The sequence below is a fragment of the Apus apus genome, chromosome 1, assembly GCF_020740795.1.
Source record: "Apus apus isolate bApuApu2 chromosome 1, bApuApu2.pri.cur, whole genome shotgun sequence".
NCBI lineage: Eukaryota > Metazoa > Chordata > Aves > Apodiformes > Apodidae > Apus > Apus apus.
Window position 1 is genome coordinate 2,133,264 of NC_067282.1, and position 286,033 is coordinate 2,419,296.

The 286,033-nt window shown below is 46.6% G+C and overlaps 3 protein-coding genes across 4 annotated transcripts; all 3 read left to right on the top strand.

Annotated features, from left to right (window-relative positions):
* Positions 1-7,075: 7,075 nt before the first annotated feature.
* On the top strand, positions 7,076-31,904 carry MOGAT2 (monoacylglycerol O-acyltransferase 2). Its single transcript, XM_051608775.1, has 6 exons — positions 7,076-7,169; positions 16,437-16,615; positions 27,565-27,769; positions 29,198-29,372; positions 29,517-29,716; positions 31,750-31,904. The coding sequence occupies exons 1-6, from the start codon at positions 7,076-7,078 to the stop codon at positions 31,902-31,904; spliced, it is 1,008 nt and encodes a 335-aa protein (XP_051464735.1).
* A 21,166-nt stretch (positions 31,905-53,070) lies between these two features.
* DGAT2 (diacylglycerol O-acyltransferase 2) lies at positions 53,071-89,100 on the top strand. Of its 2 annotated transcripts, none has more exons than XM_051608758.1 (8): positions 53,071-53,206; positions 70,549-70,668; positions 71,826-71,933; positions 72,894-72,964; positions 80,704-80,908; positions 85,707-85,881; positions 86,464-86,666; positions 87,689-89,100. In XM_051608758.1, exons 1-8 carry the CDS (start codon positions 53,167-53,169, stop codon positions 87,841-87,843), a joined length of 1,077 nt encoding a protein of 358 aa, XP_051464718.1. In that variant the 5' UTR covers positions 53,071-53,166; the 3' UTR covers positions 87,844-89,100. The 2 variants fall into 2 exon arrangements, with proteins under 2 accessions (XP_051464718.1, XP_051464719.1); XM_051608759.1 differs by having other exon boundaries at positions 53,072-53,206; positions 70,581-70,668.
* Positions 89,101-106,307: 17,207 nt separating this feature from the next.
* On the top strand, positions 106,308-220,158 carry UVRAG (UV radiation resistance associated). The gene is made up of 15 exons (XM_051608689.1): positions 106,308-106,529; positions 127,764-127,881; positions 129,772-129,806; positions 132,625-132,786; positions 134,614-134,688; positions 141,283-141,368; positions 158,607-158,712; positions 161,216-161,342; positions 163,351-163,435; positions 163,902-163,989; positions 164,558-164,618; positions 167,016-167,181; positions 184,550-184,628; positions 205,026-205,117; positions 218,233-220,158. The coding sequence occupies exons 1-15, from the start codon at positions 106,449-106,451 to the stop codon at positions 218,936-218,938; spliced, it is 2,067 nt and encodes a 688-aa protein (XP_051464649.1). The 5' UTR covers positions 106,308-106,448; the 3' UTR covers positions 218,939-220,158.
* The last annotated feature ends 65,875 nt before the right edge of the window (positions 220,159-286,033 follow it).

The window sequence follows — 286,033 nt, forward strand, 5'->3', positions numbered from 1 at the left end:
TGCACCAGGTCATGCAGCAGAGGTGGGAGAGTTGTCCCCAAACAGCTGCTGTCAGACCCCAGCCCCATGTTTCCATGCACAGGATGATGGCAAACAGCTTTTTTTTTTTGCACTCAATGGACCATAGTAGTAGTCATAATAATAACACAATAAGAATAACAACAATAACAATAATATTATTTATATATATATATAGGAACAGCAGTGAGGAAAACTGGAATCACCCAAGGTCTGTGAGGAAAACATACAACCAAAATACTGCAACAGGTTTGAGCTTGTTGGCTGGTGGACCTCCTGAATGTGCTTATTTCTAAACACTCCCTGTCATTTCGTGTGTCTCAAAGCCAGCACAGTGATTTTTGAGGGTGTGAAAGCCATCTTGGTCTGGGATCTGGTGGATGCACATGCTCAGATGCTTCCTGAAGGAAACATTCTGGATTGCAGCAGCTTTGCTGTTCCAGGGGTTGCTGCACTAAGAGCTACCAGAGCAATTTAGGGACATGGTTTAGTGGTGGATTTGACAGTGCTGGGTTAAGAGTTGGACTTGATGATCTTAAAAGTCTTTTCCAACCAAAACTATTCTAAGGATGAATGGTTCTTAGTATGGAATCAGAATCACAGAAGGGTTTGGCTTGGAAGGGACCTTTAAAGCTCATCTAGTCCAACCCCCCTGCAGTGAGCAGGGACATCTTCAGCTAGATCAGATTGCTCAGAACCACATCCAACCTGACCATGTTTCCAGGGATGGGGCATCTACCACCTCTCTGGGCAACCTGGGCCAGCATTTTACCACCCTTGAAAGGTTTTTATATATATATATATTTATATATATATATATATATGAAGTAATTGAGAGTTAATATATTCATGTGCTGCTGGTGGGTGTAAGCCCATACAGACCCATTGCAGCAGGCCCCATTTTGGATCTAAGGGGTGTCCCTGCTCAGCACCCAGACTCATCTCTGAGAAGGAGTTTAGAAGGCAAGAAGGTCCAATCTGAGTCTCTCTGGGTTGCCCTACCCAGGTCGTGTCTCAGGGGACTGGGGATTTGCACCTCCACGACGTGGTTTTAAACCTTTCTCAGAGCTTCCTTCATCTGCAACAAGCCTGGCCTCATCTCACAGCCAAACCCACCATCATGTCCTACCCATCTCTTCTTTTGTTCTGTTCTCTTAGAGAAGACACAGGCCAAAGTGCTCAGGGAGGTTCTGCAGCATCAGGAGACTCCTCACTGCTCTGCAGATGCCAGGCAGACCTGGATGGAGTTAGAAGCTGCAGAATGGAAAATGCTTAGTGTCTCCTGCAGTGAAATCTACAGTTATATATAAATCTTGGAGCATGGACACCGTTCACTTTCAGGAATCAGCTGTGGAAATAATTTCATTGCTTACGTCAAGTCAAATCCATTAGCTCTAATCAGCTGGATTGAGTCTCTGGCTGCAAACCTCTCTCAGGAAGGATGGGAGGTAAATATATTAGAATGTCTCTGTGTTTAAATTACAGCAGCCACAGCAGAAAGGAGGAATAGGGTTTTTTTTTTCCTTCTCCAACCCCTTCTGGGAAAAGGCTGTGGCTGAGCATGAAGCCAAGTGGTGGGATGTTGGCCCTGGGGCTGGCCAAGGACGTGGGTGTCACTCAGCCTTGGGCTGTTTCAGTCTGGGGTTTGATCCTGCCCAGAAGTTTGCATGAGGCTGAGGGCACCATGGTGGGACTCAAACCAGAGCAAGCCTGATGTTGTGCATCATGCCAAATCAGTGTTGGCTATGGGTAGACCCACCAGGTAGTGGTTCCGTGCTGGGATCTGCTGGGGTGGGGGCAGGGAATAGATCATCCATGCAATGAAAACTGGGATATTTTGGAAGCTGGTTCATAGGGGACCTGGTGAATCTTCTTCTCCTGGCATCCTCCGATGAAGCCAGGATGCCTTTCAGTCAAACTTAAGCTATTGGAGACTATCTAGGGGCAGGTCTGATAGTCTCTTCTGCCTTTAGTGACAACGTGAAGAGCACGTTCACCAGCCAGATGATGTGAGCAGGTGCTGCTGCCATAGGCATCATAGAATCATAGAATGGCTTGGGTTGGAAGGGACTTTCAAGACCATCTAGTTCCAACCCCCTGCATGGGCAGGGACACCTCCCAGCAGCCCAAGCTGCTCCAAGCCCCATCCAACCTGCCCTTCAACACTGCCAGGGATGGGGCAGCCACAGCTTCTCTGGGCAACCTGGGCCAGGCTCTCCCCACCCTCACAGCCCAGAATTTCTCCCTCACATCTCATCTCCAGCTCCCACCTGCCTGCTGGAAACCCTTTCTCCTGCTCCAGTCCCTCCCTGCCCTTGTCCCAAGCCCCTCCCCAGCTTTCCTGGAGCCCCTTCAGGCCCTGGAAGGTGCTCTCAGCTCTCCCTGGAGCCTTCTCTTCTCCAGGCTCAACACCCCAACTCTCCCAGCCTGGCTCCAGAGCAGAGCTGCTCCAGCCCTCCCAGCATCTCCGGGGCCTCCTCTGGCCTCTCTCCAACAGCTCCGTGTCCTTCCTGTGCTGGGGACCCCAGAGCTGTTCCCAGCCCTGCAGGGGGGTCTCAGCAGAGCAGAGCAGAGGGGACAATCCCCTCCCTGGCCCTGCTGCTCACGCTGCTGGTGACACAGCCCAGGACACGGGTGATTTACCTCTATTTATCTCCATGCTGACTTTGTGTCCCAGCCATGGCAGGGCTGTCCCAGGCAGTCTCACAGCTTTGCAGATGCTACCTCTGCACTGATGAGACTTGCCTGAACAGCTCCTGTCCCCAACAACCATCACCAGGGACTAGAGAATATGACAACCCTGCGGGTGGCAACTTACAGGAGATTTTTAGTGGCTTCTCGCATCTTAAATCATTTTATAATGACACAAAACTGCTGGGAAAGGAGATCTGCCTGGGGTGTTCATGTTCCCCTTGTCACATTTATTTATGATTCATGTCTGGTGGGAAGGTGCTTCAAGGCCAAATGGGATGGGAGCCAAAGAAACTCCCTCTCAGGATTCAGCACAAAGCCAATAATTGAAGTGCATGGCAAGAAGAATTTGACTGATAATTCAAGTGTTCTAAAAGGCATGAAATTCTGTAATGGCAAGCTCTGGTGTCATCACAGCCAGATTGCAGAAGAAATTATTTTGCAGCAAGGTAGAAAGGGGAGTAAAATCTGAAAGATTGTATTTTGAAAGAATTTGCATTTTAAAAAGAGAGCAGCAGGCAGAAGTGGGCTCCTCTCCCACCCATGCTCCTGCCAGAGCTGGGGAAGGACAAAGACCAAGCTTGGTGCAATGGTATCACATTAGGGTTTGGTGTGGTGGGAAGATCCCTAGCAAGGAGGACCTCACAGGGGACATTCACTCACTGCTGGTGGCTTGATGGGATGGGAAGGAATGGGACTCAGACAAACCACTGGACAACTAGCAGGCAGACACCTTCAGTTTCCTTCTGATAATGTTGCCCTCCCACTGGAGGGGAAATGGTGGTGGGAAGTTCTAGGAGTAGACATGAATGGCTGAGAGGCTTTAGGGGAAGAAAAAGGGTTACCTATGATTAGAAGAGAGGAGCAGTGACCTGGAGAGAGCATCTAGTTCTTCCTCGGGGGCATCATAGGTTCTATGTCTGGTGAGTCTTCAACAGGGGACTCAACAAGGAGCCATGACCAGCTTGCCCTGGCAGGATGAAAAAAGACAGCAGTGCAGGGTCCTGTCTTCCCCTACATGCCACTGCACTGACCCCTGCACGTGTCTTCTCCTCCGTGTTAACCCTGATCCTGGAGCATGGCCAGGTCTCCACGTGCAACCTGCTCCACTTGTGTCTCATGGGCATGTCCCACCACACTGACTTTGCAAAGCTTGGTGACTTGCCAAGCCTGCAGCTGGGTGACTCAGGGCTTCCTGGGTTCCTCCTTGTTCTCAGAGATGGACATTGATCAACTGAGTCACAAGGGCCTCTGATAAAAGGATTACAGAGGCCAACCTACTCCTAGAATCATCTAATGGTTTGGGTTGGAAGGGACCTTAAAGATCATCTTAGATCCAAGCCCCATCCAACCTGCCCTTCAACACTGCCAGGGATGGGGCAGCCACAGCTTCCCTGGGCAACCTGGGCCAGGCTCTCCCCACCCTCACAGCACAGAATTTCTTCCTAAGATCCAATCTAAATCTCTCCTCTTTCAACTTAAAACCATCTCCCCTCACCCCATCCCTCCCTGCCCTTGTCCCAAGCCCCTCCCCAGCTTTCCTGGAGCCCCTTCAGGCACTGGAAGGTGCTCTCAGGTCTCCCCAGATCCTCCTCCCACCTACTGCTTAGCTAGTTTAGCACTTCAGAGTCACAGCTCTGCTCTTCACTAAAACAAGTTACAGATTTTATTTTACCTACACACAACAAGATCTCTCTCAGCTCCTCCTGACTAGAAATCTCTGACCCCTCTCTCATTTAACCAGAATATTTCCAAGCCCTCCATAACTGAGTATTTCTCTCTCCTGATTTAAGGATGGAAAAAGACAAAAAGCAAATGACTTCTCCAGAGCAGAGCAGGACATCAATATTCATTACCCAGCTAAGCCTTGCTTTGCTCCCTGGTCAGCTCTTCCACGTAGCCAACTTGTTCATAATAAATGCAGAACATGGGGCTGTCCTTGTCATAATAAACAACAAGCAAAGAGCTGGGACTCTTGGCAATACAACTGCTTGAGGAACCAACAGTACAACTGCTTGAGGAACCAACAGTACAACTGCTCCAGGGCTGAAACTTCTGGGAGCAAAAAACACTTCCCATGTGTCTAGGTGACCCTTTGCACTAGCAATAACTAAAAGATCTCCCTGGCATGACTGAGGTCCAATGAGGACAAGACTGAAGGGTGGAAAACACCTTCAAACATCATCTTTGGACCAGGGATGTCCCTGCAAGGACTTTCTCCTCCTTGGTCTGACCATGTACCTCCCTGACCACGTACCTCCCTGACCATGCTGGAGGTTTCACAGGCCAGAAAGACCAGGAGCCCTGGACCTGCAGGTCTCCCTCCCTACAGCATTTTGGAATTGCAAGTGGTTTCTCCCCAGGAAACACCTCGTCTCCAGGCAACAGAGCTGAAAGAGTTAAAAGCCTCCTTGGCTTTCTCAGAGCAGACAGGGGACATTTGCAGCAGAAGACAAAGGGTGGGGAGAGATGCAAGCAAGACCTAAGCCAGTTTCAGCTCCATGGAAGCAACTGGTGTCTGCAGGAAAGAGCCCTTGGGGTTTCACCAGAGCCTTGTTGTTCCTAGTGACTGGAAAATGGAATCTAACAGACACAAACCCCTCACAGCCCCCTTTTCCTAGGGCTGGACAAAGGGGAGGGATTGTTGTTCCGTGAACCCCTCAGACTGGCTTTTGCCAAGGGTTGTTTTTAGTTCTTAGCCTGTAATTCTTGGCCGGGGTGAGCCTGGGGGTTTGAAATGCCCCTCAGAGCAGGCAGAGACCTCTCTGAAAGTGCCCAAGCATCTGATCAGCTCCTTGTTTGGTGCAGGCTGGGAGTAGTTTTATTCTGTATCCTAGTTACAACAAGACCCTTGGTTTTCTCAGGCCTCTTGCCAGATGATTTCTTTGTTTACCTGAGGGCCTTGTCAGTCCCCTGAGGTTTGTTTCCCTGCCCCAAATTTATTATATTTCTTTATTTCCACGCAGTAAATCAGAGCTTGTTGCATGTGACCCGGCAGAGGTTCAGGCTGGTCACCTGCCTGGGAGGGAGAAATGCAAAAAGGGAGGGAGTCATTTCTGAAGGGGCTCCAGGAAAGCTGAGGAGGGACTTTTCACAAGGGCATCGAGTGATAGAATGAGGGGGAATGGTTTTAAACCGGAACAGTGAAGATTTAGATTAGACATTAGGAAGAAATAATTTCCTGTGCAGGTGGGGAGAGCCTGGCCCAGGTTGCCCAGGGAAGCTGTGGCTGCCCCATCCCTGGCAGTGTTGAAGGGCAGGTTGGATGGGGCTTGGAGCAGCCTGGGCTGCTGGGAGGGGTCCCTGCCCATGGCTGGAGGCTTGGAAATAGATGAAATGCTAAGTCCCTTCCAACCCAAACCAGTCTGTGATGCCATGATTTTGCCTCAGTGCCCTTTGCAAGGAGCATCCTGAAGAGAACCAGCAGCAGGGACAATGCCTGCCTGCAGCCCAGCTCCCTGCCAGCACCAGGCTGGAGCTGCCACCCTCATCCAGCAGCCTGTGGAGGATGAATGAGCCCCTCAGCTGGGGCTTGGCTTCTGGGAAAGAGCATTTGCACAACCATAGCAACAGCAGTGAGCCTGGCTGCTGGGCTCTCCAGGAGCAGCCTGGGCTGGTGGGAGGTGTCCCTGCCCATGCAGGGGGTTGGGACTCGATGATCTTTAAGGTCCCTTCCAACCCAAACCATTCCATGATTCTATGATTCCTTTCTCCTACACCCACATAACTGTGTGCAGAGATGCACAGGGACACTTGCCCGTCCCACCCATCCCTCTGTGCTTCCATCCACCCATCCATCCACCTGGCAGAGTCATGTGGCTTCTCTCACTCAGCAGTGAAACACTGATGGCTTGGTTGCTGACCTCCTTGGCTGAAGCTGAAACCCATCCCCGCTGGATCACTTGCATGTACAAGTGACCTGCCTGTGCCTGTCCTTTCTGCTTGTCCCTTCCTGCCCTGCACAGGGTGGTTTTGTTGGGGAGTGGGGGAAATAAACCCTGGCTAAGAGGCACGAGTGCCTCATCCTCTCTGCAAACATCCAAATGCTGCAAAATCGGAAAGGGACAGGCAGTGGAAGGCAGGATTGGGTCCTGAAGAGAGTTCACTTCCCAGGTTTGGGTGATAAAAGCCTGAAACCCTCCCTGCCTAACCACGTGGTGAGTCACATTCTCATAAAGGTGGTGACACCTCCTGGCACTGTCCCTCTCCTCCCCACAGCAGAGGGTGGCTGCAGGCAACCACCACCCCTGTAGGTTGCACTATCCCTTCTACTGTAAGTGGGCAAATACTGAAGGTGACTTTGCCCTTTGCATTTGCCACCTGCAGAGCTTCCTTCTCCTGGGGAGACCTGCACACGGAGCCCGAGATGAAGGTTGAGTTTGCTCCTCGCTCCCTGCCTCTGCAGAGAAGGCTTCAGACAGCAGCTGTGGTTCAATGGGTCTTCAGCTTCCTAGCTCTAGGTAAGAGACATCTTCTCCTTCTCTGAGAAGCCAGAGCAGCTTTTTCCCTCCTCCCCTCCACCCCAGGGAAGGCCTGGGACTGAAGGTCTGGGGCCAAAGGAAAGCAGCATTAAAGGCATCTTCTGGAAGCCTGCAGTGAATGGCAGGAGGCTCTTAAGTCTCTCTCTTTATTTCAGTGTGTGGAGAGCAGTGTGGGGGGCTCTGTCTCACTGGAGCAGTTCTTCCCCTCCCTCCCCCCTTTCTTTTGGTATTTTAGATTTGGTTTCTTCTCAGCCGTGGTCACACCAGGGAAGTGTGTGGCTGTGTGTGTGTTCTGGGGAACATCTAGGGGTCTTACCCAGCAGCAGTGGGGTTTCACAGAATCATACAATGGCTTGAGCTGGAAGGGACCTTAAAGATCATTTAGTTCCCCCTGCCATGGGCAGGGACACCTCCCAGCAGCCCAGGCTGCTCCAAGCCCCATCCAACCTGCCCTTCAACACTGCCAGGGAGTTTCAGCTTCTCCTGCTCTTTGGTTTAGTGTTTTCTTTGTCCCAGGTGCTGCCCTGCTTAGGGTCAGTCGTGAGAAATGGAATTCCCATGCCTAAGGGATGGTAAGGTGGGAAGAGCATGGGGAACTCTGCTTTGCAGCCCTGGAATCAGACACTTCACTCTGTGTCTACACACCCCAGAAAAACCCAAGCAGGTTGGGGAAGAGATACCTTATCAAAGTGGACCCAGATGAACTCAGTACTGTGTGGAGGGCATCAGGTGCTGATGGAAAGGAGAGTTTGGGAAATGAGGAGATGGGAGACCCAGAGGCAGTTTATCAGACTGGCTGGGGTGATTTACAGCTCATCAGGAACCAAGCTGGAAGGCAACATTCCAGAGCTTCCCATTGTCAAGCCACTTCTTAATCTCAGATGGGATCTGGGTAAAGCTTCTGCCTTATTGTGGCAGGAGAGTTGGGACTTGTCCCAGCACAGGGAGGCAGCAGATCTTGGTGTACTACTGGGTCCTGGCATCTCCAAAGCAAAATACCTGCAGAGAAAGCTTCAAACCTCAGTAAGCTTCTGAGATGGCTCCATCCAAACTCTGCTACAGACCTGGGGCTGAATGGCCACCTCTGCACCAGTGTTTGATGGACTGGAGCACTGGGCCATACAGGTCCAGACAGTTTGCATGCTTCTTGGCATGGATTTGACCCATGTTAAGTAATACTTCTCTAAGCTACTCACTGGCACAGTTTGGGGAATGACAGAGGACTGGGACAACTGGTGGTGGCCAGGATGGGTGAGGCTGCCCTTCAGTGGAAGAGAATTAGCAACATGGGCATGACTTGGCAATGCTGTTCACCTGCTGGGTCAGCAAATGGGCTCTGCCAGGTTGCTTTGGAGAGGTGTAACCAGTGTGGTCCCTTGTGTTGCTCTGGAGAACATCCCTCTCCAGGTGGAGGGGACATCCCAGTGTGGCAGTGGTGGCATGGCCAGCTGAGCTGCCACAAAGCCCAGTTAGGCATGGCAGAGTGAAAGGGCATTTGGTGCTATCTGGTATTTTAGTTCTGAAACTTGGGTTCTTCCAGTGCAGAAGAGATCCCAGCTATGATCAACCTTCCCCTGCTCACCAGAGACCACCTTGCAGGAGGAGACACGGGTGTTGTTAACAGGGGAAGGGAGATCTGGAAAAAGCCATGCAGCCATGGACCCAACTGGCCAAACTGGGGGGTTCTGGGGTCTTCTGTAGCTCCTTCTCTGCCCTTGCCCCCAGATTTCTCTCCATGGTACCTGGATGGGATGCAGAAGAGATGTGGCTGTGATGTTAAGAAGGGATATAACAACAAATCCCCATCCCCATGGATGCAGCTGGGGCTTTAACAATGTTTTCCAACCAAACAACTTGCACTTTAGGTTTTTCCCTTCTTGGTACTGGGAGCAAGCTGGCACTTGGCTTTTCAGCGATGGAAATCACCTCTGGAGCCAGCAGAAAGCCAGAAAACGGGCAGGAGGGAGGAAACCTCTGCAGTCAGAGGGTGACATGGAGCTACTTGAGATGCAGGCTCTGCCTCTTGCAGGGAAATGCAGCTTGTTCTGAATGAGGAGACCCAAACCCACCTCTCCTGCATGGCTGCCTTCCCAGAGATCCTGCCTTTCCCTGGGACAGTTTGACTCTGATCTTTTATATTTTTGAAATCTGAAACGAAAAGCAGTTCAGAAATCACAGAATGGAGGAATGGGTTAGGCTGGGAGGGAGCTGGAAGGCTTTAAGAAAAGCTTTAGAAAGGTGATAACCAAACCTCATGGAGCTGTTCCAGTTGATGGGATTAATGTTAGGAAATTTCTGTAAGGCTGGAACTCTGCACCCAAAACCTCCCAAGGAAACAAGTGCCAAAGTGCTTGATGCTAAGGGATACCCTGGATTTCCTCCCATGAGCTGCCAAACACCCCATGTTGCACCCAGGTAGAACCCTCAGGCACACAGATCAGACCTTCCCTGGGCAGGATTAGGCTCCTTTCTGAGCAGAGAGGCTCATGCTTCTGCTGCCAGAAAAGGGCTGGAAAAACCCATCTGCTCAACTGGTGCCAGCCATTTGCAGGGCCCTTTGGCCCAGCAGCACTGGCTGCAGCTGTTGCTATGGTTGTGCAAATGCTCTTTCCCAGAAGCCAAGCCCCAGCTGAGGGGCTCATTCATCCTCCACAAGCTGCTGGATGAGGGTGGCAGCTCCAGCCTGGTGCTGGCAGGGAGCTGGGCTGCAGGCAGGCATTGTCCCTGCTGCTGGTTCTCTTCAGGATGCTCCTTGCAAAGGGCACTGAGGCAAAATCATGGCATCACAGACTGGTTTGGGTTGGAAGGGACTTAGCATTTCATCTATTTCCAACCCCCCTGCATGGGCAGGGACACCTCCCAGCAGCCCAGGCTGCTCCAAGCCCCATCCAACCTGCCCTTCAACACTGCCAGGGATGGGGCAGCCACAGCTTCTCTGGGCAACCTGGGCCAGGCTCTCCCCACCCTCACAGCCCAGAATTTCCTCCTGATGTCCAACCTAAATCTTCCCTCTTCCAGTTTAAAGCCATTTCCCCTTGTACTATCACTACACACCCTGGTAAAAAGTCCCTCCCCAGCTTTCTTGTAGGCCCCTTCAGGTGCTCTGAGGTCTCCTCAGGGAGCAGAGAGGCCATTTCTCCAGGTGCTGACAGCTGCTGGAAGGAGTGTGCACAGTGCAAGGATGGGATGCAGGGCATGGAGTAGGAATCCCATTGCTTCTCCATTGCAGGATCCCAGTTCTGACCAGAGCCCCCTCCTAAGGCAATGGAGCCAGGCTTCTGTGGGGCTCAAAAATCAGCAGGCTGGTGCCCAAACCTGCTGCTCTGCTTCCCTGCTGCCTCCCTCATTTCAGGTCTCCATGGACTTGGGCACCCATCCAGACACACCATGCAGAAGCATTAGTGTAGAACGGAATCATAGAATCATTTTGGTTGGAAAAGATCTTTAAGATCAAGTCCAACCCTTCCCCCAGCCCTGCCAAGGCCACCCCTGCCCCATGTCCCTCAGCACCATCTCCAGGGCTTGGAAACCCCTCCAGAGATGGGGACTCCCCCCCTGCCCTGGGCAGCCTGGGCCAGGCCCTGACAACCCTTGCCAGGAAGGAATTGTTCCCCAGATCCAACCTCAGCCTCCCCTGGCACAACTTGAGGTCGTTTCCTTTTGTTCTATCACTTGTTCCTGGGGAGAAGAGACCTCCCACCCACCCAGCCTCCTTTCAGGCAGTTGTAGAAAGCAAAGCTGGGCTGAACCCACGCAAAGAGACCCAGTGTGGGGGCAGGAGATCTGTGCATGCCTGGGGATCCAGCACCTGCCATCAGCCTTTGAACCCTTCCAGTCAGCAGGGTGGCTCAAAGGGCAGGAGGTGCCAGCATGAGGCAGGTTCCTTTGGCAGCTGAGCAGAGTCCACAGCCTGGGAGAGCCTGGCCAGGCTGGGCTGTGCCAAGGGGTACAGCATCTGTGAAGACAGAAGAGAAGATAGTGATAAGACAAGGGGTCATGGTTCAAAACTGAGAGAGGGGAGACTGAGGTTAGATGTTAGGAAGAAATTCTTCACGCTCAGGGTGGTGAGGAGCTGGGATGGGTTGCCCAGGGAGGTTGTTGATGCCCCAGCCCTGGAGGTTTTTAAGGCCAGGTTGGACCAGGTTTTGTGACACCTGGTCTAGTGGTGGGTTCCCTGCTCATGGCAGGGGGGTTGGAACTCGATGATCTTTGAGGTCCCTTCCAACCTTAGTGATTCTATGATCTGTGGTGGCTGTCACTGTCAGGGACTCTAGCCTGGCACTGGGGACCTCAGCAACGTGCATCTGGCAAACTGTCCTCACACCTGCAACGTGACTCTGACTCACTCTGGGGCTGCTGTGATGCTGAAAATCTCCTTCCAGAGCCTGCTCTTTTCCCTGCTTCAAGTTGAAGGAGCTCATGCTGGGTTAGCAGCAATGTTGGGACCAGCAGCACTTTGATGGGGCCTGTTTTGACCTGACCAGAAAAGTCCTCCATGTGCTTCTAGCCTGTGGCTCACTTGAAGCCTGTGACATAGAGAAGATATCACAGTCTGGTTTGGGTTGGAAGGGATGAATCCACATCTCCTAACCTGCCTGTTCCATCCGAGGGTGGCTTGAGAGACTGCAGCCTGAGGCTGGAAATCGAGGAGCTATGGGGGCAGAAAGGTGGAAGGTGGATGTTGTGGGGATGCTGTGGCTGAGCACTGAAGGTAATTCTCTCTTTTCCCTTGAAGAAGAGTGCAAAGGCAGCGAGGCAGAGCCTTGTTATACTCACATCTCCTTGTCATTTGTGTGTCTGATGCACCTTCAGTCCCCATCCTCAATAGAGAGCTTGTTCCCACAGAAAGCTTGTCCAGGCTGGAGATTGGAACTAGATGGTCTTCAAGGTCGCTTTCAACTCAAATAATTCTTTGACATGGAGCTGCTGGAGCAGCACAGGAGGGTGATAAAAACCATCAGAGGGCTGGAGCACCTTTGTTGTGAGGACAGGGTGAGAGGGTTGGGGTTGTTCAGCCTGGAGAAGAAAAGGCTCCAGGGAGACCTTTTTGCATCCTTTTAGTCCTTCAAGGGGGCTCCTAAGAAAGGTGAGGACAGACTTTTCAGCAGTGCCTGTGGCAACAGGACAAGGGCTGATGGTTTTAAACTGAAAGAGGGAAGATTCAGACTAGATATAAGGAAGAAATTTTATTTAATGAGGATGGTGAGACACTAGTGTCCAGGTGCCCAGAGAGGTTGGCTGGGACTCTGAGCAACCTGATGGAGTTAAGGATCTCCCTGCTTATGGCAGAAAGGTTGGACTAGATGACCTTCAAAGGTCCCTTCCAACCCAAACCATCCTGTGGTTCTAAGCTGGGGAGCTTGCCTGGCTTTGCAGAACCCTGGCAGCCAATGGGGTTCAAAGATGGGTTTCTAATGAGCTGGGGACTTGCAGCTTTTCCCCAGTCTCCACCATGACTCAGATTGTCATCTCTTCCAGCGGTGTTTCTGAGACCTAACAGCCCTTTGAGCATTGCTTTATGGGCACAGAGGGTTGCACATTGGTTGGAGTTTGGCCCCAGAAGGGAGATTTCTGCTGAGGTTCCCTGGCCAAGAGCCTAATGCCATGTGGGTGATATCCTTTAAAGTGTTTTTCTGGCAGGGAGCCCAGAAAATGACAGTTGTTTGGAGGAAAGCAGATGCTGAGGGAAGCATGGCTCTCATCTGAGAAGCTCTGAAGTGGTCCCTGGTCCAGGGAGGGACAGACAAGAAACTCCTCTTTTCCCTCTTAGGATTCCTCTCAAAAGAGGAAAGCAATGATTATGGGCAGCAGCCCACAGTACAGGCAAGTAGTCCTGTTTGCCACCCAGCCCTTCCGTGTGTCCTGCAGAGAAGAAGCAGAAGGGGCAAGGAGGTGGCTTTAGGTTCTCCTTGCTGCTCTTCCTCTGGGAGATGACCCATGGAGGAAGGGAAGTGTGTGTTCCCCTCCAACATGGAATCAGGAAAGACTTAGGGTTTGCAGGAATGGAAATAGACCTTGGTTCCTGGTGCAGAGTCCTTCCCTCTACCCCTTAGGGGTGCAGGGTTTATCCTTTTCTTGGGTGGGATGTTATTTTTCAGCTTGAAGAACGAAGACATGAAGAGTCACCAGTGAGGGGACCCTTGGGCCAGGCTGAAGAGCCTGAAGTCCTGGGCAGTGGAGCTGGTGGTGGACCCAGCCTGGGGACCTGACACAGCTTTCAGGAAGCACCAACAACATCTCCATGGCAAAAATCTTGCCGCTGGTGGTCCAGAAAGTCTTGATGTCTACGCTGTGGGCCTGCACTGCCTGTGCTATGCTTTCCTTGAGGAGTTTGAGGACATGAAGCAGATGTCGGGAAGAAAGTTGAGTGGGGACATCAATCTCTCTTGGTCCAAGCAACTACAGGGGCTCCCTCTTGCACACCAAGCAGAGGTACAAAGTGCCTCTTCTCACCAAAAGGAAGCCCCTGAATAACCATGTGTCTGCTTAAGGCTGGGATGGGTCTAGATGAAGACAGTAGGATATAACTGTACATTTTTTTTCTGGAACTTTCCTACCTCTGGTTCCAACCACAGCAGCTTGCAGATAAAGGATCCATTCCAGGACAGGAAGGGGCTCCTTTCCCCCAGCAAGCAGGACACTGTAAGATTTTACAAGCACAAAAAAGCCACAAATCTTCAGATTGAGTGAAGGTCCCTGAGTGCAACTTCTGTCCTGCAAAAAAAAACAACCAGCAACCAAACAATAAAGAGTTGACTTGCAAGTGGATCAAGGGAGAAATTAATAATTATATCATTGCAAGATAAAGCCTCACTTGGATGATAAGCACATAGATGTGGACCAGAGCACCTCCTTTAATTTGCAGAAAGGACCTTGAGCTTTGCATGATGAGATAAAAGGAGAATGAGGCCTTGCACAGTCCTGCAGCAGCACCTTGCTCCTGGGTGCAGTAAAATTGCAACCTCTGTGTTGTTCCTCCAGCAGCTTTTCTGTGTCCTGTGGCCTCTGGAGCTTCATTTCATGCTGGTTGCTGCTTTCCTTGAGAGATACAAAGATTGTGGTCAACGGGACAGCATCTAGTTGGAGGTCTGTGACTAGAGCTGCAGAAGGCAAAAGGCTTGGATGAATTTTAATATTATTTTAGCTCAGTTCCCCCTTCCCAGACAACACCAAGGCTTCCAGAGGGACAGATGGAGAGGACACAGCTCTTCCTAGGCATTTTTTAGGACATCTGCTTGACCAGGTGGCAGCTTGGTGGCTATCAGTGCTTCTTAGTGCTTAGACACTACTGGGCATGGGTGGGATTTGATGTACCAAGTGATGCTTCCTTGCACACAGACTTTCCTTCTCGTATTCCTGTGCCAAAACACCAGGCATGGGGGGTGTGGGAGGTAGAGGGCAAAGCTGAGCAATGACTGGAAGCAGCTCAGAGAATGCTTTAGTGACTTGGGAAATTCAAGAGCCATTAATGTCTTAGGAAATGAAACAGAGCATTCCTATAAAATCTGTGATGGCAATGAGCTGAAAGGACTTCAAATCCTTTAGAAGCCAGAATTAGAATTGAGAATGAGCCTGAGAAGTGGAGAAAAAGGTCCAAAATCAATAAGAAATAACTCAATAAAGAGTAAAATATTATATATATACATTCTCATAGGCTGGGAGAGTTGGAGTGTTCAGCCTGGAGAAGAGAAGGCTCCAGGGAGACCTGAGAGCACCTTCCAGGGCCTGAAGGGGCTCCAGGAAAGCTGGGGAGGGGCTTGGGACAAGGGCAGGATGTGAGAGAAGAAGGGGTGATGAATTTAAACTGAAAGAGGGAAGATTTAGGTTGGACTTTAGGAAGAAATTCTGGGCTGTGAGGGTGGGGAGACCCCGGCCCAGGTTGCCCAGGGAAGCTGTGGCTGCCCCATCCCTGGCAGTGTTGAAGGGCAGGTTGGATGGGGCTTGGAGCAGCCTGGGCTGCTGGGAGGTGTCCCTGCCCATGCAGGGGGTTGGAACTAGATGGTCTTGAAGGTCCCTTCCAACCCAAACCAGTCTGGGATTCTGTGATTCTGTGATATGGGAAGATAAAAAATTGAAAATCCGAGACATTTAAAATGGGGAATCAACAGCTCAGGACAAAGCTCTTGGGGACTGTGCAGACAGGACTCAGTGCCCCACAGTTTGCAAAGTGCCAGGTGTCATCAGGAGGTATCAACAGTAGTTTTGGGGTAACATATGGGCATGATCATTGCAAGGGGAGACTGACTCCAGAGAAAAGCCAGACAGCAAAGGGATAGAGATCTGATCCATGAGGGCCTTCTGGATGCAGTGAGGTCCATCATTCTTGTGAGAAGAGGGGGACACAGTGGTCTTGGGATAAATAGGTGGCTGCTGCAAGGATGGTGCTTTGTTGCTTTCCAGGTTCGTGGAGTAAATAGGAAAGAAACCACCTCTTTACATCAAAGGTGCCTTCACACTGATAACGTAATTCAGCAACAATCCCAGTGGAGGTTTGGGAACCATCCCAGGCCCAAACAGATTGAGTCATTTCAAGAGGATCATTCCTCTCCCAAAGTCATAGAATCATAGAATCACAGAATGGTTTGGGTTGGAAAGGACCTTAAAGCTCATCCAGTCCCACCTCTGCCATGGGCAGGGACACCTCCCAGCAGCCCAGGCTGCTCCAAGCCCCATCCAACCTGCCCTTCAACACTGCCAGGGATGGGGCAGCCACAGCCTCCCTGGGCAACCTGGGCCAGGCTCTCACCACCTTCACAGGACAGAACTTTTTCCTCATGTCCAACCTGAATCTCCCCTCTTTAAGCTTCAAACCATTGCTCCTAGTTCTCTCCCTACCCACCTGTGTAAAAAGCCCTACCCCAGCTTTCTTGTAGGCCCCTTCAGCTACTGGGAAGTTGCTCTAAGGTCACCATGGAGCCTCCTCTTCTCTAGGCTGAACAACCCCAACTTCCTCAGCCTGACTTCATAGGAAAGATGCTCAACCCCTCTGATCATCTTGATGACCACCTCTGGACTCGCTCAAGGAGTTCTATGTCCTTCTTAGGTTGGGGACTCCAGATCCAGACCCAGTTCCCCAGGGGGGGGGTCTCAGCAGAGCAGAGCAGATGGGGAGAATCACCTCTCTTGACCTGCTGGCCACGCTTCTTGTGATGCAGCCCAGGACACAGCTGGCTCTCTGGGCTGCACCTGCTCACGTTAAACTCCTGGTCTATCACCTGCCAACTCACTGCCTGGTTTTTCCCTCAGCACAGTGCTGCACAGCTGCCTTCATCGCCCTCTTGTTCACCCGTTTTTGGCTGGTCAGTGCCCTCTATGCCATGTGGTGGTTCCTCGACAGGGAAAAACCCAGGAAGGGTGGGAGGCGGATCCACACCCTCCGGAACAGCATCGTCTGGAGGTACATGAGGGACTATTTCCCCGTCACGGTAAGTGCCACCCATCCCACCAGCTCTCAGCAGATTCAGCTTTGGCCTTGGTGGCTGGAGGCAGGTCTGGGGGCAGCGCTCGTGGCTTGGGGAGCTTGGAGCTCAGTGCTCCAGGATTGTCTTCCCAGCTCCCAGGGTACTGCAGGACCCAGCAAAAAAAAACATGTAGACCATCCTTTTCACAACCTGCTGCATTCACACACCCATTCAACCTCCCTGCACCCCAGCAGTTGATAAAACCTCCCCCTGCCTGTTTGCCACGGGTCCATTGGCACAGTCCTGCTCTTCAGGTCACTCAGCTTTTACCCAGCAGACACAGGGCCAAGTGTTAACCAAAATCCAAGACGTCCTGGTGCCTTGCAAGGTCATCATCCTCTTGTGCTGGGGAACAGGCTGGATGGGGCTGTTCAGCCTGGAGAAGAGAAGGCTCCAGGGAGACCTGAGAGCACCTTCCAGGGCCTGAAGGGGCTCCAGGAAAGCTGGGGAGGGGCTTGGGACAAGGGCAGGGAGGGCTGGGAGCAGGGGGAAGGGTTTCCAGCTGGCAGAGGGAGCTGGAGATGAGATGTGAGGGAGAAATTCTGGGCTGTGAGGGTGGGGAGAGCCTGGCCCAGGTTGCCCAGGGAAGCTGTGGCTGCCCCATCCCTGGCAGTGTTGAAGGGCAGGTTGGATGGGGCTTGGAGCAGCCTGGGCTGGTGGGAGGTGTCCCTGCCCATGCAGGGGGTTGGAACCAGATGATCTTGAAGGTCCCTTCCAACCCAAACCATGATTCTATGATTCTACAGGTAAAGCTGGGTGTGTGCTGAGCAGTCTCATAGAGTTGCTGTTCCCCTGGGAGGGACTTGTGTGACATTTCCAGCTGTAATTTAATGCATGTGGCAGGCCTTTGACCATAACCTTCATCTGGGATCCCCTTGGCATGGCATGGATGCGTGGACCTGCATGAAGTCCACCCTCAGAGCCATCGTAAGTCAGTGCAAGCCTGGGCAATGCAGCAGAAGAGTTCATGGGCCATGCAAGGAAGTGAATTTCTAGGGTAGAACAAGCTGTGGGAATTGGTGAGATCATTCCTTTGAAGAAATATTGAGGGAATGCAGATGGGGTGTGCACATCTGGTTAGGGATGGCCTGAGGTCAGGAGCTGGGTGCTGCAAAATGAAGTGGGCAGCCCAAACAGCCAAAGGACTCATCAGCTCAAGGGAAAAACAAAACCCCAGGCTGAGTCTCCTTCCTGCATGGAGCAGAGCCTGGGACAAGGATCAGGGAAAGCTGGAGCAAAGTGAGGACCAGAGATGATGTGCCCAAGGCCACCCATCAGGTTTTCTGCTCAACCAAAAGGCAGAGTCATCTCTATCAAATCCCAACCTTGCACTTCAACAAGACAGCTTCTTCAGCTTGTTAAAGAGAAAAAACACACATCCCCAATAAAACAAACCCCAAATTTTCAATGTCCTGCTGTGCAAACTGCACAATTGGTGTAGAAAGAGATTAATTTAGGACAGAAGTCAAAGCTGGGCAAAAAAATAAACGATAAATGTCTCTGCTGGTGTGCTCCAAGTTGGATGGTTCTGCTGTTAGAAGTGAAGATAAATCCAAATAACACCTATCAAAAGCAGTTGGACACCCTGGTTGTTTGGTCAGAAGCAGAAAACTGTGACTTAGCACTGAGTTTTCAAGGAAAAGGTGGCAGTGATGAAATGTGGGGAGAAATCTGCCAGGTTGAAGGTAAGATCCTTCAGTGGAAGACACGTGGGACTCATAGAAGAGAAGCCTGAAATATCAGTTGGGTTCCCAGCAAATTATTCTTAAGGTTGCCTTAGAAAATGCTGGAATTGCCACGAGCTCTTTGTGGGCTGTAATATTTGCATGCAATACATGTCCTGTCAATTCTTTTTGGACATAAACTGCCAACTTGGGCAGTGTCAGAACAACCTTTCTGCTAAAACTTGGCTGCCAGCTCAGCCCAGTGTCACCTCTTCTGTCCCTTTGTAAGGCCTTGCAAACCCCCTCCTGGAAGCCAAAGTCTGTCCTTCCCTTCCTGGGTGCCACTGCCACGGAGGGAGAACCTGGTTGGAGGACCAGTAAGACCAGTAGAGGGAGCATGGATACTGGTTTTGGCTGCAGCTCACTGGGTGAAGGCAGGGAGGGTTCGGTGGAGCTTTTTTCCCCACTGGTGTGAGAGAAGACAGAGGGGTCTCGGCAAAAGGACAGCAGAAAACAAAAAGTATAACAAAAAGGGTATTATAACCAAGTAATCATATGGCATCCTGGGGTGGGTTAGAAAGGGGGTGGTTGGTAGGTCAGGGAGGTTCTCCTCACTCTCTATTCTGCCTTGGTGAGGCTGCATCTGGAATATTGTGTCCAGTTCTGGGCCCCTCAGTTCAGGAAGGACAGGGAGCTGCTGGAGAGAGTCCAGGGCAGAGCCACAGAGATGATGGAGGGAGTGGAACATCTCCCTGATGAGGAAAGGCTGAGGGAGCTGGGTCTCTTGAGCTTGGAGAAGAGGAGACTGAGGGGCCACCTCACCCATGGTTACAGACACGTTCAGGGCAGTGTCAGGAGGATGGAGCCAGGCTTTGTTCAGTGATGTCCAGTGACAGGACAAGGGGCAATGGGTGCAAACTGGAGCACAGGAGGTTCCATGGGAATATCAGGAAGAACTTCTTTCCTGTGAGAGTGACAGAGCCCTGGGACAGGCTGCCCAGAGAGGCTGTGGAGTCTCCTTCTCTGGAGACATTCCAACCCTCCTGGACACGTTCCTGTGTGATGTGCTCTGGGTGACCCTGCTCTGGCAGGGGGGTTGGGCTGGGTGATCTTTCCAGGTCCCTTCCAACCCCTGAGATTCTGTGATTCTCTGATTTTGGTCTGAACCCACACAGCTGGATAATCCCACGGATCTAGCACTTTCCCAAAGCCCCAGCCAGAGAAGGACCACAAGGGGAACAGGCTTCGGGGATATGGACGGGTGGTCACCCAAGCACCCTGGGTTGTATTTGTGTGTAGATTGAGTTTGTTCAGCCCTGGAGGATTAGTCATGCTGGGAAGATTAAATATGGCTCCTAATCCACCCAGATCCCAGCAGCAAACTCAGCAGTGGCCAAGCATCAGCATTTGGAGGCAGGCAGAGCGGCCTGCTATTTTATTTTAGGAATTGGCTTTGAATGCAGCTTTTAAAGGATCCCTGGGCATGTTTGATGTCACAGAAGCAAAAGAGAGGTTGGGATGTGCATCTGTTTTCCAGGGATTTGGATAGCAGGAGTTTGCACTTGGCTGCTGAGAGCAGCTGGCAAGGTGCAGCCTCTGGGCAGCATCTGCTGCATGTGCCAGGAGCACCCTCTGCTGACACCATCCTTGCTCAAGGACCTCTTTGCCACTTGGTTTTTCCTCCCTTGGAGCTGGTGTCTGTTATTTTGGGGGTTGTGAGTTACAGGATCAGGCAGGACCTGAGTGGGTTTGGGTGATTTAAAAACAAGAACCCCACACAGACAGCCTGGAGACAGCCTGGGAGAGTTGGGGTGTTCAGCCTGGAGAAGAGAAGGCTCCAGGGAGACCTGAGAGCACCTTCCAGGGCCTGAAGGGGCTCCAGGAAAGCTGGGGAGGGGCTTGGGACAAGGGCAGGGAGTGATAGGACATGGGGGGATGATTTTAAGCTGAAAGAGGGAAGATTAAGATTAGATATTAGGAAGAAATTCTGGGCTGTGAGGGTGGGGAGACCCTGGCCCAGGTTGCCCAAAGAAGCTGTGGCTGCCCCATCCCTGGCAGTGTTGAAGGGCAGGCTGGATGGGGCTTGGAGCAGCCTGGGCTGCTGGGAGGTGTCCCTGCCCATGCAGGGGGGTTGGAACCAGAAGATCTTTAAGGTCCCTTCCAACCCAAACCATTCTGTGACATTCCTTACTAGCTCTGAGGTTGGACCTTGTTATCTGTCACAACTGGCAAAGTCCCAACCTCTGTCACTGTGCTTGGGGACTTGCTGGAGTTACTGGGGGTTTTTTTGTTACCGTAACTGAAATGAGTTATTGGAGCATTAGTTGACCCCTTGGAGCTGGGTTTTGGGATGGCTCCATCCCATAGCTCATTGATTCTCATCGTTGCATAAACCATGACGTGGGTTATTTGAGCGTGTTGTGGTTCTGGGGAAGGACAAGGAGATGCAGAGAGGGGACAGCACAAGCTATTGTGTGAACCCAGCCCTGCCAGGAATGATTTCTTTCTTTTCATAGAAGGGTGGTATGATTTGTAACTGGGGATTTAGTGTCATGGCCCGTGACATTAAACATCACTTCTGGTTTCCAGTGGTCTTGGCTGTTCACTTTGCTTCCTTCTGCTGGCTGGAGGAGCAGAGAGGGATTGTTAGGCCAAAAGCAAGACATGGCCAGATGGCCCAAAGCCACCTCTCTCTCCTTTTTAAGATTAACTTCTCTGTCCCATGTCTTGGCCCTCTCTTCTCTGCCCTTGGGTGACATTAAGTAAGAGATGCCACCACTGAGGCCAGGCCCACTGGAGGACTGTTCTGCCATCTGCACAGCCAAGCAACTTGCTAAGTCACTGGATAAGGGAGGTCCTACAAGACCCCAAAAGCAGCATCACACAGGAACAAGGGAAGACTTGGCCTTTTTGGACCTGCCATCCTTATCCAGCTTTGGGACTGAGGGTGATGAAGTCCCATCCTAACTCAATCTGAACCCACCTGGCTGGTCAGACTCCCTGGAACTGGCTGCAAACACAGCTCTAACCTGGCATTGTAGCACCTGGAGAACACCCCAGTGCCCAACACACTTGTTTCTCCAACTGTCCCTCCCAGACTCATGCCATTGCTGGGACCTGAAACCCATCTTCCTTGGCAGCTGCTGGTAGTACTCTAATATTTACTCTTCCCTTGGTCTTCCATCCAGACCCCCTTGCATGGACGACCCACTTCTCTTTGCCTTGGCACAATTTCTCCTTTTTTGGCTCACCTGGGTTTCTGGATTTCTCTGCTGGATTTCATGCCACAGAGAATCTGGCTGTATGTTTCATCCTGCAAGAGATGCTCTTTGGAGGTGCCTGGGAGGACACCAAGTGACCTGAAGATTTGCTTAGGACAAAGTTCAGAGCAGATTAATGAACGTAACATCCCTGGAAATGGAGTTTGGAGCCAGAAAAGGAGAGAAATACAGTAGTGATTAAATTTGGGACACTTTAAATGAAGAAGGCACAAGCTTGCTGACCAGCTTTCCTGACTACATCCTCCTCTGCTCTGCAGACAGCTGTGGGGGTGATTCCACGTTGCTCCCCATCTTCTGCTTCATGCCCACCCACCCCTAAGGATGTGATGTCAGTGCTGTCCCTGCCTACATGACCCCTGGCAGGCAACAATGCAGTGTCCCCCCTCCTCACTTAATGACTTCTTAATCCCTGCAAAGCCTATTGGTTAGGGGCCTGGCTTCATCTCCTCAGCATGCTGGAGCACCCAACCTTCCAGCCCTTTGGGACCCAAGGAGAACTTTCTTTCCCTCAAGCATAAGTGCACAAGGGCATCACTGTCCTCCCTCTTCCCGTGGTCTGGGGCAGGACAGTCCAGCCCATAAGAGAAAACCAGGAAACCTCAGTCACATCTCAAAGGGTGGTTTAAAGCAGCCTTGTTAAACCAGTGGTGACCTCCTGGGCTGATGCACTCACACTCAGAAGCCCTAATTCCAATTAGCTTAATTTCCCTCCAAAAATTAATTAAAACCAAACCCAACCCAAATACCAAACGAAGGCCACTTTAATTCCAGCTAAGAGCATCTACTCGGGATGTTAATACAGTTTAACTAATCCAGTTGAAAATTAATTTGGATTAATTTGCTTGAGATCCTCGCCAGTATGTGGGATTTTATCCGAGCTCCTGGACAGTCTGGGGGTGCATCTCCCTGACAGTGCATGGAGCTGCTCTCACCACGTCTCTGTGGGAGCTGGTGGAACTGGGGCAGGGCTTTACCCAGGACCCACAAGTGAGTAGGCAGAGTGAGGGGGGAGTTTCTGCTACAGAGTCATCACTCTGACCACTGAGCAACTGTAGCTCCCGAAAGGAGGTTGGAGTGAGGTGGGTGTTGATTTCTTCTTGAGGAATATGAGTTCCTCAAGTTGTGCCAGGGGAGGATTAGGTTGGCTTTTCAGGCCCTGGCATAGGTTGCTCAGGGCAGTGGTAGAGTCACCATCCCTGGAGGTACTTAAAAGACACTGAGGGACATGGTTTAGTGGTGGCCTTGGCAGTGCTGGGTTAACAGTTGGACTTGATGATCTTGCAGGTCTTTTCCAACCAAAAACGATTCTACGATTCTGTATCTCTCCGTGAATGAGGAACATAAACTAGAGCTCATCCTTCAAATCACAAATTTAAGTTTATTTGCTGGGAGGGCCAAGAGCACGCCAGATTGTGGACCTGGAAGGACTCATAACACCTTGGGCAAAGGGTGGTCACCACTGTCAGCAGCCAAGGAACAAGCATCCCCATCACACCACGGAGGAGCTCAGGGAAGCCAGCAAACCTGTGGCTTGGTTTGAAGAGCACAACCCCGGAGTTGATAATAGCTCTTTGTCTTTGGACCATGGGGCATGGACATGAATCTGGCATCCCTCAGACACCTCTGAGATGAGACACTGCTCTTGTCTTGCCAAGAGAACGTCACGTCAAGCTCTTGTGTCCCTGAGGTGTTTACGCACGAACCGGCTTGGCTGGATCCTGAAGTCCTTTGACAATTATTAAAAGTTCAACTCATCCAGAATGACCAGAGCAGAAGATGCCATCCGGTGGGTCTGGAAACAACCCAACCAAGCCAGGCAGGAGGACAGTTCCACCCCACTGCACCTCAACCCCAGCCCCGTGAAGCACATTTGGGGCTGGAACGTAGGAGACATCTGGGCTGAGCAGGGTCAGGTGTTAACTTTCCTGGCAGTCTGGGGACAGTCTGTTGTACAAAGATTGACCTCTGGCAGGAGGAAGGGAAAGGAGCCAACAAGCAGTGGGGACAATCCAGACTGGAAGATCAAGTTTCTGTGTTAAAGGGTTTTCAGGAGAAGAGTGGTTCAGAGCCCAAAGGTCTGACCTACAGCTCAAGAGACCTTGCCCAGGGCTCTTCTCTGGTGCAGATTTCCTTCCTGGTCCTGTACAGCTTCTTTGGTTTCTCTGGAAGTTCTGAACAAACAGTTCAAATGTGAGCAGACACTGTGGTAACATGGGGACCTTCTCTCCTCTCCTTTGCTTATGCCCTGGAAGGTGCCCAGATTGCAAAGCTAAAAAAGGCAAATCATTCAGTGAAGTCACTAAGATGTGGGCAGTGCTACTTCAGGGGACAGCTCAGGCAGAAACATTAACCAGGTCTACCAGCTCTTCAGTGCTTAGAGCAGGAATTAAAAAATCACAGACTGCTTGAAGGGACCTCTGGTGGTCATCTGGTCCAACCCCTGCTCTCAAGCAGGGCACCCAGACCCGATTGCCCAGGACTTTACCCAGATGGTTTTTTCATATCTCTAAAGATGGTCCCTTCACAACCTCCCCGGGGGACCTGTGCCAGTGCTTGGTCACCTGTACTGTGAAAAAGTGTTTCCTGATGTTCAGAGGGACCCTCTTGTGTTTCAGTTTGTGTCTGTTCCCTCCTGTCCTGGCACTGGGCAGCACTAAAAAGAGGCTGGCTTTGATCTCTTGGCACCTGCCCTTCCAGGGCTCATATACATTGATAGGCTCCCCCTGAGCCTTCTCTTCTCCAGGCTGGACACTCCCAGCTCTCTCAGCCTCTCTTCATAGCAGAGATGTTCCAGTCCCTTCATCATCTTTGTGACCCTTTGCTGGACTGTCTCCAGTATGTCCATGTTTCCCTTGTACTGAGGAGCCCAGAGCTGGACCTAGCATTCCAGGTGTAGCCTCACCAGTGTGGAGTAGAGAGCAATGGTGACCTCCCTCCACCTGCTGGCAGTACATCTAAGCCAGCCCTGGTTACCATTTGCCTTCTTTGCTGCAAGGTCCCATTGCTGGCTCATGTTCAACTTGGTATCCACCAGGACCCTCAGATCCTTATGTGCCAAGCTGAGTGGTCCCCAGTGTGTATTGGTGCATGGGGTTGATCCTCTCCAGGTGCAGGACTTTGTACCTCTCCCTGTTGAACTTCAGGAGGTTCCTGTCAGTGGGTTACATGGGATACATGGTCTTGGATACATAGATCGTGATCAAGCTCCAAAATGCACGTGTAGTTTAAAAGGCCCAATCCAGAATCAACCATGATTGGTAGGACTCCAGACTTCAGTGTCACCAGGGAGATGAGGAGTAGTTTATCAGTGACAGATGTGCTGTCCAGGGTCACCATGAATCATAGAATGGTTTGGGTTGGAAGGGATCTTAAAGATCATCAGGTCCCAACCCCCCTGCCATGAACAGGGACACCTCCCACCAGCCCAGGCTGCACAAGCCTCATCCAACCTGCCCTTCAACACCTCCAGGGATGGGGCAACCACAGCTTCTCTGGGCAACTTGTTCTAGTGCCTTCCTACCCTCATGGGGAAGAATTTCTTCCTGATGTCTGACCTTAATCTCCCCTCTTCCAGTTTAAAACCATCATCCCTTGTCCTCTCACTGCCCTCTCTGGTGAAAAGCCCCTCCCCAGCTTTCCTGGAGCCCCTTCAGGCACTGGAAGGTGCTCTCAGGTCTCCCTGGAGCCTTCTCTTCTCCAGGCTGAACACCCCAACTCTCCCAGCCTGGCTCCAGAGCAGAGCTGCTCCAGCCCTCCCAGCATCTCCGGGGCCTCCTCTGGACTTTCCCCAGGTGCTACGTGTCCTTCTTGTGTTGGGGGCTCCAGAACTGGACACAGTACTCCAGGTGGGGTCTCACAAGAGCCAAGTAAAGGGGGAGAATCCCCTCCCTTGACCTTCTGGCCATGCATCTTTTGATGCACAAGACACGGGTGGTTTCTGGGCTCCAGTGCACGGTGCCAGCTCTTGTTGAGTTTCTCCTCCACCATCACTCCCAAGTCCTAATTCTTCATCTTCTGCGGCCAGAATTAGCCTTAAAGAAAAACAAACCAACAAACAAGCCCAGAAAATAATATGATAATGTGGAGCAAGATGAGATGTGCACTTCAACCAATAGAATAAATCACAAGGGGACCTCAATGGAAAGTATCAAGAGAAAATATGAACAGCCAGAAATAAAGCTGGAAAGGTTGCTGGTTGTTGGGTGTCCAGGTCTTTGTAAGGGGACATAAGTTCCCTTTTCTCTTCCCTCACTTCTTATTAGAGATACATAGAATCACAGAATTATTTTGGTTAGACAGGGACCTTCAAAAGTTATCTAGTCCAACCTGCCTGTCATGGGCAGGGACATCTTCAACCAGATCAGGTTGCTCAGAGCTCTGTCCAACCTGACCTGGAATGTTTCCAGGGGTGGAGCATCTCACACCTCTCTGGGCAACCTGGGCCAGTGTCTCACAAGCCTCATTGTGAAAAAAAATCTTCCTTATGTTTAATCTGAATCTTCCTTGTTTTAGTTCAAAACCATCACCCCTTGTCCTGTCACTGCTATTCCTCATTCTTTCCACTCCTGTCCTCCTTCCACTGGGGTGAGCACCAAGGCAGGAGCTGGATGTCTCCTAGGGAGGGTTTATAAGGATGTGAGGTGTCTTAGCACAGGGGAACTCTCCTGCTGAAACAGTTTGCACAGCTCAGGGGACACCCTGCGTTGGGTTCTTCATTAGCAAGGATGTGAGCTTGGGGTGCAACCAGGCGTTGGGGCTGCTGCCACCCTCCCTTCTTGCCACCCTGTGCACACACAGCTGGAGCTGCAGCAGTTTCCAACACACTGGAGCATCTCACCTCCCTGCTTATAAATCACACAGAGATGAGAAGCTGTTTGGAAGCCAAGGATGAATGCAGGAGACCATGATGCAAGCTGAAATGACTGAAAAATGAGTACATGGTGGCAGGGGCCCTGGGCACTTAGTGACCCAGCCATCTGCTCCTCCTCCTGCTGAGGCACCTCAGCACCTGGGCAGCCCTGGGACTCTTGTTTTTCCATTCCCCTCATTAAGAGCAGGTGTTTGGAATGGGCACATGTGTACAGTCAACAATACCTCAGGACAGATGGGGAATTAGCCACCAGGTAAGAAAGGAAAGTACAACCTCGTGATTAACCTGCAGTTCTGGCTGCTTCTAGGAAAACACATGGTCCATTAGCTGCTCCCCAGTGAGGGTGGGAGCTGGGTACTCTGGGACAGAGTTGGTGTGTTCAGCCTGGAGAAGAGAAGGCTCCAGAAGACCCTGGAGAATCTTCCAGTGCCTGAAGGGGCTCCAGGAAAGCTGGGGAGGGGCTTTTACAAGGGTTTGTAGTGATACGATGAGGGGAGACAGTTGGAAACTGAAAGAGGGGAGATTTAGATGAGATATTAGGGAGAAATCCTTTGCTGTGAGGGTGGGGAGAGCCTGGCCCAGGTTGCCCAGGGAAGCTGTGGCTGCCCCATCCCTGGCAGTGTTGAAGGGCAGGTTGGATGGGGCTTGGAGCAGCCTGGGCTGCTGGGAGGTGTCCCTGCCCGTGCAGGGGGCTGGAACTGGATAATCTTTAGGGTCCTTTCCAACCCAACCCATTCTGTGACACTATGATTTTCAGTTTTTACCCTCTTTTGCTCCTCTTAGAAAATGTATTGGAAGACTTTTTTAACAAAGGAGGTTCCAAACACCATCTAGGTGAGCTCAAGGCAGCACGAGGAACTGTGCCATTGGAAATGACACTTTGGGCCAGCGGGTGGGAAGAGATGGACACAGACAATTCAATACATCCCAGTGAAAAATGATTGAGTCGTTCCCATTGAGCTTTCCCATCAGAGGGCACAATGAGTGCTGGGGAACTTGTTCCAGGAATCCCCTATCTGCTCCCAGTAGCTGATGCTTCATTCCCCAAGGTGACACCACTAACTCATGGCCCCGTTTTTGCTCCATCCCTGTGTCCAGTTGGTGAAGACAGCAGAGCTGGACCCTAGGCAGAACTACGTGGCAGGATTTCATCCCCATGGGGTCCTGGCAGCTGGAGCCTTTATCAATTTCTGCACAGAGGCATCTGGCTTTTCCAGCCTCTTCCCAGGCATTACCCCACACCTGATGATGCTCTCCCTGTGGTTCCGCATCCCGTTCTTCAGGGACTACGTGATGAGTGGAGGTAAGTGGGGCAGCAGCATGGGCAGGTGGTGGGTGAGGTGGATGATTTTTGGGAGACCAGAGAGTGAAAACAGCCCGAGGGGCTTGGAAAGTGAAGAGTCTCTTTGTCCCCATCTGTGGCCCCTCTTACCCCATTGTGGCTGCCCCATCCCTGGCAGTGTTGAAGGGCAGGTTGGATGGGGCTTGGAGCAACCTGGGCTGCTGGGAGGTGTCCCTGCCCATGCAGGGGGTTGGAACCAGATGATCTTTAATATCCCTTCCAACCCAACCCATTCTATGAGAAGAAGAAATGAGAGGAATAGATAAAAATGAAATGGAGAAAGAGGAAAGGGAGTCTAGAGAGATTTTTGGAGACTGACAGGAGGTGACCTCCCTCTTTCCCCAGTGGGAATGGCCACTTTTCCATCCTCCTGCATGTCGTGGGCAGGATTCCATAGACTAATCATAGTCATCCAGCTCCAGCTGAGATACCCCTGGGCTTTCATCACCCTGTTTTCCATCCCAACCCTGGTTCCTGCTGCTGAAAAAAATATTTACACGGAGAGTGAGGAATCATAAGAGTGAGGTATGAGAGGGTTAAAACCCAGGAGAGAGAAGGTTAATTGCTGTAATGTGGGAGTTTGGTGCATGGCTCATTTTCAGGTTGATTGAACCCATTTGACAAAGAGCTTTTAATTTCCAAATTATTTCAGCACCTGATACAAGGATATTTTTTTTATTTTATATTATTTTATTTTAAGTTATTTTATTTTAATCAAAACAATGTTGTTTTGCCATTTCTGAATTCAAGGTTTCTAACTTTTGGAAGTCAACAACAAGGGACCAAAGGCTTAATTAAATTCCACTTTAAATTAGCAGCATCCACTGAAATCTGTGTGTGTTTCGACCTAAAGCAAATGTGTTCCTGCTTCTGGAATGATCCAGGACTGGACACAGTTTCATCTGACAACAAACCAAACCAGATTATTTTTTTTCCTGGGGCTTCAGAGCAACTAGTTCTCAGTTCACTATTTTTCCTAGGTTTTTACCCCCATTTTTCACTTCTGGGACAGACAGCAAAGGGATAATTGTGTGTTCACACAGTCAATCTGTGAGGGGATCCAGCACCTCTCAGTGGAGCTGGGCTGAGGTGGCCAAAGTGAGGGAAAACTCTGAGAAGAAACTGTCTAGCACCCCTCTGGAGTTGGATAATGGGGGAAAAAACATACAGAGCAAACCAGAGTTGTGTGGGTTTTACAGCTCGTAGAATCATAGAAGGCTTTGTGTTGGAAGGGACCTTGAAGATCATCTAGTCCAGCCCCCTGCATGAGCAGGGACACCTCCCACCAGCCCAGGCTGCTCCAAGCCCCATCCAACCTGGCCTTGAACATTTCCAGGGATGGGGTTTCCACCACCTGGTGCTCATTTTTCCTCCCTCTCTGCCCTCCAGGGCTTGTCCCATCCGACAAGGAGAGCGCATCCTACGTGCTGAAGAAGCCAGAAGGTGGGAACATTCTGGCCATCATCGTTGGTGGGGCACAGGAGGCCCTGGATGCCCGGCCAGGATCCTGCACCTTGTTGCTGAAGAACAGGAAAGGATTTGTCCGCCTGGCCATCGAGCACGGGTGATGCAGGGGGTGGGCTCCACAGGCAGGGATACCCCAGACTGTGGTTAACGGGGTGTTCCTGCTGGTTTGGGAGAGGGCGGGAAGGTGGTTTGGGGTGGGCTTTGCTAATCATGCCCCTACGTTGGGTTTGGTTCCTTGCAGCACCCCTCTGGTTCCCATCTTTTCCTTTGGGGAGAACGACCTCTACGAGCAGGTGAGGAACCCCAGGGGCTCCTGCCTGAGGTGGCTCCAGCACCGGCTCCAGCAGATCATGGGTGTCTCCCTTCCCCTCTTCCATGCACGAGGCATCTTCCAGTACAGCTTTGGGCTGATACCTTACAGGAGGCCCATCTTCACCGTGGGTAAGTCCATCCTGGGCACAAAATGCTAGTCACGCTCAGCCTGGCCAGAAAAAGGGGACATCCTCCTTCCAGGGTGAAGCGTCATGACAGAGAGTGTGATGGGCTAGAAATGTCCTGGCAAAGGAGCATCCCCAACTGATGATGTGTCACGTTGGTTTGGGACTCTGGCTTGGTCTTATGGCAGAGCCCAAGTCATCTTTGCCCCAGAGCAAATGTGGCCACCCCAGCAGCCCTGGGGGTGCAGATACGCCCAAGCCCAGTGCAATCGGTGGCACCAGCCACGGCAACAGCGTTGGGTTAAAGCCTGTTCCACAAAACCAGTTATCCTGGGATGCATCAAAAGCAGCAGGACCAGCAGCTGAGGGACATGGTTCTTCCCCTCGACTGCCCCTTGCAGGGCTGGGTCCAGTTCTGGGGTCCCCAGCACAGGAAGGACACGGAGCTGTTGGAGAGAGGCCAGAGGAGGCCCCGGAGATGCTGGGAGGGCTGGAGCAGCTCTGCTCTGGAGCCAGGCTGGGAGAGTTGGGGTGTTCAGCCTGGAGAAGAGAAGGCTCCAGGGAGACCTGAGAGCACCTTCCAGGGCCTGAAGGGGCTCCAGGAAAGCTGGGGAGGGGCTTGGGACAAGGGCAGGGAGGGATGGGAGCAGGGGGAAGGGTTTCCAGCTGGCAGAGGGAGCTGGAGCTGAGATGTGAGGGAGAAATTCTGTGCTGTGAGGGTGGGGAGAGCCTGGCCCAGGTTGCCCAGGGAAGCTGTGGCTGCCCCATCCCTGGCAGTGTTGAAGGGCAGGTTGGATGGGGCTTGGAGCAGCCTGGGCTGCTGGGAGGTGTCCCTGCCCATGCAGGGGGGTTGGAACCTGATGATCTTTAAGGTCCCTCCCAACCCAAACCAGTCTGGGGTTCTACAAGAGCACCTACAGGTTTGCAGGTTGGCTCAGTGTCCCGTGCAGGCAGCCACAACAAACCACCTCTTTGCACACACACGTGTCATGCTGTTATGACCTGAGACCATGCCATGGGCCACCACATTTCACAAAGTCTTTGCCTTTCACAGAAAAAGAACTCTAAAGAAGCTTTGCCTGCTTTCAACAACTCCATGCTTGGCCCACTGGCGTGACTGATGCTCTGTCAATTAGACTAATTAAAGAGGCTGTTTGGAATGGTCAGGGTTTGCCCAACTGATTAGGTTTGACAGCCAACAATTACTTCTAATTGTTTTAAAACCTGTTTGGATTGTCTCAATGGTTTTATGAGCTGTGCAGTATCACAAGGGCTTTTCATTAGTCCGATGAGGAGCAGTATTAGGTGGTGATGAAACCTTCTGCCACTTGACAAGCAGAATTGGAATAAAAGACCAGAGCAAGAGAGGTATCTCCTGGACTTCTCTGTGCCCTGAAGGCACCTGGTCCTGCTGCTGGGCTCTGGCAGATGGAAAGGGGCTTCTTCTAGTGATGGAAATCAAATTAATTAGATTTGTTCTTGAAATAAACATTTTAGAAAGATACGTGGGTACTCAGTGTCTGTTAAAATTCAGATATTTCAGAGAAGCTTTAATCTGAGCAAGGTGGAAGCACTCCACCCACCAGTGTATTTAGATAGTCTTGGGCTCTCCGTGCCTCAGTTTCCCCAGCTGCAATGCAGATTCCCAGGGTCACGTGGGAACAGCCTGAAAAGCCCAACACAGATATTAGGATGATGTTATATTTATCCACAGCTTGTCTGAGACGTTAGGAGCAGCAGCAGGGCCTGCACTGGCATATGATACTTTTCACTTCAAAGAGCCACACAGAAGGGTTTGGCAACAACCAGCTTTGCAGGTGGGGAAATTGGGGCAAGGATAGACAAGACCCAGGAGGCCAGGATCTGAACTTCCATCTCCTCACTTCCTTGGCTCCACTGACTCCCAAACCCCAGGACGTGACTGGTCTTACCAATCCATACACAGCATTTTTGGAGAGGTGGACCCCAGCTCTGTGCTAAGATGTGTCCAGAGGGACCTGCCATGGGCTCCTCCTAATGCCTGTGCTTGTTTTCCAGTTGGGAAGCCAATTCCAGTGCAGAAGAAGCACAGCCCCTCCAAGGAAGAGGTTGATGAAGTCCATCAGAAGTACATAAATGAATTGACCAAGCTTTTTGAAGAGCACAAAGCCAAATATAACATCCCAGAAGACAGACACCTGGAATTTATATAGTGCTCCTCGAGCAAGGAGTTGAAGAAACCATGGACATCATGTTCCAAGTTTTCCCCTATCTCTGGAACTATTTCACAACCTCATCTTACTCACAGTTAACATATGGTCACAGAATCAGAGAGTTACCTTGGTTGGAAGAGAACTTCAAGACCATCTCTACTCCAACTGTACCAGATCATCAAGTCCAGTCCATACATTGTAGGGAGAAGGACTTGGTTTTCTCAGAATTATCATGGGTTTAGGGGCAGAGTTCTCATCTTGAATCCCTGTAGGACACATCAAAGCTATAAAGAAGAAGCAGAAGAAGAAATCCCATCTGTGTTCAGCACTGTTGAAACTCCCCAGCAGAAAACTCACACGTTCAGTCTGGCTTGGAGGCCACTTTTCCAAGATATTTCCAGGCAGTTTCCTTTGCATTTTTTTTCATTCAGAAATGGGATCATCAGCCATAATTTCTGCTGAATGCATGTTTGGTTTGATTGTTGTTGTTGTTATTTCAAATATAATTCGCCCAGATCAACAAATGAGCTTTGTTTTCTTGGTGATCTGCTTGTCTTGGTTGCTCCGGGCCATTTTCTCCTCACCTGAAACACAGTTTATCAGAAAGGGAGAAGTGATTGGGGACAGGAAGTGTGGCCCACAAAGCCACATTTGGCAGGTGATCAAGGCTTTAAATAGCTGCTGCTTCTTGCCAGCCAGAACTTTATTGAACTCTGCACTTAATGGGATTTCACAGTGTGGAAGTTTTAGGTGGCAGGAAGCCATCTGCTCAGATCAGCTTTACATTGCCCCTGCAGAGCCCTCATACTATCACCTTCTTCTCTCTTCATTTCTCTCTGCCTTCCCCACATCCCATTCTCCACCTGCAAGGAGCCACCCAAAGTCCTGCAGAGCACCTGCACTTCATTGCACCTTTGGGTTTTGTCACTGCAGCTGCAAGAAGTGTTTCTAAACTGACAGTGCTGGGGCCATCACTGTGTTTTGGTTTCTTTTCCCTTCCCTCCTGCCCTGATCAAGTTACTCCACTGGATTATTAAGTTGAATCTGCTGCAAATCCCCCTTATTCCCAGAAAACAAGCAGCAACAGGGAAGAGTGTGATGGAGCCCTTATCAACATTTCTAAACACTCCTGTAACCCCACCCTTAACCCAAAGACAGCAGGTCACCTGCTATGATTGATTTCCTCCTTGCTTTCTATGAATAAGCTTTTGCTTTTGTCCATAATGAAGGACAGAGGTGCCTAAGCAGGAGGAAGATTTATGGACCTGGAAAACAAAAATCATTCCTACCCACCTTTTTCTTTTGGAGCTCAGCACCACCCAAGCTTTACCCTAACTCCAGAGGTTTGTACCTGTCCTTTCCTCTGCCTTCCTTGCTATTGGTCATGCCACCAGCAAAGCCCAGGGATGTCACCATGACCTTCTGCAGACATCCCAGTGGGGAAACAATGGGGATGTCTCCAGGGACACAGTGTTGGGTGATGTGGGGATGGGGGAGGTCTCCAAGGGTGAGGACAAGGAGCTGAGTTCGTGATGAGATGGGAAAAGGAGACAATGTGCTGCTGTTTGGGTGGAAATCCAGTGGACAAGGGAGAGGGTTTGGGGAGATGCCAGGTGGGTGGTTGCATGTGGTGATATTGTAGGGATGTAGGAGATGGGGATGGAGCAGGATGCAAGGTTCAGTCCATGGCATGGGCAAGGGTGGCAAGCATTGGTACAGACAAGAGGGGCTGGGGCTGTAGGAGTGACATGACTCTACCCCAGCCTGGTGGATGAGTCACTTTAGAAGGTGTCCTCCCCTATTGTCCATGAAGGCTTCAGTCTTCCTCTCTAGGGACCTGATCTGGTGATGTCTCTGATACCAAAGACACACCTACCTGGGAGGTGGGATGGTCCGTCACCTCCCTGACTGCTGGCACCATCCTGGAAGAGAGAAAAGGCACAAAACAGGTGGTGAGGAACAAATCCCAGGAAGGAATGAAGAGGGAGATGCTGGAGCTGCCTGAGGGCTGACAGTGCAGTTGGGGGTGTGCAAGACCTGAGGGCAAAGGAAGACCACAGTGCTGGAGAAGAGGGGTCAGAGGAGTGTGTTGTCTATACATAAGTGGCTTCCTTCAAGGTCAGGTCTATCCCACAGGCTGGAATGTGTCCTTGATCCCTCAGGGACCTGTATAACCCAGGAGAGGTCAGTGCCTGGGCTTGTGTTAAGTATAACATGAAGAAGAAGAATTCACAGGTGTCCTTGCAGCCAGGGGGCTCAGCACCATGTGAGGTCTCACGTTCTCCAGAGGCTAGAGATGTCCTCAGACAAAACACCATAAGATGAGAAGCTTCTGTGCTGTTTCAGCCTCGAGCAGAGCTGTGAGGATTAAAACTCCTCCAATGTGACACAAGGCAGGAGAAACCTTAAGAAAAGAGGAGAGCCTGGACCAGCCAGCCAAAACAAAAACCATGTTTGAGTTTGGACTTTGCAGCTCAGGACTGGCTCAGCTGGAGGCACAAATGCAAGGACTGAGGGACATCCAAGTTGTCACATCAAAATAAGGAGCATTAAAAACTAGTGTTTCCTTCCAGCACCTCCAGCCCCTGCTCCTGAGGCTGGCATTGATTTAGGAGACAAGGCCAAGGAGAAGGGATAAATTCGTTGCCTCTCTTGCAGAAATGCCCATGTTCAGCCTTTTCGGGGGCACTTTTATGAGGGAAATTCCAAACTGGAAAAATCCTGTAAAAAAGTAAAGTCTAGTGATCTGGTGTTTCCCTCCTGCCTGTCTCTTCCCTGATGATCTCTCCAGTTTTTCTGTTGTGAGAGGCTCTAATCTGGATTTGCCTTATTTAACTGCTTCAGATCATGAGGCTCAGGAGAAAGCAGCTGAGGATTGATGAACACAAACCACAGACTAATTCCCCAAGAGGAGGAAAGCCAAGAAAAATGCTTTTTTAAATTTTTTTGCCCTTCTGTTTTCTCCCTTGGGACTGGGGATAACAGGTTGTTTGCTGTTGGGACAAACAACTAGAAAAATGTGTGGGTTTCTGCTCAGGGAAAGATTTCCTACCTTTAATTCCATGAAGTCTGAAAAGGTGGTGTGTTAAAGATCCCTCCCTCAAGCCACAGAGTCTTTTCCTTTTCAAGGAAGGAAATCCAAATGTAAATGCATCTGAAACCCATCATTTTGCCTTCAAAACCATTGAAAAATCAACCAAAATCACAGGTCTCCCTAGGAATTTGGACACATTTTTTTTTTTGCAGATAATCTGTTTCTTCTGTCTGATTAGAACCCAATGAGCTGCTTTTCTCCATCTCCCATCACCTGAACTCACCTCTTGACACAGCCTTTCTGGGAGGAACCAACTGATACAGGATTTTGGGAGATCACCTTGTTCAGGTTAAAAAAAAAAACCCAACTCATTTGTGGAGAAATAACCTGGAATGATCAATGTGCTGCATGAGGTGGGTGGGTTTATGTTGGATTTAAAGAAATACTGTGTGTGGTTGGCAAGGTTTAGCAACTGCATGAATGACAGATGCTCTCTGTGAACCCTTCTCAGAAAGGGAAAGGAAAGAGATTAAGGGAGAGAGACTTATGGGTTGGAAACCAAACTTCACAGCTTCAATGAAACAAGAAGGATGAAGAAGAAAATAATGAAATATGTGCAAATCATAGAATTACAGAGCAGTTTGTGTTGGAAGGAATCTTAAAGATCATCTAGTTCCAACCCCCTGCACGGGCAGGGACACCTCCCAGCAGCCCAGGCTGCTCCAAGCCCCATCCAACCTGCCCTTCAACACTGCCAGGGATGGGGCAGCCACAGCTTCCCTGGGCAGCCTGGGCCAGGCTCTCCTCACCCTCACAGCCCAGAATTTCTCCCTCACATCTCAGCTCCAGCTCCCTCTGCCAGCTGGAAACCCTTCCCCCTGCTCCCATCCCTCCCTGCCCTTGTCCCAAGCCCCTCCCCAGCTTTCCTGGAGCCCCTTCAGGCCCTGGAAGGTGCTCTCAGGTCTCCCTGGAGCCTTCTCTTCTCCAGGCTGAACAGCTCCAACTCTCCCAGCCTGTCCTCATAGGATAGCCCTCTGATATATTTGTGTTCTCCTCTGGACTCTCTCCAGAAGCTCCACGTCCTTCTTTTGTAGAGGGCTCTATAAATGGACCTCTCTGGTGCTTGGGGGTTTCATGTGCTTCAGACAGCAGAAGACCTTCAAAACACAGCATGCACTAATCGGGAGGGGAAACTTCTGTAAAATCAGGTAGTAAGGAATCAGCACTTTGGATATTGGGGTACAAAACAATGCCTGTGGGTTAGAGGGATTAATGCTTTAGCAGATCATATGAGGTCAACAAAAAGCAGCCCAAACGTTTCCGGTGAACAACTCAAGATGCACTGAAATCACGTACAGAAAGCACTGTGGAAAAGACTTGAAAACACTTGGATTTGTGAATGTTTGCAGAAAACTCATGATTTAAGCACTGAACGGGTAAATCAGGTTATGGTTGGGGGATTTAGGTTATGGTTGGACTTGATGATCTTCAAGGTCCCTTCCAACCAGGAGGATTCTATGATTCTATGAATGCACAGGAAAAAAAAATGCATGCTTAATTCTTGGGGAAGACAAGACAGTTTTCTGGGTTGCTGCACTGTTCTGATCACCTGAAATTGAAGGTGAACAGATGTAAGTAGGCAGAGCTTTTGTCTTCAGCACCATCAGCAAGCACAGAACTTGGCTGCTTCTTGCAAACAAACGATTCATGACCAAGGGTACGTGCGGACACTGGAGGAATTCACCTCCACATCATGGAGTACTTTGAACTGTGAGAACATCACTGCCCTGCCAAGAGCACGTAAACACCACTATAGGATTCTTCCAGGGAGGGGATATCCTAAGGTCAGGATTTTCAGAAGTGTTTACAAAGTGCTTAGCTTCTGCTTTCTGGAAAGGAGATCCTCTAAGCTGCCGCGCGGCGGGATCTCCCAGCAAGGCTAAGCACCCGGTTTTCCTCATCTACTTCATTTACAACCCCAAATATTGCCTTGGGATACTCAGTATCCCAATTTCCTCGCTCCCTGGAGTCACAGTGTGTCCCTCAGATGAGGGAGTGGGCTGGGTTATGGGTTTTTCCACGCCGTACTTTCTATCAGTCCCATGACATCACCAACAAGTCCCACCGCGTGCCTTGCTTCCAAGAATGCCAAGCACTTTACAAGTAAGTATGACCCATAATTCCCAGAAAGGTCGAGCAGGAGCTCCATTAACCCCTGGATTGATGTTGTCACCCTGAGATCATGGGTGCCACCTTACCCTGTGGTCCAAATCCTTGGTACATCTAGATCCCACTCATCTGTTCCAGGTCACAGGAGTTCTGTAGCGAAGCTGACACCTGAATCCCCCATCCTGTGTCCCAAGGTCTTCACCATGGTGTGGCCTTTCCCCTTGTAGCTGAGCCCCAAATGCAAGATTGGGGGCAGATATCTGACCCATTTCAACCACCGAATACATTATTTCAAATGTCTTCTGCTCGCTGCTGCTGCTGCCCAGCTGCTGTTCTAAGGTCTCATCCTGGTGGCAGCTGGACAGCCCAAGGATCATTGCCCAAGGTTTACAGGATTCAGAGGTAACCAAACTACAAAGTCCTGACAAATAAACCACAGGGGTGGGATGAACTCCTTTCCAGATGTTCTGGGTCTCTGGATCTTACCCTTTTACAAGATGGACCCCAGGAAGAGTTAGAGAGAGGTTTTCTCTTCCAAGCACTCAAGCAAGTGATGGTGTCTCCCAGCACCAGTAAAACTGGCACCACCAGATCCTCCAGTTATTAAACCCATGGCCAGTGCCAGGAACATGCTGGATGTTTGTCTGCAGATGAGCAATGACAAATAATACTCTAATGACAGCAGGAGCTGATAGAAACCTGTGGGAGGATCTTTTAAAAACAAGCAAACAAGCAAACAAACTCAGCCCTGTGAAGCCACACCTCAAATCCTGGGGTCAGTTCTGGGCCCCTCAGGACAAGAAGGACATGGAGGGGCTGGAGTGTGTCCAGAGAAGGGCAAGGGAGCTGGGGAAGGGGCTGGAGCAGAAGGAGAAGGGGCTGGAGAACTTGTGAGGAGCAGCTGAGGGAGCTGGGGGTGTCCAGCCTGGAGCAAAGGAGGCTGAGGGGAGACCTGCTGGCTCTGCAGCTGCCTGAGAGGAGGTTGGAGCCAGGGGGGTCGGGCTCTGCTCCCCAGGAACAAGCGACAGGACCAGAGGGAACGGCCTCAAGTTGTGCCAGGGGAGGCTGAGGTTGGATCTGGGGAACAATTCCTTCCTGGCAAGGGTTGTCAGGGCCTGGCCCAGGCTGCCCAGGGCAGGGGGGGAGTCCCCATCCCTGGAGGGGTTTCCAAGCCCTGGAGATGGTGCTGAGGGACATGGGGCAGGGGTGGCCTTGGCAGGGCTGGGTTGGACCTGATTATCATAAAGGTCTTTTCCAACCAGAAGGATCCTGTGAATCAGAGGAACCATCTCAGTGTCTGTACTTGCCTTTAGCATTGAAGAGCACAACACACACTTCTACTCTTTCTTCAAATTGTTGTCCTTTCAGCAAGAAGAGGCCTCTGTATAAACACTGACCACACATGGATTATTTTATATGTGAACCCAGAAAATGTCTTGGGTCTTCTCAAGTCATTATGAGACATTCTGTGGCCTTACAGGCCACACAGAATGGTTAAAGATGGGATGGAAATGTAGACTCTATCTTGAAATTGGGTTTTGTATAATTAGAGAGATGTAGAGAGAAGATTCCTTGCCAAATAAACCTGGGGAGTAAAGTATCCTTCAGGCATTTATGTAAGTTCTATCAAAAGGCAAGTTCCTGGGTGCAAGCTGGCTAGAGCAGGATCAGGAAATCCAGTTCTCCCATGGGATAGACTCTGTCCTCCAAGGATATCTTTGCTTCTCATATGGGGACAGCCATTCTGGTCAAGACCACACTGAGAACATGTCAACAAAGGCAGGGTTGGAGACAGGGAATCTGTAAGGGGCTTCATCCCAGCCTGGTGGTAGCAAGTGGGGCCTGATGTTCTTCTTGGGTCACTTTGGTGCTTCAGGGCTTGGTGTCCTCTCCTGGTTATTTTTTTTTCTGCCTCATTTTATCACTGATGTTGGTTTGCTCCTGCTCAGGTCTGGTCTGTAGGGTTCTAACCATTGAGCCAGATGATCATCCAGTGCCAAGACAGTAAGAAATCACCAAAACGAGCTCCTTCCATAAAAGCACAGTGGTGGTGTCTGCACAAAGGGCTTGTTCAGCCTGGGGAAGTCTGGGTTAACCCACCACTTGTCATCTACAGGGAAAACCAAAGGATGCTCTTGGCACTGGCCTTGAGGCAACCAGCCATGGAAGCACAAACCCTCCAAGGTCAGAGACCTTCCCAGACATGATGCATTTTTTACTAAACGCAAGTCTCAGCCAGTCCAAGACAGCAAGGACAGAGGTTAATTTATGGTAACTTGCTGAATAATGAGGGTGTCAGGTCTCACGTGCTTCAGGTTTTCCCCTCAGGTGGGAATCACAGCTGGACCAGCCTTTGCTTCAGCTATTCTCCACTTTCCCAACCCTGGAGGTGACCTTGGGAGAACAGGATGAAAATCAGAGCGACCTCAGGGCTGCTCCAAGTGAGCACGGGGATGGATTTGGCTCACAAGCACATATGAAGAAAAGAAGCAGAAAAAGACCTTTTCACCCTCATGATCTTTTCCTGATCACTTCCTGAATCTGCCTTTTGCACTTTATGTTGCAGGCCTGTTCCATGATCTGCCACGGGAGAAATGTCTTGGCTGAAGAGGGACAAGGGTTTTGGGGATGTCTAAGAACAGACCAACTTTAGGGTATAAATTGGAAAGAGGGGAAATACTCCTTGTCACTGGCCAACTTCTAACAGGTCTTTACTGTTGGGAGCACTGTCAGACTCATGGCAGCCCTGATAAATCCATGCTCTCCAACTCCAGAAGTTGAGAGAGGGGAAAAGTCTCAGATTGAAAGAGGGAAGATTTAGGTTGGACTTTAGGAAGAAATTCTTCACTGTGAGGGTGGGGAGACCCTGGCCCAGGTTGCCCAGGGAAGCTGTGGCTGCCCCATCCCTGGCAGTGTTGAAGGGCAGGTTGGATGGGGCTTGGAGCAGCCTGGGCTGCTGGGAGGTGTCCCTGCCCATGGGACTAGATGATCTTGAAGATCTCTTCCAACCCAATCCAGTCTGTGGTTCTGTGACATGACCATCAGAACCCAGATAACTGCACTCACATACAGATGTGTGTAGACACAAGCAGCTCTACTTGTATAGATGAAAATGGAGGTTTTTGTTGGATCCAATAGAACAAATTAACATGGAATAGTCTGCAGGAGACTGCCCAGGCAGGTGGTTGAGTCTCCATCCCTAGATGTGTTTAAAAGTCATCTAGATGTGGCACTTGGGGACATGGCTTAGTGCTGGACTTGGTAGAGCAGAGTTAATGGTTGGACTTGATGATCTTAAAGGTCTTTTCCAACCTCAGGGATTCTGTGATTCTCTTAAATGTGGATTGAGAAAAGACGTGATAATAGGAGACAGATACAGAGAAGGGAATAATCTTGTCTCCATCCCCAGACTGGAACTGAAAAAAACCCAACACACTGAGCCTACTTACAGCCAGGAAGATTTGGGTTAGAAATAGATTGGCTGGACTTGATGATCTTAAAGACCTTTTCCAGCCTTGGTGATTCTGTGATTTTGTGAAAGGTTGTGGCACCTTCATCATAGAGAGTCCCTAAGACCATGTTAACACCAAGTCTGCTTGGTGACATATGACATGGATGGACTTGATCCCCCCTTGAGGTACAGGCCATGGCCCTGCTGACCTCTTCAGATCCCTGTCTATGATTGCAGTGCTGGGAATGGGAATATCATCTGCACTGTCACCTCCACTGCTCTAAGAGGATTTCCCCCAGGATGTCCCTCAGCTAATAGGCTTCAGCAGACCTTTCCTGAGGCCAGCTTTTAGCATGACCTCCTAGGGAGTGATCAATACTTCCTCCTTCCTACTGGCACCAGTGTCCAATGTTTTTGACTGTTACTGGGTTTTGTTGCTTCTATTCACAGGATCACAGACTTGTCAGAGTGGGAAGGGACCTCTGGAGACCATCCAGTCCCACTCCCCTGCTGAAGCAGGATCACCCAGAGCACATCACCCAGGGCTGCATCCAGGGGTTGGAATATCTGCAGAGAAGGGGACTCCACACCCTCCCTGGGCAGCCTGTCCCAGGGCTCTGTCACCCTCACAGCCAAGAAGTTTTCCCTCATCTTTCAGGGGCACTTCCCATGTTCCAGCTTGTGCCCGTTGCCCCTCGTCCTGTCCCTGGGCACTGCTGAGCAGAGTCTGGCTCCATCCTCCTGCACCCACCCTGAGATACTGCCAGGCATTCAGAAGGTCTCCCTAGACTGATGTTCTTCCTTCTCCCTCTCTCTCCATGTCTATAAATATTCATAGAAAACCTTCCTAGACATCCCAGCTTCCCAAGATGAAATAAAGAGCCATTTAGAGGTTCTGGAGACCATAAGGATGAGTGAAGTGACCAGATCAGGTTTTCTCCTTCAGCTTTTTCAACACCTACCCTTCTACTGCATCTCCTGGCCTGATTTTGCAGCCGTGGGGTGAACAGAGAGCATCTGCAGAGGCAGCCTTGCTGGAGTCAACGTGCCTCCTCGGGTGAGTCAAGGGTTGCAGGATTGGGTCTGTCTGGTGCTTGCTGCCTACGTGCATCCCTGGAATGACTCTGCTGGGACCCACAGGAGTTGTGAAACAAGGCTGGGACCTTTCCCCTGCAGACTTGGTCAATTCTGAGTTGTTTCATATCTTTGAGGCAAACCCCCTAAATTTAACCCCGTGGAGGGACTGAGGCACTTCCAGTCCATGGATCCATCACTCGTGATCTCCACGTGGAGCCCCTGCAATTGGAGGGATATCAAGGCTGTTGCAGAAACCAGGGGCTTTTCATTGCACATGAACTGCAAACTACCCCAGCCCTGTGGGAAGGGTGGGGTTATGGCTCAGAGAGGCTGAGCAACCCAAAGCCAACCTCCTGCAGGATGTCTGCAAACCCTTTCTGCTAAGGGCAGTGGGGATGGTTTTAGCTGACTTCCCAAGGGAAGGAGATGGATTTATCTTCCAAGACTGGGTCCAGAGAAGACCACAAAAGTGATCAGAGGACTGGAGCATCTCTGCTGTGAGGAAAGGCTGGGAGAGTTGGGGTGTTCAGCCTGGAGAAGAGAAGGCTCCAGGGAGACCTGAGAGCACCTTCCAGGGGGTTATAAGAAAGATGGGGACAGATTTTATAGCAGGGCTTGTAGTGACAGGACAAGGGGTGATGATTTTTAACTAGAACAGATAGAACTGGACCTGGCCAGGAGTGAGAAGAAGGTCAAGAAAAGTTTCCAGAGGGATGTCAACAATAAGGGGCAGATGAGGGCAACTGTGGGCCCATTTCAGAAGGAAACTGGAAACCTGGCCATGCAGGACACAGAGAAGGTTGAGGTGCTCAGTGATTACTGTGCCTCAGGCTTCACTGGCAAAGGCTCTGGTCACACCATCCAAGTTGGAGAAGGCAAAGGTAAAGATTGTGAAAAGGAAGATCTCCCCACGGTAGGAGAAGAGCAGGTTTGTGACCATCTGAAGGACCTGAAGGTGCACAAGTCCATGGGACCTTATGGGATTCATCCATGGCTCCTGAAGGAACTGGCCAATGAAGTTGCAAAGCCTCTGGCCATCATATTTGAAAAGCCTTGGCAGTCTGGAGAAATTCCCACTGACTGGAAAAGGGGAAACATAACTCCCGTTTTCAAGAAGGGAAAAAAGGAAGACCCAGGGAACTATAAACCAGCCAGTCTCACCTCTGTGCCTGGCAAGATCTTGGAGCAGATCCTCCTGAAGGCACGTGGGAAACAAAGGGGTGATTGGTGACAGCCAACATGGCTTCACTAAGGGCAAGTCCTGCCTGACCAGTTTCACAGAATCCCAGCATCACAGAATCTCAGGGGTTGGAAGGGATCTGGAAAGATCACCCAGCCCAACCCCCCTGCCAGAGCAGGGTCACCCAGAGCACATCACACAGGAACGTGTCCAGGAGGGTTGGAATGTCTCCAGAGAAGGAGACTCCACAGCCTCTCTGGGCAGCCTGGCCCAGGGCTCTGTCACTCTCACAGGAAAGAAGTTCTTCCTGATATTCCCATGGAACCTCCTGTGCTCCAGTTTGCACCCACTGCCCCTTGTCCTGTCACTGGACATCACTGAACAAAGCCTGGCTCCATCCTCCTGACACTGCCCTGAACGTGTCTGTAACCACGGGTGAGGTCGCCCCTCAGTCTCCTCTTCTCCAAGCTCAAGAGACCCAGCTCCCTCAGCCTTTCCTCACCAGGGAGATGTTCCACTCCCTCCAGCCTCTCTGTGACTTTTACAAGGAGGTCACAGCAGTGGTGGACAAAGGAAGAGCAACCGAGTTCATCTCCCTGGACCTGTGCAAAACCTTCAGCATTGTCCTGCATGGCATCACTGTGTGAGGAACTGGCTGGATGGTCACACAAAGAGTGATGGTCAATGGCTCAATGTCCAGATGGCAACCAGTGACAGGTGGTGCTCCCCAAGGGTCAGTACCCAGACTGGTGCTATTTAACACCTTTGTTGGTGACATGGACAGTGGCACTGAGGGCACCCAGAAGCTGGAGGGAAGGGGTGTCATCCAGAGGGACCTTGACAAGCTTGAAAAGTGGACTCACACAAACTGCATGAAGTCCAACCACTCCAAGTGCACAGGATTTGGGGCTGGAGTTCTCCTGCCCAGCGTGGTGGAAAGCCCTTGAGAGCTCAAGCTGGCCTGAAGGTCAAGAGTGGACAGACAACCTTATCTAACAGCATTGCAGCCTTCCTCCCCAGCCCTGGAAGAGCCACGGGATGGAGGGTACAAGAGGTTTTCACTGGGGGTTCACCCAGTGTGAGGCTGGGATGGAGACAGGGAGGTGAGGAGGAGCCCTCACCCGGGTTTCACCATGAGCACACGGTCTGAGTTGGGATGGTCACCCCTCCAGGCTTCGTGCCTCAGTTTCCCCACCTGTGGCTGGAGCTTGGTGCTGCCCCAGAGCTGTCTGGCTGCAAACACAGAGGTCTGAGGAGATGACAGGGAAGCCTTTAGGAAAATGCAGCCTTTGTCATGGGGGGGGGGAGCTGAAAACCCCCACGTTTTGCAGAAGTGCAACACGAGATGAACGTGACACTTCCTAAAACATGACAATCTCCCACCTCCTGAGAAATAAAAGCTGGTTTCCCCCTTGTCTTTTACCACCTTCCCATGTCTCATTGCCCCACACCCTTCTTAACAAAGACAGCCAAAAAATTAAAGAACTAAACAAATAAACCCACTTCCTTTTTCTTTTCCTTTTTTTTTTAATTATTACTTTTTTAATTATATTTTGGTGCCAATTCCTGTTGAGCAAAGACGTCACCATTGGATTGAAAGTGGAGCTGGTTAATTGTCTGTTACTAATTCTCCAGTGCTTTTTCAGCACAGGGACCAAAGTCCTTTAGCTGTACAGTTAATTTTTAGGTGCTCTAATTTTAGGCTGTAACTGGGCAGCTCTACCCTGACTTGCTGCCAACAGACAAAATCTGGCTTTGCTCAGAGACTTGGATAAATCTTCCTGTCTTCTGCCTGGTGGGGAAAAGTGAGGGTGGGGCCTTTTTTTTAAAAAAAAAAATATAATTTATTTATATATTTTTATTTTATTTGTCTTCTGCTATGAAGACAGGCTGGGAGAGTTGGGGCGTTCAGCCTGGAGAAGAGAAGGCTCCAGGGAGACCTGAGAGCACCTTCCAGGGCCTGAAGGGGCTCCAGGAAAGCTGGGGAGGGGCTTGGGACAAGGGCAGGGAGGGCTGGGAGCAGGGGGAAGGGTTTCCAGCTGGCAGAGGGAGCTGGAGCTGAGATGTGAGGGAGAAATTCTGGGCTGTGAGGGTGGGGAGAGCCTGGCCCAGGTTGCCCAGGGAAGCTGTGGCTGCCCCATCCCTGGCAGTGTTGAAGGGCAGGTTGGATGGGGCTTGGAGCAACCTGGGCTGCTGGGAGGTGTCCCTGCCCGTGCAGGGGGTTGGAACCTGATGATCTTTGAGGTCCCTTCCAACCTTCACCATTCCAGATTCTATGATTTTGGTTTTCATGCCCTGCAGCACAAAGCTCACTGAGAAGTCTCTCTTGCAGTTTTGGCCTGAACTTTGCTTCCACTTGTGAAAAAAAGAAGTGTAGCTTGAAAAGGACAAGAAATGGCTACATTTCAAAACCTCTGTAATGTTCAATAACTTTTAACTCCCTGAGCAATTAAAAAAGAAAGGAAATGCTGTAAAAAAAAAAAAGCTGATTCCAGCTTTGGGCTCCAAAGTGGTTGTACCATTAACCACTGAGTTGCAGAGGACATGTTCTTTGCCCCAATGCTGCCAAAAATAGTGGCTGTGTCCACACTGAAGATGAGCTGGGGGGTTGCAGTGTTGATGCTCCCACCCCAGACTGCACCTCGTATGTCTGAGCCATCAAAAAGGGAGCAGTGTCCTACTGGTGGAGAGAAGAAGTGGTGGGATGCCTGTGGGGTTTGACTCTCTGCTCTTCCCTCCACCAATGGGCTGCTCTTCAGTCAAGAAGACTGGTGAGGCCTCACCTGGGGCACTCTGTGCAGTTCTGGGCTCCCCAGTTCAAGAAGGACAAGGAGTTACTGGGAAGAGCCCAGCACAGGGCACTGGGATGCTGAGGGGACTGGAGCATCTGCCTGTGAGGAAAGGCTGGGAGAGCTGGGGCTGCTCAGCTGGAGAAAAGGAGGCTGAGGGGGGATCTGATCAGGGCTTGTAAATATCTCCAGGGGGTGTCAGGAGGGGGGGGCCAGACTCTGCTCAGGGGTGCCCAGGGACAGGACAAGGGGCCATGGGCACAAACTGGAGCACAGGAGGTTTGACCTGAATGTGAGAAAATCCTTCTTGGCTGTGAGGGTGACAGAGCCCTGGGACAGGCTGCCCAGGGAGGCTGTGGAGTCTCCATCCCTGGGGATATTTCAACCCCACCTGGATGTGTTCCTGTGGGATCTGCTCTGGGGGATCCTGCTCTAGCAGGGGGGTTGGACCAGATGATCTCCAGAGGTTCCTTCCAACCCCCACCCCTCTGTGATTCTGTGATACTGTGAAATTTGCTTTTAACACAGCTGGGATGAGTGCAAGCTCTGCCACACTGCCTGGATCCTTGTTCTTTCTTTGTTGCTTTCCTGGGAATGTCCAGATGAAAAAGGCCCAGGGATATGGTGACACATGCCTAAGGTGCCCATTCCACATGCAGGATTCCCTCTGGAGGAAAGAAGGGCTTTGCAAACATCCCCTTCCTCAGCAAAAGCCTTGAAGCACAAACCTGATAAATACCTGTGAGGTAAGAGCTTGAGGTGACACCAAGGGCTGGGGAGGAGGTAAAGCACAACTTGGCTGAAAATCCAGCTGTGGGGAGGGGGTTAGGAGACAATTTTGGCCACATGGGGTGGATCCAGCTCCAGATGCAAAGGCCAAGCAGTGCAATGACCATGGTGGTGCTCAGACCAGTGCAGGTATCTCAGTGAGGGTTCTGCTGAGCTCTCCCAGGTGGGAGGTGTTGCTCCCCTGCTCATTCAGCTCTTTCTGGCTCTGGACGTGGTGATGGATGTCTTTGCATTCTGGCAGAATACAAGTTGGCATCACTGGAGCTTGCAGATGGCCTTGCCCAGAGTGACTTTCTGCATCTGTAGCACATTACCCTGTTATGCTCCAGTTAGGTGCAACAGGGGATGGGTTTTTGATGGGTTCAGAAATACCCTGGTGGACACTTGCTCTGCAGGTCTGGAATGTGACTGGCTCCTGCCCAGATGGAACAGACTTCGCTCAGAAATGCTTCTCCCTATCTAAAGGGGGTGTCAGGAGGATGGGTCCAGTCTCTTTTCTGCAGTGCCCAGTGACAGGACAAGGGGCAATGGGCACAAGCTGGGGCACAGGAGGTTCAAGTTAAACATAAGGAAAATCATCTTGACTCTGAGGGCAACAGAGCCCTGGGCCAGGCTGCCCAGAGAGGTTGTGGAGTCTCCGTTTCTGGAGACATTCCAAACCCATCTGGACATGTCCCTGTGTGATGTGCTGTAGGTGATCCTGCTCTGGCAGGGGGATGGACTGGATCATCTTCAGAGGTCCCTTCCAACCCTGACCACTCTGTGACTGTGACTCTGGGACTTCTCTGGGGATGGAGCATTGGAAAGGGCCAGTCTGGGCTCCTAAAATCGTAACACCTGACTCAGAAACATGCACAGCAAATAGAGTCCAGGCACTGCTGTGCACCCTGGGTGTCAAAACCTTCCCCCTCCCACGTTAACTAACAGGATCTGCAGGAACAGGATCTCACCAGAAGCCACAGGCAGGAAGCAGGAGGAACCAAGGGGAGCTTTGAAGCTGATTAATTCAAGATTAAGGAAAGGGTTGAAGAACCAAGTGTGAAATTCCTACAGTCACCTAAATCTGCAGTGTTTCTTCAGAGGGATGTGACAGCTCAGTTCCCCAGAGAGCTCGTGCCTCAGTTTCCCTCTCTATACTCAGGGTTTACACAGCTTTTGGGTTTATTTGAAGGGCTGCAGAGAAGCAGGTGACGTGTGGGGATGTGGGAACACATCTCTTCTTTCACCCTTAGCTCAAAATTCAGGTCTGTCACTCGGGTGATGTATGAGCCAACAACACACTTCCATAAATATCACCTGGGCCACAAACTGTTCTTGTCAAGGCAGGAAAAAGGATGGAGGGGAAGACAAACCCTTCCATGACTTTTTGCTGCTTCTGTACAAAATGCTAAAAATACCCTTGGGAAGATGATGGATGGACCTTCATCAAGGCACGTGTAGATGACTGAGGAACATCTTGCCAGCATTGCTGCTTGTGAGTGCCTTCCAAGTGGCACTTTGAGGCTCAGGTTACATTTTGGGATGATGAGAGAGGTCCTTGGACTCTTTCTTACTGCTCAATTAACTGGCAAGGAAGAGGACACAAGGTCTTGGAATAAGAGTGGAGAGACCCAGAAGTGAGCACCAGAGCTGATACACAAAGAAAGGCAGGCTTGGCCAAAGTCACACTTATGGCAGGTAGAAAAAAGACCCCTGCAGGAGTGAGAAAGGGTCTTGTGGCTCTTTTGCCTGCTTGGCAATTTGAGAAAGCAAATCATGCTGCTTGGCTGGCTTGGGTTCAAACCCCTTGTTAAATCCGGGCTCTTCTTCTCTGGTTTGTCATTGATAGCACTGATGAGAAGGTATCAATCACTCCTGGGGAGGGGATGGTTATGGCTTAGAGGAAGATGCAGGGATGAAAGCAGAAGCAATATGAAGGTCCTCCATGGTCTGGTGGGAGTTCTTCAGCAGGGCACAATCTGGTAGCACAAACTTTGTGTGCTTGCAAAGTCCTCCTGTTCAGGGCAAGGCTTCCTCTTTCCATGAGGGTGCTCCTCATGCACCACGAGTGATCTGCAGTGAGAGCAGACTTTATTTCCATAGAATCCTAGAACCATAGACTGGTTTGGATTGGGAGGGACCTCAAAGATCATCTAAATCCAACCTCCCTGCATGGGCAGGGACACCTCCCAGCAGCCCAGGCTGCTCCAAGCCCCATCCAACCTGCCCTTCAACACTGCCAGGAATGGGGCAGCCACAGCTTCCCTGGGCAACCTGGGCCAGGCTCTCCCCACCCTCACAGCCCAGAATTTCTCCCTCACATCTCAGCTCCAGCTCCCTCTGCCAGCTGGAAACCCTTCCCCCTGCTCCCAGCCCTCCCTGCCCTTGTCCCAAACCCCTCCCCAGCTTTCCTGGAGCCCCTTCAGGCCCTGGAAGGTGCTCTCAGGTCTCCCTGGAGCCTTCTCTTCTCCAGGCTCAACACCCCAACTCTCCCAGCCTGGCTCCAGAGCAGAGCTGCTCCAGCCCTCCCAGCATCTCCGGGGCCTCCTCTGGCCTCTCTCCAACAGCTCCGTGTCCTTCCTGTGCTGGGGACCCCAGAGCTGTTCCCAGCCCTGCAGGGGGGTCTCAGCAGAGCAGAGTAGATGGGGACAATCCCGTTCCTTCACCTCTTGGTCACACTGCTGGTGATGCAGCCCAGGACAAGCTGATTTCTGGGCTGCCAGCACACAGACCTGGCTCATGCTGAGCTCTTCATCCACCAACACCCCCAAGACCTTCTCCAATTCATCGTGCTGCAAGCACCAGCAGAAATACACAGGGAGTTGGACCTGACTGCAGTACCTGAGCTGTGGTCTCTGCCACAGAGAAGGTCCCATCATGTTCTTGGTGGGCAAAGGAAGATAAATTAGGGAGAAAAGGGCCTTTTCAGAAGCTGCAATTGCAGTCTGTGCAGACAGAGATGGCTGGATTGATGGACAACCCTGGCAGCTACAAACTCCGTGTGTTTAAGGTTTGTATCAACCCTGGGAAACAAAAACCTACTAAAAATAATACTGCCTGGAAAGAGGAAACTTAGCAATCCATAAGCAGAGGGTTAACCACAGGCAGGGAAATGACTCCACGTTTTTAAGTCAGGGAAGGAGAATTACAAAGACAGAGAAGCTCAGCTCGGGTGCATGTGTCCTGACATGCCCAATACAAGCAGCTTCACAAACACATCCAAACATCTGGCCCCTGGGTGAAGGCACCAAACACCAATGCTGTGAAAACAGGGCATTTTCTGCTGCTAAATAACCGTATAGAAAGGAAATTCCAGAGCTCTACACCAACGGGTGACTCCAAGTACTGCAAACCCACCCCACACCTTCCAAACAGTTCACAAGTCCCTGGATAGGAGTGGGAAGAGAAAAATAAATGTCCTCAAAAGCTCTATGGGATAGGCATTTCCCTAAAAATTCAGCAAGTGTGTGCATTGAAAATACACTTGTGACTTCTGAAGGGGGGGTGTGTTGCAGCTTTGCTGCGAGGCTCAGTTGCTGCTAAAAAACCCCCCAGAAGTAAAGGAGTCTCAAACCATTGTGAATTGTTCTTGGCTGCAGAGAACTTTAAGACTGGCTCCTGCCCACGTTACTCTGCCCACAACTCGTGTTTTTCAGGCTCAGGTGAAGTAATGTTAGATTATCTGAAAGGATGTAATTGTCCAAGAATAATTGTTCCAGACAGGCAGGTTAATAATAGACAGGGTTGTAGATCTCCTGCTCCAATGTAAGCACCCAGCAAAACAAACCACGTGCACTTCCAAAAACATCTATTGAACTATCACTCTCTGTGTGTCTTCTGGGTGGGAAAATATCTCTTGGTGGGGAACAGAGCCCAGATATTTTTAATCTATTATTTGGGACTTGGGGTTTTGGTGGTTCTTTTGATTTTCAGTGAGCTGAAGAGGAGAGGGGAAAAAAGTTGCAGGACAAGGAGTGGGAAAAGAAAGGAGAGGTGGGTGGCAGGCAGGTCCCTGCTGCTTCTCAGGTTGCATCAAGGCAGAGGTTGTCCCAGGGCTCAGCTGTGTCTTCATGGATCTGAGCCCAACTTTTCCATCTTCCCAAGAAACGTGGTGTCACAGTTTGTACCTGCAAGCCACACGTGCAAGCTGCTGCTCAGCCTGGGGCTACAGTGGTGGGGTCTTCATGCCTGCAAGTCATGGTGCTCCATCAAGCATGGAGGTTTTCATTTTATTTTATATTATTTTATTATTCTATTACATCACATTACATTTTATATTATATTACATTTTATTATGTCATAATGGATTACATTATATTACATTGCATAATATTATATATCTATTTGATTTTATTTTATAGTTTATTTTATTTTGCTCTTCTTCCTAGGCTGGGACCTCACTACAGCCTGTGGACCAAGATGATGACCAGGATGAGGCTTGTGCAGCCTGGGCTGGTGGGAGGTGTCCCTGCTCATAGCAGGGGAGGTTAGAACCTGATGATCTTTAAGGTCCCTTCCAACCTTCACCACTGTATGATTCCATGATTTCATGAGGAGAAGAACTTGTGCCCACAATGTATGAAAAGGAGGGTATAGAACAAGAAAACATGTGATGGATCTGGACAGATGATGGTCCCAGCACACTAATATTTTTCCACCTACCTCTCTCATGCTGTCACAACTTGGCAGGACAATTTTATGCAGGTTTTTATTCCAGTTATGATAAGAAAACTACCTCAGTCCTTGCTTCACTTGCAGATAACTCTATTTAGACGGGCAGGAGATCATTCCCCTTTCACTCAGCAGTGTTTTAGTGGTGATTTATTTCTCTCCTGGCCTCCCTTTTGCAGGTCTTCTCCAAGAGCTGTTGGGCAAGACCCTTTCTTCAAACAGGCTCTTGCAATTTTCCATTTTTGTAGGTATTTCAACAGGCCACTACCACCCTTGGAAAACAGGCATTTGGCCAAAAAGGGGAGCGAACCAATCCCGGTGCCAGTTTGACTCCAAAAAGGATGGGGATGGGAATGCCTCAGGGGACTGAGGGGGGGAAAAAAAAAAATCATACAAATGAATCACTCTTTCACCTCTAAATCTCTGGGTGAAGCTCACAGCTTCATTTTTTTTTTGGTGAAACACACTGATGGACACGTCTCCCCGGGCCAAAAAGTGGATGTTGCAGCAGAAGCCCCGGGAGCAACGGGGGGTGGGAAAACTTCTGGCTCAGCAAAGCACCATCCTGTTCCCACCCTAAAAACCAGGCAACAGTTGAAGGGTTTTCTGGGGGAGTTTCAGCAGGGATTGCTGCCCGTCCTCCACACACGGGGAGCTTTACGTGCTCGTTACTCTCTGGGGGGTTTTCCTTGAGGGATCTCAAAGTGTTTCTGAAGTACGGGTGGTTTTGCTTTTCTCCAGGTGATAGAAGATGAAACTGAGATCAGGGAAATGGGTGCAAACTGGAGCACAGGAGGTTCCGTGGGAATATCAGGAAGAACTTCTTTCCTGTGAGAGTGACAGAGCCCTGGGCCAGGCTGCCCAGAGAGGCTGTGGAGTCTCCTTCTCTGGAGACATTCCAACCCTCCTGGACACGTTCCTGTGTGATGTGCTCTGGGTGACCCTGCTCTGGCAGGGGGGTTGGGCTGGGTGATCTTTCCAGGTCCCTTCCAACCCCTGGGATTCTGGGATTCTGTGAAAAGGGTCAAGGCCTGATCCTCTGCCCAGGAGTGTGGTAAAATCCCCCCTTTAGACATGACCCCATTATACAGAATCTGGTTTAATGCCAAGGGAGCTGGGACAGGCCCATCTGTCCCCACCTGTAAAAACTTAGAGAAATCTTGGCAACTGCAGCTACATTAGAACCTTGATGCAAACCTAAATGACACCTCATCTCTTCTGGATCTCACAAGTAGATAATTAAACATCTCGTTAGAAGAAAGTGAGGCTTGGTCAGTGGTTTGGGCATACCTGCAGGCTATGAGGAAAATGGGACTTAGTGAAACCATTAAAGCTTCTGTTAATAACATTTCTAAAACAGTCTCTCTTTTTTTTTTTTTCCTTCCTGCTTCTGTCTTAATTTCATTACGGTTTTGGGAACCTAGATTTCCCAGATCCCACTGGGGAAGGTAAAATGGCTTAAAACTTGAAGAGGGGAGATTTAGATTAGACATTAGGAAGAAATTCTGTGCTGTGAGGGTGGGGAGACCCTGGCCCAGGTTGCCCAGAGAAGCTGTGGCTGCCCCATCCCTGGCAGTGTTGAAGGGCAGGTTGGATGGGGCTTGGAGCAGCCTGGGCTGCTGGGAGGGGTCCCTGCCCATCCAGGGGGGTTGGGACTGGATGATCTTGAAGGTCCCTTCTAACCCAAACCAGTCTGTGAGTCTATGAAAATCAGCCGGGAGCCGGGTGGGAGAGCACCTGAGCAAGCAGGGGCAGCTTGTTGGGGGGGGGGGGATTCTCCCCCACCCTGCACGGGAGGGAAGGAGAACAGGGAGGGAAGCACCTTGCAGAAGGCTGGGGGGGTGGGCTGGTGCCTTATCCTTCCCCCTCCAAACCCCAATCCCATGCAAGCCAACTTCATCCCCATCGCCAAGAACTTCCCACCCCTCCCCCGGGCTGAAGACCCAGCCGTCCTGCCTGTGCCCGCCCCTCCCCGCCTTCCTCCTCCTCCTCCTCCTCCTCCCCGGGGCTATATAGGGATGCGCAGCCGGTGCTTTTCTCCCACTCGCCGGCTTGTCCCGGGGTTGCTGAAGCCCGGGTGCCCTTCACCATCTGATGGCACTGGCCGGGACCACCTCCCCGCAATGAAGACCATCATCGCTGCCTACTCCGGGGTGCTGCGAGGTAGCGTGGGGAGAGGCGGGTCCCGGGGATGCTGGGGGGGGATGCGGAGCAGCATCCCCGGCTGGGAGCAGCACCCAAACAAACCCTCGGCTTCTTTGCTTCCCCCTCCTTCCCCCTGCCCGCACGAGTGGTTGTTTTAAGAGGGGGAAGGAGGTGGGGGAAGCGGCGGGCAATGGCGGGGAGGCTGCCTGCGGGGTTTTTTTTTTTTGACCTCGAGGGGAGGATTTTAGCTCTGCCCGCGAGGTTTGGCTCTTCTGGAGAGCTCGGAAGGTCGGGCAGGTCTCCTGAAACTGCTGCCAACCGGTTTATCGAAACGAGCTCGCACCCTGGCAAAAACACGGGCCTGTGGTCTTTGTTTAAAAATCACCCTTCTTATTTTTATTACCTTTTTCCTTCTTCTCCTGCTTGTCATGGTAGGAAGGGACGTGTCATAGTTTGATCATGGCTGGTAAAATCCACTCTTTGCAGCCCTGCTGTGTAATAATTGGATTCCCCAAAACCTCCATCAACACTTGGGGGGAGCCCCCAGACGTTGCTTTTTGTCGCCTCTTTGTCATGGGAAGTTGAAGGTTGAAGGTTGTAGGTCAGGAAGCCCAGCGATGGGTTTGTTTTTACAAGCCTGCCGTGTTGGTAAAGTTACTTCCTCGGCGAGAGGAGCAGGTTGGGTGTCAAGTGGTTGGCACCAATGGGTGGGCAGAGGTGCTGCAGGCACCCAGGGCTTCCTGCTGCAGCTCGAGAGGGAGGTGGGAGAAGGTGCTGGGGAGAGGGAGGTGGGAGAAGGTGCTGGGGAGAGGGGGGTGGGAGAAGGTGCTGGGGAGAGGGAGGTGGGAGAAGGTGCTGGGGAGAGGGAGGTGGGAGAAGGTGCTGGGGAGAGGGAGGTGGGAGAAGGTGCTGGGGAGAGGGAGGTGGGAGAAGGTGCTGGGGAGAGGGGGGTGGGAGAAGGTGCTGGGGAGAGGGAGGTGGGAGAAGGTGCTGGGGAGAGGGAGGTGGGAGAAGGTGCTGGGGAGAGGGAGGTGGGAGAAGGTGCTGGGGAGAGGGAGGTGGGAGAAGGTGCTGGGGAGGGGGGGGTGGAAGAAGGTGCTGGGGAGGGGGGGGTGGAAGAAGGTGCTGGGGGGGGGGGTGGAAGAAGGTGCTGGGGAGGGGGGGGTGGAAGAAGGTGCTGGGGAGGGGGGGGGTGGAAGAAGGTGCTGGGGAGGGGGGGGTGGAAGAAGGTGCTGGGGAGGTGGGGGTTGGAGGAAAGGTGCTGGGGAGGTGGGGGTTGGAGGAAAGGTGCTGGGGAGGTGGGGGTTGGAGGAAAGGTGCTGGGGAGGTGGGGGTTGGAGGAAAGGTGCTGGGGAGAGGGAGGTGAGAAATCCTCAAACTGCAAAAGTACCTTGTTAAAAAGCAGCTCCAAGGATCTGGCAGGAAGAAATTGAACAAGTTTGACTGTTTTGCTTGATCGAGCCTGGGGGGCTTGTCAGGAGAAGCCTCAGCCCTTGCAGATCGTGGCAGTTTTTGCAAGAAAATGGACTTGAACAACAAGTTTCCCCCCTGCCTTGTGGGGGCGGTCCTGGAGTGATGGCCCCTCTCTGTGCTGCAAAAGGCTTTTTGCCTTGCAAAAGCGAGCTGCTAATTCCTCCTGGGATGGGGAGACCTGTGAACTGGCTTGTTGATTAAGCAAATGATTAGCAGAGGCTAAGGAGGATCTGAACCTGGAGAATTAACCCCTCAGCTCTTGGCTTGGCACCCAGTCCTGCATGCAGAGCTGCTGGTGCTCATCTCCCTCCAAGATACTGGAGATGGTTCTGTTGGACCCGTTGTGAAATGACTGGTGGAAAAGACCTGCACGTGCTTCCCATGCTCAGCTCTGGGTCCTTGAAACAATTTGGCTTGTTTACACAACTACCAAGATACCGAGGGATGTTTTTGAGTTGAGGGAGGCCGTGTGAGTTCACAGCCTGGGAACTGCTCGGTTGAGAGGTAACCACAGGCCAAGCACGGTGAATAAATCATTCAGGAGACCTATAAAATATGTAGGGCTGACCTGGGACCTCAGTGGCCACCTTGCCAGCACTGGGTGTTCATGATGGATCTAGGACATGTGCATAATTCAAAATGGAGTGTGGTTTAGGGACAGTGATTGGCCTCATCTCTCCATAATCCTGCTTAGTGATGGAAAGCTGCCTTAACTCTCCTCGGGTCAGTTTTCCTCTGAGGCACCTCGTGGGGGGTGTTCCTGCAGTGAATATTTCTGCTTCCTTCCTAATTTCTTCGTGTGCTTCTGCCTGGGGAGATGGGAGATGTTGCCTGGGCAACTGCAGCATCCTCCAGCGTGGTTCTGGAGCCTGCCATGGGCAAGGAAAGGCAGGTCCAGCTTCAAAGCAAGGACCAGCAAAGGGCCTGCCAGAGGAGCTCAGGCTTTGGGGATGAGGATGTGGGAGGGACCTTGAAGATCAAAGATGGGCAGGGCACGAGGCCTCATGTGCTGCTAAATCATGTTAGATAACTTCTACACAGGATATTCAGAACAAACCCACTAGATATATATTTTTTTTTCCCCTCCTATCTCCCTGACTCTTTCCAAGTGTCTTGCCTGTGCAAAGGGCTTGTTAAAAATTACTCGTTAAATTGACTGAGTAATATTCAGGGTTTTATTGATTCATAGCAAGTAGAAAGCGAGCAAAAGCAGCGCTGGGTGACAGGGGAGTCTGCGCTCCACCACTGCCACACGCCTAAGACAAATCACTAGTCTTTTATACTCTTCTTCTTCCGTATTCTTGCACTTCTGCTTTCCTTTAGTGTTGTACTCTGCATTTTCTTCCTCCTGGAAATCCCATATATGGTATGGTTTATATATAACATTTTGCTTAATACATACTTATTGGCGGCAAAGCATACATTGTGCAATGCTTATAACAGTTTGCTTAATATATATTTAACAGCGGCAAAGCATACATTGTGCAAAGCTTGACAGTTTCGCATGGGTGTTTCTCTGTTAGTACTTCCCTTTTTCTAACCACAGTATAGGTTGCTTAGTATATATTTAACAGCGGCAAAGCATACATTGTGCAAAGCTTGGCAGTTCCGTATTAGTACTTCCCTTTTTCTAACCACAGTATAGGGGTGTTACAAAACTTTTAGTTTATTGATAGTTTAATACACATTATCTGTTTCTAACAATTCCCCCCTTTTTCTTTTTATCCTATGTTATTAAACTATCTCGTCCGCTTCTACAAATCTTTCACAAGCTTCACATCTCCTATCACATTCACAAGGTTGTTTACAATTACATTCGAGATATACATCTTTATAAGTACCACAGGTACAATATGCTTCTGGTACTTTTTGTGGCACTTGTTGATATTCAGTTCTAGAAGTCAAAATCATTAATTTCGTAATATCAAATCTTTCTTTTACAAATTGTAACACATATTTTATAATACATGGTCCAAATATTAATCCTAATAAAACTAGTATCAATGGTCCAGCCAGAGCAGACAAAAGAGTAGTTAGCCATGGTTTTGCACTAAACCAATTTTCATACCATGTTGTACCGGTCTCTAGATCTTTTTTACGTTGGTCTAGTCTTTTTCGAAGTTCTGCCATTGAATCTTGGACTACTCCAGTATAATCTATGAATGTGCAACATTCTTCTTGGAGGGCTACACACAATCCTCCTTCCTTGAGGAATAACAGATCTAAACCTCTTCTATTTTGTAAGGCCACTTCAGAAAGAGACTTGACCGAGGTTGACAATTGATTAATTGATTGTTCTATTCTAATTAGATCTTCATTTACTGCTATTTGTAATGCCTGCATTTGTTTACTCTTAATAATTGAGGCTATACCCGTTCCAGCTCCCACACCTCCTGCAATTAGCAAAGTAGCTAAGGAAATTGCAGTAATTGGCTCTCTTTTTTGTCTACTGAGGCCTTTCTCAAAATGATGCATAACATCTTCCATTGAATGGTACATTAAACGTGGAATGATTATTACCTGAACACAAAATTGAGATACATTAAACACTTGTAATGATATATACGGTGTCACCCCAATATCTGAGCACACCCATTTTGCTCCTGTAGCCGGTATTGCCCACTTGTAGGTTTCATTTCTCTTTTGCTTTATTCTTGTCTTATGAATCGTGCTATTACAAAATCCTTTATATTGCTCTGGGACAGTACCAATACATTGTCCTCTTCCTGTTACATGCTGTAATGTCATTCCCTTGGTGTCCTGCTTGTCCTCACTCCAAGGACATTCTGAGGGATTGGTTCCGTTTGATCATTTAATTTTATCTGATTGTCCTACTGCTTCATAGTAAGGTGGTCTAACATTAAAACATAACCAACATTCTTTAGTTAAATTTGGCTTGGTGTTGTTCAATGCTAAATAAGACGCTTGCATTATTTCCCACAAGGGGTCTTGAAAGTTTTTATGTGGTGTTATCACTATTTCTGACCTATTTTGTGGATCAGTGTGGTTTCTTAATTCCATAATGGTTGATGAGGGTTTCCATGTACACTGTTAAAGTATAACGTCAATATGATTAGGGTAAGTCCAAAAGAGCGGAGGCCTGGCCAATTATTTGCTACATTACCACTCCTTTCGGGGCGCTTGGTGTGATCCCATCTTAAATTCTGTTCTCCACATTTTTGTACTCCTCTGTCTCGCCCGTCGACTCGGTTGCTTCGAGCCACGGGGATTATCATCTTCTCGACAGCAGGTGTATTCTTCAGGAGAATATTCGGGGATCGTACCATTCCCTTCAAAAATATCACAAAAGAAGTGGATACTTTTCCTTTTACTTAAAAATGGCCATAAATCCCCACTACTTTTGACACCCTTTCTATAAACATATATGATTGGTTCTTATACATGGAAACAAATTCCTCTTCCACATTTAACAATTTTTTTCACAAATAATATACAATTAACGATATCACTAATGCTATTATGATTCCTAAAATACACTATACATAAAAAGGTAAGTTCTCAAACCAAGTCCAAATCATTCAGAGCTTATCACTTTAGTATCAGTTTGGTTTCTCCTGGAGGGCTGATGACCTTCCACTGAGGTGGGGACACAGGTCCTTTTATTCGGCTTGCATGAGTCCAACCACGCTCCGTTGTTCTTACAACAGTTTTTGTGGTAAGCAAAACAAGAAAAGGTCCTTCCCATTTAGGTTTCAAAGTCTCTTCTTTCCATTCCCGGATTAGGATCCAATCCCCAGGTTTTATATTATGTATTTTCAAGTCCAATGGAGGTCTTTGTACTATCAACCCTCTCTTCCATAATTCTTCCCTATGTTTTGACAATTGTGAAATATATACTTCTAAGGTTTGGTCTTGTACCAAAACATTTTCTTGTGGTTTTTCAATATTATAGGGCATACCATATACCATTTCATACACAAAAATTCCCAAATCAGATCTAGGTCTAGTTCTCAAAATTAATAATGCCATAGGTAAGCATCTTAACCAAGATAATTTTGTTTCAATCATCAATTTGGTTAACACTGTTTTAATTTCCCCATTCAGTCTCTCGACTCTCCCTGAGCTCTGTGGATGCCATGGCGTATGGTAGTCCCATCTTATTCCTAAACATTCCGATAATTCTTTTATAATTTTTGAGGTAAAATGTGGCCCGCGATCTGAGTCTATAACTTCAATCACACCATATCGAGGTATTATGTGTTCGAGCAGCACTTTTGTTACCTGGTTGGCAGTGGTTCTTCCCGTGGAAAAGGTCTTTACATAATGAGTTAAATGATCTACTATTACCAAAAGATATCTGTACCTCCCTACCTTGGGAAGTTCAATAGAGTCAATTTGTATGTTTGAAAAAGGCCTGATTGCTGGGGGTCGCCCTCCCAGTTGTCTTTGCCTACTTCTGTTTCGATTTACTTTTTGACACGTTTTACAAGCTTGTGTTATTGTCTTTGCCACGTTGTATACCCCAATGCAAAAATATAATTGTTCGAAATGATCAACTAAAGCTTGAGTTCCCCAATAAGTTTTCTGATGTATTTTTGTCATTATTTTTCTGGCCATTCCTTGGGGTAAAACTTCTCTGCCATCAGGTAACACTTGTTTTTCTATTCTGTTCTTTGGCTCCCATAAGACACAATTTCTCTTTTTCCTTTTTACTAAAGTTAAAATTTTCCTCATTTAAAGCGTCTGGGGTCTCTTTTACCATTAAAAGGGTGGTAGAATTACCAGCAACTCTTCTGGCTTCTTCATCAGCTACATTATTTCCTCTGATTCTGTAATTCGTGCCTCTTTAATGACCTTTAACATGAACTACTGCTATTTCAAGTGGACCTCGTAAAGACTTCAAAACTTTTCTTACAAGTTCTTCATGAACTAAACCTTTTTCCTTGTAAATTTATAACACCTCGTTCTTCCCAAATTTTTCCAAATGTATATACTATCCCATATGCATATTTTGAATCGGTGTATATTGTGCCTATTTTCCTTTTAATAACTCTAAAGCTTTTCAAAGAGTATATAACTCACATGCCTGGGCTGACCAGCTAGCATTTAAAGGTCCTGAATTCATAACTTTGAATTCTCCATTTTCCAATTTAACAATAGCATACCCAGAAAGCCGTTTCCCTTCTACTATTCTAGATGACCCATCTACAAACAAGATATCCCCTTTTTTTTTCTAATTCTTCTTCTTCTAAATCGTGCCTTATTTTACTTTGGCATTCTATTGTTTGTAAGCAATCATGTAGTGTTTCTGTGTTATTCTCTCCCTGATATAAAAATTCAGCCAGGTTGGTTGCCCCTACAGTCCTAAATAACAATTTAGGCGATTCAATTAAAATTCCCTCATATTTTAATAATCGACTATCTGTAAGCCATTTTTCTGCCTTTTGCTGTAATACCCCCCTAATGTTATGAGGTGCATATAAAACTATTTCTCCATTGAAAGTGATGCGGTTTGCTTCTTCCAATAATGATGCTGCTGCTACAATAATTTGTATGCATGTTGGCCATCCTCTGCTTACAGGGTCTAATAATTTCGATAAATATGCCACTGGCTTCCTTTTCCCTGCCCATTCCTGGGTCAAAACTCCAAAGGCTGTTCCTCCGTCCGTATTTACAAATAATTAAAAGGTCTTTTCACATCTGGTAAACTAAGGACTGGTGCTTGACTCAAATCCTTCTTTAAATTTTCAAAGTTCTTTCTATCCTGTAAAGTCCATTTCGACACATTGTTTTTGGTTAATTGTTCATATAAAAATTTTACTTTTGCACTATAATTCTCTATCCATTGCCTGCAATAGCCAAACAAACCTAAAACCTGCCTTATTTGTCTTTTACTTCTAGGCATTGTCAATTCCAATATTCCTTTAATTCGCTCTGGGTCTATTATTTTTTGTCCTTTAATTAAATAATGGCCTAAATATTTAACTCTTCCTTCTACAAATTGAAGTTTTTCTTCTGACACTCGTAACCCTTTTAATGCTAAAAAGTTAAGCAATTTTATGCTTTCTTCTCTAACTTTTTCCTTTTCACTTTAATCTCTAATTGTAATTCTACTATCAGATCCCGTCCAAGTAAATTAAAATCTGCTTCGGGAACCAACAAGAGTTCACCCACTCCAAATTTGTTTTCTGATTCAAATACTACATCTTTAATTTTATTTACCTTAAAAGGTTCTCCTTTTGCTCCAATAACTTGAACTTTTTCATCAGAAAGTTTGCATCCTTCCGGCAAGTTCCTAATTGTTGATCGTTCTGCCCCTGTGTCTACTAAAAAGGTGAACTCTTGTCTTAGGGGACCTATCTTTAATTTTATCAAGGGCTCTTGGTGACTCCGATCCCCTATAATATAGAGCCCCTGACTATCCTATTCTGCCTTTATCAATTCCTCATCTCGAATTCGCTCTCGGCAGTTTTTCTTAATATGTCCCTTCTTGCCACAGTAAAAACAACTTCCCTGTTCTTTTCGTTCTACATTCTCTGGCCGCCCTTTTTTATCCCTTAATCCCCCTGGACGTCCTCTCCTATCTTCTCTAACTGCCACAATCATCATCTTTACCTGTCGTTTAGTACTCTCTTCCTCTCTCCTTACATATACTTTCTGAGCTTCTCTTAATAGTTCATCCAAACCTCTATCCTGCCAATCTTCCAGTTTTTCGAGCTTTCTTCTAATATCCTCCCAAGATTTAGCCACAAAATGGGTTTTTAATACAGCCTGTCCCAAAGGGCTGTGTGGGTCTGCTCCAGAATACAGCTGCAGAGCTTTCCTCAACCTTTCTAACCATTCGGTGGGACTTTCATCTTTTTTTGTCTTTCGTTAAAGGCTTTGCTAATGTTTTGTCCACGGGGTACTGCTTCCCGAATGCCTTGGATGACTATAGTTCTTAAATCCCCCATATGGACTCTGTGCTCCGGATTTTGATTGTCCCAATTTGGGTTCTGGAGAGGCCATTTGATGTTGGCTTGTGGCCCTTGGGCATGTCGGGCATCCCATAGTCTCATTCCTGCCCGTCTAATCATGTCTCTTTCTTCAGCGGTAAACAGCTGACTTAATATAGAGCTCATCTCTGTCCATGTATATAAGCTGGGTCCCAAAAACTGATCTAACCTTTCGGCTACACCCAATGGGTCATCTAATAAATTCCCCATTTCAGTCCTCTTAAATTCCCTTAAATCTCCCGAATTTAAGGGAACAGATACATATCCTATTCCAGGTTGGGGTCCTCCCATAGGAACCTCCCTTAGGGGATACACTTGAGCCTGATCTCTTTGACTCCTGGTTTTCCTCCTAGCTGGAGGGGTTATATGATCTGCAATATTAGGCGCATCTGGCACTACTGGAGGTGGTGGTGGTACTGGTGCCGGTGCCGGAGGAACATATGGGGGTAGATTTAATAAAAGTTCCTCCTCTTTTTCTTCTCTCTCCTTCTTTTCTTTTAAAGAAAATAAGAAGGTCTGAGGCTTTTCTACCCAAATTGCTGCATATGCACTCTCCTCTGGATTAAATGGATTCTTACCATTCACCCAGGAATTCAATTGTTGTTTTACCCAATCTTCATCCGACCCATAAACAGGCCAGGTAACTCCTTTCTTTATTTTCTTCCCTCCCCATTTCTTAGTACAATATTCTATCATCTTTTCTTTAGTTTTCCCTGCTGTTCCAGGAAAATACCTCCAATTATCTAATATGAATGAAAGAGGGGTATCCTTGGGGACCTTCCCCATGGGGTTCAAAAGCTTGCTTCCTTCTGCCCCCATCTTCTGGAATATCGTCACACACACTCACTCTCACTCCCCTTGTTCCTAGCCCAGTCCCTCGCGGGAGTTGGGAAACGTAGTACTAAAGGGTCCACACTCACTTGGTTCAGTATGTCGAACCTCTCAGTCGTTATATTCCAGGAATCCCGACCCCGCCCGAACGGAACACCTTTTTATACTTACGCAATCCTGCGTCTTCGTCCGGACTTTAGTGCACCAAAGATTAAGGGATCGTTTCCGGTCTCAATTGCTCGCTTTCTAGAATTTAGGTTCGTCGAAGTGGGCAAAAGTGGTCCACTGACCCCGGGGGCCGAGAAACACTCGGGGCGCCTCCCCAGGGGATGGTAGAGCACTAATTTCCCATCCGAGTCACGGCACCAATTTGTTAAAAATTACTCGTTAAATTGACTGAGTAATATTCAGGGTTTTATTGATTCATAGCAAGTAGAAAGCGAGCAAAAGCAGCGCTGGGTGACAGGGGAGTCTGCGCTCCACCACTGCCACACGCCTAAGACAAATCACTAGTCTTTTATACTCTTCTTCTTCCGTATTCTTGCACTTCTGCTTTCCTTTAGTGTTGTACTCTGCATTTTCTTCCTCCTGGAAATCCCATATATGGTATGGTTTATATATAACATTTTGCTTAATACATACTTATTGGCGGCAAAGCATACATTGTGCAATGCTTATAACAGTTTGCTTAATATATATTTAACAGCGGCAAAGCATACATTGTGCAAAGCTTGACAGTTTCGCATGGGTGTTTCTCTGTTAGTACTTCCCTTTTTCTAACCACAGTATAGGTTGCTTAGTATATATTTAACAGCGGCAAAGCATACATTGTGCAAAGCTTGGCAGTTCCGTATTAGTACTTCCCTTTTTCTAACCACAGTATAGGGGTGTTACAAAACTTTTAGTTTATTGATAGTTTAATACACATTATCTGTTTCTAACAGGCTGACTTCTCAGGAGTCATTACTTCCCTGTAGCCTTCAGTCTTCTTGCTTGCCTGGCATCTGGCTTTGTCCCAGTGCTTGTGAATTTGGCTGAAGGTTTGATCCTATTTAAAAATAAGCAAAAAAAAAAAAAAATATATATAAAAAGAAAAGAGGGTGCAGGAATTAGTTCTCTACAACTACCTGAAAGGAGGCTGTAAGGAGGTTAGGCTCTTCTATGAAGTTACAAGAGATAGGACAAGAGGTCATGGCCTCAAGTTGTGCCAGGAGAGGTTTAGATGGGGTGTTAGGAAGAATTTCCTCACTGCAAGGGTTATCAGGCACTGGAACAGGCTGCCCAGGGCAGGGGTGGAGTCACCATCCCTGGAGGTACTTGAGAGTTGTATAGATGTAGTACTTGGGGGAATGGTTTAGTTAAGTACTTGTCAGCTTGAGGTTGATGGTTGGACTGGATGATCTTTAAGGTCTTTTCCAGTTTAGGTAATTGTGTGATGATGTGAATGGCCTCTCTATCCATCCCTGTGTCTGCAGGGGAACCTTCTTAAGACAGGAACCCACTACTGCAAACATCAGAGCAGATCCTGGAGCAATGCCTAGAGTTGAATGATGCTTTGAGACACTTGGGTTGGGTAGGAGGGGTTGTTGTCTCCTCAGCTTGAGACCTGTCCCACTTTGCCCCTAGGCTGTCCAGGTGCTCTCCTCCTTGCCTGTGGCAGAACAATGAGATGCTCCACCCTCCTGAGGAAGGAGGCTAGTGTAGCCAGAGCACTTAAGGCTGTCCTTTCTTTGGAAGCATCTCCTCTTACCTTGTTTCATTTTAGGGAAGCTCCTTCTTGCCTTTGTTTTGGCTAAAAGCTTGAGGCAATATTGAGCTTCAGCAGCATGGAAGAAACTAGTGAAACAGTTTGGGGTGACAAAGGTGATTTCACTCAGCTTTACCTTGGAGGTGGTCTCATGTTACACCTGAGGTTTGGCAGACCCCATTTCTGTTTTGAGGGGGCCTGAAAGCTCCTGGTTTGAGAGTTTGGCACCACTGCTGGCTGCTTTGTGATGTGACTTGTTGAAACATCTACCTGGGATCTAGAGGTCTGCACTGGATGCTTCAGCCCTTCTAGAGCAGCTAGAGCTAAAAATGTCTCTAACTTTGCAGAATCCCAGCTCTTTCCTAACGGGTCTGGAACAAATGCTGTTGTCACATGTCCCCTCTTCATGATGTTGTTGACCTCCAGGTGTAGACATTCTTTCCTGCAGGTAATAAGGGATTGTGAAGCAGCCTGCAAGGAGCAAACTGCTACATGGCTGTGTACAGGGCAGGGTAACTGCACCCCACGCTGGTTATTTGTCATTCTCTAACAAGTATTTCATTATCTTGGAAGAAATTCATTAGCTTGAGGGTGGGGAGAGCCTGGCCCAGGTGGCCCAGGGAAGCTGTGGCTGCCCCATCCCTGGCAGTGTTGAAGGGCAGGTTGGATGGGGCTTGGAGCAGCCTGGGCTGCTGGGAGGTGTCCCTGCCCATGCAGGGGGGTTGGAACTAGATGATCTTCAAGGTTACTTCCAACCCAAACCATTCTATGATTTTTATGATCTAGTACCACTAACAACAAAGCTGGAAGTGGAGGGAGCTTGTTCATTGCAGCTGGAGCATCTGAGCAAACCTGGAGCCAGGATAACCTGTGTTGTTCAAGGGGTTTTACAGATGTCACATTGAATGTAGCAGCTTGCTGTGCAGGCCACTGCTCTTGCATGGGAGGCTGAGTCCTCACAAGTATCCAGTACTGGTCTGCATATCTAATCTAGCTTTGTTACACCTCCAGTGTCAGCTTCTCTGCCAAATATCACAGACTGGTTTGGGTTGGAAGGGACCTTGAAGATCATCTTGTTCCAACCCCCTGCATGGGCAGGGACACCTCCCAGCAGCCCAGGCTGCTCCAAGCCCCATCCAACCTGCCCTTCAACACTGCCAGGGATGGGGCAGCCACAGCTTCCCTGGGCAACCTGGGCCAGGCTCTCCCCACCCTCACAGCACAGAATTTCTTTGTGATGTCTAATCTGAATCTCCCCTTCTCTAGTTCAATCCATATGTAGCTCAAAATGCCCATTTGCACCTAATGCTTTGGAGAGGCTCATCTATACCACACCTAATCAGGTTTTCAGCAGAAACTAGGTTGGAACTAGATGATCTTTAAGGTCCCTTCCAACCCTATTCATGATTACTCTAAATCAGCTGTGTTATGCAGCTTAAATCTTGGCCAAGAATTAACATGCTAATTGTCTAGAAAAGACAGCAGAGGAAGCTTTAACAAGCTTTCAGAGTATTTTTAACTGTCTGTAACACTTCTGCTTCCTCTCAACTCATATATGTACCTGCTGCTTAATTAAGTGCTGTTGATTGGGTTTTCTGGTGCCCAAGGGTGAAGTCCTGTTTACTTCCTCTCTGGGGATCTTTGAGTCTGCTTCTGCTTAGATAAATCCTGGTGTTTGAGCACTTGATCTGAAATGAACTGTACTAGAGGTGTTCCAGATGCTGTCCCTAGCTGAATCTGCATTGCAGGTGTGGGTCAGATCCTTGGGAAAACCCTTCAGTGACTCCAGGTTCTCTGTGGTGGCATCTCTTGTGCTTGCCTCTGATGGCTGCTGGAATGAAATGAGTGTACTAGGCTCATCACCAGCTGGGGGACAACTGGATAATGTCACTGAGCTTCCTTGGAATGCTGCAGATGGCTGTTACCACTGAGCAGCAGTGAGATCTCTTGGACAAGTCCCTCTTTTGGCCATCTTGGCAAGTAGCATCCTTGAGATCCATGCATGGCTGGCTGCAGGCAGCATCCCAGCAATCCTCCAGGGCATGAGTTGCAGTGAGTTGAGGGGCTCAGGACCACTTCTGAGACTGGGAAAACTATTTCTAAGATCTCTGCTGTGTAGACATGGGTTGCTAAGGCTGTGACCCCAAAGAGCCAGGTTGTCCAGCTCTGGAACAGCCATGGAAAACAGAACAAGTGGAAAACTCTCCAAGGGCTGCTCTGGGTGGTCAGCACATGATAAGCAGCTTCAGCACTAGGAGGTGGAGGTCTGTGTTTCTCCAGGATTCAAAAGATTTCCTTGGGAAAAGAGTGATACAAATGGATCCCAAAGGCTGGGGGATACAGTGTCCTTTGCCTCAATCATAGGTAGGTCTAATGGGCCTTTTTAAACCTGGTTATTAGGTTAAAGTATTCCCTGAAAGTTAGAAGTTGCCTTTCCCACACTTAATTCTCCTTTGAGGTGTTAATATGTGAAGGATGGTTGGTAGGAGCCCTGAAAAGGAAGGGTTTTCTTTAAAGAACTGAACCCAACTGTCAAGAGTTGGGTTTTTCTGCTCTGGTTGAGTCCACAAAACCATTCCTGTTGATTCATTAAAGCTCTTCTCCTCTGTGTCCCCAGCAACCAGCCTGGTTCTCCAGAGCAAGGAGGATCTTCTCAAAAAACCCCTCATGGCTCTCCTGAAGGAGAAAGGAAGCAAGGCTTGCATGGAGGGTTGAGTACATGAGGTGTTGAGTCTGATGTGATGAACAGCAAGGTCAGGACTGGCTGGAAATGGGTGTCTCAGCATTAACATCTGTAACTGCCCAGCCTGCAGCTGATGCACTGGGTCCATCAAGGATGTGCAGGTTGTTGGTGGCCTGTAGATCATGCCCAGGCAGATGCACTTGCCAGGTGACAGCTCTGTCCATTCTCACAGTCCTTTCCATTGACACAGGACTTATTTTATGCCCTTAACTGGGAATTAAATGTTAATATTTTTCAGCCCACTTGTCTGGTGTTGGGAATCTTGATCTCTCTGAAGGATTGTTTTGCTTTCAACAAATAACTGACCCAGGGCACCACTTGTCCAAGGGCAGGTGTTCAGCTGCCAAACCTCTGCCTTCCCTCTGTCTGCAGGAGTTGAACATTGCCACAAAAAGCTTGATGGGGCTTGGAAACCAGGTTGACATGTTGACTTACACCACCCAACACTGGTCTATTTACGGGGCTTGCAATGTCTACAATTTGTTGAAGCATCTAGAAAATGCTGAAGTTCAAATTCTCATCTGGAGGGATAACCAGTTGTTCTCTCTGGGGGGAAGAGGATAGGGATTTAGCTAATCCAAGGCTGGAGTGTTGGATTCATCCATCTAGAGATGTTTTGGAATCTTAACTACAGGTGCTGGAAGAATAAATGACATGGGGCTGGGCTTTTATTGTGGATCACAAAGAGTCTGTAAGATTTTGGGGTTATTTTGAGGGCACAGAGATATGATCAGTGACAAAAGTATTGCTAAAAGCTTCCTTTAAACCAGTATCTACCAGTCCTTGGGCCACATGAGGTCTGTCCTGCAATTTTGTAGACCAGGTTTTGGGGACAGGAAGTACCTAGAGCTGCAGTAGAAGCTGCCCCTGGGCTGTGACCCCTCAGCAAAACCCAACAGATTTCTCTTCCCCTTGGAGAGGTGACTCAGAGGCTTTAAAAAATGGGCTGGAGTTCATCACTGATCCCAAACTTTGGCAGTGACTGTCAATTGTGAAGAGCTGCAGCAGGAGACTTCTGAGCCTTCCTGCTCGGGTACCCTGCTGTTGCACAACTGTGATGGTTTAACTCATCAGCATCTTGTCTTGCCTCATCTCAAGTGAATTCAGCTCGTGTCATGTTCTCTCTCAAAGACCTGCTGGAGCTGCTGCTTTAGCACTGGATTAGTGCTGTAGGTTTCAGTTTACTGGCACTTGCAGTGACATGATCTATCCTTGAGTCTGCTTGGAGCAGTTAATGCCCAACCCATTGAAAAGAGATGGATTATGCAACACAGATGAGGTAGAGCCAAGAGCTTTGGCTGGGTGGGCTGCCTGGTGATTTAGGCTGCAGGGTCTGATGTTCATTAGCAGAAATGCTCAGGAAGGTGTGTAGCTGTCAGTCACAGGGACCAAGTTCAGGCTTGACATGAAAAGGCATTTAAGAGGAGCAGCAAAGAAGCTGCAGAACTAATAAACAGCTCTGCAGGGGCAGCTACTGTGCATTAAGCCTATTGCTTGGGATTTGCAAAGGCAGCAGCAAACACTGCAGAGATGCTTTGCATATTTAAAGGAAGCATGAATGAAACTGGCTTTGTGGAAACTATCAAAACTCATGTACTTGCCTATATCTGGAGAAGAGGCTCTTCTCCATCAGACTCTTCACAGAATCATTGAATGTCAGGGGTTGGAAGGGACTTGTGGAGATCAAGTCCAGCTCCCCTGCCAGAGCAGGACCAACACTAAGGCAGATCACTCAGAAATGCATCCAGACAGGTCTTGAAAGTCTCCAGAGAAGGAGACTCCACAACCTCTCTGGGCAGCCTGTCCCAGGGCTCTGTCACCCTCATAGTAAAGAAGTTCTTCCTCATGTTGAGGGGCTCGAGTTTGAATCCATTGCCCCTCATCCTATCACAGGGCACAAGTGAAAAGAGCTTGTCCCTGACCTTCTTGTTTTCCTCATGTATTTATATACATTAATTGGATCCCCTCTTGGTCTTCCCTCTAGATTAAAAAGCCCCAGATCTCTCAGCCTTTCCTCATCAGACAGATGTTCCAGTCCCTTCCTCATCCTTGTAGCCTCCCTTGGACTCTATTGAGTAGATCCCTGCCCCTTTTGAACTGGGGAGCCCAGAACTGGACACAACACTCCACATGAGGTCTCACTAGGGCCAAGTAGGGGGGGAAAAGAATCTTTCTTGACCTGCTGGACACACTCTTCTTAACGTACCCCAAGATACCATTTGCCTTCTTGGCCACAAGGGCACATTGCTGTCCCCTGGATAACTTGTTTTCCACCAGGACTCCAAGGTCCTTCTCCACAGAGCTGCCTTCTAGCAGGTCAGCTATTAACCTGTACTGGTGCACGTTGTTGTTCCTTCCCAGGTGCAGGACTCTGCACTTGCTTTTGTTGAACCACATGAGGTTCCTCTTTGCCCAGCTCTCCAGCCCATCCAGGTCTCACTGAATGGCTGCACAGCCTTCAGGTGGCTCAGCCAATCCTCCCAATTTCATATCTTCAGCAGACTTGCTGAGAAGACCCTCTGTCCCATCATCAAGGTCATTGATAAAGATGTGGAACAGGATTGGATCCAGAACCTTCTATCTGACTCACTGGGAGCACTTGCTGTGGTATCACCACTAGCCAGAAGGACTGAAGCCATTCAGCAGAACAGCTGCTCAGCAGCTTCACATCCCTCCTAATAACAGCCTGATCCTAAACAAAAAAGGAAATGTATGAACACACCACCTGGTTTGTTCACAGCCCAGCAGCTTGGGTGGCATGTTGGCCAGTAACGATGGTGTTTGTGAAATACAGGAATGAAGAGAAGTGAAGGAAAACCCACTTGCAAGTGCTGCTTTCTGGAGGCTGTTGAGTGTTATCAGCAAACACTGCAGCAGGGGGTTCCTCATATAGACATCAGGTCTTGCACTTCAGCTTTTTGCTTGGTTTTCTCCCCACTTGAATAGCTTAAGCTTCTAAAAGAGTGGCTTTCAACTCTTTCCTCCTTTAACTGCTTTAGAAACACTGTGGTGACTTTCCTTAGCCTTGGAGCTGTGGATCCCTGGGGATGTGGGTTGAGGTGTTGCTCAAGCAGCTCCTGAGCTGTGCTGGGGAAGGCTGGAATGCAGAGCTTGCCTTGAACACCACAAAGCAGTTGTGCAACAGACCTGGTGAAGGGTGGGTGAGCAACAGTTCAGACCACAGGCTGGTGTGTGCTTGCCTGTGGTTTGGGACAGCTGATCTTTATCTTCTGGTCAGCTCAGGGGTTTCCCTGTTATCAAGCCCCACTTCCAGGAACTGGCAACTTAAAAGTGGGAACGTGCACAGGACCACGTGTTCATGTCCTCTACAGTTTTATGATCCAGGGAAAAAAGCTCTGCTCAGGTGGGAGCTGATGTTACCCATTAATCCCCTCCAGCATTCCCCAAACAGCTGAATGTTTGCAGATGCCAAGTGTTCCCCTTCCAGGATACTTTAACTCCATGGGAAACATCAGCCTTTGACAAGCCTTGCTCTGACAGCAAACTGCACAAACATGGATTCAAACCCTGCTATTTGAAAGGAAAATATTGTTATCTTTGCTCAGTGTGCAAATACAACTTCATTTCCTTTTTTTTTTCCCCCCCTTAGGCACAGGATCAAACATTCTTTCTGCCCTGCAGGATTTGTTCTGGCTGTCTAAGTCCAAAGTAGAGAAGCAACTCCAAATCATCTCTGTGCTGCAATGGGTTCTCACTTTCCTCATCATGGGTAAGCAACATACTTGGCTGAGAGCAAAGCTTTTTGCCTTCATTCTGGAAGACTTTTGATGCAAAAAATGTTAACTTTTACATAGGCATCGATGTGCACTGCAGCAGGGTAGTCCCTGGGGCGTGGAGGTTTTTGTGGGATAGTTTGATATCTTGGCAATAAATGGCTTTATTTGGCTCTAGGAAAACATAAGGGCTATGGGAAGATCTACTGGTGTTGAGCTCGTGTCTGTGTTTGCCTCACAAGTGAGACTGAAGCAATTGGGAATCTCTCACCTGACTCACTCATGGGACAGGCCACAATTTCTTAGAAGCAACTGGTAACTGATGCAACTGATGGCAACAGGAGTGCTTTCCTCTTGGCTCAGTCTCCTTCCAAGAAGTGCCCGAGATGGGCAAGAAATGTTTGTGTTAGACCAGGAGAGCAGCAAAGACTGGATGTCTCTGGGTACTTCTGCTGTGTGGACTTAATGTTGCTCCACTCCTTAGCATTGCTGAGCATTAAACTAGAGAAATATCATAGAATCATTGACTGGTTTGGGTTGGAAGGGGCATTTCAAGCTCACCTAGTCCAACCCCCCTGCAGTGAGCAGGGACATCTCCAACTAGATCAGGTTGTGCAGAGCTGTGTCCATCCTGACTGTGAATGTTTCCAGGGATGGAAGGTGTTGATTGCAGTCAGTCCAGCAAGGGTTCCTGTTCCTTCCCAGTTGAGTTTGTGCTGAAATGGCCAGATATTTTGTGGGTGTCATCTCTGGCACCCTGGGATGGCTGGCATAGAGCTGGTGTAACGTGGAGGATTTGTGAGCTGGGAAAGAAACCCCCTTGCTGTGGGGCACAAAGAAATCTTGATGGTGATGAACTCTTGCTCTTGCAAGCAGCTGCCCTACCTGGAGATCTTCTGGAAGAAGGGACCTGGAGAAACCGTGATTGGGAAGTCTGAGGTCCTTCCAAGCAGGTAGCCTTGCATGAAGCTGCCTCAGTCCTACATCAGGGGGTTTTAGCTAAATCCGATTTCATTGAGGATTAATGACATCAGATTGAGACTAAGACTTCAGTGTGGAAGGGTCAAAAGGCAAGGGGCTCTTAATGCAAGTGTAAATGCAGACCAAAACCTGATGCAACCTTGTTTTTCTTCTCTTTCTTGGACCTGTCCAGGTGTTGCTTGCACTTTAATCCTCATGTACATACTCTGCACAGATTGCTGGGCCATTGCTGCTCTATATTTAGCCTGGCTGGTTTTTGACTGGAATACACCAAAGAAAGGTAAATATTGCAGAACAGATCCTTGCTCTTTAAGTGTCCCTGACCTCCTATGTGGACAAAGCAGCACTTCCTTATCATGGGTGACTACCCTTCTTGGTGGCACTTGGCTGAATCACTCACCAAAAGCAATATTCAGTGAAGCACACAAATCCCAGCCCTTGGCATGAGCAGATTTTATTGATGCTGGTAATGCAAGATAAAAATTCACTCGTATTGTGCCATTGCTGGCTTTTAGCAACATATTTATGAGGCTCAAGTTACTCCAGTAGGCCAGAAATGCCTACATAAAGATCCAAGCTCTTGCTGGCCTCTCCAGCCCCTGCAAGGTTCAGTTGATGGTGTGACTACGAAGGTGTGGTTCCCCTGTGGTGTCAGGGTTGCTGCAAATGGAGCAGAAAGCTTTTTATTTTGGAAAACAGGCTGGAGAAACCAGCTCTGAGGCCCCATTGCAGCAATGGCAACAAGCTTTGATGGCAGCTCCTTCCACTGCCAGATTAGGACAATTCCCCCTTCCTTCAAGAGCACTGAAATCCTCCAGGATCTTGGCTTTCCTTCCCCAAATGATGAATCTGAGTTATCACTGAGTTGTTTCTAGTTCAAATTGTCCATTGTCCAATTACAACAGACTAGCAGGTCAGGTCCTGCCCTGAATTTGGGCCTTAATTAGCTCAAAGTGCCCTGAAGTTCTGAGCAAGGATGGTTTCACGTGACTTCAGTGAAAGATCACAGGATGGTTTGGGTTGGAAGGGACCTAAAAGATCATCGGGTTCCAACCCCCCTGCATGGGCAGGGACACCTCCCAGCAGCCCAGGCTGCTCCAAGCCCCATCCAACCTGCCCTTGAGGAATGAAATTGTTGACCTCTTCAGTGAGACAGCAAACTCTGGAGTCCTCTAGGCTTCCTGGTGGGCACCCATGTGTAAAGGACACTAAAACCATTATTTTTTTTTTTCCTCTTCAGGTGGAAGAAGATCTCAATGGGTGAGAAACTGGGCTATATGGAGGTACTTCAGGGATTATTTTCCAATTAGAGTAAGTAACAGTCTATACCTTGGGACTTAACTGTTTTAATGACTTGATTACAACTGCCTTGTAGCAACCCCTGTGGAGATGATGTTGGACCTAGACTGGTCCATCCATCAAACTGAAGTGTAAGCAGGACATGACTGACTTACTACTGCCATGGCTGTAAAACCTGAAATGCATGACCAGTGGTGGTATCATGATTTGTAGAAGCAGCTGCTTCTGGTGCTTTGGTCTCCAGACTTGGAGGCAATCAGGCCTGTAACACCAAGGCTCCTGTCAAATCTCTCCAGCTTCTTTTCTGTGCAGTCCTGCCTTCTGCTGAGCCCCACCTGTGTTCCTCTCTTGTGAATCTAGCTCACTTCTGGGTTGATGTCTAGTAACATCCATAGGCAGTAGAGAAATGGGTAGGAACGTCTGGGAACCCTGTGCCCTACCACTTCCTGAGGGGCTGGGAAATCAGCTCTGAAGTCAAACTGCTTTGGGAAAGTGGGTTTCCAGCACCAGGGATAACTCTTAATTCTCTGTGACTTGCTCAGTTTCTGCTGGCAAGCTCCCTGCTAGTTCAGACGTGTTGCAGGCAGAGGACAGGGCTGCCAGTCTGCTCTGGGGGCTGCAGAATTGGCTGAAGGACTTGGAAGGGAGCAGAGGCCAAATTCAGCTCAGAGGGAACTCGATCCTCTTTGGAAGGACACCTGGCTGAAAGGACTATTATGCAAGGCTCTTGGCCAGTTTTCCTCAGCCTGAGCAGCAGGGAGGGACCTTGTGGCTTCTGATGAGCTGCCCTGCCCTGAGATAGCCCAGCCTCAGAAGGCAGGATGGGATCCAATTCCAGTAGGAAGCCAAAGAGACATAGGCTGGATTCCTCTCTTGCAAAGTCACTCAGACTCTCAGGGTGTCTGGACCTGCTGCTGGTGGGCACCCTTTCCACCTGCTGCTGCTCCTGGGTAATTCTTGCCAAGGGGAGATGCACATGGAAAAACACCCTGCCACTGCACAGGCTGCAGGCTGGCTGGGCAGCCCAGCTCTGAGAGCTAATGGAGACCAGAGCATGCCCCAGTGCTGGAGATGGGGCTCAGATGTGTTGTCTTCTAGTACAGAGTCCTCAGTCCTTCCACAAACCTGCCTTCTTAAAGCAGCAAGGCTGGTGAAGGGACTGGAGGGAAAGTCTGATGAGGAGAGGCTGAGGGAGCTGGGCTTGTTTAGCCTGGAGAAGAGGAGACTCAGGGGGGACCTTCTCACTCTCTACAACCACCTGAAGGGAGGTTGGAGTCAGGTGGGGTCGGGCTCTTCTCCCAGGCAACCAGTGACAGGACGAGAGGGCCTGGCCTGAAGCTGCTCCAGGGGAGGTTTAGGTGGGATATTAAGAAGAAATTCTTTGCTATGAGGATGGTGAGACCCTGGCCCAGGTTGCCCAGGGAAGCTGTGGCTGCCCCATCCCTGGCAGTGTTGAAGGGCAGGTTGGATGGGGCTTGGAGCAACCTGGGCTGCTGGGAGGTGTCCCTGCCCATGCAGGGGGTCAGAACTAGATGAGCTTTAAGGTCCCTTCCAACCCAAACCAGTCTGACTCTGTGATAACTATCTTGGATAATCTGCCTTTTTTCAGTCAGGAGGGAGACTGGGCCAGAGATGGCCACATGCTTGAATCTTCTGTCTGCAAAGTTCACCCTGGCTGGATCCTGAACTGTCTTGTGTGATGGCTGAGCAGAGCTTGATTTGTCTCCCTGGCTCATGGTTTGTTGGGGTGGTCATCTGCTACACCTTCTCTACCAGATGTCCACTGGGCACTGCAAGGGTAGCTCACAGCAGGGACAATCTCACCAGTGACACCAGTAAAGCTCAGCTCAGGTTTTGCCAGCTGCAGGTAGAGCTGTGCTAGCTGTGTGCCTGGCACCACAGGCAGTAGGATATTAACTCAGATTTTATTCCTATCCTAGGCAATAAATAGGAAGCAGTTTTGTAGATATTGCCCAAAACCCTAAGGCCAGCACCTCAGTAGGATTTGGGAGCCAGCTCCCAGTGGGTGACAGTTGTAGCATTAAAGAGTTTTGGAAGGGAGCCCTTTGGATGTGGTGTTGGTGGATGTGGTTTAGGGGACAAGTTTGTAGAGTAGGGATGATGGTTGGACTCGGTGATCCCAAGGGGCTTTTCCAACCTGAATAGTTCTATGAGTCTGTGATTCTATGAATATACTGTCAGTGGCTGCAGATCTGAAGGCCAAGGTTGCCTTGTACTGAGCTGGTGTGAGCTCACTCTTGAGATGCAGGTTGTATCTGGCCAGACTGAAATACCACCAGTATTGACATCTGGCAAAGATCCACCTTAGAACTTCTGGCTAGGTATGTTGCATCCCTCCATAGCTCTTCCTGCTGGCTTCAGGCTTGCTTTGTCAGAATAGCTGCATGAGAAGCAGGCTCTGCTCTGATGTTTATGATGGTTAGGCTTGGTCTCTACAGGAGTCAGCAGTGCCTCACATCCTGAAATACCAGTAGGACTCTTGTACCTGTACCTGGAGCCTGAATCAGCAGTAGGACTGTTGTACCTGGAGGTCTCATGGTCACAGAATGGTAGGGCTTGGAAGGGATGTCTGGAGATCATCTAGTCCAACACCCCTGCCAGAGCAGGTTCACCTAGAGCAGGTGCTCTAGGTGGCTTTTGAAGGTCTCCAGAGAAGGAGACTCCAGAACCTCTCCTGGCAGCCTGTCCCAGGGCTCTGTCACCTTCAACATAAAGAAGCTTTTCCTCATGTTCCAATGGAGCTTCCTGTGCTCCAGTTTGTGCCTGTTACCCCTTATTCTGTCACTGGACACCACTGAAAAGAGTCTGACCCCCCCCTCCTGACACCCACCCAGTAGATATTTATAAGCATTGATGAAATCTCCTCTGTCTTCTCTTCTTTGGGCAAAACAGACCCAGGCCACGTTTTTTTAATACCAGGTGGGTTTGGGAGCCATCCTGGATCTGGCTCAAATCCTCAGCATGAATAGAGGTTGTCCACATTCACTGGGGCTCCATGCAGCTGCTTTGACAGTAACAAGCTATTTTAGGTCTCTAGGAGCTTAAGTTTGTCTGCTGCTTAGTGGCTGGCCTTGCAAATAGTGCTTTAAGCTAAGCAGGGCATGAAGCAGCTGAGGAAACTTCCAGTGAGCTAAATCCTGGTGCTGAACTGCCAGGTAGAGCCCAAGCCCTTGTGGGTGTGAAGATGATGCTGGGTGCATGGCTGGACTCAACCCAGGCAGATCCTGCTGATCTGAGGATGTCACAAGGGGAGTGCCATAAACTGAAGGTCTTGTTTAGGTAAAAAAGCTGTCACCTGAGCACGTGAGGGTGGCTCCTGCTTATCTCCAGAAGCAAGTGTGCTTCAGGTAGCAATGACCACAGACCTTTGCCTCACCTTAATCAAGCAGTGAGCATTTCAGATGTGTGCTGGGAGAGCTTCTCAGTCTCCTGCTGAGGTGGGACAGTCAGCATTGTGCCAGAGCAGGGGACTCTTACAAGACAGGGACAACTTTTTCCAGTGTTTGCCTTGCACTCTGTGGCTTCCTGCCAAAGCTCCTCCTTTGTTCTTGTAGCTGATGGGCAGAATGTAAATGGAGGATTTTGCTTCCTTTGTGGGATGTAGTGTCATCCTGAGAGCCTGGAGTGGCCTTCAGGTCCTGGCCTGCATTGCTGGGAAAGGGACACAATTTATTCCATCATGCTGCTGAGTGGGCTGCAGCTAATTGTAATTGTTGTGGTTTACAAGCTTCTGTGCTCACTCCTGCTGCTTGGATCCTGCAGGATGAGCTCTTAACTTTCTCCTTCCCACGTGCTTCCGTGGTCTCTGTGCTGCTCAGCTTCCAGGCAGGCTGAGCACCCGCCTAGACCCCTTGTTTCCATCCTGCTCTCTGGCTCCTGGTGCTGAGCAGCAGGGTCTCTCTTCCTCCACACTTCAGTACCCATCCTGTCCCCACCAACCAAAGTGGCAACGCTGTTCTCCGGGTGTATTTGGCACTTAAATATTAACACTCGTTTTTACTGTATTTGCACTATTTTATTGCTTCAGGAGGCAGGCCTAGATCTCTTGAAAGAAACTGTTCTTACTGGAGCAGGTGGATGGACCTTTGCTCCCACTGAAACAGGTTTGGTCTCAGACAGCAGCTGGGAACAGGCATGTTAGGGCAGGGGGGTGAAGGTCCAGCTTAGTCCTGTCTGGGATCCAGCAAGGACATGCTCCCTCTGTCTCACCATGGAAGTGCTGAGGCTTCACCTTGTTGATAAGATGGTTTAGCAGTCAGGGTGGATGGTTGGACTTGATGATCTTGAAGGTCTTTTCCAACTTTGGTGACTATGATTCTATGATTCAAGGAGCTGAGGGTCATGTGGGAATGGAGAAGAGCTTGAAGGCAAAACAAAAAAAAAAACCCATTGGTGGTGCAGAACAGAGTTGCCAAAGTGTTGTCAAATGTCAGCTACAGCAATTCCTTAGGGCAAACTTGGGCAGCTCAGGGTTTGCTTGTCAAAGGGAAAGGTGCAAGAAAACTGCTGGGATCATAGTTGTTTTGGTAGGAAAAGACTCTTGAGATCATCCAGTCCAGCCATTGACCCAGCCCTGCCAAGGCCATTGCTAAACCATGTCCCTCAGCACCATCTCCAGGGATGGGGACTCCCCCCCTGCCCTGGGCAGCCTGGGCCAGGCCCTGACAACCCTTGCCAGGAAGGAATTGTTCCCCAGATCCAACCTCAGCCTCCCCTGGCACAACTTGAGGCTGTTCCCTCTGGTCCTGTCACTTCTTACCTGGGAGATCTACCCCACCCTCACTCCAGCCTCCTCTCAGGCAGGTGCAGTGAGTGATCAGCCTCCTCAGGAAAGGCTGAATCTTGCTTGAGAATAGGAAGCAGTGATTACAGCACTTCCAAAATTCCTGCTTCTACACAAACTCCAGGGAGTGTGACAGCCCTGGCTTTGATGCTGGCAGCTCAGACCCTGCATTAGCAGCTTTAAGATCTGCACAATTTGCAGATCAGTGTACAAACTTGTCTGATACCTGGCAGGCCTTGGTTGCCCTGGCTTGACTTGGGTGGAGGAAAAGCTTAGCTTCTGTGAACACATCTGGTGTAGGAGAACCAGTGGAGAACAGTGACAGCCTGTGTGGGACAAAGGGATGGGGAAGAGCACATATATGAATGTCAGGCTGACTCTCAGACCTGTCAATCCCTGTTGTGAGGGGGGTGAGACACAGGCTGCTCAGAGAGGTGGTAGATGCCTCATCCCTGCAAATATTCCATGTTGGATGGGGCTCTGAGCAGCCTGATCTAGTTGAAGATGTCCCTGCTCATGGCAGAGGGGTTGGTCTAGATGAGCTTTAAAGGTCTCTTCCAACACAAACCCTTCAGTGATTCTGATACTTGTGCAAGTGGTGAGGGTGAGCCTGGTGAGTGTTACCAAGCAGGAGAAGTATAACCCTCTGCCTCCATAACAGGAGGTCTTGGGAAGCAATCGGGGAGATAAGGCTGCACTTGGCAGAGGCTTGTGCAAGGTATCCAAGCAGTTGGCTCCACTAGGAGCTGGGTGTCCTTGCACGTGGTGAGGGGCTGGAGCAGGGTGCCTGGCAGCAGGAGGACAGCATGTCTCCTGCATGAGAGCAGATACCTGGTTTTGCAAGCTCAGCTCACAAATGTCTCATGTTCTAGAGTGACAAGGACAAACCCTCTGTTTCAGCCAGCTTCCTTTGAAACTAGCTGTGCTTGGTGCAGGTGAAGGATGAGGCTTGGAGCCTGGAAATTACCACCATGCTCTGACAAGAGCTCTAAGGAGAAGTGTCTGCCACTTGGCTGACCAAGTCACATGCCTGTAGCTACTAAGCCAGGAGTCTCTTACAACTGAGCAAGAGCTGAGAGATGGAGGAGCTTCATACCATCTAACTGCTTTTTTCCTTCCAGTGTTTCCTGGAGAGTGGCTCCCAGTCTAGTTTAGGAACCCTGTTTCACTTAACTGGGTTAAGCAACTACTAATTAGGCAAGAAGGGAAAGGCAAGACAGGATGACTTGGTGTGACACGCGTGGGGTTCTACAGAGCTGCTGCAACCACAAGCATCTGCACACACTTCCTGGAGCCCTCTCTGACCTCAAAGCTGGAGGGATGTGTAGAGGGGGTTTTATCAACTTGCTTAAGCCACTGCAGTGTCATGGCTGTATGACAGCTGCTGTCTGAAACAGCACAAGGGCTGTAGCCTCATCGAGGACCAGTGGTGGGAACGTGGGGAGGAGGGGAATCAAATTTCTGGGCACTTGGCTTCAGCCAAGTGTTGCAATGGCACGTCAGCTCCCTGTAGCATGATTCAACAGAAAAGACTTGCTTGCTGCCAAAGCACTTCTTGCCTGAGGCAGCAGGGTAGGTCATGCTGATGTGGTGTCTTGAAAGCTGGGATTTTTCCTGTAGGAGCTGACACAGAGTGACCTTTCCACCTACAGACTGAGGGGGGCAGTTGTTTAACACCTCGTGCTGAAAGTGCAACTGGGACTTGGAGGTCCTGCCCCAGCTTGAGAGCTGCTGGGGTGCTGGAGTCGAGTAAAAACTGGCACCATTGCAGCCTGAAAAGAACTGAATTTGATCCCTACTTCTGCAGGGTGATGCAGCAATCCTGGGCTGTGCTCCTTCTGACTTGCTTGCACACTGCTACTTGTAGCATCAAGTTACAGAATCATAGAAAGGTTTGGGTTGGAAGGGACCTTTAGATCATCTGTTTCCAACCCCCCTGCATGGGCAGGGACACCTCCCAGCAGCCCAGGCTGCTCCAAGCCCCATCCAACCTGCCCTTCAACACTGCCAGGGATGGGGCAGCCACAGCTTCTCTGGGCAACCTGGGCCAGGCTCTCCCCACCCTCACAGGAAATTATTTCTCTTTAATATCCAATCTATAAACAAATCCTCTGGCAATAATGGTACCAGGGCATGGGCTAAGACAGCTTTGGAGAGTCCATGCTGTGCAAACAGATGAGTAAGTGGTTTGGAATATTGCACAACCCCAAACGAACATGATCACTGCTCCTGGAGCACGTCCTGCAGAAATCAGAGCACGGCTGTGGATGGTTTGAGGTGTCTTTTTGGCATGTAGGCCAGAGCAAAACTTCCTGAAAGGAAGGATAGTTTCCAGGGGTAAGCCATCCTTCTGCAGATTTTCCCTCTTGGAGGGTGGCCAAGAGGCATCCTAGAATCATAGGGGTTGGAAGGGACCTTGAAAGATCATCTAGTCCTAAGTGGTTGGGTGTTTTTTTTTTTCATGTATTAAGCAAACCTAGTTCTGTTATGGGACACTGGTTTTTATTCTTTTCTCTCCCCATACTGGGATGTGAGCCACTCATGTGGTGAGAGGGCCTGGGAGGAGGTGTAGCTGTGCCTCACAGGGCCATGAAAAACTGGGTTGGTTTGGGCAAGAGGTTTGTAAGAAAACCTTGGGGAGGAGTGGAGAAACAAAGGGCACAAGCTACTGCAACCCAACCCCTATTCCTGCTTGGCTGGCAGTGTCTTGTGGCAAAGACCAGCCTGTTTATTCTGCTCCTTCTGCTTGAAGAACTAAAATCTTGGCTGCTCCTACCACAGCCTCTGAAATCCAGGATAGCCCATATCCTCAGGCCTTAGGCTGCTCTCCCTAGTGGGAAGAGAGACAAAAGCTGGGGACTTTGAATTTTTTTCTTCTTTCTTTTTTTTTTTGTCTTGTTACCTGAAAATACCTGTTTTAATGTGAGCTCACTCTTTTCTTTCCTAGCTGGTTAAAACCCACAATCTGCTGACCACCAGGAATTACATTTTTGGGTACCATCCACATGGAATCATGGGCTTGGGTGCCTTTTGCAACTTCAGCACAGAAGCTACAGGTGTCAGCCAGAAATTCCCTGGGATTCGACCATACCTTGCTACCCTGGCTGGGAACTTCAGGATGCCCATTTTGAGGGACTACTTAATGTCTGGTGGTAAGTTCAAGAGCACTTTGTTCCTCTTACTCATGCCCTTGCATCTCAGCTCTCTTCCCCTCTTTCCAGTGAAAAAGCTGGGGCAGAAGCTCATGGAACCACTTTTCTCCTGTAGCATCACACAAAGGTTGGTTTCATGTAGCTATCAAGGAGAAGCTGTGAATCAATGTGACTAACTTGGGCTGCAGGGGCTGCTGCTCCTCTGCATTCCTCCTTAACTCCAGGATACTCTTGCCCAAAGGCAAAGCAAAGATCAGTAGTTGTGGATGTGGGAGATGGAGTAGAAGCAAGTTAGAATCATAGAACAATTTTGGTTGGAAAAGACCTTTAAGATCATCAAGTCCAACCATTAACCCAGCACTGCCAAGGCCACCACTGAACCATATCCCTAAAAATTGTCCTAGTTGTCATTAGGAGGTGCTGGTAGATGAAGAAGTCACTCTAACTGAAAGTATAAAGTATTCATTAGCTTTTGAACTGTGAATACCATGTCTCATGGAATCACCAAGGCTGGAAAAGACCTTTAGGATCATCAAGTCCAACCCATGACCCAACACCACCACATCTCCAGACCATGGCACTAAGTGCCACATCCAGCCTTTCCTTGAACACCTCCAGGGATGGGGACTCCACCACTTCCCTGGGCAGTCCATCCCAATGTCTGATCACCCTTTCCATGAGGAAGTGCTTCCTGATATCCCACCTAAACCTCCCCTGGAGCAGCTTCAGGCCAGGCCCTCTCGTCCTGTCACTGGTTGCCTGGGAGAAGAGCCCGACCCCACCTGACTCCAACCTCCCTTCAGGTGGTTGTAGAGAGTGAGAAGGTCCCCCCTGAGTCTCCTCTTCTCCAGGCTAAACAAGCCCAGCTCCCTCAGCCTCTCCTCATCAGACTTTCCCTCCAGTCCCTCCACCAGCCTCGTTGCTTTAAGAAGGCAGGTTTGTGGAAGGACTGAGGACTCTGTACTAGAAGACAACACACCTGAGCCCCATCTCCAGCACTGGGGCATGCTCTGGTCTCCATTAGCTCTCAGAGCTGGGCTGACCAGCCAGCCTGCAGCCTGTGCAGTGGCAGGGTGTTTTTCCATGTACATCTCCCCTTGGCAAGAATTACCCAGGAGCAGCAGCAAGTGGAAAGGGTGCCCACCAGCAGCAGGTCCAGACACCCTGAGAGTCTGAGTGACTTTGCAAGAGAGGAATCCAGCCTATGTCTCTTTGGCTTCCTACTGGAATTGGATCCCATCCTGCCTTTGGAGGCTGGGCTATCTCAGGGCAGGGCAGCTCATCAGAAGCCACAAGGTCCCTCCCTGCTGCTCAGGCTGAGGAAAACTGGCCAAGAGCCTTGCATAATAGTCCTTTCAGCCAGGTGTCCTTCCAAAGAGGATCGAGTTCCCTCCGAGCTGAATTTGGCCTCTGTTCCCTTTCCTATAGTTCCCTGTCTTTTAGGGACAGGGAACAGGGACAGGGATCTATCAGGTCTCTATCAGGGATCTATCTGTCTATAAGACAGGGATCTATCAGGTCTCACCCTGCTCCTGGGCAGGTGGTGTTAGATGCCCTCTTCATCCAACCACACTTTGAGGTGCCTGCCAGGAGTAAAGAGTCTGGGGCATTGCATGGTTTCAGCTATTCAGAAGAGCCCCTTTCATGAAAGGATGGGTCACAGGGAACACAGCAATATCAATGACATGAATAGGTCTGTTCTAATGGATTCCAGTATTTCAGTGCTGTAGGTTATGACTGTGGAGAGGAGGGAGTGTTGACAGCCTCAAGAAACAGTGTTCTTGCATGGCCTGAGCTTTCTTTCCAGAGGGAGGGTGCCCACCAGGTAGAGATAAGAAGGTAATGTTTAAAGACAATTAACTGAACAACCCAGAGCCCTGTTTGTTGTTCCTGGAACAGCAATAAATGACTTTAAAACAGGTATCTTAAGATAGTGTTGTGGCTGAATCTTGAGTTGTGGCTGGAGAGAGGACAGGAGTAGCTGCACTTGGCTCTGACTTGATAGATCTGACTCTTTCCAAGATCATTGATCTAATTTGGTGAGGGAGAGGAAAACTACCTGGATCTGGAGCTGTAAACTTAGTTCATGTGTTGCTTAAGTTTCCACATAGCATCAGCCTTTCCATATTAAAAAAAAAAACAACCCACATTCAATCTGCAAGATGACTGGTAGACAAGTCCTGTGGCCAGCCAGGGCTGCTTCCCTCCTTTTTGAAAGGAAGGTGGGAGCAGACTTTAGCAGCATGACTGCTGAGCTGCTTGGCTTGGCTGTCCCTGAGCATTGCAGTTAAATCAGCAGGAAATTCTGCTTACTCTATATTTAGGATTTAAGCAATACCAGGGGTGTGATCTCTTGGACAAAGTTAACTTTCTGAGAGCCATCATTTATCTTCACTTTTCCCATACTGGAACTCAAGGGTGTCACTGCCAAGGCTTGAACATCACTTGGGAAGTGCTGATAGTTTCTTCAATGCTTTGTTTTGTGGATGAACCACTTGAAGTGAAACCCTGGCAAAATATTCAATAAAAAAACCCCAACACAACCAACATACAAACTGTGCTGGTTTACAACCAACTGCTGCACCTCAGTGTTTTGTAGACTTCTGGACATTGGAGCTACAGCAGGAATCTTCTACAGCATGAAGAGATGGCCAGAAAATCTAATATCCTTGTCTGCCCATCTTGCTGCAGTTCCTGCAGGAAGGATTTCAGTGCTGTGAGCAGATGAAACCTCCTCCTCCTGCTAATGAGTGTGAAATGGCTGCACATAAGTCTGTGCTGCCCCCTTAGCCAGGGCTGTGTGGTCAGAGGGAGCCTGGGTGTAGAGAATGGGAGAAGCATGAAGGTTTCTGTCTGTCCTACAGAGCAGAAGGCACAGCCTGAGCCTTGCAAAAGGAACGTGGTCAGGGAGAAACAAAGCTGTGCTGAAAGAAATGGGGCTTTTGTCTTCAAATCCATCTGATCTACCTCAAGTGCTCCCCTGTGAGCTGGAGCTGGGATGAGTTGGTGACCTTGATGCCCAGGGTTTCAAGACAGGCATGTAGGCTTGCAGACTTGCCCTGTCTAATCTCACGGGACCCATTCATCATTTAGTTCTTGGTTCAAGTGATGAATTCCATCAGATGTGCAGAATCCACTTCTAAAATTAAATAGAGTCACACTGCCCTTCCTAGTGGAATGAGCTTAAGTGCTCAACACAGCTCACAATTGTGTGCTTGGGAATGTGAATGATGGCATCTCAGCTCTCCCTGGCTGATCCTGGCCAAAAATGACACATGAGCAAGCTCTGACAATAACTGGAGGGTAAAAGCATAAGCTTCAGGGCTAGAGAATCAAACGAGTTGGCATTTGTAGAGCAATAGAATAGTAGAAATTAAAGGTTTCCTCTTTCATTGGGCTGAATGATAAGATGCCTGGAGTGGGGCCTGATGCTTTAGGGGAGGATTTGTAAAGCTGAAGTGCTGTGGTGGGTAATGCAGTCCTGCTTCAGACTTACATCAGGGCTTACTTCAGAACTCTGTCCCATGCACTTCCTTCCCAGGAGAGCAAAGGATTGTGCTCTCACTGTGCAAGAGCTTGAGACGTTCAGAGAAAAAATGTTTTTAAACTAATTAATGCTAGATCTGCCTGCAAAAGGCTTGTCAGTCTATGGATTCTGTGTCACTAAAGCAGCCTTCCCAAGGAAGACCTATTCCAGTTCTTGGTTTTGCTGAGGAACTGGTCAAATTCAGACTTGTGCATCAAAATAACACAATTGCTTTCCCTCCCCCCTCCCAGGAATAAACCAGCTCCTACTGCAAAGTTTATTTGGAGGGACGACATCTTCAACGATTGCCTTTGGCATCACTAAGTGCAGAAGAAAGTCCTTGCTGAAGCCTTTTGTGTTTAGGGCAACTTTTTGAGAGCTGGTGTTGGTGGAGTTTGTTTATAGACTCATAGAACTATTCAGGTTGGAAAAGCCTCTTGGGATCACCCAGTCCAACCATCATCCCTACTCTACAAAGTTCTCCCCTAAACCACATCCACCAACACCACATCCAAACCACCCTTCAACACATCCAGGGATGGTGACTCCACCACCTCCCTGGGCAGCCTGTTCCAGGGTCTGACCACTCTTGCTGGGAAAAATCCTTCCTCATGTCCAGTCTGAACCTGCCCTGGTGCAGCTTGAAGCCCTTCCCTCTTGTTCTGTCACTGATTACCTCTGATTAACTAGGTCTCTCAGGCTGAGAGAGTTGGGTTTGCTCATCATGGAGAAGAGAGAGCTCTGGGGAGACCTCATAGTGGCCTTCCAGTGCCTGGAGGGGCTCCAGGAAAGCTGGGGAGGGGCTTGGGACAAGGGCAGGGAGTGAGAGGACAAGGGGGAATGGACTAAAACTGGAAGAGGGGAGATTTAGGTTAGATATTACAAGGAAATTCTTTAGTGTGAGGGTGGTGAGACCCTGGCCCAGGTTGCCCAGAGAAGCTGTGGCTGCCCCATCCCTGGCAGTGTTGAAGGGCAGGTTGGATGGGGCTTGGAGCAGCCTGGGCTGCTGGGAGGTGTCCCTGCCCATGCAGGGGGTTAGAGCTGGATGTTCTTGAAGGTTTCTTCCAACCCAAACCATTCTGTGATTCTGATCAGGTGTTTAGTGGGGGAACAGGTTGCCTGATAATATATCCACCCCCCTGTGACCAGAGGGATGTTGGACAACTCAACTTGCTATCAATGTATGACCTTTTGGCTACAAGTACGGCTGATGTCTCCAGGATCATCTTACTCCTGCAGCTTGACCCTTATGTCTGTCTCTTGGATATGCAGGTATATGTCCTGTGAACCGTGACAGCATAGACTACATCTTGTCCAAGAATGGCAGTGGCAATGCCATCATCATCGTGGTTGGAGGGGCAGCAGAGTCCCTGAACTGCACCCCAGGAAAGAACTCGGTGACGCTGAAGAACCGGAAAGGATTTGTGAAGCTGGCTCTGAGACACGGGTAAGGGACAAGCTCCATGTCAGAGCAGACTGGGAGCACAGGAAAGGTGGTCTCCTCCCCCAAAGCAGCTGATGTCTTGGGGTGGATTCTGGTTTCTTCATTCTTGCACAGCAAGCCTGTCTGGATGTGTGCCCACAGCATCAGACACATGAGTCTGTCCTCTGCCTTCTGCTCCTGGGCAGGGGACAGGGGTAGGAAGGTGCTTAGGAGAACAGCAGGTTTCCAGGACAAGGAGAGGCAGGTGTTAGTCTCCTGGGGTATGGGCCACCACCTGTGCAGCCCTTGAGTTCTCTAGGGATGTGTCTGAAAGGGGGTGTCCATCAGAAATCGGAGATGAGAATCTATGGAAGCACATACAATGCCTGGGTAGTGTTTTGCGGGCCCATTGCTGGTGCAGTTCTCCTCCTGTGCACCTTACATGTCTACCCCCTGTAGCATGTCGTGTCTGGCTGACTTATATCACTCCCTTGTGCTGCAGACGAGGCTCTGCCAATGGAATCTGCCCACGTGCAGCCTGAAAGAGCACACAGGAGAGACTGCAGACCAGGGGTGCAAGGTCTTAACATCTTCCCATCTCTCTAGCGCGGACTTGGTTCCTGTCTACTCCTTTGGGGAGAACGAGGTGTACAAGCAAGTGATCTTCGAGGAGGGCTCCTGGGGAAGATGGGTTCAGAAGAAGTTTCAGAAGCACATTGGCTTTGCTCCGTGCATCTTTCATGGCCGTGGCCTCTTCTCCTCTAACACCTGGGGGTTGTTACCTTACTCCAAGCCCATCACTACTGTTGGTAAGGTCTTGGTATACACACGTTAGCACAGACTGGTTTGGGTTGGAAGAGACCTTCAAGATCATCCAGTTCCAACCCCCCCTACATGGGCAGGGACACCTCCCAGCAGCCCAGGCTGCTCCAAGCCCCATCCAACCTGCCCTTCAACACTGCCAGGGATGGGGCAGCCACAGCTTCCCTGGGCAACCTGGGCCAGGCTCTCCCCACCCTCACAGCCCAGAATTAATTTCTTCCAAATATCTAACCTAACTTTCCCCTTTCAGCTTGAAACTGTTCTCTCTTGTCCCATCCCTCCCTGCCCTTGTCCAAAGTCCCTCCCCAGCTTTCCTGTGGCCCCTTCAGGCACTGGAAGGTGCTCTAGGGCCTCACTGGAGCCTTCTCTTCTCCAGGCTGAGCACCCCAACTCTCTCAGCTATGTGCTTCTCTAGGTAGTAGCCTGCTTGAGAGTCTTCCATACCCCTACTCTAGGTTGGTCTTGGAATTTCGACTATGAAACTGTTTTCCCTTCTGTGTAAATCCTTTCAGCTCAGCTGAGAATGAGCTAAAGTAGTTTCCAGAGGCCACAAGCCTCCCATCACGCTCTACTGCCAGCTGGTTTTGCAAGTGAGCTCTTCTGGGGGTAAAAATGCTCTAGTTGCTGCCTTTTCTGGTCTTGGATGGCTCAAGTCAGAAGCAGCCTGATCCTGGTCTTGGTTCCTGTTAATTGAGGAGGGATTAATCACTCTGCTTTAAACAGAAGCAAGTGGGACTTCCCAGCCACCTTGTACAGCAGAGCCTCTGCACTGCTGGCTAAGATGGATCTGGGTATTGCTGTAGATGTGGTGAGGGTCCTGGTGGTGGGACAGTTATGCTTCAAAGCCTAGCAAAACTGGGAGGAATCAGGCCAAACCACTGCTAAAATGGAAGCTGTGCTAGGCCAGGGTGCACATGCTGGGCTGCCATAGCTGTGGCCATCGAAGACAAACCTCCAGGCTGTACAGGAACATTAAACCTAACATGTTTTTTTTTTCCCTCTTGGTCAGTTGGGGAGCCCATCACCATTCCCAAAATTGAGAATCCATCCCAGCAGGAAGTGGACTTCTACCATACCATGTATGTGGACTCCCTGATCAAACTCTTTGACAAGTATAAGAGCAAATTTGGGCTGCCAGAAACAGAGGTCTTGGAAGTCAACTGAAGGGACTGGCTCAGCAGCACCTCCTCTCAGAATCAACAGATCTTCTCCAGGAGTCCAAGCTGTCATCACGTACTTGAAAGCGTCTGTGGGTGTATGTGTCTTTCAAAGGAAGTGTTTAAAGTATTGCTAGACCACTTTTAAGAACAGTAATAATAAAAACAGGCTTTCCTTTGGATAAATCCCTTTACAAATGTGTTTCTATCAAAAAAAAAAACCAAACAACCAAAAAGCACAACTCCCCATTGCTGTGAGGATCTGGATGGGGGGAATGATTGCCTTTGTAATGGATTAGAAGCATTCCTGCAGCTGCTGTACCCACTAGCAGAAGCAATTTTGGGAGAGTAGGATCCATCTGGTTTACAATCCAAAAAAGCAGCAGGTTGGTGGGAGCAGGATGGCAGCATCTACAGGCTTGTTGCACAAGACCCACGTTGAAAGATGCTTAGATAGCACAAGGGCACTTCTGCTTTGGAAAAGCCCCTTCTGAAGGCACAGGCTACCCAACCTCCTGGTGTGGCACCTACTGTGGATGGTGCAGGAAACCAAAGGATGGGAGTCTGGTGGACCTCGACCCATATGATGTGGTGGACACTCTGGTGGCTGTAATTTCACCACTTGTATTTTGAGTGTCAGTTAAGAAGCAGGGCTGTCCCACGTGCTGCTTGCACAGAGGCCTGTAGCTGGGTATATGGGACTTCTTCATAGCCACAAAACTCCAAGGATAAGTTCTAGGAGTCGTGGGATGGTGCAATCATGTGGCCCTGGAGCTGCAGAGTAGCCTGTAGGGGTAAAATGCAATGGGACTACTCACATTTTGGATCCCAGAAGCATTTGGGGAAAGCTAGGAGTAACTTCTGCCCAAAGATGGCTTTTAAATATTCCGTCCAGTGAATGTAAAGGAGTAGCCTTCCCATGCATAGGATCTAAAGTGAGTGACTTTTAAAATAAAGTGTTCATCAAATGTTTACGTGGATGTTAACACTGCTTGTAGTGAGAGTCCTTCAGAGTACAAGATGTTTATGTATAAACCTGAAACCTTGCACTACTTGCATGTCTGACCTGCCTTTTCAACGGTTCAGTTGAGTGTATTTTGAGCTCCAAAATGTGCCTTTCTTCCATGCAAGAGGATGGTACTTCACATTCCTGGAATCTTGCCTCTAAATACAAATGTTCATCTGTCATATTTGATAGATTATTGTACTGCAGAGTATCAATTTTTTTGGTACACATTTCTAGAAATAAACTTGGGCAAAACCAGTGGGGCTGCTTTGGTCTCTGTGGTGTTGCTGTGGTACGTGGCTGGGTTCGTGTGACAGTGATGGTTGGTGTGATTGCAGCTGTGCCTTGGCTTTTCTGGAGGAGAAAACTGGTCTGTCTGTCCAAAAGCAGATCCACTCTAATCTGCATTGTCCCTGCATGGGACAGCCAGGATAGGCCAAGCAAATCTTTGTGGTTTGAGTGGGGTTTTTGTGCCTGTCAATATATAAGGAGCCAAGCCTGCCTGCATCTGAGGACTTTCTTTACTGACCAGGTGTAGAAAGTTCATGCCTTATGGCTCAGCAAATTACTTTGGGTTTCGTTGCTGCCTAGTTGTCCTGATCCAGATTGGGCAACCCAGGAAGATTCAGCCTGGACCCACTTTTTTTTTTTTTTAAACTTCTCAAAGAGGAGCCCAGGTGTGGCTGGATCCAACTTTAGTCTCAGACCTGGCCTTCTCAGGGCAGGTGATTAAAGTGTTAAGGACTGAGGAAATGCTTAATCATTGCACAGCCCTTGATGGGATTAAGGTGAAGAGGGGTTGGAACCAGATGATCTTCCAAGTCCCTTCCAACCCAAACCATTCCATGATCTATATTTGAACGTTAGTTTTAATTAGAGCCATAGAAGGAATACTTTGATTATTCTGTGTGCCCAGGCTGCATAATCATCAAGGTTGATATTTTGAGGACAAAAGTCACAATACGTACACATGTTCAACCTGCACGACCTGGGGAAAATCGTGGTAGGTCTTGTGTTGTTTTAACGATTTTAGGAAGGAAGGGAGAGGGAGAATAGGAGAAGAAAAATTAGACAGATGTCAGAAAATCACCAGTCCTGGGTCTGGCCAACAGGGGAGGGCTGGTGTCAGTGAAGCTCCCAAAGCCCACCTCCACAGCCTCTCCTTTTGTAGGCCTGTTTTGTTTAAAAAAACCGTTTTTCAACAATAAGTAGGTGTGGTTGAGACACCAGGGTTGAGCAACTGAAGTGGACATTCACCCCTCCCTCTGCTCCTCCACCCTTACCTCTGTGGTTGTCTCCACATGCAGCCCTGGGGCATTATGCAGGCATTTCTCTCCCCTGTTCTTTCCACGGGTCTCAAGCAGCCCTTTGGGTTGCAAATGAGGTTTTTATTCAAGGGCTCACCAGGGTGTTTGGACACCACCTCCCACGATGGGCCCCGAGGGCTGGTCCCTCACACCAGCACCCAGAGCTGGATTGCATCCCTGGAAATCCTTCCAGCTCCTATCAGAGCCCTCAGCCTCCTGTCACTGGAGGTGCAAAGTGCTCCAGAAATAGCACGAGCTGCTGGAAAGTTCATGTGGGCCTTTTAGTAACAAATGAAGGTTAAACTTGTTCTCTGTGGGGCTGGCTAAGGAGCTGTGGAAGAGGCCCATCAGTGCTGGCTGACCTTCAGAGGCTGACACTGCTCTTTTTCAAGGTGAAAGTTAAACTTATTCTTTGCCCTTCTCAGGCTTGGGTGGGCAGTAAACTTGGGAAGCCTCCTGTTCTAAAAGATAAACCTGGTGGTGCTGCTAATCTCCCATTCTCACCCCTAAGTAAAATCGATTTGGCCCTTTGTTTTCTGCCAGCAAGCAGGGATTTGGCTGGAAATGCACAGCAAGGAAAGCCATGGATGATGTCCTGCCCCAAGCACTCAGCACAGACTGGAGGAGGTCAGCTCTTGCAGAGCTTTTTCCCAAGCAATGTGTTAATTATCGAATGTTATATCAAAGCACAGCTGCTGCTCATAAATCCCCCTAAAGCAGAGGAGAGAAGGAGCTATTTAAAATAAGAATCCATCCCTGCAAAGGGCTGCACTAATGAATGTCCTTGAATTGTCCACACTGCAGGCTCAGACCAGCTCTGCCCAAAACTCTTGGCTGTGCTGGAAGTCTGCTTAAATGAGATCTGACATGAGATTGCCACTCAATATTCTTCCTTTCTACCTACTTAGCACCAGGCTACTGAAACAAAAATTCGGAGCTTCCAAACCCCCTTGCTTTCTAACACTCCTCACCAAAGTGGGAGACTAGGTGTGGCTGGGTAAGGATTCTGAGATCAAGACCCAATAACAACAAACAAGCTGTTGTTGAGCAGGGATTCTTTATTGCAGCACTGGGGAATTCTCCACCATGAGTGCTCCAACGAGTCAGTGCAACACCCCTACTAATATACACCAAAAACATACATATTCAGTTCCATGTCAATGAGTTCCCAGAATTCTTCTACATAGTCATTTTATTTCCTGGAATTGGCTATCTTTGTAATGATGCCTGCTGGAGGGTCTCCTGTGGGGGTCTTTGTTGATTCTAGTCCTTTGTCCTGTCTCTGTCCTGGTCCTGTCTCCAGTCTCCAGCTGGCAGGTTGCCCAGGTGGGTCAGAATCCACATCAGTGTGTCTGTAGGTGCCCCAGAGTCTTAGAAGACTTGATGTTATCACAACCTACAGGATGCTTGGCAGAGTTGACTGATAGTTTCACAAAGCACCTTGTTTTAAAAGCAACCCTTAGTATAGCAAATTCATTATTTTAGTAAACTTTTATTAGGCTATAATTCTATTGAATTCCCCAAAGAATACCCCATGATGTATCACTATAAAAGGGCAATTTCCCTTTGATCTCATCTTGTCTCTGAGGTACCAGCCCTGGATGCTGTAATCTCATAATTTCCAACCACCCTTCTGAGCTGAGCTCATGAACAAATGTCTCCTTCCAAGCTGCTTTTCTGCAGTTAGTTTTTCCCTTCTCGTGCCAGTTTTAGGAGTGCAGGGTTAAGGACCTTAACCAAAATTAATCTCTGGCTTGTGGTGTGTTTGATGATTTTAACGGATTTAGCAAAAGATTCCCTGGGGGTGCTGTAGGCACCTTCCCCTATGCTCACATCTTCCTACTTATGTCCTTGCCTATGGAACATAGAGGCTTCCCCTTTTCTGCTGATTCTCCCCCTTCACTTGGCTCTTGTGAGACCCCACCTGGTGTCCTACGCCCAGTTCTGGAGCCCTCAACACAAGAAGGACATGGAGCTCCTGGAGAGAGTCCAGAGGAGGCCATGAAGGGCTGGAGCAGCTCTGCTGTGGAGCCAGGCTGGGAGAGTTGGGGTGTTCAGCCTGGAGAAGAGAAGGCTCCAGGGAGACCTGAGAGCACCTTCCAGGGCCTGAAGGGGCTCCAGGAAAGCTGGGGAGGGGCTTGGGACAAGGGCAGGGAGGGATGGGAGCAGGGGGAAGGGTTTCCAGCTGGCAGAGGGAGCTGGAGCTGAGATGTGAGGGAGAAATTCTGGGCTGTGAGGGTGGGGAGAGCCTGGCCCAGGTTGCCCAGGGAAGCTGTGGCTGCCCCATCCCTGGCAGTGTTGAAGGGCAGGTTGGATGGGGCTTGGAGCAGCCTGGGCTGCTGGGAGGTGTCCCTGCCCATGCAGGGGGTTGGAACTCAATGATCTTTGAGGTCTCTTCCAACCCAAACCATTCTATGATTCTACGATGACTCTTGGGAAGGGGCTGCCTTTGATGTATGCAGCATCCAGAACAAGAGATCATATTATAAAATAACCTCCATGTTCACAGAAATTGAAGTTATTGCCTCTTTGTCAGTGGAAGCCACTCTACACGTTGCTGGGAAAGTGTCAGGACAGTACCACTATACTCTCACATTCTTGTTGCTAAGGTGTCTTCCCCTGGCCATAAGCAGAGGTTGGCTCCGGCCCATGATAGACCAGCCCTGATAAAACTGTTCTTAGAGTATTTGTTTGAGAAACAGGCACCTTTGCTTTCCTGTGGACTATCTTGCCTTTAGCTCAGCAACCTCCCCTCCCTCTGCTGTTGTTTTGCTTGACATTTAGTGCATGCATACTTCATAAGTGCCCTAAGGCCTCCCTGCCCTCCTGATTTTCCTCATTATACCCACAAGTCCTGATCACCCTGTTCCCTCCTCTGCTTAGGGCTCTATCAGCCCTTTCTGGCTTCAGTCTTCTTGTATTTGCCCCTTCCTGATGGATACATCTCTCCTCCTTTCTGGCTGGAAGTGGCATCACAAACTTAGACATGACAAAGGGAAATAAAGGAGCTGGGGACCTCTCAGCCTGGTTTAGTACCTGGCTGTGCCATCCTACAGGCTGGAAGAGGGGACTTCCCACTGCCACCTCTTCCTCATGCATTTATACTTTCTGTCCTATTTTGTCCCCTTTGCCTTAAGTCAGAGCTCTCCCATTTGCAGAGCATACAGAGCTTTATTTTATTCAGTCTGGAAGCAGAACAAGGGCTGCTGAAAGGCTTGGAGGAAAGAAAAAGAGAGGACATGCTGCCCTCATGAGGCGCCTCTCAGTAATTCCATGATAATTGGAAAAAAAAAAACAGGCATTTTGGGGAAATGCCAGGTGTAAGTGCTGGGAAACCACTAATCCGGAGTGGAATGGCCTTGTCTGAGGAGGAGGCACAGAGCAAAAGTGGATGCATTACCCGCTGGAGAGAGATTTTTTCAAGAAGCATCACATGGAATAACAAGTGAGGTTCTGCAGAGCAAACCCTTCTTCGTGGTGCAAAATGATCCTTGGGGAAATGGTGCTATTTGGCAACAGTTCAGTTGAATGAGGTTTTTCCCCTCTAAAGGAAAATCCTGACCATCACAGAAATGGGCAATTTTCTGCCTACTTCTGCCAGGGGTTTAAGGGACCACCTTTTTGCAGCTGAAATTATTTTGCTTGGCTTGGCTTCCTAGGCTGGGACTTCACTGCAGCCTATGGACCAAGATGATGACCAGGATGAGGCTTGTGCAGCCTGGTCTGGTGGGAGGTGTCCTTGCTCATAGCAGGCAGGTTGGAACCTGGTGATCTTTAAGGTCTTTTCCAACCTTCACCATGCTATGCTTCTACAATTCTCCCTCCTTGTCACATCAGATGGCCTGGATGTGCCTTCCAGAAAATTCTTTCTAAATGGATGTAAAGGTTTCATCAATGAAGAGTCAGTCAAATTGTTATGACCTACACAGAATCACAGGATTGTGCTGGTTGGAAAAGACCTTTAATACCATCAAGTCAAATCATCAACCCAACTCTACGTTTCCCTACAATGATACCAAAGAGGAAGAAACTCTTGATGGCTTGATATAATGGCACTACATATCATCCTGGGTGTGTTTTTAGCCAATGAGAGTACAACACTTGGGTGCAAATGCTGTCCTTGGGAGACTTCACAGCCAGTGGGCTCCCAGCCAAAGTGTATATTGATTTTTTTTTCATGCTTAGCTTTCATACTCATGAACAGGCTGCATCCTGGAGAGGCTTTCCACTCAGAGGGCCTTGAAGAGCTCTATAAATATCCCACAGAAGGGTTTACTTTGCTCACTTCTGGGGTGGAAAGTACAACCTTTTCACATCAGATGAAGTGAGGAAATCAACATGCCACTTCTGCAAGGTGGAAATGCAAGTGCAGAAAAGGGATGGGCTTTAATTCAAGCAGAGACATTTCCTTCAGGGACTTCTGGCAATGTGGCAGGGATTATTTCATGGCCATATCTATAGAGGGCCTCAGGATTTTTGCCTCTTGCTTGGCAGGCAGTCCTTACAGCAAGTAGCAGACCTGGTCCTCACTGAGTGGTGAATCACCAGCACTTGGTCCTGATCTATCACAGAATCACAGAACCACAGAATCCCAGAATCCCAGAATCTTAGGGGTTGGAAGGGACCTGGGAAGATCACCCAGCCCAACCCCCCTGCCAGAGCAGGGGCACCCAGAGCACATCACACAGGAACGTGTCCAGGAGGGTTGGAATGTCTCCAGAGAAGGAGACTCCACAGCCTCTCTGGGCAGCCTGGCCCAGGGCTCTGTCACCCTCACAGGAAAGAAGTTCTTCCTGATATTCCCATGGAACTTCCTGTGCTCCAGTTTGCACCCATTGCCCCTTGTCCTGTCACTGGTCCACTGAAATCATAAAGCAACTTCTGGTTGACTGACATGGCCTTTCAATGTAGTGAGACTAAGTGACTGGTGATGATCACTTTGAAGTAGGTGGGTGTGATGGACCCCATGTGCTAAAAGGTCACTGAGCTGCTTCAGTGTGGAGGGTCCTGGGCAGTGTTTTGTGAGCAAGCAGAAAACTACAACTGCTTTCATTTCCCTGACATAAAAGATGCTTTTGTGGCTGATCTGAGGTTGCAGAATTACTTTCAGAGCAAAGAAGTTGCTGGTTGTCAGTTCCTTCTCCAGAGCAATCACTTGTCTTCCTTTGAAGTTAGATTAAAGATCAATGATCCCAAGGGAAAATGGCACTTGAGTTATTTTTGTGCCAGGCACTGAAGCTATCAGAGTCCAACACTTAGCTCCATGTATGATCCTTTTTCTAATTTCCTTTCCAAGTCATAGAACTTCAACAAAACAACAACAACAAAACACAGAAGATGTAGACATGCTGTCACCTGTCCAAGAAGCAACAGCAGACAAGGCACGTGTGCTAGGACAGGGAGGTGACCCATTTTCACCAGCACCTTGGGGCAGTTCCCAGAATGACCAGCACTTGGGGTACATCAGCTCAGACCTCTAACAACTGTACCTGCTGTAATGCCAAAGCACTGAGGCCTTCTCTTACAACCAGCTGAAAACTCTGGGAAAGAAGAAAGAAGAAGTCTTGGAAAATATTCTTCCTCATCCAAAGCTGATTAATGATCTTCTTTTCAACATTTTCCCCCCCCTGCTCTGCCCTTGTTATGGATAAATAAATCAGTTCAGCTGCCTCTGCTCATTCAGGCAACATGTTCAGCAATCACAAGTACTTGTACAGCACCTTCCACTCTGGGGCACATTTAATGACTTGGGGTTTTGGTTTTGTAGCTGATCCAAAAGAACATTTCCCCAGCTATTTCAACAGCCATTCAGAGAGCAAAAAAGCATCTCACCAAGCCTTATGAAGCAGGATGCATTTATTCTGTGAGTCTGTTTTTAGCAGGGCCCACTGGGATAGAGCAAGGGGTGATGGCTTTAAACTAAAAGAGGGAAGAGGTAGACTAGATGTAAGGAAAACATTTTTTACAGTGAGGGTGGTGAGACCCTGGCCCAGGTTGTCTGGGGAGGTGGGAGATGCCCCATCCCTGGAAACATTCCAGGTCAGGCAGGATGGGGTGCTGAGCAATGTGATCTGGTTGAAGATGTCCCTGCTCACTGCAGGGGGGTTGGTCTAGATGAGCCTTAAAGGTCCCTTCCAACCCAACCCCTTCAGTGATTCTGTGCAAGCTTTCCCTCCCATGAAGCTCATACATAGTCCCCCCAAAACCCAAGACTCCTGTGTTTAAGGCAGATGTGCCCCTAACTAAGCACACTGTGGGCTCATGGCTTTAATCCCAAAGACCATTTCCAGGAGGCCTTTGAAAACATTCACATCCCAAACTATCTTGGCCTGATCTTGCCTCGCTTGTGAAACCTGGGAAGATCCCAGCATGGCTTCACATGGCAGGATTTTTCTTTTGCCACACTCAGAAAACAATGCACCAAGAAGTGGCTCATGTCCTTTCCAATGTGAGAAGCTTTTGTGAGGTTCTTTGAACATTTATTGAACTTGCTGAACTTTTTCCTAGTAAAAGCTTTCCTTGATGGCCACAGTGATGAGATAATAACATCCATCTGAAGGCAGTTTTTACAACCCCCTGCCTCTTGACCCCCCTCCAGCTTTTTTGGACAATAAGCTTTTGTTTGGATTTTTCAACAAGCTAACTCAAACAACTCCTAAACTAATAATTGGCAACCCTCTAGCTGGAGTAAACATGCTGAAATGTCTTTTCCAAATTAAAAAAAAATCAGGTTCATTTATCAGGTTACATTATAACTGGTGAGTGAGATCCCTGTGGCAAAGCTGAGGGCAATACCCCCAAGTTTGTGTGGATCATAGATCCCTGCATCCATCATTCCCTTTAAATAAGGCAGATTTTAAAGGCAGCAGAAAAAAAATTAAAAATCAGATTTGCTATTAAAGGAAAAAATTCTAGGATAGTTCAGATGGTTGAAATGGGTGGATTCCATCACAGGTTGGGGAAAAAAAAGTGTGTCAGGGCTCATTCAGGTACAACCAGTGCAGCAGCATTCCATGCTGAACTGAGTTCCATCATCTTGGCCAGTTGGTGAACCTCACAGAATCACAGAGTGGTAGGGGTTGGAAGGGAACTCTGGAGATCATCAAGTCCAACCCCCCTGCCAGAGCAGGGTCACCACAGAATCTAGGGCAGGTCATTCAGAAAGGCATCCAGATGAGTCTTGAAAGTCTCCAGAGAAGGAGACTCTACAACCTCTCTGGGCAGCCTGTCCCAGGGCTCTCTCACCCTCACAGGCAAGAAGTTTCTCCTCATGTCAAGGTGGAACTTCCTGTGCTCGAGTTTGCATCCATAGGTCTCTCAGCCTTTCCTCATCAGGCAGATGTTCCAGCCTCTTAATCATCCTCATAATCACTGGATTGTCTCAAGTAAGTCCCTGTCCCTCTTGAACTGGGGAGCCCAGAAGTGGACACAACACTCCAGATGGGGTTGCACTAGAGCAGAGTAGAGGACACACTCAGGTCAGCTATTAACCTGTACTGGTGCATGGTGGTGTTACTTCCCAGGTGCAGGACTCTGCATTTGCTCTTGTTGAACCTCATCAGGTTCCTCTCTGCCCAGCTCTCCAGCCCGTCCAGGTCTCACTGAATGGCTGCACAGCCTTCAGGTGGCTCAGCCAATCCTCCCAATTTCATATCTTCAGCAAACCTGCTGAGGATAGACTCTGTCCCCTCATTCAGGTCGTCGATGAAGCTGTTGAACAGGACTGGACCCAGCACTGATCCCTGGGGAACTCCACTAGCTACAGGTCTCCAGCTGGACTGATGATGGGACTGGACTGGCAGCATGGCTTGATGAGGGTTCTGGTGCTTTTGCAAACCCTCACCATAAGCTTGATCAGAAAATGCACCAAAGATGCTTAAATATTATCTATTGACTTGGGTAGATTTGAGATCAGCTTATTAGTACCTGGAGCACTGGGTGCAGTTCTGGGCTCCCCAGTTCAAGAAGGACAAGGAGCTACTGGGAAGAGCCCAGCACAGGGCACTGGGATGCTGAGGGGACTGGAGCATCTGGCTGTGAGGAAAGGCTGGGAGAGCTGGGGCTGCTCAGCTGGAGAAAAGGAGGCTGAGGGGGGATCTGATCAGGGCTTGTAAATATCTCCAGGGGGTGTCAGGAGGGGGGGGCCAGACTCTGCTCAGGGGTGCCCAGGGATAGGACAAGGGGCCATGGGCACAAACTGGAGCACAGGAGGTTTGACCTGAATGTGAGAAAATCCTTCTTGCCTGTGAGGGTGACAGAGCCCTGGGACAGGCTGCCCAGGGAGGCTGTGGAGTCTCCATCCCTGGAGACATCCCAGCCCCACCTGGATGTGTTCCTGTGGGATCTGCTCTAGGGGATCCTGCTCTGGCAGGGGGTTGGACTGGATGGTCTCCAGAGGTCCCTTCCAACCCCAACCATTCTGTTATTCTGTGATCTTGGCTGGATGACTTCAGTCTACCAACACATTACTCAAGCTACTCAGAAAAAAAACAGCAAAACAAACAACACCCTTTCCCCCAACCCACAATGTTTTACTATAGTGAAGGCTTCAAAGAAATAACACACACATGGTTTTAGAGCAATATGGTCTAAATCAATGTTTTCCCAGAAATTAGCTTTGTTTTACGGGCTGTTGCTCCATGTTTTGCAATTGTGCTGGGAAGGCTCTGGCAAGGGAAGAGCCCAAGTGCCAAATGCTGAAATCCACATAGCAAAAAACCACTCAGTGCCCAAAGAAATCACCCAAATTACCAATTGCTTCTTGTACAGTGTAGTCAGAATGAGAATAAATCTGCTCTGTAAAGGCTGATGTGGGCATCACCTTCTTTTGCTCACAGACTTATACTGCTTTTAATTCAAAACCAAGGGACTTTATAGCAAAAAGATCAGACCTTTATTCTGTTTTTCACTGTGAGCCTCTCACACACTGCATAGGGAAGTCTAGAAAGCCTTAGGTAGCTGCAAGTGCCTTAGAGCAGTTTGAAACAAGCTCTGGGGATAGAGCAAACACATTTGCCTTCATCTAGAAATGCAGACACTTAAAAATACCTTGGGCTTAAAAGAGTCCAGGGATTAGCAGCCACAAAACCAGTTTCTTATGTTAGTCTCTGTTGCTTGGGCTTGATCTCTCCAAAGGCAAAGCTAAAAAAGCTCTTTTAACCCCACATCTGTGGCTGTAAATTACAGTATTTAATAGGCATCCAGTAGCAAAAACTAAAGCTTTTTTCTCTCTTTAAAGAGCTCACAAAGTTGAAGTATTTTGCTCTGCACTTGGAATCCATTCATCCATCACTGAAGCTCTTTAGAGTGATTCTGCAATGATCTCATACCTCAGTAAGAACCATATTTGACCCGATCTATGGCAGAAAAGAGGAATTACCCTTAGCCACAAGGTCATTGCTTCCTTCCCCAAAGCTTTTAGGATGCCAAAACGTGCAATAAAGCCTATTAAATCATCTCTGGAATGACCTGCAGGCAGTATCTCCCCACCACGTGTCATTGGAAAGGGCACTTTGAAAGCCCATGTGGCTCAAATTTGGTGTCACCAAGCAAAAAAAAAAAAGAGAGAGTGGTGGTGTTAGAAATGAAATGTAGTGTTGTTTTCACATCCTAGTGGTAGAAGCACATTGTTGGGTTTTTTTTAATATATATACCCTAGTGTTAGGAGTATAATAGTTTGTTTAAGAGAGAAGTGAGATACCTGCAATTCCAATGACACCTGGAGTGATTTATGGTCCAAGCAACCAAGGGACTGAACTGGGCTCCATCTGGGGGATCTGAACATGGAGCAGGATTTATGGCCAAGACCAGACCCAACCCCACTTCTATCTTGCTCCTCGGGGCAGGATGACACCAACAGGTATAGATCATGTTGGTAATTGGGAAGAAAACCAAGGGGGCAAGAAAGGTCAGAATTAGACCTTAAAAGGTAAAAAGTAACTTGCTAGCATGGAATGTGTGAAGAGGGGAGGGAAACTTATAGGATCATTAGAAGTGTGGGATGGGCTGTAAACCCTGGACTACCCAGCCAGGGGGGAAACAGGGGAGGGAACTTTGGGAATAGGGAATATAAACCATCCTTCACCTGACTATGGGTGTGCCTGCTTGTTTGGGTCACCCATTCTTGCAAGAGTGTCAACAAACTGTGCTTTGCTGAGGGAGCCGTTTGGGCCTGTTCTTCAAAGAGCATTTCTGCCCGCTCCTGAGTGCCCCTTCACCCGGCTTCCTCCAGGGGGGTTTCCAAAAAAACCTGCTTTATTCTGCAAGACTGCTTCCCCCATCCTGTTCAAACTGCGTTTTGAGTTTCTCTTACAAAGAGCTGTGATGATTTTCTGGCTTTGTGTTACTGTCTGAGGGGGCACAGGCTGATCTTACGGTAATTAACACGAGGACCTAGAGAAGTTGTCGTTCAGGTCCCTGACGGATGCAGGGGGCAGAACAGAGAGGGTCTGGAATCCCTCCCTTTTTGTGCCATTCCCTACAAAAGCCAGGAGGGTGGGAATGGGTGGGAATGGGTGGGAATCCCTCCCCCTCATGCTTCCTTCTTCCTGCCCTCCTGCGCTTCCTGGGACACTCTGGGAAGATGCTCCTGCTCTTTGTCTTCAGCTTCCCACCTGCTCTGCATCTCCCATTGGGTGCTGGGAAGAACCCTGGACCCTTTTTCCCAAATTGGTTCTTCCACGAGGGACTTTTCAGACACTTAGATCAGCGACCACTACACCCAGGTTTATATATATTTGTATATTTTTCATTGTTATCCCACCATCCCTTCCTTGTTCCAGTAAACCTGTAGTAGTTTTAACTTACAACCTTGAAGTCTGTTTTCCTTATTCCCCTTTTACCCTTCCCTGGGAGGGTGGGATGGGGAGTAAGAGAGCAGTTCTCTTCTCTGGGTTTTGTTTTGCTCTGACCACTGAACAAAGACACTTTGCCTTCCACAAGAAAAAAAAAAAAACAAAACACCCAGAAGAAGCTGCTTCTGGCTTTCTAGAAGATCAAAGTGAGGAGCTACAGGTATGAGTTTAAATCACATGCTCAGTAATCAGATTATGGTTTTAAAAACCCTAGGACTCAACTGAAGAAAAATGAAGATCACAGGATGGTTTGGGTGGCTGAAGGAGCCACAATAAAATAAAGGGTAAGAAATATCAAATCCAAATCCATTAATACTTACTCATATTTCTATTAGCTAGCTCTAAAAAATTAAGAAAAGCTTTGACTTTTAAGCTTTGGAACTTTTAAGACTTCAGGATCCTTTTAAACATAAAAAGGCTGCAGTCATTGCACTATTGCATTGCCTCCTGGTCTCCTTGTTTTGCCCCAGGAGCTTCTAGTTGCATTTTCTCCTTCCCATCACATAGTGGGGAGACAGGGTGCAGCCCCCTGGTTCTTTGGTGTCAGCTGGGCCTAAACCAGGACATCTCCAGGACAAACTCCTCTCATCCCCAACCAAAGGTCTTGGCAGTCTGAGGAGGTCCTGGCCAATGTTATCCCAACCTACAAGAAGGGGGTGAGGGGAGACCTGAGACGCCAGGGACCTGTCAGTCTGACCTCAGCACCTGGAGAAACGATGGAGCCCATCACACTGGGTGCTACTGAGAGGCAGTTAATGAGCAATGGAGCCACCAGGCACAGTCACCAAGGATTCTTAAAGGGAAGGTCCTGTTTAACTAAACTGATCGTCACGGACTGGTTTGGGTGTGAAGGGACCTCTAAGTGTTCTGCTCTGAGGGGTCTTCTTGGAGCCTTCTCCTCTCCAGGCTGAACACCCCAACTCTCCCAGCCTGGCTCCAGAGCAGAGCTGCTCCAGCCCTCCCAGCATCTCCGGGGCCTCCTCTGGCCTCTCTCCAACAGCTCCGTGTCCTTCCTGTGCTGGGGACCCCAGAGCTGTTCCCAGCCCTGCAGGGGGGTCTCACTAGAGTGGAACAATCCCCTCCCTCAACCTGCTGGACACGCTGCTGGTGATGCAGCCCAGGACATGGTTGGTTTCTGGGCTGCCAGCACACATGGCCAGCTCGTGTCCAGCTTTTGGTCCCCCAGTATCCCAAGTTCTTCCCTGCATGGCTGCTCTCCATCCCTTCATCTCCCAGCCTGCATGGATGCCGGGGATTCCTGCAGCTGCAGTCATTTAATCTTTTGTGATAACCAGCCACAGGAACATCCACTGGGATGTAATAAAGGTCATGCTGTGATCTTCAAAATGATGCAGACAGATAACATTGGCCTTTTGATGTGGTTAAAAATTGCAAATGACAATTTCCTGGGGCATCAGTAAATGACATAGGGCTGCACATCGTGCCACGTACACAGCTGAGACTGGCACTGCTGCTCCAGGATTGCTTCTCCCAGAAACTGTTCCTCAACGAGGAATAAAAGAAGCCACACTCCTCCCCAGCTGCATTTTGCAAATATTTTGGTTAAAATAAACCACCAGTTCTTACAAATTAACTCATTCTTTTAAGCCCCAAAGAGATGACAATGTGTTTCGAATTATTAAGTGGTTTATTAAGTGACTCTCATCATGTTGAATGGTCACTGTGGTGAGCTGTGAAAAGATGGACTTAACCTCTCAAAGCTGTTGAAAATCAAATAAAAACCCTCAAATCTCACCCCTAGAAACTCCTCATTTTATATAATGCTCTTGCAAACATTTCCTTGTCCCCAAAAGATGACAAAAATCAAAGATAAGTCTGAAATATGGAATATGGCACCAGGACGTTAGCGAGCACGAGGTGGGAATCTGCAGGGACTTCTTTGGATCTAGATCAGTTGCATTGCAATAAAATCATTAATAACATGGGATTTGGCTTCATATTTGAATTTTCCTCTGGGGGAAATTTTGCTTTTTAGTCCCTGGAATTACGGGTTACATCTGTCAGTGTACATTAAGCAGCAAATTAAATGCAATCTCCATATTTAGGGCATGCGAGGAGCTGTGTTCAGTCAGTCACTTGACTCTTTTAAACATCAGTGTTTTAAGAAAGTTTTGGGGTAGTCATCTACTCCCCTGGAAATGAGGAAAAACAGGAAGATTCTGCTGGGATAGCATCATATGGACTTGAAATTCACCACATCAGCATAAGTTGGTCACAGAATATTCATGTATCCATCATACAAGGATTGATGTGATTTAAAAATCTTTGATATTTTGGGCAAAAAAGCAGAGACCTCTTCGTGCCCATAAACTGTGGGGTTTTTTTTAGTGATTTATCTTAGCAAGAACTGTTCATACAACGGGAATCCTCTCTGATTCTAGATATAATTCTGAGCTAGATGGAGTTTTCCTCAATTAAGAAATATAAGGAGTTTCAAATTCATAAGGCGTTCCCAAATCTCTTCATTTGATGTTCATTTTTGTAATTCCAAAGTGCCATTTTTCACACCTTGGGCAAAAAAAAAGCCCAAACCCCCACAAACAACTTCCCCAAAATTTCATCTTAAAAAAGCAAGTTTCGATCCTCTGAGGTGAAGATGCAAAGTTTCAAAGGAAGGACCACGTGCCTTGTAATGAACCAGAAACCAGGAGGTGAATCCAACTGACACAACAAGTAAAAAATTACTATGTTTGAACTTCCTGATCTCCCCAATGTGTCTCAAGAGTCTGGATGGTTGGAAGTGGAGCACTTTGCTACTGAAAATACTGAAATGGTGCTGTTTTTTTCATCAGAAGAGAACAAAAATAAATAAATGGAGATGCAATGGTTCTCAGAAGATCTTCCAAAAAAAAGGGTTCACTGTGTTGGAATAATTCCTGAGCAGAGGCAGCAACATCCAGAACTCAAGCACAACTCCAGGCTCACGGTGCCTGAAACTCAAGCTCAAGGCATCATATTTATTGGGGATCCCACGTGTGGAATCACACAACTTGGTGCAAAAGGTCCACGCAGTGTGTCAGTCTGGGGTGAGTTGTGGAATTGCTGAGGGGAAGAGTCTGAGAGCTCCGTTTTCCACTCCTGGGAGGTACTTTGGGAAGAAGGGCAGACCCTAGCGAGCGGCTGCAGGGAGGGGGTGAGGATGGAAGAGGATGGAAGAGGATGGAAGTGGATGGAAGTGGATGGACTAGGAAGACATCTGCGAGGAGGGTGATCAAACTCAAGGAAACTTGACCTTCTGCTCCACTTTTCCCTGTTTCTCTTTGTTTTTAAGGAGCTGACCACTGAATACCAAGACCAGAACGCAAGGCCGGAGCAACGCGCGTCAAGGCAGCGTGAAGGTGAACGAGGGCTCGATGGGCTTGTGGTGGGGAAGGTCACCTGGCTGTGGGAGCTGCCCAGGGCTGAGGACAGGAGGAGAGGAGGGCAAGAGGAAAGGAAGACAGGACTTTCCAGCACTGCACGCCACGATCAGAGCTGCCCGTCGTGGTGGGAACAGGCATTTCCAGTGCCGTTGGCGCACGCTGGGGACAGGCGTTCCCGGCGCCGCTGCCGGGGCGGTGGAACAGGCATTGCCAGCAGTGCAGGGACAGGTGTTTTGGCACAGTCTGTCCCCGTCAGTGCCATGGGGACGAGTGTCTCCAGCACAGATGCCTACACCGAGCAGGTGCTGCAGGGCTCTGTGGGGACGGGTGGCCCCGATGGGGCGCGGGGACAGGAGTGGCGGTCCCGGTGCTGCGTGGTACGTGGGGCTGGTGTCACGTCCGGCGGGGATGGTCCTTCTGGGCCAGGATGGGCATTGCCTGGTGGGGTGGGATGGAGGTGGGTGCTGGGGGAATGGCTGTGTTGGGTCTTGGGGTGTGTCGGTGTCAGGGTTGGCATGGTGTGGGGTGGGCGGGTGGGATGGGTTGGCACGGTGTGGGGTGGTGGGATGTGGGGTGGGCGGGTGGGATGGGTTGGCATGGTGTGGGGTGGGCTGGTGGGATGGGTTGGCATGGTGTGGGCTGGTGGGATGTGGGGTGGGCTGGTGGGATGGGTTGGCATGGTGTGGGGTGGGCTGGTGGGATGGGTTGGCATGGTGTGGGCTGGTGGGATGTGGGGTGGGCTGGTGGGATGGGTTGGCATGGTGTGGGGTGCGCTGGTGAGATGTGGGGTGGGATGTGGGGTGGCTTGGTGGGGTGCTGAGTTGGTTGGCACCATGTGGGAAAGGTTGGCCTGTTGTGGGGGAAGGCTGGTCTTTTACGGGGCTGGCTGATGTGATGTGGGGGAGGTTGGTCTGTTGTGGGGCATGTGGGATGTGATGTGGGGCAGGTTGGTCTGTTGCGGGGCAGGTCGATGTGATGTGGGGCAGGTTGGCCTATAGGCAGGGCAGGCTGGTGAGATGCGGGGCAGGTGGGTGTGATGTGGGGCAGGCTGGTGAGATGCGGGGCAGGTGGGTGTGATGTGGGGCAGGCTGGTGAGATGCAGGGCAGGTGGGTGAGATGTTGGGCAGGCGGGTGAGATGTTGGGCAGGTGGGTGAGATGCGGGGCAGGCGGGTGAGATGCAGGGCAGGCTGGTGAGATGTGGGGCAGGCGGGTGAGATGCGGGGCAGGTGGGTGAGATGTGGGGCAGGCGGGTGAGATGTGGGGCAGGCGGGTGAGATGTGGGGCAGGTGGGTGAGATGCGGGGCAGGCGGGTGAGATGCAGGGCAGGCTGGTGAGATGCGGGGCAGGCGGGTGAGATGCAGGGCAGGCTGGTGAGATGTGGGGCAGGCGGGTGAGATGCAGGGCAGGTGGGAGAGATGCGGGGCAGGCAGGTGAGATGCGGGGCAGGCGGGTGAGATGCGGGGCAGGCGGGAGAGATGCGGGGCAGGCTGTAGCACCAGGACCCCCGCGCAGGCCCCGCATCCCCCGGGTCCCGTTCCCGCCGCTCCCCGTTGCCACGGCAACAGCGCCCGGGCCGCTCCCCGTTGCCATGGCAACAGCGCCCCCCTCCCCCGCAACCTCCCCTCCAAATATTTTCGTCCCGCCACGTGATACAAACAGCCCCCTCCCCACACACACACACACACACACACGTGACGGGGGAGCTGTCAATCACACCCGCTCTCCTCCAATCACCTGCCGCTCCTTCACCCGCCGTCCCGCCTTCCGGAAGCCGTTGCTCCAATCGCGCCCCGGCTGCCGTGCCAACGGCTTGACAGAGGCGGCGGAGGGGCGCGCGGATTGACGTTGCTGCCAGCCAATAGCGTCTCAAGAACGTGGGGCAGGGGCCAATCAGGGCACGGGACGCTGGTTGCGCCCGCCCCCTCCCCCCAGCACTGCGGTAACATGGCTCCGTAGCGAGCGGCCCGGGCCGGTGCTGCCGCCGCCATTAACCCCCGGCTGCCCGGCGGGGGAGCGGCCCGCGGGGCTCAGGCGTTGTCCGCCCGCTGCGTCTGCCGTCAGGATGAGCTCGGCCGCCGGCCCCGCCGCTTTACCCCCGGGCTCCGCCACCCGGGCCTTGCATGTGGAGCTGCCCTCGCAGCAGGTACGGCGGGTCCCCCGGGGTGACCCTCTGCTGGGAGGGGTGTCCTGAAGCGTAGAGGGGGTGCTCGCTGAGGTGCGAGGTGCCGGGAATGCTCTCTTGAGGTGAAGGGTGTTGCTCCCTGAGGCGTGGGGGTGCTGCCTGAGGTGAAGGGGGTCGGCCTCCCTGAGGTGGGGGGTCTTCCCTGAGATCTGGGGTGCCCTGGGATGAAGTTTGGGTTATCTCCGAGATCTGGGGTGCCCCGGGATGAAGTTGGGGGTCTTCCCTGAGATCTGGGGTGCCCTGGGATGAAGTTTGGGTTATCGCCGAGATCTGGGGTGCCCTGGGATGAAGTTGGGGGTTATCTCTGAGATCTGGGGTGCCCTGAGATGAAGTTGGGGGTTATCTCTGAGATCTGGGGTGCCCTGGGATGAAGTTGGGGGTTATCTCCGAGATCTGGGGTGTCCTGGGATGAAGTTTGGGTTATCTCCGAGATCTGGGGTGCCCTGGGATGAAGTTGGGGGTTATCTCTGAGATCTGGGGTGCCCTGGGATGAAGTTGGGGGTTATCTCCGAGATCTGGGGTGCCCTGGGATGAAGTTTGGGTTATCTCCGAGATCTGGGGTGCCCTGGGATGAAGTTGGGGGTTATCTCTGAGATCTGGGGTGCCCTGGGATGAAGTTGGGGGTTATCTCCGAGATCTGGGATGCCCTGGGATGAAGTTTGGCTTATCTCCGAGATCTGGGGTGCCCCGGGATGAAGTTGGGGGTTATCTCTGAGATCTGGGGTGCCGTGGGATGAAGTTGGGGGTTATCTCTGAGATCTGGGGTGCCCTGGGATGAAGGGGGAGGTGTTTCCTGAGATACGAGGTGCCCTGGGGTGAAGGAGGGGGGGGAATCTTCCCTCAGGTGTGAGGTGCCCTTAGGTGAAGAGGGGGTGTTGTCTGATGTGAGGGGTGCCCTGAGATGTGGGGGTGGATGCTTCCTAGGTGGGGTGGCCTGAGGTGAAGGGGGAATTCTTGCTTGGGTGTGGGTGCCCTGAGGCAGAGAGGTGGGGGGTGCTGCCTGAGGTGTCAGGAGGGGTTCCCCGAGGTGTGGGAATGCTTGAGGCAGAGTCTGAGCGGCTGGAAGGAGGGTCCCTGAAGCAAAGGGGTTTGAGCACCCTTCTCTTGGGCTAGTGGGATGATGAGGGTGAGGTCCCCTTGGGCTGGGGGCAGGGGTCTGTTCCCCTCTCCTGCCAATACTGAAGAGTCAAGGAACAGCGTTTCCCTCTCCCTGAGAATTCCGTGGCTGTAGAAGCGTTGGGTGCAAATTGAAGCCGGGAGTTGTGGCACAAATAACACCTGGATCAGTTCACTTCAGGCTTGGGTACCTGATGGGGTGGGAGCAGCTGGGGTGCCCTCTCCTCTCTGGCCTTGTTTTTTAATGGGGTGGGGGGTGAGCATGGATAAAACATCCAGTGTACTCTGAAAAGTGGTGAGCTGTTCCCTCCCCATCACATCCTTCCTTCAGCTAACTGTTTTTCCTGTTTGCTGATAGTTGGCTTTTGGTTCACTGGGCAACTGTCCCATGTTTTAACTTTGGAGAGAGTCAGGAGCAAGGTTAAGTGAGGGAGTCTGAGCTCTGCAGGAGGGTTTAGCAATCAATCCATATCAAACTAAGTCTGTGCCCTTTCCCCCCGTTTCGTGCAGTGACTTTTATTGTATTGGAGCTTAAGCATGAAGTGGTGGAGGGGGAAATAATGACTTAGCAGAGCCTTGTCTTGAGGTGTACTGTAGGATGTGGGGCTGCACTTGAAGTTTTGGTTCGTTGCCTCAGTGCAGTCAATGTTACTTAGTAGACACAGGATCTGAGCTACCCGAGGTGTGTGTTACCAGGTGCGAAAATGAAATGTTACCTGAGAAAATCAATAGATATCAACTTGCAATGAAGATCTATCTGCTCCTTAGATAAACATGATTTACCAAACATTTACTGTCACAGTTTGACCAGGACATTTACTTAGGGGCAAAGGGAGGGAATGCCACCAGAGCTGTGCAGGTATTAGCCCTAATTTGAGAGCAAGTACTTATTCTAAAATGTGGGCCTGTTTTATATTAAGGAACATAAACCTGAGCACTGCTTTGGATGAACTTTACAGGCAGCAGCAGATTGTTCAGGACATCAAGTGTGGCCTTCTCCCTCCTCAATTTTTGGTTTTATTCCTTCCCAAGCTTGTGCAAGAACCAAGTAAATACTGCAGGGAGAAGCCTTAGTTATTAGTCATTGGATTTCATTTGTGAAAGTGAGACCAAAACAGTCTTTTTTTTTTTTTTTTTCTAGGAGTAGAAACTTTTGTAGGAGTTTATAGGAACAGAAACTGAATCATCAATTATATGCTGTTCCAGTCGAGTAAATATTTAGTTTAAGTCACACAGGATGCTTGTATGAGTGCTGATGAATTGTTAATTGTAGGAAGAGCAGGGCTGTGATAAAATCTGTGGTATTGTTTTGCTGTGTGCTCTGCAAATATAAGGACCAGGTGCTGAGGTGTCTGTACCCTGTGTCAGTGCTTGCCATCAGAACAAGAAGCTCCCAAAGGACAGTCAGATGCACTGATAACAAATCTCTCACTCTGTTCTCTAAGCCTAAAGTCTGTTACTGAATTGCAAGGCACCTTACCTTGAAGGGGCTAATCACCCTGGAGATATTTTACTGCAGAGTCATGAAAAAGCACTCCAGTCTGTTGTACTGCTTCTATAATCCAAAAATCTGGCTGATCAGAGTGTGGGGTGCTACCTAAGGCAAGGTAATTGTTTGCTCCTTGCCAGCACAGAAAGCATCTTGGTGATTTGTTTTAGGAGGCACTTTCCTCTAGAACACCCAGTGCTTTTAGTTTTGCAGCATTTGCTCAGTGTGTGTTTTGTCTATAAGGATGAGAGTGAGATGGTCTGAGTCATGGCTGTAAATCTTTCTACAGACCAAATTCTCAAATGTGAACCTAAGGTGAGTGCTTTTGATGACTGAATGAGGACTGAAGTGTTGAAGTTTTAATCTGGGTCCAGTCTAGACTTAATTGTGCCAATGAAATTCACATTGATTAGAAAACAAAGCTGCTACTAACAGGAGTGATGAGAAGTCATGTCCAAAACCTTTTGCCAGTGTGACCATACTTGGGTCAGAGGATTCTTTAATTTGTTCAGTAGCACCTGGCCTAAGAATGACTTTCACTGTTGTATTCCATATTTTATGTGGAAGAAATAGAGAAAAAAATAAATGCTTCTGCTTAAGCATAAAATTCCAATGAGCATCCTTAAGTGGTTTTGCCAGGATGTCGTTTTCTTTTGCTGGGAGGGTGAATCTAACAGACCTAAAAATACATTGTGAAATAATTTCCCTTTGAAAGCAGAGATTCTTTAGCTTTATCTTCCTAGCTGCAAAATGCAAGAAAACATGGAGTGTTGCTATAACTTACTGATCACTGAATGCTCAAAAGAAACTTCTCAGGCCTGTAGCTACAAGCAGATCAAAGCTTATAGGGGGTGGGAAAGCCGAACCTTTCAGACTATTTTATTATAGATGGAAGGAGTTGGACAAAAAAATGCAGCCTTAACGTAGAGAGCCAGTCATGCTGCAGTCAAATGATCTCTTGAATGTTACTGTGCTAATTGCTGACCAAAAGAGATGTCATGTGTGGTTGTCTAGAGACAGAAAAACATCTTTGTGGATTCCAGCATTGGTGCCTCCAGCACTTCAGACTGTTGCTTCATGCTGAAATGGAGAAGCTTTTGCTATCAATTCCAACATTAGAGAGACTGGAGCTTTTGATGAACAGTGAGATAGTGTTTGAAGACCTGCAGGCTTGAACATGAACTGCATGTGCTGTTGTGCAAACAGCTGTGCTGATGCAGTTTGTTGTGAGTGATTAGGAAGTTGTAAGGAAGAAAAGAACTTGTACTTTAAAAAAAAATAAAGGTTTTCCAGTCAGTTCATGGTTCAGGCATTGTCAGGTCCATGTCCATAGGCTGAAGAATCTCTCTTGTCCAGATGGCTAACCAGGGCATGAATAAACTGTAGATGTCACTGGTTTTCATAGAATCATAGAATGGTTTGGGTTGGAAGGGACCTCAAAGATGATCTAGTTCCAACCCCCTTGCATGGGCAGGGACACCTCCCAGCAGCCCAGGCTGCTCCAAGCCCCATCCAACCTGCCCTTCAACATTGCCAGGGATGGGGCAGCCACAGCTTCCCTGGGCAACCTGGGCCAGGCTCTCCCCACCCTCACAGCCCAGAATTTCTTCCTGATGTTCAACCTAAATCTCCCCTCTTTTAGTTTTAATCCATCCCCCCCTTGTCCTCTCACTACAAGCCCTTGTAGAACGTCAGCCTCACATCTGTGCATGGGAAGATCATGGAACAGGTCCTCCTAGAAGACATGCTAAGGCACATAGAGGACAGGGAGGTGATTCAGGACAGCCAGCACGGCTTTACCAGAGGCAAATCCTGCCTGACCAACCTAGTGGCTTTCTGCAATGGAGTGACTGCATCAGTGGACAAGGGAAGACCTATGGATGTCAATCTGTCTGAAATTCTGCAAGGCCCCCCACAGCATCCTTCTCTCTAAATTGGAGAGCTATGGGTTTGATGGGTGGACTGTTCAGTGGATAAGGAACTGACTGGATGGTCACATCCAGAGGGTAGTGGTCAATGACTCTAAGTCCAGATGGAAAATGGTGACAAGTAATGTCCCTCAGGGGTCCATACTGGGACCAGTGTTGTTTAATATCTTCATGAATGATATTGACAGTGGCCTTGAGAGTACCCTCAGCAAATCTGGAGATGACACCAAGCTGGGTGGTGCAGCACCAGAGTGACAGGATCCATCCAGAGGGACCTGGACAAGCTGTGGGCCTGGATGAACTTTATAGGGTTCAACAAGGCCAAATGCAGGGTCCTGCACCTGGTCTGGGGCAACCAGAGATATTAATAAAAGCTGGGGGAAGACATACTGGAGAGCTGCCCTGTGGAAAAGGACCTGGAGGTACTAGTGGATTAAAAGTTGGACATGAGCCACCAATGTGCAATTGCAGCCCAAAAGGCCAAGCACATCCTGGGCTGCATCGAAATAAGTGTGGTCAGCAGATGGAGAGAGATGATTCTGTCCCTCTGCTCTGCCCTGGTGAGACCTCACCTGGAGTACTGTGTGCAGCTCTGGAGCCTCCAATACAAGGAGGATGTGGAGCTGTTGAAGCTCCAGGGGGGCATTATAGAGACCTTCCATTACCTGAAAGGGGCCTATGAGAAGGCTGGGGAGGAGCTGTTCAAAGGGGCATGTAAGGACAGGACAAGAGGCAATGGTTTCAAGCTAGGGAAAGGTAGATTGAGGTTGCATATTAGGAAAGAGTTCTTTACTATGAGGGTAGAGGATCACTGGAACAGGTTGCCTAGAGAGGTGATGGGGGCCCCATCCCTGGAGACATTCAAGGTCAGGCTTGATGGGGCTCTGGGCAACCTGGTCTAGTGTGAGATGTCCCTGCTTATTGTAGGAAGGTTGGACGAGATGACCTTTGGACGTCCCTTCCAATGCAAGACATTCTATGCTTCTCTGGAAAGTCCCTCCCCAGCTTTCCTGGAGGCCCTTCAGATACTGGAAGGCTGCTGTGAGGTCTCCCTGGAGCCTTCTCTTCTCCAGGCTCAACTCTGTCAGCCTGTCTCTGGAACAGAGCTGCTCCAGGCCTTGGATGATCTTCATGGCCTCCTATGGACTTAGTCCAGGAGAGTGGAGCAGAGGAGGATCCCTCAGAAATAATGGCTAGAACCATTTTAGAAAATTACCAAAATGTAATGTGATAAAGATAACAGGGGAAAAAAGCCAACAAAACCCAACGTGGATTCCAGTGTAGTAGGTGAGTACTAAGTCATACGTGTGGCAGGTTAGCACTTCTGTGACTTGGCTGGTTGGGTAGTATTTCAACAGCTCATTCCCAAGTGGCTTGGCTGTGCTCCAGCGCAGGAAAAACACTCATCAGAGGATTCCATCTTGGCCACCAGTACTTGCCAGTAAGCTAAAAAATTTGGTCTGCTCATGTTGCTAATGGCCTGCTTGATGATCAGCTGTTAGAAGCTTTCTTCTGAAGATCATCTGTGGCTTGCTTCCAAATTACAGAGGGAAGGGAATACGTGATGTTTAGACTGTAAATAAGGCAGTTCCATAATGGGGCCACAAATCACCTCCATTTCTGTCTGCTTTACTCCCCAAGAAAGTGTTCAGCTCTTGCATCCGTTTCTTGATACCTTGATGTAAGCCATTTTCAGCTCATTGGAGATAGCCTGGGTAATGGGGGTGGGGGAAAGCTAGATGTTGTAGGTACACTAGGAGTTGTCCATGGGGTTAGGTCTATTCCACCTTGAAGTTTTAGTTCCAGATCAGTGTCTGTCAATCACTTTTTGGTGTGGCCCATGTAGTGAAGGCCAAGGTGGTTTTCCTGAATGAGCTGATCAAAGGCTTTGGGTGGATTGCTTGGGAGTGTCTGTGTGTGAGGGAGTTGGAGATCCTCTGGTGGACACAGAGGTGGTGGTAAGAAGAGAAGGGGTTAATCCCTGCTACTGTGTACAGCCATGGGTAGTGTTAGACCAAAGTCCAGGTCCAGGTGACCCAGTATCTTCTACATCTTTCAATTCACAGCCATCTCTTGTCAGATGGTGAATGTTTCTGTGGAAACATGCAGCATGAGCTTACGGCCACAGATGGCAGAAACAGGTGTTTAGGGCAAAACAAAACAGAGCAAAGGGCTAGTGAGGCTTCCCAAGGACACTCTGTAGCCTTCATTCACTTTGAGGTTGGGATTTGTAAGGAACCAATTGGAGTTTGAGGGATTTTTAGGAGTCCAAGAGCAACACTGAGCAAACATGGCTCCTGCAGCTGCCACACTAGCTGAGCTCTGGGAGCAGGGCAGCTGGCACAGTGTGGGACAGAGGTTTGAGATGATAAGGCCAAGGGGATCTGGAGTGGCTCCATGATGAGCCCTGTGAGGTCTCCTTACACTCTGAACTTCAGCACACTGCAGGGCATCACATTTCTTTACACTCAGCACTGACACAGACTGGTCAGATGAGATGCCTGTTGGTTTCATGAAACACACGTTGGCATTTCCAGTAGCCAAGTACAACTGTTGTGTGGCCAGGTGATGTTTTCTCCCATCCCACCACTGCCCAAACAATGGGCCATCCCCATCCTAGAGCTGTTTGGCAGGGAAAGGTCCTTGGTTTGGAATATTGGAGAGGAAAATCTTATTCAGGAATTGCTGAAGTCCTGTCAGCCAAAGTAAGTTCTGGGGCTGACCCTTGAGTGGCAGGAATAAAATCGACTTTGCACACGAAACCAGGCTGTGATATTTACCTTCTGTAAACTGGTTGTCTGTGACACAGGGATTGAATTCCAAGGCTGTGAAAGCCCTTCTCAGGTTTATACTTTAATTCCATGGTCCTTCCTCTGACAAAATTTGAAGTTGTTCATGAGATCTGAGTATCTCATTGATGACTCATCTTATATCTCATCTTATATGCCTGGCAGTATCTCAGGGTGGGTGCAGGAGGATGGAGCCAGACTCTGCTCAGCAGTGCCCAGGGACAGGACGAGGGGCAACGGGCACAGGCTGGAACATGGGAAGTGCCCCTGAAAGATGAGGGAAAAGTTCTTGCCTGTGAGGGTGACAGAGCCCTGGGACAGGCTGCCCAGGGAGGGTGTGGAGTCCCCTTCTCTGCAGATATTCCAGCCCCTGGATGCAACCCTGGGTGATGTGCTCTGGGTGATCCTACTTCAGCAGGGGAGTGTGACTAGATGATCTCCAGAGGTCCCTTCCTACTCTGACCATTCTGTGATTCTGTGACCATAGAACTGAAACTTCTTTTAATTCTGTAAAATTTCTTGTCCAAGAAATTATTCCATTGAGCTACATTTGAAGAAATTATATATACTCAACATTTAATGGTCTTGGAGCTTTTGGGATATTAGTAATTGCATGATCTTAACATACACACTTCAGGAATTTGCTACACTGGTTGAACCCAGGATGCAAAGGAATGGGAGTCATGAGTGAAGGCAACTTTATAGCAAAGTTATTTTTCTTTTCTTTTGAAAGTGCTTCTGGAAAGAACTTTCAAGGAAAAAAAGAAAAAATACTTCTGGATTGCAGATACTTCTGAATTCCAATAATAAAACCATGTTTTCAGCAGTTGGAAGTGGCAATCCAGTGTGATCCAGTACCTTGGGTGTGTGTTAGGATAGCAGAGGTGATCAGGTGCGTAGAGGTGAAGCAAGGGGAGAAGAATGTGGGTGAATGAAAACAAGGTTAAAATTTCATATGTACTTTCTTTGAAGATGTGTGCACCAACTTGGGTAACCTGGCAGAAATGGGTGGTAGAAAGTGTGCTGGCAAATGGGTTTGAGAGGTCTTGTATGTGGGAGAAGTGAAGAAAGCAGGCTCAGGGCTGCATGGGAACTATGTGTTCAGCTAAAACTGTGAAAAGAGCATCTTTTTAATTATTATTTTTGAAATTGGAGTGTATAGCAATCTTGATAATCTCAATATAGCAATCTTCCACTGAGCAATATGAAAAAAAAGACTGGCTCTTAAATATTTTACTTCCTCTTTCCTATTAAATATGCTGGGGGAAATCAGAATGGTGTATGGAAAGTGTTGTATTTAAATGTTGCTTTCACTTCTCTTAGACGTGCACTGTCTTCAAAGGCTGAGTGAGGAGGGAAGTGCTGCTCTAGTCAAACACCACAATGTGAGTGTTGACCTGGTGATCTTACACAGCTGTGTCCCTGTCCAGCTGCATCAATGTCTAGTGTTTTTAGAGGTAAATTGGAGGGAAATACTTTTGAAAAGTTACTGTAAATCTGGAATTGTAGCCCAGAAGGTTGGGTGTCAGTGTGGGGCTGGAATTTTGCTCTCTACAATGTACATTTTTTTTTTTTTTTTTTTTCCCCTAAGGAATGTAAGTGTGTTTTGCAGACTGAGTGGTCTGTCCTTAAGTTAGAGAATGTTCTGTCAGAAAGGTGTAGTAAATCAGTTTTGATGCATTATTCAGGAGATATGTGGAGGCTCAGGGAATATTCTTAATTCCGTGAAGGGAAAGTCTTGGTAGCTGGTAACTACAGACTCAGTCCTTATTTACGAATAGAGAAACTGGTCTGCCCTTGGTTTGTCATCCATTAACATGATCAACATTAATAAGCTTCAGGTTATTAATCAGCATATCCTGTTTGCTTGTGGAATGTGGTGCATACTTAAAACCAAGTGGTTCTTTAAGGTCTATTCACAGAATCACAGAATGGTTTGGGTTGGAAGGGACCTAGAAGATCATCTAGTTCCAAGCCCACTGCAAGGGCAGGGACACCTCCCACTAGACCAGGTTGTACAAAGCCCTGTCTAACCTTTCATATGACTCTTTTTAATTTTTGGGTCCTGAACATCATCTTGTTTTCCATTGCTTAATTGGTATTCCCGGGTCATTCCCACAGCTAATACGGACTAATGCTCTCTTGCCCAAGGTGATGTTAAGAGGCTTAAGGGAGTTCTCTAAACTGCTGCCGTGCATCCCTGGAGACATTCAAGGTCAGGCTTGATGGGGCTCTGAGCAATCTGTTCTAGTGTGAGATGTCCAACCTCCCTACAATAAGCAGAGACTAGATGACTTTAGAGGTCCCTTCGAACCCAAGACATTCTATGATTGTTAATGAGGATGGACTTGCACCCTGATGTTCTTCTCTTTTCTACCCCATAGTTCCCATGTTATGTCAAAGAAGCAGTTACAGTTTTGGTCTTTCTTTTTGTGAGTGAGCAAGGACTTGTTTAGACAAACTCAGAGGAAAGCACCAGTAACAAAAGATGGTATTTCTAGCTGCTGCTTCTCTAAGGTTTACTTCAAGATGAAAAGTCAGTATATCTAGTTCCTTGTTTGTATCTTACATGAACACCTAGCAAGGAGGGTTTGGTTTGGCCAATGGTCAGTGCTGGTAAGATTTTCTTAACCCCAGTTGAGAGTAATTTTTTAGGGTGTGCTGACAGTTTTAATTCTTGAGAGTCCTGGTGTTTGCCAGCCTGCTAGGTCTGTCACTCTTAATGTTGTAGAGACCATCACTAAAAACAGCTGTTGAAACAATACACAGAAGGAACTTCAGTTGCCCAAGTCCCTCAAAGATCTTATGATTTGGCTTTTGAATCCTTCCTGCTAACATTACATTGAAGTAAGTTGTGTTTGAGTCTTGTTTTGTCACACCTAACCAGCTATCCTGTTGGTATCCTAAGACTTGAATACCCATGTTTTCTGTACCTGCTCCTAGTTTATTTTAAATAACAGGCTCTTTCAGTCTTTCTGCAGAGATAAGCACAAATTTTGGGTGTGGATGCGGAATATTAGGAGTGTGAACACTTGTTGGCCTCTATTGAATATCAGTTTTGGTCTTGTTTGTCTTGTTGGGTTTGAGCTCTCAAAAACCAGTGTAGATTTTCTACATGGGATTGTGATGCTATCTTAATTATTTTCTGATACTACTGTTGCTGTTTGAATTAGTGTTGTAGGAGCTTAGAAGCTGTGTTTTGTGAGAGACAGCATTGACTTCACAGGTTACATTCTTTAACTGAGCTAATGAAGGGCTCTTTTGCATTCAAGCAGCTAGGGAATAATTATGCTTCTACATGAGCTATGTAAAATATAAAGATGTTCTTTATTCTTCCTCTTCCACTTTCTCCCTAACTGAATTGGGCAGGAATCAATGCCTTTTGGGACACATCTTCAGTTTACTGACTGTCGCTGTGGAAACTCTGCAGAACAGAAGTAGGAGTAGTTATGGTGGATTATGAATGATTAGAAACCTGTAATGAGCATTAATGAGTTCAAGTGAGAACTTCATAGGTATCTTCTGTCTCATTTGAACCTTTCAAAAGCCTTTCAGATGCCTGTAAGTGTAGAGGAAAAGAAGCACCTTAATTTAGGGAAGTGGGACCTAAAATCCACAATTGCACATCTGTAAAAACTTTGAGCCCATGTTGGTTAAAGTAATTTTGACTTTTCTAGTGATTGTTTAGTCTGGGTAAATCACACTGCACAGATTCATTGTGTCCCATTCCTTGCAACAAATTTTTAGAAATGTGAGGGGCAAAAAGTGTTGTATGATTGTGTGTTGCCTCTTCCCAAGAAAAGATGTGCTTATATTCCAACTGGTCACCTTTGAACTGATATTAGCCTCTGGTACTATTCCCAACAGGAGTAACTTTTTAAGGACAGTTGCCAAGTCTCAGAAAGGGCAAGGAGTTACTGAACTGCTGCTGAAACTTATCACTTGACATGATGAAACTGAGATACGAAGGAGGTGCAATATATGGAGATCCACAAACGACTCATTGAACCAGTGAGGGTTGTGTAGCTTTGAGGGCCTTGCTGTCTTCAAGTCTGTGCTGAAATGACATTGCAGAGGAATTAAAAAAATTCCTTATGATGTGGCCTGCAAAATAGCACATCAAATGCTTCTGAAGTCGATCTGCAATCACAATGTGATTCTCTTTACTCTGAGATGTCAAAAGTTGAATTACAGAACTTCCAAATGAACCTTCCTAGCAAGCATGTAACTTGGAGTGTGAGCGTGTTCTTGTCCTTCCTATGGTTTTCAGTAACAACACATCTGAATAGTGTCTAAACTTCTCACTCTGTGTTCCTTTGCTGTTAAAGGCTTTCTGCACTGCAGCAGACCTGCCCCAAACCTTCTGTGAGCTTCTTTTTCCTTTGTAGTAGAGGATATCAAGTTGGAAAACAAGGCAGCTTGAAAACTTACATGAAATTGAAATAAGTATGTATTCTTGTCTCCTGTTTGACTTCCAAGAACTCAGATCACATGATTTTAACAGGGCTTGTTGCAATAGGAGAAGGAATAATGGGTTGAAACTGAAAGAGGGGAGATTGAGACTAGATATGAGGAAGAAATGTGAGGAGGGTGAAATATTGACTGAGGTTGCTTGGAGAGATGGGAGAAGCTGTGGCTGCCCCATCCCTGGCAGTGTTGAAGGGCAGGTGGGATGGGGCTTGGAGCAGCCTGGGCTACTGAGAGGTGTCCCTGCCCATGCAGGGGGGTTGGAACTAGATGATTTTTAAGGCCCCTTCCAACCCAAACCAGTCTGTGCTCGTTACTTAATATTCAAACTGGTACAGATGAAAACAAGTAGTTAGTGAAAATCTGAGGAAGTAGGAAGTTGTAACAATGAGGTATATAGGAGCACTGTGTAATAAATAATGTTCATGTTTGCTAAATATGGTAAATACTTAGATTTTTTTTTTTTTTTTTAGAGCTAGAGCTGTTATGCTTCTTAAGAAAAGGAAGAGGAAAAAACCTCAGGCAACCTGCCTGTTGTGAACAGCAAAGCACACAGAGCCCCATGTTTTTCATGACTTAATTATGACAAGTATTCAGAGACCCGAAGAGCTGACCTTGCAAGCTAAGTTTGGAGAAGTTAGAAACAACTAGATTTGCTGTAGTAACGTTTGTGTTGCTTACTAATCTTTGCACCCTGTTTTAATGCTAAAATAGTTGGAAGGATTTTGCTGAAATTCTTCCAGAGCTACGTGGGGTCATAAAGCAAGCAAGCTAGGAAACTCATGAGAAAGCCAGGTAAGATCAGGATATGTACCAAGTTGTACAGAGGTCAGAGCTGATCCTGACCTGAAAAGAAGCTATGGAATATTCTTCAAAACAATGAGGAGGAAGGCAGCAGTCCAAAAATCAGAGATAGTGGCCAAAGATGAAGACTACGTCTTGTTCATGTTAAAAACTGTCTGATAGGTAGGATGCTCTATTAAAGGCTAAGTAAGGAGAATTGATGCTGAAATTGTATCCAGTGTTAAGAGCTTTGCATTTTACATGGATTATATGGGATACCACCAGGAATGTGGTCGTGTGGGGGGAGAAAAAGCCTTTTTCTAACCCAGCCACAGATTAGTAAAAATTTCTTCCCAGCCGATTTAATATAAACTTCATTCTGAAAAATGTATTCAAACTTACAAAGCTCTTTTAAAATTAGGCTGTTTCAACAGAATTTTTGAAATTTGCTTGTGGTCATGGATTTTATTAACATCTGAAGGAGTTTTCAGCCTAACCCTCCTTTCACAGTGGGGGCTAATTGGATGGCTGGTACTAGAAAAAACTAGACTGCCTTGATTGAGTTTAGATGCTCCTTTGACACCTTTGCAAATTGATCTAACATGTCAAAGAGGTAGTAGTGTTTCTTCAGGGAGCAGGAATTCTTGAGTGGCTTTGCTGAGCAAGTGCTAAAGAGGGCAGACCAGTACAACTGGGAGGAGACAGATGTGGGACAGAAAGAAGACAGACTTCCCTCTTTTCCAAGCATTGAGCCATTAGATCATCTCATCTGCTGCTAACATGTTAGGCTCCATGTGAATCAGGATTAGCTGCTGCCCATATTCATGACCTGAGCAAGTAAATGTGGTAGATCAGTGGTGAAGAGAGAAAAATTATGTTTGACTCTGTTCTCATCCAGCTTGGATATACTTACATTATTACTTTTTTTCCCAAGATCATCAGATTCTTGTAAGAGAGTAATAAAGTGGTTAAGATGGAAGAGGAGTCAGAACTCTCTGTGCTTGTTTTTGTTATCCATTATGTGACCCTGAACAAATAATTATGACATTCCACGAATGCTTGAGGCTGTTGTAGGTAGTTGCTGTTCTCCTTGTGGTTCCATGGATAGTCCAGACCTTGTTAACAACCCTGCACTTCTCTGTCTTGTTTTGACTTCATCCCTTTCCTTCTTCCCCTTCCCTGCAGTGATTGTTTTATTAATGGTACCAGATTGTTACACTTAACCCAATAAAAACCCAAGTGTATAACTTTGCTACCTCATTTTCTCAGACCAGAGGGAAGCAGAGCATGGTCTCTGGATTAGTTGAAGCCATCAAGTAGCTGCAGTGTTAAGAAAAAGAACAGTACAGCTGCCTCATACTCCTGCCTTGCTCTGCCCTGCCTTTGTGGTGGGCACATCAGTGTAGCTGTGGTGAATCTGATGGGAGGAACTCCCAGCAGTGCTACAGGCTTGGGGAGGAGTGGCTGGAGAGCTGCCCAGCAGAGAGGGACCTGGGGGTGCTGGCTGACAGCCAGATGAACATGAGCCAGTGTGTGCCCAGGTGGCCAAGAAGGCCAACACCATCCTGGCTTGTGTCAAGAATAATGTGACCTGCAGGACTAGGGAGGTGATCCTGCCCCTCAACTTGGCCTTGGTGAGGCTGCACCTTGAGCCCTGGATGCAGTTCTGGGCACAGCAGGATAGGAAGGACATGGAGGTGCTGGAGAGGGTGCAGAGAAGGGCAACGAGGCTGATGAGGGGTCTGGAGAACAGGTCTGAGGAGGAGAGGCTGAGGGAGCTGGGGCTGTTCAGCCTGGAGAAGAGGAGGCTGAGGAGAGACCTCATTGCTCTCTACAGGTCCCTGAGAGGAGGTTGCAGTGAGATGGGTTTTGGCCTCTTCTCCTTAGTGACCAGCAACAGGACAATAGGAAATGGGGTCAAGTTGCACCAGGGGAGGTTCAGGTTGGATATTAGGAAAAATGTCTTCACAGCAAGAGTGGTGAGGCCTTGGAACAGGCTGCCCAGGGAGGTGGTGGAGGCACCATCGCTGGAGGTGTTCAAAAAATGGGTGGATGTGGTGTTTTGGGAGATGGTTTAGTGGTTAGGGGTTGTAGGGTGGACAGTTGGACTTGATGATCTTTAAGGTCTTTTCCAAACTTGATTCTATGATTTTAGTTGATACTTAAAATTAACTACCTTCTGCCACTTGTAGCTGGGATAAGTTCTCTGACCCTCACCATGAGGCTGCACAGCTGAAACACTGTGTGGGATGGGATCAAGTGCCTAGATGCAGAAGGCAGAGGTGGTATTTTAGACAGAGGAAGTTAAAAATTATGATATCTTAGTGTTGAGGGAACTAAAGCATGAAGGGACTGGGCAGTTTCAAGCCTTTTAAACCTCAGAAGACTTGGAAGACTGAAGAGTTGTGGGATCATCTGATGAAAAAGTACAGGATTGACAGGGATGTTGATCAAAATACTTTAGCAGCCTGACTGGTTTATGGCCTGCAGTAAATCTGGAGAGGTTCCCAGAAAGCCATTGAATGGGAAAACTAGATGCATTAAACAGCTGATAATAGTTCTTCAGAATGATGAAAATGGAGTGCTGTTCATTAATAAGAAAAAAGATCCCAGACTTTGGAGAGAAGCTGGTGAGTCCCGAGCATGGATGGTCTCACTTCACTCCATAGCAGCTCTGTCAAGATGCTGCTGATGAATTCAGTTGGGTTTTGTGGCTCTGCAGGCAGGAGAGGTGAAGCCTTGTGGTTGGCTCTGCTCTTCTAATCTCACCTAATGCTTTCCTGAGCAGCCTTTCTGCATATCTTTGGGATCTCTGTATATGTATAACCTGTTAAGTCTTTACCTCCAGCAGCATTGTAAAAAGACAAGCTGCTACTCAGGGTTTCTTCTTAGGGAAAATTAGTGGATCTCTTCTCATTTGTACTAGTTTATTTTCAAGGTAGAAGGAAGCACTGATTTATTTCATGTAGGTCAGCAGAGAGTTGCTGTGTAGCAGTTGTTTTTACTCAATTACAGCTTAGACTGGGAATTAAATCAAATGATAACAAGGCCTACCATGTAATTTCACTGCTCGATTGACTTTCTTGCACTCAAAGGACTAGAACAATTGTAATCAAAATAACTTGTGTGTCACAACCCCCCTAAAATGAGCTGTTAAACCTGTTCTACTCCTCTGCCAAGCAATGATCCAAATATACCATCATTCAGGCTGTGTGTTCTGAATTCAGAGCTGTTGGGAAAATTAAATACCCTCTTAAATAGTATCAGTCCTTCTTGTCAGAGCTTACCTAAATCAGTGCTCTGCTGGAATACAGCTTTTTTTTTGCAGTAGGGTATCTCACTAAGATGCCTGCTGTAGTGTCTGAAATCTTCAGGACTGTGTGGCTGACAGGCTGTCAACTGTTGGAGGAGATAGCAGTGAGAATTATCTGTACTCATCTGCATATTTTGCTTATCTTTTTTAAGGAAACTAGATCCTGCACTATCAGCTTGCAAACACAGATGGCTTGTTTTAAGTTATGTGACTCACGAGGCTGCCAAAGCAATTATGTTTTATAGCACTTGTATTTTGATTTTTAAACAGGGTTTTTTGGAGTGGCCGTTCTGGTTGCGTGGCATCTCATCTGTGGGGAATCCCTCCTTGTGATGAAGATTTCTTGGTTCTTGTTATAGAGATCAAATAGCTGGAACTCGCCTCTAATGAGAAGTGACTAATCTTTCCCACTTCATCAGAAAGAAAAAGGAAATGAAAGAACCAGAGATTATTTACAGCTTCTGTATTTAGTGTAAAGCTTAATGGGTCACTTCTCCATCAAAAGTTGCTTTTGCAGTTTGAAATACACTGATACCACATGGGGAACCAGTTTTTCCTTTGCCTGTGCAAGTACCAGGCTGTATCAAGCTCCTCACATATTTTAAGCTGGTGGTTTCATTTCATAAAATCCTGGACTGGTTTGGGTTGGAAAGTACCTTAAAGATCATCGAGTTCCAACCCCCCTGCATGGGCAGGGACACCTCCCAGCAGCCCAGGCTGCTCCAAGCCCCATCCAACCTGCCCTTCAACACTGCCAGGGATGGGGCAGCCACAGCTTCCCTGGGCAACGTGTGCCAGGGTCTCATCACCCTCACAGGAAATAATTTCTTTCTCATTTCTGACCTAAATCTCCCCTTCTCCAGTTTTAATCCATTCCCCCTTGTCTTCTCACTCCCTGCCCTTGTCCTAAGCCCCTCCCCAGCTTTCCTGGAGCCCCTTCAGGCACTGGAAGGTTCTCTAAGGTCTCCCCAGAGCCTTTTATTCTCAAGGCTGAACACCCCAACTCTCTCAGCCTGTTTCCAACCATGTATCATCTTTGTGGCATCCTCTGTACTTATTCCAGGAGTTCCATGTTTTTATGCTGGGGCCTCCAGAGCTGGACACACTACTCCATGTGGAGTCTCACTAGAGCAGAGGGGGAGAATGACTTCCTGGGCCCTGCTGGCCATGCTTCTTTTGATGCAGCCCAGGACACAGTCTTGTCTGTCTTTGGCTATTTGTTGCTGCCCTGTTCCCCTCTTTCATCAGCACAGCCACATTGTGAACCATATTGAGGAACTGATCTGCTGAAACTAACCCAGCAAAAGAGAGGTGGTTAGTTTTCATCCAGATCAGTTCCCCAGTGTGAATCTCTGAGCAGCTGCACAAGAGGTTATTTGTGGTGGTACAGATGAGGAGGGTGATGCAGCAGGGGTTGGCAGCAGGGCAGTTTGGCTGATGCTGGTGGTAGCTGAACTGCAAGACAATAGATTTTGTGTTTCCAGTCTTCTAACATCTCAGGGAAAAGTGATATGAATCACATAGGAGGTAACACTTAATAGAGATTTGAAAATTCCCTCAAAATTTGTCACAGAACAGCAGCCAACCCTTGATGAAGAATTTTAGAGCCAGTTTAAATTGTATTTTTGATAGGTTTTCATAGCTGATGGCCTCCTGGTTAAAGCTAATTACTTTGGTCAGGAGAGGTTAATTAACTCTGCTGCCTCTGTAGAGTTCTGACAAAATCTAAATAATGCAACATAATATGAGTGATAATGTAGTTGGGAAACAAGAGGGTTTATTTGCAGGATCCAAGTCCCTCTGTCATCATGACCTCATCCTAAAGAATGTGAACAAGAAAATTCTCCATGTAATTGGAACCTTGTTCCCTATCAGTGAGGCTAAATGGACAGGTAATGGGACAGGAGGGAGTAAGAGAATGGTGACTAAGTTTGTGATTTAAATGGACATTCTTTAGCTGTTGCATGTTGGGTCCTGAATTGTGTTGTGATCTTACAGTTCCAGTTTAATGTTCCTCTTCAACTGGTTTGGGAGAAGTGAAACTTTAGACTTTGGGATACATTCCAGACTTGGAAGGGTGCAAAGAAGTCACAAACCATGGAGATAAGAACTCTGCTCATGTCCAGAGAAGCAGCTGTAGGTTATGACACTCTACAGCTTTTTTTAAACCTCATTGCATATAGTGAAAGATGAGAAACTTGTTTGGTTTTGCGTGAGGGCTACTTCATTGTAACGCTCACACCAGTTGCACAATTAGTTTGTAATCCTAGAAGGACCTGGAGAAAGTTGCCCTCTTTGTTAGATGCCATGTGGTCTGTTCTTGGTTTATAGGGTATTTAAAAAATATAATAAAAAAATGAAGGGATGAATGAGCATGGTAGGTGATTGCTTTGAATGCTACTGAAGTTAATTAAAGGGGAGATAAGTCACATAAAACCCTGAAACAATTCTGTTCTTTATTAGGGGTTGGAAGGGACCACCGAAGATCATTGAGTCCAACCCCCCTGCCAGAGCAGGACCAAAAAACTAACAAAACAAAACAACAGCAACAAACCACAAACAAAACAAACCAAGAAAATGTAGGGCAGATCACTCAGTCATCCAGACAGGTCTTGAAAGTCTCCAGAGAAGGAGACTCCAGAACCTCTCTGGGCAGCCTGTCCCAGGGCTCTGTCACCCTCACAGGAAAGCAGCTCTTCTTCATGTTGAGGTGGAACTTCCTGTGCTTGAGTTTGAATCCATTGCCCCTTGTCCTGTCACAGGGCACAGGTGACAAGAGCTTGTCCCTGCCTTCTTGTTGCTCTCATGTATTTATAGACATTAATTAGATTCCCCCCTCAGCCTTCTCCTCTCCAGACTAACCAGCCCCAGGTCTCTCAGCCTTTCCTCATCAGACAGATGTTCCAGTCCCTTCATCATCCTCGTAGCCTCTGTTTGACTCTCTCAAGTAGATCCCTGTCCCTCTTGAACTGGGGGAGCCCAGAATTCTTACTGGGGTGGCAGTGTATGTTCAAAGAGACTTCTTAAGGAGCGTTGAAGCTGCTTATAAAAATGAGTCAAATAGAGCACCCAGCCTTGAGGTTAGATTTGAAACAATATGCAAGGTCCAGATAGTGTTTTTCTTTGTGTTGTCATTTTATATACCAATTTCTAATGAAAGAAGGCCATGTAGTTCTGCAGTTGAGCATCTTACAAGTTGTTTGTTTTATTTTTTTTTTAATTTTGTATCACATGTATCTGCTAGAGATATCTGGGCATCCCATCTCAGCTCTGTTTTTAGTTGAACTCATAAACAGACTTTGCAGGATCCACTGGTGGTTTTGAGTCTGTCACATGAACAAAAATCTAATATTCCTCTTATATATTTCCAGGAAGGAAAACTAATATATCACTTAAGTGATATGAAGTGATACAAAGTGTCATATTGTGATTCCAAACCAGATAAATGGTCTTTCAACTCCTGTTTAAAAGCTTTTTGGACAAGCTGCAAATAGAAAAGTTGTCTTTTGGTTTCAAAAGCATTTTAAATCTTCTTTGGGTCAAAGTGTTTCTTTTAAGGAGGATCCAGACTTAAAAATTAACAAGCTTCTGGGAAAAATAAGTATGCTGTACAATGAAATCTGTGGTAAAAGGAGGCAGTAAAGCAGCTGTTTGAGGCTTGTAGGTGGTTTGTGGTGATCCAACCAAAAAGGATAGGGAGCCATTTGTCAGCATCTCCATGGTGGATGAGTGAGACATTGGTAGGTTGGGAAATTGGTTGGGAGAATGTGATACTGGAGGATTTGGTGAGAACTTAATATGTTTGAAGTGGCAGTTTGTTGAGTTCTAAATTCATGGTAGTCTGTTTTAGGTGTGCATGGGGTTTTCAGGGTTAAAATAGGAACCAGGCAGAGCAATGATTTCAGGATGATTGGCCAGTTCTACAAAATTGGTTTGTTAACTAGTTAAATTTAACAAGAAGGTAGTAATATTAAATATTTGTCTATTAAAGCTATTTGGCACTTGGGGGTAAGGGGGGGAGGGAGAGTTTGATTCAATCTGATAATTTGCATTTGAGATACAATATTGTAGCAAACTAGTACAGTGTTGGAGTTGGATGAAATAACTTCAACTGAAGATTTTAGTGACATATTCCAGTGTATTCAATTCAAGAGAAAAGGATTTCCACAGCTGGAGAACTGGGTCCAGTTCTGGGCTCCCCAGGTCAAGAGAGACAGGGAACTGCTGGAGAGAGTCCAGGGGAGGGCAACGAAGATGACTGGGAAGTTGGAGCATCTCCCTGATGAGGAAAGGCTGGGAGAGCTGGGACTGCTCAGCCTGGAGAAGAGAAGGCTGAGGGGAGACCTTCTGAATGCCTGGCAGTATCTCAGGGTGGGTGCAGGAGGATGGAGCCAGACTCTGCTCAGCAGTGCCCAGGGACAGGACGAGGGGCAACGGGCACAAGCTGGAACATGGGAAGTGCCCCTGAAAGATGAGGGAAAACTTCTTGCCTGTGAGGGTGACAGAGCCCTGGGACAGGCTGCCCAGGGAGGGTGTGGAGTCCCCTTCTCTGCAGATATTCCAGCCCCTGGATGCAGCCCTGGGTGATGTGCTCTGGGTGATCCTGCTTCAGCAGGGGAGTGGGACTAGATGATCTCTAGAGGTTCCTGACAATTCTGTGATGTGGTTATCCAAGCAGCAAGTAGCTGACAGACATCACAGATTTGACTATGCCCTTAATTTTCCCTGAAAATCTGCGTATATCTTTCTGATGCATTTTATTTAAGGATGTTACCTTGGTCTCTGGGATTACTGTGAATTCAGGAAGCTTTTTGCAGCCTGTTACTGGTGGCTGTGTATTAGGGGTGGTTTGTGTTGGAGCTCTTGGTCCACTAGGACTTGTTGAAAGTAGCTTTGGCTGGCAAGTGTTTCCAATATGATGCTGCAGAACACCCAGGTGACACTGCTGCTGTTTGGTGCTAAGAATGTCACATATTTGCTTGAAACTGCTCAGATAGTTGGGATGATTTAGGAATGTGGAATAAAAATTGTGCATAGTACACCAATAAGAATGGCTCATTTTGTATAGTTGGCTTCATCTGAGCTCGTAGGTGCTGGTTGTTGCTTGTCCAGCCAGTTCCTTCTGTTCCTGTTGAATGCTTATTGTTCACACCAGCTTTCTGCCAAAGAAAACTGAGCGTTTGGTGGGGTGTTTCTGACAGCGGGGCTTTGGAAGACACTGAAATGCTTTAAAACAAAAAAGAAATGTTGAATTTCAGCCTGAGAAAGTTTTTTAACTATTTAGTTTTGCTTTTTTTGTCTCATTTTTAGCGTCGGCTTCGGCATCTTCGGAACATTGCTGCAAGGAACATCATCAATAAGAATGGTTATCGCCTCTTGGACACGTACTTTACTCTTCATTTGTGTGATAACACCAAGATATACAAAGGTAAAACCAGGCTTTTTCAGTTTTTTTCCTAGTCTTCAAATTCTTAGGTTACGAATTCTCTCTCCTTCCTTTGCCTTGACAACCTGCTGCCATTGTTTGCATCACGTGCTAACAGTGGAAAAGAGCTTTTTAATTTCTTGAGCTTCATAAAAGCTTTAAGTCTTAGCAGGCAAGGAAGCAAAACAGATGACAGATTGGGTAGAGCCTCTTAAATCAACCTATTTTTGTTGTTGCTCTCCTCTCCCCCCTACTGATAATTTAAGAATTTTGGGAACTTCCAGGAACACAGACAAGTGAAAGGTTTTGGAGCCTTAGTTGTGTTGTGTGGGGAAGAGTGTGTACCAGGTATTTTACAGAGCATCAACCAGTGCATCCTGTCATCAAAGTTTTCAAAAAATAGGGTTGTCAGCCACTGACACAAAGCATCCAGGCATCTGTTCTGCTTTTGAGGACTCTTGGAGTGTTAGATCTCATTTCTCTTTAAGGCTTTGCTCTCCACTACAATTCTTCATTGGGGAGAGTTGTTATTAAAATATATTATTTTGTGCTTCTTTTGATATAAGCAACAATTGGACCTTTCCAAACAAATTTTGTTGGTTTTTCTTTCTAATTTTTATTTTCAGCTACTGTAGCTGAACCTTCCTTTTTTTTTTTTTTTCAAGGGTTGTTATTGTAGGATAAGAATACATAACTTGAGCATGCTGCCTGAACTCTTGTGGTGGTTGGTTGAACCTGTAACTGGTCATTGTTGCTTCAGTGTTTATTATACAAAACTACTCTGCACTTTATCCAAGCTTTATCCTTGGACTCCAGTGGACTGAGGTTTCCTGTACAAAATCTAGATTCTAGCCTCCAGAGCTGTGTGTCTACTTGAGAGAGTCCAGGGGAGGCTACAAGGATGATGAAGGGACTGGAACACCTGGCTTAAGAGGAAAGGCTGAGAGACCTGGGGCTTTTCAGTCTAGAGAGAAGACTGAGAGGGGATCTAATATTTATAAATATGTGAGGGCTGGGCACCAAGAAGGCAGGGACAAGCTCTTTTCACTTGGGCTCTGTGATAGGCTGTGGGGCTCGATTCAAACTTGAGCACAAGAAGTTCCACCTCAACATGAGGAAGAACTTCTTTACTGTGAGGGATACAGAGCCCTGGGACAGGCTGCCCAGAGAGGTTGTGGAGTCTCCTTCTCTGGAGACTTCCAAAACCTGTCTGGATGCCTTTTCTGAGTGATCTGCCCTAGTTTTGGTCCTGCTCTGGCAGGGGGGTTGGACTTGATGATCTTCAGAGGTCCCTTCCAACCCCTGACATTCTGTGATTCTGTCTACCTAAAGACTTTAAGCTCTTATTTTGGCTGGGATAGCCGAGGTCCATATGTCAGCAGTTGCTTATTTCCATTTAAATACAGGGTTCTTGGCACCTTGATGAGGTAATTTGGCTGTTCACTTTCTAAGCATCTGGAACAGGTCACCCTTGCTCTTCAGGAAAGCAGTACAATTAGTTTACCCGTGCTGCACTCCTCCAGGAAAGATGTTGTATGACAAACTAGGCACTTTGCAAATGTCATCCAAATACTCTAAAGTACTAGGGCATGTCCTTTCCCCAAAAAACAAAGCCTCAGTAAATCTTGAGGATTATCTTGGGTAGAAAGATGAAATGTTAAATTTAAAACATGGCTTCTAATAATTAAGTGTGGATGAGTGCTTTTTAATCAAAAGCATGACAGCATTTTAAAAGTCTTTCTCATGAATCTGTTACTGATAAACTAGACTCACCAGTATTTGTCTTCCATGAGTGTTACTTATTTTAGCTTTTTCTATTTCAAATGCTAAGATTTGTATCAGTGTTTAAGTAATTTAAAGGTGTTCTTTTTATTCTTTTTTTTTTTTTTTTAGAGTTCTATAAGAGTGAGGTGATCAAGAATTCTCTGGTAAGTTATTTTAATATGGAAAAAATGTCTATTGAAAATGGTATTATTGCTGCAATACATTGATTTCCCTGCTGAATACACCAGACCTATTGAAAGTGTTATTTCTACTCTTTAGCTCTGTTTGGATCATCATGTTCTCCTCCTTTTCAGGTTCTTTTCACAAGGGTTGGAATAGCAAGTTATTGAATAGTAGAAATGCAAGTCCATTTTCCACTATCTGAAGGGAGCCTACAGGAGAGCTGGGGAGGGGCTTTGGACAAGGGCTTGTAGTGAAAGGACAAGGGGTGATGGTTTTAAACTGGAAGAGGGGAGATTTAGGTTGAACATCAGGAAGAAATTCTTTGCTGTGAGGGTGGTGAGACCCTGGCCCAGGTTGCCCAGGGAAGCTGTGGCTGCCCCATCCCTGGCAGTGTTGAAGGGCAGGTTGGATGGGGCTTGGAGCAGCCTGGGCTGCTGGGAGGTGTCCCTGCCCATGCAAGGGGGTTGGAACTAGATCATCTTTGAGGTCCCTTCCAACCCAAACCATTCTATGATTCTATGAAAACCAGTGACATCTACAGGTTATTCATGCCCTGGTTAGCCATCTGGACAAGAGAGATTCTTCAGCCTATGGACATGGACCTGACAATGCCTGAACCATCTTCAAGGTCCCTTCCAACCAAAATTATTCTGTGATGATTGTGTGATTTTAACAGCTTTGGAGTAATGGTCTGTTGGTGCTTCTGCATATGGGATTAAACACTCCAAGGTTAGGGCATTTGCAAGTGAAAACTCTTTCATGCTTAAGTTAAACTTTACAATACATGTAAATTTTAAATGTTAAATGTTAAAAATGCCAGATAAGCCAAGTAATGTTAGCTGGATTTTTTTTTACTGATTTAACTTCATTCTGCATCTGAGAATCATATTCATCATAACTCAGGTTTGTTTAGAGTTCATAGTTTGTTTTCTTTTTTGTTCCTGCTGGTGTTAGCAACAGAAATAGCTGCTTTTACTTAAATGTCTTATGAATTACTTGTTCAAAGAGCACTTGAATATCGACTTTGCTGCGAGTAGAGATTGATTAGAAGCTCATGCTGTGCAGTTTAGCAGCTCTGGTGTAGAGGCAGAGGCCCTGGTTGCAACACCCCCCAAAAAAGGGAGAGTCAAACAGTGTTGTAGAATATATCACTGATGTCTTTGAACATCTTTTTGTTGTACAGGTGGATGGTAAGGAGCATGTACCTGCATGTAGAAACATGTGGGTTTTGAAGAGCTGAACACTTTTAAGAAGCTGAAGTTTGAAAACATCTTAGAGTGTTTAAGTGTTCCAGTTCAGATTAGTGAAAGGATCAGAACTGGACAGTTTATGACAGCTGAGAAGGGTTAGGTATCTTTGTGGGAGAAGGATGTTGCAAGTCTTGTGCAAGGAAGTTTGAAAACCTGCTGAGGAGGCTTTTTCATGTTTGCATTAACAAGGTGGAACTGCAGCATTTATAGCACGTTGGGCTGATGTTCTATAATGGTTTGAAAACCTGAATTGGAAGTAAAGTTCTCTGCATCCTCTAGGCTGTTAACTTGTCTAAGAAACAAGTTCCTTGAGGCTTCAGGATGTTGAGTTCTGGCTATTCTAAATCAGAAAAAGGAATAAAAAAAGGGAATCTAACTGAAGGAAATAACAGATGAATGACATAAAAATCTAAAAATAAGGTGTCTTGAGAAAATTCCAAATGTCATCTCTGGATATTTTAAAAGCCTGCTACTCTAGTGCCTTAATAGCTACCAAATATCCCTTTGCCTTAGGAAAACTTCTTAACACATTCCTTCTGTAATACTTACTGGGCAGCTTAGTCTCTCCCTTCTTTTCAGAGGCATCTTACTCTAAATTGCACAATACCAGCTGAGAGATGCTTGGCCTGTTCCAAGCACTTAAACACTAGGAGGCAAGACTTGTTCTTTCATGGGAGGGTGGGTTCCTAGCTTTGGCTTTTGTTTTTGGAGGAGATACCATTGCTGTGTGCAAGAGAGAGGGAAATCATATATAAAACACTTTCCCATGTCTGCATTTGGACACCTTGTGGTTTAAGGGCTGTGGAAGTCCAAAAGTTGGTATCTGGCTCTTGGCACTAGTAGTGTTGGATTGACATGGTTCGGTTGCAGCTGGGGCCAGTTCCAATGGTTTTCATAAATCTTCAATGTAACTGTTAGCAGAGATGAGTGCAAGTTCTTGGAATGACTTGTGTTTGCAAATCTGAGTTCCAGTGGAGCAGATATTTGCAGTTTAGCTTCATGTGTGATGCTTCTGTAGAGCTTGAGATGCAAGTCTCATCTCTTGGAGTGAAGAGGAGCTCTTAGTGACAACATCTGAGGACTGCTGTCAGCATCAGTCAAGAAGAAGAATGTGAACAAACCTGCCAATAAATTATGCAAATGTAATTATTGAGCAAAAGATCAGTGTTTAAATTAACACTTTTGCAATGTAAGCTATACTCTGGTTTTCAGAAGCTGAATCATAACTTGGAAAGGAATGTTACTTTCACTTTTAAAGTTCCTGATTTGACTCAACTGAATTAGTAAATTCTGAAGTAAGTTCTTCAACATCTTGTAAAGGTAGCAGAGCCCACTCTAAGCTTCTGAAATACTTGTAGCTTTTAACTCAGGAATTCTCTCTAGAAAACACAATAAGGAAGCAGCAGAGCCTCTTGGCTTCAGCTCTGTGCAAACCTTGAAATGGCTGGTCTTCATTATTAAGGTTTTTAAATCTTTGACATGGACTTTCTGAATTGTCAGTTTTAGAACTACTTTCAGCTTGTTTTTATCCCTCTTTGAATGCCTACAGAATCCAACGTGGAGGAGTCTGGACTTTGGAATAATGCCTGATCGTCTTGATACCTCTGTCTCTTGTTTTGTTGTGAGGATCTGGGGTGGCAAGAAGGAGCACTTCCAGCTTTTGATTGAATGGAAGGTCAATCTAGATGGGTTAAAATACTTGGGCCAGCAGGTAATGTAAACATGTTTTCTCTCAGCTTTTTCCCAAAGTAACAAAGCATCTGGATGAACAAATATATGGAATGAGAAATGAAATGAGAAAGGAACTGAATGCATTTGTAGGGCGTATTTTAAAGTTGGATTGCAGAGGTTCAGGGTAGCTTGGTGCAGAGCTTTAAATCTGGACTTGACTGAGCCTCTTAAATGACACTGTTAGCACTTTAAATTGCTTTAAATTTAAATTTGCTTTAAATTGCAAAGCCTGGATTCAAAGAAATAGCAGCATGATTGTACATGTAGTTAAATGAACATGGATCATCATGTGTATTTTACAGTTGGAATCCATTCTCATGGGAATTTCATCCCATCAAAGACCTTCAGTCCAAGTCAGTTACTAGATAAGATCTATTTTGATTCTGGGATTTGTCTCTTACTAGTAGCCTTCTGAAAGAGGTGAAAAGTGAGATGTTTTCTGTGTTGTGGAGGTCATAGTTAACAGTGGCTTAAAAAGAAATCCATGCTACGTAAATATTAAACCAGCCAAAAAGTACTGTGTCTTTTAAATCAAATAGATTGTCCTGATTCCAGTGGGCACTTCTTGATTGAATAATTGATCTGTTCTAAATTGAGTATACCATATTTTATTTCTCACTTTAAAACTAAATTATTTTATTATTATTATTTTAAATTGGCATATGTTTTAAAACCTGGGAAGAAAGCTTTGCTGGGAGTGACTGCTCTAGCTCCACATTGTGCTTTGATCCTGGCTGACTCAGTCACACCCTACCAGTGGTGGGGCTGGGAGAGAGTCAGAGGAGCAAGAGTGAGGAAAAATTAATAGGTTGAGATAAAGACAGTTGAAGAACAGAAAGGAAAGAAAAAGAACTGAGGGGAGGAGAACAAAATGAAAGTCCCTTACCACCTCCTACCAGCAGGCGGATGCCCTGCTATTCCCCACGCAGCAACTGCCTTACAAAGACTGATCCCTGGTTTTCACTGCTAAGCAGGATGTTACATGGTATGGAATGTCCCTTGAGTCAGTTCAGCTCAGCTGTGCCAGCTCTGCCCCCTCCCAAGCCTTTGCACATACTTGCTGGGGGGGCACAGTGAGAACCAGAGGGCTCCTTGGTGCTGTCCCAGCAATCTTCAGCCCTGTTATTCTCATGGGAATGACATCCCATCAAAGACCTTCCGTCCAAGGTGGTTACTCTGTAAGATCTGTTTTGATGAATAATGTGTTACTGACACTGGTTTACTTGCACATCTGAAACACAACAGCACAGAGACAGCATCTCAGCTAAACCCAATACCCTTTGTGTTGTAGCTTTCTTTCCACTTGTTTTTTACTGGCCAGAAGAAATGGTTCCCTAAATAATATGCTCTAGTGCCTGGTTTTATTTAAAATAATATTCTTTGCATCAATAGCAGGTTATTAGTAAAGTACTGACCACTGATTTTGTGTCTACTATGACTACAAAAGCCTAAGTTGGAATATCACTTCAGGTAATATCATGTCAAAGCTAATTAGTCTTCACACTTAACCTCTTTGTTTAGTTTCCTGGCCTCTTGGTTATTTTTGTCAGCTGGAAATGCAGCAACAGGAAAGGTGCTCTGGCCAGTGCTTCTGATTTCAAGGTAGAATGGCAGAACATAGTGACTGTTATTAAAGCTGTGAAGCAAATGCATTTTCTCTGGTAAAATGCAGTTTTCTCTTAGGTTTCATGAGCATCTAGAATGACAGCTACTGAAAAACTGCATTTGAGTATCAACCAGCAACTTGTGCTGGTTGGCAGCATAAAGTTGTAGTAAGCTGACTGTAAAATGATTTGTGCTCTTACAGATACATGCCAGAAACCCAAATGAGATTATTTTTGGCCTCAATGATGGTTACTACGGAGCTTCATTTGAACAGAAGGTAAGAGTATCTTGTTAGTACTGGTGACAAGCTGAAATTAAACTTCTAAACTTCAATTTTGACACTCGGGAGCTCAGGACATGAAAATGCTTCATGTTCAGAAGAAATACTTCTTTGACATGACAGATAAGAACCGTTCATCTCACCTCTGTTGCGTGGACATCTGAGCTGTTCTGGGAAGACTTAAAGCATAACATTTAAAGTCCAAAAAAAAGCCTGCTTATGGAAAGTAAGCCTTGACTTTATTCTTTGAGGAAGATGCTTCATTCACATCTAGAACTTTTTGAAAATGGTGTGGCTGTTAAGGCTCCTTTCCATGGCAGATACAGAAGAACAAGAAGTTTTGGTTCTCACTCTGAAAACCTGACTTTGTAGCTCTTAAAACGGAAAGCTACTTATTTGCTCTGTTGCAACTGGTTCACCCTGTGGTTTTTTTCCCCAGAGGCTCCACCATAGTATTTGACCTCATTAAAGTTTACAAATATGTTGAGGGTGAGTGTCAGGAGGATGGAGCCGGGCTTTGTTCAGTGATGTCCAGTGACAGGACAAGGGGCAATGGGTGCAAACTGGAGCACAGGAGGTTCCATGGGAATATCAGGAAGAACTTCTTTCCTGTGAGAGTGACAGAGCCCTGGGACAGGCTGCCCAGAGAGGTTGTGGAATCTCCTCTGGAGACATTCCAACCCACCTGGACACGTTCCTGTGTGATGTGCTCTGGGTGACCCTGCTCTGGCAGGGGGGTTGGGCTGGGTGATCTTTCCAGGTCCATTCCAACCCCTGAGATTCTGTGATTCTGTGCTTGTCCAGCCAGTACTGTGACTGCAGCCAAATTAATTATATGGCAAGACTGATTAAAGTCTTTCATTATTAGTGTAGTAAACTTACCTATTGTAAATAGCAAAAGCTGACAGTTTTTTTTCTAATCCCAAATAGCTTGTGGCAGTACTGTCATACAGATAGGTTGGATAAGGAGTCCCTGACTGCAGAGAAAATGACTTCTTGACAAACAGCTGCAGTTTCTGCATTGATCCACAACCAGGAAGTCCAGTCATGTGGGAGTTTGGACAGAGACAATGGCTTTATAGTCAACAACACAGCTCCTGTGTGGGGAGAGCAGAGCAAGGGGTGGGGTGGCCGTGTGTGCAAAACTCTTCTGGCTGTGTGCAAGCCCCCAAACAGTGTTTGGTGATTTGGGAGATACCCTGCAAATTGTAAGTTGTTTGGTACAGAGCTCAAACTCTGCTTCCTGGTGCTGACAACTCTGTTTTCCTGCAGCAGGATGCCATGCTGGTTTTTCATGGTTTCAGTAATAACCATCTTGGCCTGAATTGAATGATGGTACCACTCTTTCGTGGTTTGTTGTTGTCAGGACTTGCTTCTTAGCTTGTAGGATTTTAAAGTACATCTCTGTGTCCTGATAAGGACAGGATGGCAGATGATATGTCTCTGCACTGCTTGAGAGCTGTTGCATGTGACACCAGGGTCTTAACCCCTTAGGAGGCACAAGCACAGCCAGATGGTTGGGAAATTGGGAGAGTGGAACAGAAGCTGAGGTTAGAATGCAAAAGGGTCATCTCAATAAAATATACTGCTAGTAGTTAGATCAAACAATAAAGGTTAACCCTCAAAATGTTAGCAACTTATTAGTAAGATTTATACAAGGCCTGGAATATTAATTATCGACTTGAAAAGGATTCTAGAATCTTAAAACTTAATGATGAGCAATTGCTTAATATTAAGTGCACTAATAAAGACAATAAAGGAGTTAATATTTCCCACCCTTGCCTGGCCACAGCTGGGTGTCCTTGGGTGTCCTTGGGTGGGCCTTAATTATCAAGAATCAGTCTCTCTGACAGGTGCTCCTGCTGGAGAGGAGAAGGTCCAGCAACCTCCTGGGAAAGTGTATGGGATTCTCCCAATCAAAGATGGGACCAGGCTTTTAGGGAAGAAAGTGGAATGACTGCTGTCACTTAACTATTTAGCTGTACCTCCTAAATCTCTCATTGGAGAATAAAAAGAAAACAGTAGGAAAAAAAAACAACAAACAAACCACAAAGGTCTCATTCCCACCAAGCAAACTCTTGTTTATCTCTTCTTATTTTTATCTCCATTTTGGGCCTATTTGTGGTTTGGTGGGCTCTGTGTTCTTCAACACTGGAGAGCAGGTGGTGTTATGAACATCAACTTGGCCTCTGTTTGTACCTTTCAGTGTTGTTACCAACTCAGAGCTTGCTAGGCCCTTTCCTTTCCCATGGGAATCCTTTCACTTCAGGTCTGGGCCTGCAGAATTGAGAGGCAAAAGCAGTTGAATCACAGAGGACAGATGAGTGAGGCATATTGAGATGGAGTGTCCTGCTACACTCTGGCTTGGTTCTTGTTCATGCCCTGTAGCTAAATTGCAGATACAATCTCTGGGGAGCAAAGATAATCTTCTTTATTTCTATAATTCATTGAGTTCTTTCTGGCTGCCAGTGCTAGAATTTGTTTTCCTACCCTGCTCTGTGGCTTCTGATGGCTTTCTTTTTCAGTTTCTTGACCTAAATGTCTTCTTCTGTAGGACCTACCTCCTGTATTTAGGTGTCTTGTCTGCTGTTCAAGCCAGACTAGTTGGCACAAGCAAACTCTTCCTGTAACCTTCAGAAGCTGTGTGCACCTAAGGGGTATTTCTGCTCTTAGTTGGTCATGCTTTATAATTTTCCTCTCAGTGCTGGATATTCTAATTATTATACAGCCCCACTTTGATCTTTAAGCTAAATATTTTTATGAAGTGCCACCTGAAATCTTCTGTAAGAAGGGAATTTTGGTGTCAGGTGTGTGGCTCTGAGGTGCCTCTTCCTTTGTGGCTGTGTCTTGACAGTGCTTGAAGACATTTTAGTCATAAGCCTCCATTTTTGAGGTAATACATGGATGGAATAACAGCTTTAGTTTCTTTGCCTTGGCATGTATGAAACCTCGTTATGAAAATCAATGTGTACAAATACCATTTTGCAAGTCCTAATGAAAAGCTTGTGCACAGTGGCACTTCAGTCAGTGTTGGAAGTGTCCTCTCTTTTTGTACATCTCAGTGTGGACAAAATTAAGGCATGGGACTTTATTTTTTTAGACTTCCCATTGCTCAGAAATCTCATCGTTCCTTTAATCATCCTTTTGACTGAATTAACTTGCCAAAGTAGATTTTTGTAGTCTTACAATATATTAATGTGTTAAATGGCTTTGTCACTAAGACCACTTATGAGCCAAAATAAAACTGTTAGAAGCTGACTAAAACATTCTGATGATGCTTCATGAACTCAGTTTCAAAACTCCCTTTAGTTGTACTTCTGAGCATTGCTTGATCCATCTGGAACTAAATGCAAATTCCCATTTTCTATCCTTTGAATGTACTTGTAGTAAGAGAAGTAGGAGCCTGAACACAAGTGAAGTAGGGCAGGAATATGAGGCACTGTCACCACTTATTTTTATTGATGAAAAGTATAGGTTTCTTGATCAAATTGATATCTCTCTCGTAATCAAAACAACAAGAGCTGCATTCCCATACAGGAATATTATAATAAATGGTTTACTCTAAAATCAAAATACTGGAAGCTAACTGCTTTGCTAGGTAATGCACTTCAGCTGCTGTTTTAGAACCTTCAAGCTCACTTTCATGTGAGGTAACCTTTGAAGTGCAGGTTTGTGCTCAGAAATACTTGCTTTGTAGGAAGCTCCTGTCACAGAACTGAGCAAAGCAGAAAACTGGAGCAGCAATTATTGTCTTAACAGAAGAAAAGAACCATATTCTGGGCCTCTTTATTGTTGTAATATCATCGTTGACTCTTCCCTTTTTACTGCTGATGTCAGAAATGCTTTAAATTCTGTATCCTTGATAGTAGAGAGGTATTAGGAATTTTACCTTTCTTCCATCTCTTCTGTCCAGCAGCAACTAACTTGCCTGTTGCTGATGGGCAATGAAAAAATGAATGTTTTCTTTGGGTAATGTTCTTAGCCAAGTTCATAGAATCATAGAGTTGTTTAGGTTGGAAAAGACCTTTAAGTTCATGCAGTCCAACCATAAACCTAAGCCTACCAAATCCACTGCAAGACCCCATGACTAAGCACCACATCTACATGACTTTTAAAAACAAACAGCAATGGTGAGCCCACCATTTCTCTGGGCAGCCTGTTGCAGGGCTTGACAACTCTTTTTGGGAAGAATTTGTTCCTAAAATCCAACCTAAGCCTCCCCTGGTGCAACTTGAGGCTGTTTCCTCTCATCACTTATCACTTGGGAGAAGAGACCCAGCACCTGCCTCTCTCCAGCCTCCCTTCAGGCAGTTGTAGAGAGCAAAAAGGTCTTCCCTCAGCCTCTGTTTCTCCAAACTAAATAGCCCCCAGCTCTCTCAGCCTCTCCACCAGACTTGCCCTCAAGACCCTTCCCCAGCTCCACTGCCCTTCTCTGGACACGTGCTCAAGGTCTGGCCTCACCAGAGCCAAGTACCTGGGCACACTGCTGGCTCACGTTCAGCCATTGCAGTTTTCTTGCTGTAATGGATACTTAGCTCACGGCCAAAAAACACCTCCAAAAGTTGGGAAATAAGATTTCAGAAGCCTTTGAGTGTGCCCTCTGAGCCCTGAAGGGTGTTTCTGCTTTGCTGTGGGTGTCTGACAGTGCTCATGTAACTCCTCTTCTGGTGTTTCCAGCTTTTCTTCTCAGTGTGAACACAAATGTTTGCTGCCAACGTAGCTGCCTTGTTCAGAATTCCGTTTGACTTTCACATCATTGTACCTGCAACTTCTGCTTTGGTTCAAGTGTTTTTAATTATTATTTTGTAGTAATTTTGCTAGAAGATTTCAGCAGGATTGTGCTTCTTTCTTCACATCAATCTCCGATTTATTTTCCTGTTTCCTTCCTGACATGGGACCACTTGTTCCTCCCTTAGGAGACTCCTCTCTAGTAGTCATACGGTGGAAGTCTATTTGTGTTTGCTTGGACCAATGTTTGGATGAGAGAGATTCCAACTTTACAGGGTTTGTTGTTTTTTTTTTGAAGCTGTCAACCTGGATTTAAAGTATTCTCAATCAATCCTTCAGCAGTTTTCTGAATCTGGTTTTGTCTGAGACTGCATGCTTGTGTGTAAAAACACCTTTTACCCAGGTTCAGCAAAATCAGATTTGGATGATATACGTCCTTAAAACCAGGTTTCACTGTTTTCCTCAGTGCTTTCTTGGCTTTCATATTTTCTTTCACCCATTTTATGCTTGCTGCTACTGACCAGTAAGACTGTCCTTGCTCTTGCAGGGATGACTTTTCAGAAAGTACCTTTAGGGAAGCAAGTATAGCTTTATCATATGCAGAAACAGTTCTGAGTTTGTGGCATTTCTAGGTATTTGTGTGACTGGCTGATAGGGAAGAGCTCAGTATCTGACCTTTACAGCAGGAAGAATTGCTCTTTGCCTGTTACTGTTTTGATGCCTCTTGGGCAGTGCACTCTTTGGGCTCTTAAGGATGACAGAAGTTGTTTGGGGTTTTTTGTAACTTCAGCAACGTGTTCACATAATTCAAAACTAAGATTGTTTTGATCTTTTAAGCATCTTACAGCGTGGATAAAGAATAGAGCTTTATCTCATGGTCTTGGACAACCCTGGCACATTATTGCATAGGCCCTCAGATCTGAAGCTGAAGACTGGCAGTCCTGTCAATTGCATCCTTCAGTGTTTCCGTGCATAAAATGTGTGCAGTTATGGATTACAAATCTCAAGAAAACATCCTGCATGTCTAGAACACAGGTAGTGATAATTAACATATTTATAGGTAGGTGCTGTTGCAGGCCAGACTTGACCTTGGTGTTACTGCTGCTGCACATTGTTTCTACCAACTGCTTGGCCTGCATCAGGAATAGTGTGACCAGCAGGACCAGGGAGGTGATCCTGCCCCTCTACTTGGCCTTGGTGAGGCTGCACCTCGAGCCCTGGATGCAGTTCTGGGCACAGCAGGATAGGAAGGACATGGAGGTGCTGGAGAGGGTGCAGAGAAGGGCAACGAGGCTGATGAGGGGTCTGGAGAACAGGTCTGATGAGAAGAGGCTGAGGGAGCTGGGGCTGTTCAGCCTGGAGAAGAGGAGGCTGAGAAGAGACCTCATTGCTCTCTACAACTACCTGAGAGGAGGTTGTGGTGAGGTGGGTTTTGGCCTCTTCTCCCTAGTGACCAGCAATAGGACAAGAGGAAATGGGGTCAAGTTGCACCAGGGGAGGTTCAGGTTGGATATTAGGAAAAATGTCTTCACAGCAAGAGTGGTGAGGCCTTGGAACAGGCTGCCCAGGGAGGTGGTGGAGGCACCATCCCTGGAGGTGTTCAAAAAATGGGTGGATGTGGTGTTTTGGGAGATGGTTTAGTGGTTGGGAGTCATAGAGTGGATGGTTGGACTTGATGATCTTGAAGGTCTTTCCCAACCTTGATGATGATTCTATGATTCTACTGTCCTTCAACTGTATGAAGACAGATTTAAGAATACATGAAATGCAAGATCATTTTTTTTCTCCTACCCGAAGTGTATGCTTTTAGCCAAGATGGAAATATTTTTTATTCTTAAAATAACCTTTTTTCTTTGTTTTAAGGATCACTCAGGTACCCTGAAGAACAGTCTTCTCCAGGTGGATCAGAACTGTGTTCGTAACTCTTACGATGTCTTCTCTTTGCTTAGGTAAGGTTTTTGAGAATGTTCTGTGTAGCTGTTGTAACTTCTTTAGCCTTTATGGAAAAAGTCTTTCCAAATACAAACCCAAAACCTTCTGAAATGCTCAAAGGAGATATCTGGGTAGTGCTGATTTACCTGTGGTAGGAAGGAGATGGGCCTTGATGTACATTCTTTGATGGTCTCTAGGCTTCTGCCATGGGGATGCTTGAGCACTCTGAACTAGAGCTGGCTCTGGAGCTACCCATGGACTTCCCTTCTGAATGTTGAAATCACAAACTTCGTTGGAAAGGTGGAAAGCCCTTACTCTTGTTCCCTTCAACAAAAATAAAATGCATTTAAATAAATTAGAACAGTGGAAAAAAATCAGCATGCCCAAACTTAAACTGTTAAAATTATTCTGTGGGTGGAACAAAAAGTGTGTCTGTGGGGGATTTTTGAGTTTGCTTTTCTTTAAGTGTTGAACCACTGAATTGAATTTACCTCTTGCATAATGTTCCTTTGTAATCCAGAAAGAGGAACAGCACAAGGAGGACCCAGTTACTCCAGCACATGTGGTGTAGGGAAGGTGTAACTGCACTTTTGGGTGGTTGCTTAGGTGTCTCTGGTAGTGAAAAAAACCCAAAATACTAGTATAAAGGTAAACAAGAAGCCTTTTCCAGGTCTACTTTCATTATATCAGCACAAAAATGTTTGCTGTGGGGAAATATAACAGAGGTTTTAAACACTGCCAGTAGATTTTGAGGAATTTGTATTTAAAAGACATTTTACAAGCCAGGTTGGTCACTTCAGTTCTGCAGTAATGGCAATAGATGTGCTACAAAGGAAACCTTTGAAAAGGAAATGTTTAGTATGCTTTCAAACCCCTTTGGAAAAATGCATTTGTCTCTTTTTTTTCTAATCAAGTTGTAAAAGTTGAAGCCATTTGTTAGTGTCAACAGTAGGTGTCAGTATTGTCTGCGTGAAGCTGCAGCTCCGTGTTCTGCAGTGAGGGAAGTGGTTGGAAAAATTAACTCTAGGTTGCTTATTCAGAGGTCTTTCTTTTATAAGCTCCCTTTAAAATGTTAAGTGTGCTGCTTCTTGATTCTGTAAAGCGTATTTAGACTAAAGGCTGCCTTCTAAATGTCTATATTCTGTATTTTTAGTGAAAAATAACCAAGGGGCCTGTAAGGAAGTTCTGGTTATATTCCAGCACAGTCCATTAGAAGAGAACTCTTCTACTATCCGACATTAAGTCTTGGTTAAACAGAAGAAAACCTGTGTTGCTCATCCTGATTGCTTTGTTCATGCATTTTTTTTTCCCATTTGATTCGTATTTCTCTGTAGTTTGAAGCACACTCCAGAAAAAACACTCACCAGCTGGTCATGAACTTGACCGACTGGAGCCCTTGTCTACCCCTGTCTAATCTGACCTGTGGTCCTTCTTCTGAAAGTGTCTGACTTAACATAAAGCTGACAAGAAATGAAAATGTCAGCTTTGCTAAAGCTCCCCTTGCTGGATGCTCACCAGTGCTGCTTTGAAACCTGATTACTGGAGCCATGTGCTTTGCACAGTCTTGGGAAGTTGAGGGTCTAGGCACTCTTACAGTTTCTGGGCACACTGTTGGGTGTAGCTTTTGGTCAGCTCTGTCTCTGGTGCCCTCCTTGCCTTCTTGCTTTGTCCTAAACCAAACAGGTTTCTCCAGTCCTCAGCACCAGACTTGCTGCTAATTATAATTCTGTGGATTCTACACACCCTGTCAAGGACTATATGTTCCTGCATTGTCTAGTTCCAGCAAAAGTTAGAAGTTATAATTGGTGATCATACCTAGGTGTATTTTTGCCTTTTTCCTTCCTAGCTGTAAAAGTTCTTTGGGAACTGAGGCCAAGTCCTCCATGTAGTCCTGAATCCTTTCTGTTCCCTCTGACATTCACTCTGTTTTTTACAGGTACACTTTCTCTGATGCTTCTTACCTTTGAAATCTGGCTCCAAAGGCTGGTGATAGCATTTATTTCTTTCAAAATAATGACTCTTTTTTGGCAGATGTTCTCTTTCTCCTACCAAACAGTCAGGTTTGCCATCTCCTCCTGCAGGCTGGGCTTCAGTAACTAGTCCATGAACTCTTTCCAAAGATAGTTTTCTGAGAGTATGTTACACTTACAACCAGATGAGAGAGATGGGCATAATTTGATTTGTGATTCACCTGACAGACCATGTACTTTGTAAGGAAATGAATTGGTGTCTGCCTGCTTCTGTCCAATGGCTATAAAGAGAATAGGGAGGTGTCTACACCATAAAGGTTTGCATCTGGTCACATAAATCCCCCATTTTGAAGACTTTCTCAAGATACAATACTTATCTGTAGTAAAAATTCACAAGCTGCACATGTGGTTTCCTAATGTTTTCATGAGTCGTGAATATGAAGAACAGCTTGTACTGACTATGTTTCAACTTCTCAGAAATGGAAGCAAGTCCTGGTGATGGTGGTATCTGCATCTGAGTTGTTCTGGTGGTGCCATGCTGAAGGTATGACACAGCCACTGTGGTCGTCTGTACAATGAAGATCAATTCAGAGAGCAGGTTCTAGCTCAACCCTTAGAGACACAGAATCCTAGAATGCCAGGTTGGAAGGGACCTCAAGGATCATCTGGTCCAACCTTTCTAGTTACTACTCTAGTACCCGTACAGGTTGGGGGCTGACCTGCTGGAGAGCAGTGCAGGAGAAAGGGACCTGGGGGTCCTGGAGGACAGGAGGATGACCATGAGCCAGCAATGTGCCTTTGTGGCCAAGAAGGCCAATGGCATCTTGGGGTGTATTAGAAAGGGGGTGGTTAGTAGGTCAAGGGAGGTTCTCCTCCCCCTCTATTCTGCCTTGGTGAGGCCGCATCTGGAATATTGTGTCCAGTTCTGGGCCCCTCAGTTCAGGAAGGACAGGGAACTGCTGGAGAGAGTCCAGCGCAGAGCCACAGAGATGCTGGAGGGAGTGGAACATCTCCCTGATGAGGAAAGGCTGAGGGAGCTGGGTCTCTTGAGCTTGGAGAAGAGGAGACTGAGGGGCGACCTCACCCATGGTTACAGACACATTCAGGGCAGTGTCAGGAGGATGGAGCCAGGCTTTGTTCAGTGATGTCCAGTGACAGGACAAGGGGCAATGGGTGCAAACTGGAGCACAGGAGGTTCCATGGGAATATCAGGAAGAACTTCTTTCTTGTGAGAGTGACAGAGCCCTGGGCCAGGCTGCCCAGAGAGGCTGTGGAGTCTCCTTCTCTGGAGACATTCCAACCCTCCTGGACACGTTCCTGTGTGATGTGCTCTGAGTGACCCTGCTCTGGCAGGGAGGTTGGGCTGGGTGATCTTTCCAGGTCCCTTCCAACCCCTGAGATTCTGTGATTCTGATATGAGGTGGCTCAGCACCCTGTCAAGTTGAGACTTCAAACTGCCCAATGTGGGGGAATCCACCACTTCCCTTGGGAGACTGTTCCAATGTTGGACTGTCCTGATGGGGAAACATTTCCCTCTTGTGTCCAATGGGAATCTCCCCAGGAGCAACTTGTGCCAATGACCCCTTGTCTTTTCCATGGGACTCCTTGTAAATAGGGAGTTTCCTTCTTCTTGGCAGCCCCCCTTTAAGGCCTGGAACATGGTGATAAGGTCTCCCTGAAGCCTTCTCTTCTCCAGGCTGAGCAAGCCCAGTGTTCTCAGCCTCTCCTCATCTGGCAGGTCCTCCAGTCCTCTGATCATCCTTGTGGCCCTGCTCTGGGCCCTCTTTAGCCTGTCCCATCCTTTTTGTAGAGCAGGGACCAAAACTGAAGGCAATACTCCAGGTGTGGTCTGACCAGTGCTGAGTAGAGCAAAATGATGACTTCTTGATCTCTGCTGGTGATGCCCTTGGTGATGCAGCCCAGCATCCTGGTGGTTTCTTTGCCCTGCAGCTCATGTGCACTCACGGTAAGCCTGTTCTCCACCAAGATCCACATGGCTTCTCTCCAGCCAGTTGGCTGGCAAAAGGTGATAGTAAATAGTTCCTCCTCCAACTGGCAGCTGGTCACAAGTGGGGTCCCCCAGGGATCCATATTGGGCCCAATGCTGTTTAACATCTTCCTAAGTGACCAGGAAGAACTGCAAATTGAGGTCTTCTGTCATTGGTCCCCATCTGCTGTCAAAACTGCTTTTTGGGGAAGAAATTACTTCATTCTTTCACTTTTCAGAAGAGGTGAATGGCTAAAATTTATGAAGCTTGTGAATAGGCCTTAACGAGAAGCATGTACTTGGCTCTAATTATGTTGATTAAAAAAAAGATTAATTGGGAATGCCAGAGTGTGTGAACATTAGAAACATTTTTGAATGTTGGATTAAAATAGTGCCTGTGTGCTCAGATGCTTAATTACATGGATTTACAAGTTGATTAAGCAGGAGGAAAAGTTTAAGTACCCAGACAGCTTAGCTTTACACTAGGAAGTGCTCGGCACCTCTGGAGCTTGTGAACCTTCTTGTTTTGGGGCAGGGACAAGATCCTCAGGCAAATGTAGTGGTGCTAAGAAGTTATTCCTGCCATATGGAAGTGACGAACGTGTTTCCAACTACTTGTTTTCAAAAGGCTAACTAGCAAAAATTAAACACCCCAACCCTCAACCCAAATGTTGAGGGTTTTTTGTCCCTTGGCCATATTGTCAGATTTCCTGAAAGGAGGTCACTTCAAGGCTTTCTAAATTTTATGTAGGTGGTAGTAATAGGTTATAGAGTAACACATTTCACCTTTCACATAACACTCAGGATGGGCCAAATACATCTGAGGTCATGTTCTGGACATGTCTCCATAATCAAGCTCTCAGCATGTTTGCAGCACTAATGGGAATAGATTTATATTTAGTATTCTTTTAGTTCTCTACCCTTTCTTTCCTTTAAACTTTGAAAAATAGACCTTTCCAGTATCGAGTGGTGTTGGGAAGATGGAATACACTGGTAGTCACCAAAGGAAGGGCTTAAAATCCTATATGTTAAAATTTGATTTCAGTTCCTAAATACAAAAAGTAATATCTTGTCTTCTACTACAGCTTTTCATGGTATCCTGACATTTAAGGCACTTGGGCTGCCAGTATGTGGGTGCCTGAAATCCTCCCAAATTCTGCCTGGGGCCAAAAAGTTCTCTAAGAACTAGTGAAACCCCCCTTTGAAGTTTTGCTTCTTATATTTTTATCCTTCTCTATGGTTTAACCATTCCTTCAGCAGATAGGATGGCATCTTTTGTGCTGTTTGTGTAAAACTACTGGGGTTTTTATCAACAACAAATCTGGTATGGGTACAGTTTGAGTGCTAGAGATGAGAAAAAGCCCAGCTCCAGGCAACTGCTGTAATATTGCTAATATCAAACCTGGCTGAAGTTGATTTAAATAGTATTTGTAGGTGTTAAAGGGCTCCCTCTGCTGCTGCCACATGTTCATCTGATCTAGTGGGTTAAATCTTGAAAACTAGAGCAACTCCAGAGACTCCACAGGCTGTGCTTTCATTAAACACAACAAGTGCTGGTGGCTGATAAGCAAATAAATCTCTCTGCAGTGCCCTGGACAGGTAAACATAACTTTTCAAACCAGGTCATAACACTAAGTGAACAATTTCCCTCTATTTCACAACACAGCAGTGATGGTGCAGGTTCAGTGACTTTACATGGCCCAAGACTGACAGTGACAAGACTGCTCTGAGGAGAACCAGAGCTCAACTTCTTAATTAGCAACTAATTGCTGCTTTCTAGGTTAGGGCCCTGAAGAAACCTGCAGTGCACTGTTGAACATGGGGCACACTGATACATGACAAGTGAAAACAGAAGTTACTAGACATTATTTTAAGTACCTTAAGTATGGCAGTGGACTTGAGATGTCACAGTCTGTCATGGGCTGGGGCATGTTTTGCAGCCTTGTTTTGGGATTTGCCATTTGTAATACAACTGTTCATTGAAAAAAGGGTGCATGTCTTGACACTGAAGAGGTATTTAAGAATACAAATGTAGATAGTGTTTGTCTGTAGTCTGAAACTGTGAGATGTTGATAAAATTCAGTCTCTTAAATGACCAAGACTAAATCATGGGAACACAAAATAAAATCAGCTTTTTACCTGTCTTAGGAAAAAGGCTTTGAAACGAATATATTCCTTGTGTTTAAATTCTTCCAGTTTTTTTAGCAGTCCTGCTGAACAAACACAACTTCCACGAGTGGAAGTTCCCTTCCTGTTAAGGGGGTGGAACATCTCCCTGATGAGGGAAGGCTGAGGGAGCTGGGTCTCTTGAGCTTGGAGAAGAGGAGACTGAGGGGTGACCTCACCCATGGTCACAGACATGTTCAGGGCAGTGTCAGGAGGATGGAGCCAGGCTTTGTTCAGTGATGTCCAGTGACAGGACAAGGGGCAATGGGTGCAAACTGGAGTACAGGAGGTTCCGTGGGAATATCAGGAAGAACTTCTTTCCTGTGAGAGTGACAGAGCCCTGGGCCAGGCTGCCCAGAGAGGCTGTGGAGTCTCCTTCTCTGGAGACATTCCAACCCTCCTGGACACGTTCCTGTGTGATGTGCTCTGAGTGACCCTGCTCTGGCAGGGGGGTTGGGCTGGGTGATCTTCCCATGTCCCTTCCAACCCCTAAGATTCTGTGGTTCTGAGTGGTTTCTGAAACTAGAAATAGGGACAAAATACACAGTCAGAGTAAGCAGTTGTAGTGTTGAAAAACTCATTAGTAACTCAGAAGAGTTTCTCTGAGCCTACAGAGTCCGTGGAATTGCACGTGCCAAATGCTGTAACTGCCTTTGGGCAGCTGTTTTTAACACATGGAAATTTTGCTGAACTTGAAGCTGTTTTTCATAAGCTCTGAGAGTGGGGGATGGTGGAGTGAGCAAGGTCTTCATGGGCTTAAGCTGCTTTGTGCTGAGGTGTATCTTGGGATGCATTGACCTGTTCTCAGCTGAGGAGAAGCACAAGGCAAGTCAGTCTTGAACACTGCCAGAGGGTCCCATCTCAACAGCCAGTTGCTCAGTCAGACTTTGCTATGATACGGTTGCTATAAGCACCAATTCCAAACTTTAGGCTTCCAGACATTTGGTGGGGTGAAAAGGAGGGAAGGCTGGAAGAAAACAAGTTATCAGCTGCTCTCTGACTTTGGAGGGTTGTACAATGTTGGATGACAAACCTAGAGGTGAGCCACACAAAGCTGTGTGTTCCTGTGAGCTTTCCTGAAGTTCCTCAGCTTCCATCCTCATCTCCATGAAGGAGGTGAACTCAGGGGAGCTGTGCAGTAGGTGGGATTCAGTCTCTGGCCTCTGCAGTTCTGACTGCAGGGAAATAGAGGGTTGTTCTTTGCTGTCCTTCTCCCTTTAGGATGCTGGTAGATGCATATTTAGAGCTAAGGGCAGCTATGAAAGATTTTTTTCCATGTCAAAATATGTACTGACAGTTAAGTCTTTGGCTTTGAGCTTTTTCCTTTGCTTTTTTTTTTCTTCAGAAAGTATCCCAACTCCTAACCATGACCAAAGCCTTTCTAAATATTGCAGTTATGGATGTTCCTCCAGTAGGAACAATGCCCCATGCTGAGAAGGTGGTGAGTATGTGGCAGGAAAAGGCTGTCACCAACAGCCTGATGCTCTTGCAGTGCCTTGTTCTAGTTTATCTGTATCTTAGCAATCAAATAGCTGGCTCACACTGCAGACTTTCAGACTTGAATGTTGCTACTGATGCTGCCATCACTCCCTCCCAGCAGCTGTGGAAATCCACCATCTCAAGTGTGGAATGGGTAGTAGGATTCCTCTTAGCCTGACTTGTGCTTTAAGTCAGTAAGTGACTCTGCTAAAACTTCCCTTTTCTAGTGATAAGTGAGGCTGTTTTTCCATGATGGCCAGGTTTGATGTTTCTAACTAGGAAAGATTTCCACCTGAAGGACTTGGCTCTCTGCACTGTATAGGCAGCCAAGACAAGGCAGGCATCCCCTTGGCTTTGGACTTGAAAACCCAGGTGGCCTAAGGCCAGGATAAATAAATATGAAGTGTAATCAGACCTCTCGAGTGCCTCTGTATACTTTAACAAGCAGTCCTGAAATGGATGAACAGTATAACAAGTGTCATCTCTCTTGGCCTGAAAACCATGTGGCTTGGAGTTGTGGGGTTGTATCTTCCTGGGAAGTAGCAATGGAGATGGAAACTGGGTTCTGAATGGGTTTGTTTTGGGTTTTTTTGAGATGTTCCTTAGAGATTTTGATCTGTGAAATCAGACTTTTGGAGAAATCTGTTCCCAGGCATTTTACTTGTGTGGTGCTAAGTTGGGTGGAAACTGAGGCTAATCACTCATCAGAAGAGTCAATTTACAAGCCTGACTTTTGCCAAAATCTGTAGAAGAGAGCAGCATGGGTCACAGCAAGTTGAAACAGCCCATGAAGCATCAGAGAGGTACGGGTTATTTTTGTATGCTAACTTCACTGCAGGAACTGCACAGCAGGCTGCTGCTGTTGCTCTCATCTTCAGCTTTGCTAACATGCCTTCTGGAATAAAATGCCCCCACAGTGGCAGATTTTTAGTGAGTGATGGGCATGTTGCTAGCTCGTGATCAAATTTGGTGTCAGAGCACTGTTTAAGAGATTATGAAGGACATGGAGCTCCTGGGTAAAGTCCAGAGGAGGCCGTGAAGATGATCCAAGGACTGGAGCAGCTCTGCTCTGGAGCCAGGCTGGGAGAGTTAGGGTGTTCATCCTGGAGAAGAGAAGGCTCCAGGGAGACCTGAGAGCACCTTCCAGTGCCTGAAGGGGCTCCAGGAAAGCTGGGGAGGGGCTTGGGACAAGGGGTTACATCTGGAAGAGGGGAGATTTAGGTTAGACATTAGGAAGAAAATTATTTAGTGTGAAGGCGGTGAGACCCTGGCCCGGGTTGCCCAGGGAAGCTGTGGCTGCCTCATCCCTGGCAGTGTTGAAGGGCAGGTTGGATGGGGCTTGGAGCAGCCTGGGCTGCTGGGAGGTGTCCCTGCCCATGGCAGGGGGGTTGAAAGTGGATGGTCTTTAAGGTCCCTTTCAACTCAAATCATGTTATGATTATACAGACCTCTTCAGAACTTCAAAAATAGCTTTATTTGTGAGAGAAATAAAAACCATATCAATGAAGCAACATTCACCCAGTCCTTCTCCTTTTTCTGGCTTTGTTAGAGTTGATGAAAAACAGAGCATGTAGCTTTATCTAAATCCTCTAACAGAGACCTGAAATTGTTTAGGAAGGAGGATTTTATGCACAGTGGCACTGAGGCTCTTCCTTAATTTTTGTTATGACTTTGTCCTGGCTATGACTGTAAGAATGGTGCTACTAATTGCTCCATCTTTCAGCCTGGGCAAAGAATTCAGTGAGTTTTGTCTCCAAAATGCTCAGAAATGCCCAGATGTATCAGGGAAAGTCAGTTCTGCATTTTGACTTCGAACAAATCCAGTGGATTAAAGATCTCCCTTTTGGGAACATGCTGTAAATTCTTTCATCATTAAAAAGAGGGCAGGGTGGGGAATGTACCTATGGCTGAGAAGCTGCTGAATGCTCCTGTGAGCATTATGACCATCCCTTGGTCTGGAGGGAGGGCTCGTTTCTCTACTTCAGCTGCAGAATTCTACTTCTCTTAGCAGTAAATGTGAAGTTTGGGGATGGTTTCCAGGAAAAAGTGCAGCACTATGCACCTTCAGAAAATGAGTCACCCTCCAGTGGGTAAGGCCTGTGCTCAGTTGTCACAAACACCTTATCTGTTGTGTGGACAGCAATTGGAAGAGCACAGTCAACTTGAGAGCAGCTGTTTCCCTTTCTGGGTGGAGCCTGTGACCCATTCAAGCTCAATTTATGCATCATCCTTTTTCAGTTGTGCAGGGAACTTCGGACTTAGCCTTGCTGACTGTCTCAGAAAGAGAAATGAATCTTATGATTTATTAGCAAGTTACACATTGGCAAAAAGCTGTTGGATTATAGGACGCTGAATCGGGGGGGGTTAGGTGGGATATCAGGAGAAGGTTTTTCACCCAGAGGGTGGTTGAGCACTGGAACAAGCTCCCCAGGGCAGTGGTCACAGCACCAGCCTGCCTGAGTTCCAGAAGCCTTTGGATGATGCTCTCAGGCACATGGTGTGATTCTTGGGGTGCCCTCCACAGGGACAGGAGTTGGACTTGATGATCCTGATGGGTCCCTTCCAACCCAGCACATTCTATGATTCTATACCAGGGTCACTGTCCTTATAGGAGTCTTCTATATATATTTATGCTCTTCAGAAATCTGAATTTGCATATAATTTACCTTTTTTTGCTGTAGAGAACAGCATGAATGTAATTCTGTCTGTTGCCCTGGCAGCAAAGTTTCTGTAATCATAATCTGATGAGCACTGGTATGAAAAAAAACCCAAACCAAACAAACCCAACTTTCTCTGCTATTTGCCACAAATACCCTTGTTCTTTGAATTAAAAAATCAAGCTGTAAATCCAATGCTGGAGTGAAATCTATGATTTGGAATAAGCAGACTAGGGACATCTCAGGTTTTGTGGCTTCATTTCTGGAAAAAATGGTTTGTGCTTCACATTAAGACTCTCCTCATCTGTTCATGCCCTGTGAGTAATGAAGATAATCTGTGTACTTTCCAGCTTTAACTGCTTCTCACACTGGAGACCAGAACCTCCCCTCCTGCCAGTCTGATAGACATGGTTTTCCCTTTTCTTCTCCATTTGCAAATAGCTCAAAGCATCCTCTGTTGCAGTGTCCACATGGAGTCCATTATTCAGAAACTCAATTTGAGTCTTACACATGTAAGACTCAAATAAACTGTTTGAAAGAATGATGGAAAGTATCTGTGCTTCAACAGCAGTGTCTGAGTTCCTTACAGCACTGGCTCTTGTAGAGGTTTAATGCCATAAATGAACAAGTCAGACTTGCATTTTATTCTCTTCTTACTCCCTACTGTCTTCTCTTGCCCTACATCTGCTTTTGACAAATTGTGGGTCTAGCTTTCTGAGGAAATTGGGAGAGGGAGTATATGATTATAAATTAGAAAAATTTTTCTTGTGGGAAAGCAGATGTAGCAAATGATGGTTTAAGGAGCTATGTAAAAAATATGTTCTAGCTGGCTGGCACTCTCCATAATCTAATTTTTGGACTGATGTAAAGTAGTATGTGTTCCATTGTTTGTATTTAATAGGAAAGTCTTGGATTATTTTTTTTTTCTTTAATAATAGGTTTGGGTATTTTACTTCCAGGATCCTAATCTCACTTACTGCCAGAAGTGTTCTGTTCTGTGTTCTAAATCCCTGATAGTAATTCTCAGTTTAAATTTAGCCTCATTGTAAACTAAGGTTGTTCTGGCATGTAAGACCATAGGCAGTTATTTCTCTTATGAGAAGTAGCTGTATGATGTGACTGTTGTAATCAGTTGATGTATTTATGGCTTAAGGTTCTGTACATGAAAAATCCAGATGTGTCTGATAGAAGCAAAATAGGTATTTGGAGTGTAGGATAGACCTACAAAATCATGTATCAAATGTCTAATAAAGTTGAGACTCTTTCATTAATGTAAATATAAGCATATGTTAACTTAATAGGCACAACTGTCACTACACTCCAGCTTTCAGGGTTTTGAAGATTGCAGCCAGGAATGAACTTGCTATATAAACTAGTAAATCACTAGACCTAATTCATGACCAAGAGGGATGTCTCAGTTGCAGGATACTGCAGCGTGTCTTAATGGCAAGGGCTTCAGCTGAACCCTCAAGCATCCTGTGAGCTGAAGGAGAGCAAATTGTGATGTTGCAGCACATTCCCCACTCGTCAAGTCAAGTTACATGGGGATTGCTGCATTGTGCAGTCTTGGGAAGTCAGGGAAACTGCTTGATCTTGCATACAAGGCAAGGATATTATTGCAAAGGAATCATGTCATGGTGAAGAACTCCAAAAGGTGGCAACTTTTTTGTTGTTGTTGTTTTTCAAGTCAAGACCCACAGCAGGTTGATGGGCAGATGGTTGTAGGTTGGTGTTGTTACAAATCTTACATGCAAGATAGAAAGTAGGGACTTTTAGAGGGTGAAGAGAATAGAATCATAGCATCATTCAGGTTGGAAAAGACCTTTAAGATCATCAAGTCCAACCTTTAACCCTACTCTTCCACGTTCACTCCTCAGCCGTATCCTCGAGTACCACATCTAGACTTCTCTTTAAGCACATCCAGGGGTGGTGACTCAACCACCTCCCTGGGCAACCTATTCCAGTGTCTTGACAACCCTTTCAGAGAAATTTTTTTTCCCAGTGTCCAGCCTAAACCTCCCCTGGTGTAGCTTTTGGCTGTTCCTAAAGAGGAAACAATTTCATTTCAGACTTGAACAGCTTTGAAGAAATACCCCGACTAACCTGTATTTCAGCAACTGAGGAAATGAAGCAAGTGAAGTGGAGAGATGTTGAAAATTTGCCTGGTGCTTTTTTGTAGATAATTAGGTTTGCAGCTTTTGTTGGGCTTAACTCGCAGTACATCGAATCATCACCATAGAAAGGTGAAGGTTGGAATGGACCTTAAAGATCCTCAGGTTCCAACCTCCCTGCTATGAGCAGGGACACCTCCCACCAGCCCAGGCTGCACAAGCCTCATCCAACCTGCCCTTCAACACCTCCAGGGAGGGGGCAGCCACAGCTTCCCTGGGCAACCTGTTCCAGTGCCTTCCTGCCCTCATGGGGAAGAACATGACAAGACATACATGGCTGATGCTTTTGTGTCCCACTGTCTTTTTAAACTTCCAAAGGAAGGGAGAAGACTTTGTTTCTTCTTAGTCTCCCCCATTTCAGAAAGCAGGTGATACAAGAATGGAAGCAGAACAGCTTCCCAGATCTCCACCTCCAAACTGTATTCGAGTGGTGAGGAATTTTCATGTCAGCTTTGCTTTCCAGTACTTTCCCAGGCAGCAGCATGGAGCTCACCTGACCTTGGACAATTGCACAGCAGCTCTGGGGGCCCCAAGCAAGAGCAGTAAATCTGTCATTCTTCAGGTTCATACGATTCTGCTGCTGGCTGACAATGGCTGGGAGCTGCAGCAGAGACACCAGCACAGCCTCCAGACACGGGTGACGACACTGTTGGCTGAGCTGTCTCTTTAGGAAGGCTTGACTTTCTGCTGGAGCTGCTTTGGTTTTCCTGACTGCCAAAGGAAATTTGGTAGAGGGCCAGTGGCCTCTTGAAGCCCCGAATTAGCTCTTAAAGTGCTATGGAAGTGCTAATTTTAATAATAAATAATCAAAAACTGGAGCAATCTAGGATGAATCCTGCGTTGGCTGATAGCACAGAGATTATGCCATCAGTTGGCTCATCACTGACACTTTCTAAATGAAGGAGGGTGGTACTCAAAGCACAATCTGTGCTAACTTTAGGCTGCAGCCTTGGACCTGCATTCAGACTAGAAATGGAAACAGTATGTGGGCAATTAGCAGTGAAGTTTCTCTCCATTCATTATGTATAAATTTCACTCCAGATTTATGGCCTCAACTTGCTGATCTCCATTCAGTAGTGCAATCATAATTGTCTTCACCAAAGACTGCCTTGTGCATGCAGAAATTATGGACAAAATTTCCATGCTGATGTTCTTATGACTTAGTTTGTATTTCTGTTGTTGGATGAGCAAAGATTTCCATGTGGGGGCTTTTTTGGCTGGGGCAAGGAGATTTCTGTTGACAGTTGCTGCCTTTGTGACATGAGGTCCCTAAAACTTTAATCTTGGAAAGCTTAACTTTGGACACGGTCATGATCTTACTGTTACCATTTTAAAGTTCTCAGAACAATACTGAACATACTGGGATTGCAAGAAAGGAAACTTAGTGATACTGGTTGGCTCAGTGTAAATGGCACTGTTTGGCATCAAGGCAACCAAGTTTAGCTGTAGGGTTTTTATATTGCAAGAAAAGACTGGATGATGTTTGGCTTAAAAAGGGAACCATTTCTTATTAAAAACAGACTTTGAGTGTTGAACTATTCTGCATAGCAGTCTTTATAGGATGAGAATATACCTTTAGGTACAGATTCTCCAGATTGAAGAAGCATCCTAAGGTATGTTTAAGAAGTCAGAAGTGGTTAGGTAGGTCAGTCTGAGTAGATGTTTATTCCTTATACTTGGGCATGGACAGATGAATTTAAAGCTGTTAGAAAATTTGCAGTTTGTTAGCCAAGTATCACTGTGAGGAACTCTCATGGCAAATGACCTTTTTAACAATTTATCAGTTTCATAAATACTTCTTCAGAATAAAGCAGTTCTCAGCAGTTGTATTTTGCTACCTACATGGCATGAGGACTCACAGGATTTCTTCCTTGATCACAGACTAAATCAAGAATGTTCCAGTATAAAATCTGATGAAAGGGAGAGAAAGGGAAAGGGAAATGTCATGCAGTTAATATGCTTTACTTATAGGTTTTAGCTTTAGGTAAGACTTTATGTCTGGAAAGAAAATGTTCTAGAATTTTGGAAAAGAACAGGCTGGGAATTGTTGAAATAGGAAACTTAGACCTTGCAGAGCTCTGAATGAGGTTCAGGATGGTCAGCAAACCTTGGCTTTGACCTGTGTAACCATGTCACCCAGCCAACAGTCTCCAGGTCCCTTTGGCAAGGTAGGAGGTAAAAGCAGTAGTTCCCAGTTGGAAGTAAGTGTTCCCAGGGGGTCTCAGAACTCCATCAGGGATGTGAGGCTGAGCCCTTGGGTGTCCCAGCACCTAATGCTGTTGGTTTCAGCAGACTTTTTCCACCCCAGCAGCCTGTAGCAGCCAGCAGAGCCATGCTGCTTGGTGTGTGATTTATGTGGGGTAGAGCTACTCCTAAACAGCTCTTAGGCTGCAGGTGCTATGAGCAGTCTGAGGAGCTCTAAAGAAACCAGTGGAATCACTTAGTGTAACTGCAAACAAAAATCTACTACAGAGTGGTGTAGAAGCAAGAGTATGAAGGAACTAAAGGTGTCTGGTGACTTAAATGTATTCACTTGGAGTTGAATCATGTAAAAATCCTAAATCACAATGCTCTTATTTAATATTACTGGCAGTGCTTGTTCCCTGATGTCCATTTATAATCTCTCCATGCATTTGTTTGCTGGGATAGGTGGTTTGATTATCCGAAGTGTAACGTGTGCTGTTGAGATGGGATGCTGAGGGATGATGGTGTGAGGAGGAGTAATGCCTTGTGGTTACTCATACCTGAAGCATGTAGCCTGGTTGTCTTGGTCTAGCTGCATGCAGACCATTAAAAGCTGTTAGCCAAGAGCTTGAAATAGTAATGCTTCAATTGCTCATAAATCTGGAAGACATTAAAGAATGTGAAAGGAAGGAGCTGAGTAGCCTCTTCTATGTGCTCCAGTGCTTCAGTCTTTGGCTCACAGCAGATTTGTGGCTTTGCTCTGCAGGCATTCCTGTGAAGAGGCAGAGATTTTTAATTTTGGCAAAGCAGAGGTGGTGATTAAAGACTTGAAACAGGCTTGGTCTTTTCATTATATTTGCCTGACAGAGCACTAATGTCATAAAGTAGATTATCTCACCGTGTTTTTGTTGTTTTGAGGGGACCTGAGTTAAGTGCTTATCCCAGCAGCAAGGCTGACTGAAGAATAGCCTTAGAAAAGGAGAAGCTGTTGGTGGTGAAACTATGAATGGGAACAATAAGCCTGGGTTTGCATGCCTTCAAAGACACAGTCTATGTTTACAGATCAACTCTCGTTTTTTCTAATATGCTAATTACATGGACAGTGGGACCGAGTGTCTTCTCAGCAAGTTTGCTGATGACATCAAGCTGAAAGGAGTAGCTGACACCCAAGAGGAAAGGGATCCATCCAGAGGGACCTGGACAGGCTGGAGAGAAGGGCCAGTGCCAACCTCATGAAGTTCAGCAAGGCCAAGTGCAGGGTCCTGCACCTGGGTCAGCACAACCCCAGGGACAAATCCAGGCTGGGGGGAGAGTGGCTGGAGAGCAGCCCTGAGGAGAAGGACTTGGGGGTGGGAGGAGATGAGAAGCTGGACATGAGCCCCCAGTGAGTGCTGGAGCCCAGAGGGGCAATTGTGTCCTGGGCTGCATCACAAGAAGTGTGGCCAGCAGGGCCAGGGAGGGGATTCTGCCCCTCTGCTCTGCTCTGGTGAGACCCCCTGGAGTGTTGTGTCCAGCTCTGGAGCCCTCAGCACAGGAGAGACATGGAGCTGTTGGAGAGGGGCCAGAGAAGGGCCATGGAGATGATGGGAGGGCTGGAGCAGCTCTGCTCTGGAGTCAGGCTGGGAGAGTTGGGGTGTTCAGCCTGGAGAAGAGAAGGCTCCAGGGAGACCTGAGAGCACCTTCCAGGGCCTGAAGGGGCTCCAGGAAAGCTGGAGAGGGGCTTTTCACCAGAGAGGGCAGTGGCAGGACAAGGGGTGATGGTTTTAAATTGAAAGAGGGGAGATTTAGATCAGATATCAGGAGGAGATTCTTCCCCATGAGGGCAGAAAGGCACTGGCCCAGGTTGCCCAGGGAAGCTGTGGCTGCCCCATCCCTGGCAGTGTTGAAGGGCAGGTTGGATGGGGCTTGGAGCAGCCTGGGGTGGTGGGAGGTGTCCCTGCCCATGCAGGGGGTTGGAACCTGATGGTCTTTCAGGTCCCTTCCAACCCAAACCATTCTATGATTCTGTGGAGTTGTTTATGCTTCTCTTAGACTTGTTTTTGCCACTTTTTTCTGCCTAATTTTTTTCACTAAATAGGGCAAATAATGTTTTCCCTCTTCAAGGTGAAGCCAGGGTGAATGATCAGAAGCACGTCATCATCATCTTTTCTCACTTCAAATGTGATTCAATTAAGAAACCCATACAGGAGGGGCTGTAGCATCTTTGGGGATTTTAGAGTGTAGTTTGTGCTTTTGGGCTGGGTAGGTGTGTTATCTAAAGGAAACTTGAACTGTTTTCAAGCTGGCCTGTGATAACAGAGCTCACGGTAGCTGTTGTGTCTTTCTGTCTCGATGTTATTCGTGCTAGAATTTAATTAATTACATGAGATCTGTATAATTACTTTCTCAGCTACAGCTTTGTCTTATTGACATCTATTGAATTTAGCAAATGAAAAGGACATTTGGTTCATGATTGAATGTAGAGACTTCCTGGTTTGCTTTGGATACTCATGTATAAACTGTGCGAGTTGTGATTCCTTTGTTGGTGTTTTATTTCAAAACAGAAGCTGACAAACTGAATTCACTGCAGCTGGTTTTGAGGAATTGTGTGGGGAACTTTTAGTATTTAACCTTTATACTGTAACTTCTCTTCTCCTGACAGGCTTCACAGAGCCCAGTGTGCAATTAAACAGACTCAGGTAACTGTTCAGAAGATAGGGAGGGAGATTGAAGAAAAGCTGAGATGTACATCTACAAGCAATGAACTGGTAAGTTTGTGTATTTAAAACCATCTTCTACAGGCTTGCTGAAGCATCTTGACCACAAGCTTGTTTTTTTAACACTTGAAATCTTTATTTAAACCTGTCATTTCCAATGGGGGCTCATCTGAGTGTGATATGATGGATTTTAGATTTGTGTGTTACTCAGATGAATGGATAGGTGGCTTATCCTATTTTTGCCTTTATTTTGTATATTTGCTTTTATACTGTAAAAGTACAAGCATTGCATAATGCATGAGAGAGCTTTATCAGGAAAAATGAACTTAAAATGATTTAGATAAATCTTGACAGGAACCTGTGGTGGATGTAGAGTGAGGTGAGTCTACTGACTGTATCTTCTTGCACCTCTGCTCCCTTTGGGTGAATAGAATTCATGCAAAAGCTGTCAATCAAGTGACATGTTCATTTACAGCAGGAATTGTATTAGATCTTGGAATAGCTTTTGACAGTTTGTTTTGCCTGTCTTCTTCCTCTTTCCAAAAAAAGTGTGCTGGCACTGGTTTCTGCTTGCTGCCCAGAAAGGCTGAGCAATGAGTTGACAGAACAAGAGTTGCTTGTGGTGACTTGGTGATATTGGTGGTCACTGACACGTGACTAGTGCCTTGTATAGGAAAGGGCAAACTTGTGATGGGAAGTTACTTTATAAGGTAGATTTTGGGTAGAGAGTACTCAGCTAGTTTCCAAAAGTGTCAAACTGGTTTCAGGGTTTGACAAAATGGAAAAATAGGAGTTTATTTACCCACTCTAGTCATAGAGCTGCACTGTAGACTAAGAAGCAAAGTCATCAACCCCTTTAAGGAGCAATATAACATTTTCTGTGTGTGACTCCAACCCAGAGCTGCTTTGCCTTCTGCTGCTATCTTGGCTGTTAAAAGGCTTTTATCCATCTTTTTGCCCTTCTGGCTATCTTTGTCCCTCTCTTCAGATGCTTTTCCTTTACAAATGTGTGAGCAAAACTACAAGGGTGTGTAGTGATAGGATGAGGGGCAATGTCCTTAAACTAGAGCAGGGGAGATTCAGGTTGGACACCAGGAAGAAGCTCTTTACACTGAGGGTGGTGAAGCTCTGGAACAGGTTGCCCAGAGAGGTGGTGGAGGCTCCATCCCTGGAAACATTCAAAGTCAGGCTTGACCAGGCTCTTAGCAACCTGATCTAGTCAAAAAGGTCCCTGTGCACTGCAGGGGGGGCTGGACTAGATGACCTTTAAAAATCCATTCCAACCCCACACATTCTATTATTCAAAGGGCACTAAACCCAAAAATGACAGTGTTTGTACAATGATGCAACTTCTTAGCAACCATGGTCTGTGGTATAAGGAGAAGGTTGCCTGTTTTTTTCTTTTCTTTGTCCAGTAGTGGAAACTCTTGTTGGGCTTCCATCCCCCTTTATAAGTGTGTGCACTGTAGTTTCATTCCTTAATATTTAGTCATATTTTCCTGCTGCAGTCTTGAACCAAAAGGCTGAGCATAGATGTGTAATGGAAGCAAATATGAAGCAGAGGGAAGAGTTCAGCAAGAGCTGCCTTCTTTTCAGGCAGCTGGTGTTGAAGTAGCATCATCTCCATGAACTGCTTGGAAAAGTGAAAGCTGGCAGAGTGACAGGGTCTGGTAGTACTTCCACAAGACTTGCTCCCAGGTATGTCTGATTGCCCCTTCAGACTTTGAACCCTGTCAGGGGTATGACTGGACTGAAGGGATGTAACTTCTCTTTTCTAATTTGAGTCTGTCTTCAGTTGTTCTCAGCAAGCATCTATTAAACATGGTAGATGTTCCTTCCTTAAAATGAGACCAAAAAATCCAAATGAAAACAAAAAATTCTTCTTCACTGTGCACATGAGAGTGTAATTCTCATGTGTGAGAGAATAGAGCATCAAAGAATATTCTTCTTAAACACAGGAGTGGATTTAGAGGAGGTACAGGACAAATCCTGAAACTTCTAAAGAAGGGATCCTTTGAATAGAATTGTGTGTAATAACATAATCAGCTCCCTGCTGTGTTCATTCCTTCTGTAACCTTTCTCATCATTCTGAGGATGGGAATTGAATCTAACAGTGCAGCTCAGACATCTCCAGCCTTTTTGCAGCTCCCTGCCTCAATTTCCTATAGACTTCTCATTGCTCATCTTCCCCCTTGCTGCTGAACCCTTTGCCAGGCAATGCTCACTGCACTCTGGTGCTCTGCTAATTAGTCTTCATGTCCTGTGGAAGCTTCCTCCCACCTCCTTTTCCTCTCTGAATTCCTGCCCTGGGCCAGGCTGCATCACTGAGGACAGGAGGAACAAGCACTGTGGGACAAAGCTGAGTTTCTCTCCTTCCAGAGCAGCCAAGTGATTATTCTTTGGTAATCTATTGCCTGTAGTAATCTAGGAACTCAGCTTGTTTGATTGTTCCCTTCCCTCCTATCATCCCTATTTATGGAACCCTATTATGCAGAAAAAACTTTCTTTTCATTTTTTTTTTTTCTTCTTCTAAATCTTGTTTTTCTTCCATTAGAAAAAAGAGAGTGAATGTTTACAGTTGAAGATCCTGGTGCTACGTAATGAACTGGAGAGGCAGAAGAAGGCCCTTGGTCATGAAGTAGCCTTGTTGCATAAGGAAAAAAATGCTTTGCATGACAGAAGTAAGTGTGGAATTGTTCCTGCTGCTATTTCACATGTTCATAATCCACTGATCAGAAGAGCAGTGGCCTAGCTTATGATCATGGTGACTAAAATGAAGGTGCTCTTTTGTTTTCTGCTCTGGATCTGATGTGCTTGTGTTTATCTCAAGTTTGCAGCCATCTCTGTTCTATTGAATTCTGGACAGCAGTTGCTGATAGCCTGTCTCTAAATAACTTCTTAATATGACACCTCTCGAAAACAATCTTAAATCTGTGCTTAATTAAAATTGTATGAGAAAATCAGAAGAGCTGCACTATAATGCAGTAAATAGTGGCTTGAGGCAGGCATGCTATGATGTCATGAGGAATGTTATTGTACCTGTGATTAGGATCCCATTTCATGTAGTCATGGAATTGTCAGAGTTGGAAGGGACCTCTAGAGATCATCTGGTCCCACTCCCCTGCTAAAGCAGGATCACCCAGAGCACATCATCCAGGGGTTGGAATATCTGCAGAGAAGGGGACTCCACACCCTCCCTGGGCAGCCTGTCCCAGGGCTCTGTCCCCCTCACAGGCCAGAAGTTTTCCCTCATCTTTCAGGGGCACTTCCCATGTTCCAGCTTGTGCCCGTTGCCCCTCGTCCTGTCCCTGGGCACTGCTGAGCAGAGTCTGGCTCCATCCTCCTGCACCCACCCTGAGATACTGCCAGGCATATAAGATGAGATATAAGATGAGTCATCAATGAGATACTCAGATCTCATGAACAACTTCAAATTTTGTCAGAGGAAGGACCATGGAATTAAAGTATAAACCTGAGAAGGGCTTTCACAGCCTTGGAATTCAATCCCTGTGTCACAACCAGTTTACAGAAGGTAAATCACAGCCTGGTTTCATGTGCAAAGTAGATTTTATTCCTGCCACTCAAGGGTCAGCCCCAGAACTTACTTTGGCTGACAGGACTTCAGCAATTCCTAAATAAGATTATCCTCTCCAGTATTCCAAACCAAGGAGACCCTTCCCTGCCAAACAGCTCTAGGATGGGGATGGCCCATTGTTTGGGCAGTGGTGGGATGGGAGAAAACATCACCTGGCCACACAACAGTTGTACTTGGCTACTGGAAATGCCAACATGTGTTTCATGAAACCAACAGGCATCTCATCTGACCAGTCTGTGTCAGTGCTGAGTGTAAAGAAACGTGATGCCCTGCAGTGTGCTGAAGTTCAGACTGTAAGGAGACCTCACAGGGCTCATCATGGAGCCACTCCAGATCCCCTTGGCCTTATCATCTCAAACCTCTGTCCCACACTGTGCCAGCTGCCCTGCTCCCAGAGCTCAGCTAGTGTGGCAGCTGCAGGAGCCATGTTTGCTCAGTGTTGCTCTTGGACTCCTAAAAATCCCTCAAACTCCAGTTGGTTCCTTATGAATCCTAACCTAAAAGTGAATGAAGGCTACAGAGTGTCCTTGGGATGATTGAAAGGTGAAATGCTCAGTCTTCTTGGTGTTCTCTTTTACTGGGGAAGTGTCCTATAGTGCACTGCTACATCACTGACTCTTCGGAGCTCACTAGAGCTCCAAAGTCTGGGCTTGATGATCTCAGAGGTCTTTTCCAGCCTCAGTGATTCTGTGAGAGAGACCAAGCTACACAGGTATTTCATCTTACTGCAGGACTTTTTTTTTTTTTTTTTATACCTAGTTGAGTCTAAAATAACTAATCACTTCTAAAAATAAGGTTTTTGCTATTTAATAAGTCTAGCTATGCAAGTTTCAAGGTGCCTGAACTGATTTATTTCACCAGTGTGGACTTCAGGGGAACCAGGTGTTAAAGGAGAAAGGAGGTTTTGTTGGTTTTGTTTGGGTGGTGAATGGTGTCTAGAGCATGAAGACCTTTGTTCTCCCTCCACTGTCCTTACCCAGTTTGGTGGAGTTTTATTGTCAGTATTGGTGTCATTATCTCCTTTTAAAACTCCAGATAACAAAGAAACTCCTTTTGATACTTTTTTTTTTTTTCTGATTCTTTATATTGTTTAGAAAATGCATTTGAGGCTGAATATCAGAAACTTCTAGAACAAAATGAATCCCTGCATGAGTTAAGGAAGGAGTGCACTGCTAAGAGGTAACAGGACCTGTGCTGCTTCTGCAGTTGGGAAGGAAATACAAGTCTGAGAGTAGGCCATTTGAAGTGGGACTCAGGGCACCAAATTCTACCTAATGTCACCCCAAAAGTTGTGTTCAGACATCTCTGCTACAATTTGTAGATACTTAAAGTGAGAATTAACAGTGGCAAGTCTAGAAGAGAGCAGAACAGATGCTTGGTTGCATGTGGAGACTGTCATAGAACCTTCAAGTCTGTTTGGGTGAAGCACAGCTTTGTCATATTTAATTGTCATAGTCAAAATATGCCTGTAACATGAGGTACAAATGGAAAGAAAAAGTTAACCTTCTGTATTTATTTTTTTTGTGGGGTTACCTAGCTTTTTTGGGGAAGGGGATACTTGGGAAGATGCAGAAGGGGGATATAAGGGCTTGATACCTTAATGCTTTTGAAGAAGCTAATGGTTTTGGGATCTCTTTCCCCAAAGAGAACTGTTTTTGAAGACAAATGCTCAGCAGACCATTCGATGCAAGCAGCTGCTGTCGGAGCTATCCTATATCTACCCCATTGATCTGGTATGGTTTTCATAGTCAAAAAATGTCCTTGATGTGAAGTGAGCTTCCTATTTATTACACTTTGAGAAACTATCAAGTTTTATTCATGCTGAAATTTGCTCTTCACTCGTGCTGGTTTTTCCAGCTTTTTCTTGGATTTGATCCTTAGATTGCAAACCTCACAGGGAGAGGATTTATGCCAGCATCTTTCCAATAGTCTTCACTATAAAAGTGGAAAAGCTGTAGCTGTAATTTAATGGATACTTTCCATTTTGTTTACAGTTCTATAAAGTAATGCTGACAGTAGGCTTGCTGAACTTGAAAGGAATGCATATAAACAGATGTCAAATATTTGAGCTCCAAAACCCTTTTATACAATAAACTAAGATGAAGCTTTCCCTTCTTTTAAAAAAAGTTGCATTTACTTCTGAATTAGATGAAATGGGGACTAAACCACTAAGTCAAGTCATTCGGGGTTTCATTGAATATTAAGTCTTCTGCTTTGTTGTCATCAGATGATGTGCAGGTTTCTGTTTTCTGGATGTTGTTGTTCCATTCTCACTTTCCATTGTTGATTTTAAACTTACAGAATGATCAAAAGGATTACTTTGTTTGTGGAGTCAAGCTTCCTAATTCTGAAGACTTTCAAGGTAGCTGAATGTTCTTACTTTAGTTGTTACAGTTGACACTGCTTCTAACCTTCATAAAATTAAGTAAACTGATAGCAAGGGTTTAGGATCCAAATTTCTAACTGGAAAAGTCTAGACCAGAAGAAAACTTATGCATTATTTATTCCTGCTTCCTAGATAGTGCAAAGGAAGTTACTGTTGACTCTTAGAAAAGCATCTCTCAATTCTAAGACTCAATACTGAAATTCTGGAACAGGTTTCCCAGAGAGGCTGTCAAATCTCCATCTTTGGGGATGCTCAAAACCCAACTGGACACAGTCCTGGGCAGCCTGCTGGAGCCGACCCTGCTCTGAGCAGGGCTAGGACTGTGAAATGTCTAGAGGTACCTTCCAAGCTTAGTGATTCTGGAAAATATTCATCTGACCTCAAGTTCCCTTGTAGCTACTTTCAGTCCATAAAACTTGATGGGGCAACGTGCACCAATCCCCATTCAGTTCACTGCAGTTGTTGGTGAACTTATCAACAAATATCATCCATAAATGAGACTTCAAGGCTTCCTCACAGTATGGAGTATTTTCCAAGTCAGCTTCTACTTTAACTGCCTACAATCATCCTGTTGCAGAAGCAAATATATAATGTGCCTGTCTGTATAACAGCTGGGCAGGTGACTGCATGTATTTATCAACCAATGCTGGGGATAAATTGGAACTTCATTACAATCCTCTTGAGATTTTCTCACTCCCAATACTTGCACACTCTGCAACATGTGTGATTTCTTGGGTAAAAAACCTCCATCAATGGTCTAACTATTTAAAGCCACCCTGTGGGTATTAACTTGTGCTAACAACATATTTTATTTGCTGCTCAAGGAGGAGGAATAATCTTTAAAGCAAATTATGTCAAGTATTGTCAATATGACAAATATCAGTCTGTTGCCTGGTTTTCCTGATTGCACTAAAAGTGAACTCAGTTTGGTAGTTCTTGAGAAATCAGTGGCTTGCATCTTTGGAGCCATTTTCAGCTCACATGTGTTTATTCCTTATAAAGGAATGACTGATTCTTCATCAAAGTGTCTAGAAATACCACATTACAAGGAAGAAGTAACTAAACAATCAACTGAAATATGCAGTTGAATTTGAAACCCAGCTGACATGTTTCCTATTTCAGATTCCTAGTAGATAATAATTAAAAAAAAACAGACAGGCATCTGAAATATAAAGAAAAATTATTCCCTAAAAAGCCAGTTTTACAGCAATGTTGAAGACAAAATCCTTTTTGAAAGGGATGTACCTTCTGAATTCCCTGTATTGTGTCATATTCTCACAGAGCTTGGTGTGATTTTTATACTTGTTGAACATTATTACAAGCTTTCTTAGGAGGTCATCTTTTGCTGAGCTGACTTCCCAGGAACTCATTGTGCCTCAGGAGGGATGACTGTCATGGTGCTTGTATTGGTGTGTTCACTTAGATAGAAGAAAAATAGAGAAAGCAGGAAGGAAAAGCCCTGACATGGCTAAAGGCTGTAATTTCAGTCACAAGACTTGTGTGTATTTGTAAAATCACAGAATGGTTTGGGTTGGAAGGGATCTAGAAGATCATCCAATTCCAACCCCCCTGCCATGAGCAGGGACACCTCCCACCATCCCAGGCTGCTCCAAGCCACATCCAACCTGCCCTTCAACACTGCCAGGGATGGGGCAGCCACAGCTTCCCTGGGCAACCTGGGCCAGGCTCTCCCCACCCTCACAGCAAAGAGTTTCTTAAATCTCCCCTTTTCAAGTTTAAATCCATTACCCCTTGTCCTATCACTACACACCCTGGTAAGAAGTCCCTGCCCAGCTTTCCTGTAGGCCTTTCAGATACTGGAAGGCCATATTCCCAGCAGGTGAAGCTTTATGGTTGAAACCTTCAATGTCAAATTGAAAATTACACTTTAGAACGATGGATTAATCTGAGTTCTTCCAGTTATTGGCAGAGAACAGAGTTCATGCCCTGGGGTGGGTGTCTTTCCAGCTGATGTCACTAATGAATGAAGTTCTGCAGGAATCCAGCTTTTCCCTGACCCTGCTCATACATCTAGAGAAATGCAGACAGTTCAAGTCCTGAATGTTGTCTTGGGAATTTTGTTTCACTTTTCCCATCTCTTCTTTACCATCCCCCAACACTAAGAGTAAATTTCAGCTTTGGAAGTATAAAATTGGAGGGAGACTGAAGCCATCACCTGTTTGATGTTGCCCTTTAAGAAAAGAGCAAACTACAAACAATTAAAAAGCAGTCCAAATTGATTTTAGACTTGAAACTGCTCTGAAGTTGTAAATCCTGATAGCTTGATGAACTGAATCATTCTCTGAACAGTAAACATCAGCTTGTACTGAGCCTGCAGTTGATGAAATAATGTTATTCTTTTGTTCTTGACAGCAAAAGATGATGGAAGCATTGCTGTTGCCCTGGGCTACACTGCTCACTTGGTGTCAATGATCTCCTTCTTCTTACAAGTTCCACTCAGGTATCCTATCATTCACAAGGGCTCCAGGTCTACAATCAAAGATAATATCAATGACAAACTGACGGAGAAGGAGCGAGAGTAAGTACCCTGGAAATCTGCTTTTGTACTGTCTTCAGATCAGCAAAACCAGCACCACCACCAAAACACCCACTGAGCAGTTTTGGGTAGTCTGAAGAGACACAGCTTATTTCCTGCTGCTTTCAGTAGCTGTGGGACAGTGGTTTGGGTTGCTCATGTTGGAATTCTGTGATCAGCTTTGTCATTCTAGGTCTGTTAGCAGGTGAATCATAGAATCATTTGGGTCGGAAGGGACTTTCAAGATCATCTAGTTCCAACCCCCCTGCATGGGCAGGGACACCTCCCAGCAGCCCAGGCTGCTCCAAGCCCCATCCAACCTGCCCTTCAACACTGCCAGGGATGGGGCAGCCACAGCTTCCCTGGGCAGCCTGGGCCAGGCTCTCCCCACCCTCACAGCCCAGAATTTCTTCTGAAGATCCAACCTAAATCTCCCCTCTTCCAGTTTAAAACCATTACCCCGTGTACTCTCACTACACACCCTGGTAAAAAAACCTCTCCTCAGTTTTCCTGTAGGTCCTTCAGCTACTGGAAGGTGCTCTAAGGTCTCTCTTTAATAGTGTGTCTTATAGGTGAGTTTTGGCTGCAGACTGAGAAAATTGCCTTTCATGATTTGCTACTGGCTATCAGAATCAGCTGCAGATAACTAGTGTGGCTTCTCTGAGGGGTTCCTGCCAGTACTGGAGAAGTGGCTGATAAACATGAGAGAATAAATACCTCTCTGTAACACAGAGTATTTCAATCAATTGGAAAAGAAAAAGCACTGGCAAGTGGTTATCTACTAAAAATCAGCTTAGTATTCAAGGAAGAGTGTTTAATTTATTCTGCAATTGTTGTTGTTCTACATGTAGCTACACTGTTGATATTGTGCTAGTATCTTCCTATCCTTAAATCCACTCTCTGAAGGCCTTTTTGGCACTCTGCCTGTTTTCTCACTGACTATGCACCTGTGAGCTCTAATATGAAAATAGTGGCAATTGTGGGTTAAGCTTCACTTTGTAGCCTGCAACCACAGAACTGTAAGGAATGCACCAAGGAATTGGCCAGCTGTGGGAGGCCAGCTTCTCCACTCTGATCCTGTGCCTGTAGGGATGGATGGCTGCAGAGTCAGACTTGCAGCACCAAGGACTTTGTCTTTCCCTGTGCAGGGTTTGAAAAGAGAGCAAAGGAAATGGCTGAGGGGAAATGAATGTGTGGAAAGTAGCTGTATCTAGTGACATAAAGCCTGTAAAAGGAAAAAAGAAAGCCATACCAAGATAAACCTCTTCTCTTTGGAAATATGCAATCAAAGTGGTATCATTTTTTTAACACTGTAATTTTTTAACATGAATTCTTAATAGTCTAAATCAAGGTGGAGGGGTCTTACTGTGCATGGTTGACAGGATTGGGATGCTTGGAAGTGTCTGATTTCTCTTTGAATTGAGTGACTTTTAGCAGGACAGCTGAGATAACTTGCCTGAAGGGTTAAACTCACTGAGGTCTTCCTGTTTTGGCATAATAAAATATGACTATATAATTATGTCTTGCAAATTAATTTTGATACTGCTTTAATAACTTGTCCAAACACTTCCTGGGCAGCTTGATAGAACATTAATCTGTTTTGCTTCAATTTTGTTCTCCAAGCATATGTTCATACTCCTTCCTGTACATCACTTTCAGAAGGGTAGCAAACTAGAACATTTCTATCTGGAAAACAAATTTCTGAGGAGTTAGAGCTGCCTGTGTGTGGGTGTATGAAGATTAAACCAATTTCCTCTTGTCTGAGACAGATTGGAAGGTTTAGTCCTTCATGCTGTAGACTTCCAAACCCTTATGACTCAATACTTTATTTCACAATAGATTTCTAAAAAGGAGGAGTTTAGCTAAGTGTATAAATCCCTGTTGGGCCATTTACCTGTGTTCTGCAAGATTTTTTCAGGATTAGCTCCTGCCTGACATCCTCTTTTCCCAGCTATTGGAGAGTCAACTCTAGAGCTCTCTCAGGACTTCAGTTGCTATAACTTGCAGGTTTTTTTCTAAACTAATTCCTCATGTTTCTCACCTGCTCCTAACTGAATTGAACATAGCAATTAACAGGCCTTATTCCATTTCTTAATTTCAGTGACCTATCCTTTAGCAGCTTTTAAACTCCAGTGTAAACTGTTGAGTAATGACAGTGAGGTTTTCTCTATTCTCAGCCTTTATTATAACACATAGAGTCATGATTATTGACTAGGTTAAAGATTTTTACTTGGCTTTGCAATTTTTTTTTTTTTCCTGGACTGCAGGGTTGCCTGAGATCCACATTAAAAGCTTCTAAAAATGATGTATTGGGGAACAGCTGATGTTTTCACTCAATTTCATAAGTACTTGTGTTTGTTTCTGATCTTGTACCATATAAATATGTTACTAAACTTCCAAGTTTCTGCACCAGCTTTTTAAACCCCTTATTATAAGGTGATTAAATATTTTGAGAGCTTTTGGGATGTAAGTTAACATCTGGAAAATCCTTTATTTGCTTCAGATTTGTTTACTTAGATGATCCAGGTCACTTACATCTCAAGGTTCTTGTAGAAGTGTTCAGTTTTGTCTGCTGCAATTAATGTTAAGGTGGAAGAGTCCAACAGGAGGCTGTGGTGAGATCTCAGCACTCGTGCCTGGCCACATTCTTGAAGGCAGAATGAGGTAGAGAACACCAGCCAGTAGCACACAATATATGGTCAGCTCTGTAATATTAGAGATCTTAGTGTTTGTAAACTGTTTAATAACTTCTCCCTTCTTGTAGCGCACAGAAGAGTTTTGGTCCATAAATTTTCTCCCATAAATCTACTTTTTATGACTTTCTGAACCACCAAGGGTAAGGCAAGAATGTAATTTTTACTAAATAACTCATTAATGCACCACTTCAGTGGTCTGTGACAACTTCTCCAGAGTGTATCAAACATGTAGGAAGAAAAACTACCACTCCTTAGATATTCTGGACTCAAAAGATTTCAAACCAAAGGATGGATCCATAACCCCCAATTTCAAGCTGCTTGGGACAGCAGCATGTGCCTTTCTCCAGGGACAAATGTGCTCACTGAATGAGCCACCTAAATTCAGTTCTTGCAGAACTGAAACATGGCACTTCAGCACATCCTCATAAGCATAGGAACAATGCTGAGATTAGACTATTTATGGTATGTTCTGACAGTGTCTGTCAAGACCTGCATCTAGTGCTTCTGTTAGCCTGGTCCCCCCTTTACAAAAAGGGTGGGACAGGCTGAAGAGGGTCCAGAGAAGGGCCACAAGGATGATCAGAGGACTGGAGGACCTGCCAGATGAGGAGAGGCTGAGAACACTGGGCTTGCTCAGCCTGGAGAAGAGAAGGCTTCAGGGAGACCTTATCACCATGTTCCAGTCCTTAAAGGGTGGCTGCCAAGAAGATGGAGACTCCCTATTTACAAGGAGTCCCGTGGAAAAGACAAGGGGTCATGGGCACAAGTTGCTCCTGGGGAGATTCCCATTGGACACAAGAGGGAAATGTTTCCCCATCAGGACAGTCCAACATTGGAACAGTCTCCCAAGGGAAGTGGTGGATTCCCCCACATTGGGCAGTTTGAAGTCTCAACTTGACAGGGTGCTGAGCCACCTCCTGTCAACTGGAGTAGTGCCTGGAAAGGTTGGACCAGGTGTTCCTTGAGGTCTCTCCCAACCTGGCATTCTAGGATCCTGTGATTTTTAAACTCAAGATATCTTCCAGTGTAGAGCAAAATAAGGAGTGTGAGACATACTTTGTGATGCTGCCTGTGTTGGTGGTGCTGCTGTTGTCCTATTTTTTAGGTAGTTTTCAATTCTCTTCTTTGAATGCTGATAGAAGCTGAACATCTCAGAAAATAAATGCCTGCATTTTTCTGTCTGGGAGCTACTGAACCTTTTGAAACAGTCTCAGTCTTCTTGTTAGTTTTAAAGAGAGTACAGTAAAGCACACTCATGCCATCTGTGTGGGAGGCTTTTGGCACCTCTGTTGACTCAAAGCCGTGCCGGGTTGCTACACATTTTATAATTGAAACTTCACATGACACTTTAAAACCTGCCAGTTGGATATTTAAGAATAGAGACAGCTTGAATATTCTTACACTCCTCGAAGAAAAATAACATTCTATGGGTTTTCATCACCTTTCTGGTACCCTACATGACTCTGGACAAGTGAAGTGACCATTCAGAGCAATTATTTCTGTCGTATTTTTGCATTCTCATTTGTACTGTGTATTTAGAAAGATTTTTCAAGAACCTTTACTTCTCTGCTAGGTAATTTAGAAAGAAGAATGGTTTCAAGACATAGTTTTGCTAATATTTTTCTCTGTAATATTATTCAATTTAACAGTACATGCAGTATGTTCTGGCTCATAGAATCACAGGATGGTGAAGGTTGGAAGGGACTTCAAAGACCATCAGGTTCCAACCCCCCTGCCATGAGCAGGGACACCTCCCAGCAGCCCAGGCTGCACAAGCCCCATCCAACCTGCCCTTCAACACCTCCAGGGAGGGGGCATCAACAACTTCCCTGGGCAACCTGTTCCAGTGCCTTCCTACCCTCATGGGGAAGAATTTCTTCCTGATGTCTGACCTCAATCTTCCCTCTTTCAGCTTAAACCCATCTCCCCTTGTCCTGTCACTGCCCTCTCTGGTGAAAAGCCCCTCCCCAGCTTTCCTGAGCCCCTTCAGGCACTGGGATGCTACATCTTATTCTTACTGCAGTGTGTTAAGGAAGGATTAGAAAAATAATAGTAGTAAGAAAGTGATCACCTCAAAGTCATATTTCAGGTTAGAGGGAAAACATGAAGGGGCAGAATTCATTATTTAAAAAGGCCTTTGTGTTTAAAAGGCAATAAGAAGGTCATAGTTTTCAAGTGTAGCTACTGAGGCACATACAGTCATTTCAGAGTTGTCTCCTCTCAAAGAGGTGCTATGGGTTTTTTTCTGTTTTTTTATTCTTGTGTTGTGTGTTTAAGTATTGAACTTGTTGCCACCTGTTGTTATACAAGTGAAAAATGTAGATGCACAGTTTAAAAATTAAGTAGTAAAAAACCAAACAGGCCCTTCACAGTCATAGGGGAAGCCTGATCTAATCTAGTGTATTTTTTGCAGGAACATTTGCCATTAGCTGAGATAACAGGAAACTGCTGTAATGGTTTCCTTGGCATCTTATAGTCTAGAGAAAGATTTAAGGTCTTGTCTTCCACTCTGCTTGACAAATACAGACACCAACAGGCCGGAGGTGACACAAACAGCTGCAGTTCAGTCTAGGACATCTGCATTCAAAGGCATCTGGCCTCTTTGCTGTTCTATTACTGTTTTTTCACTTATCTGAGGAGCCAGACAGGTGTGTGAAATGGCATGAGGAGGAGTGAAGCTGCATGTGCTGCCATTTTCCTGTGCCCTGGGTGTTGAGGACACTTGAAGAATTGAACTTGATCACTTTCTTTGCCAGAGCTGTGTTCTGAAACTGAAATTAAACTTTGGGAGAACTAAATATTGAGAGCAATTCATATTTTTGTTTCTGGAGAAATAGTATTAACTGCTTAAATTTCTATATAAAGTGACAGTCTTGAGAGACACTTGATGTACTTGTTAGTTTTGAAACAAATCTTGACAAGCTATTTGCATTTTTCATTTCTGAGAAAATCACTCTATGGCATAAAAGTGGGAATGGCCTAAGTAGCAATGATGGGTAGTTTCATGATTAGTTCCCTGACTTGCCTGGTTGGAATGACTTCTAGTCTGCTTGGTTTTGTACATTATGCCACTTTTTGTCCTGCCTGAGCACCTTCTGTTGTTACTAGGATATTTGCCCTACTGTATTCTTTCAGAAAACAGGATCAAAACAAATGGTGTGTTTGCAGTTAAAGGTGAGGTCTGATCCTAAAGTAATTTTCCAGAAACTATTTCAGTGAGACATCCAAACTATATTTTTCTGGAGCTCAGCTTCGTCGTTATTGCAAACTTTGAGCTTGCCAGGAGATTGTAATTATTAGTAATTAAATTATTAGTAATTTTTTGTCTTGCTATTTAATTTAGCTAGGTGTTCTGAAAGATGTTCCGAGTTAGGGTTGGGAAGATCTGCTGGCATCAGGAAACAAAATGTGATTGTCCAGCCTCTTATATCACAGGGGTGCTCCAGCATTGCAAAAAAAGCTGGAAGTCTCTGGATTCTAATACCTTAAAACAGTTTCATTTCATTGTAGTAGCCCACTTGGGAAGTACAAAGGCATGAATAGTAAAAAGCAGGTCGTTTTTTACTGGCATGAGGCAGTCCCATAGCAACTGAAGAGTGTACCAAGCATGCAATGCAGCTGCTCTTGTTGGATGTTCAGAGAAGTCCTGGATTCCTCAAGGATTGAAAGCCATGAGTGACTTTTTCCTGATACAGCTCCTGTAGAACTTAAAGCCCATGTGCAAGTGCAGGGCCAAAGGGCTGCAGCACTGTGTGTGAATGTTAACTCATCTCCCTGGCTTGCTGGTCAAGTCTTGAATTCACACCAGCAGGTTGGTTTAGCCCAGTTTGGGATGCTTTTAATTAGTTGAGGGAGCCACATTTGAGAGAAGTGGAAAAGTTAAGAGCAGTCAGGCCAGATGTACTTTTAATCTGCACATGCTAAATCAGTTATTTTGATATGTTGCTGTTGCTTTTTAAACATTCTCATTTGCACTACTAAAGAAGATGTGTGTATGTTATAATGTGTGTATTAAGTCATGCATTCTAAGTTACTGACAGTGTAAGTTCTGATGGAAAAGCTTTCATTTCTCAGGCCTATGAATCAAGCAAGTTTTATATCAAAACCAGTTCTGCTACCAGACTGCTTCCAAATAACCTTTCTCAATGAACTGTGTTGTCTTTCATTTTGATTTTATTTTATTTTTCAAGTGTGACAAGCTGGATTTGCAAGAAAGTAGAGATAAGTGTTGGAGATCAGGCATGGAGGGTAATTTTGGAGCATTTGGAAACCACTTGTTGAATGAGTGTGGTCTAAAAGTGGTTCTGCTGTTTTGCTCCTGTTTCGTGGGGTGGAAAAATCAGTCTGAACTGACTTACTAGAGCTAAGGTGGTTATTGCTTTGTGCCTGGTAACAGATAAGCCACTTTCAACAAAATAGTCTCAAAAAACATGACACAAGCAAGTGAAGAATAACTTTTTCACTGACATTAACATCCTCCCACTCAATGGAGAAGCCTTTAGTCATTTTTGGTGCTTTGGCTGAGATAATAAAATGGCAGCTTTGGGAAGAAATCTTGGCAGACTCAAATCAGATGGAGGGAGATGGTTTGTTGAGAAATCTAATCGCTGTCAAAGCAAAGTTGATTCTTTCTGGTAGATTGAGTGTGTGCTAACTGTGCAGCTTTATTGCTCAAAGAATGCTTTTTGCCATGAACTTATCTTGAACTGTGATTTTACGTTCCACATTCTTGAGGATATTTAGCTAGAATCTAGAGTTATTTTATTCTTGGTCACCAAAATAATGCTTTTGCCTTCATTTGGTCAGCAAATATTATTGTGCGTAGATGAAGAATTAGATCAGGTGTTCTTTAATAAATGTAGATACTTCTAATACTGTTTCTGGGAACCAGGAGCTTTTACATCCTACTGCCCAGCCTGAAAAAGCAGGTTTTGTTTACTGCAGTGGATGAGACTACTGACCCCAGACATCTACAGCTGAGAAATGTTTCTGTGAAGACATCTTAGTCTTAATTTACTCCCATTGGAACGCGATACTCCCAATGAGATTATTTTTCAAAACATTACTTCATTTTTCAATAAGCAGAGACTTGACTTGTATCAAGTGTCCTCTAGTTAAAAGTGATCCTTCAGTGGCAGGGAGATAGGAAGTTGTGATAGTGGAGGTTGTCAGTTCTATCCTCACAGATAGTCCATGTGTTGTGGGGTATCCATCACTGTGTGCATGTAGCAAGCCTGGAATTCAAGCTATATTCCCATGATATCAAGATATCATGGGGATTTACAGTCTGCAAAGAGCCATCAGTGTCACTTGTTCTGTGGATTGCTAGCTGTATTTTTCAGGTGTTTGAAAGGGTTATTTGCTGAACTAGTATAAGGAGGCCCTGTTGTAGAAATCACAGAATTGGCAGAGTTGGAAGGGACCTCTAGAGATCATCTGGTCCAACTCCCCTGCTGAAGCAGGATCACCCAGGGCTGCATCCAGGGGCTGGAATATCTGCAGAGAAGGGGACTCCACACCCTCCCTGGGCAGCCTGTCCCAGGGCTCTGTCACCCTCACAGGCAAGAAGTTTTCCCTCATCTTTCAGGGGCACTTCCCATGTTCCAGCCTGTGCCCGTTGCCCCTCGTCCTGTCCCTGGGCACTGCTGAGCAGAGTCTGGCTCCATCCTCCTGCACCCACCCCGAGATACTGCCAGGCATTCAGAAGGTCTCCTCTCAGCCTTCTCTTCTCCAGGTTGAGCAGTCCCAGCTCTCAGCCTTTCCTTATCAGGGAGATAAATCAGTGACTGTTTTACTGAGAACTGCCCAGCTTCCATAACCTGAGTCTCTGTTTCCTGTTCCTCTGTACAGCCTGCACATATTGAAGCTATTGTACATTCTCCAAGAGCAAGGTCACAGCAGTTACACTTCTTAATAGAAAGATGGCAGTGCTTCTGCTTTCCATTATCTTCTTGTTGAGCTATTCAGATAGGCATTTGGGATATACATTGCATAAAGTGAAGCTGCCAACATGTTTTCCTTTCCCAGTAAACTAATTATCTGTGTATTGTGTAAAGCTTGAATGAGGATGTGCTTTTTTCCCCTTGACAGTTTGTATTTTTGTCATCAACTTTGTTTTACAAGTATAGCTTTTTCTCTCAAGTAGGAACTCCAACCCATATGGCAATCAAATCTGAATTGACTTGTGATTTGTGAATCATATTCATGTCTTAATCTCATCTCTAACAAAGGAAAGTGCATGCTTGTAATCCTTTTTCCTGCCTTTCTGTTTGATGTCAGCATTGCTCCCCAGGTGGGGATCTTTTTGAGTTTAAGCACTTTTCTGATCATGCTGATTGTTGGCAGACTAGTGAGCTGTTCCTGGTGCGCCAGTAGTCACCTTGAGGTTGGTTTGTGGCCTCCACCATCAGCTGGTACATTGGTATGAAGCACTTAGACATTAGGAAGATACTCTTTGCTGTGAGGTTGGTGAGACCCTGGCCCAGGTTGCCCAGAGAAGCTGTGGCTGCCCCATCCCTGGCAGTGTTGAAGGGCAGGTTGGATGGGGCTTGGAGCAGCCTGGGCTGCTGGGAGGTGTCCCTGCCCATGCAGGGGGTTGGAACTAGATGATCTTTAATGCCCCTTCCAACCCAAGCCAGTCTGTGATTCTAGGCTCAGTGTTGGATCTCTAGATTTAAGACATCTGGTGGTGAAGGCAGTTTCATTCTGTTGTGTTGTAGCTATGTTCCTTCCAACAAGCTCTCAGCTGCTTGGGTCTGCTGTGTAAGGTCTGTGATATAACAGCTTATCTGAGAAGAAGCAGGGTTTGAAGCTGTGCAGCCAAAGCTTCTTTTGCCTTGCTCTTCTGGTGGGAAGTGCTGGATGTTTTGGTGCCTGTGGCTCTTTAGCAGCCTACTTTTCCTAATGCTTGATTTGAAGTTTCCTGGGGCATAGTGGTTTCAAGTGAGCAGGTTGGACAATGGTAGTCCTCCTTTAAAGCTTTTCTTTATTCTGGTTCAGAGAAGTCCCAGAACTTGAAAATAACACAAGTTTTCTCCTCTGGGTACAACATTCCTTTACAGTGAGCAAACAGGATGTGGTTGGGTTGGAGAGAATACAGGAGCTTCTTCCTCCCCTGCCTGCCCCCCTTGTACCCCCCCAAAAGGGGGTGAGATTGAAATAACTCAAACATCAGTAAATATTTAAACCTTCTTCTTGTACACTCCTCATACTTCAGTCATATCAAGCAAGAACTTGTGCCTTTTTCAGGTCATTATCTTATCTGGATTGGGCTGTTTAGTCCTACCTTCCTGTAGGGTGTCCTGTCCCTGAGTTTAAGCTTGAAATTCCTTATTTTCCAAACTGCCCTATTTTTGGTAGTGCTGTGTGAGGCACAGTTACTCCCTAGATGTGATGGATGACTCTTTGCTATCACACTAATGACTGTTACAGTCACAGAAATTGCATCAGTTCTTTATCTGTGTAATACTGAACAATTGGGTTTCAGCTGCATTCTGCCAAGTCTGCTCTACAGTCACCTTACTGCAGCCATTCTGCTCACTGTCCTTGAAAATAAGAAGTGAAGGGAAAAGCCATGGCATGTTTGTCCTCTGAAAAATTCAGTGGGTGCAGTTGGGCAGGAAGTATCAAAGGTATTGCAAGTGGTGTGAAAATACAGTGATACTGGCTTCATTTAGTCCTAGGACCATGGAATGTCTTGGCTTGGAAGGGACCTCTACAGGTCATCTAGTCCAACCCCCCTGCAATAAGCAGGGACATCTCACACTGGAACAGATTGCTCAGAGCCCCATCCAGCCTGACCTTGAATGAAGTTGATGAGCTTCTTCTGATCTTCTGCTCCAAACTAAGAGTTGGAATTCTACTTATATTTGCCAAATGGGATGTAATATGCTATTTAAATTGTGCCACACTTCAGCCTGTGGAAAACAGTTAGATGTGTAAAAATAATGATTTTACTGACTTCTTCCCTAAAGACTTTTCTGAAGTAGAGATTAAACTTTGAGACTTCTTAATATAATTCGGGATATACCAGAAACCTGAACCAAAGAGAGAATAAAAGACTTAAAACATATGGTGTAATAGCAAAGTAGAAGCAGGTGAAAGCAGTTAAAAATGAAGCAATTTCTTAAGCTTTAAATATAGTTTCTATTAAAGACAGACGGTTATAGACAATAAAAATTGGCCACCAATATATTGGTACATATGTGATTTTTCTGGATACAGAGGAGTTCATAAATCACAGAACACAACAGTAAATGTATTTGGGCTTGAATTAAGAAGAGATACTTGAGGTCTGAAATAAATGTATGGAATAAGGATTCTTCCAGCTTTTCCTAACAGTTACCATCTGACTGAACGAAAAACCCTGTGGTGATTTACTGCATGTTCATCAAACACTGAAGTTACTGTGTAAAACAGCTCAAGATTAGCTGAGGCTGTAAAATTAAATGAGATTTTGATGGCTGATAAGTACTTGTCTAAGGTCAGCTGAAAAGGTAGGAAGGTGAGCTTCTTAGTGGTTAGAGTAGGATATTGAGCCCAATTTATTTTTGAGTTGTAAGGAGGATGGTCTGCTGCTTGAAACACTGAAATTAGGCTAATCACATCATCAGCTTTGAAGCAGGCCTCTAGTTTTCCAGAGTCAGTATCTGTGGGCAACATAAGCAATCTTTTAAAGACCTTTTTTCTGTAGTTACACACATAAACACAGAATATTTGGGGCTGGAAGGGACATGGGAAGATCACCCAGCCCAACCCCCCTGCCAGAGCAGGGTCACCCAGAGCACATCACACAGGAACGTGTCCAGGAGGGTTGGAATGTCTCCAGAGAAGGAGACTCCACAGCCTCTCTGGGCAGCCTGGCCCAGGGCTCTGTCACTCTCACAGGAAAGAAGTTCTTCCTGATATTCCCATGGAACCTCCTGTGCTCCAGTTTGCACCCATTGCCCCTTGTCCTGTCACTGGACATCACTGAACAAAGCCTGGCTCCATCCTCCTGACACTGCCCTGAACGTGTCTGTAACCATGGGTGAGGTGGCCCCTCAGTCTCCTCTTCTCCAAGCTCAAGAGACCCAGCTCCCTCAGCCTTTCCTCATCAGGGAGATGTTCCACTCCCTCCAGCATCTCTGTGGCTCTGCCCTGGCCTCTCTCCAGCAGTTCCCTGTCCTTCCTGAACTGAGGGGCCCAGAACTGGACACAATATTCCAGATGCAGCCTCACCAAGGCAGAACAGAGGGGCAGGAGAACCTCCCTTGCCCTACTAACCACCCCCTTTCTAATGCACCCCAGGATCCATTGGCCTTCTTGGCCACAAGGGCACACTGCTGGCTCATGGTCATCCTCCTGTCCTCCAGGACCCCCATGTCCCTTTCTCCTGCACTGCTCTCCAGCAGGTCAGCCCCCAACCTGTGCTGCTACATGAGCTGGTTCTTCCCCAGATGCAAGACTCTGCACTTGCCCTTGTTGAATTTTTTTAGTTAGTTTTCTGATTTTTAAATACATCAGTATTAGTGGGCAATTTTAGTTGGAGACACTGTCGTAGCAAACTTGCTACCCATACTGTCTTACCAAAACCAGTGGTTTAGTACATACGTTCAGAAACTGTAAGAGCTGGGTTATAAACCCCTTTGTTTTATTAAGAAATAACAAATACTTTTTATAAGGACAAAAGCCACCAAACCTGCTTCATCCAAACTGTAGGCATCTCCCCTTAAGCTGTGAATATGAAAAAGAAACATCCTGGTAAGAGGCTTTTCTCTACCTTCTACTACTGAAATTTCTCAGATCTACTTTCAGCAGCACTTAAACATAGTTTTATATCTTGATATGATCTGGATATCTTGAATCATGAAAAATAAGGCTGAAATCAGCACTGGGAAGTGAATTAGTCTTTGTCCCACAGGAGGGATGAAGTTTATTTAGAGGGAAGTGTTACAATAGCTGAGATACATGGTGGTTTGAACTCGCTTTAGAGATGGTACATTAGACTTTTTTGTGCCTGAATCTTTAGAATTGCCAGATAACCTGCTTTATCTGGCAGCTCAGGTCTCCTTAGGAAGTGTAGCAGTAATTAATAGGACATAGGTTGAAATAAAGCAGAGGGTGGTGAGACCCTGGCCCAGGTTGCCCAGAGCAGCTGTGGCTGCCCCATCCCTGGCAGTGTTGAAGGGCAGGTTGGATGGGGCTTGGAGCAGCCTGGTCTAGTGGTAGGCCTCCCTGCTCATCTAGTTGGAACTAGATGATCTTTAAGGTCCCTTCCAACTCAAACCATTCTATGATTCCATGAGTCTATTAATTATCAGGTCATGAGTTTCAAATGTTGACTAGAACTGTGGTGTAAAGCCTAGACCCTGGTGGAGCCCCACTTCACTAGCACTTCCATTTTCAGCAGTAACTGTTGTTTAACTCCACCCAGAGAGTACTTATTGCTCTGTATTCATTCATACTTCATCAATATCCCATTTCCCCAGCATATTTGTGAGCATATTACACCATAAAGTGCCAAGAGATTTATTTAAATTCCGACAGAAATGTGACATTTCTGTTTCTAACCTGTTTGTCAAGGCTTGAAGTTAGGTTGGTCTGACAGTTTTCCTCTTGAAAAATCTGATCCTTTTTTGTTCCTAGTTTCTAGTTGTTTGGTTTGTTTTTCCAGGTCTCTCTTCCACTATTTTCTCCCCATTCCCTATAAAGCAGGTGATGTTCATAGAATAGAATCATAGAATCGTCCTTGTTGGAAGGGACCTTGAAGATCATCTGTGGGAAACTGTTCTTTTCTTCCCCAGAGTCCAACCATAACCTAAATCCCCTCTACCATAACTTGATTTACCTGTTCAGTGCTTAAAATCACGTCCCTAAGCACCACATCTGTATTTCTTTTCAACACTTCCAGGGATGGTGACTCCACCACCTCTCTGGGCAGGCTGGTCCTGTGTCAAAGTCCAATGTTGACTTGTTGGAATTAAGATTGCAGGTAGAGAGGAGATGTTTGTTCTTGGGAAGCCTCTGAGCAGGAGAGATGGGAAGGAAGTAAGGGGGGGATGAGTTACCATCTCTATCCTATGCTCTGCTAAAATGAAATTTGTCAGTGATAATAAGAAGTGCCTTGTAACTGCCTCTGATTTTTAGTGGTTTTTACTGTTGCTCTTGAGAAACGGCAATGAAAACCTCTGCTTGTGAGACTGAGGAGACTTGGCTCTTGAATATATGTAGGGTTAGCAGAAGCCTCGTGTGTGTTTTGAGGCTGGAAGTTTGGTAGTGTTCTCCTTCACCAGGACAGAAACTCTTCTGTCATTGTGGGGGTCACAAGTAGAACACAACAACTTGTGCCCAAAGTGACATGGCACGAAAGGGGAGGTGAGCTGTGTGTCTAAAAATGTCACACATGTGAATGTTTTATGGTTTATTATGGATTTTTCTCTGTTCCTGCTGTGTGGTACAGCTGGGAAACACTGGTCATCTGACTTCCATCCCAGTGAATCCTATAAAACAGAACACGTGACTCAAATAAATTAATCAAAACTTTGCATTTGTCACAGTCCCTCAGGATTAAATAAGCAAAACATGAACCTTCCAAAACAAACGTAAGCTTTAAAGACTGAGAATCCTCCTTGTGTTATCTTAGATCTTAAAGGCACACATATTGACCATCTGGTTAAAATCAGTCTGGTGTGCAGTTTGGATCACTTTCATCCAGTGCTCTCCACCTTTTGAATTCAGAGTGGGACTTTCTGCATTTCAGCATCTTTGGCACAATTGTCAGAGATGCTGAAGCTGCCTTTCCATGTGCTTGCTAGTTTGTTATTCCCTTTTTCACAGCGCAGGCTCTTGTTGCTGATATCTCAGATGTTTTAAGTGGAGCAAGAATAGCCTGGAGTACGGTGGAAGCACGAGGTGCAGAAACAGCTCCAAGTGGGGTTAACCTGTTTAGAAGTTATTAAATGTTTTTTGCTGGATCAAGTGAATGTTTGCTGAATTAAGGTCATCTTTGTGAGTCACTATGAAAATGATTACTGTTCTGTGCCAGCTGAGCAGTGTGCTCTCTGTATACAGGAAAAAAGGTATATATAGTAAATTCAAGGTGTGCTAGAGCTTTATTTTAAGAAGTCTACCCACTATTGAAAAGTAAAATTCCTTAGTAACTTCTCTCAGATGATCCCTTCTGGTCATCACACAATAGACACCTGTGGCTTGTTTATTTTCTTCTTTCCACTAAACATATCACACTTATTCCTTCTAACTGTTCATCTTAGGGCAAGTATCTGTGTTCTGCTTTAAAGAGCTTAATGATTATTTTCCTCCCCCAAATATACCAGCAAGAATGGAAGCAAGGAAGGTACATGCTGGAGTAGAGTGGGCAGGCAGATGCCATTTTGCATTTTATTGAGTGCATTGTGATTATAAAAATACTAAAATAGTAGTTTTCAAATGTATTTTTTTTTTTAACAAGTATAAATGAAACCTTACACAGCAGACTTAAGGTACCAAAGTGAGAGAGATTCAGCTTACAGTTGTTCTTTTCTAAGGAACAGGCAAGAATTTCACAGAGGGAGCCAGCAGTGAAAGTTGCTTTCAATTCTTCTCAACAAAACACTATATAAAATGTTGTGGTTCCTCTTCCTTAAGTTTATTACTTATGACCAGGTTTAATGGGCAAGCAAGATAACACAGAGAGGTAGAAAAGTTGGGAATGTTTTTTCTCTGAGTCATAAATTTGCATACACAAAGACATCCTGTGTCATTTTTCAAGACTTTCATGTAAATGATTATGTTATGAAAGCTGACAGGAGGATGTGTGTGGTTTAGAGTCTTTCAAGATCAATTAGTGGAAGTTAGAAGACAGAAATGTGAATGTTAGCAAAGAATCAGTACCAGTGTGGTAAAGAGAAGAGCCTGATCTTTGCAGCTTGGAAGAAACTGTGTAGGGGAGATGGTAGCAAACACTGTGAACCAGGTTTTATCCTCTTGTCTGTCCTAGACATATCAAAGATCTCTGTGTCTAGTCATGGCAAACATGTATACTATTATTAGGGACTTAATGAAATACTATCTTCTAGAGAAACATGGCTTGTGTTCCTAATGGTGCTTTTATAGTCAAGGTTGAATGAGTTTTATACTGTTAATTGTAAAGGTATCCTTTAAATCTAAATCTTGCTCTATTTGGGTAGTGTAATAGTAGATAATGAAATGAATTCCTTTTTATTTGGAGTTTACACTTAGGATGGTGCATAGTGGGGTTTTTGTAGCATGTGTTCACTTGGAAAGATTTTATTTTCTTGCATGGGGAACTAGTTGGATTTATAGATCTATTAAGCAAGGTGAGCTAGATATATACTGTTCATGGTGATTTTTATATTCCTCAACTTGAAGTGACCCAGTGAGTTTGAAAGTAGCATAAAACTTGAAGCTGATGTCTTAATATTTGATCTGCTGTGATCGTGACCTGTTAACCTTTAGCTTTAATGGCTCTATATAATGCTCCTTAAAAGTTGCAAATGCACTCTGCTCTGGGGCTGATTGATGATAAAATACACTTTGCCTAATCACCCCTCTAGAATGTGTGTTGTTTCTAGTAGATATTGATCTCCTGTATTTGTTATCTTATATTTGAGAGAGACTTTGGTTTCTGATGTAATGGGGGTTTTGTGCAGACAATACACTCAGCATCTTGATTAAGAGCTGCAGAACATACAACTCTTCAAAAGGCAAAAGCCCTTTTCATAGTATAGTTCCCATAAACATGAAGTTTAGATTGTACTAAGATTGCTGGATTGGCCACGATGACCTCAGAACCTCTGCAGGTAAGGAAGACTTAAAAAACAACCCGAAGAAACTCAGTGTACAAATATTAAAACTGCTTATGGGAACTGCTTCCCTTCAGCAAAGAATCATAGAATATACACATTAAATGATAGTATTTAATTCAGACTGTCAAATGGTTTCAATACTTAAAGGACTAAACTTCTGGTTCTCTACCCTCATGCAGCAGTTAAGACAAGTAAGCTGTGATGCTTTCTCATAAGCTGAATCTAAGTATTTAAAACTGTGAAAAATGCTTTATTTATTAAATAGGAGAAATAAACATTAGGGAAATAATGTTTGCAAGGACTGTAGTGACCTCTGATGCTGTAACTGACTTGAGCCTTTGGTGGGTGTGTTGAAGAGAAAGGAATCACTGGTACCCTCTAAGTGTTCTTCTGGTGTGTTGGTAAACAAACCTGCAAATGTCTCCTGTGTGAGAAGAGATTTGGGCTCTTTCAATCACTAAATAACAATTTAATTGAAAGATAACACCTCTCCTAAAAGATGATTTATATTTGGAAATTAACCAACCAAATACTGAATACAGAGGAATAACATGGGGCTGATGTTCTGCTCTGTGCTTCTTCAAACATGCTTCACTTAGTGAGAGGAATGTTGCAGCACTGGGCCAGTCATAAAGCATCTTCTAAAAACCTAAAATACATTAGAAATGTAATTGATTAGCTGAATGTTGACATCAGTTTATCAGGCTGATTGATTGGAGTTGCAAAGCACATGCTGTGAAGGGAGTTCCTGGGAGAAGTCAGCAAGGGAGGGTTTTTAAATCTTTACCTTCTCAGATGGATTTTTGAAGTTTACTGAATAATTTCCCTTTAAATTATTTTTTCCTTTTTTTTTTTTTTCTTTCCCATCAGATTTCCTTTATATCCAAAAGGAGGAGAGAAGCTTCAGTTTGAATACGGAGTGTATCTTCTCAACAAAAATATAGCACAGGTTGGTACCCCGAGATGTTTTCTTTTCTTGATATCCACCCTCTGCTTAGTGTCAGTAGGATGTGAGTGTGCATCTACTGTCCTGTGATGCTTTTCTCTATGGTGAACATCTGTGAACTAGTGGGGGATGTTCTTCAGATCATATTCTTCACTTACCTTATTTCTTTGTGGTAGAGATTTTCTTCTGTGGTGATTAGAGGAAGGCTTGTCAGCAAATAATGACTCTGTCATATGAGAAAAGGCTGAGAGACCTGGGGCTGGTTAGTCTGGAGAAGAGAAGACTGAGAGGGGATCTTATTAATGTTTATAAATATTTAAAGGGTGGGTGTCAAGAAGGGGCCAGTCTCTGTTCAGTGGTGCCTGTGACAGGATGAGGAGAAATGGCACCAAGTGACAACACAGGAAGTTCCACCTCAACATGAGGAGAAACTTCTTTCCTGTGAGGGTGGCAGAGCCCTGGGACAGGCTGCCCAGAGAGGCTGTGGAGTCTCCTTCTCTGGAGACTTTCAAGACCCATCTGGACACGTTCCTGTGTGACCTGCCCTGGGTGTTCGTGGTGCAGCAGGGGGGTTGGACACAGCACCTACTGTTGGAAAAGAATCATGAAATCCTAGAATGCCAGGTTGGAAAGGACCTCAAGGATCATCTGGTCCAACCTTTCCAGGTACTACTCTAGTTGATCTGAGGTGGCTCAGCACCCTGTCAAGCTGAGACTTCAAACTGCCCAGTGTGGGGGAATCCACCACTTCCCCTGGGAGACTTAAATGTTTTCTGACATTTTTATTCTGTCATCATTGAGGATTCATTCATGTTATTCTCATTGCTGTGGCTTTAATTTTGATGTTTTATTACTTTAAGTAATGCTCTACCCCTATGCTTTTGGTAAGATTTTCCATCTTTTTGTGTTCTCTTGTCTTGCAAATGCATGACATTATATTAAAAAAACCCAAAACCTCTTATACACTTCCTTACTTTCTTGCTCTTAATGTATTTTTTAAGTCAGCCTTTAATTTGGAAAATCCAGAAGTTTATAAGTTTACAAACTTGTATTTGAGATGGTACTACTACCTGCTGCTAACACCTTTGATGTGGAATTAAGAAAGTGTTCAAAAAGCTGGTCTGAAAGGGACCAGAGGAGGCCATTTAGACTGGTACCTAGTCCTAGGGCAGGGTCAGCTGCTCTTATGCTCTCCCTGGCAGATGTTGGTAGAACTTTGCCCTAAGGAGTATGTGTGATCTAAGTACTACTTAGTTTCACTGCTTGACTGTCCTGGCCTTGAAAGACTTTTCTGACATCTAATCCAAATCTGTTTTGCTTCTGTTCAGTCACATCATCACTTATTATAATCATCTCTTCATTTAAATCTCTTCCTCTTTGCAAACTTTCATGCGTTGCAAGACAGCTTCTCATTTCTAAAGTGTTATCTCATGAGTCATGTCTCCTGATTTCTTTTCTCCTATTGTCCATCTGAATCCATATCTTTCCTGAAGTGCAGTGTCCAAAGCTGGATACACTGTGACTGTTGCCTTCAAAACATTGAGTAGGATGGGGGACCTTATCACCGTGTTCCAGTCCTTAAAGGGTGGCTGCCAAGAAGATGGAGACTCCCTATTTACAAGGAGTCCCATGGAAAAGGCAAGAGGTCATGGGCACAAGTTGCTCCTGGGGAGATTCCCATTGGAGACAAGAGGTAGATGTTTCCCCACAAGGACAGTCCAACATTGGAACAATCTCCCAAGGGAAGTGGTGGATTCCCCCGCATTGGGCAGTTTGAAGTCTTAGCTTGCCAGGGTGCTGAGCCACCTCCTATCAACTGGAGTCGTGCCTGGAAAGGTTGGACCAGATGGTCCTTGAGGTCCCTTCCAACCTGGCATTCAGGGATTCTATGAAATGCTTCACAGGTCTTGTCATTTTTTTCCCAGGTTCTGATAGGTTTGTACTCTTAACAGTCTAACATGGTGAATTTTGTGATTCAGTGCAGCCTGCAACCCCAAGCCTCTTCTGCACAGCAGCAAAATAGTCTGTTCTGAACTTGTGTAGGTGACTCATGTAATTCATGTTCTACATGCAGCACCCTGAATGTATCCTTAAAGATGCACCTTTTTGTTCCTAATTGTGTTTCTGATTTGTTGGCATAACTACAGGTGAGGAAAGGTAGGTTCAGAATTCAGCCTCAGCTTTGTGTTGTCTGCATCTAAACCTAAGGGGCTGTAGAAGAGGACAAGGGGTAATGGATTAAAACTGAAAGAGAAAGAAAGAAATTCTTTAGTGTGAGTGTGGTGAGAGACACTGGCCCAGGTTGCCCAGGGAAGCTGTGGCTGCCCCATCCTTGGAAGTGTTGAAGGGCAGGTTGGATGGGGCTTGGAGCAGCCTGGTCTAGTGGAAGGGCTCCCTGCCCATCTAGTTGGAACTAGATGATCTTTAAGGTCCCTTCCAACTCAAACCATTCTATGATTCCATGAAGTCTATTAATTATCAGGTCATGAGTTTCAAATGTTGACTAGAACTATGGTGTAAAGCCTAGACCCTGGTGGAGCCCCACTTCACTAGCACTTCCATTTTCAGCAGTAACTGTTGTTTAACTCCACCCAAAGAGTACTTACTGCTCTGTATTCATTCATACTTCATCAATATCCCATTTCCCCAGCATATTTGTGAGCATATTACACCATAAAGTGCCAAGAGATTTATTTAAACTTCGACAGAAATGCGACATTTCTGTTTCTAACCTGTTTGTCAAGGCTTGAAATTAGGTTGGTCTGACAGTTTTCCTCTTGAAAAATCTGATCCTTTTTTGTTCCTAGTTTCTAGTTGTTTGGTTTGTTTTTCCAGGTCTCTCTTCCACTACTTTCTCCCCATTCCCTACCCCAAATTGAAGTGAAGCTTCTGGGTCTTTTTGTGTTGTTTGTTTTTTAAGCTTGAATTGCATTAACCATTTTCCAGACTTCTGGTATCTTGCCCATGCTTAGTGTATTTTGGAAGATAACTCCAATGGCTCTGAAATTACTTAAAGGCTAAAATATCTTAAGATGAAGTTAATCAAGTCCTGCTAATCTTGGAAATTCACTTAACCAAGCTGTTAATAGAACGTAGACTGTGACTCTTTGTTGCTGGTATTAATAATGGCAGCCAGCTGTTCACACTTGACTTTCATAGGGAAGACTAGTGAGAAAAAGGGATTAAATATTCTTTTCTTCAACTGCTTTGATAGCTTTCTCTCTCCATTACTATCAAATCAATGCTTTCCTTAATCTCTGCTTATGTAAATACATTAGCTCATTCAGTAACTTGTGAGTGGTGATGCTGCTTGCTTTGCTTTTCAGCCTTTCATGTTTTTGTTCCTATTCTGAGTTTGCTGTTCAGTTCTGTGGTGCAGGCCCTCTGTGCTGCTTAGTTGAGATGATGAACTCTTCATTGAGCCCAAGTGGGTAGTTTTTCCAGTTCTTGTAGTCTGGGCTAGTTGGCACTTGTACCTCCAGTATTTTTTTACAGGAACTGTCACCACTTCACTTGTTTCCCTGTTTCTCTCTCGGACTTGTCATCTCTGAGTTGTTACCACCAGTTGGACCTACTGAAATCTTTCATTCTCATTTTGTCCTTGTCTAGTTTCTAAAGGACTATGGACAGTTGAGCACATGGTCACTCACCTGTGATGCCTTCCAAGTCCTTGCAATTGCTTTCTGAAATCATTGGCATGTGATTAAACTCGTAACAGTAAATGAAGACTTTCAGTATGTAGTTGTGTAAAAGAAAGTTTCCAAATTTACGTGAGGTCACTGGTCCTGGTACAAGCTGGAGTAGTTGGTGGCCAGACTTTGAAGTGGTTTCTTCACCACCAGTGGGTCAGTTGTTAATGCTTGAGATTGTATGCTGTTGAGTATAAAAAACACAATAAAAGTCAATAAGAGGTTTTGAGGAGCTTCTACTACTTACTTTATCAGGGAAGTGTTACTGAAGTCCACATCAACTGTTGCAGTCACCTTTGGTTTGATATCCTTGGTCAATTATTGCAGCTTTTTATAGTTCTGCCAAGGGGAAAATCCATGGTGAAAGCAGCACAAAAGCAGAGCAGGTAAATAGCATGCAGAGATACAGCACAAGAGTGCTGTACTCAGGGGCTGACTTGATCTAAAACCCTGTGTGTGTCCCCCTTTGGAGGCTGGAACTGTTGAATTTAAGTAGCTTTTAGAAGATCTTAAGGCTCTTTCAAGAAAAGCTTCCAGATATGCTTAGTTCATGTCAATGTGTGAAAATGTTTGGATGGAGAGTGAACAGCTCCCTCTTCCTTGTCTCTAGACCATCACAACCTATGAGGGAATACTTTTAAGGCCCAAAGGCATTGACCTTAAGTCAGTGAACCAGTTCTGCAAATTATGCTGTCCTGAATAAATGTGGATTGGTTGCTTAATTCCCTTTGGCTGCTGTGGGAAGATTGGAGGTATCTGGGAGAAACAGTGCTGACCCTCCTGGAGCCTGAAGAGCTTGGGTCTCCATCACCTGACTTGGGTCATTCATGCAAATCATCATCACTGTAGGGGAGAAACAAAGAGCCCAGAGAAAACTTGCATTAGCTTAAAAAAAAAAAAACAAAAACAACACTTGAAAAGATTTGTATCAGCTTCCCTGGTTTCACAGATTTTAATTTGTTCTTCCTTTCACCTGGAAAAAGAACCTGGAGTTCTGGGGAGAAGGAGAAACCTGCACAGGAAAGAAGCGAGACTGATATAAAATAAAATGACTGAACTAAAAAAAATCTTCTAGAGATAAAGTGGTACTGTTTTGTAAAACAGCAGGATAATAACAATGAAAACCACATCTTGCACTCTGGAGAATTGAGCTGGAATTAGAAGCAGCCCAGTGCTAGCTTGGTAAAGCATTTATTTGGAGAAACTTGCTTTGCTGTTACATTCCGAAGTCAAAACAATGTGTGTTAATTCCGAGAGATCTTAATAACTTCCATCTGTACGTGAGCACAAATTGTTTCAATCCCCATATTTTCTGTTGGTAAAATTGAATCCCTCACGAAGTTCACAGAGTAGCTTTTTAAGTTGGGTAATATTAGGTAAGACCATAAATTTCCAGTGAAGAATTGAGCTCTTTGACTCTAACGAACATAGAAATGTGATTTTTTTTTTTTTTTTCAAAGGAAAATGAGTGATTTATGTTTAATAATATCAACAACCCAAAAACTCTGTCATTCCAGAGCATCGTCAAAGGTGAAACACAATCCAATAGCTAAAAATGGCAGTGAATTTCTCAGCTCTCCAAAGCTTTAGGGACTGGGAGATCATTCAGTAGGTAGCTGGTCCTACAAATTGCAACTACTGCATCTGAGGGAAATGAGGCTTTAGTAGGAGGAAATGAAATGAACTCCTGCATTGGTTTTCACAGGGGAGGAGTTGAGATTACACCGTGAACGTCTCCTTGTGATAGTGGATGAATATTAGGAGCTCACTGAAGTGGTGTGAGGGTTTTTTTGGGGAGGATAAGCAAACCCAGCACGGCCAAGCTGGCATCTCTGAGTGCTCATCGCTCTGAACAGAAAGTGCATGAGGTGCACAGGTCAGCTGCAGCATAGAATCATGGAGTGGTGAAGGTTGGAAGGGACCTTAAAAATAATGAGATTCCAACCCCCTGCTGTGAGCAAGGCCACCTCCCACCAGCCCAGGCTGCACAAGCCTCATCCAGCCTGCCCTTCAACACCTCCAGGGAGGGGCAGCCACAACCTCCCTGGGCAACCTGTTCCAGTGCCTTCCTGCCCTCATGGGGAAGAATTTCTTCCTGATGTCTGACCTTAATCTTCCCTCTTTCAGCTTAAAACCATTCCCCCTTGTCCTGTCACTGCCCTCTCTGGTGAAAAGCCCCTCCCCAGCTTTCCTGAAGCCACTTCAGGCACTGGAAGGTGGTCCAAGGTCTCCCCAAAGCCTTCTCTAGGCTGAACAGCCCCAATTTTCTTAGCCTGTCTTCATAGCAGAGCTGCTCCAGGCAGCAGGTCTTACTCCAGTTCGTGGCTGGTGTTTGTCAGGGAGGCTCTGCAGTTGGTGGCAGTCAGAGCATACCTTCTGAGGCATCACCTCCAGGTTTTGTGAAATCTTTTTGTTTGTAACACTCCATGAATTAAGGGTTGGTTGTTTTTGTGTTTTTTTTTCATTTGAGGATGAATGCATGCTCAGGATCACCTTACAAGACAAGGCTCCTCTTCTGATCCAGTCTTGATTTGTTTTGTCAGACAACTGTTAAGTGATGTTAGACTGATACTCCTATTCACATTGGCATGATTTGCTCAGCCTTGGCCAAAGAATAGTTCTGCTTTCATCTGACAGTCATTAGCAACAGATGAACTTTGCTATTTGACATGAAAAAAATCACTCAAACAATCTTTTGTCAGCTCCCCCAAGGATGTTTGTTTTCACATCAGTACACCAGAGATCCAAGCAAGGAACTTTGTGTCTAGTCCTCCTTTTGTGTGGCCAGAGTGGCTGTGTCCACATGGTGGCAGACAACATTTACTTGCTTTGTTTAACCTGCTAGAGGACAATCAGCTAGTGTAGCTTTCTTGGGAATGGCATTTCTTGTTTCAGTTGCTTGTCTAATGTATGAGGTAAGTAACATTCAAAGAAGCACAGAAGAAAAGCAAAATTCTTCTTGATGTATTTTAGTTGCAGTGAAAGGGATATATTTCTATATAGAAGAAAAGTTCAGTACTTATGTACTGTTGCCATGTGTAAGATACTGAACTGAAATGCAGCTCTTAAACATGAAATGAGGCAAGATGTCCAGTTCCTGGCTCTGTTTGACTCTCTAACATGTGAGAAAATCAACTTTATAATAGAAACTATTAAATTTTTCCATGGGAAACTGAACGGCAGAAATGTTAGGACTAGAAATTTGTTTTGGCAATAAACACTCCAGAGCAAAAGTGTCTTTAAGAGTTCTGTGGGTATCGGTGTAGATGCAGTGGTTATGACCCTTTGAGTGTAGGATACTGTGACTTGCACACTACATCTTTTATGAGGCCCCTAAACTAAGATCATAAAACGTACAGTTCAGAAAGAATGCACTGTCTGAATCTGTGGCCAATTTAACTGCTTAGGGAAAAGTGTTCTTGAAAGAGCACAGGTTGAAGCCAGAGCCGAGTCCTCATCTTGTAAAGTGCCAAGCATTCATTTTAATGTTCAGAGGAAGGGACTGCACCTGAAAAACCACAAAGTACCTTCTCCAGCTGTGTAGAGCCAGAAGTTTTTAGGAGAAGTTTCATTCCTGAAAGTCTCTTAGGGTAGCAGTGGGCTGATACCCAGCCAGATCATTCTGAATTGGGGAACTTACATATGGTTTTTTGCAAACTCGTTGGAAGATTTTCTTTTTCTCCTTTCCTATCACTCATGCCAAGATAAAATAGGTTGAAATGAGACTGGATTAGCTGTAACAACAGTCACCCTTTCATTCAGATGAAAGCCTGCCTCTCCTTGCCCACAGGCAATTTGTACTGATCAGCAAAGGCCAATGTTAACTTGGGGAGGAGCTGATATTGGCCTTCCAACCTGTACTGATCACAGCACCTGCAGCTTGAGATCAGGCAGTGCTGGAGGCTGTGCTGCTTGTTCTGGTAGACAAGGTGGGTTGAACAACGTGGTTGGGTAGAATAGGGCAAGTGTAGGGTCTTGCACCTGGGGAGGAATAAGCCTAGGCACAGGTACAGGTCAGGGGTTGGCCTGCTGGAAAGCAGCTCTGGGGAGAAACACCTGGGAGTCCTGCTGGACAGCTAGTTAACCATGAGCCAGCAACGTGCCCTTGTGGCCAAGAAGTGGCATCCTGGGGTGCATTAACAAAACTGTGGCTAGCAGGTTGAAGGGAGGTCATCCTCCTCCTCTGTTCTGTCTAGTGAGGCCACATCTGGAGTATTATGTCGAGTTCTGGGCCCCTAAGTTCAAGGAAGACAAGAAATTGCTGGAGAGAGTCCAGCAAAGGGCTACAAAGAGGATTAGGAGACTGGAGCATCTCAGTTATGAAGAAAAGGCTGAGAGAGCTGGGTCTGTCTTGCCTGGAAAAGAGGAGACTGAGAGGTGATCTCATCAGTGCTTATAAATATCTACAGGGTGGGAGTCAGGTGGATGGGGCCAGACTCTTCTCAGTGGTGCCCAGTGACAGGATAAGGGGCAATAGATGCAAACTGGAACACAAGAAGTTCCATCTAAACCTGAGGGAAACTTCTATACTGTGAAGCTGATGGAGCCCTGGGAGAGGCTGCCCAAAGAGGTTGTGGAGTCTCCTCTGGAGACTTCCAAAACTTACTTGGATGTGATCTTGTAGCACCTGCTTTAGCAGGGAGTTGGACTACATCTCCAGAGGTCCCTTCCAATCCCAATCCTTCTGTGAGCCTGTGGAAAGGAGAGTTGACACCACTGGCTGTGCCTAGAGCCATGTCTCCAGAATAATTTTGGGGACCACCCCCTGGTAAGCATGCTCTGTCTGTTACATCACTTGTGTACTATGTAGTTGTCATCATCTCTGTGCCTTAACTCTTCTGCCTCAATATATGTTTAAAATACAACCAAAACTTAGTAATCAAAAGGAAAATGGATTCCTGATATAGTTAAGCTGACATAAACACATGTGATTTGCCAAGTTAAACTGCTTCATAGTGTATATAAGCACTAGATTTTGAAATTGAAAGAGATAGGAAGGTGGGAAGTCTGTTATCAAGCCATGGCATGATGTGTTAGTGTAGGAAAAAGATGTAGTGTATAATTTTTCTTAACGAGTAGGGTGTGTGCTCTTGAGACAAAGCTTGACTTTCAGATATAAAGTGTTAACACCTGTGGAATTCATGGACCTCATCTGTGAGCCTCTCTCTTCCTTCAGGAACCTTCCCACTTTCTGCCATGGATAGCATTTCCTGAAACCTTGCTTGCTTTAATGGATAAAAATTACTCTTATCTGATATAAGCAAGGAAATGACAAGCTGTGACTTACTGTTTTTTTCCCCCCTGAGTTTCTTTTACCTTTGTTCTTTTAATGTGTAGTTTAACCAGGTATGTTTTGTGCTCCCTGAGGCAGGGTTTGTCTTGTACTCCTATGCACAATATTTGGCACATCAGGGCACAAATCCTGTTTTGAAAGCTTTGGGTATAACCACTGCTCAGTCTTCTCTAAATGCCTTTCAGGTTTATTTTGTACTGTGGTTGAAGTTTAGAGCAAGTTTTTCCCAACAAAAGGAGTAAAAGTGTCTGATATGTGTTTGGTTCATTTACTACTTGACCAGACCTGAACCCTTGGAAACCCAGAACTTTAAAGTGTTTTGTTTTTCAAGAGACTGGAAACAGTAAAGGGGCTGCTGTATCTTCCTTTGCTTGCCTTGTGCATAATTCATGTCAGTATTTCTCAAGTTTACGTTGTATAAATAGGAAAAAAGCAAGTTCTGGTTCATTTTAGCAAATAGAAGTTGCTGGTTTTCAGAACTATGATTGCTGAGTATGTGTTGGTTTAATTCTCCCTGGCCTTGGCTTTTAAGTTGGAAGGGAAGAGAGGCCCAGAAGGACCAGAAGAGGTCCAGAAGGACCTGGAGAGGATCGAGAGGTGGGCTTATGCCAACCTCATGAAGTTCAACAAGGCCTGGGTCAGGGCAACCCAAGCACAAATACAGGTTGGGCAGAAAATGGAATGAGAACAGCCTGGAGAAGAAGAACCTGGGGGTGTTGGTCATTTAAAAGCTCAACATGAGCTGGCATCGTGCACTGGAAGCTCAGAAACCAACTGTGTCCTGGGCTGCATCAAAAGCAGCATGGCCAGCAGGGCCTAGGAGGGGATTCTCCCACTCTCCTCCACTCTTGTGAGACTTCCCCCCTGGAGTAATGTGTCCAGTTCTGCAGCCCTCAAGACAAGAACAACATAGAGTTCCTGGAGCAAGTCCAGAGAAGGCCATGAAAATGATGGGAGGGCTGGAGCAACTCTGCTCTGGAGACAGGCTGGGAGAGTTGGGGTGTTCAGCCTGGAGAAGAGAAGGCTCCAGGGAGACCTTAGAGCACCTTCCAGTGCCTGAAGGGGCTCCAGGAAAGCTGGGGAGGGACTTGGGACAAGGGCAGGGAGTGAGAGGACAAGGGGTGGTGATTTTAAATGGAAAGAGGAGAGATTTAGGGTCAGACATCAGGAAGAAATTCTTCCCCATGAGGGCAGGAAGGCACTGGAACAGGTTGCCCAGGGAGGTTGTGGCTGCCGCCTCCCGGGAGGTGTTGAAGGGCAGGTTGGATGAGGCTTGTGCAGCCTGGGCTGGTGGGAGGTGTCCCTGCCCATGCTGGGGAGCTGGATCTAGTTGATCTTTAAGGTCCCTTCTATCCCAAACCATTCTGTGATATGAGATACTCTTTCCATTTTCAGGCTTAATGGCGTTCAGTGTTTGCTGAATGTTGCTGTTATCCTGATGGGAAGCAGGTCTTACACAAGTTACACTGTTTTTTTTTCTGTACTCCTTGAATGAGACGTTTTCCATTTGGTTAAAAGTCTAGGCTTTTTTAGAAGTCAGTCTCCTTTGTCCACTACAAGTAGCATAATGGATGCCTGGGAAGCAGTTCAGCCTGAATGAAACACGGGGCTGGGAGCTGGGAATCCTGCAGTTCTTCCTGTGTTTAGGCTTTGTGGCATGGGCTGAATCACTTTCTCTTTGAGTAAGGATTTCTGTAAGCAGGAGCCTTTTCACTTGAAGAAACAGGTTTCCCAACATTGCATATAAATTAGAGTAGTACCTAGAAAGGTTGGACCAGATGATCCTTGAGGTCTCTTCCAACCTGGCATTCTAGGATTCTATGATTAAAGAACAAACAGCTGGAAGTTGTGTGTTTGCAATACCTAGTGGAGTGCACAGTTTCTGCATGCTGAAATAATTCTGCAGGTTCCTTTCCTGCAACATCTCAAGGTACAAGGTAAAGCTGGACTGATGCCAGATGGAACAACTGCCTGGTTTTGGAATGAATATGAAGTTAATGAATAGATGTAGAATGAGTGAGTAGGATCACACACAAAGTTCCAGAAACCTCTTTGGAAGCTTTATTATATTGCTCTGAGCTATCATTGAGCTGGGGTTGGAAGGGACCTTGAAAGCTCATCTAGACCAACCCCCCTGCAGTAAGCAGGGACATCTTCAACAAGATCAGGTTTCTCAGAGCCCCATCCAACCTGACCTTGAATGTTTCCAGGGATGGGGCATCTCCCACCTCACTGGCAACCTGGGCCAGTGTCTCACCACCCACATTGTAAGAAACTTCTTTGTTGTACCTAGTCTGAAACCTCATCACTGTCAGGGAGAAGTTCACAGGCTTGGGTGTGGATGTTCATCTGCCTCCCAAGCTGATGATAGCCCCAGTCTGGCCGTGCAGCCTTTCAGTCTGAGTCTGGGCTCTGGGCTCCAGTCATTCTGATTTCCAACCAGGACAATGAGGATGAGTTCACTGTACCTCCCTGTGCATTCCTGAGAATATTTCCCTTCTGGTGTCTGTAGGTAAAAAGCAAGCTTCAGATGTTCTTGTGTATCAAAAAACTATGCTTAGGGGGCTAAAAACATAAAGAAAATGCCATGTTTAAGGTGAAGGTACAAAATGTTATTTGTCTTTCCCCATCTGGCTTTTGCCCATCTGACCTTTTGTTCTCTGCCTGCTGTAATGATTTTTAATACAAAGTTCAGGATGAACGAGGTGGTAGGAAGTAAGTGTGCCCATGTCTTATAATCCAGTAAACCACTTTGTGATACTGAGGTGTTTTAAGAAGTTCTGAGCTGAACCTGGAAAGGTTTTTATTGTGTAGCTTCATCTCATCGAGCTCTAATGCAGCAGCTGAACAGTAAACATGGTTTTAGTAATTTGAGGGCTTCACTGGGGAAGGGGGAGGCTTTTCTGAGGCCAATAACTGTTCTATCTTCTAAATTGCTTTCTTTTTTAATGTTCTTTCTGTAAAATGGTTTGGTATATGAGAGGCACCTTTATGGGCAAGGGGGGGGGCCCATAGATGTTATTTTTATAATGAGCCCACTAACCACCACATTTTACTGGAATAGTTTACTTATATAAGTGCCTGTTTCCCCCAGCCTGTCTTGGACAATGGTTTTCCATATCCTTCCTGGGATACCCTGCTCAGACCATGAAGGCTGACATTATAGACCTCTCTGGAGGGATATTGTGTTGTGTTTACTCTCAGGAAGGGCTTCACAAATCCAAGTGAGAGAGTCCTGGAGGAAACGTGGCTTTTGGCTCATCTAAATGTTTAGTTCTACAGTGTGTTCTGCATGTTCTCAAACACGTACTCCTATTTCCTTGTTTTCTTGTGGTCTATCTCCCATAAACACTCTTGCTGTGAAACCAGAATCCTGTCACATTTCAATTTTAAAAAATTAGAAGAAAACTACTTTAGAAAGGTTTGGCAGAATATGACATGTTGCTGAACGTTGGTGTCCAGGCTGCTGCTGTTTTTGAATGATGATTAGACTTTGTATTTGGGTGGAAATGAGGGGAAGAAGCAGCTTAATGTAATTCTAAGGCAAATCAAAGAAGGTAAAAGGGAATTAAATCTGCTATTAGATGAGAATATAGTTTCCCTGGTTACTTCTGGATCATTCCTGTACTTAGATTTCATGCATGATTTTTCCTCTGCCTTTCAGGTGAAAAAAGTGCATGAATATTCTCTAGGCTGGGAGGAGAGGAAAGGACACAGGCTGTTCCTGAGGCAGCAAGAACCAGGGAGTGAGAAAAAGTTACCATATGAATTTGATGCAGTTTGTAAGAACTGAACCTGTTAGAGCTCCACTCTAACCTCACGTGTGCAGATGCTTGGCCAAAATGTATCAACATTTCCCATCTCTAGCATTGACTGTTTTGGACCAGTGACCCTGCAGCATCTTGACTGTTGGTTATCACTGTTACAGATCAAAGTAAAAGAGGAGGAAAGTATCTTACTGATAGCAACTTCTACCTTGTAAATTGGAGGGACATTAGGCTAGTTTAGACTAAAACATTTTCTAAAAACAAGTGAAATTGTAAGAGGCTTTTGGAGGGACAGCATAAAATGGAGTTATCTCCTGTTACTGCTTTGATTGCTCTTTGTGTGCCTTATTTGTTGTTGCCAAATCAAAATTGTAATGGGAGTCCTTTAAGATGGTTTTAATGAAGGCTTTTTAAAGCATGCTGGGTCAGCTTGAGGAGCTTTAAAGCCTGTGCCCAGTGGACTAATGAAGGACATGAGGCTTCAAGGCGGTTGATGTAACTTGTTTTTCTTGTTAATTTAGTACTCTTAGAAGAATTGCAAAGTAAACATCTGCTTTTCAGGGTGAACCTCTGAACAGCCTTGAAATCCACTTGGGAGAGAGAGGCAGGCATTGGCATATCAAGATACAAGTCAGCATTTCCATGAAAATAGATGTATTTGACCACTTAGTTTAGTTTACATGCGGGTGCCATCCCTCTCTGCTCCTTCTGAAAGCAAATTGAGGACTTGAGGACTTGTTACCATCACACTACTTGCTATGATGCTTTTTTTTTTCCTCTCCTCTCTTGCTTCTCCAAGAAGCTTAAAAAAACCCTCAAACAAAACCTTAGCTACACTTGCAAAGTGTGCTAGATGTGTACTGACAGACTTTTAAATATGAAAAATTAAATGAAGTGTTAAATGTTTAGTTTTAAATATGATATCGACTGAGCTAATTGATACCACCGTGTGTTTCACTGATGTTGCAGAGGTTTTCCAGTAAACCCACATAGCCAGTCAGAGCTAGATGCAATTAAACAAAGGCAAGCAACATGTTAAGAAGGCAGATAATCTAAAATTTTATAATTTCCCCCAAAAGATATAAACACACATAACTGTTTATATAGCAGCAGGCATTATTTCACTGATCCCCCAAGGTTGTTTATATAGCAACAGGCATTATAACAACACTTTCTGTTTTCATTATTGCAGTGCTTAGTCATCTGTATCCCAGCCAGTGCTCCTTCATACCCTGGAAAGTCATCCAAGATCTTGTAAAACAATTAACTATGTCATTTTATTAAAAGTTGCATTTTATATTCCTGTCCCAGCATCTGACATCCTCTGAAAACCTTCTGTAAATGCTTGGCTTCTCACCAACAGTGCGACCTTGATTGAAAGAAAGCTTTTGCTTCTATTTTGGTTTGTGGGTTTTCACATTTGTGGAGCACATGTCCTTTCTAAATGCTTGATGCTATCAAGAAAAGCTCCTTATTGTACTTGAAATAATTCAAAATAGCCTGGAGAAGAGGAGACTCAGGGGGGAGCTTCTCACTCTCTACAACCACCTGAAGGGAGGTTGGAGTCAGGTGGGGTCGGGCTCTTCTCCCAGGCAACCAGTGACAGGACGAGAGGGCCTGGCCTGAAGCTGCTCCAGGGGAGGTTTAGGTGGGATATTAGGAAGCACTTCCTCATGGAAAGGGTGATCAGACATTGGGATGGGCTGCCCAGGGAAGTGGTGGAGTCCCCATCCCTGCAGGTGTCCAAGGAAAGGCTGGATGTGGCACTTAGTTCCATGGTCTGGAGATGTGGTGGTGTTGGGTCATGTGTTGGACTTGATGATCTTAAAGGTCTTTTCCAGCCTCAATAATTCTGTGAGCCTGTGAAAATTGCTTGACTGCCTTAACAGTACAGAAGCCTGCACAGTGTAGCAGAGAGTTAGATCCTCCTCTTGTAGAGATGCAGAAGGTGCTGCAACATCAAGGACCAGTTGCCTGCAGTAGAGACTAAGGGAAGTGCAGAAATGCTGGAGGTTTCAGGATTTTATGCATAACTTGTACTGAAGTGGTTGGTATTTTGAACTTTATTACCATAGTCTGAGCTGTAAGACTGCTTCCACATGTCTTAGAACAAGATCGATATGGCTGGGGAAACAATATGGTAAATGATGAACAGATGAGTTCAGAATTGGAGTCGTTCTCTGCTCCCAAAAAAGGATATTTCAGTCAAGGTACTCTGTGGTTTCTGGCTGGAAGTAAATGTATATCATTAGTCATTAAATACTGTTGCAGGAATTAGTGTAGGAAATGGGCTATTCTTCTTTGCACATAAATGCAGGATATCATTATTTTTCTTAAGAGGCTATTCCTTAGTGGCAAAAGCCCTAATTTTGATCGTGGGTGCAATCTGATATTACTCAGAAAGATAGTCAAATGGGGCTTTGTTTTTTTAAGCCAACTTGTTAGGAAAACTTCAACAGTTCTTGTACTCCTTATCATGTGAACTTTATAGAATCATAGAAAGGTTGGAGTTGGAAGGGACCTTCAAGATCATCTAGTTCCAACCCCCCTTCCACAGGCAGGGATACTTCCCACCAGACCAGGTTGCTCCAAGCCCCATCCAACCTGCCCTTCAACACTGCCAGGGATGGAGCCCCCACAATATCTCTGTGCAGCCTGTTCCAGTGTCTCACCACCCTCACACTAAAGAATTTCCTCTTGATCTCTAATCTAAATCTTCCCTCTTTCAGTTTAAAACCATTACCCCTTGTCCTCTCAAGTCTTCAGGTTCTTATTTTAGTTGACAAATGAGGCACCTACACTTGACAAGATTTAATGAATGAATCGTGGAATTTGTTACCTTTTGAAAGGTGATAAGCTTTGTTGTTATCTGACATGACTTTTAATTAACAGTCTAGTTGACAAAATAAATTACTTGGAAAATGCTTGGATGGCAAGAGTGGTTTAGAGACACTCAGGGTGGAGCTGCTTCACTGCTGGGGACAGTCAACTTCCAGTAGACATTCAAACTGTTGCACAGAAGGAAATGCAGATAGAAGCAGTAGCAACTGAAGATACATGGGTTTTTTTTCCCCTTTTCCTGAAGAATCTAAGTCAATTACACCCAGCTTGTAAGTTAACTTTAATTTGTCTGTCATGCCTCACCAACAGCCAGTACTGGGGTTTTCTTAGCATGCCCTTTTTTCCTAGTCTTTGATGGGAATTAAGGTTTAAACATTATTAGAAAGCTAATACAAGTTTTAAAAATTAAACTGCCTTTCACTAGAACCATTGTTTTAAATGCATCTCATTTCAGCATTTATGATTTTCTATGATGTTGAAATAAATAGCAGCTGTAACACAAAAATACCCACTGGTATGATGGGCAGGTTTACTGCAGAGTTGGCCTTAATATAAATGTAATCTCCTCTTTCTTCAGATTGTTCCATACAGGTCCTTCCTGAAATTGTCTTAGGACAAACAGAACCCCCAGATTTTACTGTATTCTGTTCTGCTGACTGTATTTTACTGATTCTACTCAGCAAAACTCAGACTTTGCTGCAGTCTAGGCAGTTACCTTCTGACAGTTGTAAACAGTCTGTCCTCTTTTCCAAGTCTTTTGCATCATGCTGAAATTCTGAAGTTCATCACACTGGATTTTGTAGTGTCAGAAATTTGGGGTAGAAACATGAATATGCAGGTGGAGTTTTCCAGGCATGGTTTACTAAGCCACTTCTTCACATCTCTCATTAAGTGATTTGGAATGAGGCAGTTAATGAAGCCAAATGTTAAATGTTGAAACTTCCACGTTTTGAGATGCGTTCAAGCAATAAATCTGTGTAATTGGAAGAAATTACAAAGGGTTGGTTTTTTTTCCCCTTAAATATCCCTGAAGTTATTCTGCCTTGAGCTTTTCATAAAATAGGAGTTATCTTACCTTCCACATCTTGTGTCTGTGGAGTAAGTGTTGCTAATAACTGGTATCAGAGCAGACTCAGGCTCCTGTCTGAGGGGTCTGATGTCTTCAGCTTATTTGTTTCCCAGTTCATGTTTACTAGGTGTTTTTCTTCAATCAAGCAACATTTCACACAGCACTTGGGAAAACAAAGCTGTATATGGGAGCTAAATATTAGTAAGGAAATGGCAATTAATATTTTATTACTTGAACCTGGTTAATGATTTGCTCACAGTCCCATAGAGAACACACAGTCATAAACGTGAGCAAAAGTTGAGGACACTTGTTCACTCAAAGTAAAACAGGCACGTTTTCTTTGGATGGCCAGGTCTGTAATATCCTGAAAGAACAATCTAATTTTGAAATAAAAAGCTGCTTTTGCAAATGCTACTTAGCCCGGGGGTGGTGGAGGTGGGTGATGTTTAACAGCAACCATTGAAATGTGAACTCGGTTTCTTAGGAGAATCAAGACAGCAGTCACCTCTTCCTGCTTTTGTTCCCCTACCCAGCCTGGGTGTTTCACTGCACTTCACCTCTTTTCTCTTTAAATCTTTCATTATGCTAAGCTTTCAGTTCCCTTTAACTCTCCTGAGCAAAACAGCTGTCTCCTCTCCCTACGTTTTTCTCTCTTTAAAATTGATTTTGATGTTAAAAGGAGCTTGTGTGAATCCTACTGTAACAGGTCATGGGTGGTGGTTGTTAGTGGTGTTCAGTGTCTTGCTGTTATTGCATGAGGTGGAGGAACTATCCCTTGATCTGTGATGTTAAATAATAAGGAAAGGTGTATTAAAAATGCTTTATGGTTTGGGGAAAACATTTACTGATGTGGCAGCATTGGCAGAGGGGAAGAGCAAGAGGAAGAGGAGTTCTGCTCTCAAGTAAAAGAGAAATATTTTTAGATTTTCCCCCTCCATGCTTCTGTTTGCTGTAAGTGTGATGGGTTCTATCATTCAATACAAGCAGAAAGATTTCTTTTTAGGGCGTGTGAGACCACTGAGAAGTAGGAGTTAAGCTTGTTACATGAATGGGGAGTCATTCTATAACCAGACTAAAACCTGGGAATTAACTCATGACTCTGATTCAACTGATTATTTTTTTTGTTAGTATTCTTTTCTGTCAGGAGAAGGCAGATGAGTTTTTCAGCAGCTTTTGGGTTAACATACAGATTTGTTCCATAAAAACATGATTAGCTTGTATTGATACAGCCACAGATGGCAACATTGCTCTGCTTTTAAGCCATCACAGAGCCAGAATAGAGTAATGCAGTTTATGAAGTGAAACCATTTCTTTTCTAGAGGTTTCACAAAACTTGTTTCCTTACTTAACTTATTGTGCATCTCTGCTATTTGCAGTATGAAAATGTGTTTTAACAGAAATGGTATTTTTGCTCATGTTTTGATACAAGTCTCACATGCATCCCTCTGATCTTGGCTGTTGGAAATAGAGAGATCCCTTAATCCAATTATTTTCATGCTCTGAAACATTAGAATTCAAGAATGACTATAGAAGGGGTATTTTATGAATATTTGGTTGTAGGGAGGGGAACAAATGTAATGGTTTTGATTTTGGTATTTTTCTTTTTTCTTTCATTTGCCCTAGGCTAGTTCTTTGGTTAACCAACTCCACTGTAACCCATCCCATCAGGAGAATGTGGTGATTGTTTAGTAATTTATATTGTATGGTTGTCTTAATCCAGGTTCTGTCATTGTAGCAGAAAATATGAATCCAAGCCCACCATATAATTTGACTGTGTCCAGGTGGAAATAATAAAGTGTGTAATAAATGGCCTCCTGTTGTACAGTGCAGTTCTGAGGATGATTTTCTTCCAAAGCAGTTTTTCTTTCTAAAACTCAGATAAGCATAGAAATCATTCCCAATTTCAAGAGTTTTTATCTGTGAAAAACTGATTGATTGGGAGAAGTCATTGATCTTTGTAACCCAGAGGATCCTTGCCCACACCTTAACTCAACTATGGGAAGAAGTGTGCAATTCTGAAAATCAAATTTAACTGAGTGGGATTGTTCATGTTTCAGCAAGTAGCAAAATCAGTATCAAATCTGTGCAGTTGCTTAATGTGGATAATCAGAGGCTCACTCTGACTTCTAGAGGCTGTTAACATCTGCTGAGAACTGCATATCAGGTTGATACTGCTTCATTCTAGTAGTCCTAAAAATACTGGAATTCAGGGGGTTATTTTTTTTTCCATGTTTTAACTACATGAGGGAAAGTTTCCTTGAAGTTCATAGGTTCATAGAGTGTGTGGGGTTGGAAGGGACCTTTAAAGCTCATCTAGTCCAGCCCCCCCTGCAGTGCACAGGGACCTTTTTGACTAGACCAGGTTGCTCAGAGCCCCATCAAGCCTGACCCTGAATGTCTCCAGGGGTGGGGCCTCCACCACCTCTCTGGGCAACCTGTTCCAGAGCTTCACCACCCTCAGTGTAAAGAACTTCCTAATGTCTGATCTAAATCTACCCTGCTCTAGTTTAAGGCCATTGGCCCCTCATCCTATCACTACAAGACCTTGTGAACAGTCACTCCTCAGCTTTCCTGGAGCCCCTTCAGGCCCTGGAAGGTGCTCTCAGGTCTCCCTGGAGCCTTCTCTTCTCCAGGCTCAACACCCCAACTCTCCCAGCCTGTCTTCAGAGCAGAGCTGCTCCAGCCCTTGAATCACCTTGGTGGCCCTTCTCTGGACCCTTGCTGACAGGTCTATATCTTTCTTGTGCTGAGGGCTCCAGAACTGGACACAACACTCCAGGTGGGGTCTCACCAGAGCAGAGCAGAGGGGCAGAATCCCCTCCCTGGCCCTGCTGGCCACACTCCTGTTGATGCAGCCCAGGACACAATTGTCCCTCTGGGCTGTGAGTGCACACTATTTGCTCGTGTAAGTTCAGACTTGCAAGACAGACAGACATTTTCCCTTCCATCTCCTGTTTTCTTTGGAGGTATTTTTATTTAGGGGGCTTCTTAAATAAGTAGTATTCCATTACCAGCAGTGGCAGTTACATTGTGTACTTCATTTGATAACCTGAAGGTAAAAGCAAGTTGTGCTTTGCCTGGAGTCAGTGCATTGAATCTTTTCGTTTACATTTGCACTCACATGGGAGTTAATACTTGGGTTCAAGTCAGTCAGTGTTTGAAGCCTTTCTCTTGGCTACATGGCATTGTTTTTGAGTGCTGGGATTCATTATGAGAATAATAGCAGCAGTTAAATGTTCATGTAAACTGTATAAGGAGCACAGATTTAGATCCGTTGCGTGACACTGTGTGTTTTTACCAGTTGATATTATTGTAACAGTTCCACTGGTGCTTCCAGCACCCCTTGACACACACAGGGTGACAGATGACACTTGCACACAAAGACATGTTTTGCATCCCTGAACGTAGGACTTTGTTTTGAAATGTGGTCTTTTCACTTCATGGCTGGATTTTTGTTAAGCTGTGAGGCTGCTCTCCTGTTACAGATAGGAAATAGAAAAGGTGTCATGAGGTTTAAGAGTCAGGTTGAGTGATTGTCCCTGTTCTTGGGTGGCTTTTGCTAAGATGAAGTTATGAATATTAAATGGAACATTTCCTTAAGGGGAACAGATCTCTTGGAGTGGCTTGATTATCCTACACTTTCTTTGAGAACCTAGGAAATGAACTGACCAGAATGTTGTATTCATTGGAATCTGGGCTTTGGAAAGCTGTGCTAATTTTAATTTTCTTCTCTCCTTGTAGCTTAGATATCAACATGGGCTGAGTACTCCAGATCTAAGGCAGACTCTTCCTAACCTGAAAAACTTCATGGAGCTTGGACTAATGGTTAGGTGGTAAGTCTTTTTTTTTTGTGATTAGAAAGAGGTGGGAGCTACAAAAATGTAGCTGTAAAAATTATTCACAGACAAGCAGCTGCACTTTGTAAGGATTAATCATGCTTGGTGACTTCCCCAAATTACAGGCCATGTAAGATGTCCACAATATTCCACATTTTTCTTCTGCTTTTGTAATACCATCTGTGTGATGGGCCCATAATGGTTCTTGCAGGGGAAGACTGTTGGAAAAGCAGTGCTCTTCACTAAAGGCAGATGAATTAATCATTCTCTTAAGAATGTATCTAAGGATAAAAAAATCAAAGCAGGCTGGTTTCTGTCTTAAGAAGACTAAAGTTAGTGTGGGCTTCTCTTGCAGCAGCTGTTTGAGCATGAGGCTTTACTAATTCTCCTTAAACCCATTGGATAAACATAGGTAAATGTGGAAGGGACAACTCACTAGCAAGTGCATTTCTGCAAGTGTTAGATGTTTGTATTCTCATTTTTTTAAATTCATGGTCTTTGTATTGTGTGTGCTCATGCAGCCTCTTCTCTTAAGCAGTTTTGTCTTACTTTTTCATCTTCATTCTTGGAGTGCCTGCATCCCACCCAGACATTAGCATTGTTCTCTTTCAGGATCTGTAGGTTAATTATTCACTGCTCCAAAGTTGCACAGGTCTTATTTGGTTCCTGTGTCATACCTGATCCCATGCAGATGCCCTGGATACTCCAAGGTATTGAAAATACCATCCAGTGTGAGGATGGTGAGCAAAGCCACCAGCTTTTGCTGCCACGTGCTCTAGTGATGATATGAACTCCTTTGCTGCTTCAGCTGGTCTGAGAAATCGGGTCAAGTGATAAGCCTGGAGAAGAGAAGGCTCTGGGAGGACTTCATAGTGGCCTTCCAGTATCTGAAAGGGGCTCCAGGAAAGCTGGGGAGGGACTTTTGACAAGGGCAGGGAGTGAGAGGATATGGGGTAATGGATTAAAACTGGAAGAAGGAAGATTTAGGTTTAACATTAGTGAAGCTGTGGAAGCCCCATCCCTGGAAGTGCTCAAGGGCAGGTTGGATGGGGCTGGAGCAACCAGGATGGACCAGGAGCAACCTGGTCTAGTGGAAGGTGTCCCTGCTCATGCAGGGGGGTTGGAACCTGATGATCTTGAAGGTCCTTTCCAGCCCAAACCAGTCTGTGATTCTTGGAAATAATTCATTCTTCCACATATTATGCTAAATGGGGGTGAAAGAGAGTCCTTCCAGTCTTCCTAACAGAAACTACTTGTTCGTAATAAGATAATGAACTACAAAGCACTAGTAGCCAAACCTTAATATTTGGGGGCTAGTATCATAGGGGAGAGACTCAAAACCAGGCTGGAACTAGTTTTTACATCTGTTGTGAAATGACACGAAACATTGTGGCACTGGCCCTTCTTTGCCAGTGGTGGTAAAGTTTTTTAGGGCTGTTTTTATTCTATCTGAAGTCTTTATTTGTTAAACCAGCAGGTAGCTCAGTATGGCAGGTACAGAGGCAGCAGCATAGGCTGGAATTTTGCAGCAGTGGGAGTGTTTGTCTGAAATTAATTCAAAAAAAGTGTTACGTGATAAATAGTTTGGGGCTGAATGACAACTGCTGATATGCAGCCTTCTCTTCTGTGCTCATTTCTGCAACTTTTAAAGGATTTTACTGTTCCAACAGTTTTCTTCTTGCTGTATTTTAGTAGGGTCCTAAAATCTTGTTAAGCTCTGAAGGTCTCTCCTTTTTCCCTTTGTTCCTGCAAGATGCAGAACATGGGATGAGCAGAACATCAGTTCTAAAGACACTGTGTGGTCAGACATCCTTTTATGCAAAAGCAAAAACAAGTTTTTTTTCTTATTGCTCCATTTCAAAATGATAAGAGCAGGTTTCAAGCAGGGTTAGTGCCTCAGAGCAGCACTGCTGAACACATCAGACCTTTTGGGATAAAAAAATCTATATCAGTGGGTAACAGTGATGAAAATTCTCTGGGAGGTGTCATATCACAGCTCTTACCAGCTCGTGTTTCTGTGTCCCTCTTTGCCTTTGTTATCTTTCATTCCTTGCACAGAAATGCTGATGCATGTGAGCTCTAAGCTAGTATACAAATCACTTCTTTTGGGGGCAGAGTCCTGGCAAAGGAAAACAAATGCAGGAGTAGTATCATCTTTGAGCAATACTGTAAAAAGTGGTGCCTGGTGGGAATTCAGCTCAGCCAACAAAAGTAAATAGGCTCTGGGAAAAGGAAGCTCAGTCCTTTGTGCCATTTTATTCTGACAGTAACTTCAGGCACTGCTGAAGATTCTCCCTGCTTCTTTTTTCTTCTGCAAGATGCCTGAAGAAAAACTTTCTTCATCAGGAAAATATTACTGAGAGCTTTTTTTGTGGCATCCATCACTGGGATGTAAAAATCCTTAGATGTTTTGTGGTCCTCTAAGCTCATTTGAAAACAATGGGCCAAAACACCAATCCCATGACTTCTGTCACACTTGTGTGAACTGATCAGTAGAGTGGGAGGGATCCAGGTCATGGATGTCTCCTTTGGTCATGAATAAGCAGAGGTGGGATGACTGGGGGGGACGTGTTAAATGGGAATAATTTTCAAAGCGTAGGGATCTGATCTTCCCTTCTGGTGTGTGGTGGCTTTAAAGAACTGATCATGGAAGCTTTACTTATACCTTAGAGGTTTTGCCATCATATTACCAGGGCTTTTTTTTTCCTATAGGTGATACACAGTTATTAGCAAGACAAACCACATTTTTGGGCTGGATAATATTTCAAAACATGTAGGAATATTAAGCAGAGCTCTCTGGGAGTATCACATTCCCTCCTTCTCCTCCCATGAATGTCCATGCTCCATTTCCTTCTCACCTCCAAAACTTGTATGGATAGTTGTTCATTTTTAACATATTTTTTTTTTAAGGCTAATGATTCTAAACAATGCTTCTTAGTGCTTTCTAATAATATAAATGGAAATGAGGCTTTACAGGGAGCCCAGCTCAAGGGGAAAACTGGCTAGACTTTCATAATTGGGCATTGCAGTGGAGCACATTCATAGCAGAGTACAGATGCCCACTGTCTTGTGGATAATATCTGATTACATATTTTTAAACAAGCATAAAAGTCACCAGCTGTTAAAATGAGGATTTGAAGGAATTTTTTTGTTTTCAGGATACTGTAGGTGAGTCATCTGATACCCTCTGCCACCAAACGTACTCAGTGAAGAAGGATTTCCAGGTTATCCTTCATTTGCAGGAGGAGAGCAGGAGCATGTGAGGCAGTGATGCCTTTTTCTTATCTAAGATTCACTTGCACTGCCTGATTTGTTTGGGTTTTGTTGCTCAGCTGCTGGTTTTCAGTTTCTTTTTTTGGCATTATAGTCGTGTTTTGCTGAATTTAAGTTGTGTCGAATCATAATCACACTGGTAAAAACAACACACTGAACTTAATTTCACTTGGAACAAAACTGTTCTTAACTCCTAGCCCATGCATGCTGTTCATTTTTGCTTTGGGCTAAAGATACCTGTGTTTCACTGCAGTCTGGAATGGACCTGACTCCTCTAGATAGGGTAACTGAAATGACTTGACAGGGTGCTGAGCCACCTCATATGAACTACAGTAGTACCCAGAAAGGTTGGACCAGATGATCCTTGAGGTCCCTTCCAATCTGACATTCTGTGAAATACTTTGTTATTTCAGGCTTAACCTCCTTGTCTGCCAGCCATCAATTTAGATTTCTGTGCTAAGCAGTTTCTTTACACCTTCAGATTAAAAACAACCAACCTCACAGCTGTTATAGAAGAGCCCACCAATTTCTACCTGAGCAAATGAAGCAATTGTCTTTAAAGTCTCTGCTTGAGGCTTTGACAAGCTCTGTTGTTCTGCCTGGAGCTCTGGGGCAGCCCTTGGCCCTGTTGAAGGTCTGCAGAGTCCAGTGCCTTTTGCATCAAGGTTTAATTGCATTGCTGCTGGATCCCTCTGCCTGGTGAGATTTGTGTTGTTTTGGTTACTCAGGCATGAGACTGAAATGATTAATACATGTTTTCACATCCCAACACACATGATTTATTGCAGCAAGCTTGCAGGTCTACAAGCTCTGCTTCCCTCTTCATATCTCTCCTGGCACCCATATTCTGCTGTGTTTACTTTTCTTCCCCCTTTCCCCTACTGCAAAATATTATTCCTACTGTATGTAGACAAAACCAGGACAGATCTCTTGGTTCCTGCACACACACTTGTGGAGGCTACAGAGCTGCAAAACTATGTCTTTCTGCTATCAAACGTTGACTCTTAAGGTGAAAGATGATGAGCCAAGGTTGTTGTTGGTTTAGACTGTCTCAGTTGTGGTCCCCCACATCTTTTCTGTTTCCTTCTGGGAATAATTCTCTCTGTTGCCAGTTTTTTAGGCCTGGAGTCTCATTGGCTTCCAGAAAAGCAGCTCATTTTTAAGATGAGCTTTTGCTGGTATCAAAGGGCCCGTGCAGTTTTACTCTTAAATTCTTTTTCTTTTCAGTGTGCAGCATATTCCAGCTTTTGAGAGAGACCAAGTCTTAGCATAGTCAGTACATTCCTTTTTGCATGCTCATATTTGCCTTTTACAAGTCAAGCTCCTTAGATTGTAGCTGCATCAGATCAAGAGACTTTCATTTTCTCTCCTATTCTCCAACTTAATTTATTCTGTGTAACTTTTGAGGGGTATTGTTTGTGATCATTGAGGGCAAGTAAAGAGCACACTGCAAACTGAAGGAGTCCAGTGGGAGGGTTTTTTCCTGCTGAATAGATTAGACAATAAGCTTATCTAATGCTGGCAAATAGAAGATATTCCTTTAGAAAGTCTTGTCTGTAGTCAGGGAGATATCCTTTTGAGCCTGCATTTAACAGCTATACCCAAAAATATCTGCATGCCAAGGCTTGAATTTTTATTTCAAAGGTATGTCTTGATTCATATACTGCTAGATTCAAGAGGAGACTAAAACTTAATATTTGAGTTAAGAAAACCTCTAGTAGCTTAATATATGAACATTATTATTTTTTTTTCAAAGCACGTGTCAGAATTTCTCAGCTTCCAAAAGATGCAGTTTCACCTTCACTTCTTTTTGGCAGCCTCCCTTTGCAGCCCTGTCACTGTGGTGTGTTATTTAACCAGTAATCTCTAAGAAGGTGAGAAACTATTCTTGCTTTTTAGTGCAGTTGACATGATATTGGCTTGGAGCTGCTCTTGGAGCTTCAAACATTTCGGATGGCTATAAACCAACTTAAACACCTTCATTTAGCATTCTTACTGCCATGAGGTCATAGTTTGCAACAAAAAAGATCAAATGGTGTTTAAGTTATTATTTTATTTTATTTTTTTTAAAGTATTCTCATACCAAATAGCTGTAGCTGTGGATTTTGGCTTTTGGCCAGACAATCAAGATTTAGTATTTTGACCAGCTGTGATCCAGTAATGTTCCTCAGAGGAAACATTTTGTGGGGAGGAAAAGATACATATTTGAGGCTGTGAATTGTATTCTGTCTCTCATACTGCTTTACAGTTTCTCCGAGCCCCTTGAAGACAGATTAAATAATCACAAGTGAATCTGACTGAAGAAACTTTTGTATCAAAAGTGCAAACACATTACAACCAGAATCTGTTCGCTAAGAAAATAACTTGAGAAATGTCTGTGTCCTCCTTCAGTGGCTTTATTTCATGTGTTTAGAGCATGGAGTCTGTGCCTTGTGCCTCAGGTCTGTAAGAATGCCCAAATGGACTGATTATTAACTAGTGAAAACTAATATTTTGGGGAGAAAACAGCTACTTTGTCCTTTTGCTGCCAGTAAAACAGCTGAAGTTAGGCTGTTATGAATTGACTTTTGAGTTTGGGATGCAATTGAAATATTGAGGTTGGTGATGATGTGATTCTCTTATCTATAATGTCCAATAAATCTGAGGTTTCTCTTATTTTTTAAAATAAATTTAGAAATCCTGCTGCCTGATAAGTTTGGCTCAGTCCTGTACGTTACCAGTTCTAGGCTGATCCAGCTTGAAGACTTAAAGTCATTAAGGCTTGATGGCTGTTCAGCAAATCAGGTTTTATACTTCACCAGGCTGCTCTTTTTGGACACATCCGTTTGCTGTCTCAGAAGACGGGCCAAGTAGTTGTGGCTGGAAGCTGAACCAGCTCAACCCTAGTAATTCAGGTAAAGGGCTGTGCTCCTGCAAGCCTGACTCTCCACTGGTGGCAGTACCTTGCAGTCTCTGCAGTTTCTGGGCAACTGGATGATGGTTTTCTAACATAAATTGCTCTTTTAATGTATTCTATTAATCCCATGAGCTGTGAAGCTGATAAAGCATCTGTTTATCTGGACTTGTCCTTGATGCAGTGCTAGGAATTCTGGTAACAGCACAGCCTTTTCCTCAAGGAAAAGGCAGGTGGAATAGAGACCCTCCATCAGCTGCTTCCTTTCATGAAGATTACTGGCAACCTAGTATTTTATAGAATCATAGATGGATTGGATGATGAAGGGACTGGAACACCTGTTTTATGAGGAAAGGCTGAGAGACCTGGGGCTTCTTAGTCTGCAGAGGAGAAGACTGAGAGGGGATCTAATTAAAGTCTATAAATACCTGAGGGCATCAAGAAGGCAGGAACAAGCTCTTTTGACTTTAGGATGAGGGACAATGGATTGAAGCTAGAGCACAGGAAGTTCCACCTCAACATGAGGAAGAACTTCTTCCCTATGAGGGTGACAGAGCCCTGGGACAGGCTGCCCAGAGAGGTTGTGGAGTCTCCTTCTCTGGAGACTTTCCAGACCTGTCTGGATGCCTTTCTGAGTGATGTCCCTAGTTTTTTTTGGTCCTGCTTAGACAGGGGGGTTGAACTCGATGATCTCCAGAGGTCCCTTCCAACCCCAACCATTCTGTGATAGAATGGCTAAGGTTGGAATGGACCTTATAGATCATCTAGTTCCAACCCCCCTCCATGGGCAGGGACACCTCCCACTAGATCAGGTTGCTGAAAGTCCCATCCAACCTGGCCTTGAACACCTCCAGGGAGGGGTCATCCACAACCTCTCGGGGCAACCTGTTTCAGTGTCTCACCACCCTCTTTCTGAGCTCTGTGCCTCTCTGTAAATATTACTTTGGAACCAAAATCTCAGTTTGACTTCTCATTCTCACCACCCTCTTTCTGAGCTCTGTGCCTCTCCGTAAATATTACTTTGGAACCAAAATCTCAATTTGACTTCTCATTCTCACCTGGGCAGAGGTGATGGAACAGAAAAAGACCCTGTGACTTAACTGCTTAACCCACTGTACCTAGAGCCATTCTGGTTTCATTTTACTTGCCTACAAGACTACAGCCATTCTTTTACTTAAAAGGATACAGAGAGCTGGTCACCTTCCATGTTTGCCCAGTAGACACTTGTCACTCAGCCTAAACTAGTTGCCTAGGTTGCCCCTTTGCACGAGGAGGCATCCTGAGAGGGATCATAAATGGGTCTTGAGAGGGTATTACCCACCCTCCAGGGCTCATTTTCTTTCTTCAGTGACCGTGGAGAGAGCCCAGGCAATGAACTCTCATCTGGCTGATGTCCAAGGTCCTTCATGCATATTTACTTTTATCTAAATGCCTTAGATAATGTTTGATAAGCAGTTAAGCCATTCTATTGACTTCATTCCTGTTTTCTCAGATTTGGGCAGTTATCCTCCTCTTTATTCCTCACTGAGACTAAACCCCTCCTGTTCATATTTATTGGCAGCAATGGACAGTTTCAGAAATCTGCCCATGTGTGTCTCCAGCAGCTTAAAACCTGGTTTTGCAGCCTTGAATAAAGGTGCATTTCATTGCATGTAGTTTAAGGAACCTGGCTGCAAGTCCTTTTTTGTTCTCATTCATTAATTTGAACGCGTGTGTGATAAATGAAGATCATTCCTGCTTTACTGCCCTGGGGGGCAGCCCTGATTTACTCTATGAACTGGGAAGTTAGTTTGTAGACAAGGGAGATTAGCTTTGTATTGCTGCTACATTTAGGCTGTTAGATCATTTAGTATAGATCATTCTGCCAGCTCAACTTGCTAAAGAAGGGGAGATATTTTTTTGGCAGCTGGACTGAAGAGGTATTGTTCAGGCGCACTAATGTGTTAGCTTGACTAGCCTTGTCATAACAAGCTCTAAAGACTCTCCTGGTCCTGCAAACTAATTAATTTCTCACCCATTTGCCTGTAGGGTTTACAAAGGAATTTAGGCATGTTTCTTTTTAGGAGGAACTTCAATTTATGTGCCCACCAGAACAGTTTGTAAAGCTGCTTCTCTCGAGCTCCTTCGACACCACAGTTTTCATGTTGCTTTGCTCAGACACTAACATTTCTTCTGCTGCACAGAAAAGTGACTCTTGTGCCTGATTTGGTCTGATCAACACTTGCTGCAGGTAGTTTGGGGTTTGCCAATAAGGGACTCTCATGTTTACTGAAGATTTTGAGCTAAGAAAAATGAATTTGAGCAAGCTTTAAAGCACAGCCCAGCACAACCCATCAGAGTAGCAGGTATGACTCAGTTAATTGCATTTTGCACAATGGGGCACCCCTGCAGCTTCAGGAACTAGGATTAAACCTGGGATTGCTTTTTGCTCTTCTTTCCCTACACATCCTCCTCATCTGAGATGGCTCTTGTGAGATCACAGAATGGTCAAGGTTGGAAGGGACCTCTGGAGATCATCTTGTCCAACCCTCTACTAGAGCAGCATCTCCTAGAGCAGATTTGGAATGTCTCCAGGGATGGAGACTCCACAACCTCCCTGGGTAGCCTGTCCCAGGGCTCTGTTACCCTCAGAGTAAAGAACTATTTTCTTATATTTAGGTTAAACCTCCTGTGCACCAGTTTGTGACCATTGCCCCTTGCATTTTCTGCTGGAGGGGATATATTCAACAGGAGGACCCACTCCAAACCTGTCTGTAGGCTGATGTTCAATCCACTGTGTTTGTAACTTGTCTAGAACCTCTTTTGACTACTTACATTTCAAGGCAAGAACTTTTATCTCTAAAATACTGTTTAAAGAGTCACCCTTGTGACTATTTTGAGAAACACTCATCTGTACTTAAATCCACAAGATACAGCTTGAAATTCTTCCTGGATTTGATTTTTATCTCTTCAGTGCCTATTTCAGCCTGTGAAGGGTTGTATAAAATCCAGAGAAATGGCAGAATTTCCATCTTGTCCCTTTTCCCTTCTTGTCTTTGGGCCTAGACCAGGAGATAGGAGTCCCTCACAGCTGTATGGAGTGATGCTTTGACATCAAACTCCTCCTTTTTCTTTGCAAAGGATACGAGTGTCTTGTACCATCATTTCTGCAGCCAGCATGTAGTCTGTCCCAGCAATCACTCCTGAAGTCCTGTGGAGAATCTGGACCCAAACTGTCTGCAGAACAACTCACATGATACATCTGGGCATCTGCCATCTGTTGCAACAGGGCAAAAAAAGTGATCCTTTTCTGCCTGCACACCTTGTATTATTCTGAGCAGCTCAGTGCAAGGAAAACATCGAGGTGCTGGAGCGTGGCCAAAGAAGGGCGACCAAGCTGGTAAAGGGCCTGGAGAACAAGTCTTATGAGGAGCAGCTGAGGGAACTGGGGCTGTTTAGTCTGAAGAAAAGGAGGCTGAGGGGTGACCACATTGCCCTCTACAACTACCTGAAAGGATATTGTAGAGAGGCAGGTGCTGGTCTCTTGTCACAAGTAACTGGCGATAGAACAAGAGGGAATGGCCTCAAGCTGCACCAGGAGAGGTTCAGACTGAACATTAGGAAGGACCTTTTTCACTGAAAGGGTTGTCAGACTTTGGAACAGGCTGCCCAGGGAGGTGGCTGAGTCACCATGCCTGGATGTGTTTAAAAGTCATCTAAATGTGGTGCTTGGGGGCCTGGCTTAGTGCTGGACTTGGCCGAGTAGGGTTAATGGTTGGACTCGATGATCTTGAAGGTCTTTTCCAACCTAAAGTGATTCTGTGTTTTTTATGATTCTAGTTTTACTTTTTTTAGTTTCAAATTCGTGAGGTTGTTTCTCTGGAATCTGCAGCCAAATTCTAGTTCAGCAGGAATACATTCCCATTTGACTCATCCCTGACATCTTGATAGAAACCAATCTGATGTTATTTTATAGTTACTGTTGCAGGAAATGTAGTTCTGGAATCAGCTCTGGGAACAGCCTGTGTCTTTAGGAAAGGGAAGGCAATAAGTGACCTTTCAGTTTGAAAAGGAGCTTGTATGACAATGACATTCTCATACACCCCACCTGCTTTCTGAAGTCCAGATGTGCTTGCTGTTTTACATGGTTTACATGGTTACAGGAACAGTCAAATAGATCCAGACTTAAGAACACATTTTATGCAGCTCATTCTAGGGCTGCACAAAGCAAGTGTGTTGCCCTTTGGATCTTGAGTTGACAATGCAATACAAACAAAACAAAGCAAACTTCAGCAACAGGGTGTTTAGCATTTTAGGTTGGGGAAAAAAAAAGTCTGACCATAGAACCCATTTCTCCTGTTTGCCCGTCTCTTTCTTATTGAACCTTCAAGAAGGACATGGAGCTGTTGGAGTGAGTCCAAAGGAGGCCACAAATATGATCAGAAGGATGGAGCAGCTCTGCTGTGGAGACAGGCTGAGAGGGTTGAGGTTTTTCAGCCTGAAGGGCTCTCCTTCCAGTACCCTAAGGGGACCTACAGGAAAGCTGGGCATGGAGTGATGCAATGAGGGGTAATGGCTTTAAACTGGAAGAGGGGAGATTTAGACATTAGGAAGAACTCCTTCCTGTGAGGGTGGTGAGACACTGGCTCAGGCTGCCCAGAGAAGCTGTGGCTGCCCCTTCTCTGGAAGTGTTCAAGGCCAGGTTGGATGGAGCAGCCTGGTCTTGTGGGAGGTGTCCCTGCCCATGGAAGGGGTTCGAACTAGATGATCTTTAAGGTCCCTTCCAACTCCATTCATTGTATGTTAATTCAGCTCTGCAAGATCTCAATCTCTGGAATGGGAAAGGCAGCAAAACCTTAGTTGTCTTGCACTGAAAAGCACCATCTACTTAATTGCCAAGTGTCTTATAATTTGAGCAGGGATCTGCAGTAATCAGTTACCACTTACCCATCAGGAATTAGCTCATGTAAACATAGAGTGATGTGTCCTTGGGCCCAGAGAACTGTCTTGACTGATATCTGGCTTTGTGAATTTATGCACATCTTGGAACTTGGATAAATTCCTAAAACCTACCATCTAGTTGTAAAGTTTCTAATAGCTCAATACAGAGCAAAAATCCTTTTTTTTTGCTGCATTTTTCTGATAAAGCTGAAAACGTAGCACTCTGTTTTTATTCCCTGTGCTTTTTCTTAAGGAAGATTCAACAAACCTAGTGGGAATATGAAGAAGTTTTTTTATCTAGGATTCCAGATAAGCAGAATCTAATGAAATAAATAGTTGTTTTCTGGATTAAGGCTGAAAGCACTAAGCTGGGGGGAATGGAGGGGAAAACAGACCCTCCCCAATATGTCTGCAGAGCACGTTGCAGAAGGTCACAAGTGTCCTGCCTCAGATTCTCCTGTTTGTTGTATTACCTCATTTTAAAAATAAATGGTTGGATGTGTAGGGTTTACTTGAAGTCTTTTCAAGTTCTCTGGTCAGTGGGGAACTTGGGAGTTGTCTCCAAGACCACATATACAACACTTACTAGCATCTGTGAGATGTACTTTCTGTTTTCTCACCTCTGGTAAGAATGTTCCAAACCTTTGCAAGCAGAGCTGTGAATGCTGGGCAGAGATTGCATTAAAAAAGCTCTGAAGCAGCAGTTGAAATCTAAGAAGAAAGCTGATGATTTTGCTTCTGGCTGCATGTGTGACCTTTATCTCTGCTTCACTGTCCACAACTGCAAATTCTAAAAAGCGACCTGAAGGTAATGAGAGGTTTTTATGGAAGAGCAGGAAGCCCTGCACGTGTGTTAAGAGGGGCAGGCTGGGAGGAGGTGAGATGGGAGAGGAAATTAAAGAGCAGCAGAACTCCATGCTGCCCTCCATGGCCATGCTTATTTTTCACAGAGGGACTTTTTGCAATCTAGCTTATCCTGTTTACAAAGAGGATAAAAAAAAAAAAAAATGAAGAAAACTAATGTGGAAAAGGATCCACACTAGGGACTACTCGTAGCTGCCAGTCCAAGATTTCCCCCTTGCAAGACACGCCAAAATGTATCAAGCCTTGAGCAGGAGTTTCTTTTAAATGGAGTTAATGAAAGGGGCTCGTCCTGACAGCAGTTGAATCTTGAAGTTATATATTCAGCAGATCAGTAATAGCTGTGTTTTATTTTAATTTTAATTTGGAATGAAAATAACAGGTCACTTAAGTGAACATGCAACGCACTATTTGCGTGTAGGTTGGTGATTGTAATTGGATAAAGATTAAGCTGATGAAGGAAAATTCCCATAACACACCCCAGCTGACATAAAATTGGATGTTCCAAATTACAGGCCCTGAGACAGTGTCTGTGGAACTGTATTAAATAGTAAAATCAAGCTTGATTAGTTTGTGTTCCTCAAGAAACTGAGGTTGACATTTGTCCAGAAAGTTAGGGAACGATTGGCACAGAAAAGCAGGAGATGTTGGGCAAAAATAATCCTCTGCACTTAAGTGAGGGTGTTTTTTCTCCTTTGTGCAGCTGTCAGGGAAGTCCACTGTTGGAAGAAGTTGCTCTTAAAGGATTTGACCATTATTACCCACTTTTGAAGAGTTTATGATGGCCCAGCACAGGCCATAAATACATACATATATGGTCAACAGTAATAATTCATAAAGTACAGCTTGGTCCTGTAAAATGGTGTTAACAGGACGAATTAACATCATGTGGTGGTTTCTTGGGTGATTGACTCTTCAAACCATGGAGCTTTGTAAATGTTCCTCCAGGAATCTTACCAGTTTTCAGTAAAGCTGTCCTCTGGGGTGTCTTCTGCAGCTCATACAGCATTAAACACATTTGGGGTTTTAGCACTTTAGGATCCAAGCAGTTGGCCAAACGGAGCCTGGAGTTGCGATAAAATAATTGCTTCAGCCTTTGGTGAAACATCTGTATTGCTGGTGAGCATGGCTGACAGCTGTGATTTATCCTTTCCTTCCTTTCTAGTGATAGACACCATACATCCAGTGCCATTCCAGTTCCAAAGAGACAGAGCTCAAGCTTCGGCAGAGTGGATATCGGCTTTTCCAGCGCGCTTCCTTCTCCGGAGAAAGGACTCCGAAAACGAGCCAGCACGGGGAACGAAAGACTCCAGTACAAAACTCCTCCTCCTAGTTACAACTCTGCTTTAACACAACCTGTTCCCATCACAGCCCGGGTGGGAGAGTTAGATAAAAAACCTGGATCTCTCTCTTCCTCCTTGGATACCTCCATGGACTCCTCGAAAGGAAATCCCAAGAAAAGCGAGGACTCGTGCGGCAGTTTAAATGGAGAAAACGGGAACCTCGCCAACCCCCAGGACCCTCAGGAGTCTTTCCTAGGACAAACTAGTGCAATAAATGGGGCCTTTGTGGCTGGTGGGTGCTCTGGCACTGCAAGCAACAACCAGCAGCCCCCTGAGTTTCGTCCTCTCCTCGGCCCCGTCCCGTGTTGCACCGTGGAGCAAGCGGAGGAGATAATGGGGATGGAAGCGACAGGGTTCACCACAGGAGATCAGCTAGAAGACTTTAACTCCATCCCGGTGGAACACGCTGTGGCAGTGGAGTGTGATGAACAAGTCCTGGGGGAGTTTGAGGAGTTCTCTCGAAGGATCTATGCACTGAATGAAAACATGTCCAGCTTCCGCAGGCCGCGTAAAAGTTCGGACAAGTGAGCTCGGACCAGGGACTTGTTAGCAGACGTGGAGGTGAAATCAGTGGAATAGAGATCAAATTGCACTTATTCTTTATATTAATTATAAAATAATAAATAAATTAAAAAGCTAAAGCTATTCCTATGGTGTTAGACAAACGGACTTGAGCACGATAACACAGGATCATGGTATATTCACAGCCCAGGTAAATTTGGATTCTGCTCCCAGTCCTCTCTGGCTTTTCATCTTCTGTTGGAATATTATTTTTTTTTTTTCAGGCATTGGAATCCATTTAGAAAAGGCTTTCCTGGAAACAGCTTCTAGTGCTGATCAGGCCCTTCTATGAATATTTGTTAATTTCTTAATTATTGTTTAGAGTTAATCTTTTCAGAAGGAAAGAAAAAAGAAAGTTAATTTAAAAACACATTTATGGTAAGAGCTCCTTTACCTTCTCCCATGGACTCCTGTGTTTTCTTGAGCAATGCAGTCTGTTACAGAAATACCATGAATTTGTTATAATTGGACAGCTTTCTCTTGGCTGTGCTCTGTAGCCTTTGAAGTTCTAGTTTGCACTGATGGGTCTTCAGTTGATGGTGTAAACGTGCCAGAGAGTGAGCACCCGTGTAATATCTGCAGTTCCCTTGCACCTGATTAATCAGAAATGACATTTCCCCCCCACCTCCTTTCCTCCACACTCACTGTTCCTACCAGTAGAAGCCTCGAGGACTAAATCCCCTTGAAGGTTTCATATTTAAAAAAAACCTCTTGGCCTGACCATTCCCTGCTTCAGTTGGGCAGAGACCTCATGAGTGTGGCATCTCAGTGGGGTTCAGCTGCCACCCTCCAAGGTGTCCAGTGGGGACAGCTGTGCAGTGCTCCACAGACACCTGCAGGAAAACCCAGACTGAAAATGCAGCCAGCACTTTGGAATCAGGCAAATCTGTGGAATCTCTCCACCCTGGGTGGAAAGGAGGCCCTGAATGTTATTCCTCTACTTTTAACCATCTGTGTTTTGAAAGAAGAGGCTTCCAGAGGGTTGCTCTTAGGTAGGTTACCACTGGCACCCATGTTCAGCTGCACTGAGGGGGAAGCAATTTGCAGCCTGCTTTGTGATTCCTGGTATTTGTTTCAGTTTGGATTTCATTGCTCTTGCTTTCTATATTGTATACCCAAGAATCTGGGCTCGCTTGTGAGCTCTCAAATATAAAAATATATAGCAGAATAAAAAACACTTCATCATGCCTGGCTTTTTTTTTTTTTTTTCCCTCCCTGGTCTATGTTTTCTTTTGAACTGAGGCTTTTTTCTTAACTTCCCTGTCAGGCCAGCCTGAATTGACATTTTAAAATGAGGTTCTGTGTAAACTCAACTATCTGTTGTCAAAAGAAGACACGTATGTGAGAACCAATATACATCATAGCACTGTTCTAGATAAGCATTTCTGCAGGTAACACCTTCATGATGGTATCCAAATTATATTCACATTTCTTCTGTTGGCTTTGAAGGGTTGTGCCTGCAGTTGGGTTGTTGGATCCAGCCTTTCCTCAGTGATCCCTTCTTCTGGGTCTGTCCCAGTACGATGTGCTAGATGGAAGCACTGATCCTGTGAAGCATTGGATGTGATTCCAGGTGCAAACTTGGGCATCAAGTTGGACACGTTCATGAGTATCTTCTCCCCTGGATAAGCTCCTCTCTTCCAACCTCATGCAACCTTTTCCTAAAGGAAACTGCAGCAGCTTCAAGCTCTGCCATCATCTTGGTAGGGAATGTTCACTGTGCTTTGACATCCTGAGAGCCAGAAATGATCACCTGAAGGCAAAGCACTTCCTAATGTCCCTGCCCATGCAGGGGAGTTGGAACTCGATGATCTTTAAGGTCCCTTCCAACTCAAATTCTGTGATTCTGTAGTGAAATTGGCAGGAGCTTCTAGGGTTGTATCTCACCACCTCCTGATAGCAGTGTCTTTTGAGATTAAATTAGGGGACACTGAAGCAGTGGTGCTCCCTGGGGGATGGGATCTGGCCTGCTCAAAGCAGCACAGACCCCTTGGTAGGCACTACCCCTTTATCTTCTAGAATGGAAAGGCATTAACTTCTGTGTGGTGGGGACTTTTCAAAGCAACCCAAAGAGTAGTTGTGAACTCGCTGTGATTCGTAGACGAACACGGAGCGACGAAGCCACGTGTGAAGTCGGGTTCCTAGAGCAGCAGTGGGACTTGGATCTTTTTATGGTGGGTTTTGTTGAGTTTTTTTTTCTTTAGTTGAGCAATTTCTCAGGTTGTACCCGACCAAATGAAGTCTTTGTTTTCCTCCCTGATGTTGTGTCACTGTTCCTGCTTGAGGCCTGTCATTGTTCATGTGGCAATGATGGCTGATTTCTGCGTCTGTCACACCAAGCTGCTTTGACAAGAGTTTCTCTGGAGGTACCCTTAGTAGGCTTTGAATTGTCCCCATGGTTCTCTTCCACTTTCATCACCTTCTGCAGAAAAGGATGGTGCAAAGGGGGGGACAGCACCATGGGGCTAATTAGAACATGGGCAAACTCCTCATTCCTGTGCAGATTGTACAGACTGCATCCACCTCATGGCTTTCTATTTTGTGATTCATTTTTCCCCCCACCCCGTAAATTACTTTGAAAATAGCATAGTGGGAGAGAGACAAATAATAGGTTTGAAGGAGAGATGATATATCACAGTGTGCTTTAAACTGTCGAGAGCCTTTCAGTTCCTACCCAGCTGTGACATTGTTAAATGTCTTCAAGTGGAGAAAACATTTCATTGCAATCTTTTCCCCTCACTAGAAATTCCTAAGAATTTTGAGAGTATTAGTTTTGGAAGATCATCTCCCACTCTATTTTTATAGCAAGTACAACAGCATTGGCTTATCCTTGCTTGACCAGGTATTTAAAATAAGCAAAACCAGAATATCCCAGAGTAAATGACACATCAAAACTATGTTGGTAATTGCAGGGAAGCTCATCTGTATTTATAAAATAAAACTGATTAGTATCTCTCAACTTGTGTGTCTTCTCTTAATGTCTCCTTTGTGTTTGTTTTATTTGCAAGCCTGATTTGAACCCAGACTCTTTGGCTTATTGTTCATCAAGCCCATATTGGTCCACATGTGAATATTTGGGCAAGAGGGTTTGCTAGGAGACCTGACTGCCTTGCTGGCTCCAAATTCTGTTTCACACCAGATGGTACTTGAAGTTGTTTTTCACCCACCTCCCAAAAAGATGGCACACAGCTGGAAAAACAGCCCATGGTGGGGCTGGGAGACAGCTGGCTTAGCAAAACTTTTATGGATGGTGGAAACACCCTGTTCCCTCCTCAGGGAGGCATTGCTACTCATCCAGCACCTTCTGTGATCCCAGCTAATATGCAACATATGTCTGACCAAAGCTTATGTTCCTGTTGAACAGGAATTTTTGGGAAGAGGCTCCACAACACAGTCACTGGTGGGAAGCAGTGTGATGGGAAGAGCTACAGGTTCTCTCCAGGCATCATCAGTGCAACAGATTTAGTATTTATTTTTGGTGGATTTGGGTTTTCCTTTTCTCCCACCCAGTTTGTCAGCAGAGAGGAAAATGCCAGGACACCGACTGGATAGTCCTGGAGCTGAAGTGGGAAGATACAAGAGAGAGATGTTGCCCTCAGCTGTTTTGCATCATTGACCTGCTTTATTAAAACGTAGTTGCATTAAAGTGAGTAAGAAGCTATGAGTGGAAAAGGTTTGTATTGCAATATAAGTGGAAGTGCTGCTTGAGAGTGGACTTGTTCTGGATAAACCTTGGGCTCTTCCCTCAATTTGCCACCTTTTGGATGGCCAATTTCTCCTTGGTTTCTGGGATTTTGACCTTTTTTCAGGGTTTTTCTTTTATCGTGTTCTCTGTGTCCTCTGAATTAATCTGGTTTAGCTGGTATCTTTGGGCAGCCCAGGTGGAGAACAAGTCCTGTGAGGAGCAGCTGAGGGAACTGGGATTGTTTAGTTTGAGGAAGAGGAGGCTGAGGGGAGACCTCATTGCTCTCTACAACTACCTGAGAGGAGGTTGTAGGGAGGTGGGTGTTGGGCTCTTCTCCCAAGGGAATAATGACAGGCTGAGAGGAAATGGCCTGAAGCTGCACCAGGGGAGGTTTAGACTGGATATTAGATAGAATTTCTAAATTGCTGCTGCTGCTGACATTTGTCCTGTATATACTATGTGCATACAATCTTAACATATATTCTGTTAGACTTTTCAATTTAACTCTATGATGTTACTTTTAATAGCTTGTTTTGTTAAAAACCACCTTTGAAAATCTGAATTCCTGACTTCTAGAACAGCTGTCTGCATTCTGGTCTGGGTTGTCTTGGTTTTAGCAGGAACAGGAGGACCCTTTCTGTGTTGTACTCACTTGTTAAAAGAAACGAAAGCACTGGCCATCAAAAAATAAACTCAGAATGTTTCAAACAAAGCAAGAATGCTTTCTGGTAGTTGGGTATGACAAAGGTTTCATTGACACAGAACCATTAAGCCTTGAGTTGGCTGCAGTACCCCATGTGAACTGGCACTGCTTTCCCCAGCTACAGTGAGCAGAAGCTTTCTGCTCTTGCTCAGGGGAATTATTCTCCCAGGAATGTCCAGGGAGGAGAATGTAACCTGTGTTTTCCAAGCCTGGATGCCCAGCCAGCTCTTTGTGGGAGAAGGAGACAGGAGCCCCCAGGATGATGCTGAACACCTGTATTGATTATTCACCATAACTGAAACGAGTCCAGGCTGTTTGTTTAGGCACAACTAAGTGTAGTTTCCTTGGTGAGATGGGGAATAAATCTAACACTTGCTCTAATTATTGGGTTTTTGGCAGCAGGGCTCTGGCTTTTCATCCTGCGTCCACAAGCCAGCAGTTGTATGTGGTGTGTGTGCAAGTGCCAGAGGCCTCGTGTGACTGCAGCAACCAGCCCTCAGCTCCTGCAAGGTAAAATCACAGAGTGGTGGGGTTGGAAGGGACCTCTGGAGATCATCGAGTCCAACCCCCCTGCCAGAGCACAACCAAAACTAGGGCAGGTCACTCAGAAATGCATCCAGACAGGTCTGGAAAGTCTCCAGAGGAGACTCCACAACCTCTCTGGGCAGCCTGTCCCAGGGCTCTGTCACCCTCACAGGAAAGAAGTTCTTCCTCATGTTGAGGTGGAACTTCCTGTGCTCCAGTTTGAATCCACTGCACCTCAACCTATCACAGGGCATCCCTGAAAAGAGATTGGCCCCTCCTTGACGCCCACCCTTCAGATACTTATATATACTAAGTAGATCCCCTCTCAGTCTTCTCTTCTCCAGACTAACCAGCCCCAGGTGCCTCAGCCTTTCCTCATCAGACAGATGTTCCAGTCCCTTCATCATCCTCACAGCCCTCAAGGTAATTTTGGAGCTGTCTTACCTGCTGGCTTCTTCATGTCTCTGTTAAAAAGGGGTTTGCAGAACCAGTTGTGTGGTCATGTCTCAAGTGTTAATCATGGACAACTGCTAACGGGCAACTCCTGAAGTGCTGGTATGAACAGATCTAGACACAGAACAGTCCCAGCTGCTTAAAAATTGACTATGAAATGCCTTTATTTTTTTTTAAATAAGTTAAGACCTTTTAAAGAAGGTCGTTTGGTCAATAAGCTACATGTGCACAAAAAGCTGTTCAGTTTGAAGGTGCAGTTGGAAAACCTTCTGCCAAGTGTGTTGGCCTGGGTGTGGGGAATGCACCCTGTGGGCAGGATGGGCAGCAGAAATCCAGGTGTTGACAAGTTTCCTCCTTCATCTTCCTTCTTGCAGACAGTGGAAGAAAAGGGCATCGTGGTGCAATGGTTGGGTTACCCGTGTCTGCCTGGATTTTAATCCCAGCTCTGCCTCTCAGCAGGTCTCCTTGGGCTCCTCAGCTTGGGAAGGCCAGATCCCTCCAGCTGGCCCGTTTGTTGCCTTCCTGGCCAAGTGCTTCTGTTTTCAGCTGAGACTTGCATGTGCTACAAGCAAAGGAGACACTTTTTGGGAAGAAAATCTCCTTTTCCTTGCAGAGAATCTCCTGGTGGAGGACATGTGTGACCAACTTGCTTTTCCTCAGTGAAGCTCTGTAGCAGAAATCTGTCTGTCCCTCCTTTTCAGCCCGTGTTTACCTGGTTTTGCTTTCAGAAGACTGGTTTCAGTCATTGGTCTGAAATTAGGAGTTTTGGCAGGGTTTGGGGTTCTCATCTGTGTCTTCATCTGACCTGCCAGCCCTGCTCAGAACATGGCTGCTGGGTTTGGAAATGTTTTCTCATATTCATCTTCTTCTCCCTGCACGTTTGCAAAGCTGGTGAAGTCCCACTGCAACCCAAAACATCCTCCAAGGTTTAACTGGAGACATGACTGTGCTGGCAGAAGGACAGAAGACCCTTATAGGTATCTTTTTACCAAGGTGTGTAGTGATAGGACATAGGGTAATGGTTTTAAGCTGAAAGAGGGTAGATTTAGGTTGGACATTAGGAAGAAATTCTTTCCTGTGAGAGTGGTGAGACCCTGGCCCAGGCTGCCCAGAGAAGCTGTGGCTGCCCCATCCCTGGCAGTGTTGAAGGGCAGGTTGGATGGGGCTTGGAGCAGCCTGGGCTGCTGGGAGGTGTCCCTGCCCATGCAGGGGGTTGGATCTAGATGGTCTTTAAGGTCCCTTCCATCTCAAACCATTCTGTTTTATGAACTTGGCTTTTCCTTGGTGATGGGCTGTTTCTCCTCTTTGTGGTGTGCTCAGGCAGGAAACCTTCAGTTCCCATGCAAGAGAAGGACAAAAATAACAGGATGGTGGTTTTCTACAGTCCAGGAGACCTGTCATTCAGACAGTCCTGGCAGGCTGAAGGGCAACTGTGGCTCTCTGAAAACTTTCCCTATTATCTGTTGATCAATAACATTTATGACAAAACAAAAAAAAATACTTCAGTTAATTTCTTTCAAAAAGAGGTTAATTTACTGGATGTATCTTCAGATGGCCTTCAAAGGAGAGGATGACCTATGGATTCTGTTGGGCTTCTCTACCCACTGGTGTCTGTCACCTCACCCTTTTTTCCTGTCATTAGCACTGTTGTGGAATAGGTGTTTCCATCCCAATTAATTACAAACTCTGGGCTCTACCAGCAAGTCTTAATGACAGGTCTACCTGGATATTTTTCTCCTGGGTTGTTTGCCAACCCACAAGCCATCAGGAAGGTTGAAGCACGTTCCCCTTGGCTGAAACCACAGGCTTAGGGCTGGAGTGACAAATGAGTGGCACAGTTGTGAGAAGCTGGTCATAAGCTTGTAGGACAACTGCATGGAGGAGACCCCTCTGCAGGAGGAGAAAGGGCAAGAGACACTGAGGTGTTCTGCTTTGTAGGATCTTCTGTGGAAGGGCTGCTTCATGTCCAGGTGACACTACATGTGTTTCCACTTCCCATCTGTATTTGCTAGAGGAGGGTGGGCCAAAGGGCTGGGGTGAGTTTCTAGGCTGGTCTTGCCTAAGCACTTACACTGCAAAGGCCACAGGGTTTCACTTGGAGTTTTCAGTGTATTATTTACAATATAAGCCACAGTGTTTCAGAAAAACATGGAAGTCCTTCCTAAGGGAGCAGATCACAGAATCATGGAATTGATCTAGTTGGAAAAGACCTTTAATGGAGTCCAACCATAACCTGACTCTACCAACCATTAACCCAGCTCTGCCAAGTCCAGGGCTTAAACCATGTCCCTCAGCACCACATCCACACATCTTTTCAACACCTCCAGGGATGGTGATTCCACCACCTCCCTGGGCAGCCTGGGCCAGTGTTTAATCAGCCTTTCACTGAAGAAGTTTCTCCTAATATCCCATCTAAACCGTCCCTGACACAACTTGAGGCCGTTCCCTCTGGTCCTGTCGGTTGTTCCTGGGGAGCAGAGCCCGACCCCCCTGGCTCCAACCTCCTCTCAGGCAGCTGCAGAGCCAGCAGGTCTCCCCTCAGCCTCCTTTGCTCCAGGCTGGACACCCCCAGCTCCCTCAGCTGCTCCTCACAAGTTCTCCAGCCCCTTCTCCTTCTGCTCCAGCCCCTTCCCCAGCTCCCTTGCCCTTCTCTGGACCCCGTGGTGGGGAAGATACAAGGACTGTCCAGAGCATTAACTTGCCCAGCCAAAAACTCTTCCTTGTGACTGCATCATCTTCTCATTTAATTCCCAGTTGAGCTTAAGCACATCCAACCCCCTTCCTGTCACACCATTTTACCATCTACCAACTCCAGTTTTAACATCAAGCCTTTGGATTCCATACTCATCATCTCCAGATGGAGCCCTCCTTGGGCAGATCACCTTTCTCAGCCCCTGGACACTGACACACAGCAAGTGCAGCTCCACAACCTGCCTCTACAATCTTCACCTTTGCCTCCCTGTGTATCTTCTATAACCTTTTCCCCTCTGCTAGCAGGAAATGCTCTCATGCTGGAGTAGGTGGAGGGCCCTGGTTGGTTTGGCTCTGACTTGTTTCGATAGTGATAACTTTGTCAACAGCCCGTGGTGTGACAATGCAAAGCAGTTGTTTGGCCACCTCTTCATCCACGGAGGAGACTTGCTAAATTGGGGTAAGATTTGTCCTGGGTGAGAAGTCCAAGATGCTGTCAGCTTTGCTGGGAACTGCAGAAGGCCAGAGAGAGAAGCTTTAATCCTCCCTGCCCTGACATGAGCCAGATATCAGGCTCTGGAGTACGTGGGCTGATTAGGGTGGGCTGGTTCTGTGCAGCAAAACTTCCAGCCTGAACAAAAAGTCTTGCTACCTCAAGTTGAGCTGGGGACCAGCAGAGGAGAGCAGCATTTTTTTATTGTCCAGGGAGACCTTAGAGCACCTTCTGGTACTTGAAGGGGCTCCAGGAAAGCTGGGGAGGAGCTTTTCATCAGAGAAGATAGTGATGGGACAAGGGGTGATGGTTTGAAACTGAGAGAGGGGAGATTTAGGTCAGATATTAGGAAGAAATTCTTCACTCAGGGTGGTGAGGAACTGGGATGGGTTGCCCAGGGAGGTTGTTGATGCCCCATCCCTGGAGGTTTTTAAGGCCAGGTTGGATGAGGTTTTGTGCATCCTGATCTAGTGGTGGGGTTCCCTACTCATGGCAGGGGGGTTGGAACTGGATGATCTTTGAGGTCCCTTCCAACCTTCATGATTCTATGATTTTATGATTTTTCATGCTCTTGGGCTGGGCATTGCCAAAGGCAGCAACCTCCACCCGGGCTCTGATGGTCAGTGTAAGATGGATGAATAACACAGATACCATTGACCCTTCTCTACCTGCCAAAGCAAAGGAGACCCAAACTTTTCATCATTTTTGTTAAAAGTTTGTCAGGCCCTGGCCCAGGCTGCCCAGGGCAGGGGGGGAGTCCCCATCCCTGGAGGGATTTACAAGCCCTGGAGATGGTCCTGAGGGACATGGGGCAGTGGTGGCTTTAGCAGGGCTGGGTTAATGGTTGAACTTAATCATCTTAATGGGTTTTTTCCAACAAGAATGATTCTAGTATCTCCCTTCTTCCCTGACAAAAACAGTGTAAGACAGATGGTGGATTTAGTCTGACCCAATATCCCTGACTTTCATTTTGGTACTCGTGTAGTTGGTGAGATGGGAGTGAATCAGAGGCTCAGGAACACACCCCAGATGTTTGTGTGTGTTCACATGCAAGGGAGAGGAAGCCCAACATATCTTCAAAGCAAAGTTTCCTCAAAGCAAATAAAGCTCTGCTCTCACTGCCAGCTTCACAACAAACTGGTTAGAGCATAATGGGGGAGAAAACAGGAAACTGGGTTTATGAATGAATGTTATTATTAATGTTGTTGTTATATTTTTAAGGCTCCTGTCCCATTGCCTTCTTTTGGAGGAACCAAATTGGACCAAGTATCTTCTCCATCCAACTAACCAGGAGAAACTGTAGAGTCTCCTTGGGAAGGGTTCAGGAGGAAATCTCAGGGAATGTGGCATTATCTGGGGAGAATACCAAGGTTGCAGATAATAACATTGGCTCATGGAAGCTTCAGCAAAACCATTTGTTTCCAGGTGTGTATTTTGCATCTGAGTCTTGTCTTCTACTTTGGAATGAGTGAAAAATCCAGAACATGGGTCGTAGCTGGGATTTGAGCTTCCACTAAGCACCCCTGTGGTAGGGAACCTTTTTTCAGCCCTGTCTGATGGTATTACAGAATCATAGGGTTATTGAGGCTGGAAAAGACCTCTGAGTTCATTGAGTCCAGCCTATGACCCAACTCCACCACATCAGCCAGACCAGGGCACCAAGTGCCACATCCAGCCTTCTGCAGAGGGAAGGCCAAGCTGCTCTGCACCTCCCAAGGTGCTGCTCTGTGGCTGCAGTGAGCAAGGGGCAGCAAAAGAGGATCAGTTCTCAACAGAGAGCTTGGAATGGAGCTTGAGGAGCTGACAGAGACCTGCAGCTTACAGCTCCAGTTTCCTTGCTTCTTCCTGCATCCAGGCTGCAGAGAAAATCACAGCATCACAAAATCTTAGGGGCTGGAAGGGACCTGGAAAGATCACCCAGCCCAACCCCCCTGCCAGAGCAGGGTCACCCAGAGCACATCACACAGGAACATGTCCAGGAGGGTTGGAATGTCTCCAGAGAAGGAGACTCCACAGCCTCTCTGGGCAGCCTGGCCCAGGGCTCTGTCACTCTCACAGGAAAGAAGTTCTTCCTGATATTCCCATGGAACCTCCTGGGCTCCAGTTTGCACCCACTGCCCCTTGTCCTGTCACTGGACATCACTGAACAAAGCCTGGCTCCATCCTCCTGACACTGCCCTGAACGTGTCTGTAACCATGGGTGAGGTCGCCCCTCAGTCTCCTCTTCTCCAAGCTCAAGAGACCCAGCTCCCTCAGCCTTTCCTCATCAGGGAGATGTTCCACTCCCTCCAGCATCTCTGTGGCTCTGCCCTGGACTCTCTCCAGCAGCTCCCTGTCCTTCCTGAACTGAGGGGCCCAGAAGGGGATGGAGGACAGACACAAGCTGCCTGCAGCCCTTGAAGAGGGACAGGGCTGGAGAGGAAGGTATGAATTATCCCTCCTGCCCCTGTGCACCTCTCCTCTTCCATCCCATGCTCCAGATGAATTCCTGCATGTCTTTAGCCCAAGGCTGGGGAGCAAGGGCTTGTCTTCACCTGAGTGTCCAGGAGGGTGGGAATCCTGCTTGTGCTTGGGACTTGGGGTCCCCGAATGACACAAGTGACAGTGATTTAGATGTGCAGTAATAAAGGAGTTTAACCTCCCAACACATCTGACTCATCCTGAGCTCTTTGGGCAGCCTCTAGTGAAGCATCTCCAGGCCAAGGAAGCCCTGTTCAAAGGTTTGGTCGGTCTTAGCTGTTGTCTTTGCACGGGGGAAAATATAAATCAAGGTTGTGCTGGTCTATATCTGGCCAGTTTCAGTCTGGAGTTCCTGACAGGTGACCCCAGGGTGCAGTTGCATGCTCTGAGTGCTTATTTTTGACATCGTAATCCAAATTGACATTCAGTGCTTGAATATACAATAAGTTCATTACAGCTAAACCCTCCAGCTCAGGGATTTCCTGTTGGTAAGTCTCGGAAAAATCAGGATTCCCAGTGGTATCAGGCTGAAAACCCTTGCAGATAAAATTCAAGTTAGCAAGTTATGCCAAAATGTTTTTGGAGCCAAAGCAGGGCTGTGTTTTCTGTCCAGCACAGTGGTGCCTTATCCACCCTTGTTGCTTGGGACTGGAGACAGAGGCCCCTGCACAGCTCCCAAACAGGGTCTTGGTGCTGCTCTCAAGGGGAGCTCATTAAAAAGCCATGGACAAATCCACAATCCAATCTTGAATGTGTTTTTGGAACCTACACTGTTGCCTCTCGTCCCACTTTTTAAAGAGCAGGAGAAAAATCTGCTCAGCATCTTAGCAGAGCAGCCTCAATGAACTCCATGAGCAGATAAGTCTTGAGGTATCACCAGTACCTTCATCAGTGGGATGTATCTCCCATATCTTCCCATGTCTGCATGAGGGTTGCAACACAGTGGGGTTGCTACACAAGGCCTTGACCTACTAGTTAATAAACTGTTATGATGAGGTGTGAACTTGGCCTTGGACTTGTCCATGCCCTTCTGGCACATGGACAGCATCTGCTCTGCTTCCACCTCCTCGTCTTGATGAAAATGATCCCTTACAAAAACAGATGCAGCTCTCTCCATCTGATGGGTCTCAGCTGGGATTTTCAAACTACTGGTGGAATTTCAAGCTGGCTTTCCAATAGGATGAGTGGAAACCTTTGCTGTGCCCCAAAGGGAAGACACCAGTTGGCTCCATGTGGGAGCTGGGTGGTGGGGGAGGAGCTGAGAGGTTCCCCATCACTGGTGGAGCAAGTGCCAGGGGTGATGCTGTTCAATAAGAGATGCTTCTACTGCCAAGCATTCATGAGATGGGATGCAAAGAAGAGAGCAAGAAAGGTCTCATTTCTACACATCCATGGTGTATTTTGGGAAAATTTTCAGACCTGCTGAAGTAGAAAATAGTGGAGGAGGAAAATCCTCTGCTGCTGTGTGGTCTGAGAAGAGGCAAAGACACACAGAGTAGTCAGGACTGGAAGGGCCAGCCTTGGGGTTGGATTTGAGGTTGGCCAGGGTTTTCTCAGGAGAGTTTTTCATATCTTCAGAGATGGAGAACCCTCAACCTGGACCCCTGTTCCAGTGCTTGGCCACCTTTGTGGGAAAAAGTGTTTCCTAATGGGACTTTCCTTATGTTCTACCTTGGCCAAGCTGTTGACTTCCTACCACTGAACATCTCCCCAGGAGAGCCTGTCTCTCTCTCCCAGCTCCACACCATCCCAGCTGGGAGTTTCAGACAGAAAGTCCCCTCTTGCCTTCTACTCTCATTGCACACTCAGTCTCCTTGCATGTCCTCAGCTCCAGTCCCAACCAGCTTGGTGGCCTCACTGGCTTCTCTCACCACCTGCCTGCTACTGGAGAGACCAAACTGGTCCCATTTCTGTTTGACAAGTGCTAAATGGAGAGGCAGAATCACTGCCCTGGCCCTGCTGGCTCCACTCCTGCCACCACCACCCCACAGCATGATTGGTCTCCGTTGTCCCAGGTCCTTCCTCCAAAAGCTCTTCTCCAGCCCCTCAGCCCCCAACCTCTGCTACACCACCCCTTAGAGATGTCTCTTACCAAAGTGATCCTGTCTCAACAACCAAGGGTGGTCTACACAGGCTCCTGAACTCCTTTCCAGCTCCGTATTTTTGTTCATCCAAATAGCACATGTCCATAATTCCCTAAGAATTCAATAAAACGCTCAGGAAAATGTTGCTGCTCTTTCCTCCCCTGGTGGTTTTTAAATTTTACACATCTACAACCCAATTAACTTGCTGGTCACTGGAAGTGTAGCATCCTATGTGGCTCCTGTGAGAAGAACACGTGATAAAAGTAGGATTAACACTTGCAAGAGCAGCAAGATGGCACCAGAACAAATATGGGGATGTTGCCTTCTGAAGTGTGGGACCTTCTGTGGAGGATCAGCCATGAGCTCTACAGAGCAAGTTATTAACCCCTGGACTTGAAAACAAGTCCTTGCAATGGTCTGCTCTCTGCTCCTCTTGGTAGCTTTTTGTGATGAAAAATGAGACCCGATTGCTTTTCCTCCAGGCAAAAGTGGTTTTGTGTTGCAAAAGTGTCAGCAGCTGAGGTGGAGACCCTTCTTCCTGCCCAGAGACCTAGAAGGGGATGAGGCTCTTCCTGGTGGTCACATCTAACCTGCCTCTGGGGTGTGGGGAGCAGAGGCTGCTGTGGAGCTTGGCAAGGGATGCATCCCAGGTGAGCGAGGCCTGCAAAGTTCACTCTTTTAAAATGCCCTGAAGGAAGGAGCAGAAACCTGCTCAGCCCAGAGGAACAGACTCTTTCTTATGACTCAGAGTAGATTTAGGTCTTAACGTTTCCATTTTTTAGGACCCACTTTTCTACATTCCCAAATAACTCCTTCTCCCTTCCCCTCTGTCCTTCCTCCTCCTCTTCCCCAGCCATGTGAGGGGGTGAAGCTGCCACTGCCCCTGGGGGAAACACTGGACTGCTGGTCCCCATAGCTTGGTGTGATGTCCAACTGCTGTTCCACCTCTCACCTTTTCTGGAGCAGGATGTTCACAGTGTCTTAAAAGCTTGGCAGGGGCAGGGCAGAACCCTCTCTCCTCATTCAAGATGGGACCATGGAGGTTCCTCCTGGGTTGGACTCATTGCCCAAGAACCTGCTGCTCATCTCTGAGGAGGAACTGAGCTGAACTGGGGGCCTGGAGTGCCAGAGGGTGGCCATGATCCAGGTGCTGGGTTCCCCTCCCTGTCTCCCACCTCTCAGGCTAGGAGGAAAGGAAGCTGTTGGGGTTTAGATGGAGCCTTGCAGAGTTTCTGGTTCTGGGGAGCTGGAGCATCCCTCCCACCTGGCCAGCACTCTGCTCTTCCTGGCTGCCTTCCCTGTGGCTAAAGTGGAGAACAAATGAGGGTAGGTGTCAACCCCGTGTTGTTCCTCAGCAAAAGGCTTGGAGCTCTGCAGGTCAGACCTCTTCCCAGGAGGATCAGCCAGGCCTTCCACCTGTGTGCTTCATCCACCACCATCTGCACCTTCCTGAGGACCACCATCCACGTACCTTTGGAGATCCAGGACCTACTTTTCATCTGAGGGGTGCAGTTTGTGCACTCAGCTCTACTTTAAACCCTGACCTTGGGGAAGTCAGAGCCAAGGACACTGGCTGCTGCCACTGGCTGCTCAGGTGACAGGCTGTGAGGAGAGAGCTGGGCTGGAAACAGGGATTTGGTTCAGCTCCATCATGTTTCCGTTGGGTTTCCATCTATAAATAGTTCGGTTCAACCACGTGCCTCTTACTTTGACACTGTGGAGAGGCTGAGGATGCTTTGGGTTTTATACTTAGAAACTTTCATTTCCTGGCTGCCCTTGTCTCCCTGCCTGCCAGGAAAGTCCAGCACAGGAGTCAAAAAGGTGCCTGTCTGGATTAAGCAGAAGCCACAGCCAGCACTGAGCTTTGCTCAGGGGCTCCAGGAAAGCTGGGGAGGGGCTTTTCACCAGAAAGGGCAGTGACAGGACAAGGGGTGATGGGTTTAAACTGGAAGAGGGGAGATTGAGGTCAGACATCAGGAAGAAATTCTTCCCCATGAGGGCAGGAAGGCACTGGAACAGGTTGCCCAGAGAAGCTGTGGCTGCCCCATCCCTGGCAGTGTTGAAGGGCAGGTTGGATGAGGCTTGTGCAGCCTGGGCTGCTGGGAGGTGTCCCTGCTCATGGCAGGGGGGTTGGATCTAGATGATCTTGAAGGTCCTTCCAACCCATTCTATGATACCCAGGAACCTGTAAAGCAACGTTGCTCCTCTCAGGGCTGGTCCCCAAATAAAGGGGAAGATGGAAGTGGGGTTTCTCCCCCATCCTCAACAGCAGGCTGGGAAGACAGGTAGGTAGGTACTTGTGAAGGATGCTTAAACAGATGCAAATGATCAGCTGCAGTATCACCAAAGCATGCAGAGCTATCTTCCTTTGCTGAAAAGAATTTAGTTTTGCCTCCTGTCTTTGTGTGTTTCTCTGCTGGGCAGATGGACTTGGCAGCACCTGCTGGGATGGTGGCTGCCTGGCTGGACTCTGGGGCTGGGGGTGGCATTTGCTGTAAGAACTTTCTTCCAGCAGTCTGTGTGGCAAAACTGAAGTTCTTTTTGCTGTTGACTTGGGTGAAATGAGCACCTCAGTGGCCATCTCCTGAGGATGGGTGAGGACATCAAGGAAGCAGGAAAAGAGCTTGTTTGCAGAGATGTTTGTACTGCAGTTTAACTGGCCACTCTGAGGTCCAGATAGAGCCAATGAAGAGCAGTGAGCACGGGGTTTTGTTCTTGGGATTCCTGCTTTCAGATGTAGCTTTATTTTCCTCTCTCAGCCACAGAAACAGCTTGGTAGGAGAATCCCATGTGGAGCCATTCCTGCAGAGCATCCATAGGCAGACCTCCAGGTTGCACTTTTCCCAGGGGACTGGCTGTCCTTCTTTATCCAGGATTACACTGTGACTTCACACCTCAGATGTCTCCCCAAACCAGCCTCCAAATCCTGACACACTGTGGGTTGGAAGACACTTTATCATCTAGTTCCAACCCCCCTGTACGGACAGGGACACCTCAACAGGGGCACGTGCAAGTTCTTACATCTGGGATGGAAGAACCCCCTGCAACATGAGGGACAGGAGGGGCTAAACCCCAGGAGGCAGCTCTGCAAGAAAGGAAGGAGGAGGTTCTGTCCACATCATTGTCCTGTGTGGATGGCTGAGCTTTGTGGGCTCTTCCTGCCACAAAAAAACCAAACCAAACCAAACCAAAAAGGAGTGCAGTTCATCAGGTAGAAGTTTGAAGTCTGTTTGGGATAATAGACCAAGCAATGTGCCATGGGGAGCTACTGCACAGCCAAGGAGAAGAGGCCTTTTCCCATCTGTTGGGCTCCTCCTGGAGCTTTCCTCCAGGACTGCAGCTTCCAACCCCTGCCCATCCAGCCCTGAAAATAACAAAACGATGGACTTCACGAGGAGAGGAGGATCTCCACCCAACGTCTTGGCCTTTGCCTGTGGTTATTCTTCTTTAATGATGAAGGAAGAAGACAAAACCTGGTGGATACTTGCACCTTCTGCTTTCCTGTGTATGTTCTACCACAAAGCTCCTCTCTGGTAACTCTCCTCATCCAGGGGTGTCTGTAGGAGTCCTTCTCAGTGCAAATCCATCAGAGGTGTCAAAGCATGGAGGGTTTGGGTGGGTAGGTGCTCACACTCAATCCAGGGCAGCGGGGCAGGGTGTTCTGTGGTCCAAAACCAGAGTGGACACATGCATCTGGGGCTGCTGCTAACCTTCTGAGGTGGCTGGGGTGTTCTCCAGCCCTCACTGCACTGCCGAGATGCTGCAGAGGGGTCTGCTGGAGATGTGTTGCTGAAATGCCTGGGTTGCCTTCCTGGTGCCAATGAAAATAAAGAGCTTGGCTTCTTCTCTGCACTGGCTGCTAGCACTGAGACCTCTCTGGGGACAGTGCTGGAAGGGCCAGCGTGCAGCTACCCACTGATGACGGGCCTGGTGAACACCTCCTTGGGGCTGAAGAAGTGAAAAATGACAGTAATTTCCTGCCCTCGCCAACCCAGCAGAAACGTTCTCCCGTGAAGTTTTATGAGGCTGCAGAGCCTGGAAATGTATGAAAGGCAGAAAGGGCTGATCAGCAGAGAGGGGAGAAACGGGTTGAAAGGAAATGAATGTTGGTGAAACCTTGTGGAAATTGAGAAGCTCCTCTGAAGGCTCAGGGCCTGATTCTGACCTGACCCAGTGAGGCGGAGAAGCCTCGTTGAATCCAGAGCTTCTCACAGAGATGTGAAGATGCTGAAAGTGGGCAGGAACTGGTGCAAAGTGTGGACGTGAAGTACATGGGTGACCAGAGATTGGTGTTTCCCTGCCCTGATGCTACAAGGGGTCTGCAATAGCTGTCATGAGTTCTGTGGGGGTCTTACAGTCTCTGCAGGGGCAACCCAACCACTGGTGATCCAGCAGGGTTCCCCATGCCCTGTTCATGGGTGGGTGCTTTAGGGGATGGCATGGGGAGGGATGTCTCACCCACCCCCAGGGCTCATGCAATTACAGGCATGCATTTTCAGATGTCTTGGCTCCAATACAGAGGTTGAGGGACGTGCAGGGATACCTCCAAGCCCTGGCTCCTTCTCACACCTTCCATCCCCACCAGGCAAATCCCATGGTTTTCCAGGGGCTGCATCTTCTTCCAGCTGTTCAAGGTACAAAGAACCAGCTTTTCCAACCCTGCTCCCCTCTCAGAGCCCTGTGCCATGGAATCCCAGACTGGTTTGGTTGGAAGGGACCTTCAAGATCATCGAGTTCCAACCCACCTGCCATGGGCAGGGACACCTCCCAGCAGCCCAGGCTGCTCCAAGCCCCATCCAACCTGCCCTTCAACACTGCCAGGGATGGGGCAGCCACAGCTTCTCTGGGCAACCTGGGCCAGGCTCTCCCCACCCTCACAGCCCAGAATTTCTCCCTCACATCTCATCTCCAGCTCCCTCTGCCAGCTGGAAACCCTTCCCCCTGCTCCCAGCCCTCCCTGCCCTTGTCCCAAGCCCCTCCCCAGCTTTCCTGGAGCCCCTTCAGGCCCTGGAAGGTGCTCTCAGGTCTCCCTGGAGCCTTCTCTTCTCCAGGCTGAACACCCCAACTCTCTCAGCCAGAGCAGAGCTGCTCCAGATCTCCCATCATTTTTGTGACCCTTCTCTGGATTTGCTCCAACAGCTAATGTGAAAAAAACCCACAAAAATGGGGGCAGAAGGGAAGGAAATATTCTGATTTCTCTGTGGGTTTTGGTGTTCGTTGCATTCAATTCTTCAAAATGCTGGAGAACACCATAACTGCACTCAGTGAGGTCACCTGGTTTTTGTGAGGGGTGGAATGGGACAAACAAGTGGCTTTTGGAATCAGCCACCTTTCTTCTTGGGTGTTTAATTTGCAAAGGACTCAGTTCTGACACAGAAGTCACACTTTATGAAGGATCCAGTGTGCCCTTGTGGCCAAGAAGGCCAATGGCCTCCTGGGGTGCATTAGAAAGGAGGTGGTTAGTAGGTCAAGGGAGGTTCTCCTCCCCCTCTATTCTGCCCTGGTGAGGCCACATCTGGAGTATTGTGTCCAGTTCTGGGCCCCTCAGTTCAGGAAGGACAGGGAACTGCTTGAAAGAGTCCAGCGCAGAGCCACAGAGATGATGGAGGGAGTGGAACATCTCCCTGATGAGGAAAGGCTGAGGGAGCTGGGCTTGTTTAGCCTGGAGAAGAGGAGACTCAGGGGGGACCTTCTCACTCTCTACAACCACCTGAAGGGAGGTTGGAGTCAGGGGGGGTCGGGCTCTTCTCCCAGGCAACCAGTGACAGGACGAGAGGGCCTGGCCTGAAGCTGCTCCAGGGGAGGTTTAGGTGGGATATTAGGAAGCACTTCCTCATGGAAAGGGTGATCAGACATTGGGATGGGCTGCCCAGGGAAGTGGTGGAGTCACCATCCCTGGAGGGGTTCAAGGAAAGGCTGGATGTGGCACTTAGTGCCATGGTCTGGAGATGTGGTGGTGTCAGGTCATGGGTTGGACTTGGTGATCTCAGAGGTCTTTTCCAGCCTTGGTGATTCTGTGATTCTGTGGCAAGTCCTTTTGAAACACAAGCAGGTTTCTTATCTCTGCTTTAAAAACGAGACATCCAGGTGGGATTGCTCTGGCACAGCAGGGTTTTTCACACCTGAACTAATTGCTTGAGATTCCCTTTGTTGTAGCTGGAGACAATCAGACATTTCTATTCATGTCATCCTCAGACAGATGATTCAAATAAGTCAAATGACTGAATTCCATGGATTTAGGCAGGGTTGGTGATGGGCAGCCAAGGGGAGAGGAGGGAGGGAGCAGAGGCAGCCCTGCATCTATACAAGAATGTTTTATCTTTAATTACACAAGCAAGATATAAATATCTAAATACAGGCTCTTTCCTGTCCTAGGATGTGATGATGGATGGATAGATAACCTTTCTTCATAAAAATATACAGAGTTAAGAGTAAATTTTTCACTGTCATCTCCAGCTTGTGTTAAATAATTTCTTTTCCTCATTATATATATATATATATTTATATTTATATATATGTATTTCCCTTGGAATATTGTGGTGGGTGGAGGGATCTGACCTGTGTCTAACATAATATTCTTGGATGGGATTTTTGAGTAATGGCACTGTTATTGTACAACCTCCAGCAAGAACAATTTGCAAAGTGTTGCAAACTTTGCAAAATGACCTGACAACAGCTCTCCAACCAAAGTGGTTTTGCAGGGATCTGTTCCAGCTTTGCAGGGCTTGGGAAGAGGGAGGCAAAAATGGATTTGGAGGCCTGTGGAAGCTGCTTTTCTCTTTGGGTTTGTAAAGGTGGAAAAGGGTTTGAGGTCTGGTGCTGCAACCCCCTTGGAGAGGAGTCATTCCCTTTGGGGCAAAAGAAGCTCAAAATGCTTTTGGAATAGCCTGAACCTGGAATTACAGGGTCACCTTGATGTCTCAGAAGGTTTCTCTTCACCCTTGTACTACAGGAGTGCAGAGCAGGGGGGTGACCATGGAGCCAGAAGAATTGTTCTCAACCCTGCAGGGACCCCACCAAGAAGAAGACAAGTCACAAATGGAGATGTTGATGCCTCAGTTGTGGACACAACGTTCCTCTGGGCTACCAGCCAGCCCTGTTGCCAGGTCTTCAAAGAACTGCAGAAACCTTTTGGTTGGAAAATACCTTCAAGATCATCCAGTCTTACCATTAACCCAGCACTAAACCATGATCCTCAGCACCACATCTACCTGGTGTTATTTTTGCTGTGTGAGATTTTTAGGAATTAATTAATTCCTCCCTTTGGGTTTTAGGTCCCTGGAGAGGGAGAAGGTGGATGTTCACAAATAGGCTTTAAATCTGGCAAAAGCCAATTGTTTGCCAAGATTTTTAGCTCAAGGCCATGGCTGACAGGTCCAATGTGGGACCCCTGTGTCATCACAACAATGTTCACAGGGACAGGAGAAACAGGATACGGAGTCTGGGTCGGATGGGCTGGGACCCTGACAATATATTAAGGTACTTTGGTGGTTATCTAAGGATTTAAGAGTGGTTTTTCAGCGTGGGTGGGATGAGGAGACTGTGTGGAAAAGGAAGAGTAGGTTCATCCCAGAATCCCAGAATGGCTGGGGTTGGAATGGACCTCTGGAGATCATCTAGTCTAACCCCCTGCTAGAGCAGGATCCCCTAGAGCAGATCCCACAGGAACACATCCAGGTGGGGCTGGGATGTCCCCAGGGATGGAGACTCCACAGCCTCCCTGGGCAGCCTGTCCCAGGGCTCTGTCACCCTCACAGGCAAGAAGGATTTTCTCACATTCAGGTCAAACCTCCTGTGCTCCAGTTTGTGCCCATGGCCCCTTGTCCTGTCACTGGGCACCCCTGAGCAGAGTCTGGCCCCCTCCCTCCTGACACCCCCTGGAGATATTTACAAGCCCTGATCAGATCCCCCCTCAGCCTCCTTTTCTCCAGCTGAGCAGCCCCAGCTCTCCCAGCCTTTCCTCACAGCCAGATGCTCCAGCCCCTTCAGCATCCCAGTGCCCTGTGCTGGACTCTCTCCTAAAGTTCCTTGTCATTGAACTGGGGAGCCCAGAACTGCACCCAGTGCTCCAGGTGAGGCCTCACCAGGGCAGAGTAGAGGGGAAAGGAGAACCTCCCTCAACCTGCTGGCCACACTCTTCTTAATGCAGCCCAGGATGACAATGTCCCTCTTGGCTGTGAGGACAGATTGCTGGCTCAATGTTGGCTCCACAATGTGGAGATACCTCCAGAGGTGTATTGGGACCTAGTGTGGCAGGTCCACTGATGCTAGCACCCTGGCAGTGCCAGTGGGGTGGTGATGGATGGCTTTGCTATCTGTAATGGAGCACTGATTGGAAGCATCTGTTGGGGACTTGTGCCTGCATGTGCTGGGTGCTGCACAAACCCCCTCAGGGGTGTGCCCTGAGGGAGGTCAGCATCTGGTGCTGATGGATGCTATGAGTCCCTCACTGTGCAGGTCAGCAGGACCTGGTCTCCTCTCCCACCTCAACCCTTCCAGTGATGAGTATCTCTCTTCAGTGTGATGAGTGTTTGGGGCCTCAGCCAGCCTCTGTGGCTGGAGTGCCAGGGGCTGCACAAACACAGCAAAGCCAGGACTACAGTAATAAAGGAAAAGGATTAGTTGCAGATGAGGAACCGAGGGCAGGGACAAAGCAAACCAGACTAGATGGCTGGAAATTCCCCAAATTGCCTGAATCCTCCTAACCATGTCTTAACTGCTGGACCCCCCTCCGTGCTGATGTCCTCCTCACATCAACCTCTGCCTGTGACATTGCTCCATCCAGTGAGACTGAAAGCAGGGGTGCAAGCAAGACACCACATTTACCTGAGCCCTGCAAAAGATGTGTGACCAACCCCCTGTTGCTCCCCACTGCACACAACCATGGGCAGCCAACCCCCTGCCCACGTTCCCTTGCGATGAGCCCTTCCTCCTTCGTGCTAACGGGCTCCTCAGGAAGCAGTAAAGTTGGCTTGAACCATTATTAAAATAATAGAGAGACCCCAGAGGATCTTTAACCAGGAGATCTTTAATAATTACTACCTCCAAGACTCTTGCTACTCCGTTTGAACCAGGGTTTCTCATGCTATACGAGTCCTGGAGCAGAGCTCGGATCCATTCCCACAGGGCTACAAGTGCCATGTGACTTAATTGTCCTCAATATTTTTCTAGTCACGTCAGGGGCTTCCTTGGAAATGTTATATAGCTGAGAAAGAGTTTATTATTTGCTGTCAGGGGGCAAATAACACCGGGGCATCTCTGAAGACATCTATAACGTATCTGCGTAATGTGAAGGTTAAAATAAATCAGTAAAAAGAGCCACTCTCCTGAGGGCAATAGACTGTAAAAGATTTCATCAGAAGGCCTGGATATTATTGCACTTGTAATTAATCTTCCTGGTAATAGCAAGGCTTGTTTTCTCCTGCCACGTTATCTCTCTCTTCACCAGCCACTAGATGTCGGGGAAAACCCTTCTCGGCATCGGTTTTGAGGGAGTTTCTCCCCCAAGTTGTTGAGTTTCTTCATTTGTTGGAGGCCCAGGAAAGTGGAAGATGCCTTGGCTGCTGCTTTCAGCTGCCAGCATCTGAGCTGCAAAGCCGACCTGTCCCTCAGCAACTCCCCTTGGTTTGCAACCACGGGTCACTTGGCGTGGCTGAAGACGTTTAGCACTGCTGAAGTCCCCCCCACATCACTGACCCTCTTCACTCAAATCAATATTTTTGCCATTACCCCTCCTGAATTTTACCTGGGTTTTAAGCCCCGTGCTTTCCCCAGCATTTGTAACGCTTCTGGTCTCAGATCATCACATTGCAAACGTGCTGTGATGTGATTTTTATGACCAGAGGGAGTAGTTGGTGTCTATAAGATGAGTGATGGGGACAAATCTTGTGCAACAAATACGAGCCTGCAAGGAGGAGCGACTCAAAATGGACTCTGGGAGCCTGTGGCTGGGGAAAAGGGATGGGAGAAACCACTTTGTGGGTGGTTCTTGCATGGAGGGAGATGGTCTGGGTGCAGATGTTCCCCTCCTGTCATGCACACCGAGCTGAGACATGAACCTTCTCCCCTGGAAGGGTCAGACTCCTTCACCAAAAGAATTCAGCAGGAAGGTGCCAGAGATCCACATGTCACTCCCTGTCTCCAAGAGTGGTTGCAACACTTTTTTTTTTTTTTCTTACTTTTTTTTTTTTTTTTTCTCCCCCCCACAGGGGAAAAGGGGAACAAATGAGAACCTGAGTCCCACGGAAGGGAAATGCTATTGAAATGTTTGCTTGTTAATGATCCTCCTCGGCCGCCCGCTTCCTGGCTCTTGAGCAAGAGCTGATTGCTGCAAATAGCTCTGCTGCTCAGAGCCATGACCTGCCAGAGAGGGCCAGGGCTCTTGTGAAGGGTCGTGTTTGGGAAGAGGATCATACAATCCTAAAGTGGTTTGGGTTGGAAGGGACTAGTTCCAACCCCCCTGCATGGGCAGGGACACCTCTCACTAGACCAAGTAGCTCCAAGCCCCATCCAACCTGCCCTTCAAGACTTCCAGGACTGGGGCAGCCACAGCTTCTCTGGGAAATCTGTGTCTCACCAGCCTCACAGGAAAGAATTTCTTCCTAATAACTCATCTGAATCCCCCCTCTTTCAGTTTGAAGCCCCCCTGTCCTGTGACTCCAGGTTCTTGCAACACGTCCCTCCCCAGCTTTCCTGTAACCCCTTCAGGTACTACAAGTTGCTGCCCCCTCCCTGGAAGTGAAACAGCAGAAATGAGTCCAGACTTTTTCAGTGTTTCTCTTCCACCTACTCAGTAGTTTTCTTCTGGAGCCAGCCTAAAATTACTGCAAATAATGCCAAGACAGTCACCACATTCCCTCCACGGGCTTCTCTCTAGGCTGAGGAGTCACCACTCTACCAGTCCTTCTTCAGAAGTTGTATTTTTCTCCAGTCCCTTATCATCCTTGTTCTTCCATGAGCTTTTCCTGTGTTTATTAGACATTTAACTGATTTTTTCCCAGTGCTGCTGAGGTTTTCAAATCTTATGTCCCATACCTCTGGTTGGATCCTTAAGATGAAGCTAAGATGAAAAGAGAGAGGGTAAAGTTGACTGAGAAAAAAAAGGCCTTGCCCTTCCTAGAGCTGATCTAATTCATGTATGACATTCTCTTGGTTTCTGGACTAAATTTTCAGAATTTAGTTTAAAAGATAATTGGCATTTTGGTGTTGGTTTTGTTTTTTTTTTTTTTTCCAACCTGAGGTACAAGGTAGTGATTGTGTCTGTTTCCTGGCTTACAAGACACACTCAATTTCTTGCCCAAACGTGAGGTGCTTTCCCCAGAGAAGCAAGGACCTGTCTCATTGCTTGGGTCATCCCTGCTTTTCCTGGAAACCAAACCACTGTCCAGCAGAGGCTGGGAAGCTGTTGTGACAAAATCACAGAATCACAGAACCATTCAGGTTGGAAAAGCCTCTTGGGATCACCAAGTCCAACAATCATCCCTACTCTACAAAGTTCTCCCCTAAACCACATCCACCAACACCACATCCAAACCACCCTCCAACACACCCAGGGATGGTGACTCCACCACCTCCCTGGGCAGCCTGTTCCAGGGTCTGACCACTCTTGCTGTGAAAAAATCCTTCCTCATGTCCAGTCTGAACCTGCCCTGGTGCAGCTTGAAGCCCTTCCCTCTTGTTCTGTCACTGATCACCTGTGAGAAGAGACCAGCACCAACCTCTCCACAATGACCTTTCAGGTAGTTGTAGAGACTGATGAGGTCTCCCCTCACCCTCCTCTTCCTCAAACTAAACATTCCCAGCTCCTTCAAGGGTTCTTCATCAGATTGATTCTCCAGGCCCTTCACCAGCTTCATTGCCCTTCTCTGTCCTCGCTCCAGCACCTCAAGATCTCTCTGGAATTGAGGCGCCCAAAACTGGACACAAACTCCAGGTGTGGCCTCACCAGTGCTGAGCACAGGGGGACAATCACCTCTCTGCTGCTGCTGGTCACACTGTTTCTAAGACAAGCCAGGATGCCATGGGCTCTCTTGGCCACCTGGGCACACACTGGCTCATGTTCAGCCTCTGGTCAATGAGAACCCCCAGGTCCTTTCCTGCCAGACACTTCCCAGCCACACCTCCCCAAGCCTGGAGCGTTGCCTGGGGTTGGTGTGAGTTGGAGCAAAAGATAATCATCTAATGTTATGCTGCAGAACTCCTTGACCAGTTGGGACCCCTCCAAGAGCCACTTGGCCATGATGAATAGCAGTAATTTCAGAGCTATGCGTATCCTCTGAGTTTGTAGTTTTCCACATCTACTGCAGGATGGAGAGGGGGAAAAAAAAAAATAGGGTTTCTAATCAGCTCCAAATCAGCAGCCTGGACTCTATCTTGCATCTGCTGAGGTGTTTGCAAAGGACCAACTTGTCCCTGAAGCAAACATGAGCCACTGTCCAGTTTCCAAAATGCTAATTTATACAGTCTTTGCTGGAGAAGCTGGGAAGCAGGTGTCTCTTTGACATGGATTGAAACACATTACACTTCTGCACAAACTTCCCTACAAAACTCTTCCCTTTGAGGGAATTTTCTCTGCATGTGGCATCCTTTACCTTGGGGGTTTTCTTTCCTATTACTTATTTTTCCAGTGCCTGAAGGGGCTCCAGGAAAGCTGGGGAGGGGCTTTTCACCAGAGAGGGCAGTGACAGGACAAGGGGAGATGGGTTTAAACTGAAAGAGGGGAGATTTAGGTCAGACATCAGGAAGAAATTCTTCCCCATGAGGGCAGGAAGGCACTGGAACAGGTTGCCCAGGGAGGTTGTGGCTGCCCCCTCCCTGGAGGTGTTGAAGGGCAGGTTGGATGAGGCTTGTGCAGCCTGGGCTGGTGGGAGGTGTCCCTGCTCATGGCAGGGGGGTTGGAACCTGATGGTCTTTGAGGTCCCTTCCAACCTTCACCACTCCATGATCATATGATTTCTCTCCTGATAGACCTGGTAATCCAAGAGCCACAACCACACCCATGTCCCCAGTTGCTTTGTCTCTGCACTGAAACGAGTCACACACTCAACACACTGCCCTGCCCTTGCCAAATAAATTCTCCCAGGATGCTGGATCTTGGATCCCACTGTGACCCAACCGTCATGCTGGAGCCAGGGACGTGAGAATTAATGTAAAAGTGCCCTCTGGTGGCAAACAGAGTGGGTATCGTTCATCCCCCTTTTGGAGAAACCCATGATACCACTGGGGTTGTGATTTGTGTGCGTCTTCTCACCTGGACACACCTTCAGATGAGGGACAATGTCACTGTGAGGTGTTTCCCTGAAGGTCTTCAAGGGCTGGATGGGGCTTGGAGCAACCTGGGCTGGTGGGAGGTGTCCCTGCCTGTGGTAGGGGGGTTGGAACTAGGTGATCTTGAAAAATCCCTTCCAATCCAAACCAGTCTGGGATTCTAAGTGCTTCAAATTATTCCTCAGGACACCCAGAGGACAGTGAATTGGCTTTCCTCAGCCACACACAGCTGGGAGCTGGCAGTGGTGGGCTCAGGGTTGGAAAAACGTCTTCTGGAGTCCAGAGTTAACCAGGAAAGGTGCTGGGCTTGCAGCAGGGTGGTGGTTGGAAGCACAAGCAGCCAAGAGTGAGTTGTCAGGGTCTGGAGTTTCCTTTGCTTCAGGTAGATCTGCTGGGAATTAAGTGTTTGCAGCTGCAAAGGAGCAACCAGACCTGGACAAACCTCCTGCCTGGAATCATGAGCAGGCTTAAAACAACACTCTTCTCAAGAAGAGATGATTTAGTAACAAGAATGTAATAAAGCAATTTGAGGGTTTTGTTCTGTCTGTTCTCAGGCCTGTGATTGAGTGCTGCTCACTGTAGTAGCTGCTCCTGCTCAGTGTCTGAAGCAGCCACCCATTAACTACCCAATGAATCAGAACCCTGGCTAGATCTGTGTCTCCATCATATGAGCTGTAAAAAGGGAGTTTTATGGGGGTTTTTTCCTTCATTCCCTTTTTATTATAAGGGACATGGGGGTTTTCCTTGCACTAATGGTTATTCTGGAGCACCCATGATGTCTTCCCTCCTCCTGCTTGCTCTACCACTTGCTTTGCCCCATGGAAGAAAGACTTACAGCTGGGCTAGATGGTCCTGCTCCTGAGGAATTCACCACACAGGGAAGTTAAGAAGCAGAGCAGGAAGGGGATAGGGTCTCTCCATCCTGCTCAGGTGTAAGAGGATAGGTGAATGCTATGAACATCTTGGGATACCTGCTGCTCTTCTGTCTAGAGGAGGTCAATGTGTCCTGGGTAGCATGGTTGCTATCTGGATGACCTGGCTTTGCTGTGCAGCACACCAATCTTCCATACCTCATCTTCATTTCCAATGACTTGGTGGGTACAGTTGGGGTACTCTTATGATCCAAGGCAACTGAAAGTTCCCACCTGAAGACACTTTTCTGGTGAGGGAGGCTGAATGAGAGAAGATCAAGCCATGGTGCTACGTGATGAGTGCTGATCAGATGCACTGGGGAGGCATGAGGCAAACCTGAGGTTAGTCTTCAGGACAGGTCACCTGCTGGTGTCATAGGTTAGTTGAGGAAGGATTCTCTTTTGTAGGACCTAGCACAAGGCATATTTGACCCAGCACTGGGCCCTTAGATCCTTCTGGAGTGCAAATGGTTGCAGTGCTACCAAACATAAGCATGTATGACATGAAGCAGCATTACAAAAATCAGGGGATGGAGGGTAAAAAGAAAAGTCCTGAACATTGTTATTGCTTCCACACTTGAGTGGGGAAAGGGAGGAACCAAAAGTGATATGAAGGGCCAGTTCAGCAGACCCTGGACCAAACACATGAGTCACTTCCTTGCCAGTGCTTGGCTGGGTGTTCATGAGGTTGTACAATAACACACAGCTTTGGTGGTCACGTTTTTCAGACCCTCACTTTCAGTTTGTTATGCCTGTGTCAATTTGTGAGCTGCTGGTTTTGTGTGGAAGCTCACGGTGGTCCAACTTGGAGCAGGAGGTTGGGCTAGAGGCTTCTGAAGGTCCCCACCACCTGGCACTGCTCTGATTCCATGATGGTCACACAGTCCCACAGCTCTGATTCCATGATGGCCACACAGTCCCACAGCTCACAGTGGAGTTGGGTTTTACTCCCAGCTGGGAGGCCTTGAACAGTCCATGTCACCTCTGTGAAGCCCTGCCTCCCATGAAGGTCCTTCAGGAGAGCAAAGATCTCCACGGAAGCTTCAGGATGCTACTGGAGCAGTTGATTGATAATAACACCATGTGGGGGAGGCCACTTCATCAGGAAACACCAGGACGGGAACGATAATCACCATTTAAAGGCATTTTTCCCCTTCCTCTGGTGAGTCACCAGATTACAGGAAACAAGAGCAGTTTTGCTGCCTTATTATGAGAGATGGATGCTGCTGTTTGGAGCATTTACCCATCGATCTGCTTCCCTGACAGCCTCCCTCATCAGGGGATGCTCTGCTCATTTGATGTGCAAAGGCTTCCCACATCTCTCTTCTTTTCCCCCTCTCCTTGCTGCTGGATTTCTCCCTGCTTTGCAAAGCACTAATATTTATCCCACTGCTTCCCTGAGCCTTCCCCTCCCAGTGGCAGGCCCACTTGCATGGAGAGATGGATCTCTGTTTTCTTAAATGCTCTGGCAATTATGCTCATTTTGAAAAGTGGTCCCAGGAGGGGACCTCTCCAGTCAGCCCTGCCTTTGGCTGCAAATCCTTTTTCAGGATGGCAAGTGCCTGTAGCTGACCTCTCCTCAACCCAGACTGAGTGGCTGCCTGACCCCCTGATGGCCACGTTTTAGGGGAGTCCAGCATCTCTGTTGGCCTCCAGGTGGATTTCAGCAGGGTTTGTAGCCCTCTCCCTGTGCCTTCCCTAACCCTCCCTCGGGTGAATGCAACACCCATTGCAGCACTGGATGGACACAAACTCTTGGGGCTGTGTCAAACATCCAAGAGGACCTCAGATGAGACATCCTGTGGCACCCACAACCATCTCCCCAGGTCCTGACATCTGTTCGGGCAATTCTTGTGATTTGACTAAACCCTAATTCCTCATCTGAACTTGGGAGGTAGGACTCAACCACACTGCTCTCAGGGACAGTGTGGGGGTAGAGACAGTGAGAAGATGTTTTGATTTCTCCTCTGCTTAACATTTCTGTCCCTGCTCTCTGGTCCATTACCAGCAGAGTGCTGATGTGATGCCAGTGTCCCAGTGCTGCAGGCTGGATGTACCTGGGGCCAATTACCAGCAAAAAGAGGTGATTGTCCCCCTGTGCTCAGCACTGGTGAGGCCACACCTGGAGTGTTGTGTCCAGTTTGGGCACCTCAATTCCAGAGAGATCTCGAGGTGCTGGAGCGAGGACAGAGAAAGGCAACGAAGCTGGTGAAGGGCCTAGAGAATCAATCTGATGAAGAACCCTTGAAGGAGCTGGGAATGTTTAGTTTGAGGAAGAGGAGGCTGAGGGGAGACCTCATCAGTCTCTACAACTACCTGAAAGGTTATTGTGGAGAGGTTGGTGCTGGTCTCTTCTCACAGGTGATCAGTGACAGAACAAGAGGGAAGGGCTTCAAGCTGCACCAGGGCAGTGTCAGACTGGACATGAGGAAGGATTTTTTCACAGCAAGAGTCCCAGCAGGGAGATTTACCTGGGTGTCTTGGCAGCCTTCCAAGGTGCCAAGTAGTTTTCATGCTAAAATATCACAATCTTCTCTGTTGGGTGGGGGTTAGAGACAGCCAAGGGGGGTGTCTGGGTGTCCCATGTGTTTTCCTCTTGAAATCCCTGAGCGATCCCAACTGATCCAGCCTGACAGGAATTGAATTGGGCAGAACTGGAAAGACTCCCAGTGCCATGTGTTTTCCATCCCCTGAGGGCTTTTCCCTGAGGTCCCTGCTGGGGGGGCTGAGCAATTCCCCCACACTGTGACCCTGGTTTGTGCCTGCTGCCCTCCCTGCTGAAGCTGATGGGATTAGTCACCTCCAAAGTCTGACAATAGTTGGACTTGATGAAACATTTGGACTTTGTTTTGGAGGAAACGTTTGGGCCTACAAGAAAGCTGGGGAGGGGCTTTTTTTTTAAGTGCATGGAGTGATAGGACAAGGGGTAATGGCTTTCAACTGAAAGAAGGGAGAGATTTAGGTTGGATATTAGGAAGAAATTATTTTATTGTGAGGATGGTGAGACCCTGGCCCAGGTTGCCCAGGGAAGCTGTGGCTGCCCCATCCCTGGCAGTGTTGAAGGGCAGGTTTGATGGGGCTTGGAGCAGCCTGGGCTGCTGGGAGGTGTCCCTGCCCATGCAGGGGTTAGAACTAGATGATCTGTAAGGTCCCTTCCAACCCAAACCAGTCTGTGATTGCATAATGACTTCATGATCTTCAAGGTCTTTTCCAACTAAAAGAATTCTATGATTCTATGACTGTGGCTGAAATTCAGCCCAGTGCCAGGCCTGGGTCCATGGACTCTGTGAATTGTTTGTGCTGGTTAAAGTGCAATAACTAGGGCTGGGTTTCACTCTGAGCCCTTGCAAAAGGAGAAATAAAGGAGAAAGAGAAACTAATTTCCAGGAAGGAGCTTGTGGTCTCCAGCCAGTTAGAAAGCACAAGGTTAAGAGCATCAACAGCAGCTCTAGGGCAATGAGAGGTAAGTAAAGGTTTCAGTTGCATTAGCAACCAATTTTCAGCTCAGTAATAGAAATAATTAATGTCTTTCCTGTCTTAAGGACAGCAAAATTCAAATTGTTTATCTCAATGACTAAGTTTTCTGCTATTTTTTTCCCCCCAGTAGAGGATTCCACTACACTGGCAATATCTTCTCCATGCAGCTTTCAAAACCCCTTGAAAACTGGACCAGCAAGATGATCCAATTCTGTGTCTGTGCACTTTTTTTCCCCAGAATTTCTGCTTTTTTTTTCCACACGGGTCCTATTCCATCTCCTCCTCATTTTCTTTAGCTACTAGAGATGTGTTAGAGATACAGGCTAAATAAAGACAGAGAAACTGGGGTTTTTTTGGAGCACAAATCACACTTGTGTGCAGACACAGACTGAAGCAATTGCTTCTTTTGTTTGATTGTTCACAGGAAACAGGTTATTTGTGGATATTTGCTATAAACAGTCAACATCCTACCAAATAATAAGAATTTTTTGGTGTCCTTCTGGGTGAAATGATCCTTTTTGATGTCCCAAGTGCTAGCAGCCTCTCAACAGCATGATATTGGGTGGGTGGGTGGGGATGTTTTTTGTGGATCAGCACTTTTAGTGTGTTTGCAGAGTGGAAGAAAGAGATAAAAATATTTAAAACTTGGAGAGAAGAAGCTAGAATCTTTGGGATAATGATATGTGGAAACCTATGGGGTTTGAGAATTTGACCTTGTAGACACACAGGACACAAATCTTTCCTGTCCCTCCATGAGGAAGCATGACTTGGACACCATGGCTGGGGCAGGATGAGAAAATCTTGGAGTGCTCCAAGGGGAAAGGAAAAAAAAAAGAGCAGGACACATGGATTCACTCATCTACAAAGGCTTGGCTGGAAATGTCAGAATTAAATGGACTCTCCAGCAGGAGAGAGAGACAGCAGGCCATCATAACAAACAGCAGGAGATCCAAGTGTAAATTCACTTGAGCATTGTCCCACCAGACTCCAGCAATAAAATCAGGGCTGGCAGAGAGGAGTTGGGTAGGAGGAAACAGAGCTCTCCTGGGGAGGGAGGTGCCACCAGGCTGAGGTGAAAATCACTTTTAAAGAGAAAGAGCAAGAGGAGGTTTGACAGACCTATGATGCCAGCTGAGGAGACACCTGGGACTTGCTGAACCTCTTGCAGTCAGCACTGGAGACTCCTGGTCTCTGCAAGGATTGCTGTGCTTGGAGCAATGAGTAGCAACACGCCCTGATTTAAAATGACTTCTTCTTTTGGGGTCTCCAGTGTTTAAGAACCATCAATTTCTGAAGGTTTTACAGTGTTTGAGGCATCCACAGCTTCTCCCACATAGATCTTCTAGGGTCTAATAAGGACAGAAACCATATACCTGCTTTTCCTCAGTAGGGACATTTATATTGTCTCCCTCTTTCTCTTTTCCTTCCTCCTTCATAAAACATGTTGGAACTCAAGTACTTTGGAGACTGTTGCTTTTCTGTCAAATTAAGCTGGAAATTGGTGAAAGGGACTCAAAAATTGCTAGAGGAAAAGCAGACAGCACATCAGACAGATATATACTCCCTCCCACAAGCTCCAGGAGTGACTGTACAAACTTTGTCTTCTTAGGGTGCAACAAATCACTCCCTCCTTCATCAAACCTTGGCAGCAAAAAGGAATTGGAGCCCTCAGGATTTCCCAGCAGTGAAGCTGCTGCACTCCTATTTTTCCTTTGCAATATCCTCTTTCTTCAGAAGCAGGAGTTAGAGCCCACAATGCTGTTTGGTTGTCTGTAATTCCTTTGGTGCTTGGTGGCCGTGGTGGTTTCTATGGCAAGATTGATATAAAATGACTGGAAATTTTGAATGGGGTAGATAGGAGATGCTGTGGATGCCTGAAATGTCCACTGTGCCAGCCCAGGGAAAATAGAGAGCCTCATATGCAGGGGTGGTATCTCCAGATGTCCTCACATACAACTGACTGTATCGTGATAGAGGCAAGTTCAGGGGCATTTGATTTGACCAGCTTAGACATCAGGGGGGTTCATGGTCCTTGGCTTGTGATCTGTCCCATGAATGGCAGAAGTCAGAGGGAACTGCTCTGCCAACAAGCTCAGCAGGCACTTGGCAACAGCAACAGGCACCAGATGGTGAAAACAATGGGTTCCCCAGCTACTGTGCCCTTGATTCACAGAATCACAGACTCCTTCTGGTTGGAAAAGATCTTTATGATCATTGAGTCCAACCAAAACGTAACTTCACCCACCATTAACCTAGCTCTCTGTTCCTAAGCACCACATCTCCATGTCTTTTGAACACCTCCACAAATGGTGATTCCACCCACCTCCCTGGGCAGACTATTCCTGTGTTTAATTACCCTTTCTGTTGTCCTCCTGTCTTCCTGCAGCCTTGGAGCTCTGCCCTGCCTGTCCCCATAGCTGACTCCTTCTCAGGCTTGGGGCAGTTTTGTCCCCCTACCCAAAGGGCACCCAACCTCATCACTCCCTGTGCCACTGGGAAGCTTTGGTCCAGCTGTGCACGTGCACCACATTGTTGCTGAGGAAAAGCCAAGTCTGGGGTCCTTTTCATGGTGTAGGGGCTTTGCCCCACAGGTTCTCTTTGTCCAGACCACAAGAGGAGGTGAACAAACCATGGGCTCTTCCCCTTCTGAGACTTCTACATGTGTAGGGGTGAGCCTGAGAGCAGGGTCTTGCCTTTTCCTTGGCTGACAGGGTAGACTTTGGGGAAGCCAGTCGGGCCTCTGATTTTACCCAGACTGGCATTGGAAGAGCAGTCAGCAGACTCCTGCTGCTCCTGGGGCAAGCTCTAAGAGGTGAGAACATATCTGTCTCTACCACTACCTGAAATGAGGTTGTAGAAAGGTGAGGGTTGGTCTCTTCTCCCAAGTTACAAGTGATAGAATGAGAGGAAACGGCCTCAGGTTCTAACGTGAGGTATCTCTGCTCATAGCAGGGAGGTTGGGACCTGATGATCTTTAAGGTGGTGCCAACCTCAACCATTCCTTTCAAGTTGTGCCAGCGGAGGTTTAGACTGAATATTAGGAAGGACTTCTTTATTGAAAGGGTTGTCAGACCCTGGGACAGGCTGCCCAGGACAGTGGTCTTGCACCTGGGAACACATAACCCAGGAGTGCAGTCCAGAACCACCTGGCTGGAGAGCAGCCCTGTGGAAAGGGACCTGGGGTCTTGGTGGAGAACAGGCTCACCATGAGTGACCAGTGGGCTGCAGGGCAAAGAAACCACCAGGGTGCTGGGCTGCATCACCAAGGGCATCACCAGCAGAGATCAAGAAGTCATCATCCTGCTCTACTCAGCACTGGTCAGACCACACCTGGAGTATTGCCTTCGGTTTTGGTCCCTGCTCTACAAAAGGATGGGACAGGCTGGAGAGGATCCAGAGCAGGGCCACAAGGATGATCAGAGGACTGGAGGACCTGCCAGATGAGGAGAGGCTGAGAACACTGGGCTTGTTCAGCCTGGAGAAGAGAAGGCTTCAGGGAGACCTTATCACCGTGTTCCAGTCCTTAAAGGGTGGCTGCCAAGAAGATGGAGACTCCCTATTTACAAGGAGTCCCATGGAAAAGACAAGGGGTCATGGGCACAGGTTGCTCCTGGGGAGATTCCCACTGGAGACAAGAGGGAAATGTTTCCCCATCAGGACAGTCCAACATTGGAACAGTCTCCCAAGGGAAGTGGTGGATTCCCCCACATTGGGCAGTTTGAAGTCTCAGCTTGACAGGGTGCTGAGCCACCTCAGATCAACTGGAGTAGTGCCTGGAAAGGTTGGACCAGATGGTCCTTGAGGTCCCTTCCAACCTGGAACTCTAGGATTCTATGGTTCTGTGAGTGGGGAAGCCATGCCCTGCTCTCCACTCTGTCTCAGCTTGCCCCTTGCCTGTGACATTTACTTAAATATAAACCTTTCAAGACACCAATATTCTTGTATTCCTTGCCCACATGTTACTTAGGTGCTGGGAGCCTTAAAATCAGCTGTAGCTGCTACTCAGTTCCTTAGGAAGGTGATTAAGATACATCAAAGGTGCATCAAGGTGCTGTGTCTTGGCATAGCAGAGAACTGTAGGCTTCTGATTGTGGCCTCAGAAAAGTTTGCAAATGGCATCTCTCTCCAAGGTGGGGATAGACCCACCTAATCTTTGGATCTGGAGTCTTCATACATAGATTTAAATGTGAAGAATCTGTGTGCTCCACACCAACACCAGGCTGCCTTCATGTCAGTGCAGAATTCTTTTCTTGGCAGATATTTTCTTGTCCACATGGCACTGAAAATGTCTTTTGGAAGGGTAACCACAGAGCTGGGGTTGTTCTGCCACATTGGATGTGGCTGGAGAGCTGGATTGCCAGCAAGAATTATTGTGGGTTGGTCTTCTCCTTTCCCTTGGGAGAAGACACATCAGGCTTAGCCCTGGAAGACTCTAAGTGAAAGTCCTTTGATGGCAGTGGGTGCTTTGAGAAGGGATTTGCAGTGAATCAAAGCCTGGGTCTTGGAGCAGCTTGGTCTAGTGGGAGGTGTCCCTGCCCATGGCAGGGAGTTGGAACTAGATCATCTTAAAGGGCTCTTCCAACCCAAACCATTCTATGATTCCATGAATATGTACCCAACAGTGGTGGAAGAAGGCAGAAAAACATGGTACAGGAGATTGAAACTTGGGAAAGATCATCACTATGTTCAGTCACCTCCTTTCAGAGAGAGAACTTTTCAGTGGGGTCCAGTACAAAGAACATTTATTCTTTACTGTTCACCCTCAAAACACCACCCTAATCATCCTGTAGCACCTCAGAACCAACACACAGCCTGTAATGTGCCTCAGGACAGGGTTGAGAGAGACTGGGACATGGTCATTTTCTGAAGGTTCCCACAGCAGCAGAGTCCCCAGGAGTGTGTGCCTCCTGCTTCTGGAGAAAACGTGCTTGTGGAGGAGCCTGCTGCACAAATGATCTGGTTTTGGAATGCTCTCATGGGAGGTAATTTTGCATCACAAAGGCACCAGCAGCCAGAGGAATGCCTGAGCCATGGGAAAAGAGACCACAGCCCTTTGTGCATCTTCATGGCACCCCCAGCTTGGTCCTGCTTGAGATGCCTGCTGAAACGTAACCATGGTGGTCCTGGGGTCTGAGGAATGAGTTTGGTGACTCACTCCAGCTGGAAATAGGAAGATACTCCATAATGTTCTGGCTCTGCCAGGTGGGCTTGAGCTGCTACCCAGGGATGCCCTGGAGTAGGAAGGCTCCTCTCTACATGGACCAAGCAGAGAGAGTGATGGAGTTTCTGGGTCCTGTTGCATTTGGGGGCTGTACGTGATCCCACGCTGTGGTCCAGGAGACAGGAGGTCTGGCTGGAGCAGATTTAACCATTATGTGACCTTTATGGTATCTCCTCAAGCTGTCTGCTCTGGAGCTGCACAAATGAGTCCACTGTGGTGTCTGGCAGGCTGGATGTGATCTGCAAACTGCCAAATCAACAGCCTGGTCCCAGAGAACACAAATAAACCCCAGTGGTGGGAATCTTCCCTGAGAGGAGGAAGGAGACAACCAGATGGGCTCTCGGAGTTGTCTTCCTTCCTTAATTGCTATAAACATAAAAAGAAGTTGGACAAGGCTGCAGGTTTATAGCCAGCCTTGGAAGAGCTGATCTCCAGTGTTTGGGGGGAGTTTTGGTGCTACAGTTGTTTCTCAGTGGGAGACATTCCCATAAAGCTCCTCAGGACTTGGACATGGATATCATTAAAGCAGGTGTCTTTGCTTTTAAGGGATGTCGGAGCTCTGATGTTTCTTTTGTGTCTGAAATGAGTGTAAAATTGTCAGCAGGGCTCCTCTGGGCTCTTGGATTTCTCTTCATAGAGACAGAGCCACCTCCACCAGGCACTGCCTGCCTTCCAGGGGGGAGGGCAAGTACAGGAGGACCAGAATAGCCCCTGAAATCCCATGTTATTTTTTGAAAAGCAGTGGAAGGAAAGCCCCCTTTGGCTCACCTGTCCACAAACCAGCACATGCCCCCACTCTCCTTTCTTGCCCTCTCTGGACAGAGCATCTTCAGCCACAGTGACTCCCATCAACTATCTTCACTGCTCAAGCAGTGACGGGTCACTGCGTCCCTGGGACTGTCTGTTCCTCTCACACCTTGGTTCCCCCTCCTGCGTGGCCCCCAGAGGAATCCCTTTGAAGAATCAACCCTCAACATGTGCAGAGTAGACCATGAGAGGCAGATGTGTCTGTTGGGGCTGGGTTCCAGCAGGGCAGTTTGTTGTTCAGCCCATATATTACTCCACATGGACTGCAACGTTGACAATCCCATCACGACATTCCTGAGGAATCTCTTCCTCAGCATCTTATGTCACACTAACATCAACTCTGTAGAGCTGCAAAGGGAGGGAGAGGGGGTCACATGTTGCCAGCTATGGGTCAGAAAACACAACAATCAGTTTTTCTCCTTTTTTTTTTTTTTTCATTTGAAAAATAGCACCTTACAGTTAACAGTTTCATTACAGAAGGGAGAACTATCATGGCTTTGAAGCAAATGGATTTGCCTTCATGGGTCTTTGCTCATTCAGGTGTTGGCATCACTACTAGGCAAAGGCAAGAGCTGTTCCTCATGGATGGGCCTGATCCTGGGAGCTGGGAAGAGTTTCTTTCTATTTCTGCTGATCTCTGTGGAGGAGAACTCTGTTCTTGTGCTCACAGAGCACAGTCACAGCTCTTTATCTCAAATAAAGGTCCCATCGTTACCACAGACAGGTGCCATCCTTCTGCTCAGTCCAGGTTGGTCTAGGTGCTTGGCTTTTGCCAGCTATTGGCATAAGGGACTCATAAATCTGTTGGTCTGAGGAACAAGGGTGAGGAACACGGGAACACTGTGATATCTGTTTGACTTTAGTAGTTGGTGGAGATGTATTTAGCCAACCATTCCTGCAGACATACCCAGCTGGTTAAATGTAAACATCTGGTGGTGCTTCAGTGCCCAGAACATGCCTGGAATGACTAAGATACCTGATTAAAGCTGCAGATGGAATCAGAAGGCTTATGAGAGACTGTTGGCCTTTTGCAGTGCCAGGTAAAGGCCCAGGACAGGTGTTCTCAGGGTATCTCAGATGACTAGACACCTCTGCTGGGCAACCCCATCCTGCTCCAGGTGAACACCTCCCTGAGCTCCACAGTCTTTTTGACTGGCCTCACACATAATAGAGGCTCAGGCACCCACTGCATTTGGTGACACTTTCATGAAGGCACCTCATGCTCAAGCTACCCCAGCATGTCTTGCGTGGTTGCCCCTGTATCTGATGTTATTTCTGCTTCCTGCTCCAACGTGTGAGGCATGGATAGGTCTAAAGAACAAGACAACCTAATCCTAGTCCTGTCTCTGCTGTGAAAGGTCTTCTGCTCAAATTTAGGTAACTTCACTGTAGCAGTTGACCTCTGGGTTCATCATCTAAATTCCTGCCACAGTGTAAAGGACCAGCCTCACCCTGCCATTATTCATCCAATACCAGGGCAAACAGCTGGATCAGTTCATCTGTGCTTCAGGTCTGACTCTTCCTGGACCTACAGCAGACTTCAGTCACCTAGTTCAGATCTTAAGGGCTCATCTTCCTGCTTGTAGACATGTAGTACAAGCTGATTCCCTAGAGTATCCCCCACAGTCTCCAACATACAAAGACATTTGTGTCCCATTAGTCTGAGGTCATACCCACAAGATCCAAGTGTTTGAAACTGTACCATGCATTGAGCTGACCATGCTTCTACTATGCAATTTCTTTATTTTTTTCTCTGAATATCTTTCATTTTGACCCTACATAGTAGCTTGACTTGAGCCTGGTAGAGGATCAAAATAACCAGCCCCCCCTGGAGTGCCCCTTGACTTGAGGATGGGTTTACTATAGACTCCAACCTCCATTTCCATTTTTCTCCCATTGTTCCCACTGGGCAAAGGGGAAGAGGTGGCAGGACTCTTGGCTGTGGCTCTGGCCCCTGTCACAAGCTCCTGGAAATAACATCACCTCCATTTCCTTATCTGCTGCAGGGCAGAGATAACGTGACTTCGCCTGGGGTTGTAGGGAACGTCTGTACAGTGTTTGGAGATGTTGGGATGAAAGGCACTACAGAGCTATTAAGTAGCAGTGTTATTTATTGTGCTTTCCCAAGTGGGTCTCCTTAGCAATGTAGTGTTCAAGTGGTGTTATTCTAGCACCCCCCTTGACATGAAGCCTACTGCACTCCCCGTGTCCCTCTGGAACTGAAGATAGAATCATGGAATCATTCAGGTTGGAAGGGACCTCAAAGATCACCCAGTTCCAACCCCCCTGCCATCAGCAGGGAACCCCACCACTAGACCAGGTGGCAAAGAACCTTGTCCAGCCTGGCCTTAAAAACTTCCAGGGATGGGGCATCAACAACCTCCCTGGGCAACCTGTTCCATCCTCCCTGTGACTTCACAGCACTGCAGGTCAAGCGCACCCGCTCATCTGGTTTCATAAAACACACTCACCTGCTTTTTCACTCTCCCAGGCCAGTTTTCTCCCTCCAGCTCAGCTGAACTTGATCTGGATGGGACTAAAATGAAGTTCTGTTGAGCTGCACTGCTGGAACAGGACAAGACTCACCTTCCTGATGGTCTTGAGTGTTGTGGTGTAACTTCTCATGGGCAGCAGGGAATAAAGTGAGAAGATCTGAATTTTTTTTTGAGGTTTTTCTATTGGAATTGTCCTTCCTTCCTTCCTTCCTTCCTTCCTTCCTTCCTTCCTTCCTTCCTTCCTTCCTTCCTTCCTTCCTTCCTTCCTTCCTTCCTTCCTTCCTTCCTTCCTTCCTTCCTTCCTTCCTTCCTTCCTTCCTTCCTTCCTTCCTTCCTTCCTTCCTTCCTTCCTTCCTTCCTTCCTTCCTTCCTTCCTTCCTTCCTTCCTTCCTTCCTTCCTTCCTTCCTTCCCTTTCCTTTCCTTTCCTTTCCTTTCCTTTCCTTTCCTTTCCTTTCCTTTCCTTTCCTTTCCTTTCCTTTCCTTTCCTTTCCTTTCCTTTCCTTTCCTTTCCTTTCCTTTCCTTTCCTTTCCTTTCCTTTCCTTTCCTTTCCTTTCCTTTCCTTTCCTTTCCTTTCCTTTCCTTTCCTTTCCTTTCCTTTCCTTTCCTTTCCTTTCCTTTCCTTTCCTTTCCTTTCCTTTCCTTTCCTTTCCTCTTTCCTTTTTCAGTCTCATTTACTTCCATTATTTCTATGTTTAGTATAAGGAAGAGAAACAGGCACTTGGAGATGCAATTCATTTAACTTACTGACAAAGTCTAGCTGGAGATGAGTTATGTCCTGGAGATGCTCTTGATGGCATCACCAAGCAATTGAAACCTTATCCTGGTTTAAGCCAGGGCAAGATACAAACCTCATGTCTAGAGGAAATAAATCTATTTTTAATTTTTTTTACAAATATCACCATCAGGACAGTTGGTGGTACCTGAAGGGGCTCAGGAAAGCTGGGGAGGGGCTTTTCACCAGAGAGGGCAGGGATAGGAGAAGGGGTGATGGGTTTAAACTGAGAGAGGGGAGATTGAGGTCAGACATCAGGAAGAAATTCTTCCCCATGAGGGCAGGAAGGCACTGGAACAGGTTGCCCAGGGAAGCTGTGGCTGCCCCCTCCCTGGAGGTGTTGAAGGGCAGGTTGGATGAGGCTTGTGCAGCCTGGGCTGGTGGGAGGTGTCCCTGTCCATGGCGGGGAGTTTGGAACCTGATGATCTTTCAGGTCCCTTCCGACCTTCACCATTCTGTGATTCTATGACTCTAGTTTTGAAGTCACCACCAGCTTTAACACACCTGGCACTGGTTTATCTCCTGGCTGTGATGCACAGGTTGCATCCAGGGGCTGCAGCATGGAAAACACAACTGGAAACCATGTGAAAATGTGCTTTCTGGAAGAATTTCCAGTGCTTTCTACTCAGATATTTCTAGACAGACTGGACATACCAGAGGGAATTAGCTTTCTAGCAGTGTTTCAGAGGACTCATATTCAGACAGAAACTGAAAGAACAAAGAATGGCAGCAAGCAGAGATTGGTTGTTATGGATTTATGTCCCAAAGTTGATGGCTTGTTAAACTGATTTATTTTAAGATTATTCATTGTTTGCTGTTGCACCTTCAGAATTCCCTTGGGTTTTTTGTACCATTTTTCTACTACAATCTGCTATGTACATCACCTAACCTGTAGAAATCAGCTAATAAGATAAAAATTAAGACTAAACTGTTTAGATTGAAATAAATCCTTTATTTAAATCTTCATTTTAATGTGGAAATAGGAATATAATTTCTTTGGAGACCTTCAGCTTTCTGTCTGAACTGGATGAAAAATCAACAGGTGGGAAAATCTGTGGGGGACAGATAGATGACAGACTGAATAACCTCATAAATTTACATTCCAGCAGGAAAAAAAAAAAAAAAGAGTAATATAATAAAATAGTAAAGTGAACTCACAATTGGTTCCCTCACTGTATTTCCTGTACTGAATGGAGGAGAAACAAATTGTGGCAAGCTTTAAACCAGGTCTAAATTTGGGAATTGAAAGTATCTTTAAAATAAATTGATTTTTTTAAAAAACAGGTATTGATTAAACAACCATATCATAGATTTTGAAGCACTTCCTTTAATGCCAAATATCTTTAGTTTGTCCATCATGTGCTCATTGCTGGTAGAAATTCAACAAGGAGTTGTCTAAGTGATGAAATTCAACAAGGGCAAGTGCAGAGTCTTGCATCTGGGGAAGTACAACCCCGTGGACCAGTACAGGTTGGGGGCTGAGCTGCTGGAGGGTAGTGCAGGAGAAAGGGACCTGGGGGTCCTGGTGGACAGGAGGATGACCATGAGCCAGCAATGTGCCCTTGTGGTAGAAGATACCAGAGGTGTTTCACTTACACAGGTTTTAGCAAGGAATTGATGTTCTTAGAGGACTGGGCCATGATATTGACCTCAGAATCCAAAAGTACAGACATTTCATTTTTGTGTCCCTGTGTCTAATAAAATGGGAAAAGGCTTATTTGGTGAATGTCACCTGTTCAGTAAGGCCAGCATGTTCTACCACAGGTTGCTTCCTTGCAAGGGGGAAGATAGCAAGCTGGGAGACAACCTGGGAGAGTGGGAGAAGTAATACTGCAATGGAGAGAGGTTTGACACGTTTGGGTGGGAAGAGTCACCTGTAGAGAGACCTTAAAGGTAACACAATTTCAGCCTAATATTGACCCTCCAGAAGTGTTTCAGACTTCTGGGGCTTAATGTTTTAGAAGTGGAGGCAAACCCCTGTAGGGATTAGACCCCTCCAGCTGCTTGCCCTGGGACCACAGTCTTCATCTCCAGCAATGGGAAATGTATGGGGTGAAGAGAACTTTATTTAGGTGCTCAGCAACATGAGGTTTGGACAGATAGGATTACCTCGTCGTTCCTGGTATGTGAAGTTCATACCTTGCATGGCACATTTATAACCCCCTCTTTCCTCTTGGGGGAGGGGGAAGGGAACAGTAGGAGGGAAAAGAAAGAGGAAGACAAGAGAGGGAGAACCCAGACAAGGGAGGAGGTTGTGTGGGGCATGTCTTCCTAGCTTGAATGATTTATTTCTCTTCTGGGAAACATGGAAACTTCCAAGTCAAAATTAATGGGACAAAAACACTTTCCAGGTGCTCAAGTGCAAAAGTGCAATAAATCAAAGGGGCAGACAAAAGGAGCCAAGGGAGAGAAAAACAGGCAGAAGAGCAGACTCCTGAAGCTGTGTCTTCTCTGATGTGTCAGGAAGTCTCCAAGCTCCCATGGTGCAGTGAGGACAGGTTTTGGGCTGCAAAAGGGGCTTTCTTGGGCTCCTCCAGCCTGACAGTGGAGGAACCTGATGTAGGAGCTTGTTGTCTGGGTCTGAAGCTCAGTGAATAAGACATAAGATCATAGAATCATTAAGGTTGGAAGCAACCTTAAAGATCACCAAATTCCAACCCCCCTGCCATGAGCAGGGAACCCCACCACTAGATCAGGTTGCACCAAACCTCATCACATCAGGAGAAGGCAGAGGATCAGGAGGGACTGAGAGGAAAAACTGGCAAAGGCTGTGTCACAAGCTGGTTTAGACTTACGTGGGGAGGAAAAGAATAGTTTCCCACAGACTGTTCACCAGATTCACTAGTTCTCCTCCCATTCCCCACCCAGGATCCCAGAGATGTAGGCCTGCTCTCTACTGAAATCCCAATATCCTCCAAAATTGCATTTACTCAGCTTTTGTTGAAAGGGGAGCAAAGCCAATCTTTGGGCAAAAGGCCCCAACGTGAGATCTGGCTCTGACTTGCAAATTATCCTTCTCATTGGTGTGGAGGATGAGGAGCTTCACTGAGCTTGGGGGAACACAGGGAAGCACAGCTCTGTCCCACCTCACTGATGAAACCATACCAGGGCACACAAGGCTTCATCACACATGGGGATACAACACCTTGAACATCAGCAAAGCACTTTGGAGCAGGCTTAATTGTAGGCTCATGGGCTCTGTTGCCCTGCACCATCCTTCATTGGGCATAGAGAATGAGAGAATGGTTTGGGTTGGAAGAGTTCTTAAAGACCATCTAGTTCCAACCCCCCTGCCACGGGACACCTCCTACTAGACCAGGTTGTTCCTAGCCCCATCCAACCTGCTCTTGGACACTTCCAGGGATGGGGCAGCCACAGCTTCTCTGGGCAACCTGGGCCAGTGTCTCACTACCCTCAAAGAAAAGAATTTCTTCCTAATGTCTACCTTCTTCCAATTAAAGACTTTACCCTCATCCTATCACTCCAAGCCTTTGTCCCAAGCCCCTCCCCAGCTTTCCTGGAGCCCCTTCAGGCCCTGGAAGGTGCTCTCAGGTCTCCCTGGAGCCTTCTCTTCCCCAGGCTCAACACCCCAACTCTCCCAGCCTGGCTCCAGAGCAGAGCTGCTCCAGCCCTCCCAGCATCTCCGGGGCCTCCTCTGGCCTCTCTCCAACAGCTCCGTGTCCTTCCTGTGCTGGGGACCCCAGAGCTGTTCCCAGCCCTGCAGGGGGGTCTCAGCAGAGCAGAGCAGATGGGGAGAATCCCCTCCCTCGACCTGCTGGTCACACTTCTCTTTGATGCAGCCCAGAACACAGTTGGCTTTCAGAGCTGCAAGTGCATATTGCTGGATTGTTATTCTTTTTGTTATGATGATGATTATTATTGCTATTGTGGCAACACCCAGCAACTTTGGAGCAGCTCTGGCCTGCACTGTGCTGGGTGCTCTGCAAACATTCAGGGTAAACCCAGTCTTGACTTTCTTTTCTATTTATCTCTCAAGCTTTGCTGGTCTTTACCCCAGCAAGTGTATTATCCATTAGTCTACTTGCTGACAGCCGTGGTGCACGATGAGTCAGTTCCTTACTTCAGATGAGCCATTGGTCAATTAAACTAATAATGAAAATCTCTGGGCATAAGAAAGGAAACATTTATGAGCTAATGTTAAGTGTGCGAGGGCTAAAGGGAAATAAAAGCCCTCTACAATTATAACAGGGGAAAATGAAAACCCATGCTCATTAATAAACAAGAGCAGGATGTCATTAATAAATGCCTTGAACCCTGCCAGAATATGGAATTTCTTTCTAAATATGTCATTAGCAAGAAAAATAAAGAGAAAAATTAAGCTGATAAGGACGAGCTTGGAAACTTTGGAAGTGTATAGATCATAGGATCTGGCTCTTAGAGGGATTTCAGTAAGGAGTTAAGGAATCACTATTCTGCAGTGGAAATGTGGCCATGAGAGAGAAAAGCAAATGGTTATAGTTTGGTTTTATACACTGCTCTTGTGTACAAACACAGCAGAGGGAGATGGTCCCTGGCCAGAAGCGGGACACTGCTGGTCCTGGCCTGTGACATGATCCCAAGGGGAGATTTGTAATGTACAAGGAAAACAAAGAAAAATTCTTTGATCTTCCAAACTTTGGAAAAAAAAACCCAACCCAACAACACTCTACTACAAAACAACCATACGGGTCAAATTTGTAGTCAGGAATAATGATGCACAGAAAGGAAACTTGTTAGGGTTTAAAAGTGCTCCTGACTACCAGCAGGTCAGCTGCTGCCCAACTTTTTCATGCCTTGGGCTTCATGTTCACACTCACTTATGTTTCCCCTTTGCTGCAGGGGCCCCAAAATCTTTCTCTTTTATCTTCTTGAGAAGCAGCCCTGGAGGGACGTGGAAGGACACCCCCAGCCCCAGATGTCAAAGCACTTGATTAGCACCACCTCCTGAGCCTCCTTTGCTCATGTGCCTTGATGAATCCAAGCTCTGGCCACGAGAGAGGAACATACATCTGAGAAACCTGAAATGGGCAGCAGATGGAAAACCTGGGACTGGGGCAGGCCTGATGCTGAGGGAGGGATGACAGGCTTTGGAAGGGAGGAGAGGCAGCTCACGTCGGATGCGGCGCAGATGGGGAACGGGAGGAGAGCTGCGTGGGGAGGGAGAGACCTGATCAAAGAGATGCTCACTCAGGATGAGTATCAGCAGGATGGGATGGCATTTGTCAGATCAGAGGAAAAGAGTTTCCCACGCAAGGGTTTGGTGGTGCAGATGGGTTGGAAAGGGCAGGCTGCAGAGGCAGCACATGTGAGGCAGTGAGCCAGAGCTGAACATAAAGGCAGAGGATGAGCTGACTCTCCACTAGTCAACATACTGAAATCAACAGATAGTTTTCCCTTCAAAAGGCATTCCCTAGCTCCATCACTAACTGCCAGGCAGTGATGTGGAAGTCTGCAGCAAGACTGCATGATTGGGGAAGCCAATTCCTGCACTGCAGATCTATGCATTTGCTGGAAGTCAGTGCTCTGCTGTAGTCCTCCCTGTTTTGTGCCATGTTTGCTTTTAACTGGGAGAAGAATCAACCCCACAACTGCCTAGTCCAGCTTTTTCGCAGTACACAACACAACTGACAATATTTTGGCAACATAACTGGGATAATTTTTTAGCAGTCTTGCTCTCTTTCTTTTCTGCCCTTTAAGATGTGTTTCAAATCTTCACTGCAAAATGCAAAAAGTAAATAAAGAGACAATTTAGATGGGCAATATACAGACCAAGCAGAGGACGGAGAAGAGAAGCAGTAACAAATAAACCTAAATAAAGAGTCAAACTCTTAATAAATTATGTCCTACCACCAGACAACTGTAGCAAAGCAGCCAAATTAGCTGCCATACCCTGATGCTGATAGTCTAGATAAAATATTCAAACAAATCTGAACCAAAGAGAGGCTCTCAGCAATGGTACAACAGTTTGCTTTCTAGCTGAGGCAAAAATAACATGTAATCATTTAATACAATTTCTTCAAATAAACTTCATTTTGAGATAATGGCTTCCAGATGGATGAAGGTTTATAAACATCTCTGCCACATGATATGTTCCCACTGGGTAACAAAGAGGGTAAGGGAGCGATTTACTCACTGGATATCTACCAGTAAATTAAACGTGCCCAGTGCTGATCTCCAGCCCTGAAGTCCATGCTGCTGTTCCTTCTCACCATTCAAAACCAGGTGAACGCTTCCAAACTGCCTGTTTGGAGTCCCTGGCTTGTACTACCTCATGAGCTGTGCCTGGGAGGTGTCCATGAAGCAGTCTGGTGGTCCAGACCTGAACGGTGCCAAGACCATCTTAAAAATTAAACCTTTTGGAGCAAGGCTCTCTCGTGCCTGAGAATAATCCCAGGTGCTGTTTGATTTACCCATGTGTGCACAGCCTAAGGGAAACTTTGCAGAAGACTCCCCCAACCCTTTCTACATCAACCTTCCTTGAAACTATTTTGGAAGCTCATCTAAGGCTTCAGGGCTGGATTAACATGGCCAGCTTTGAAAACAGGGAAGCCCTCACAAAAGATCCAGTCCCAAATGGTCCTACTCAAGGCCAAGGCAAGAACCTGTTCAAGATGTCCATACAGTCTGTCAGCTAATAGCCCAGAACCTTTTTGGATGAAATACTAACCTTGAGCTCCTTGGAGCCAAAGCTGCTAGTCAGGCTGTCAGTGTTACACATGTATTTGATTGTTTTGTTGGGTTGGGGCCCTGCAGAATCAGCACGAGGAACGAGAAGGAAACGAGGGCGCTTCGCGCTCAGCGCGGAGAATTCGGAGTGTTATTCATTATTGTTCGTCTTGCTGGTTAGCATGAGGAGACAGAGGGCTGAAACACGTCCAGGCAGAAATCAGCCACAGTTATTAGTGTCTCAAATCTTTCTCTTGTAGACTTCAGTCTGGTTAAAACAACAGAAAAAAAACCAACAACACAACGTGACCAAAACAACCCAAACCTAGACATGTTTCAGATGAAGGGCCCAAGATAGGTGGGATTTTAGATAAATGACCTGGGTTGGATCCAGTGCTAATTATTTGCCTTTAAATCCTCAGATGATTTTTCTCCCCCTGTGTACAGGAGGTTGTTAGTTCGATTCTTTTGCCTCAGTTTTGTCCATACCTCCTGCCATGACAATCCTTCCTTAGGTCCCACAGCTGAAATCTAAATCGTCGGTTTTAGTTGGAGACAGTTGGATTTCATCAAGGACCTGATGGAAAACTGGCGTGTTTGTAGCTCATCCTGTTTGGTTTTTCACCTGGTGGGCTGGGAGGGGAGTCCTCAGCTTCCAGGATCCCACAGCTTGGACAAAACAACTGCTGTGGAGTTGAGACCAGAGGAGCAGCAGTTCCTAAGCTCCTCTACTCCCCAGATGTCCCTGCAGTCCATGGGTGTCTACCAGGATTGCCATATTGCCAGATCCTCTACGACCAGGCTGCTCTTAGCTTTTCAAATCATGAGCTGTGGGAGACATGCAGCAACAGCTTGAAGCTCCAAAGTTTCATGAGGTTGCATGTTCCTGGGACTGTGGGTCAGACCCTTGGTGGTGAAGGGGCTCCAGGGATTCTTTTGGCCCCTTCCACATAAAAGCCATGACATCCAGCACATTTTGAGCTGCTCAGGTAATCATTGAAAGAAGAGATAGGCTTTGAGATGATACTTTTAACTCTGTGAAAGGGTATGACATATAGATTTTGAGATGAAGAGTCACCGGTGGATTATAACCCTAACTAGCTGTGATGAAACTGTGACACCCAAGTGTCATGAGAAGATGGCATCACTGGAGAGGTTTGCTGAGAGAAGACCAGAAACTAATTTTGATATATTTCATGTAAGTGGAAAACAGGTTGAAGGACAAGAAAGGATGGGCTTTTGGTTAAATGTAATGGACTGCAAGGTTATTGAGTGCAATGGTCTGTGGGCAGGACTTCAGGTCATCTGAAATGGGATTAGAACTGAAGTTACACTGTCTCCTTACCTAGTATTATGAATACCATGGGCTTTACAGGTGTCACAGAGAGTGCCATGTTTCCAGTTCAGCTGTCTTAGCTAAAACCTGAAGCTTGGTGGACCTGGCAGCAAAGTGTTTGTTTACAGTCAGTGATGTTTGCCTATCCCATGGCAAAGGGTGGGAGTTCAAAGGCAGCTGGAGGTTTCTGGATATCTGAAGGGAGACTGATGAAGCTTTTCTGTGGCTGAATCTCCTCTCCACCAGTTTATTAGGAGCAGCTCCAAAGGTTGCAGGTCTGGAGCACCTAAAAAATATCTGTTATAGGCTCCTCTCAGCCAACAAAGGCTGGGCTAGCTCATCTGAGGCAGGGTGGGAACCATGTTCCCAGTCTGGAGAGCAGAACATCACCTTTTCCCAGTCTGACCCCATGCTGAAATTCAGGACCATGCACAGATTGTTTCTTGAAAATGTTTCATCTTGACTGTAAGAACAGCTGTGGATGAGTCTCTGCTGCTGGTTAGACCTCAATGTGTTTCTCATCAGTTCATATTCCAGTAACATTGAATAACCATCTCATTAAATGTTAAACCCTGTGTGTTTTCATCTCGACTCCTTCGTGAGCAGCTCCACTGCTGCCAAGCTGGATGCCAGGTCTTAGGCAGGTGGGAGAAGCCACAAGCCTATTGCTCTGCCCTGGAGCTGTATATCCCAGCAGCAGTGTGTAGGTCTTGCTCAACCAGCTTTGCATGCCAAAGTCTCCCCAAGCTTCCTCCTTCACCCTCCATTGACAAAGCAGATGCTTTTGGACACCTTCCCAGTTTCATCAGGTCAGTTCTCAAAAGGCTGGAAATCTCTGTTTCCCATATAGTCCCCCCAAAATATAAACACATATCATCTGTGCTGGAGCTGAGCAGTGGAAGTGTATATGTCCTGTTATAGAATCATGTTTACATTATTAGTGGGAGCAGATGAGGTGGTTTCATCTTTTTAGAGTTGTTTGGGTTTTCTTTAGTTTTCCAGCATCTCCCGTGGTTTCACAACACAGAATAAATACTGGGACTCCTTTTTAAAAGGAGAAGTAGGTTAGAAGAGCCTCAAATCTCCTCTACTCCCTCTGGACTTTGCAAGCCAAATGTTAACTGTCTTCCACCCCAACACCTCTTTCATGACCAGGATTTCCCTTTCATGTCCTTCTCTCCTGCTAGGTGTTCAGTCCCATCCTAAGCTGGCACAGCAAGGGTGAGCATTGGGGTTGTTAACTGTGCAAATGCACGGGCTGAACACTTTCCTCTGTGTCTTACGCTGCTCCTCGCTGTCTTTAGAGACTTCATGGTCCTCACAGTAACAGCAGGCACATGAAAATTTTCCTTGGTGAATATACAACCAGCCCAAAGTACTTGCTAATCAAGCCAGCATCCCAAGAGCTGGCAGGAGAACTGAATGCTCTTGCTGAGTCAGCATGTGGGCCACGAATATTACTTTCCAGCAAATGCACATTTAAGTGCTGCCAAGTCTGGGCCAACTCTCCAGTGCTGCTGAAACCAGACAAGGATCTGGATTAAGGTTCCAGTTGGAGGAGAGAGACCTGCAGAGCTTCTCAGCTGCTTGTTTTGTTTCTCATCAGTGAACCACTAAACCCCAGCAGAGCTCTTTCCAGTTGGAAAGGGACTCAGATGATCCAGTTTGCTCAAGAACCTTTCAACCCAGGAACTGGTGCATCTCCTGCCTGCTGAGCCGAGCTTGTCACAGAGCAGAGCCTGCTGTTCTGTTGCAGGGGTGGTGGAAAGGGGAGGGTTAAACTGCTGTGACCTTTGGAGAGGCTGGGAGCAGGGAACGGGTGGCTTTGCCTTGTTTTGTTTTCACTGGAGAGGGTGGGAGTTGTTGTTGGTCTTGACACTCACCCTGCTACTGGAAGGGTCAGAAAGTCATTGGCCAAACTTCACTGGAGACCAGGGGAAGGAAAAAATAAAAGAAGTGGTGTCTTCTGAGACAGGGACCAGTATGTGAGATTCACAGCTGGGTGATGGAGCCCAGGAGGGCGTGTGTGGTGGAGGTGGCATGGCCAGGTCATGCTCTGAGACTGACTTTTATGTCTGTCAGATAATCTCTCTCCCCCTCTCTTTGGGGAGCTCTTGCTCGTGTTACCAGCAGTAGGAGGTGAGGATGATCTGTAACTGGAGACAGACCATGGCCCATAAACTACGTCTCCAGACTGCTTACTGGAGTCATTCCCTTGTCCCTTCAAAAGAGGCACCTCCAGGGCAGCTCCTCCTTCAACCAAGTGCCTCTGTTCCCTTTTCAGAAGAATATGGAGATAGAGCATCTGCAGTGTTAGGATCTGCCACGTGTTTCCTGAAAAATTGCTTTTCATCATAAAATTCTCCCATGTCCAAAACATTCCCTCAAACTCAACCTTTTTTATTATTATTTGTTATTTTTTTCCTCTTTTAATGAATCTTCATGAATTTTCAACTCCACTGAAGGATATACTCTCAAAATCAAAGACAGACAAGCATGAGTCTTTGAGTTGGTGATCTCCCCAAGCCTGGGGAGGTCAGGGGAGGTGGTAATCCTGCTTTACCAGCTTCTAATGGGACCCTTGTTTTCAGTTTCCCAGTGCAGATGGTTACCATTCCCACTAATCCAGGGGAGCTTTCCTTGTTCTCTTTCTAATGGTGTTTCATATCACAGGGAAATATTCATTGTAGCAGGATCAGTGGAAAATTTCAAGACTGAGCAGATAAATTCTCCTCAAAAAATTACCACAGAGAATGTTACCAAGGGAATATTTAATATAAAAATTTGGCTGGGGGGAAAAGGTCATTTTATAACTGGAGCAGCTCTGCTCTGGAGCCAGGCTGGGAGAGTTGGGGTGTTGAGCCTGGAGAAGAGAAGGCTCCAGGGAGACCTGAGAGCACCTTCCAGTGCCTGAAGGGGCTCCAGGAAAGCTGGGGAGAGATGTTTTACAGGGGCATGGAGTGATAGGACAAGGGGGAACAGTCTCAAACAGAAAGAGGAGAAATTTAGGGTAGACATTAGGAAGAAATTCTTTAGTGTGAAGGTGGTGAGACACTGACATAGGTTGCCCAGTGAGGTTGTGGCTGCCCCATCATCCCTGGAGGTGTTGAAGGCCAGGTTGGATGGGGCTTGGAGCAGCCTGGTCTAGTGGAAGATGTCTGTGTCCATGGCAGTGGGGCTGGAACTAGATGATCTTGAAGGTCCCTTCCAAACCAAACCATTCTACAGTCTCATGTGCAGCTCCTCACCCTGATCCCATTGGGAAGGCAAGAATTATTTTCTTTTCTAGGGAGGAAACTGAGGCAGAAAAGACAAAGAAAACGAAACAATTTCTAGGAATTGCTCTTGGGCATTCAATTCCTATTATTTCATTATGGAGATGCCAAAACAAATGAAACCTGCTGGTTACTCAGCTCCTTTGAATCTCAAGCCATGTCATTGTGGGGGCCTACATCTTAACTTGACAGCTTTGAACATTTTTGCTTCATTGACACATCCATGGCTGAAGTGTGAGAGCTAGCAGGAGTTCCTGACTCCCAGCACGATGTTGGACAGATCAGAGCACCCTGCATCTCCTCTCCAGCCAAAGCAGCACGCTCCCACCTCCCTCCTGGCTCTCCAGCCTTTGCAAAACAACAGGGTGTTCAGCCCAGAGAAGAGAAAGCTCCAGGGAGACCTGAGAGCACCTTCCAGGGCCTGAAGGGGCTCCAGGAAAGCTGGGGAGGGACTCTTGGCAAGGACATGGAGTGATAGGCCAAGGGGGAATGGTTTGAAGCTGAAAGAGTGGAGATTGAGATGAGATCTTAGGACAAAATTCTTTGCTTTGAGGTTGGTGAGACCCTGGCCCAGGTTGCCCAGAGAAGCTGTGGCTGCCCCATCCCTGGCAGTGTTGAAGGGCAGGTTGGATGGGGCTTGGAGCAACCTGGGCTGGTGGGAGGTGTCTCTGCTGATGGGTTTGGAACTAGATGATCTTTAAGGTGCCTTCCAACCAAAAAGAGTCTGTGATTCTGTGATTCCTTCACCTTCCTCTGCTTCTGTTACTGGTGCTCCTGCATAAACCCACCAGCACCTATTCATCCCAAGCACCTTATTGTTTCAGCCTTGTGCACATCCATCTTCACCATCAGCGAGGAGGGCACTTTTGAGATCTGTACCCCACAGCCACTGCTGATGGGAATGTTGCCTCTGTCCTTCAGGGGAACATCATCTGTGGGTGGAGGTGACCTAAAGATGGTTCCTTCTCATGGGAAGGCTAAACCATACGGGTCTGCCATGCCTTGGCATGAGGTGAGGGGACTGTGTGAACATAGACATTGGAGTATGGCTCCACATGGCAGAAGTCCTTGGCAAGGCTGCACTGTCTCTTGAGCCCAGACTGCTTTTGGGTGAGCTTTTGATCAGGTAGGACTTTTAGCTGGGCTTTGGGGTGACCAGGGAGCAAGTTTTGTACATGCTACCACTCGTATCCTTCTCATATGATCCACAGGGGTGGCCGTGTCCAGCCACCACCATTTACCCCCACTTGTCCTTGGCCATCATGTGGCTGATGCTAAGCAAAGAGTTGGCCATAAGGTCTTTGGAAGGTCCATGGTCTTTGGACCAGGGATGTGGTCTAAGACCACACAATTGGTAGAGCTGATGAAGTAGGATGGGTACTTCAGTTTGGGTATACCAGTGTGGTCATGTCTGCTAAGCTACAGGAACATGGTGGGGAAGGAGGACACTGCAGTTCAGTCCATGCTTTGGCACAGGCCCTGTGAGGATCCCAGGGTGCATCCCCTGCTTCTGTCCCACCTTTGTCATGATCTTTCCATGTGATCCTGGACCACCCTGCTCAGCTTCTTTATCCCTCTGATGGGGACAACAATAACTGGCTACCTCACATGTGGAGTTTACAAGTTCACCTCTGGACCCAGTGTCCCAGCAGAGTGTTATGGGGCTGTTGGGGTCATTAAAGATCTGATGGAGCTGTTTGTGTGTTTTGCCTCTGCATTACCCTAGACATCCTGCCCAACCTGCCAGCTTCCTTTCTGCTGTCCTGATGAGAGGGGACGTGTCAGCCCCAGAAAATGCCTGCTAAGCAAGAAAGAGGAGATTGCTGGGAAAGGACTTCTCCTCTGCAAAATCAGTTCTGCTGAGTTTACAAGGTGTCGAAGGCTGTTAATGCTCCATGCTTTGGTACCATGAGATTGTAAACAAAATTTCAATATGCCTTCCTACAGAGCCATTTATCAGCCTCCATCTTTTTCCCTCTGGCTTTTTTCCACATTCTTTTTTCCCTCTTTTCCTCCCTTTTTTTTTTCCCCCCTTTCCCTCTCGTTCTTTTGCTCCGTCTCCTGGACTTGTTCCCATTCTTGAGGTTGTCTGATTAATTTTCCTCTTTCTCCAAGAAAAAAAAAAAAAACACAACAGGCTTGTGGGCTGGAGACTTTACAACATTCTCTCATAGTCCTGGATTTAAAACTCCTAGCCGGGGGTCTATAATGTACTGACATGGAAAGACTAGACTTATTATTAAACTAATAATCCAGGAATTTTTATGAACTTCAGAGCTCTGCAGTCTTTCCTAACCACATGGCACGGGTTGCTGAGGTATTAGCAGCCATCAGTGAAAAGCTACTGTGTCTGGACACACCAGCTTTGTCAACACCTGGGAGCAGGGCTGGGAAGATGAATGAGCCAAGGAGGCGGGTGGAGAGAGATGGGATGGATGCAGGAGACCTAGGTGAGACCTGCAGCCTTCTGCTCAGGTTTGTACCTGGCACATCAGTCGGGTTATGGCCTTCAAACCAAACACGGGGGGCATCAGAAAATATCTTGAGTGAAACGAGGTTGCCCGGGTTGGGGGTGCAACTGGATACTTGCCTTCTTCTCTACTTTGGCCACTGCAAGTTAGATAGATCTTTGCCCCAAACCAATGTGGCTTTGCTTGTGCTCTTGTGACAGACTGAGCTGGTTAAGATGAGCTGCTGCTACAACTCTCATTTTAACATCTTTTCTCATGGTAAAGACTGGACAACAGGATTTTAGATATGATTGGTGATTTGGAGTATTTGTCTTACAAGGCATGATATTTCAAGGGTGTTTCCATTGGACACTTTTAAGGATCCATCTAACTTCATATCTATGAGCACTCACAGTCATTTTCAGCAGCTGCAACACGTGAAGATGCCTGGTTGCTTATGAATATCTTTGCCAGGCACTCTAAATTTGGTAGGAGGTGTACTCAGTTGTCATCCAGAACTACAGCCTTGCTCACTTGGCTGCCCAGTAAAATGCAGTCGCCTGGTTTGACGCTGCTCATGACATTCCCAGAGCATAATTTCAAATGGTGCATGAAACATTTTGGTCCTTGCTCCAGGCACTTGGGCAGCTGTGGGGTTTTTATTTTTTTTGGGACTAGACAGCCCTATGTTTTGTCTGGGAGGTGGAGGTATCTTTGTGGTGATCTGTGCATGGCTTTGCAAAGCTTTTTAATGTGCTTCAGGGTGCAAGCTGCCAGTGGGAAGAAAGACACACAACCACGTGAGTTGCAGACAGTTGATCTGTGATTTATAATCACTGTGTGTGTTGCCATCGTGTGAAATGCTTTTTTCCACTGCAAAGCCTTTGTGCAACCTCCACCCCTTGCATTTTATTTTTTTTTTTTTTGTGTTGCCTGCCTGTCAATCTGCTTATCTTTCAGCTCTGTTTAATTAGAAACACTGGTCTTGATGATGCCTCTGCTCAGAGATTGAACACCACCAGGCCAGTCTCTGTGCACCTCAGGTGGTAGAAGCACATTGGCTGCCCCAAAGTCACCTGGGGGAAAACAAAGAGGAGGAAATGCTCACTGTCTCTCTGTGATGGATTACTAACCCATCCCTGGGATATTCCAGAGAGAACAGACACGCAGCCCATGCTGAGGATGAATTACTGGATCCTATTATAATGGGAGGAATTAAAAAAATTAAATAAATAAGCTGAGAACTTCTCCAGATAATCAGCACCAGCTGCCGTTTGTGGGGTACCCCCATCCTCCAGGCAAGCCTCAGCTGTGATTCATGCCACATCCCACGTTGCTGCCTGCCCTGAACATCTAAACAATATGACATGTTCTGCTTTACTCTGTGCATATTTCTTCCTTACGTGTGAGTTTCCCACTGCACACCAAAGATGTAACTCATCTGTGAGGAGCATGAAGGACGAGGGTGTGTGTGGGGGGGAAAGTTTCCGGCGAGTCTCTGGATGGGAGACATGGATCTTCTTTCCTGCATCAGTTCTGTGTCAGGGTAATTGGAAGCAACAAGCCAGGGGTTGGAAAATGCTGTCATGGATCTTAAGCCTTTGTGGGAGTCACTCCTCATAATATATGGAGTGCTTAGAAGAAGCCGTGACAACTGCAGCACATGGCAGACACGCTGAGTCTTTCACCTAAGCCAGTGAGGCAGGAAAAGAAGCTGAAAAGTTTCTTGTGTTCACAGGGAGAAAAGTCCCTGGGGTGTTTTAGAGGAGAAGAGGGCAAAGGGGCTAATGGAGTCATGGTAGTTTCTAGCTGGGGAGGCTAAAATTTATCGGTGAAACTTCACATGTGCTTGCTAAGATAGCAGCAGATGGAGGTTGGGAGGTCTTTCCTAGCCTGAGACACTCCCCAGCTCTGGCACAAGGGAAACAGCAACCTCAGGAGAGCTGTGGCTCTGCAAGGGCACAGCAGGAGCTCCTTGAGAAGCTCAGCATCCTGCAAAGGGCACACAGGCTGCCACTCCAGATGCATCCTCACAGACCACCTTTATTCGCTCTGCAACACCCCATGGGGTGGACACGAACCTCTCCAGGTATTGGGGAGGTTTTCTTTCCTCCTTTGGAAGTTTTCCTCCTTGGAAGAAAAGTCCCTTTTCCTTCTTGGAAGTTATATCTTGGCTGATGTGTGGTTTTTCTATGTTTCTGGCACTAACTGTTGGCCCAGAACCTGCTGCAGCCTCCTCCAGATTATAAAGCACCAGACATGTTCTTCACCTTTCAGGAGAAGTGGCACCTTTGAAAAGTGTTTTTTTCTGCTGAGAAAACCCCACTTTCAGACTCAGAAGCCCTAAACCCAACCCAGGGAGCCACCACTTCCCACCCAGTTACTGCATAAGGGCAGCCATGGAGCACCAGGGCCTGGCATCCTCTTGCCTGTCACCCAGGACCCCCCAACATGCAGGAGATGCCATGAGACAGCAGGAGTGTGTGCTTGTGTTAATCCACCTCACTGGAATTTTTCTGCCCAAAGTTTTTCTGAGCTCTGTTTGATTTCACCTCACCTTTAAACCTTATTCAGGGTTTAGAACCTGAACATTTTGTTTTATGTACTCCTGTTCCAGTGTAAGGAGAAGTGCTGCAGAGGGTGAGCCCCACCAGTTTTGGTCTGCAAGTTACACTCTGTCCCTCTCCAAAATCATTCCTTCTGCACCTCCCATGAGCACTGGGTGCTGGGCACGGCAGGAGGGGAGTTAAAATGAACCTATTCAAGGAGCAGGATCCCTCAAACAGAATGTCACATGCTCTAGCTGGGCTGTAATCCCATCCAGGAAAGCTTCTGCTGTTCCCAATCTCATCCTTTGATCACTTCTGGAAAGGAGGTGGATCAGGGGCCTCTGCTGATGACCTGCTGCTGGGGCCCAGCAGGGTGGATGGACAATGATGAATTGGTCTGAGGCAAGATGTCCTACTGCAAACCACATGTGCTACACATCTTCCCTCCCTCCTGCTCCTTGGTAGCTATTGCAGAAACCATGTTTCTTCTCTTTCTGGTTTGGATCAAGTGAATAATAAACACTTCAGGGGAGGGTGTGTTTGTTCCTGTGTCCTGGAGCAGTGGTCAGCAGAACTGGTCCCTGCTTGGGCACTCAGCAAGTGGGTCATGGTCAGGAATCACAGTTTTGCTCCTCCTCATTTGGACCAACTCTTGGCCACAGCAAGGATGAAGAGTTTCTTCCTCAGTTTTTTGTAGGGAAAAAGGAATATTTGCAGCTTTACTCATTTATCTCCTTGTTATGGTACCTAAATACTCTGACTCCAAAGGGTTCATCTCATGGCCAGAGGTAGAGATATGGGGAGAAGTCCATACCAAGTTGCCCAGTATAAAGGTGCTTCTGTCTTACATGATTTTTTGCTGTGTGAGCAAGGTCAGGATGTCATTGTGTTAAGCATTAGACTTGTAGGCTGAGACCTACCAAGCTACCAAGCTTGTTTTCTAGCCAGATATGACAGCCTGGAGAAAAGAAGGCTCCAGGGAAATGTTTTTGCACCCTTTCAATTCTTTAAGGAGGCCTATAAGAAGACTTTCTAGCAGGGCCTGTAGCAATAGGACGAGGGGTGATGGTTTTAAACTAAAAGAGGGGAGATTTAGATTAGGTATGTGGAAATAATTTTTTACAATGAGGGTGGTGAGACACTGGCCCAGGTTGTCCAGAGAGGTGGGAGATGCCCCATCCCTGCAAACATTCAAGTTCAGTTTGGACTGGGCTCTGAGCAGCCTGATCTAGTGGTAGGTGTTTCTGCTCATGGCAGGGGAGTTGGACTAGATGACCTTTAAAGGCCACTTCCAACCCAAACCATTCTCTGATTCTATGACTTTATGATTCTGTGACAAACAAGAGTGGGGAAAGGAAGTATTACCATGAGAAAGCAAGACTCAAAGAGACTGGATTTCTTGAACAAAAGCTTCAAGCTTTGAGTACTCTAGGTCTCCAGTGCCATCATCCCAGTGCCTCCTTCTGGTTCTCCTTGCCCTGAAATGATTTATTTGTGTTCATGGGTTCCCACCATCTCTTGTGTTGTTGTAGCTCGACACGTTCTCTCCCTGTGGTGCTTGGAGGCTTTTGCTGTTGAGCTGTGAGCAAGGGAGATGGGAAACAGGTAAAGGAGATAAAGAAATGCTTTTTGGGGGGATGTGAGAAAAGGGGTGGGAAAGTGCTGTGGTCATGGAGGACAATGCAGAGCTTGGGGTTGCAGAGGAAGGAGTGCCCAGAGGAAGGGTAGTGTGGAGCTGGGCACCCCTTCCAAGCCCCAGAGGCTGGTAGGTCCCATGGAGAAGCAGAAGCAGCAGACCTGATGCAGGCACCTTTCTGGCAGGCAGATGTTTCCATCATGTGTTTGGCAACCATCAAACACTCAGGCTTTGGCAGGGGGCTGAGAAGAGAGCAAGAGGCTGAGCGAGAGCAGAAGATTCAGCCAAAGCCTGGTGAGGCTCAAGTGTCCATGTGCACTTTGGAGATGTGAATCCCACCTTGGAGCACGTGGAAATAGCACAATTAAGTATGCACATCCACACATGAACACACCCACCCCACCACTCTATGGCAGATGTCTTTGGGAGAATTGCCCAAGGTAACACAGCTCAGAATGGTGTTAGGCAGTTATTGTCTTCCATGTATCCTCCTCTAACATCAAGGACACTCTGTAAAACCACTTCTGGGGAAGGGCTGCCACTTTATTATGTGCCTGTGCCTTGTCAAGTATGGTGGGACCTTCAGGCATGACTGGAACATTTTCATCATGACCACTTTTCATGGGATTTGAAGAGAAGTCCTTTGAAAAGGGTCAGAGAGGTCTGAAGATCATAGAGTCACAGAATGGAGGTGTTGGAAGGGACCTCTGGAGACCTTCTAGTCCAACCTCCCTGCTAAACTATGTTCACCTAGAGTGGCCATTGATGTGGTTTGTGCTCTCCTGGAGGGAAAGCATCCACCCCAGCTCAAAAAGGAGAGAAGGTCAGTGTCAGAAGAACAATGTTTAATGGGTTTTGGGGGTATTTTTAATTACCTAAAGGCTACTAGAAAGCTGCACTAATAGAAATGGGAAGGTAGACACCAGTTTTACTATAATGTCCTCAAAATAAAGTTAGATAGCAATTTTTTTTATGCTGATATTAAGCTAAATGTAAGAGTCAAAAGTAAGAAGCTCTACACCTAATGTTTTTGTGACCTCTTCCTTCCATAATTCTTCCTTATGATTTTGCTTCTTTCTTTCTGGCAAAATACTCAAAGAAGTTGGGACTAAGACTAAGAAGTTTACAGAGGCCTTACCAGTTGACCACTCTTTTCATGGAAACCTTGAGCTCTTGAGTGAGCTCGATGCATTTTGAGAAACATTGTAGGTCATAAGGCTTGAAATACCTAGGACTTGACCCAGTGTCTGTGTAAATAAAGGAAATGTGCTCAGGATTGTCCTATGACTCTGAGGCCACTGGGCATGGAAGAGCTTGCATCCATGCTGTGAAACTTGAGTAGCCTGCAAATCTAGGTAGCTTCATCACAGCTGCTTGTTGGGAACGTTTCTTGGCTTCTGTTTGTGCTCGAATCACACATGAATGTGTTTACATACCCAGAAACGTTCTCTAAAATTCTTTAGGAGCTGGTACAGAAATTGGCATCGACTTCTGAAGCCCCTTAATGAATTATGTCCTCTCTGAAGACAGGCTGAGGAAGTTGGGGTTGTTCAGCCTAGAGAAGAGGAGGCTCCATGGTGGCCTTGTAGCAACTTTCCAATGTTTGAAGGGGCCTACAAGAAAGCTGGGGTAGGGCTTTTTACACAGGTGTGTAGGGAGAGGACAAGGGGTGATGGTTTTAAACTGCAAGAGGGGAGATTCAGGTTGGACATGAGGAAAAAGTTCTTTACCTGTGAGGATGGTGAGACCCTGGCCCAGGTTGCCCAGAGAAGCTGTGGCTGCTCCAACCCTGGCAGTGTTCAAGGCCAGGTTGGATGGGGCTTGGAGCAGCCTGGTCTAGTGGAAGATGTCTGTGTACATGGCAGTGGGGCTGGACCTACATGATCTTCCAACCCAAACCATTCTATGATTCTAATATCTGTATCAATGATCTGGATGAGGGGATCAAGTGCACTCTCAGTAAGTTTGCAGATAACATCAAATTGGGTGGAAGTTTTGCTGTGACTGAAGCTAGGAAGGCTCTACAGGGCAACCTGGACAGGCTGGATCCATGGGCCATGGCCCATTGTACGAGCTTCAACAAGGCCAAGTATTGGGTCCTGCACTTGGCTCACACTATCCCCAGGCAATGCTCCAGAATTGGGACAGAGTGGTTGGAAAGTGCCTGGTGGAAAAAACCTGGGGGTGCTGGTCAACAGCAGCTGAACATGAGCCAAGAAGACCACCAGCATCCTGTCTTGTGTCAGCATGAGTGTGGCCAGCAGGACCAGGGCAGGGATCGTGTCCCTGTGTTCAGCACTGGTGAGGAGACACCTCAAATCCTGGGGTCAGTTTTGGGACCCTCAGGACAAGAAGGACATGGAGGGGCTGGAGCATGTCCAGAGAAGGGCAAGGGAGCTGGGGAAGGGGCTGGAGCAGAAGGAGAAGGGGCTGGAGAACTTGTGAGGAGCAGCTGAGGGAGCTGGGGGTGTCCAGCCTGGAGCAAAGGAGGCTGAGGGGAGACCTGCTGGCTCTGCAGCTGCCTGAGAGGAGGTTGGAGCCAGGGGGGTCGGGCTCTGCTCCCCAGGAACAAGCGACAGGACCAGAGGGAACGGCCTCAAGTTGTGCCAGGGGAGGCTGAGGTTGGATCTGGGGAACAATTCCTTCCTGGCAAGGGTTGTCAGGGCCTGGCCCAGGCTGCCCAGGGCAGGGGGGGAGTCCCCATCCCTGGAGGGGTTTCCAAGCCCTGGAGATGGTGCTGAGGGACATGGGGCAGGGGTGGCCTTGGCAGGGCTGGGGGAAGGGTTGGACTGGGTGATCTTGAAGGTCTTTTCCAACCAAAACAATTCCATGATTCTATGATAGTTCCAGACACAGGAACGAGCTGCAGTGCAGACAAATGTCAGGCTTTTAGCTCCATAACAGAGACACAGGCTAAAGTTGCCTAGGAGATGATGGTGACCTTTCCTGAGTATGACAGGCTCTTGTTCTCTGTCCTGGAGCTGCTTTGCATGCCCAAGTGTGAGATGGGTTCTTGGAGCAGGTTGCCTGTACCTCTAACAGGGAAAATGTTGTGCCAACTGGGCTGCAAGGCAAACAAATTGCAGGAATGTGGCCTCTGCTGTGCTTCCCACTCCCTGCTGGCCTTTGAAGTGAAGAAGCACTTAAGGAGCTGGAGAGAAGCCTTCTGCCCAGCAGTGGTACCAAAAGGCTACAAAACTCTTGATAGGAGAGAAGCAGGGGCAAAAGGGGTTATATTCACTGTGGGACAATACTCCTTGGCTGCTCTGAAAGGTGACAGCTACAGCAAGTCATTTATAATTTGTTGGAAGTGTCTCCTTCTCACTACCCGGGCAGAGAGGAGGAACAGGAGCAGCTGTTGGCCTCAGCCCATATCATATATTATTATCTGTCTTCAGGACCTGCTAGCAAGGCTTGGTTGTTTTCTTCCTGCATGAAATGTAATGTGATTCCTCCAGGTTTTGTTAATTCAGTCTTTCATCGTAGAAGGAGATGGGCTACGGGCAAACGAGCTGGAATTTTTGTCCAGGGAATTTGTAAGTGCTCAGAGAGACAGGAGAGGGATGAAATGATAGATGCTGTCTTGTGGGGGTCAAGTTATGGCCACTCCAGGCTGAGTGTTGAGGGTAAGAAGAGAAATAAGGAACTGTGGGAGCATCTCCTCTTGTTGGATGTGCCCACGAGCTGTGCTGCAAGCTTCCAGGACTTCAGACCACCTCAGCCTAACACCCAAGCTCTCTAGTGGAGGAGACTTTGAGCAGGTTTGGTAGCCTTCCTAGAGAACAGCTCATATTTTAGCAAGCTAAACATCTCTCTCATGGGTGAAGATAAATGCATTGGGCCACTCAGGAGCCCAGTGGATGTTGCTTAGATCCAGAGGAGCTGTATGGATTGACAGGCAGTGGAGTTGGGCAGGAAGCACATGGGCTATGTCAACGTTTGACCTTCACACATAATCACAGATCATTTAGGCTGGAAGAGATCCATAAGATCATGTTGGATGCAGCTGGCAGAGTCAATCTTCACGGGGCATTAGTTCAGAAGTGAGAAGGAAGGATCAGGAGTCACAAAACCCACTGGGGCCAATATGGTCTGTGGGGAGGGTAGAGGTGATGTTCATAGAGCTCAGAGCCAGCATCACCACCTCCAGAGGACCCTGTGCACATCCATACTTGCCCAAGCCTTTCCCAAACACAATGTCCCATTGTCACAAGCCCTCAGGCAGCAAGACTTCCCTGCCACCCTCATGCTGCTGAGCACAGACCTGACAGTTGTTGTGCCTCTATTACTGGCCAGGAGTGAGGCTGTGGAAGGACTGAATTCAGCTGTCCCATGAGTGAGTGTAACCACCACAGGAACACACAGAAGCTCATGGAACAGCTGAGGTTAGTCAACAGCATGGACATCAAATATGCAGTAAGAGAGGATTATCCAGGGTTCCTCCACAACAGTCTTTGACTGTATATAAAGGGCTGTAAAGAGGAAAGGAAGAAGCTCTTCTCTGTATCCTCAAGGAACAAGGCATGAAGTCATGGTCTTAAAGGGACCCCTGGGAGAGCTCTGTTAAACTTGAGTAAAGTTGCTGACAGTAAAGCCAGTTAAGCACTGGGTAGATTGCCTTGGGAGCCTTTGATTCTTGAACCAATAGAGGTCTTTAAAAACAGATTAGACAAACATCTGTCAGGAACAGCTCAAGAACAGCTGATCCTGCCTTGAGGCAATGAAAAGGCCTAGATGACCTCTCCTTGTTCTTCCAGCCCTCTTTTTTGATGCTGCTGTGACTTGGCTTTCCTGCTAATCTGCACAGAATTACATGCTCAAGAAATGCTGTCTTAGAACTGAAGAGGTGAGTGTCTTACAGCACAGGTGGGCAGCAAAGGTATCCAGCAAAAACCTTCTGCAGAAGTTTCTTCATTACAGATATGTTGTTTGCAAAATCATAGAAGGGTTTGGGTGAGAAGGGACCTTAAAGATCATCATGCAACCTCCCTGTTGTGGGCAGAGACACCTCCCTCTAGAGCAGGTTGTCCCAAGCTTCACCCAACCTTGAACACTTCCAGGGAGAGGTTATCAACAGCTTCTCTGGGCAACCTGTGCTAGTGTCTCACCACCCTCACAGGAAAAAAATGCTTCCCAATATCCAATCTAAGTCTACCCTTTATCAGCTTAAAACCATCCTCCCCTCATCCTATCCCTCCTTGCAAAAAAAATCCCTCTCCAGCTTTCCTGGTGCCCCTTCAGGTACTGGAAGGCTGAAAACATCTGGATGCTTTGGCATTGCTGGCATGATGTTTTGAATCTGTGCAAGTCACCTGACTTTTTTCACCCACTTACACTATCAAACTGGTGGTAAACTATTTTAGTTATCTACTTGAGGATAATACAGATAATCTTGTACCTATTTTTGACCATGGATTTCCACAGGTCAGCTACAAATGTGGAGAAACTCCTCACACTGTTAATGGATAGATTTTTTTTTTTTTCCCCCCACTGGTTTCAGTTTCCCCAGACTGAGGAACCCATGAAATAGCTGATTTTGCTTATGGGGTTGTGCCTGGTGTCTATGATCTGAAGGAAAAAGAGGAGTGAAGATGAAATGTGGAAAAATTGTAGTGATCTGTCATTTTACAGGTGGTGGGTCCTGCTGATGGGGGATTCTTGGTTCCCCTGAAGGTCACGTACATAATTTAGTTGAGGTAGTTTGCAGTATCTTTTCTACTTCTTTTTTTTTTTTCCTTTTTCCCTTCCTGGTGAAACTTTCCAAGCTGGGACTTAGGAGAAAGCCAGGGTGTTTCCAGGAATGATGTTGGAATTCACCGCCAGGGGTGCAGGACTGTTTGGTACCAAGGACACAGTGAGCAGGAGGTCTCTAATTTCAGACCACCCCACACTAGAGCTGTGTTCCAGCAAGTTTGTTGTTGTGTCTCTGCCCGTGATCAGTACCAGATGCCACAATAATAGCTACAAGAAGCTCTGAAGTAGGCAATCATTAAAAAAAAAAAAAGGAGACATCTGAAGAAAGTTATTGAACCACCCTCTTATGGTATTTATATAAAAAAGGGGGACTGAAACAAGGTGAAATGGAGCCAACATTTGTAGGGTTTGTAGGGCCCTGCCTGGGATGTGGCAAAGGGATGGAGTTAATAATAAGGAGTATAAAACATCCTTAAGTTACCTCAAAGCAGACACCCCAGAACTCTGAGGTAAACAAAACTGCTCTTCAGTCACACAAAGCATGGACAGTGCTTTCCAGTCCCCAAGGTTTAGGGTTTTTTCTGCTTTCTCATGCATCCTTTATAATCCAACAAGTGGGGAAAAGCTAGGCAGGGACATCAGAGCATAGGGCCACCAGCTGGGGAAAGAAACTGAATTATTGGTGTATTCAGTTTCTGTCTACTAGATATTTTTAAATTATTTTTCTTTGTTAATTGGGTTGGGCCAATACAAAAGGAAACATCAGCAAAGCCCTCACTGATAAATGTCTCCATGAGTTTGAAATGGCAGCTCCCATTTCCTACGTTTACTGTTGCTTTTGATGTTCCCTAATGAATGTGGATCCTCTAAAAAAGGTTCTCTTTCAGGGCCTTTAAATCTGGAAACCATTTGACAATTAAACCAGAAGACACAACGGGGTGTGTTTTATGGGCCCCATTAATACGTGGCTGGGGGGAGGTGGTGCAGTGTGGCCTCTGCCTTCACCCACCCATGCTGCCTATTCATGGTCTGATAAAACTCACTCCAGAGTGCTTTATTGCTGTGATATCATTAAAAAAAAAAAAAAGGGGGGGGGTGGGGGAAAGGAGACAACAGTTTATTGTTCTAAGGGAAAGCCCAGCCAAGATTAGAAGACAAAACCAAATTATGACAAATAAGCTTCTCTCTGATCACTCCCCTCACACACGCTGGAAATATCGAGCCTGTCACTTTGGGGTGGCCACCACACTTGGGGCTGTGAGGTCTCTGCAAGGCAGCAGCAAGGCTGTTTCTGCTTCTACAGCAAGCAAAACCTGTCCAAAAGTCATCAGGGTATGCTCAGTGTCCCTGAGTGTTTTGCCTTGTGTCTTCTCCCAGCGCCACTGCCCTCTGACACAAACCATGTGAGGACTGAGGACCCATCTGCTGCAAGGTGTTGAGTAGTCTCAGTTTCTGCTTCAGCAGGTGCTACCAACAGGACTCTGGGTTTTTTGATCATGGTTTGGTTTACAGGACACCAGGCCTGCTGACATTGGGTGGAAGGACCCTGTCCCACGGGGGGAAAAGGGTGTTAGGCTGGGAGTTAACAGGACTCATTGATAGGGCTTTAAACTAGGTTGGAAGGATAAAGCCAGGCTTACTACAGATGAGCCCAGGGGTGGTGTGGTGGTCAGGTCAGCTAGTCAGGCAACCTTATTGGAGGCCCAGCTTAAATGCCTTTATACAAATGCATACAGCATGGGGAATGAACTGGAGGAATTAGAGATGAGGGTGAGCCTGCAGGGCTGTGATCTCATTGGCATCACTGAGACCTGGTGGGATGGCTCCTGTGACTGGAGGGTCAGCATGGAGGGTTATAAACTCTTTAGGAAGGACAGACAGGGGAGATGGGGTGGGGGTGTTGCCCTCCTTGTCAAAGACCAGCTGGAGTGCATGGAGCTCTCCCTGGGGATGGATGAGGAGCCAACTGAGAGCTTATGGGTTAAGATTAAGGGGAAGAAAGGCCAGGGTGACATCACAATGGGGGTTTGCTACAGGTTGCCTGAGCAGGAGGATAATATAGATGAGGCACTATATAGACAGACAGGAGCAGCTTCACATTCACAAGCCACGGTCCTCATGGGAGACTTCAACCACCCTGACATCTGTTGGAAGAACAACTCTGCTAAATGCAAACAATCCAGGAGATTCCTAGAATGCAAGGATGATAACTTCCTTTTCCAAGTAATCGAGGAACCAACAAGGAGAGGTGCTATGCTGGATCTTGTCCTCACCAAGGAGGAAGGGCTGATGAGGGATGTTAAGCTCAAGGGCAGCCTAGGTTGTAGTGACCACCAAATGGTGGTGTTCAAGATCCTTAGGGCAGCAAGGAGGGCTCACATCAAGCTTACTACCCTTGACTTCAGAAGGGCAGATTTTAGCCTCTTCAGGGATCTGCTCCAGAGAGTGTCTTGGGATAACATCCTGGAGAGAAGAGAGGCCCATGAAAGCTGGCTGATATTTAAGGATCACCTTCTCCAGGCCCAAGAGTGTTGCATCCCAACTAATGAAGTCAAGTAGAAACTCCAGGAGGTGGGCATGGATGAGTAAGCAGCTCCTAGAAAAGCTCAAACTGAGGAAGGAAACATCCAGGGGGTGGAAGCTAGGGCAGGTATCCTGGGAGGATTACAGAGAGGTTGTCCGAGCAGCCAGGGATCAGGTGAGGAGAGCCAAATCCCTGCTAGAATTAAATCTTGCCAGGGATGTTAAGAACAATAAGGAAAGCTTCTTTAGCTATGCTGGGGAGAAAAGGACAACCAAGGACAGTGTAGGCCCTCTCCTGAGGGAAACGGGTGAGGTAGCAACACAGGATATTGAGAAGGCTGAGGTCCTCAATGACTTCTTTGCTTCAGTCTTCTCTGGCAAGTGCTCCAACCTCAACTCGAAGGCCACAGAAGGTGAAAGGAAGACCCAGGGAACTACAGGTCAGTCAGTCTCACCTCTGTGCCTGACAAGGTCATGGAGCAGATCCTCCTGGAAAATCTTCTAAGGCACATGGAAAATAAAGAGGTGACTGGTGACAGCCAGCATGGCTTCACTGAGGGCAAGTCATGCCTGACCAATCTGGTCTGCTGGGGACAAGGTGGGTGAGGTGAGCAGTTCCAGCAGTGGTTAGGTTACTGAACTATCCTCTTTTTAAGAGAGCCCAGCTCTCCAGGTGAAATCCATGTAGTGGTCCCAAATACTCTGTAGACTCAGCTTGTGATGTGGGCAGTGAAGTGTCTCCATCAGCAAAAATAGCAACAAGATCAGGCTAAGGCTGCTAAATTTGGAGATGTGAGGACTTGACTTCCAGGGCCCTTTTCCTGGCATTGCTTTCAAACCCTCTGTTCTTCCAGAATATTATTTCCATGAAAAAAAACAACACCAAAC

Bases quoted from the DNA above. Each gene is read 5' to 3' on its own strand.
- MOGAT2 (XM_051608775.1), top strand. From the start codon at position 7,076: ATGAAGGTTGAGTTTGCTCCTCGCTCCCTGCCTCTGCAGAGAAGGCTT. The intron at 29,373-29,516 runs GTGATGCAGGGG...GGTTCCTTGCAG, and splicing joins CGCCTGGCCATCGAGCACGG to CACCCCTCTGGTTCCCATCT. The intron at 29,717-31,749 runs GTAAGTCCATCC...CTTGTTTTCCAG, and splicing joins GAGGCCCATCTTCACCGTGG to TTGGGAAGCCAATTCCAGTG.
- DGAT2 (XM_051608758.1), top strand. From the start codon at position 53,167: ATGAAGACCATCATCGCTGCCTACTCCGGGGTGCTGCGAG. The intron at 53,207-70,548 runs GTAGCGTGGGGA...TCCCCCCCTTAG, and splicing joins CTACTCCGGGGTGCTGCGAG to GCACAGGATCAAACATTCTT. The intron at 72,965-80,703 runs GTAAGTAACAGT...TTTCTTTCCTAG, and splicing joins GGGATTATTTTCCAATTAGA to CTGGTTAAAACCCACAATCT.
- UVRAG (XM_051608689.1), top strand. From the start codon at position 106,449: ATGAGCTCGGCCGCCGGCCCCGCCGCTTTACCCCCGGGCTCCGCCACC. The intron at 129,807-132,624 runs GTAAGTTATTTT...GAATGCCTACAG, and splicing joins AGGTGATCAAGAATTCTCTG to AATCCAACGTGGAGGAGTCT. The intron at 134,689-141,282 runs GTAAGAGTATCT...CTTTGTTTTAAG, and splicing joins GAGCTTCATTTGAACAGAAG to GATCACTCAGGTACCCTGAA.